This window comes from Zalophus californianus, chromosome X (genome assembly GCF_009762305.2).
Source record: "Zalophus californianus isolate mZalCal1 chromosome X, mZalCal1.pri.v2, whole genome shotgun sequence".
In the NCBI taxonomy this organism is placed as follows: domain Eukaryota; kingdom Metazoa; phylum Chordata; class Mammalia; order Carnivora; family Otariidae; genus Zalophus; species Zalophus californianus.
In genome coordinates, this window is record NC_045612.1 from 15,774,723 (window position 1) to 16,063,080 (window position 288,358).

Below are 288,358 nucleotides of genomic sequence, written 5' to 3' on the forward strand. Positions count from 1 at the left end.
TAGGTAGATTATACCTCACCTCAAGAAAGCTGAAAAAAAGAGCAAACAAACAGTAAGGCTGGATGCTGTTAAGGGATAGAGCTGAGGAAGACATTTCTCACCCCAGGGATGGTGGAGTGCGATGGTCTCCCCCGTGCTCAGAACAGTCTGACTTTGCCCCCCCAGCATTCTGCCAGGACTAGCGCTCATGCTTCAGGAAGATACCAAGATAAACAGAACTCAGCGTTTGTCCTCCAAGAACTTAATGAGAGAGAGAACGGGAGGACAGAAATAACCAAGAAATCCAAATTTCTCTGGCTCCTACACATACTTGTTCACACAGGATCTTTAGCTTCTTGGGACGTCCTTTATTTATCTCAAGCCCTTCTGGCAGACCCTGAGAATGGGGGTCTTACCTGTCGTTGGAGACTAAGGTTGTGCTAGAGTCAGTGGCCATTGGTTAATCCAAGTCTTTCATAGGGTCTGTGCTCTTGAACACATATATTCCCGCCCACACAATCGCCGCTCCACTGGGGGCCCCACACTCTGCCTTGCAGTCTCCACATTACTCTGCTGGGCCTTGTAGTTTTCCCCAGTGCCCCACCACGGCAGTCCCTCCCCAGGGACCACCACTTGTATGCTGGGCGATGCTGGTGTGACAGGGTGTGGTAAGCCTGCCAAGGAAAAATAAGGTCTCCTTAAATCTTCAAAGTTCCCATCGCAAGAAAAAAAAAATTATTTTCGTAACTGTGTGTGGTAACAAATGCGAACTAGACTTTTTTTCTTTTTTAAAATATTTTCCCTCTTACTTACTTACTTTATTTATTTATTTTTGTTGAAGTCTAAGTGACACACAATGTTACATTAGTTTCAGGTATACCTCGTAGTGATTGGACAAGTCTATACATTATGCTGTGCTCAGTGCACGCGTAGCTCCCATCTGTCCCCATGAAACATTGTTACAATACCATTGACTGTATTCCTTGTGCTGTAACTTTTATCCCCATGACTTGCTCATTCCATTAGACTTACTGTGGTGGTCCTTTTACAATATGTACAAATATTGAATCATTATGTTGTATACCTGAAGCTACCATAATGCTTTATGTTGATGATACCTCAATATAAAGCCTCTTATCTTTCAGTATCCAAGTTACAATGGCATGGAGGATACCCCTATATACACCCACTGTTTCTAGGAAGAATTTTTACAGTTCTCCTCCTTAAACAGACCCAAGAATCTCTCGGGTTGCTTCCCCATAGGCCCGAATCAGTCTTTTATTTGTTCAATCCAATCTGCTGGGTTATTGGCCACTTAATCTTGCCTCTTGAAAGAACTTCACAACTGGTAACATCAATGTGGTCCTGCTTGCAGGCCTCAGTTGACTGATTCAGTTATCCCCAGTTACAGATGAGGAAGCTGTTGAACCCAGGTAGCTGGTTCTAGAGTCAGTGCTCAGAACCACTACCCACCTTGAACAGAGATGGTTCCCACCAAGCCGTTAGCGCTGACTGGTTCCAGCTTAGAATGCTGACTCCATCCATCCTCATTAAGATGGTTTTTCAAGGTGTCATCTCCATTCTGTCAGACTCAGAGCAGAAGTGTCCTAAAGAAAGACTGCCTGGGCCCCTAAGTGTTCTAACTGTTTAGTGGCTTAGATATAGTTCTTTCCTTTGGGGATGACTGCGTGTCCTGAACCAGACCCAGTCTAGTGACCTGGACTCTGATTATCAGTGTGGATCGCCCATCCACATTCTCTTTCAATGGAAAGGCTCCTCTCAGAGCCCCCACCTTGGTCCCTCTCTGCAATTTGGCCTCATTTGGGACTATCCCAGGCCATTAGACATTGTTTATGGCTTTGGACTTCAGCGGGCTGTATTATGAAGAGGGGGTCAGGATCTCATTCCCTTTGCCACCATGAGAATCCTTCCTGGATGTAAATAGGTGCCTGGATAGGACACAGACATGCATCTAGGGAGGCTGGGCTGGGGCAGATTCAGATAATAGCCATCATGTTGTACCCCAACTTACTGCTTCCTACTTCAAACTTGGGTTTTGTGCCTGGTCAACTCTGTCATGCTTTGTGATTTCCTCCCCTCAGGAGGATTTTTTAATTTTTAATTTTATTTTTTAAAAGATTTTATTTATTTATTTGAGAGAGAGAGAGAGAACAAAAGGAAGAGAGAGAGAGCACAAGTGGGGTGAGGGGCAGAGGGAGAAGCAGACTCCCCACTGAGCAGGGAGCCCGACACAGGGCTCATTCCTGGGACTCTGGGATCATAACCTGAACCGAAGGCAGATGCTTAAGCGACTGAGCCACCCAGGTACCCCAGGAGGATTTTTTAAAAATTTTTAAATTCTTTTTTATTTTTAAAGATTTATTTATTTATTTGAGAGAGAGACAGCATGAGCTGGGGGGAGCAGAGGGAGAGAGAGTGAATCTCAAGCAGGTTCCCCACTGAGCACAGAGCCAGACACGGGGCTCCATCTCACGACCCTGAGACCATGACCTGAGCCAAAATCAAGAATCAGACACTTAAGTGACTGAGCCACCCAGGCGCCCCCCCCCCCCAGGAGGATTTATCTTCTCACCACTGTTTCCCCGACTGCCGAGTATGTCTGAGCCCCAGCAAGGGTCACAACCGCGGCTCAAACTAGAACCCATGTCACAAGTGAGGTAGAAAATAAATTCTATCATGGTTCAGAGGGAAGAGAGATCACATAAAGTTGGGGGAGACTCTGAAGGATTTCAGTGGGTAGAGATAGGGGACAGGAAAGAAGTCATACATAAAAATAAACAGCGAAGACACAGGGGTGGAAGTGTTTGGGGGCATGTTCCGGGACTAAACAGTCCAGTTTGGCTGAAGTGCGGCTGTGAATAGAGAAACAAAGCAGAATACCCTGGCAAGGCAGGTTGAGGTTAACCCGCAGAAAACATCTCAAGGCTGTGGGCTGAGACTGCACTTAGTTCAATAGGCAATAAGAAGTTATTTCAGGCCCCCTCTCCACAATCTCAGACCGGAAACCCAGGGGCATTCTCATAGATTTTGGTCAGCACTTTAGGGATACAGCAGCTACACTACGCTTGTGGCTAGGCTGTGCAGTTGGGCAAATTCAAGTGGGTGTTTGGATTATCTTGGCTTCTTTAAAAACATACAAGGCATACCTTGTCCCTCACGAGGAGCACTGACCCACGCTGAAGGGGTATACCCTGCAGACTGGTCGTGTCCCTGGAATCATTTTTGAGCATCACCTTGACCTGCCCGTACCTCATCTTATCTTTGACCACATTGTGTCCTTACTTGGTCTTAAAATCGAGTCTTGTTTTGCTTTTGCAGTCCCCCTTGCTCTGGGTCCACTCAGGACACGCAATGCTTGTGGGAGTAACAGTGAGGAGCTGGAAATGAAGAGAAGCTTCAAAGAGGGTTCCTAAGGCCACACCAATTTATAAAAAAGCCTGTTTGCTGGAGCTGATGGTAGAAGAGAGAACCTATATAAAGGTGGTGAAAGTGTTCTGGCTAAAATAAAAATAGTCCCTGGGTTCAAATATAAAGAGCAGAATATGCATTTCCTTTGTCTTCTTATTTGACCACAACCAGCATTATGTTGGGTGGCTTGATCTGAGGTGGAACCACAGCCACCAAGCACTTGAGCACTGCGCCGGCTGTATGCTGGGTGCTATAAAATATGCCTACTGTATGCCTACTGTATACTGGGTGCTACAGTACAGTATATGCCTACTGTATGCTGGGTGCTATAAAATATGTTATCTCATTTAATCCAGAGCCAGCTTTGAGAAGTAGATGATCTGCTTTTGCATTTTAGTGGTAAAAAAACTAAGGCTCATAAGGTAAAGAAATTTGCTTAAGGTCACACACATTGGTAAGTGGAAGAGCCAGAATTCAAATCCGGAGCCTGCTGGTATAAAGGTCTATTTTCTTTGTATTCATCTACAAGGCCAGACAGAAAAGGAAGAAGCATAACTATGAGCTGGAAACAAGACAAGATCAGATGCAAGAAATGCAGGCTGGTCACAGTTGGGTCCGGACAGGCACCTGGTACACAATACAGGGACACATGCGACTGTTTAAAAGGTCTCTAGGATCCTACTTTTTGAGTAGTGACCTGAAAGGTCTTCAGCTGAGATTCCTTTGGCACCTTCTTGGGACCCTACCCCCCACCCCCAGTCCCTTGTGAGCAGCTTTGACGAGCTGGATCTGGCCTGGTTTCTCTGAGTTGGGCTCACATTTGGGGGAACAAGTGGATAATAAAGCTAAGCAGCTAGAGCTTCTTAACTGATTCTAGGAGGAAGGAGAGTTGTGTATGTCAGAGAACATGGAATACATAAAAGGGGGAGGATGAAGATTGGTGATTCAGAGCTAGTTTAGGGAATCTTCCAGAACCTCATAGTAACATTTCAAACCTATGAGTCACCCTCCTCCTCCCCCCACCAAGAAACAAGAGGGAGCAAAATGAAGGATACTTTGTAAATTACCAAGAGAAGGATTTGGACAGGCTTACCTCAAGAAGCAAGAAAAGTCTCAAATACACAACCTAGCCTTACCCTTAAAGGAGCTAGAAAAAGAATAGCAAATAAAGCCTAAAGCCAGCAGAAGAAGGAAATAATAAATATTAGAGCTGAAATAAGTGAAACAGAAACAAACAAACAACAACAACAACAACAACAACAAAAAACAGTAGAATGGATTAATGAAACTAAGAGCAGGTTCTTCAAAAGAATTTAACAAAATTGATAAACCCATGGCCAGACTTATCAAAAAGAAAAGAGAAAGGACCCAAATAGATAAAATCACGAATGAAAGAGGAGAGATCACAACCAACACCACAGAAGTACAATTATAAGAGAATACTATGAAAAATTATATGCCAACAAACTGGGCAACTTGGAAGAAATGGACCTACAAACTACCAAACTGAATTCCTAGAAACCTACAAACAACCAAAACTGAAACAGGAAGAAATAGAAAATTTGAATAGCTCCATAACCAGCAAAGAAATTGAATCAGTAATCCAAAATCTCCCAAAAAACAAAAGTCCTGGGCCAGATGGATTCCCTAGGGAATTCTACCGGACACTTAAAGAAAAGTTAGTACCTATTCTTCTCAAACTGTTCCAAAAGATAGAATTGGAAGGAAAATTTCCAAACCCATTCTACCAAGCCAGCATTACCTTGATTCCAAAACCAAAGACCCCACTAAAAAGGAGAATTATAGGCCAATAACCCTGATGAACATGGATTCTCAATAAAATACTAGCAAATCAAATTCAACAGTACACTGAAGGAATTATTCACCACGATCAAGTGGGATTTATTCTTGGGCTGCAGGGGTGCTTCAATATTTGCAAACCAATCAGCGTGATACACCACATTAATAAAAGAAAGCATGAGAACGATGTCATCGTGTCAATAGATGCAGAAAAAGCATTTGACAAAGTATAGCATCCTTTCTTGATAAAAACCCTCAACAAAGTAGAATAGATGGAACATACCTCAGCATCAAGAAGGCCGTATATTAAAGACCCACAGCTAATACCATCCTCAATGGGGGAAAGCCTGAGAGCTTTTCCTCTATGGTCAGGAACAAGACAGGGATGTCCTCTCTCACCATTACTATTTAACATAGTACTGGAAGTCTTAGCCTCAGCAATCAGACAGAAAAAGAAAGACAGAGAAAGAAAGAAAGAGAGGAAGAAAGAACGGACATGCATCCAAACTGGCTATTTGCAGACAACTTTCACTGTTTGCAGACAACATGATACTCTATGCAGAAAACCTGAAAGACTCCACCAAAAAGTTGCTAGAATACACGAGTTCAGCAAAGTTGCAGGATATAAATCAATGTGCAGAAATCTGTTGCATTTTATACACCAATAACGAAGCAGAAAAAGAAATCAAGGAATCGATCCTATTTGCACTTGCATCAAAACCATAAGATACCTAGGAGTAAACATAACGAAAGAGGTAAAAGATCTATACTCTGAAAACTATAGATCACTTACGAAAGAAATTGAAGAGGACGCAAAGAAATTGAAAAACATTCCATGCCCATGGATTGGAAGAACAAACGTTGTTAAAATGTCTATACTACCCAAAGCAATCTACATATTTAATGCCTATTTAATGCCCATATTTAAACCCTAATAAAATGCCACCAGCATTTTTCACAAAGCTAGAACAAACAATCCTAAAATTTGTATGGAACCACAAAAGACCCTGGATAGCCGAAGCAATCCTGAAAAAGAAAAGCAAAGCTGGAGGCCTCATGATTCCGGACTTCAAGCTCTATTAAAAGCTGTCATCATCAAGACAGTATGGTACTGTCACAAAAACAGACACAGATCAATGGAACAGAATAGAGAACCCAGAAATGGACCCACAACTCTATAGTCATCTAATCTTCAAAAAGGCAGGAAAGAATATCCAACGGAAAAAAGACCGTCTCCTCAACAAATGGTGTTGGGAAGACAGGACAGCAACATGCAGAAGAATTAACCTGGACCACTTTCTAACACCATACATAAAAATAGATTCAAAATGGATGAAAGACCTAAATGTGAGACAGGAAACCGTCGAAATCCTAGAGAATACAGGCAGAAACCTCTTTGATCTTGGCCATAGCAACTTCTTACTAGACAGGTCGTTGGAGGCAAGGGAAACAAAAGCAAAAATGAACTATTGGTACCTCATCAAGATAAAAAGCTCACAGCGAAGGAAACAGTCAACAAAGCCAAAAGGCAGCCTACGGAATGGGAGAAGATATTTGCAAATGACACGTCTGATAAAAGGTTAGTATCCAGAATCTATAAAAACTTATCAAACTAACTCAACACCCCAAAAACTAAATAATCTTGTCAAGAAATGGGCAGAAGACATGAACAGACATTGTTCCAAAGAAGACATACAAATGGCCAATAGACAAATGAAAAGATGCTCAACATCACTCATCATCAGGGAAATACAAATCAAAACCACAATGAGCTACCACCTCACACCAGTCAGAATGGCTAAAATTAACAACACAAGAAACAACAGATGTTGGCGGGGATGCAGAGAAAGGGGAACCCTCTTACACTGTTGGTGGGAATGCAGACTGGTGCAGCCACTCTGGAAAACAGTATGGAGGTTGCTCAGAAAGTTAAAAACGCAACTATCTTACAACCCAGCAATTGCTCTACTAGGTATTTACCTAAAGGATACAAAAATATTGATTCAAAGGGGTACATGCACCCTGATGTGCATAGCAGCATTATCAATAATAGCCAAACTAGGGAGAGAGCCCAAATGTCCATCAACAGATGAATGGATAAAGAAGAGGTGGTATACACACACACACACACACACACACACACACACACACACACACCCACACCAGAATATTACTCAGCCATCAAAAAAGAGAAGTCTTGCCATTTGCTGCGATGTGGCTGGAGCTAGAGTGTATTAGGCTAAGCGAAATAGGTCATTCAGAGAAAGACAAATACCATATGATCTCACTCATATGTGGAATTTAAGAAAGAAAATAGATGAACATATGGGAAGGGCAAAAAGAAAAAAAGGAGAGAGGGAAATAAACCATAAGAGACTCTTAATGACAGATAACAGACTGAGGGTTGATGGAGGGAGGCGGGTGGGGATGGGCTAGATGGGAGATGGGGATTAAGGAGGGCACTTGTTGTGATGAGCAGGGGGTGTTGTATGTAAGTGATGAACCACTGAATTCTACTCCAGAAACCAATATTGCACTGTATGTTCACTAACTAAAATTTAAATTTAAAAAAAGGGAGAGGGAGAGAAGGATTCGGGCCTATGTTTAGAAAAGGTAGGGAGAAGGTAGGGTTGGGGTTATCTAAATTAAATACAAAGGCAGGGCCACAACAGTAAGAACCCCCTCCGGGTCAGCATTCGGGGCTTGGCTTCTTAAATACCTCTTTGCCTCAAAGCCGGTACTGCTCTTATGAGTGGGCGGTTGGGACTAAATGCACAAGTGGGGGTCCTTTGGTCCCAGGAATATTCTAAGAAGGTGACAGGGTATGCTCTGCCCCTCTCACGGGTCATAGGAAACACTTGAGAGTCTGGTGCAAAAAACGGTCTTCTGTGGGCCGTGCTTACCCAAAGATCATCCCTCTCTCAGAAGAGAGACTCCCAGGCTCAAGGGCCATGCCCTTGGTGCCTTTACTACGGGGAGTTATTTGGGCGGAGTAGAAGTCCAGAGGACCCGAATAATAAAACATCACATACCATGAGAAAAAACCCCCACAAATGTCAATCCTAGGAAAACAAACATGTAGATAAGCTGAGCTAATAGTTGTGAGTGATAAAGAGAGTTCGAAGCTCTGGAGATGCACATAAATAATATCAAGTGGACCATGGACTCCTGACAAGCAAAACAAATTTCTTGGCATTGTGAATTGGTAATTATGCTTCAATTCACATTTTCTTCCCTTTGTTATGTTATTCCCTCGGATTTCACACTATCCGCTTTCTTTCCTGCAGAATGCTGTGGTAAATGGCTCTCTGTACCACCTCGGGTGTGTAAAAGCAAGGGGACCCAGCCCGTCTCCATCCCTGGGGGAGAGACCACGCGCCGCGCCCCCCCCCCCCCGCCCCCGCAGCAGCAGGGGGCAGTTAGGAAAGGCTTGGCTTCGGCTTGGGGGGGGCGGTCACCGTTCAACTGGCCTTTCCTACGCCAAAGCCCACCTCACCCAGGAGATGGCTTCCCGTCGCGCTTTGTTAGGCAAACCCAAGTAAGTGTTCGTTCTTCCTTCCTGGTTAATGGATTCAAGTTGGCCCGGCCTGCTTCTGGAAATGGCCTGAGCCCAGGGAGGCAGGTCCGTGTTCCGGGCCGCTTAGCAGCACGACTGCGTGGACTTGGATGCCAATCCGGGTCTCACGGCCCTTAGCTCACTCGGGGTCCATGGGGGACATGAGGCTGGGAAACAAACATCCCCCAGACGAACCTGAGATTGGTCAACAGAGGCTGCCCTTTGAATCTTGCAGAGCAAGATTCCCCTGCACCTCCAAGGTCCCTGTCTTCCAGAATACGCAACAAGCCTGCTTTAGTAATGTCTGTACAAGGGTAACGCAATGAACTGTTTTCCAGATCTCTCTCATACACACCACCTGTTTGAGCGCACATCAGTATGCAAAGTTACTTACATAATCTCGGAGATGATCTCTCGGCAGACTTTGAAAAGATTATACAATTCCGACAATGCAGAGTATGGAAGGGGGATACAAGGTGGTAAGCTCCCTTGTAAACCAAAGCAGCGGTGTTCAGGTCTTTACCGGGCTAGAGTGAAGGATTTAGGTTTCTGCTCAATCTGCCGTGGACAAGTGGACACTACCTCTCTTGGCTTCTAACACGAATAAGCTGGGACTAATTTTTGAATCTTTGGCGGTGACTCTCAGTGGAGTATAAAGATCAAGGACAGGTGGTCATGATTTTCAGGAGGATAAGAACAGAAGCCAGACAACAAGGGTTCAGGCTTCTCCTAAACCGATGGGTCCTCTTTCCCCAAGGATCATTGCACCCTCCACACGCATTCCCGCATTCTGTTTTCTTCTCTCTGCCCTGGTCGGTCCAAACTTCGGGGTCCTCAGACCCCTCCTCTCCGTGGGATAGACCGCGACTGCCTTTCCAGGAGCTGGGGAAGCAAAGACATCAGCAGCTTTTCCATTTTCCTAGAGCCGGACTTATTTTCCTTACAGGGAGTCCGATATTAGGGAGATGGATAAAGCCTCACCCTCCCCTTGCTAGGTGGCTAAGAGGAAGCCCGGACGGAGACTTGGTCGATCGGCCCAGACAAAGAGATCTGGCATCAGTCCAGAAAAATGTTGGAACAGCAGAGACAAATCTGCTGCCCTGTCCACACCGACTCCCCCTTCTTGGTGTTCCTCCGACAAGAGGGAGGCTTAGCGTGAAGACCCACACGGGGAGCTCTGATAGGTCCTCCCGACCGTGGTAGACACGGAGGAAAACACACTTCGGCTTTGGACCCGAGGGTGTGGAGATCCCCTTTCTGGGACACAGCAGCTGTGTTCTTGTCTTCACAGAGGCAGGTGCCTGGAATTACTCATAGCATTTCTATCATCCTTGAGCTTTAACTGTGTGGAAGGGATAAGTGTGGGTGGTGATTTGTGGTAGAAAAATTTGCATCAGTAGTGATCCTTGCCTTGTGTCGTGGGCTGGGAGAGAGCTCGGAGGCTGGTTTGCCAGAGGCTAGTCCTGTGTTGGGGCCTCTGGAAGTATTCTTTGGAATGGTAGGAACAGCAGTGGCCAAGTTATGGCCCTGTCCCCACTGGCACCTCCGTTCTGGGAAGTGTTCTCATGTGCCAGGAGACCCACTCGCTTACACCTGCCCATCCTTGCTCCTTCTACCGACACTGTTGGGTTTTTGCCTTATGGATGCAGGGGCCTAGAGCACTTAATGCCCTTTCCATTTTCCCGCTTTATCTTTTTCGGAGGGAACCTGTGTGCTGGTTCATCAGGGAAATGGATCGGTTCACAGATGATTCCTTCTAGGGCTTTATTTTTTTTTTAATATTTTTAAAGATTTTATTTATTTGAGAGAGTGAGCAAGCAAGAGAACATGAGCAGGGGGAGAGGCAGAGGGAGAGGGAGAAGCAGGCTCCCTGCTGAGCAGGGAGCCCCATGCAGGGCTCGATCCCAGGACCCCGGGATCATGACCTGAGCCGAAGGCAGCCGCTTCACTGACTGAGCCACCCAGGTGCCCCCCTTCTAGGGCTTTAAAAAGAGCCCACCCGAGGGAGGATAGAACCCAGGGATACTTGGGTATTTACCTCAGGACTGAATCAGCAGTGGTAGAATTGAAGTTTGGACACGTAGTGAAAGTGGGATTGATCCGTGGCTCACAGTCTTTGCAAAGTGCACCAGCAGAGGCTACAACGACTCTTTGCGAGGCTCAGCACGGCTCAGGGTAGCTGTGCCATCCCTCACCCAGCCTGTTTCCCTCCGCTCTCACCCAATCCCATTTTATCAGAGAGTCTCTAAAACTAAAACCGGCCAAAGTGAGAGAGCGCCAGCTCAGAAGGAACAAATTCTCTGGTTGCTGGGGAAAGCCCTAGGGCCAAGCCCCCACTCCCCTCTCCCACGCCCCTCCCCAATGCCCCCCAACCCTTTCTGACTGGTGGCTCCCACTATGGGGCTATTCCTACTCAGAAGGAGGTGTGGCCTCGGGGCCAGAGGCAAAGCCTCCCTTCCCTAACCCCATCCCACACCCACTCTTCCCTTCCTCTTTGCTAAGGCTTCGGGGAACAGGAAGGGGAGCATTCGTGCGGGACAGCATGGGATCCGGCTCAGGCACTAGCCTCTGGGGACCCTCCTGCCTTCAGGTTAGCTCCGTGGCCCCCTGTCTATGAGAGGTACCCCGCCTCTTCTTCCCAGGGAGCACAGCCCCTCAGGCCCCATTGACTCAATCTGATGGAAGAGTTAGCACCTCACGCCGCACGGCTGGACCTCTCCCTCTCCTTCTTTCCTCCCTGCTCTGTTCCTGCTATTCTCCTACCCTCTCTGCCTTCCTCCCTTTCTCTTCAGGTCTGTGAGGTTGACTCTCCTAGAACAACAGTCTGTGGCTCAGGATTGAGCTTGGGTGCCTTGCCTGGGGACCAGAGGACCACCTCCAGGAGAGCAACTCGCTTTCCCTGGAAGGGGCAGCCTGTGCGGTCTGCCTCAGTTCCTGTTGGCCGTGTGGCTGGTGGTCTGGTCACGTTACCGCAGGGCAGGACCTCCTGCAGGTGGGTGGGCCTTGGTGCTTTAAAGAGGGCTTTTTCTGTCTGGCTTCTTCGGGAACATTCTCTATTCCTAGACTTGCCCTGAGCTGGGAGGGTCCGAGGAGCACCCTGAGCAAGCCAGACTGGGAGCAGGTAGAGCAGGAGGCCATCAGGAGTAGGAGATACTTGGCAACGTGTAATGCAAACCCCTGTGTTTGCTTTACTTCAGGCCTGACGGAAAGGCCAGATGAGCAGGCAAAGAAGGACAACAATAAAGTTTAAGATTGCTTTGAAATGAAAAAAACGAGAGAGAAAAAAGAAAAAAACAGTAGGGGGAGGGGCCTCATCCAGAATCCAGTAGTCCCCAAAGGGGGACCCTATCTGTTGGTCTCCTACATGGGGTCTTCCTGGCCGGACAGAGAGCCCACCCCACCCCACCACGGTGGTACTCAGCACTAGGGCCCTTAGTCACTAGACCTCATTAGAAGAAGGCAGATAGCTGCTGAGCAGAATTGGTATGCTCCAATAGGTCTACCATTCTGGTGAACACCTAGAAGGCAGAAATGCCCTTCCAGCCTGGCAAGGGCCCCTTCAGGGGCAGATGCTTTACAGCTCTTTCTTGGGAATGTTGCCCCAAATTACAGGCCATGCTTGCTGCCCCTAATTGGACCAACACCTGCCGTAACAGGGATCCTTGAGGGATTAGAATCACAGGTGGCCATGAGGCTGTCCCAATACTTCAATCTACCCAATTTCAGCACAAAAGAAGCCCTTTAAACAAAGGTACTAATAAGGGCTTCTGGGGCCAAAATTGCAGGACCCCCCAGCAGACTCACGGGTACTGGAAACTTAGAAATGGAGGCTTTGGCAGCCGCTAAATCTCAGGGAAAACCATCTCAGAAGGACAGACCATCTTAGAATTGTCCATACAAATAGCCTGATGGGTGTACCACCAAACCAAAATGGTTAACAAGGTAACAAAATTTCACACCAGGTGCCCTGAACTCCCATGGACCTACCCCCGCCCCCTCCCGGCTCCACCTAGAGAGTCTTCTCACTTTTGCCTACTGCCAGGTGAGAATACCCACTGGTTAGAAGGCTCTGTGATGTTCAGGCAGAGGAAAAGAGAGAGTAAGTGCCTGGACACACACACACACCCAAGACAGGAGCCTACCTACAGGATTTTTGAATAATGCCAGGTACTCATTCTGGTGTGGGGCAGGGTTTAGGGGATGAGATCAAAAAATCAGGGTAGTTTGTCTCATGAGGGACTTATTGGGCATAGTGAGTACAGCTGGGGCTTCTGGCAGTTTCTGACATGACAGATGTAAATGGCTTTGTTAAAAGTCATTTTCTAGGAGTGCCTTACTGAGTTCAACTCTGTTTTCCCACAAGTCACCCCCAACATTTGGTTCACCTTGCCAGGACTCTTGGAAGTAGCCTTGTGTGTCCGTGGCACTGGTTTACCATGCCTGGCTAAGTACGTAAGTCCACTGGCTAGCAGGAGGGACCCTGGAATAAGATGCACAGCCAGTCACCCCAGGGTGCAGGAGTCACCCTGCAGGATAATTTCTTTTGAGTTATTTTCGGGAATCTGATGAGAATGGCGAAGGAAGGCTAAAGCACCCCAGTCCCTCAAGCTACTTCTTGACCCAAACATTTTGTGAGGGTAAAACAAAATAAGCGTGTGTGCAAAGTATCGACTACAGTGCTTGGCAGGTAGTAAGTAGAAGCTTAATAAAATCCCATTATACAATGTGGTCTACAAAGACTAGACTTATGCCACCACAATCAGCAGATTGGACTAGATTTACAATGATTCTTTGTTCTCACTATGCCCCAGAATCATTTGGGGAGCTTTTAAGAGATACCTGTGCCTAAGCCCCAGCCCCAGAGGCTCTGAATCAATCGGTCTGGTGTGGGTCCCTAGCATCTGTATTTTTTAAAAATCTCACAGTGATTCCTAAAGTGCAGCAAGAGTTGAGACCAACATTAGGGCCTGGAGATACTGCTAAGGCTGTAGCTGGGGGTCAAATTATCATAGTCTAGGAAGAAGGGAGTCCTGAAGGCCCTGGGGATGAGTCAGACCTTCAAAGGTGGGGGTGGGGGGATGAGAAGTGACACATGGATCAAACCACTGGGTGTTCCCTTTTCCTTTCTTTTGCTTGTGAGATATAGCATTGTGTCAGTAGCACGATAACCACAGTGTTTTTTTCTCATGCTGTTCCCAGTGGAAATGCCATCTCATAAGTTACTTCGGGAACCCACTGGTTAATTGAATGAATAATTCAATCTTCAGGAAATTAGAAGCAGCACAAACAGCCTTTTTTAAAATTTCTACTTTGAGCTCAAGATGTTGCTTGGCAAATGCATTTGAGAATATATCTATCTTGTTTATTTCTGGGTCCACAGCATCCATTCCGGTGACTTATACAGAGTAGGTTCTCAGTAATTATTTGTTGAACGAACGAACGAACGAATGAATGAATGAATGAAACGAACATGGCTCCCTCCCCACGCTGATCAATGGAACTGAGCTTACCTGCTAAGACATTCTACTTTAGAAATGCATACATGAGAGGCAGGTCTTTTGTCTTTCTATTAGAGAGTTAATGTTACTTTAAAACAAGTTATTGTAACAAAGAGTTCTCATGTGTGTTGCCACCCTCAGAAGACTTGAGTGAAGAAGAGGTAGAATTATGATTTTGAGCTATCAATAGTTCTGACACTTCCTTCTTGAATATGTGCCACTAGATCTGTGCAAGCTTGCATCTTGATTACTGAAAAAATATTTGGGTCATAGTGTATAGTAATACCAAGGAATCAACAAAGAAAGCTTGTAAAATTATTGAGTTAGCAAGGCTGCAGGATACGAGATCAACACGCAAGGTTCCATCACATCTTATGTAGTAGCAACACACATGTGGAATGGAAATTAAAAACATAATACCCATTTTTAATCACCCCAAAGAAAAGGTAATACTTAGGTATAAATCTAACAAAGTGTGTATAGGATCTCTATGCTGAAAATCATAACATGCTGATATAAGACATCAAAGATTTAAATAAATAGACATATCTTGTTCACAGATTGGAAGATTCCACATATTAAAAATGTAAATCCTCCCCCAGCTGGACTATAGGCTTCATGCATTTCCTTCTTTTTTTTAAGTGGGTTCCACACCCAGCGTGGAGCCCAATGTGGGGCTTGAACTCATGACCCTGAGATCAAGACCTGAACTGAGATTAAGAGTCAGACGCTTAACTGACTGAGCCATCCAGGCACCCTACTTAATGCATTTCTTATCAAAGTCCCAGCAAGATGTTTTGTAGATATAGACAAGATTCTTTTAAAAATATATATGGAAAGGCAAAGGGACTAGAATAGTTAAATTAGTTCTGAAAAAGGCTAAAGTGGAAGGACTCATTCTACTTAACATTAAGACTTATTATATAGCTACAGTAACCAAGACAGCGTGGTATTGGCAAAGAAATAGACGCTTAGATCACTGGAACAGAATAAGGATCCTAGAGTAGATGAACTCCAATATGACCAATTGATTTTTTTTTTTTTTTTTTTTTTTTTACAAAGACGCAAAAGCAATCCAATGGGGGAAAGGTAGCGTTTTCAACAAACGGTGCTAGGACAATTGGAAGTCTTTCCACAAAGCCAGAATAGACCTCAGTGTAAACCTCATGCCACGCTCAAAAATTAATTCAAAATTGATAATAGATTTAGATAAAAACATAAGATCCTTTAAACATTTTTAGAAGAAACCATAAGAGAAAACTCTTTGGGATCTAGGGCTAATAGGCAAAATGTTCTTAGACACAATGATAAGAGCATGATCCAGAAAAGGAAAAACTTAATAAGTTGGACTTCCTCACAATTAAACCTTTTCTCTGGAAAGGTCCTGTCAAGAAAGGGAAAAGACCAGAGAAAGACTGGGAGAAAATATTTACAGACTGGATTCGTTTCCCAAGGTTGCCATAACAAATCACTGCAAACTTGGTGGCTTAAGACAGCAGAAATATATCCTGTCACAGTTCTGGAGGCTAGAAGTCCAAGACAGAGGGGTCAGCAACTTTCTCTGAAGGCTGTGTGAAGGGTCCTTCCTTGCCTCTTGCTGGCTTCTGGTGCTCGCTGGCGCTCCTTGGTCCTCCTTGGCTGCAGACATATCGCTCCAACCCCAGTTTCCTTTGTCCCATGGTGTTCTCCTTATGTGTTTGTACCGAAAGTCCCCTCTCTTAGAAGGACACCAGTTATTGGATTAGGGCCCATCCTAATCCAGTAGGACCTCACTTTAACTTGATGATAGCTGCAAAGACCCTACTTCCAAATAAGGTCACATTTATAGGTATCGCGGTTTGAGACTTGAACATCTCTTTTGGGGAAATACAAATTAAACCCACAACATAAACCATATATTCAACAAAGTTCTTACAATCATTATATACAAAGAACTTCCAAAACTCAACAGTAAAAATGCAATGCATCCAGTTATAAAATGGGCAAAAGCCATCAATAGATATTTCACCAAAGAAGAGACATGTCGGGCAAATAAACACAGGAAAAAGTGTTGGACGCTATTAGCCACCTGGGAAATGCAGAACAAAACCGAAAGGAGTGCTCACTACACACCTATTAGAGCAGCTAAAATAAAAAATAGTCATAGTACTAAATGCTGGCGAGGATGTGGAGAAATTGGACCATTCATGCACTGCTGGTGGGAAGGTAAAATGGTACAGACACTCTAGAGAACAGTTTGTCAGTTTCTCATAAATTTAAACATGCCCTTAAACCATATGACCCAGCAATCACACTTCTGGGCATAAATAAATGGAAACTTCTATCCACACACAAAAAAAGTGTGCACTGTTATTCATAGCAGCTTTACTTGTAATAGCCAAATATTGGAAATGTTCAAACGTTCTTCAGTGGGTTGCACAAATTCTAGTATATCCATATAGTGGAATACAGCAATGAAAAGAAATGAACCATTATTGATACACACAACTTGGATGGACCTCAATGGTATTATGTTTAGTGGAAAAAAATCAACCTCAAAGGGTATAATACTGATTCCATTTACATAACATTTTGAAGCTACAAAACTTCAGAGATGGAGAACAGACTAGTGGTTGCCAAGGGACAGGGATGGGGGTTAGATGCAAATCCACAAAGGAAGCATCAGGAAGTTATTTTATAGTAATGGAAAAGTTCTGCATCTTTGTAGGAGGGGTTGCAGGAATCCATACTTGGGGTAATACGCACACATAAGTGAATGCAAGTTTAAAAATTGTGAAAACTGAGTCTCCTGGGTGGCTCGGTCGGTTAAGCATCTGACTCTTGATTTGGGCTCAGGTCATGATCTCGGGGTCGTGAGATCGAGCCCCACGTCCAACTCCATACTGAACATGGAGCCTGCTTAAGATTCTCTCTCTCCCTCCACCCCTCCCCGCCACTTGCATGCACATGCTCTCTCTGTCTAAATAAAAATAAAAATAAAAATTGTGAAAACTGAATAAAGTCTTTAATCTAGTTAACAGTATTACACCAATGTCAATTTTCTGATTTTGATATTATACTACAGCTAGGTAAGATATCACCGTTGGGGGAAGCTGGGTGCAGGGTAGGCAGATCTTTCTATTCTTTTTACAACTTCCTATGAGTATATAATTATTTCAAAGTACAAGTTGTTCTTTTTTTAAGGTCTGCATGCTAGGTGTGTGGATTCTATTAAAGTATCGTAATCATCTTTAGCAGGATGATCAGAGGTATTATAAGCTCTGTGCAGTAATAATAAAGATTTACTGAGCACTTAGTATGGGTGAGCCACTGTGCTAAGCTTTTTACACTCATCCCATTTGATCTATGCCAAAGTTGGAAGAAGTAGGTAGTATTACGTCACCTGCCTTTTATAGATCAGGAAACTGGAAATCAGAGAAGTTCAGTAACTTGCGCCAGATCACAGAGTTACAAATGGTAGAACTAAGTCTTGAATCTAGGGCTATCTAACTCCAAAGCTGGTGATCACAAAAGCAATGCCATAATGACTTTGTACTTGGGCAGCCGGGAGGCCAAAAGGAGGCCTCATGTGTCAAGTGCCTAGCTCCGTGTCTGGAACATAACCGACATCCAGTGACCAGCACGCTTTTCCTCTCCTCATCTTCATCACTATTATTTGCTGACTGTGGTCTTACCCTTAGCACTGAGGGGCATCTATCTGGTCCTTACACTCAGAGAGGTGTGAATCGTGCCAGAAGAAAAGTCAGATCCTCATTGGTAAAATAATAACAGTGCCTACCCACACCGGGTTATTGTGCATTTTGAGTAAAATTAAAGGTGATAATTTTTGTGAAAAGTGCTCTATAAACAGTGGAGCTCGCTGCATTGCATTTTGTTCTTTTACCTTCCCTCTAGCTTGGCAGCTAAAAAGCTTTTTGCCTCTCAGCCGTGCTGCAATTCACAAGCTCATCACCCTGCTCGCTCACTGTGTGTTTCTATGGCATCAATCACCATAGTTTCTAGATTCTCTGACAGAAATATTAGGTGAAAGGCAGTTTAACAGAAGGAATCGGTGAATTTGATTCAAAGAACTCCATTCTCTTCACCTCGAAGCAGTGTTTAGCTGAGCAGCAGTGGGTCACATATTCACTGCTTCCCCATTCACTGCTTCCAGATCCCTTTTGCAAAACTTAAAAATAAAGTTATTACTACACAATATTTTGTGACAAAAACCTGGACTCTCTTGCTTTGCTAAAAGGATGTATGATGGCATCCTTTCTATTTTTCTTACTGTTTGTGCGCCAATATTCATTTGAAGTGGTTTGTTATTATAAATTCTTGTTAACTTTCTTAATAAAGTTTTTTTTACTTACTAAAAAAATTTAAAAAATAAAGTGATGAATTTAGTTATTTGTGAGGCTTTCAATAATTGATAGTTTTCTCTCGAATCAACTTCACTCTCGGGATAGAATTTCACAGTGGTTCCTTTACATCAGGGGTTGGCAAACTATGATCCATGCGTCAAATCTGGCCTGCCATCTGTTTTGGTATGGTCCTCAAGCCAAGAGTGTTGTTTATTTAAAAAAAAAATTATTTAATGCTTGAAAAAAACACACAAAAGAACACTATTTCGTGACACATGAAAATTACATGAAATTCACATTTCAGTGTCCTTCCATAAAGTCACATTGGAACATAGACTCTCATTGTTCAGGCCGAACTGAGTAGTTGTAAAGCTGAAAATATTTACTATCTGATCCTTTACATCTAAAGCTTGCTGATCCCTGCTCTACATAAGAACATCAGTGACCCAATATGGAGGCCAAGAAAGGCTAACTAGGTCTACACTCAACCTACATTTATCCCCACCCCTTCCCCCCTACACACCATTCTCCACTCCCATATTTTGAAGCAAACCTATCTCCAACGCCACACCGCAAGTTCTTTGGATGGAAGGATGCATTTTGTCTTTCATCTTTGTATCCCGCAACGTGCTTAACACAGTGTTTCATCTTAGAGTAAAGAAGACCTTTCTAAATATGCCAGAAAACCCAGAACCACAAACGAAAAGATTGATGCATTTGACTACACAATAATAAGGAATTTCTGCATGGCAAAAACCACCTAAACAAAGCAAAAAGACAAGCAAACTGGAGGGCAAAGGGGTTAATATAAGATAAAGAGCAGATTTCCCTGGAGGAATACCTTTTACAAGTGAATAGGAAGAAGACCAACAAGCCTTATAGAAAAATAGGCAAAGGTGAATGAGCAGCTCACAGAAGAGCAAATACACATGACTATTGGCATACGAAAAGGTGTTCAGCTTTAGTAATAATAAGACAAATGCAAATTGAAAGTCCACCATGATGCCATTTTCACCTATAACATTGACAAAGCTTAATGGCACCTTTCACTGACAAAGGTCTGGGGAGACAAGCCCTCTCGCACATTGTTGGTGGAAGTATAAATTTTCTCTATATTAAAATACCCATGCCTTTTGACTGACAACCTCCATTTCTAGATATTCTCTATATCTAGAATATCTATAGATATTCTAAGGTATGTGTTAAATAATTTACATACAAGGCTAGTCACTGCAGCATTTTTTATAACAGCAAAATATTAATCAGTAGTTGACAGGTTAAATAAATGATGTTAAATTCATACAATTAGAATACTAGGCAGCCTTTAAAAAGAGTAAGGGAGTGCTTTACAGACCAGGGACAGGAAAAATGGTAGAATTCTCCACGTATAACCTTTTATAAATTTGGAATTTGTACTATGTGATGCATTACTTATACAAAACTAAATTTAATTTTTTTAATGTGTGTGTCTACTTTCAGGGTTGTTTTCCATTCCTTATGCCTACGTCATACATTTCTATCTACTCAGTAGTTAATAAAACCCATTAAAAATAAATGTCTATTTTGAAGGGTAAGGATTTTTTGTTAATTTAGGGAAGACTGTAGGCTCCTGGTCATAAATGTTAGCACATAAAAATTGAGTCTGAGGCTTTGCAATGAAAATCAAGGTTCGTGGAAATATAAACACATTTTCATTTAGTCATGGTACTGATGGTGATGAATATAGGCAAAACCTCTCACTTATACTGAATCGTTACTTTTGACCATAGAAGTGTAAATAGGACCATAAATAGAATTTCCAATTATTCTCCTGTGCCAAATACATCAGATAGGGTTTAATTATGACGTATTTACAACAAGTGCTATTTCTCCCTTATTTTCTGTGCCCTGTTCTGTACAGCCTGGTATTGATCACAGGAGCGTGAAGGACTCTGCCCCTCCCCAGGTCTGTTTGGTTTGTTATTTTTCCAGATAAATATCAGACAAATTGGGATCCTTAATGGCTACTGCATAAGCTAATGAAATGAGAAAAATTCTTTAATCTCTGAGTGTATTGTTTCTAGGGATGGAATTTGATTTCAAGCACGTCTATACACATATAAAATTAACTGTTGGGGCGCCTGGGTGGCTCAGTTGGTTGAGCGACTGACTCTTGATTTTGGCTTAAGTCATGATCTCAGGGTGGTGAGATCGAGCCCGGGGGCGGGGCAGGGGGCTCCGCGCTCAGCAGGGAGTCTGCTTGGGATTCTCTCCCTCTCCCTTTGCTCCTCTCCCCACTTGTGCTCTCTCTCTCAAATAAATAAAAATAAAAATAAAAATAAAAATAAAAATGAACTGTTATAATGGTAATTAATTTTACTTACACTAACTACTAGATCTGAACTTCTTCAAGGTCCAGTGTAAGTCTCCAGTATCCAAATAATATACTATGTGATTTCAAAACTCTAGGGGCGCCTGTGTGGCTCAGTCGGTGAAGTGCCTGCCTTCAGCTCAGGTCATGGTCCCAGGGTCCTGGGATCGAGCCCCGCTTGGGGCTCCCTGCTCAGTGGGAAGCCTGCTTCTCCCTCCCCCTCTGCCTGCAGCTCCCGCTGCTTGTGCGCGCGCTCTCACCTGCTATCTCTCTCTGTCAAATAAATAAATACAATCTTTAAAAAAAAAATAAAACTCCAGGACTAGCCAACGCTTTCCGATGACACTAACAATATCACACCCCATCCTAAGTGCTGTTTCGGGTTTGCTGGGCAGCTTTCCCCACTAGCTCGTGTGCTCTATGAGAGCAGGGATGTTGCAGTTTGTCATCCTTTCAGCTTCCTGCTTTGGGTTCCCATAGTTGTCATCATAGGATAGGCGTTCAGTCAGTTGTCAAATGAATGGGTAAGTGCCCCCTCCCTGTTGTTTTCTGCCACATTTTTAAAAGCAAGAGTAGAGACTTTATTGTGTAGGTTTTGGGGTAGAAGTCACAGGGAGGGTGAGCAGGACTTCCCAGGAGTGCTTTACTGTCCCTCTGAGCCACTGACCCACTACATCCTAAGTCATATGGTCTGCAACTATCGGCGCTCACAAAGAATCAAGTGTAGGAACCCAAAAGAATATATAAGCACTAAGTGTGGACCACTGCACTCTTGGCTCCCACACCAATTTGTGCCTTGTTCATTTTGTTTTGGTTTCTGCTGCTTGATTCATTTACCAACACGGATAAAACAGAACCAGACAACATCCAACAGAAAAGCTCAGAACTCCGACGAGGTTGTTTATGGAGTAAACTTCGGCTCATTAGTTTAGTGGAAATTAAATGCTTGCAATTCATCTGAGTATGCGTTCCTGACTAGACTTCCTGCTTTTATTCATTTTTATCTTTAAGGCTCTTGCCACACTATAAACCAGAAGTTGGCAAACTGTGACCCATGCATGGGCTGGTCACCTGTTTTTGTAAATAAAGTTTGATGGGAACACAGACACATCCATTTGTTGGTGTCTGTGACTGTTTTCACGGCAGGAGCTGAGCAGCTGTGACAGAGAGCGTGTGGCCCACCAGCCTAAAATACTTACTATCTGGTCCTTTACAGAAAAACTTCGCTGACTCCTACTATTTCTGGTGATCATATAGCTAAGGATCCAAAGGAGGGTACATTCACTCAACAAATAACTAATATTTAATTGAACTCTACTATGTGCCAGACACTAGGAATTAAAAGATAACGAAGACCCTGAATAATGTTTGTATTTCGGCACCAAAGGAAGTACACATTCTCCTTCCAGATGACAAGATAAACAACGCTGCATTTGAAATCTAAATGTTACCGTGAAAAGCCACCAAACACAGGATGGAGATCGGAGGCCGACTAATCTGCTCTGCTCCTCACAGAAGCAATTACAGACTTTCTAGAAACCTGAAAAGTGTCACTCATTCCAGCTGAGAAATACTGAACTCAACCAACCGATGTACCGGGAAGCATCTAGGACTGAAGGTAGGGAGGCTCGAACTTGGCAGCTACTAACAATAGCTAATACATGCAGCATGTGTTACATGCCAGGCACATATATTAACTCATCCAATGCTCATAAAAACTATGAGCTAGGGGCTTTTTTTATTGAAGTATAAATCACATACGATGTTATATTAGTTTCAGGCGTGCAACGTAGCGATTCGACAATTCTATACATTGTTCGGTGCTCCCCATGATAAGAGCAGTCCCCACCTGTCACCAAACAACATTATTACATTATTATAGACTATATTCCCTGTGCACCTGTACTTCACACATAGTGGAAACTGAGGTGCAGAGAAATGAAATAACTTGCTCGAATCACACGGCTAGTGAGTGGGAGTAGGGATTTGAACCCATGTCTTCTGGCTTTGAGGTCTGGGCTCTTCACCATCAATACCACCTTTAACTGCTTCTCTGACTTTGGACCACTCACCCCATCTCCCTGAGCCTCAGTTTCCTCCTCTGTAAAATGAAAATGCAGTCTTGATCTCTCAGGTGCTTATAGCTATAATATTCCAGGATTCTTGGTTTTAAGAGAAGTTCACATGTACCTAACATTGTGGCAATTGCAAAAGACAATATAAGACACACACAATCTATTCAACAAACAATTAATGAGCCTCTGCTATGTACCAAACTGTGTTTCAGTCACTGGGGATACAGCAAAGAACAAAACAGAAAGCCCTGTTCTTGTGGTGCTCACATTCTAGTGGAGTGCAGTAATGATCCTGACAAATGCTTGCAGAGCCCTGACATCGTGCTCTGTCATTTACATGGCTTGTCTCTTTTCATCTTTACAGCAGTCATGAGCCCTATTGTACAGATGACAAACCGAGACTTGGAGAGGTTAGGTACTTAGCAGAGGTCACAGCCAGTGAGTGGCAGAGCCCAGATCTGTCTTCTCGCTGAGTTCATGTGCTAGCTCGTGTGTTATGCCATTTTCCTTGTAAAGGCTTTATAACCAATTAACTGGTTAACATCCAGTTATAGTGAACTGGCTTAAAAAGAATTTCTTGGTATTTTGATCATTTTTCAAAAGTGAAGCAAGTAATCTGCAAAGTCACTTCAGAAACTCTGAGCTGACCACCAGGAACACAAGGATTCCTATCTGTAATGACCTCTGGCCTCTTGAGAGAAATCACAAAAGGGATTCGGAGATTGACAGTCTCCTGTATTAGGATTAAAATTCTGGGTTAAAGCAGGAAGGCAAACAGTGCCCTCACCTCTGTGGAGTGGGTTCAGGCCCCAGGATGACAGGGGATTTATGCTAAGGGAAAAGAGAGAGCAAGCAAGCAAGCAAGCGAACATACTTGTGGTGATTTGGGTCTTGAGTTTGAAGTCATCAAAAATGCATTGTGACCCCAAGTGGTCTCAATCAAAGGCTCTCCAGCCCTGATCCCAGAGGAACTACAGAGTGTGCTGCAAAGCGGGGGACCTGGGAGTCTTACAGTTTCTATGGCAAAACCATACAAGGACTCAGAGCCCAATTTTGTGAATGCCCTCAAGTTGGGTGAGACATTAGGGAACAGTGTTTGCAAAATCTGAATAAATTTGACCCTTAGTGGACTTTAGGAGGTCTTTAAGTCTTTCATTATTGTGGGTCTATAGCTAAAGTAAAGCCAAAGGCTATAAAAATATCCAGTGAATTTAAAACATTACATTGTCTCAACCATTGTACAAATGTCTTAACAATCAATTGTTGCACAAGGGATCGAATTGACTGGGTAGATGCTAGGATTTGGCTCTGTCGGTGGGATGTGTGTGTGTGTGGAGGGGTGGGTCATTCAGGTTTGAATCTAAGTGAGGACTCAGACATGTCTACATTCTTTGAGTTCATGGAGACCTGTAATCCACGGTTCCATTGCTTTTCCTCTTGATTTTTCAGCTGCCTCTCAACCTCCCTTCTTTGTTGCGCTCAGGTTCCGTGAACCATTATTATAATGACTTCTTTACAACTTTACAACCCCCCGGGTTGGTCTCTCTCTCTCTCTCTCTCTCTCTCTCTTTCTCTCACCCCTTCACTCCACCATAGTGTTCATCTGGCAAAACTCCAACTCTGATTGAACTCAGCCTCTGAGCCACTAAATGTTTCTGGACATAATCACAGAATTGGGATGCCAACCTTCACTTTAAAGACATGATCACAAAGATCAAATGTCAGTTAATACCACCAGGCAATCCTTGTACATTTCCCTGGTAAATTCATTTTCTCCCTCTCCAGAAGAATTATTTCATATCTTCTCCTCTCTCTCCTCAACCTTCCTACACACCTCATTCTCAGCTGGTGACCTCACTTGATATTTCATTGAGATAATGGAAGCCATCCTGAAACATTCTTCCCTTGTATTCTTTTAGGTCTTTGCTCCTCAGAGAGGCCTTCTGTGATTACCCTTGAAAAAAGAACCACTTCACTTCCCTGTGCACACAACTACCCACTAACCCTTTACCCCATTTTATGGCTTTTCATAATGCTTCTTTTTTTTTTTTAAGATTTTATTTATTTATTTATTTGAGAGAGAGAATGAGAGAGAGAGAGAGAGAGAGAGAGAGAGAGCATGAGAGCGGGGAGGGTCAGAGGGAGAAGCAGACTCCCCGCTGAGCAGGGAGCCCGATGTGGGACTCGATCCCGGGACTCCAGGATCATGACCCATGCCGAAGGCAGTCGCTTAACCAACTGAGCCACCCAGGCGCCTCTGGCTTTTCATAATGCTTCTGTCTCTGAAATTGTATTGCATATTATGTGTTTTAAATTCTTCATTACACGTCTTCCCCCTTAGAATGAAAACTCCATGCCACGAGAGTGGGGACTTTGCCTATTTCACAGTATCCTCAGATATAGCCCCAAACAGTGCCTGGTATGTGTTCATTGAATAAATGAGTCTTCTCATCACCAAACCCACGTTTCTAATCTGCAACTGCGCCTCTTTCCTCTTGATAGGATGAAAGACATCTCCCTCTTCCCAACAAAGACCAAACTCACCACTGTGATCTGTATCCCAACTCTGCCCATTCACTCGAGGCTTTGATTCCTTTCATTATCCCCCTCTTTTCTACATCTTCAATCACTCCATCTCTAGTAGAACATTCCCATTCAGCATTTGAACATACTCTATTATCTCTTTTCTTAGAAAGATCATATAACTCCACATCCCCTCCAAGGTGTCCCTGCTCCCCTTCAGGGCAAAAGTCTTCACATGTTGTGCTGTCTCCACTTCCTGACCTCCCATCCATTCCTCAACTCCCTCAGGATCTGGCTTCTTTTCCCATCACTCCATTGACACAGCCCTGAATAATTTTATCAACAATCTTTGTGTTCCCAACTTCAATGGACCCTTTAGAGTCCTCGAATTACTTGACCTGCCAACAGCATGTGAGACCATCGATGACTCACTCCTTGAAACTCTCTCCATTCATGATGTCAGTGAATGACATCATACTTTCTGCTTTCCTTCCTACCTTACTGGTCATTCTTTCTCAGTGTCCTTTGTAGGCTTCTTCTTGTCTACCTGACCTCTAAATGTCATGATTCCTTAAGAGTCCTCTTTCTCTCTGACCAGGTGGCACTATCTGGTCCCATGGCTTTAGGGACCATCTACGTGTCAATGAGAGCTCTTGGAAGGCATTGGAGCTCAACATCTCTCCTTTTTAAGTTCCCCTCTGAGAGGGTGTAACAACAGAACCAAAAGAGGAGAGAGACATCTTCTCTCACTGGGAAGCAAGGTAGTATAGCTTTGGTATGTTAGATGCAGTGGAAGATAGCCAAAACTACCACATATTTTCTATCTGGTACTTTTCAGGATATTGACATGAGTGAGGGAGGGGCAAAATTTGTGTCTGACTCTATCTTGCAAAAGCGCTTCTCATTACTTGCCCAGCACTACTAATAAATAGAAGGGAATGTCAGTCGCTTTGCAATCATTATTTACTTGAGGAAATTTTAAGGGACACAGTCAGTTGGCCAAAAAAAAATAGTTATGAGTCAGTACATTTAGTCCATTAGTTTTCAATACTTTCTAAACAACCTGGATATAATTAGATAACCATTTTAAGTACGCGTGGCCTTCTACTTTGATCCACTAGCAGTGGCTTGTGCTTTTAAAAGTGGGTTTTTTTGAGTAAAGGTTTCTATAATTTTATCAAAGAAATGACCAATTACCTGGGCCTAGTTGTCTTCCTTAAGACAGAGGAACAGGGCACCTGGGTGGCTCAGTGAGTTAGGTGCCCACCTTTTGATTTCAGCTCAGGTCATGATCTCAAGGTCATGAGATTGAGCCCATGTCGGGCTGTGTGTTGGGCATAGAGCCTGCTTGAGATTCTTTCTCTCCCTCTCCTTCTGCCCTTCTGCCCCTGCTCTCTCTCTCTAAAAAAAAAAAAAAAAAAAAAAAGACAGAGGAGCAATCATGTCCAACACAAGTCATTGCCAGTGCTGTTAGATGAAAAGCACACAATAGAGTAGCAACCTTTTGGCTGAAATCCAAGGTTATGGTGTCAGTTCCCTTGAAACTATGGGACCTTAAGAGATTATTAAAGTAACTCTGGCCGATGAAACAGGTATTTCCTGTTTGAGTCTACAGTATATTTTTTCTGAGCTTTTTATCTATTTTGTATTTTTATTTTTTTGTTTAAATTTTAGCTAGTTAACATACAGTGCAATATTGGTTTCCGGAGTAGAATTCAGTCGTTCATCACTTACATCCAATACCCAGTGTTGAGCTTTTTAGGTATACAGGGGGCGGGGGAAAGTTTGGGGACACATCATTGTTATCTTGGGGCATCCATCACTCCTGGATCATCTCTTGGAGATAATACCAGATAAATTCATGGGAATGTGATGGTCAATGGCTGTTCTCTAACTGATGTCAGTTACAGTACTAAACCTTTTTTTAATGGATTTATTTATTTTAGAGAGAGTGTGTGTGCACGAGCAGGGGAGGGACAAAGGGAAAGAATCTCAAGCAGACTCCCCACCGAGCACAGAGCCTGATGCAGGGCTCGATCTCATAACCCCGAGATCATGACCTGAGCTGAAACCAAGAGTCCCATGCATAACCGACTGCGCCACCCAGGCGTCCCAACAGTACTGAACTTCTAAGTAGAGATGACCAATGACCTTTATACTTACTTCAATCTGTGAGATCTCTGAGCCACTTTGTCCTCAGTCATCCTAATATTGGTCACCATGGGGTTAACACTTTAAGAATAGAATTGCGAATGTCGATATCAGAAAAGGCATAATGAAATGACAATGATCACAATAACAACAGCAACGACAAATACTTACTGTAAACATATTATGTCTCAGCCCTGTGTGGAATGCCTCATGTGCGTTATCCTATCTCATCTCCACATCTCCTATAAGGCAGGTGCTCCTTATTGACTCCATGTTACAGGAGGAGCCATTAAAGCTCTGAGAAATTAAATGACTCGAGGTCATAGGACTAATACGTGGCACAGCCTGAATCCAAATCCGGATCTGTCTCACCTGAACACATACTGTGTGGCGTTTACTACGCTAACCTGGAAGAAAGGAAAAGGAAGTGAAGGAGAATGACAATGGATAAAACGTAAGCTGTTATCCTGCAATGCCGGAAGATATCAGTGATGTGTCTCCAAAACTTCTCCCTCCCCCAACATAACTAAAAAGCCCAGGAAAAATAATAATAAATATATATATATAAATAAATAAATATATTTCAGATGAAAGTCAGGCGTCTGTGGAAATCAAGAGTCAGACGCCTAACTGACTGAGCCACCCAGGCACCCTGGCTTCATCACATCTTATTCTGTCTGGCAAAGGATCTGGCACAAAGTGAGGCTCTTGCTGAATGCTTATCAAATGAATGAACGAATGAATGGCTTTGAATGATGAGCTAATGAATGATGGAGACAAATCATGGCATATAAAACGTGAAAACAGCAGACAAGACCAACTCCCCTGCCCAACAAAAACTTGTTTTATTTGCACACGTCTTGTTTCCAAAACTTGACGTAGCTTGAAAATCACATATATTTAGATCAGGGCAAATATACAATTAGGACATGGCTGAAGAAGACAGCAAGTGAGTGATTTTGTTGTAACAACTGATCTCCTGGTTTAACGGTAAGAAATAAAAATCCATCTTCAAAATCCCATTTTCTGCTTTTTCACTCTTGGCAGAAGCACACTAGTCTCAGCTCAGATACACAGGATACAAACACACATTGCCTTTTCCATTAAATTTTTGTTATTCCTTTCTCAGAGCTAACTGGCAGCGTACATAGGTGAGAAAACAAATGGCAAGTAGAGATGAAGAAGAGAAGTGTCAAAAAGAAATAAAGACTCAAGGAAGAAGATGAAGTAACCTTTGCCCGCTGGGATATGCTGTTGAGTGAGTCACCTGGCTTTAAACCTAACTTCCAAGCCAACTTCACTTAAACCAACTTCTAAAGAGGATTCGAAGGGGCTTACTGTGTGTGTGTGTGTGTGTGTGTGTGTGAGAGAGAGAGAGAGAGAGAGACAGACAGACAGACAGACACAATCACAGACACAGACACAGACACACACATCCAGAGAACATATACCCAGATCAGTGAGAGGAAAGATAAGAAGGAAAAATCAGCCACTCCACCAGGAAAGGGGGACAGGGCAGGGACTGAAGGTGAGGAAGTTCCTGCCTCTGGAAGCTGAAGTCGGTCTGGCTTTTCTGGCAATCAAGACAATAATTCACGATGGGCTACAAATCTCTCCCTGTCTGAAGAAAACGTAGCACTGAGAATCATCAACTCTGGGCTATGTCTCCCAGGGAGGATGGCTCTGTTTGAAGCCTTCCCCCACCTTGGCCGGCGCCCTTTGTGAGCTCTGATGCACACTGGTAGGGTTGGCTGTGATCTTGGGGTGGGGGGGCTCTGAACATTGCTGGCTCCGTGTGTCCCGCCCACTGAACTGCCCAGCCATGGACTTTGACAAGCGGTAGATAAGAAACATCCCCCTGAAGAACCGTTTTGTTTTTTAAAGATTTTATTTATTTATTAGAGAGAGAGAATGAGAGATAGAGAGCATGAGAGGGAAGAGGGTCAGAGGGAGAAGCAGACTCCCCGCCGAGCAGGGAGCCCGATGTGGGACTCGATCCCGGGAGTCCAGGATCATGACCTGAGCCGAAGGCAGTCGCTTAACCAACTGAGCCACCCAGGCATCCAAGAACCGTATTTTTAAAGCAAAGATTAATATTTAAAATACGAACATTTTGATTATTTACCTTGGCTTCCTTTTTTGTTTTTAAAGCAAACTCTTGAAAATTACAGTGATGGTTTATTTCACTTCTCAATTTAGAAAACCTTTGCAGAATACAGGGAAGTAATAACTGAAATTTTCTATTTCTTAATTAACTTTCCCCATTGCCAACAGCTTAAACCTAATCCCCTCCTCCCCAGAAAGACAAGTTACAGCTAATGCTTAAACACTCATCTGCCCCTCCTAATTGCTGTGTAGGAGTACTTCTGTGATTCTGGAAGGAAACTTCAGTGAATAAATGAACGACTCTCTCATTTGCTATTTGGAAGTTATAAAAATTACAAGACATCATTCCATTATATTCTCTCATTTCCTTGTCATTGGAAAAGGTTCCAACCTTTCATCATATTAAAAAGCAATTATCAAAATGTTTTATTCCATAATAAGTTTGACTACTAGGAGAGAAAGTATTCCGAAATCAAAATAAGGGGGTTCTTTTTAGCATATAAACAGGTGAGTCAACCCTCTGAATTTGAAAAAAAAAAAAATTCTTGGGAACTTGGTGTCTTTTCCGTTGGTGTTTCTCTACTGCCTGTTCCCTGTGAGGCCACTGTGCTTGTCCTCTTGCTGACTCGGCTGGCCGATGGAGTTGAGTTGCAGTTCCTTCCCAAGTTGGCACGCAGTGCTATTCAGCACTGTAAGCTGCGCTTCGTTAGAAAGAATGCGGAGAGGACCCGCTCCCGCAGCCGGGCAACCAGTCGTGGGCTCCAGAGCCACCACGGGCAGGGCACCGTGCTTCTGAGCCAGGGAGAATTACAAAGGGATTTAAAGATATGCCACCTAACCCCTTCGTAATAATCCTTAACATTTGTACAGAACCTTACAATTTACAAAGGGCTTTCCCCTAGGTTATCACTTTTGATCCTCACAATAACCCAGAGAAGCCAGTACAGCAGGCCTGGCCAATCCTCATTTGGTAAGTGAGGAACCAAGGCTCAGAGGGTTTATGCGCCCTGCCTGAAGTCGTGAAGTGAGTAAAAAAGGAGCTGGGGCTGGAGCCCACGTCCTGTGATGAAGAGTACTCGGCTGCTTCTTTCATATCAACAAATGCGGGGCACGCATGATAGTGGCTGAGCAAAATCCAATTGTACACAGAATCATCAACCTGAGTGATCAGTCAGAAAGGAGCAAAGGATAAAGGGTGCAGTGGGCTGGCCTATCACCCATGGCCAAGGCGGCCAGACCATATGGCACTTTTGTATGAGTTAGAGAAAAAGTGCTTGCTTCCGATGGGTGTGGTCCCGGGGGTACACGGAACTTCCTGAGCCTTTGTGCGTTGCAGAAACAAAGGGGGGAAGGTGCCCCTTCCTTCCAGCACGTGTGGCCAGTACCAGGGTGCAAGGGTTGGTGGGCAGGGTCCAGATTTCAACCCTCGCCATCCTCCTTGGCTGGCTACCTTGGTACTGGGCATCTCTACCCAACTGGACACGGGGGTCCCAGCTCCAGGGACTAGAAGGCCTGAAGATAGATAGCGAACGTGAGCTGGAGTCTTCACTGCTCAAAGTACGGTCCTTGGTCTGATGGCATGGGGTTCAGCTGGGAGCTTGTTAGAGAGGCAGACTCTCAGGTACCCCTTCCAGACCAGAGCTGTGATACGATCCATGGCCCTCGGCTTGCAACTCAGTTTAGCATTCGTTTTGACTCTTCTGGTGGCACTGCTTGAGCCATCTCTGGCCCACTAAGTCCTGCGCGTCCCACAGTTCCTGTTCTCCAGGAGGTCACTGTCATAGGATAAGAGAGAGTGTCCAATCCAATGCAAGGGGCACCCCCAGTGAGGTGTACACAGAGCACTGGGGAGGGGACAGAGGGGCAGCAAACCACCCGAGCCTGTGATCTTTGAGGTGGGTGTGGAAACATGAGGAGCTGCTCACACAGAGAAGGGTGTCTCTCCAGGCAGAGGTGTCCAACTCCCCGCTGAACTGTAGACCTTTTGTGGGCACTTGGTTTCCAGATATCTCCTTCCCCTTCTCCAATCTCCAGGCTTAGTGTGCGTGTGTGTGTGTGGGTGGGTGTGGGTGTCAATCCGGAGCTGTTCCTCGGTTAGTGCTTGTTAACCTGTTACTCAGTGAGTGCCTGTTAAGGGGACAGGCCCCTGAATAAGTGAGTGACCGGCTTTGGGGGGGGGGGGGCGGGGAGGAACCATGCAAACACGGGACCTGCAGAGACCTTATAAATGCCCAGGAATGAGGTAATTAAGATCTGCATGGGGATGATGGCTGGAGAGATGAGGGAAAGATCTAAGAAATACTGTACTATGCTAGGATCTCTCTGGAAAGAAAAATGTAACCACGAGACAAAGACATTTTTTTTAAAATACACCTTTGTTAAATCTGAATGCTCCTTAACAATGAGCTGAGCGAACCGCAATCAGATCCATTCTCTCCAAATGGGTTGAGTGGAGGGCTCTGGGAAAGGCTGCTGTCAGGAATTAGACCTTCTTTATCCAGCTCGCCGTGGGGTTCCATTTTTGCTTTGGGGGAGAGAAGGGGCATTTTCTTTTTACACACCTCCATTGCACAGAACAAGGCAGGAGTCCCCTGAATGAAGTTCAGCCATTAGTCTTCCTTTTATAATCTGCATAATACTTCTGGGGAAGGGCAGAGGGAGGCCGGTCCCAGACCGATGAGCCCCAGGGACCCAAAGGGGCTCCTCCCGGCCCTGTTAGCACAACAAAGCACATCGCAGCCCACCAGCCCGCAGAGCCTCCTTGCACTGAATATTCAGTTATGTAGCATAATTGGCTGGGAGCCTGCATGTACTGTAGGTTGAACACAGATGGCGTTTTCTACAATATAAGAAATACATTTCAGAAGGGTAAGTTAGACCCGGCTCCTTAGTGTAAGAGATGATCAGACGTTGGGGGAAGGCTATGTAGTTCAGGGTGGTTGCAGTCAGCAGAGTCGGGGGGCGGGGAGGAAGGGGCAGGAGGGACTTCGCTTAAAAGATGTGGAGACCCTGAACCCAGCCCGTGGTACCTGGGGAAGAAGAGGGGAGTAGGCATTCCAGAGTCATTTCGGAACTGTGGAACACATTAGATGCGGGTGGCCAGATGTTGGAGGCAACAGAGACAGACTCCCAGCTTTCCAGTCTGGGCACTGGCACAGACTGGGGCAGATGGGGATGAAGGTAATGAGTTTGGATGTGAACACGTGGAGTTTGAGTTTATGAGTCATTTAGGGGCAGGTGTCCAATAAAAGTTGGAAATATGGGCCTGGAGTTCAGCAGAGAGCTTTGGGCTACAGGTACAGACATGAAAGTTACAAGCCTGTTCCTGATAAGGAAAGCCCTGGAAGTGAAGTCCTTCTCCCAGGGAGAACAAGACTAAGGAGAGGGCCCTGGGAGAAGCCGAGAGCCAGGACCGAGGAGTTAGTTGTCAAGGAAGCTGAGGGAGGACGATGTGTCAGACTGGAGAGGATAGGGGCTGGGGTGCGGGAGGGGGTCATCAGATCGGCCAATCAGTGGGTCCCCGGTGATCTTTGCCAGAGCAATTTCGGTGGTGCAGGGGACCACGGAGCCCGGTCGCAGGGGAAGGAAGAGCGGGGACTGTGAGGGGTTGGGTGTTGGCAGAAAGAAGAGGGGGCGGTGACATGAGGAGGAGCCAGGGCCTGGGGAAGGAAGCTTAATATGCCAGAGGTTTGGGCATTGTGAGCAGAGAGGGACAGACTTGCATCGTGGGGTGGTAGGTCGCTGAGGGGGTGATGGGAGGGTGGGTGTTAGAAAGGAAGAACTCCTTCTCTTTGAAACAGGAAGGAATTAACAAATAAACACACACAATAGAATGTGCTGTTTTGGAACACATTCTCATCATCAATAGCAATATTAGTGCCAGAAAATTAACAGAGGAAAGATGCAATCAGACTTGGCTGTGTAAAACAATAGCTAATTCGAATCACTCACGCCAACTGTTCACCAGTCATGCCTAATTAACATACGGCACCCTAATGGTTCTGTGTAACCGAGACGTACCGGTCAGGTTCACTTCGTTTTAAGTTGTGTTTTCTTTCACAACTAAACTCTCTTCCGAACTGCTCAGTCTTTATAACACTTATGTAATACTGTTTGTTCACCATCTTAAAAAAAAAAAGTTTAGAGGGAGCGTCGGCTTGGACAGGAAAAAGAAAACGTCTCAGATGTCAGTTTCCTTCTATGGCACTTAACTTGGCCATTAGGGGATGAGAGAGGAAATCGGCTCGGGTCATGATCCTGGAGTCCTGGGATCGAGTCCCACATCGGGCTCCCTGCTCAGCAGGGAGTCTGCTTCTCCCTCTGACCCTCTTCCCTCTCGTGCTCTCTATCTCTCATTCTCTCTCTCTCAAATAAATAAATAAAATCTTTTAAAAAAATATTGTATGTACAGGAAAAAAGGAGGCAACTTTACAGCCTTGTGATACTCAAGAGACCTGCTCGCTAATGGAGATGCTTGTCCCATTTTGAGAGAAGATTGTGTTTTTGAAAGAAGCTTTTTTCTTAGGCCTCTGGTAGTTACATATAATTACTATATCCTAGGGAACACAAATGTGATGAAAACTCAGCAGATAAGTTCTTTGGAGGTCATCTTGTGGGATGTGGTTTGATGTGCACTACAGCAAAACTTATTTCTGAGATTTTTGTTCGTTTGTTTCCCTCACACAATGACTCATCTAAGACATTGGTCTAAGACATTAAAGTCTGTATTATGTAGAAAGGTGTCAGAACATGCTTTCGATTCCAGTGTAAACAGCATAAAGATAATGGCTGCCATTCACTGAGGACCTACTGTGTGACAGGCATGTTACATGCGTTGTCTTAGTAGGCAAAATCGTTTTGTTGAGTCTCGTAATTTTTTCAATAACACTGAGACATAGGCAAGACGATTAGTCCATTCACAACACATTTCATTAGAGTTGTCTCTATTCCCTGTCTCCAGTTTTTTTCTCAGAGCCACTCTGGTTAGGTTCTTGCCTCCACTACTCCATAAAACCTGCTCTGGTTAAGTCACTGAGAGCTTTCCCATTCCCAGCCCATGGGTCAGTTCTCAGTCACAGCCTTTCTTGAGCCATCAGCAGTGTTGAAGATGGTGGATCGCTCCCTCCTCCTTGTTGCACTCCCTTCCCTTGACTTTCAGGACACCATGCTGTCTTGGTTTTCCTCCAACTTCTCAGATACTTCTTAGTCTCCTTTGCCGTTCGGGCCTCTCCCCTGACTTCTCCATGCTGGTGGGTCCTCAGGACTCAGTCCTTGGGGCTCTTCTCTTATTTCCACTCACTCCTCTGGGGGTCTCATGAAGTCTCAAAGTCATCTCTACACCAGTGACTCCCAAATTTATACCTCTAGCCCAGACTTCCCCCTTGAACTTGTGTATCCAACTTCCTACTCAACATCATCTTCACTAGGATTTCCAATAGACATCTCAATGTGCCCAAAACACTGCTCTTGATCTTTCCCCATGATGAAAAAGTAAGACAAAAGAAAAACCTGCTTCAAAATGTACTCTTTATCAGATGTAGGCAGTATCTCCGTTCTTCTCATCGTTCAGGCCAAAAACCTTGGGGTCATTCTTGATATCTTTTTTTTTTTTTCTCAGTCACCATACCCCAATCAGTCATGAAATCATGACGGATCCACCTACAAAATATATCCAGAATTCAACTATTTCTCACTGCTACCCCCGCTGCTACCTCCCCATTCCTTGATCTTGCCAAGAATACCCCCCACACACACCACGGGTAGACATGTGGCTAATTCCCTTTTCTCTTTGTTCAGATGTCACCTTCTCAATAAGACCTACCCTGATCACTCCATTTAATACTGCCAGCTGTATCCTCTCCCTGGCAACCCAATGCCCAAATATCCTTCTCAGCTTCTTCTTTAGCCCATGACACCACCTCCTACCAATATCACATAATTTACTTATTTATTATGTTAATTGTTTGTTGTCTATTTCCCCCATTAGAATGTCAGCTCCACGAGGGCAAGGGTTTTCACCTGTTTGGCTTGCTACCCTACCCCCAAGCACCTAGAATAGTACCTTGCATATAGCAGACCCATTTATGTTTGCTGGCTCCCGTTAAAAAGCTTAAGTATCTTGCCAAAGGTTGGTTACATGGTGATAGGTCTCGCATCTAAACTCTGGAGTCTCTGATGCTAAAGCGCCTGCCCTTAACTATATCTCATTGCAGCCTGGAGCAGTGGTTCTCAGCAGGTGTGCCCCGAACCCTTCCTGAGTGCCACAGTAGTTTTGTGACACTGAGCATACAACCTGTTATGATGAAGACTGTCCTAAAGAACACTGAGTTGAGTAGGTCATGTAACATAGAACAGACTGGAATTCAGTTTGTGTAAGGAGGAGGAGGCATAGGGCAACATCAAATACATGGAACAAATCTTGCAGAAAAGTATCACCCGGGTCTCCAGAAAGCTTTCACGTTCACTTGTCTCCTGGGTATATAAGTTAGGGTGGTCAGGGCAGGGAACTGTTCCGCTTCAAACCATGACCCAAGGTTGACATGTGTTGAGAAGCACATAGATAAACATTATGCCTCCTCAGGCCCCGTGAGGCATTGTTATACCGCAGAAGGGACTGCGTTGTTACTATTACTGACCTGCTTAGTACACTTTTGAAACCCCTTGAAGCATGCTCCCACAAATTCTAGTATTCAGTAGTATACCATAAATTAAAAAAAAAAAAAAGTTGAGAACTCTTGCAATCGGCTAAGTTTCACTGGCTTTGTGTAGGCAGGTCAGGGCAGTACACTCTTTTGCAGCTTTTATTTTTCAATTAAAAAAACATATGAAAGGGCGCCTGGGTGGCTCAGTTGGTTAAGCGACTGCCTTCGGCTCAGGTCATGATCCTGGAGTCCCGGGATCGAGTCCCGCATCGGGCTCCCTGCTCGGCGGGGAGTCTGCTTCTCCCTCTAACCCTCTCTCCTCTCATGTGCGCTCTCTCTCTCTCATTCTCTCTCTCAAATAAAAAAAAAAAAACTAAAAAAACATATGAAAGAAGCAGAAACCACAAGATGGAGTCGAATTCATTTAAGAAGCAAACAACAACAAAACATGGGAGAAATCTCCTGAGTGGGTACTCGTGGTCAGGAGAAAGGAGTCCTGGGCCCAGTAGGCCTGGGTCTAGTCTAAGCTTTGCAACTGAGGCCATGACTTTGGCCTGGTCATTTCTCTTCTCAGGGACTCCGTCTCTTCATCCCTAAAATGAGCGGTGAGGGGAGGGGCAGCCCTTCATGACGGGCATGCTCTCCTCCAGCTTATCCTCCTGGGTGAGCCCGTTACTCTGGGTTGGAGGTAAAGGTGTGGCTGGAAACAAAGTCTTCAAGAGCCTAGGAAGTGTTTCCATTTGTTCTTTATCTCTGCATCTAGGCAGTGCCTTAGCTGCAGAGGGTTGAGTTCATCAAACCCAGCTCCCGACACATTTATCATTGGTACCTGGTTTAATTTATTTATTATTGCCTGTCACCCCCATGCTCCGTTCACATGCTCCCTTCTCCCTCATTGGCAACCTTTCTCTTCTGTTTAAGTACTCCATTTTTGTTTGTATGTGTTCTTACAAAGTGTATATTCTCATTTTCAGTAAATGTCTCTTTAACTTTCTGTAAACGATATGGTTATATATATTATTCTGTCTCTTGCTTTTTTTTTTTTTTTTTTTACCCAGCATGGTGTTTTAAAAGCCTATGCATGTTGCTCTATGTACATCGAATCCCCTGGTTCTAATTGCTGAAAACTACTCCAGAGTGTGCCTCCAACCGCATTTTGCCTCTCCACTCTCTTGGTGATGAATGCCAGATTGCTTCCAACTTCCTGTCACCATAAATAATGCTGCAATAAGACGCTTTCCAATTTAGAACAGAATTGTAAGTGCAGGCATGACTAGGAAAGGGACCCCTTCTGAGCTGTGACTAGAATGGCGAAGTGCTCCTGGTAGGGTCTCCTTTGCTCCAACACACTCGAGAGCCTCCGGTGATAGAATGACATCCAAATGTTCAGCTAAGGCAGTGAGCAGAACTGGGGCTCTTGCGGTGCCGAATAGCTATGGGATTAGGTTTTCTTCACTGAATCGACTGGGGGTTTGAATCCATCCATCTAGTTGGTCAGAGATTGTGCCGTCATGCAGACCCTCTACCTCTACCCTTACTCCCAGGAGATGTCCTCCCATGATCCCCCCAAATGACACAGACCATGGTCCTTCACAGCAAGCGGAGCTTTGAGGAGGCCTCCCCATGCTTCTGTTTCGCTCCTCAGCACTTCCTCCTGTTCTCCATCTTATCACTTCTCCCCACACTCTCAGCAGGTTCTATCACCTCCTACTTCGTGGAGAAAATAGTAGCTATCAGATGAGAGTGCCCTTGAGTTCCTTGTACCGACTCTGTCCGTCTGCCTGGGGGTCCCAGCCCCCTCCTTCCTTGCTCTAGTGGCTAATTACACCCTGTCCCCCTCAATGTTTGGGTCTCTACACTTCTTCTAGCTACTTCCCATCACCACGTCAAGGTGTTCAAGTCTTTCTGATTTTAAGACTACGTGTTAAAAATCTCTCTCAGGGCGGCTGTCCGGCTCAGTTAGGAGAGCTTCCAACTCTTGATCTCGGGGTTGTGAGTTCGAGCCCCACATTGGGTGTTGAGATGACTTAAAATTAAAATCTTTAAAAGATTATGTAAAAAAAAAAAAATCTCTCTCAACCTCAGTCCCTTCCAGTGACCAACTCCTGCAACTTAGCAACTACATTTATTGAAAGAGCTACATTTGCCCCCATATGCATACAACCTCCTGGATCTCACCAAAGCTCTCTTGTCACTAAATCCAGAACCCACATTTCTCTCCTTATCATATGTCCATTTGCACCAGCACTTGTCACCACTGAGTACTTTATCATGAACTTCTCTTTCCTTGGCTTGCGTGACATCTAATACTCCTGATTTTCTTCCTACCTCTCTAGTCATTCCTTCGAGGTATCCTTTGCAGGCTGATCTGCTTCTGTCTGCTCCTTGATGTTCCTCATTTCTGGGGCCCTTTGCTCCCCTTAGTCCTCCACATACTATCCCTTCATAATCTCATTCATTCCTACAGTGGCTTGGATTGCCATCCATATTCCCAAATCTTGATCTCCATTCCCTAATTGCTCTCCTCTGCCCCAGACCTACAGGTCACCTCCCTTCCAGATGTCTGCAGCTCAAAACCAGATGTCCAAGACTGAATTTATCATCTTTCTCACCAACCCCCCCCCTTCGATCACCTCCACTATTATTATCTTAGTGAGTGAAGGGCATCATCAGCCATTTGATTTCCCAAGCCAGGGAAACTCATAGCACTGTATATATTCCGATCATTACAAAAATTTTAAATTACAAAAGCTACAGATGCTTGTTATAAAAATGAAAACAATACATGAGTATTTAAACTAAAAACTGAAAGCCCCCACCAGTCACTCTCCCCAGAGGTAAGCCACTGTTGACAAGGAAGGTAGCATTTCACGCACACAATTTTGTTTGTACACACACTTTATTATACTATATGTACTGTTTGGCAACTTGCTTTCTAGAATAAAAATATATTGTGGATATCTTTACCGTTTTAATCATATTGATATAACTTATTCTTTTTATCAGCTGCATATCATCCCATATGACATATAGGCCATGTTTATTTATGTATTAGGATATCGCCGGACTTTAGTTTATTCCCAGTTTTCACTATTCCAAGGTTTCAGTAAATAACTTTGCCCACGGACAAAAATAGGTAAAGGGGATTAAGACGTACAAACTTCCAGTTGTAGAATAAATAAGTCACGGAGACGAAAAGTACAGCAGAGGGAATATTACAATAATATTGTAATAACATTGCTTAATGACAGATGGGGAGTACACTTACCATGGTGAGCACTGAATAATATAATATGTAGAATTATTAAATCACTATGTTGCACACCTGAAACTCATATAACATTGTATGTTAATTATATTCAATTAAAAAATAAAAAGGTGAACATTAGAAAAAGAAATAAAACTGAAAAAAAAAAAAACTTTGTCCACATATCTTTGTATTCCTGTGCTGGGTAGGATGTTGGAAATGGGATTTCTGGGGTGAGTATACGTACATACACATTTGGACAGATACTGCAAATGTGCCTTCAAAAAAAGTGTGCGGCTTTTTTCCTTCCACTTTTCAACTGAGACATAGCATACACACAGTAATGCATAAAGTGCACTATTTCAAGTGTGCAGCTGGATGAACTCTTATAGGAATATATTATCTGTGTAACCGCCATGTAGACCAAGATCTACACCATTTCTAGCACCCCAGAAGTTCCCTCTTGCACCTTCCCAGCACGTCCCCCTGCCCCAGAGATCACCACGATTGTGACTTCTAGAATCATCGGTTATTTTTGCCTTTGTAAATAAAATCATGCACTGTATACCCTTTTGTGACTGGCTTCTGTGACTCAACATATTGTTTATATTTATCTATGTGGTTACCCATATCCAGAGTTCATTCTTTTGTTACTGTTACATAGTATTCCATTGTACAAGCAGCCCACCGTCTTCCGTTCACCTGTTGGTGAGCAATGTCAGTTGTTTGCACTTTCCTGGCTGTTATGAATAAAGTGGCTGTGAACCTTTGTGTGCTAGTCTTTTTGCGGACATATGTTTGCATTTTTCTAGGAGTGGGACGGCCGGGTCACAGAGTATGTTTAACTCTTTATTAGAAGCTACAAAACAGTTTTCCAAAGAGGCCATACCTGTTTGTCCTCTCATCAGCTGTGTAAATTGGAACCCTCAGTTGTAGCGGATGAGAGTATCACACACTGGATTGTGATTGCGTGCTTCACTTTCCGTCTCCCCAGACGATTAGAGGAACTGTATCTGTTGTCTGGTTCCTCAATCAGAGTGGATGCTCAATAAGTATTTGTGGAATTAGATTCATAATTAAGGGGCTACTGTGTATGATCCCTAAAGGTCCATATCGCGCAATTTGAGGAGTTAACATATGTTACTGTGGACAGATTGTTACGGGTGTGGATGTTTTATTACCCCAAGGATGGTCCCAGTTTGTTATGGGTTGAACTGTGGCTTAGTCATTGTTCTATTTTCCATGGCATAGAACTGGGCACAGAGGAAGTGCCTATAACGCCCAGCATGCTGCACTTGGTTAGATAATGGGTAGAAAGAACTTCAGACCTCCCTCAAACCTTTACTTGCTCTCATTTCTAGACTCAGGTCAAAAGGAGGCAGAGAGGGATCCTCTTCCACCACTCATTAGCTACATAGCTACTGGCCCCAATACTAGGACATAATTCTCCCAACCTCAGGTCCACAACCTGATTTCTGTTTTTATCCACAGGTACAAGGCTATGTATTGCAGCATTTACTTGAAAGAGAAGTTTGGAAACTGTCATTAGGGAATCTGCTTAAAAAGTTATGGTATAGCCATACCATGGAGTACAATGCAACCTTTAGAAAAAAAGGAAGCTCTTTGTGCCCTGTTGTATTGTTAAATGTGATGCAACAAAAACAATAACAAAAAAGTCAAGGTGCAGAAGAGTATGTCTATTACACTACCATCTGAGGACTTTCTGGATGGAAGCCAGCTAGAGTCTGCTGTCAGTCTTCACAACCTCATATCTTCGGTCCATGAAAGACCCAGATGATGCTGGCTGGGGCAGTCTGACCCACCACAGAGTATCCCCCTCCATCTCTACCCCTGAAAGGACCAGTGTCTGAAGATTGGATGGAGCCTGTTACACTAGGTCTTCGTTCTTCCCCTGTAACTGCCTCTAAAGTGCGCCATTCCTCTGGGAATTTGTGGGCTGAGGATTTTTTTTTTTTTAATCTTTCTTGCATGAACTAGGCCTTCATCAAAATTCACCACAACTCAGATTCACTTCCATTTCTAGTCCCCTTGCTGCCCACAACCAAGCATGATGGATGAGCTGACTAACATTTTGAAGGGAAAATCTATCATCTATCATCTAATCTATCTACCTATCTATCCATCCACCCTTACATCTATCCAACCATCCATCCATCTAACCATCTATCCAGCATGTCCCTATATGAGGGCCTTCACCCTGTTAATGTAACATATCCTTCAGTCTTGCCTCCCCCCACATCTAAGTGCTATGGGATGTAAGCAAAAATTCTCAACCTTGTTTCTGTGATGAATACTAGGTTAACATAAGAAAAATCTTGGAAACTTGGGAATTTGCCAGTTCCAACTTTTTGGTTAATTTACATAATCATTTGCATGGGACTGCATATGTTAAGGAAACATCTGTAGTTTTCTTATATATTTAGATGAGATGAATTTTTTTCAATATTTGAAGTTACCACTTACTCATGTCTTCTGGTTCTTTTTTTTATACTCACACCAGAGTCTTCCAATGCAGGCCCTGAGTGCCACATGCCTCCCCCTTTTCTACGAACCTCACTTTGTTACTATCCTGCCAATAGTATGGTGAGCTGGAGAATGTAAGCTGTACTCCTTCTCACTTCCTTCCCAGACAACCCAGCCCTCCCTAATCAGAGCTGAAGGGTCCTAGAAGTTGGGTTCAAAATATATTTTCAGATATGTGGGGGGACTTTTAGAAAGCAGTACGGTGAAGCAGCTTCACAGAAGAATACAATGAGTTGTTTTTTTAAAAAAATTTTATTTATTTATTTATTTGAAGGGGGGGCAGAGGGAGAGGGAGAAGCAGACTCCCCACTGAGCAGAGTCCAACGCGGAACTCTGGGATCCCAGGACCCTGCAATCACGACCTGAGCCGAAGGCAGACGCCTAACCAACTGAGCCTTCCAGGCACTCCAAGAATATAATGAGTTGTAAAGTCTTCTGGAGAGATGGGGCAACACCATAGACCACCAAGCTCGTTTTCATATATCGATTTTCCTCAGAGCAAGGTCAACCTGTGTACCCAAGATCTCTTAAAATCACCGTTTATAACAGCACTCTTCTCCATCATCCTGGGATGCTTATTTTGAACTCTTCAGCTTTCTCAACATGTCCTGATATACCCTAGCCTTTAAAAAACAAGTGAATACATGAATGAGATGTGTGTGGGGGGAACTCCTCTTCCAAGCATGGTTGCACTCTCATCGAAGAAGTATGTTACTGAATGAGCAATTCATTCAACCAAAATACATTCAGTCCTGTATTGTGTGTAGTGGGCAAATGGGGGATTTTCCGCCACCTACTTGTCCATTCTTAACAGCACCCTCATTTCTTTTTGCAGAATGACTTCTCCCCCACTGTGGGTGTTCTTGGTGGGATGATAAATCCAAGCTCCTGTCCTACCACTACCAAAACCAGAAGGCTCCCTGAAGGTTTCTTCTGCCATATCCCTCATCCCACTGCTTAGTGCAGCACAAAATGTAAGCTCAGCTGATCAGAAGCAGTCTTGTGAGACTCTGAATCTTAAGCTGACAACATGAGGATAGAAGAAATTAGTCTTTATTTTTCCCAGGATTGATGCCCTTACAAGATGTTTCCTGGCTAGGAAGCGACGCCTATGGTTCCTGATCTGCAGACCTCTTTTTTTTTCAAGCCCTATTCTTTAACCTTCCCATAAATTATTTGAGTTCCCCAAGCCCATTCCACCAATTCCCTTTCCCTTGGGTAACCAGAACTGACAATGTTGTCAATTTAAAGACAATAAATAAGAGCCTCAACTGAAACAGTGTGTCAGGCACTGGCTGTAGAGCAATTGACAAGACAGACAAGGGTTCTGCCCTCATGGGGCTCACATATGGTGGGTAACATAGGTTTACTTAGCATTAAGATAAGAAACCCTAGATAAGGAAGTCAGCCATTGCTTTCCTATACTCTGCATTATAGACCATTCATTCATCCATGTGTATGATGAATATGTACGGAGGGCCTATGAGGTGCCAGACATTATAAGAATGAATTGAATCCATCTCATTCTCTAATCAACAGAAGTATAACTAGGTCCTTTCTCCATTGCTCCAGACTCATCATGTCCCCTAAATGCTTGAGGGTCAGAACCAGAAAGACATCTATTAACGATAGGCCTGAGCTGTCAAGAGACGAGCCTTACCTCCTCTTACCCTGTGTTTCTGGGTTCAGGGGGAGGCAGACCATCACAGAGGGTCACCGTCACCTTTGGGACTTCTGACAAAACAAGTAAAGATTCAGGTACTAGGCAGGAGCTTCTTCAAACTTGGTCCAGATAAAGTGTAGTACTGTTCAGTGTTTTCAAGCTTGCCCGCAGGGTGCCTAAGACACAGCAGAGAATCAGAAGGCAGAGCCCATGCCTTGCAGCTCCAAAGGGGCTTTGTGAATTTTCTGACGTGTACTTCATACAGAACATTTGCCTGTGCTATTGAGAAATGAAATCCTGCCTTACTGAAGCTGTCCCCCTCCAAACCTAGAATACCCCACCTTCAGCTTGACTAAAAACTGCATCATTTACTGCCTGTGAAGCACTACTCTTCCACCATATCCTCGCTGCTTCAATCATTGACTCTTCTAGTGTGTGTATCTGGTCTCCTCAAGTGGACAGTAAGCTGTTGGAGGTAGTGACCTACGGATGACACATTTGAATCTTTCTCTCCGTGTCATGGCTCAATGAATACTTGGGGGTGGATTGTTGACTGAAAGCAGGACAAAGATTCTAGGGTCTCTTCCATAATCATGTGGGCCTGCCTTCACACAAGTGTCAGCCATTTTGGGGACACAGGAAGAGCAAACCAAAGGATGCCTGAAAGATGTTTAATCTTTCCTATAATTTCAAATTGTTGTCTAATTTGTGGAAAACCCCTGTTTTACTAATTAGTAGGAGGAGTCATGACAGGAATCATGAACTTTTCTATAAAATGTTTCTGTTCTTGACAGCATGTCAGGTCATTAGAGACGGCTGTACATTCATCGCTCCAGCAGGAGCAGGACAGTCATGGGCATTTGCACAGCCAAAATGACCCCCCAAGTCAAAGCATCTGCAGAATGTATATATTTGTAGATTTGCTAATTATACCCAAGTCCTGTCCCTAAATTTGTTTTTTGAATGAAGGTGACAATATTGTTAGTTCTAAGACATTTTCCAACATTCAAGACACAGTTTGTTCATTCTGTTAGTCCTCTCACACATACACACACACACACACACACACACACGCACGCACACACGCATGCATGCACACACACTCACACACGCACCTTCCCCTACAAAAAAAAAAGTACACGGACAGACCTATGGAGTACGATGGTTGTGGGATTACCTCAAGAGCAAAATTTCGTAGGCAAGGGGATGGACTCTGAGGCAGTTGTCTGGGGGCCTAAGGGCCTGCCTACGTTTTTTATATTACCTCAAATGGTAGAGGGGGCCAAGGGGGTTCTATGAGCTTCATACCAGTGACTGGCACCAGTGCTCCGGTCCATTTAGTAGTCAGCATTAACTCTTGCTTACAGGATCCAAGGTGGTAACTTTAATGGGGCAAATACGGTCGGTGGGCTACAAGGCGATCAAGGTAAGAGGGTTAGTGGGTTATAAAGAGAAAGGGGTTACGATGTACTGTGTTTCACTGTGCTTGAAAATGCGTAGCCTTCGTGTAAGTCTCACTTGAACTCTATAACGAATGTACTATTACTGTTATTTCCCTGGGTCTCAACTGTAAGAAGTGACAAAGCTGGGATTTGAAGCCAGCTCTTTCTCACTGGAAAGGCCCAATCCCCCATTTATTGCCTAAAGAGCAATATATTCTCTCAGTAAAATATTCGAAAGATATCAAGAGGCATAGGGCAAAACGTCAGTCTCCCTTCTTCCCAGATACCCAGTTCCCCTTCCTGAAGGCCACCACTGATACCGGTTGCTTGTGTATCCTTCCAAAGTGTTTATCTCTTTATTCTTTGCTACCCAAGGCCATATGTGAGCAACCTGCCTGGCTGGGAAGGCTCAGTAGCAATATTTGGGAGAGGATTAAGAAGGCCGCACAGCATCAAGCTTAGCCACAGAGCAAAAAGCAGGCAGAATTCATGCTCCGCGCTCACTCTGTTGCCTCTGGGTGGCTCTTTTTCACCTCTGCCCCAGCACTCCCCCGCTCACCCTGACTTGTCCTTTCCTCCATAGAGAGAACCACCAGCCTCAAGCAGCAACTGCTCGTTACATTCCTCAGAACCCTGCTCACTGTCCCCTCAGGGGCCGTCTTGGCTGAGAAATCCATCCCCACTAAGGAGATCACTGGTGTCTCTGGATTGATGAGCCACCCTCTTCACAAAACATGTTTACATGTCAACAAGGGGATTCAATCAAAGAGTGACTTGAATAATGGGGATTTCAGATGCTTTGTCATGACAGGCCAACAGGATATTTTTTCCCAAAAGGTATGACCTTGTGACTCTTCCTACTTCCCCTGTGGGTGTCAAGCCAACAGGGGATCCAAAAACTTTGGCCACCTGAAATTATTTCATTCCCAGTGCAGTTAAGGACCCTGGATCTTGATTCTTTTCTTTCAGGATAAGACACTTAGAGTTTCTGAAACAAAATCTCCAGTGCTGTAGACATGTGTTCCCGAATATACCATAACTGTAGGCTCAAATCTTACCTAGAAAAAGAAAGAAACAGCTATAACAATGAATAGGAGAATTATTCTGACTTTAATATCCACTAAATGCTCTTTCATTCTGCTCCTTCCAAAATAATATTTAGAATAAAAGTCGGAGCAGATGGCTTCACAAACTCAACATTTTCCCTAATCTGGGGCTGGGGGGAGGTGGGTATCTCTGCTGGGAATTAGTCAAGAAATCTTTGTGAGTGGAATTCATTTTGACTTCCACAGGTAATATTCTTCCCACATAATTAGGCACAACTTCACAACTCAAGGGAGAGAAACAGTAGGGATCTTCATCAAAGTCACCTGCATTAAAGAAAAAAAAGAACATTTTCAGCCGTGGCATCGGGGACTTCGCAGATAGTAGAAGCATCAGACATTTTTTTTTTACCACACGAAGGAGCGAGTAGAGGAATTAGAGGGGAAGTAAATGTGGTGGGGCTTTCCTTGGATAGTTTATACAGATCCAGGGTAAATCCATTCATCCCAACAGCACTGTTTGGGCCATTACAAGTGCATATGTTCTTCCCGCATTGTGAATAACGGGCTGTATTATTCATAGTAACCTTAACCTAGGGGAGGATATTCCTGGACAAACCTTGAAGGCCTTCAGGAAGGGACAACACAAACTGGTAACACACACATACCTACAGCCCCTGTGAATTTGATATTCTTGCTTGGAAGCCTTTGCTGTTTCTCAAGCCCGAGAGTGCCCAGTGGTACAGAAGGCATGGCTTCACTCTGTGCTAATGGAAATTAAGCTGCTAGCTCTGATTCTCTGAGGGCCACATCCAGACTGTAGATTTGGAACCTGTGGCCCAAGAAGCTAGGCTACCTGCCCTACTAGCTGAGTCACGGTCACAACCCCAGGCGCCTCGGCTCTCTGGATCTATTGCTTGGTACAACACCACTAAAATCCTGGGCATGGTATTAAAAACAACCCTAAAATCCTAGGCACGGTGGCTACCGCCCCCCCACCCCGAAGAAAGACATGTACATTCGAGCCATATATTTGCTAATGAAACTATATCCCCCAGGGACAGCAGGAGAGCCAATACCAATTAACACTTTTGCAAAAATGATATTTCCCTATCAGCCTCAACTATTATCTACTAAGCGGCTTCCACAACTCCTGCCCTCTATTGTATGCTATGGCTCCCCGGTGCCTCCATATGAGCACCAGAATGTTATCTGCAAGTTAGCTGGCCAGAGCGATGGACACTTGTGGGCACGGAAAGTGTCTTTCCAAATGCATCAACTTTCCCATACAGAGAAGGAGACTGAGACTGTACACTAGTTAACCAGCCTAAACTGGGAAACAATGTTGCCCCGCACAGTCCAGAAGCTGGCAGGCACTTTGGAGATTATCCACCCATCCTAGCCTCCTCATGTTGAAGGTGGAGAGAATGTAGCTCTGAGTAGGGGAGAGATGTGCCCAAGGTCACAGAGTTAGTGACAGAGCTGGAACTTGAACCAAAGCCTTCTGACTCCAAGTTTGGTGCCTTTATTTTTTTTTTTTAAGATTTTATTATTATTTTTAACCTTTTTAGTTATCTCTACAGCCAACGTGGGGCTTGAACTCATGACCCCGCGATCAAGAGTCGCATGCTCTACCAACCGAGCCAGCCAGGTGCCCCTTGGTGCCTCTATTTATTTTTTTTTTTTTACCCACCATGCTGATTCCAGATTGGCTGCAGACCTTGGAAATAGAACTGCTGTGTGAAGCCAACATAATGAAAAATACAAGTGGAAGTCCCACCACCAGCACTGAGAAGGTGTGAGAATGACTACAGCCAGGCCGCCAAAGCTGTTCTGTATGTGTGAACTAGAATTGACTTTGGTCCTTAAGAAAGGCAACCAAAGGTCACTGCACCATTGTCCAGCTGGAAGTACACAACACAGAGGCATCACAACATCAGCTTGAATTCCCAAGTTCTTGTTCCCTTTGCTTTTCCCTTCACTTCGGGCCTTCAGATCAATCCTTTCCTGGGGCGCCTGGGTGGCTCAGTCGGTTAAGTGTCTGCCTTTGGCTCAGGTCATGATCCCAGAGTCCTGGGATTGAGGCCCGCATCGGGCTCCCTGCTCCATGTGAAGCCTGCTTCTCCCTCTCCCACTCCCCCTGCTTGTGTTCCCTCTCTCGCTGTCTCTCTGTCAAATAAATAAATAAAATCTTTTAAAAAAAGATCAATCTTTTCCTTACATTTTCCCTTCCAATACCCACCTCCACCTCAACAACTATCTCTGTACCTAGAAATTTGGCATTCTACGGAAGAAGTTGAGCAACTAAGAGTGTCGTGCAGCTCAGTGGGTGTTCTTGGTGGCATGCGATGTGCGCTAGCCTGCAAGTCAGGCCACCTGAGTCCTGGCCCCAGTTCTGCTGCTGATGGTGAGTGAGTGTCCATAAGACCCCTTTCCTTTCCCTGCTTAAGGTTCCTCATCTGGGAAATGAGGGGATCACACTAGACATGGTCTAAGGTTCCTTCTGGCTTTCACAGTCTCTGACTGTTGTTTTGAATTACACATGAATTTATTTTGACCTCTAGTCTCTTCCCTCCCATCTTAGTTGAACAACCCACCAGGTTTGCACTTACTAAGTTCACTATGTGCTTCTATATGCACTTTCTCAGCCCGGAATGAGCCCAAGTATATACATGCACATGGGTTTTCAGTTTTGAGGAGGTGGTATCTCCCAAGACCACGTATGTGGCCTCACATTAATTCAAAATTTCTGGAATGTAAGGGTAGACAGCATAGATTTTCTCTCACCATTTGGGAAGCTGATTTCTGAATGAGTGCACAGTGCAGAGCCTAAAGATTTGAAGGTAGAACTCGTGGCATTCGACTTGAGGGATGGTGTCAACAATTTGTCCTGGAAGGTTTTCTTCAGTCTCTCTTGTTTATACCCAACATGTAGCCCATACCTGCTGTCCCCATCTGAAATGACACCAGAAAAGTTAAAACCATAAAACGCATCAAATTCTACACTTAACATAGGCGAATTGCATGATGTGTAAATTGTCCCTCAATAATCTTGTTAAAAATACAAAGCTCAATGCACAGAGCATCTGTTCTAGGTACCTCAAGGAGTCAGCTTCTCTATGAAGTTGTGAAAAGTAAAATTTATACTGTAATGTGTGATACAGGCAGAGCTAATTCATTTACCAAGGATGTCTGCTTTCCTTAGAGCTTGGCACAGAGACCAGTGAGTTACTGACATGCCCAGCATAAAGGAGGAAGTTCTCTGTGCTACTTATAAAATCTTCAAGTTCAAGCACTTGCCTTCCCTAAAAGAAACAGACTGGGCTTTGCATTGAGGCTGAAAGAAGCTGAATTGGATGGAAGAGACTTTGATACATAGAAAATCAATTTGCAGAGCTACCATACGATCCAGCAATTGCACTACTGGGTATTTACCCCAAAGATACAGATGTAGGGATCCGAAGGGGTACGTGCACCCCGATGTTTATAGCAGCAATGTCCACAATAGCCAAACTGTGGAAAGAGCCAAGATGTCCATCGACAGATGAATGGATAAAGAAGATGTGGTATATATATACAATGGAATATTATGCAGCCATCAAAGGGAATGAAATCTTGCCATTTGCAACGACATGGATGGAACCGGAAGGTATTATGCTGAGCGAAATAAGTCAATCAGAGAAAGACATGTATCATATGACCTCACTGATATGAGGAATTCTTAATCTCAGGAAACAAACTGAGGGTTGTTGGAGTGGTGGGGGCTGGGAGGGATGGGGTGGTTGGGTAATGGACGCTGGGGAGGGTATGTGTTATGGTGAGCGCTGTGAATTGTGCAAGACTGTTGAATCACAGATCTGTACCTCTGAAACAAATAGTACATTATATGTTAAAAAAAAAGAAAAAGAAGATAGCAGGAGGGGAAGAATGAAGGGGGGAAATCGGAGGGGGAGACGAACCATGAGAGACGATGGACTCTGAGAAACAAACTGAGGGTTCTAAGGGGAGAGGGTGGGAGGGTGGGTTAGCCTGGTGATGGGTGTTGAAGAGGGCACATTCTGCATGGAGCACTGGGTGTTATAGGCAAATAATGAATCGTGGAACACTACATCAAAAACTAATGATGTAATGCATGGTGATTAACATAACATAATAAAAAAAAAAGAAAAAAGAAAATCAACTTGCCTGGACTGAAGATATTCTCAGAGACAACATCGGGGTCCATCTCATCTCCCACTGTATAGGATGGGCCATCACTCCATCCAGCTAGGCTTCTTCCCACCTCCACTATCTCTCCTTGCTTCCCACATCCACCCAACCCACTGTTGGCTACAGGCCGGAAAGCCCCTGTGACCCAGGGCCTGAAACACAGTAGGGCACTCAATCAACATTCTTTTGAATTGAGTTGAGATTGAGGTGACAGCAAGGACAAGCAATCCAAGAATCTGGGCCAAAAGAGAAGTTTCCCTAAGTTAAAACATGGCCCAAGTCACATTCTTCACTTGACTCCGTTCGTCTCAGCACAAAAGTATCAATCATTTTCATGACATAGAAACAGCCTCCATTTTGATGCCAATACTCTATGAACTCAAGTCAGGAGACAAGTTAATCGGATCAGTTGTGCGAAACCTGTAAAATTCAAAACCTTACCCAAACTGGCATCTTAAGACCGGAAGAGTTATCCAGTCGTAACCACCCACAACAGAGGTGTATCTGCCACTGCTCCCGCACACTCTCCTTCATCAAGCAGTAAAACACGAAAATGAGGAATCCTAAGTCAAAAGAAGAAGGTCGGTCTGTTTCGGCTGCTCTCGCCGGCGGTCACCGACACCCAGGCCCAGGTCTACTCTTATCACCATAGACACCCCTCCTAAATAACCTCAGGGCCATTACGGCTTTCTGAGCTCATCTTTCTGGCTTCCCTGTCAGAGGCAGCGATGGTAAGAAGGTCTGTATCAAGACCTCATATCAACCACAGTTTTCCCCCGGGGCTGCTGTCTATCCTAGAGCTTGAGAGAGCAGCCCTTCAACAGTAGTCAGCCTCCGAGATGGCTCTCAATGATCCCTATATCCCGGCATTTGTATCCTTGTGTCATCTCTTCCCACACTGTATCAATAGACTATGGCAGAAGTGATGTCATGTCATTTCCAAGAATGGCTTATAAAAGACATTGTGGCTTCTCTCTATCTCTGATTACTCCCTCCAAAGGAATCCAAGTGTTATACAGCTTGAGGACACCTTGTAGCCCTGTGGAGAGGCCCACACGGGGAGGAAGTAAGGCTTCCAGTCCCTAGCCATGTGAGTGAAGCTTCCTGGAAGCAGATTCTCTGGAGCTAGTCAAGTCTCCACATGACTAAAGCCTTGGCTGACAGCTTGACTGCAACTTCATCAGAGTCCCTGAGCCAGGGGTACCTGGGTGGCTCAGTCGGTTAAGCGGCTAACTCTTGATCTCAGCTCAGATCAAGCCCTGTATTGGGCTTTAGCATGGAGCCCACTTAAAAAAAAAGAAAAAAGAGTCCCTGAGCCAGAACCACCAAGCTAAGCTGCTCCTGAATTCCCAACCCTCAGTAACTAGGTACGATAATAAGTGCTATTTCTTTAGGCTGCTAAACTTTGGGAGTAATTTGTTGCATAGCAATAAATAACTAACAGACATGCTCTTTGGCACAATTACACTGTGTGGAAATCATAAATTTGGTGCCCTCATTTTCCACTGCCAGCCCTGATTTTGTCCTGAAAGTGGGATAGAGCGGGACTGAGGGCATCTACCAGCAGCGCTGGCCATTTCTCATCCCCCATCCTCTAAAATACCTCCTTGGGAGAAAAAAATAGGACTTGAGGTTTTCCTTATGGCAAATGCTCTGGAGGGCAAATTGGATCTCCTAAAGCTTGGGGGTGGGATTGGCAGAAATAACCATTATCAAAACCTTTCCGGGTGCCTCAAACTGAAACTCATCTTTCCCACTTCGAGCTCCCATAGCGCTCTGTTTCTTATACGACTTGCTATATGTGGCCACAGTCTCCATGTATCGCCCATCCCTGCACCCAGCTGTAAAGTCTGTTCACCCTCATATCACTTCTCCCTTTGCCTCCAGTACTTTGTGTGGTAGCCCAACAGATGTTTGTTGACTTGAACTCCAAGGCACTTGATACACAAACTCTCACAGTTTTCTGCAACCTTCATATTATCTTCTTGGGCCTCAAAGTCTTTTTTTTTTTTTTTTTTTTTGGCCCAAGAGCAGTTTGCAACCCTTTGTTCTCTATACAAGATTCAGCTTGCCTCCTCACTGGCCAGTTGTGCTGAAGTAAATGATTAGTAATGGGTCAGAGTAGTCTTAACTCATTGCAAGTTGAGCACGAGTCAATAGTAAATGCCCCCAAAGCTCACTTCAGCTAGGGCATTAGTGGAAGTCAAGAATGTTGGTTGAGGTGGGTAAGAGTCTCCTGCCATCCTGCCCCGGTTTGGCCCTTTCTCCTACCAGCACCATATTCAGTTTGGGAGGCTTCGTTTTGAAACGATGATGACAAATGGAAGTATTCAAGAATAGAGAAGATTTGGAGTGGGAACATAGGGTGGGGAGAGATGGTAGCTATAGTTACAGATCTGAAAGTGCTGTCATGAAGAAGACAAATTAGGCTTGTTCTGTGTGGTGGCCAGGTTAGAACCAGGAGCAATTGGAGGAAGCCACAGAACCACCACGTGGTAACACATCGCAGCTAGGGTTTCCTAAGCAATGATTATATCATAGGCATTGTGCTATTAGCGTCATTTTTATAGCTGAGAGACCTCAGAGTCCAAGAAGTCTAGTAAGTCTGACTGAGTCACAGGGCTAATATTGAGGTGGCAGTGTCAAGACCAAATGCAGACAGTCTGGCTGCAGAGCCCAAGGTCTTAACCGCTGCACTATACATTCTACCCTCAGAAAAGGGTGACCCGGATAAGATGCAAAGCCGATTAGAAGCTACAGTGGTAATTATATTACAACATATCGGTGTAGCAAATCAACATGCTGTACCCCTTAAATTTACACAATGTTAAATGTCAAATATATTTCCATCAGACAAAGAGAGAAATTGAATGCTCTGCTTTATGGAACGGTGAGCTCTCTGTCTCTGGAAAGTTTCAGGTAGGGGCGTGTGACTTTCTGTCACTCGATGGGAAGTAGGATCGGGAAGATCTCGGATCCCCAGCCCCAGCCCTGAGACTCTCTGATTCCAGGTGGGAGGCAGCAATCTGGAGGCTAAACAGAATGACTTGTGTCATTCACTCCCCTGAGGGCTTTATCTCCGTGTCACCAAACAACTGTGGTGACGAATCGAGCAGCGCTCACTCTTTCCGAGCAGCAGAAGCAAGGGGCAACGGGGGACAACAGGCATCTATTACCGTTCTGATTTCCTGCATGGAGTTTAGTTTGTTCTCAGACTTAAAGGTTATTATGTGAATTCCAATGAGCTGCCTGCCCGCTCTCCCTCTCTGCCTGTCAGCCTTCCCTTTTCTTTCCAATAACAGATTGATCTGCTTACTCACTAGAACACAGGCATGAGGGAAGATGTCAGGTTTTTGTCACCTGCATTTTTACTTGTGCATCCCTCCTTCAGAAATGGCTCATCACGCACAGCATTTTTTCACACCAGACCACCGGGCAACCCCCTTCAGCCAGAATTGCAAACTTGCCATCTGTCTTTTAAATGGCTAATTTGTTCACTTGTTTCATTGCGTTCTTGCTCTGAGTGCGCGCACGCGCACAAGTGTGTGTGTGTGTGTGTGTGTGTGTGTGTGTGTGTGTGTGTGTAATTTGAGTTGGAAACTCAGGGCTCTGCAAACCCCCTCTCTGTAAGATGGCACATTCTATCCTGTAAGGCAGGACTAGGGACTAGAAAGATTTGGTGCTTGGTTGACATAAAGCGTATCTGACAGACAGAGACAGCTTGGCTCTGTCGACGCTGGATCTATGGGACTTTGGGCTTAGCCCTCAGGAGATCCCCAGCTGGATTCTGCTTCTAAGCCACAGAGGCTTCCTGCTTAGAAACTACTTTCCTTTTCCACCGTAGGAATGGAGCACTTGCTGCGTGGAAGACACCCCTCCTCCATTTGTAAGCTCTAAACTGCTTTGCTTTCTTGTTCTTCTGTCAGCTTCTCCATCATTCCCTCTTTCCATAGTGTGAGTGTGTTTCTCCTCAGAATTAGTGAGTGGACTTACTGCTGAGGAAGAAATCTGCCCGGGTATCTGGTTCCTAATCCACTCCTGCACACATTCTATACCCAGGCATTTTGTGTCTTTTTACATTCCAATCAGAACGTGCTTGGAAGAATCTGGTGGGACAGAAATTTCAGCTGATACACTTCATTGCTCAAAAATGAGATGGTTTCTTGAATCGAAAGACATGAAAGCAAAAATGGTGCCTTATTCTAGAATGCTCCCTGATCGCCCTGCAGCACCCTGCAAATGCCTGGCAGAGAATAACTACATACCAATTCATATTTCCCAAGATTCCACAGGGGTTAATAACCACATGACAAAGTGCTCTGAGGTTTTTTTAAATGCTAGGTTAGAACAAATTTTTAAAGGTTTTTTTTTTTTTTTCCCCAGAAGAATTTCTCAGAGCTTTTACCATGATGATATATATGGTGCCATTTTAAGAATGGGGGAATATAGTTTGCTGCATTTCCCGAACTTCTTTGACCATAGAACTCTTCTCTTGCTGGAGCATCTCATGGACCACCAGTGGACTGGAGTCTGGTAAAGGGGTTTATTGAGTGGATAAATAGTTTGGAGCACTAAGGGAAACCCTAATTCAATGCACTGTCCAAGTTCCTCAGAGCTGCCCCAGTAGCTCAACTGAACTGGGCCAAATTTGAAGACAAGAAGAACATGGGGCAGAGTCCAAGACTCCCAGGAAATCATTCTGCATGCCTCTTCCTCTGAGGATTTGTAATAGGCAAAGTCAGGTTAAAATGAACATCAACAATTAGTCAGAGGTATATTACCAGATCTCTCGCTTTTACTTCTCGTGACATCTTTGGCCTACCATGAAATCACCTACCGTGTCACTATCATTTCCTCCTTTCACCAGAAAATGGGAATGAAATTAAAGAGCTATAGAGACATTAGCTTACAATCATCTAATTCAACCGTTCTGGTGACTTTTCCAAAGTCAGTTTGGAGCAAAACCAGATTAGAACCTTGGCCTCTTGCCTTGGCCCACTGCTCTTTGCTCTTCATCTTCATTCCTTTATGACTCTCTAACTTCCTAGTCTGGCTCCTTCCCACAATATTTGGATCTCTGATGTAGCCAGAGTCTAGGGGGTCAAAAGTTTAATGCATCTACTGTCCAGTAATTATTGTTTCCAATGGGATTGTGCACTTCAGAATGTCAACGTGAGTGCGAATTCATACACTTATGAGCACGATGTGGTAATGCAGTGAATACTGTAGAAAGTGTCACCAGTCAGTGTTTAATATAAACATTGCCAACTAGCTGGAGTTGAGTTAGCTCTCTGGGCTTTTCTCTATATCCCCAACTTAGAGTGAGCTCATTTAATGAAGTCCTAACATCCGGGGAATGTTTCCAATGGCTGCCTGTTAATTCATTGATAGCAAAGACCTCTTGGAGTATCTTTTCCTTCTCTCAATCCTCAAAAGGTGAGATTATTTTCCAAAGCAGCCAAGCTTTGGTGGAGGTCTGGCTAGCCCCAGAAAGTACAAAGAAGCAGAAGTTACCTTGCAACGTGTTGAAAATGGCAAAAAGATATAAGAACAAGATCCTCACAGGTCCCCAGGCAAAAAAAAGCAAACCCCCAGGTGAGGCCAAGTAAGAATGTCAGGCTCATTGTGCCTTTGAGGTCATGCAGGATGGTCCTCCGCCGAGGCTTCTGGCTTTGGGAGTTAATGGAATTCAGTTGAACGAGAACGGTGCAGAACATGGAGAGATTCATTAGAAATATGAGGCAAAAATAAGCCACAACTGAGGTGTAAAAGATAGAACCATCTTTAATCCAACAACTGTAAGAGACAAAGACGAGAAGGCCATTGTGAGGTAGAGAAACACAAACGTGTATTTTTCAGTGAGACTCTGAAGATCACCTCATCAGTTTTAGTTCACCTGAGAGCATCTGCCCCTAGAGAAAGGAACTGCCTTGACCAGAGTTCACTCATGCTCACTGGGGGCAGGGTGGGGCTTGAACCCCAATCTCCTGAGCCCCAGTCCAGTGTTCTTTCCAGCGCCAGAAATCCTGGAGGGATATGCAGATACTTCTCAGTCCACTTCCCTAGGAGGCTGTTCTGTTCCTCAACAGCAGAAAAACAAATGATGTATTTTCCTCCAATGTGGCTCTCCCCCCACCCCGCCCCACCACCTTACACCTGAGCTTTTGTTTGCAGGATGAATTCTGCTTTGCATGATAAATATCACAGTAAAAGGACATGAGCAATGACTGGCTTTCCTGAATGCTATATCAAACAATGAAGAGATCATCAATGTTAATGATATATATTTTAAACCTCCCTCCACAGCCTCAGGTTTGGACGACAAAAGGCAACACTGGCCACTGGACTCTTAATGGCTCTACTGTTTCTATCGAAGAAGAACTATGTGATGATTCATATGAACAGATACTTCATCTAATAACATTTCCGAGTACTAGAGGCATTATCTCTGAGTTTTGAACATGGACAAGCTTACTAATTTAACTGTGTGTCAACTTAGCTGAGACCTCTTTTCCAGAACCAGGAAAATCCCTTGCCATCATATTGTTCATGTTGGTGTGGATACTTTCATGTGTGTGAGTTTGTGTGTGTTTGTGTGCACGTTGGGAGGGAGTGAGGGAAAAAAGCATTGAATTTCCCTAATAAAGTCTAATACCTAGGGTTCCCTGAATATCATCTTCAGCCTTAAAGGAGGCTATAGAAGACATTTTAAAAGGGGCAGTGTTATATGTTTGGATGCAGAATCATCTCTAAGACATTGTTAAGTACCAAACAGCATATATCTACCATTTGGATAACAGAGTGTACAAGAGAATATCTATACAGATCTGATTGTTGGTAATAAGAGTTGCATCAAGGAAGAGAGACAGCATGGCTGGGGGTTGGGAGTGGGGCTTACTTTTCATCCTCTACCCTTTTGTGCGTTTGAATTTTATACCACGTGCATGTATTACTTCTTCAAAATACAATTATTAAAAAAAAAAAAGCTCTTAGAGCACTCTGCTTCTTACTAACCAATTCACATATGAAAGGGTTCTTTTCAGGAGGAGTGGAGTGAGTTGGTTTTGCTCTGGTTTTGCTTTTGCTTTTGATCTTTGAAGAAGAATCACCAATAGATAGACACTGGGGGCCCTTTAAGCCACAGAACAGGCGAGGAGCAAGGACAGAGGAGGAGATGAGAAGGAAGGGAAGAGAAAAGGGAGAGAAAGAAAGGATAACAAGAAATTATATAATTAGAAGGCACCTGCCGGAAAGGACAATATAATTTTGACCCTCTAGAAACTGTCATCTGAACACAAAAGATGGCGGAGTCTGGGGGCGAGACCGCCTACATTTGATTCCAGTCCAGTGGGAGAGGAAATCTGTAGTAAAAAAAAAAAAAAAAAACCCAGCTTGAGAGGCAACAATAAAGAGAATGGATCTGGGTAAGTAAAAAACAATCAGAAGCATGAAAGGAAAGCACGCCGTCTAAAAGACTACATTGTAACTAGCTACGCGCCTATAAAAGAAGGTTCTGGAGAGGTAAATGGTGACTCTTTTGTGGCTGTGGATGAGAAAACTGCAGAGATGGATTTATACATCAAGAAGAAAACAAAAGATGGTGAGCACGGCATAACGTATAAACTTGTCCAGTCACTAAGTTTTACACCTGAAGCTAATGTAACACTGTGTGTCAACTGTACTCAAATAAAAATAAAACAAAAATTTTTTAAAAAGAACAAAAAGAGAAGAGAGAAAGAAGAGAAGAAAACAACAGGACAACAAAGCTGAGCCAATTTACAAAGGAAGGCAATGGAGTCTTTCAGGGGAGACCGTTGTTGATGGTGGAAAATGTCCTCCAACCATCTCCGTATTTCCTTACAGGGCTCACTACAACGCCTTCTGGGTTCCATGAGCTTTCTAATCACAATTGCTGCCTGTTAGGTAGAACATGTGGAACAGGCCACATGCTGAGCACTTTATATACGTGATGTCATTTTAATTTGCACACTACATTGACAGCAAACATTATTGTCCCCATTTTCCAGTGGAGGAAATGGAAGGAAGATGTAAAGTAAGTTGCCCAAGGTCACACAGAGCCCAGACACCTAATTATTTGAGTGCGCCTGTGACTGTGTTTAGGCCAAAAAAGGCTGAGGCTGAGTACCCCCTGAGCCAGCGTCAAGACCAGACCGCAGGTCAGGAACAACGTCCCACCCCCCAGACCCTGATGGTCAAGAACATCACCACCTGAGAAGCAGAGATGCTGGTACTTACAATGGAGTTGCTGAGCTCAGAGTTCCATACAGATCTTTTTTCACACTGAGTGTGATTGCCACCATGATCCCTGGGATTCCTAGAGGGGGAAGCAAGCCAAAGGCATCCCATTAGGAAGTGGGAGAAGTCCTGATCATTGACTGTGGGCCCTGATACACCAAGACACTGTTTAAATGAGCCACAGATGTGCGGGCATCAAAATACCATTGTTTGCAAAATGTTTGTGAATTTTTCCAAGTTAAACATTTCTAGGAGTGCTCCAATCTGCTAAACTAAACAGCATGCCAAAGGCTCCAATACAACACCCACTGGTTATTAAAAATAGCTCAAGTGCCAAAAAATCAACTTGGCAATAGAAATATCTAGTTCATCGGAATACAAGTTCGCATCAAGCATTTCTTCCCAGATGATGGGCTGCCAATTTTTTTCTCCTTTTCAATAGAGCCCCTTAGTTCCCAGGATCTTTTTGTCTAGGTCACCTTGGAGGAAGGGCACAGGCAATCAGCTGCAGCCTTCAGTGCTTTCTGACAGGGGGGCTGTTTCCACACTCGTTACTAGTTTGACATTTTGACTAGATAAACCAGTTAACGACCAGTCAATTCAGCCAGACTATAATAAAGCAATCAGTTCAGTCAAAGTGGTCAAACGTGATGTGAGTGTAGACACAGGATTTAAAAATCCAATTCCATGTACATTTGTAAAACTTAAATGATTTCTTTATTTCTAACAATGTATTTCTCCTAAACTAAGAGCATTACACCTGCACACATTTTAGGGGTTTCGTAAGATGCTTTGCAAGGCTGTTCTAAATCCCAGAGTGCCAAGCATCTTGAAAAATCCTCCACTGTCCTGTTCTGTGAGAAACAGGACAGTCCCGTTTGATCTGTATATCACACACTTAGCACAGTGCCTAGCATGATGTAGATATTTATAAAAATACCTGTTGGAAAAAAAAACAACCAGGACAGACCCATAAATACATAGGAACAAACTAACGGTTGCCAGGGGGGAGAGGATGGGAGAAGGGCAACATGGGTGAAGGAGAGTGGGAGGTGCAGGCTTCCAGTTATGGAATGAGTAAGTCACGGCGTTGAAAGGCACAGCATGGGGAACGTCGCGAATGGTACTGTAACGTGCTGTGTGGGGACAGAGGGCAGCCATCCTTGCGGGGAGCACAGCATAAGGTATAGACTTGTCCAGTCATTATGTGGTACACCTGAAACTAATGTAACATCAAGTGTGAACTAGACTTCGATTAATAAAGTTATTTTTTAATCTGTTGGAGGCCAGAAAGGAGAGATGGAAGGGGGCCTCCCATCTACAGTGGAAGTTGTGAGGCGGTCCCCAAGCTGTGTTTACCCTTTGGTAATCAACAAATTAAAAAATTATCGATTAATAAACAGAAAAATCCCTACTGATTATTAAAAAAAATGTGGACCAATCTACTGCCTTGGACAGGGATTTAAATACAGGAGTAAAACCTCTTCAACAGGTTGCTTTGGCATTAGGAAGACAGAACTTCAAACATAAATGGATATTAATGTTTGTTTTCCTTGCCATTGATTGCGTTTGTCTAATATTTAAATGCTCCAAAAGTCCCCTTAGCAGGACAGCTCTGTGGTGGCTCCCTGGTGACCTTGCAGGCAGAGGCTGGACCAGCAGCTGACCTGAGCTTGGGCAGAATGCCCCGTGAGCCCGCACGAGCTGGAGGAGCCCGCAGGCGTGTGAGGAGGGGCTCTGAGGCCGTCCCCTACTCGCCTCTCCATCTCCTCCAGGAGCCTGTCGTGAGGCAGTTTCTCGTGCCTCCCAGGTTCGGGGGAGGTGTGGGGCTTTGCACCCTGCCCCTTCAGCACAGAGCTGCAGAATATAAAACTGCATAGCTCCACTTAGAACCCGTTCTTCAGCGACAGGGAATCCCGCAACTCGTGTGGCAGGCATCCGTTCCCTTTTATGTGTGTGTGTGTGTGTGTGTGTGTGTGTGTGTGTGTGTGTGTGTGTCTTTCTTTTATAGTGTGTGGGACTAGGACTTGGGAGCTGGAGCCTTTAGCTACTCTTCCCTTTGCTGTCTGTGTAGGCCATCAGCCGAATCTGCAAGCAGCTTGTTGCATCTGGACAGGTCAAGCCAGTCAGGCCTTGGCCTTGGCTCGGGTGTGTCCTTGACATTCCCTAAGTTTATCCCACCTCCAAGTACCAAGTCTTAGCCTTCGCTGCCGCTCCTTGCACCCCAGCAAGTGCGTGTGGAACCAGAAGATCCAAGAGAGAAGAGCCCTGGGGAACACTGTTACTTAAGGAGCGAGTAAAGGAGGGGGGGTCTGAGAAGGAAGCTGAGGATGAGAGATGATGGGGGGAAGGAAAGCCAGGACCAAGTGTGATTTCCAGCCCCTTTACAGTTAGCCATATGTGGGTTATCTGCTTTGGAGATTATTCATGAAGCCTCTTCCACAACGTTTTTCAATCTCCTGGTTGATTTAAGGTGAGGGCTACCAGGCACAGGCGTGTACTGACTGCTTTGGGCTCCATGTTTCTGATGGATTGCAAAGTGCACTAAAACAATCTTAGCTTATGCTCTGCTTAGTATTTGCCTGTCTCTGCTCCCCACGTTAGCATGGATAATAGCACTGACTGTGTATCCAGTGAAAGCATGTGCTATGTTAATGAAGTCATTAAAAGGATGAGGAGCTAATTGGGAAGCTATTGTCTTTACAAAGGCAGCAGATAAAAAGCTAGCCTCGCATGGATCCTCTGCGTCCCACTTCATACACGCCTCCTGTGTCTCCCACACATTCTTGGAACTCAAAATGTGTTTTGAATAGGCAAAGGGAGGGGGGAGGAGCTGAGCTGACCGTGTCAGAAATACAGGACAACAACCCAATGAAATAACATTTAAATTAGGAGATTTTTGTGCTGGGTTCCATTCCTGGTTTCTTCCATCAGGGAGCAGTGACAATGACCGCCATGAGGTGTGGTGGGAATCAGGGCGTGTCTGACCCAGCACCCCTCCACACACTGCAAGTCCTTTCCCTGTCCCTTCAACAGTATGACTACATTGTAAAGGTTGCATGTCCAAACTATGGAGCCAAATCTCTGGTTCAAATCCCAGCTCTGCCACATACTAGCTGTGTACACTTCAGCAAATTACCTAATCTCTCTGTGCCTCAGTGTCCTTACCATTAAATGGGAATAATGATGAAATCTTTCTCATAGAGATATTGTGAGTGCTGAATAAGTATGCAGCGTCCTTACTGTTGATAATAACAGAATCTGGTCCTGAATAATGTGTCTCATGAAGCCGGAATTTGAAATACACACAAGCTTAAAACAGAGACATCAAGGACAAGCAGATATCCTTACCCCAACCAACTAGACAAAATTTAAGGATATAATTAGGGACATATATGTTGAAGACTCTGACGAGAGACAAATACATGTGGACCCCCTCCAGGCCCATCCAAGTCAAGGAGACGAGCAGGAAGTAATGAAGGGCCGCCGCCGCTGTGACACACAGGCCTGCTTTCTGAAATGACGAGGACCAGGAATTGACCAGAAACGTCAGGTTTAACATCAGTAGTGCTGTGCACAGGTTGGTCAGGATTTTGGAAGGATGATCTTTTCGAAGTTTGCTAAAAGAAAAGGCACAGTGTTTAGTTAGGTAGGGTCTCTGGTTTTCATCAAGCATTGCCACACCTTATCTGCCTAATAAGTGAAAGAATGAAAGAAGTGCACCTGGGTGGCTCAGTCCGTTAAGGTTAAGCAACCAACTGTGGATTTCGGCTGAGGTCATGATCTCGGGGTCGTGAGATCGAGCCCCGCATCGGGCTCTGCACGCAGCAGGGAGTCTGCTTGAGATTCTCTCTCCCGCTGCCCCTCCCCCAACTCACACACACTTTCTCTCTCTCTCTCTCTCTCTAAAATAAATAAATAAATAAATCTTTTTTAAAAATCAAAGAAAAGAAGTGTCTATTAAAATTAACTTGCTCAGGGACGCCTGGGTGGCTCAGTCGGTTAAGCGTCTGCCCTCAGCTCAGGTCATGATCCCAGGGTCCTGGGATCGAGTCCCACATCAGGCTCCCTGCTCCACAGAGAATCTGCTTCTCCCTCTGCCTGCCACTCCCCCTGCTTGTGCTCTCTCTCTGACAAATAAATAAATAAAATCTTTAAAAAAAAACAGCTTTAAAAAAATTAACTTGCTCATTTTACCTTACGTGTACTGAGCTCCCCACCCTTTTTCTAGGTAGAGTCAATGTATCCTAAATACAGTGACCTTCACTAACAGGAATAATAGTAGCCTCTCTGAGCTAAGCAGCACCCTTTTTTCTTTTTCCTTTTTTTTTTTTGTATTTTGGGGGGAAGGAAGGAAGGAGTTTTCTGGATACAAACATTCTATCATCACTCCTTCAGCAGACTCAGGGCTAGATCTACTTGTTGTTTCTGTGTTGTTGATTTTAGCCCTTCTGACAGGTGTGAGGTGATATCTCATTGCAGTTTTGATTTGCAGTTCCCTGATGATGAGTGATGTCGAGCATCTTTTCACATATCTTTTGGGCACCTGGATGTCTTCTTCGGAGAAATGTCTGTTCATGTCTTCTGCCCATTTTTAATTGGATTATTGGTTTTGGGGGCGTGTTGAGTTATATCACGTTTTTGTATTTATTTTTAAACTATTTAATTGTACACTTTTTTAAAGTTTATTAATTTTTTTTAAGTAAATCTCTATCCCCAACATGGGGCTCAAACTCATGACCCTGAGATCAACAGTTACGTGTTCCAATGACTGAGCTGGCCAGGCGCCCCAGTTTTTTATGTACTTTGGATACTAACCTTTTATCAGATACATCATTTGCAAATACCTTCTCTAGGGGGGAATATTTTCAAATCTCAGAAGATTCCTTCATTCTTTCTCCTGTTCAACAAACTTCCCCGACCATCCAACACACACAATAGAAGTAAACAATATTCTAACTTTTGTCCCCATAGACTTAGTTAGGCCTGTACTTAGAACTTCATATAAATGGAACCATGCAGTATGCTCTCCTATTTTTCTGGCTTCCTTTTTGTTCAACTCGATGCCTGTGAGATTTAGATATTATGTTCTGTGTTGTACAGAAGTAGTCCATTCTTTTCTACTGCTGTGAAGCATTCCATTTTATGAGTATACCACAATTTATTCATCCAGTCAACTGTTAATGTACGTTGGGGTTGTTTCCAATTTGGAGCCACTATGAATGAAGCTGCTGTGAATATTCTTTTTTTTTTAAGATTTTGTTTATTTATTTGAGAGAGAGAGAGAGAGAGAGCACGAGTGGGGGTGAGGGGCAGAGGGAGAGGGAGGAGCAGACTCTCTGCTGAGCAAGGAGCCTGATGTGGGGCTTGATCCCAGGACCCCCAGATCATGACCTGAGCTGAAGGCAGACGTTTAACCAACTGAGCAACCCAGGTGCCCCTGCTATGAATATTCTTGTATATATCTTTCAGTGGACACATGCACTCATTTCTCTCTAATAGTGACATTTCTGGGTCAACAGCTAGATATGTATTTATTCTAGTAGTATTGTCCAAGAATTTTCTAAAGTATCTGTGCCATTTTACATTCCCACCAGCAATGTATGAGAGTTCCAGTTGATCCACACCCTTGTTAGCATTTGCTCTTGTTAATACTTTTAATTTTAGCCATTCTGGTAGGTGCATAGAAGTATAACTGTAGTTTTCATTAGCATTTCTCTGATGAGTAATGATGTTGAGAACATTGTCATATGGTTATTAGCCATTTGCGTAATGATTAGGGTTAGGCATGGATTTCCTCTTTTGTGAGGTCCCTTTCAAGTTTTTTGCCTCCTTTTAATTGTATTGTCTATCTTTTTCATTTGTAAGAGTATAGTCTGCATAAAAGTCCTTTGTCAGATATACACATTGCAATTATCTTCCTCCAATTTATGGTTTGCCTTTTCACTAGCTTGATTGTGTCTTTTGGTGGAAGAAGTTCTTAATTTCAGTGAAGTCCAATTTATCAACTTTTTCTTTTATGGTTAGTGTTTTATATCCCATTAGAGAAATCTTACCCTACCCCAAACCTCTTGCTTTTTAAAAATCCAATTATAATCTCTCTCTCTCTTTCTCTCTCTCTCTTTTTTTAGAAGAGACTTGCCTGTTTTTTTAATCCGTCCACTTCATAACCTAATGGATTTGACCTCTTCCTATTGTGATGAATAGGAACATTTTATGAAATTAATGTGGTTACAATGACAACAGCATCCATCAAACCAAATTAAACCTATTCAGAGCAAGACTTTATCAACTTACTGAAAAGCTATGTATGTCACTATTGCAACTCCCAGGAAAATGGAGGAGATTCCACATCCAACGTATGTTATCAGCACTAATATCCGTTCATTCACTGCATCCATTGCAGACCTGGATAAATCCTAGGAAATGCAATATGTTGTATTTTATACGTTTGCCAGAGCAAGTTTATGGTAAAATGCTTCCAGGGCTCACCAACAGGAGGTTCTCAAGATATATAGCGTCTCTACTACAGCTCTTATAAAACCAGAGTATGTGGATGAATATACAATAAGACTGTATATTGTTTGTTGAATATGCTTAGTGCAACTTACTGTGTACAGGTCATGGAGAGCCATCAACAGCACTGGAAGAACATTTAGTCCTTGGCTTTATTGTCATTAACATGTTCCACACTTAAAATGTAACCAAACTAATAGATGTGAATTTGGGATGCAAAGTGAATCATTATTTGAACTAAGCGTCCCAAAACACTACACAGAACATAAAAAAAAAAAAGAAATGTTCCTTTCCCTTAGGCCTTAAATAACTTTCATAAAGTTGAGAGACAAAATGGACCTTAGAGATCACATAATCCGGAAATTTTCTAACCTGAAGACCATAAAAGACCTGAAATGGCATGCAAAATCATTTGACCATATGTGTGCATTGTTCTGGGGAGAAGGTCCAGGCTTTCCTCAAGTTATAGAGATTCATGAATCATAAAAGGCTAAGAAGCACTTGTCTTACCCTGGTTATTCTCAACTAGAAGCAATACTGCCCCTCCCCCCGGGACATTGGCAATGTCTGGAGACATTTTTGGTGGTCATGCCTGGGGAAAGGGCTACTGGCATCTAGTGGTTAGAGAGGTCAGGGATGCTGATAAACATCCTACCATGCACGGAACAGTCCCCCACAACAAAGAATTATCTGGTTCAGAATATTAACAGTGCCAAGTTTACCATGAATCAGAGAAACAACTCGTGCACAACACATTCAGATGACAGTATATAGTATATATAATAAAGTAACTCAAGAGAACTAAGAAAGTACTCAGAGAGGAGTAAAGAAGAAGGAACACATTTGAGAGCCATTTTCTTTCTTTTCTTTTTTAAGTAAACTCTGTGCCTAACGTGGGACTCGAACTCCTAACCCCGAGATCAAGAGTCAGGTGTTCTTCTGACTGAGCCAACCAGGTGCCCCTTTGAGACTATTTTGAAGGAAAACTCAGCAAGTCCTCATGTTAGGGAGGGCCATAGGGAACTAAAGAGATGGAAGAGTTAACTAATGATGACTGAAGCTCTAAGCCTGAATATGAGACTTGAGGAGTCTTGTTTGGTTAAGTAGCGCAAGAATTTTAAAAAATATATCTTTCCTACACTGCAGTCTGACAATTAAAAAATTTAATGACCATACCCTTTGACCCAGCAATTCTTCTTCCATCAATTTATCCTATAGAAATAGTTACACCAGTGTTAGAAGAGAAGTGAATAAAAATGTGTATTACAGCATTGTTCATAATGGAGAAAAACAGTAAACAGTAAAACTAAAATGCCTGCATATAGGCATTGTAGAGAATTCTATAAAGGTATTTTGAAAATTGAAGTAGATAGATATGTATTTGCCTGAAAGGTGCCCCATTGTATTGTTAGTGCCAAGCAAGTGGTAAACAGCGTGAATAATTTGATCCCATTTTTATAAAACAAAAACATATTTTGGGGCGCCTGGGTGGCTCAGTCGTTAAGCATCTGCCTTCGGCTCAGGTCAGGATCCCAGGGTCCTGGGATCGAGCCCCGCGTCGGGTTCCCTGCTCGGCAGGGAAGCCTGCTTCTCCCTCTCCCACTCCCCCTGCTTGTGTTCCCTCTCTCGCTGTGTCTCTCTCTGTCAAATAAATAAAATCTTTAAAAAAAAAAACATATACACATAGGAAAATATAGGAATATATACACATAGGATAATGTGTATGTAGGATAATAGGAAAATATACACATAGGAAAAAAATGTGAAAGGATTTACAACAAGGTGTTAAAGGCAGTGATCTCTTGGGAGGGGGATTATAGGGACCTTTTCTGTAATGTTTGAATTTTGAGGAGCAGGCATTACTTTTATAAGGAGAAAAAGAAATATTTATTTCAATCTGCTCTACTTTGGATGAACAAAGAGGGGGCTTTTTTTCCACTCACATGCCACTTTTCCATCACAGTTCACCCAGGTATTTCTGGTCTGTAATCTAATAGAAGTTGTCCAAACTCTATCAAGGAGTGATTAAGAGACAATTCACCATTAAGACTCCAAAATGGGTGAGGTGGTCACACTGACAGATTGTGTGATTTACGTTCGTTTCCTTTACTTTACAGCCTGATGAATTCCATCCACCTTGCCCATCTGCAGGAGACAGAAGGGAATTTCAAAGCAATTTTGTTTTTCTCAGAAATGTTTAACTTTTCATTATATGCACCTTCCGAGCATGTGTTCTAATTAGTATTCTTTGTTAAGAGAGCAAGATAGAGGTATAGTTGAACATTGAAATCAAATGAAGTCTAATAGGCAAAATTGACTTTTGGGGGACTTTGTGCATGGCATACCTTCTTGGGCTCTCACTTCCTGTTCCCGCACAGGAACTCCTACAGATTAGGATAGACTCTAATCATGAACAGAGTCCTGCCACCATGCTGGAGGGACAGAGTTAGGACTGTTTTCTTAAGTAGCACAAATAGGAAACAGGTAGATCTAGAACTTTCTGAAGGACATGAGCTATGGAATCTAGGCTGACATTTGGGCCTGCTTGGTGGCCCTGGAGTAAACATCTGAAACGACCAGCACGAGCCAGATCACAGTCTGTCTGTCACTCCTTAGGGCCAATTAAAGCCTCTGGTTTACTTGACACTTGCCTCGTTTCTCACTCCTGAGTTTATTCAGGGTTCTAAAACCAACCTCCATACCTCTGCGTAACCTGTAGACCTCAGATACTAGACCAGATGTAGAATAGAACCACCAGGGTACCACTAGACCAGAGAGGTTATCAAAATGTCAAAATTTGTCCATCCAGGATAACTCCATAGATTCCAGAGGCTCTGGATCCATGGACAGAGGGTGGGGGCAAAGGTGTCAGTGACAAGGCTCATCATTTTGCAGGAACCTTAGCCTGGGATACTTGGAGAGGACCAGGAAAGGCCGTGCTATCTCTGTTGTAGGGAAGGAGTGGTAGTCCCACGGGAGGAGAATTTCCTTTTTCTCCCGCAATTTCAAGGATACTGAAAAAGGAAAATTTCCCAGGCAGAGGGGCACGTAGCCACTCCTGGCATTCCAGGGAAAATAGATTCTGGGTGGGAATACTTTGAGATTTGGCCATATCCCTGGAGATTCCAATGGAGAAGGCAAACTGAAGAGGAACCCATTCAGCGATCCCCATCCCAAACCCCTTCTCTTTACTGTCCCCAAAGACTCAGACCTAGCCAAGCAGGAAGGGCCCTTCGAGATCAACCAGGAAGTCTTATCCCTTCGATGAAAAGATAAAAAGATTGGGGCCCCCCCAAGAGAGTAAATGGGCTCCCCAGGGTCACACAGTCAGCCTAGACGAGAAAAAAAAGGAGGAAGATAGTAGATGTTGCAAATTTCCATGGGAAAACACAGATGAACAGCCAGGTGTTCCTTTCTCAACTTGCTTCAGACAGCTTAAGGCTACTCTGCACTGGGTCTTCCAAATTCCCTTATGCCCGAGTTGTATGATTTTTCTGATCCCCCAAATAAGCATCTTATCAAAGAGAAAGGCTTTTTTTTTTTTAACCTCCCATGCCGTAACTAGATACAAAACTCATATTCATATCTTGGTCAGTCAGAGTTCTCTGTAGGATCTGGTAAGACAGTATAGCTCCCTCTCATCCAACTGCCAACTAGGAAAATGGTCAGGGGCAAAGGCTCACTGAGAGCTGAAGACAAACCTTGCTAAGAAAAATACTTACTGTTACTCCCAAAGTCCCAAAAGGCACAGTGAACCCAATCAGAATTCTGGAAAAAAGAAAAATCAGAGGTAAGCACCTTTCCTTGTGATAGTTACCACACGATGGCAACTACACACAAGTGTCTTCTTCTCGATGTTTTTACAAACAGTAGACACACACACACATGCACATACACTTGGACCATCTGCAAGTTGGTTTTAAGACTAACCCCAAGTGACTTGGGGCTTATAAGTGAGAAAACAGCATACTACTGCATGGTGGTCTAGTATGTGTCCTTTAAAATATTTGGTAGGGACATCTGGGTGGCTTAGTTGGTTAAGCGTCTGACTCTTGGTTTCGGCTCAGGTCATGATCTCAGGGTCCTGGGATTGAGCCCCGCATCAGGCTCCACACTCAGTTGAGAGTCTACTTCTCTCCCTCTCCCTCTGCCCCTCCCCGTGCTTGTGTGTGCTCTCTTTCTCAAATAAATAAAATCTTTAAAATAAATAAATAAACAACCAAATAAATAAAATATTTGGTAACATAGGAGTAATCAGAGCTTCTTCCAGATGTGCGTCTGCCTTTGTTCCATGGACTTTCCTCACAGCATGGCCCCCAAATGCCAGTCTTCGCTCCTGCCTCAAATGAAGAAAACAGTCTGCCTCTTTCCCCCTAAGCCAGAGAAGCTGTTGACCTCTCAGCACTTGCTGAAGGGAGAAAAAGAGCAGCAGAAGCAACTGAACACGCTGATGAAGTACAAAATGAAATAGACTCATGAACAACCCAGTGTGGAGATCTTGAAAGTAGAACAGAAATATAACAAACTCCACCAACCATGTTTTTCAGAAGAGGTCGGAACTGATAGCCCAGATCTCCAATTTAGGGGTAACAACACTTGTCAACCATCCACAAGTGTTTGCACTGCTCAGGGAGGAGGATGGAGAGAGGCTGAGCTGAAGTGACAGAATTTGAAGATATTAAATCAGGTAGGTTACAGGATAGATTTTTATTTTGATGAAAACCTTTACTTCGAAAATAAAGTTCTCTATTTTTATTTTGATGAAAACCTTTACTTCGAAAATAAAGTTCTCTCCAAAGAATTTCATCTGACCGAGAATGGTGATTCGTCTTCCAAGTCCACTGAAATCAAATGGAAATCCAGAAAGGATTTGACGAAACATTTAAGTCCAATGCAGAATTGAGCCAGCAGGAGGAGACAGCATGAGGAACCAAGGCTTCTTCCCCTGGTTCCTTGACCATTCTATGCAGGTGCAGATGAACCAGCAGAGGTCATCAAAGATGATATTTGGCCAAATCCGTGACCACACTACTTGGCTCCCGATATGGATGATGAAGGAAGGGAAGGAGAAGAAGATGATGATGAAGAAGGAGGACTGGAAGATATTGGTGAAGGAGAGGAGGATGAAGGTGAAGGAGATGAAGGAGAGGATGAAGGGAGGTAGATGAGGAGGAAGAAGGAGAAGCCGAGTCACGGAACGCCGATGGATTCCAACCTTCCTTTTTAAATTTTCTCCAGTCCTTGGCAGCAAGTTGCAGTCTTTTTTTTCCCTTCCTCCTGTGCTCATTCGCCGTTTTTTCAAGTCTCTTTTCTCTCTGTCTATACCATGGTTCTCAACTTATTTTGGGGGGAAATGCCTCAAGCAGAACACAGCGGAGAAAGAATCTCTACCCTTTCTGTTCCAAATTCATTTTTATCCCTTCTTGTATCAACACAAACTTTCTGGAATCAACACCACCGTACTCTGTGGGAAATTCTGCTCCCCTAGGTCTGCTGGAAGCTGGAGGGTGTGGGGCCCCTGTGCAGTAGTGCCTAGAGTTCCCCCTTTCCTCCTTTTTCTGGATATTGGGCTCTATGTGATTACAGCGTCTCTATGTGAGTATGGACAGTTAGCATGGACCAACATGCATCAATCTACTTTCTCTTGGTTAAAAAAAGAAAAATTTTTTCTAAAAATGGGGTTCTAGGGGCACCTGGGTGGCTCAGTCAGTTAAGTGTCTGCCTTTGGCTCGGGTCATGATCCCAGGGTCCTGGGATCGAGCCCCGAGTCAGGCTCCCTGCTCAGCGGGAAGCCTGCTTCTCCCTCTCCCTCTGCTCCTCCCCCTGCTCATGCTCTCACCCTCTCTCTCCCCCGCACTCTCTCTCTCTCAAATAAAAAAATAAAACCTTTAAAAAATAAAAATAAAATGAAATTTTAAAATGAGGTTATAGAAGATCAGCAAAGGGTGGGTTTGAAATGTTTGGGTGGGTTAAGTGGGCATTCTGACAACATGGCTTCTCCTCTGGCGTGTTTAATTGTGATGTTTAATGGAATTCCTTGCAGTTTAAGATGACACTTTTAAAATAAAATTCTCTACTAATGATGACTTGAGCCCTGCCACTCGATGGGAGAATTAGCAGTCCCTGTAGGATCTTATTTGGAATTGACATTCTCTATTGTAACTTTGTTCCTGTTTATTCTTTAAAAAAAACTTTTTGTGTGTGTCACTGGAAAGGAAAAATGATGCTCAGGGTTTTCTTTTTTGAGATTTTATTTATTTATTCGAGAGAGAGAGCAGGAACAGGGGGAGGGGCAAAGGGAGAGGGCCAAGCTGACTGAGGGAGGAGCCTGACATGGGGCTCGATCTCAGGACCCCAAGATCATGACCTGAGCCAAAGTCAGATGCCTAAACGACTGAGCCACCCAGGTGCCCCAAGATGATGCTCAGTTTTAAATGTTAAAAGTGTACAAGTTGCTTTGTTACAATAAAACTGAATGTGTACACACACACACACACACACACACACACACACACACACACACACACAAATATTTGGTAACATAGGAATTTGCTAGACCCTCCTGGTGCAAGGTCCAGGAGGAGGTTGAATGGTCAGGGCAGGTCTGATGTGGGGTAGGTGGTCCTTGCAGAACTTTGGAATTTGGGGCTCACAGCTGAGATCAAGCTTTATGGATACAAAGTTGAGCTGCTTGCTCATTAGGCCCAGGGAGCATTCCTGGGGCCTCACCAGCTCCTACAATCTCCAGGGAACTGGAGGCAATGAGAAGTTGGTTGTTGGGGGATGCTTGGAGAGCCGGGGCCCGTGCTGGAATTGAGAGAGCTCACCCATCTAACATGTTTCATGTGGTATCTGTTTTTTCTTCTCTCCCTCTCCCACCCTTCTTTCCTCCCTCCTAGAATTAAGACCTGTGAAAAATATGCTGCACCATCTGGTCATTTAGATTGGGAATGAAGGAAGCTAGTAAGACTTCACACTGGACATACATTAACATCAAAGAATGGAATAGTAGTTCATTCTTATACTACAGCTAAATTTGATCATTTAGTAATATATACCATATGTTATGCCATATGACTATGGTTTTAATTCGTTGGTGATAATTAATACATATTTTAATGCTCTTCGTGGCAATTGAAAAGGATCAAAATGTTCAATTATTTTAAATTGTTTGCCTCACTCAAAAACAAATGGAATTAAATATCACTTAGTGTAATGGGACAACCAAAAGATCCACCTGCCCTAGTCAGTCCTCTGCCAATCTGTCACAGTGCTGGAAGCCCACCGTTACTGATCCCTTTAAGCGATGGCATTATTTCTAGAAGGCTTCAACTACAACACACTTCTACTGCCCAAAATGGGACGATCTTCTTTAAGTCTTAGAACCACATCTGTTAACTAGCCCATTTTTTAAAAGATTTTATTTATTTATTTGACAGAGAGAGGGAGGGAGGGAGAGAGAAAGAACAAGCAGAGGGAGAGGGAGAAGCAGGCTCTTTGCTGAGTAGGAGCCCGATGCGGGGCTCGATCCCAGGACCCTGGGATCGTGACCTGAGCCAAAGGCAGATGCTTAACCGACTGAGCCACCCAGGCGCCCCACTAGTCCATTATTTTTAACAGGAAGTCCAAGGAGGGGTTCAGAGGCCTTCCTATTCTGAGATGAAAATGGGTATAGTACCTGGTCTCCTTCAACATGTTGCAGATTGATAACCACTGGCTCAGCCAAGTTTTCAATGGACGTATCTGAAAGGCTGGCACTCACCACGAAGGTGCCTAGTGCTTTCGTGGCGCTTCCGGTCTGTGGGTGAAACATAAGGAAGAGGAGTTCAGCTCCTAAATTTCCAATGTCTTGCATGTCAATAATCAGTTCAGAATTACTAATGCATGGCCGGAGGCACAGAAATATGGAAAATAAAATCACAGCTGAAAGGAAATTTTCATTTGTATTTATTCATTTATTTTTAAGATTTTATTTCTTTTTTAAGTGAACTCTACACCCAACTTGAGGCTCGAACTCACGACCCCGAGATCAAAAATTGCACGCTCTTCTGACTGAGCCGGCCAAGCACTCCTGAGAAAAAGTTTTTAGAGGTCATTTAGCTCATCTCCTGTCTTCGCATAAGGTCTCGATTCTACCAAGCTACAACAATTCACTAACCCGAGCCCCACATCCAAATATGTATTCAGCAAGCACCGGCTTTGTTGCTACCTTGTTGTTACCTGCTACTCAGTACCACACCAGCAACAAAGTGAAACCATTCCTTACTTTGATAACTCTGAACCCTGACGTTTCACAGCTTATCTTAGCTCCAACCCCTAACCACCCTTACTTACTTTTAGGGGGCCCCTCCTCCTCATAAGAAACATAAATTCATCGTGGGTTAGTTATAAGCCACCGGCTGGTTCATCTCCCCTGACGTTGGAAGCAGGTGGATAAACATTCAGGTTGAAATAAGTTTCTGAGGACTGTCATCTCCTCCCTAGGGGACCATGAACTCTGAGGTCAGAGCAGAGGCGTCACGTGGCCTCACGTCCCCTGCATGGCCAAACATACAGCAAGTATTTCGTCTTGCACCCAGAGTGAGCCAGTTACATTGTTAGGTGCTTTCCACATACACCGTCTTTAGTCCTCAATGAAACAATATAGGCATTTTCTGGAAAAACAGAAGGTTGGGGAGGCTCAAAGACTTGGACAAAGATCACACATCTAGTGCCTGAATGGGCAGAGATGCTTCAGAAATGGTGGTTCCAAGGAGATCAAGTAGAATGTAGCTGTTAGGATGTGGCGCTTGCTAATTCACAGGGCCAAAGTGCCACAGGCCAAGGCCCCAGGGGGCGAGGCAGCTGGGACACTGCCTCTTCCCGGGCACTTGTGAAGAGACAAGAGATGAGGCAGGTGCAGGACAGGAGGGATGGGAAGCAAGTCCTCTGAGGACTTGCCAAGGAGGCCTAGATGAGGTGAGCCTAGATGACGCCCCCTGCAGAGTCTGCTGGGCCACTTTCAGAAGATGCCCAGTGCTCCTATTTCTGAGCCCTGAATCCACTGAGAACTGGCTAACTGTGAACACAGCCTGGGGCTCCGCTAGGAAGCTACTCACTTCTGGTTCCTGACCAGCTCTGTTCATTCAAAGCCAGCCTGGTCGCTCCACGCTCCCTTCCCAGAGGAATTCCCCTGTGGTAGCCTGATGCAGAGGTGGATCTACAGCACAATCTGGTGGCAAGGGCCCCGGCTGACCATCCAAAGACCAAGTGCTAGCCCAAGCCCTCTTGTTCCTTGAAAGTCTCTTCCCCTCTCTGGTACACCGATAACAGGAAGAAAAGCGGACCAGGTGATATCTAACAACCCTCTCAACTTAGTCTAAGAGATACAGTTTTCTGGAGTGGAAATGCCAAAAGAGGGGAAACACACAGCAACCCAGGACTTAATTAACCTGTCCTCCGGCTTAATTTCCCTTTCGTACAAAATGGCGGCCATGCAGGAAAAGGCGTTAAATCATTTCTCACTCTTCCACTCCTTGGCTCAAGGCTCAAGTTTTGCCTGTTTCACCTCTGAACATTTTAGGGAAGTTTCCTCGGCCGGAAGCACTCCTCCATCCTTTTATCGCCTAGCTTCTACTCAACCTCGGGTTCCAGCCGACATCTCCCTGGGCCTTTCCTGACCTCCCTGATCTTTCCTCTATGCTCCCAGAGCCCCTGTGCCAGAGTGTACTTGCCCAGTGCTCTGTCCTTCTCCTGGAGGCCAGCCACTCGTGGAGGAGGGAGTATGTGTTTTCCAAGAGTGGCGTCTTATCAACAACTTTTTTCTCAAGATTTTATTTATTTAAAGATTTATTTATTTATTTATTTGACAGAGAGAGACAGCAAGAGCAGGAACACAAGCAGGGGGAGGGGGAGAGGGAGAAGCAGGCTTCCCTCCGAGCAGGGAGCCCGATGCGGGGCTCGATCCCAGGACCCCGGGATCATGACCTGAGCCGAAGGCAGACACTTAACCATCTGAGCCACCCAGGCGCCCCTCAAGATTTTATTTGTAAGTCATCTCTACACCCAACGTGGGGCTGGAACTCATAACCCCGAGATCCAGGGTCACTTGCAACACTGACCGAACCAGCCAGCCTTCCCTTATCAACCATTTTTAAAGTAAAATGTTGCGGTGGCAGTGAAGATTTTGATCAAAAGATATCAGAGGAAGCAGTGTGAAGGCGAGTCTGTGAGACTTGGGACTTAGGGGAGAAGGTAGTTAGAGGGTGGCATCTCTTATAAGTACCTCCTTATAAGGAGGTGGCACAATCAGTGCACAGGACTAACAATCAGTGGCACAGGACCCAGGCTCAGGTCATCCCCTTCAGAGCTAGAATCTGTCAGTTTCTGTTCTGCCCCTCAGACCGAAAGTTCCAGGAGGGCCCACACCATGTCTCTGCTGCTTGCTGTTGAATCACCAGCACCCAGCACCACACAAGACACAGAGCAGGATTTCGATACGGATTTGTTGGCTGAATAATAACTGTGTGACTGACTGAATACATTGTCCCTTCCCCTCTTTGAGTCTCAATATCATCATCGGTAAAATGAGATGGGCCACTATGAGTTACAAGGGCCCTTCCAGTTCTGAATGTGATGTCAGGCTACTTCTAATCCATTATCTGGCACTATGACGTCCGTAGGCTAATTTTGGCAAAGATCTTTAATCCCCTCCAGTGGAAGATGTTAGTGAATAAAAATTACTTATTAGGTGTGAAATCTACGCAAAATAAGTTTATCTTTTAGTCTATGCAACAGGCACAGCCCTCTCAAGAAAGCAGAGAAATTAAGACAAAAATAATGGTATGTCAGATGATAACAGAAATTTCAAGTTAACCAAAAGGGTCAGAGTGCTATGAACCACATTCTTCGTTTTTATTAAAATTTTTGTTCATTAACTGTCTTGTCCCAGGTCTTGCCAACTTTTTTTCTTCCATTTAAAAACAAGGCTTAATAAATACATATCCACTGAAAACATGTTGGGTACCTAGCCCTGTGCCAGATGCCATGAAAATAAAACATGTTTGACCCACGACATCCACCACAATCCACTTAGGGAAACCAGACTAGTGACTAGATGGGTATGGAAGACAAGAAGGCAAGCATGGGGTGGGGAGGAAAGCAGGGGCTCATGAACTCCACGCAGGCTTTCTGGGTGGGATTTGAGCTGAACCCACAGGAATAAATAGAATGTACAAAGACAGAAAGGGGAGCCACTAGAGAATTCCAGGAGAACAGAACATCCTACAGGTATAACTGGAGACAATGTGTTATATTTGAGTTGGTATGTGGTATATTTTAGTTGGCCCAGTGCAATCTCCCTGCAATAATTCTGTGAATATTTAACCATTATAAATTCATTCCTTTGGATAGCCTCTCTAGAAAATGAAAATACACAGGGGTGTTAACGTATGGATCTCTGAAATACTTGAACTTTGGAGTCAGACAGCCTGGATTTGATTACTAGTTATGCCACTTCTTAGCTGTGTGACCTTGAGCAAAATCACTTAGCCTCTTTGTCTTAGTCCGTTCGAGCTGTTAGAACAAAATATCAGATTGAGTGGCTTCTAAATAACAGAAACTTCTTTGTCACAGCTCTGGAGGTTGGAATTCCAAGATCAGGGTACCTACATGGTCAGGTTCTGGTGAAGGCTTGCTTTCCGATTCAGAGCTGACAGCTTCTTGCTGCATCCTCACATGGAGGAAGGGTCAAGCAAGCTCTCTGGGGCCTCTTGCACAAGGGCACTCATCCCATTATGACGGCTCCACCCTCATGACCTCATCCCCTCCCAAAGGCTTCATCTCCTAATAGCATCATCTTGGGGGTTAGGATGTCAGTGCATGAATTCTGGGGGACACAAACATTCAGACCATAGGACTCTTTGAGTCAAGGTTTCTCATTAGCAAATGAGGTAATAAAGTGTGAACCTGAACAATTAATAGTGATCATCAACCATTTCATGCTGTAGCTCTGACAGCTGTCTTTCCAACAGCTAGATGAGATGGAGTGGGCCAAATGAATGAACCTTTTATTAGGCAGAGCCCCCAAAGAGGCAAATAATAATAGCAACGCAAATAGCTACCTGGTGTTTATGACGTGCTAGGCAGTGTTCTAAGCACTTTATATATATTAACTCCTTTAATCCTTAACAGCCCAGTGAGGCACTACTACCATCCTAGTCTACGTCGGAGCAAACTAAGGCCCGTGGAGGTTGGGGGACCTGCCCAAGGTCCCGCAGGTAGACTATGGCCTAGCCGGCTTTAAATTCAGCCAGACCGGCCCCAGATCCATGCCCATAACCACCACATCATACTGCCTCTGGGTTTTAATAATGGGTAAGGACTGGAGCCCTCAGAGAAGGTTCTGTGGAAGCGGTGGGAAGGAGCAACAAATACTCGAGGGCAAGTGTCCTACTGGACACCGCTCAGCTTCAAATGAATTGGCCCAAAAGAATGGGCGTGGAGGCTTTGAGGAGCCAGGGGAGATTTGGGAGGAAAGCATGAACAAGTTGAAACCACACTCATCAGGAGGACTCGCTGTCCTCTTTTGGTTTTAAAACATCTTGAGGCCTCTGTTTGGTCACCATATGATCCTTAAGGTCCCTTGCAAAGCGGAGAAGCTGTGAAAATTAAAAACTGGGGAACATCATTAAAGAAGACGTTGATTCATGTTGAGGACCAGGGGTTGTGCCAGGAGACTTGCAGAATAAATCAGAGAGCATATTCTAAAATAAACAGAACATCATGAAAATAGCAAGAGCTCATAATTACAATGAGTCACCATATGTCAGCTCATGACAGTTTCCAGAGGCAAGAACTTACCTTAAAGAGTGAAGTTTGGCCAAAAAAATTAAACAAGATGGTCTGTAAGTTGCTAGGAGGAATTCTCTCCCTCAGTGATTTAGGCAAGTATACGGAAGCCAAAATCCTTCCCAGAGGGACCTCATCCAGGTAAATCTGCCAAGACAAGGTGGGAAATGGAAACTGGAATCATCACCCATGAGCCCAAATCCCCCTTTCTCACCCCAGCACCAGCTGCAACCTCCAGACCATCCTGCTGTAAGGCTGGAGGGTGAGAACTGCACATATACATACACACACATGTACACACACACACACACACACACACACATGTACACACATGTACACACACACACATGTACACACACACACACACAGCCACACATACACTCGGATCACGGGGCCAGATGTGACCAGGGTGCACACACACGTACACACATACACACACACACACACACACACACACACACAGCCACACATACACTCGGATCACAGGGCCAGATGTGACCAGGGTGCACACACACGTACACACGTACACACATACACACACACACACACACACACACACACACACACACCTTTTTCTTCCCAAACTTATCTCTGGCCTACATGCACCTAGGTATGCATAGAGGTGGAAAGGGGAATGATGAATCAGGCGATTTGCCCTGATTCTTGGAAATAAAGACCAGTCTTTGAAAGTAGACCCCTCTTCACCCATATAGTTCTGAGAGGAAAAAAAAAATGGAACAAAAAACCAATACAGTAGCATTAGACATTGCTCCATATTTTATTGGGCAATGCTTTTGTTGAAAAGTAAGGCAGGGAAGTGAGGCAATAAGGCCTTGGGAATTCTGCTAGAGGCTCACTAGTAGGAAAATTTGCTGATTTGATTGGTAATAGTACTTTATAAGTATTAGAACATTTTTGAGAATGACAGGGGACTTTACCAGTAAACTGGGACCACAGTTGTAAACCTGGACTCTTCCAGGCAAAACAGGGTATATGGGCACGCTTACATGCCCTTCTATCAGCTCTGAAATGTATGTTGTATGATGATATCAGGAAATGGCAGCTCAGAGAGGTTAAGTGACTTGTCTAGGGTCACACAGCTGGGTTGTAGTTGAACAAAGATATGTGCAATTTGGGCCTCCATTTTCTCCATTATCCATGTGGCCAATCAAGGAACTACTATCTAGCTAGCTGTAGAGGTAGGGGACATGAGAGTTTATAATATTTTCAAAAATTATTTGTGAACCCCAAAGTCACGACTCTTCTGCCAGCATAAATAAACTCTGCTAAGTACCATGCAGAAGTTCTGATTTTTTTTAAGATTTTATTTATTTGTCAGAGAGAGAGAGAGAGAGTATGCACAAGCAGGGGGAGGGGCAGAGGCAGAGGGAGAAGCAGGCTCTCAGCTGAGCAGGGAGCCCGATGTGGGGCTCCATCCCAGGACCCTGGGATCATGACCTGAGCCGAAGGCAGATGCTTAACCAACTGAGCCACCTGGGTGGCCCAGAGAAGTTCTGATTTAGCTTTAACATGTAAGCAGTTTGGTACCAAGAATGTGATTGGGGTTGGTGGACTTGCTTCTCCCCCAGAGTCTATAATAGAAAACTCCATATGGGGGCACCTGGGTGGCTCAGTTGTTAAGCGTCTGCCTTCAGCTCAGGTCATGACCTCAGGGTCCTGGGATCGAGCCCCGCATCCGGCTCCCTGCTCCGCGGGAAGCCTGCTTCTCCCTCTCCCACTCCCCCTGCTTGTGTTCCCTCTCTCGCTGTGTCTCTCTGTCAAATAAATAAATAAAATCTTAAAAAAAAAAAAAGAAAACCCCATATGTAACCAAAATACAATGGGCAGTCACCATCTGCCTCCAACATTGCTGAGGAGCTCAGAAGGGACTTGACCCTCCTGCATGTGACAACTATACAAACCAACCGCAACTCGAAGGCACTGGAAAAGGAACAAAAGCAGGCCGATTCTGGACCAGAGTCAACACGTGGAAAAAGGTTAACATTACAAGGTGAGTTACTTGTTTTTACAGCCCTTAACCTGATGGCAAGGTGAAACTAATGTGAAGAACACTCAAAATTCTGACAGAAAACCTGCAGTCTTAGTGGCATGAAGAACCGTAAAACAAAGGTCAGGGTGACCATAGCCTGTCACGGGAAAGTCTGCGGGGGTGGGGGGGGGAGGAACAGGGAATTGTGGGAAGGAGAAAGCTAGAGAGGAGGAGCCAAAATTCTTTTTTTTTTTTAAAGATTTATTTATTTGAGAGAGAAAGTGTGTGGGAGAGGGACGGAGGGAGGGCTGGGGGAGGGGCAGAGGGAGGGGTCGGGGAGGGGCAGACAAGCAGACCCCACGCACACACCCGGCAGGGACCCCTGCTGGGCTGGATCCCAGGACCCAAGAATATTGACTTGAGCTGAAGTCAGACAATTAACCTACTGAACCACCCAGGCACCCCATCAGTAGGAGACAAAATTCTGAGTATAAACTCTGCCTGGCCTCTGAACCATCAATGTACAAGACAGACTCCAACTAAGGATAAAGGAACTTACCTGAGATTTAAGCTGCCATCTAAGAGAGTCACTTGCCTGGCATAACAAAAGTCAATAGTCTTCCGAAGAATATAGTGGAATCCAGAATTTCCACAACATAACATCAACAACATCCAGGACATAATCCAAACTTATCCCATGCGTGAAGGAAGAATGAGTGTGACCCATTTTGAAGTGAAATGACAATCAGTGGAGATCAACCTGCAGATGACCCAGATATTGGAGTCAGCAGACAAAGATTTTTAAGCAGCTAGTGTAATTATGCTCAGGTATTTAAAAGAAAATATGCTTGCAATTAAAGCAAAAAGAGGAAATAACAGCAGAGAAGCAGGCAGAAAAAGGACAAAATGGAAATTCTAGAACCAAAAATACAATATCAAAAATTTTTAAATTGCACTGAGTGGGTCCAAGAGTAACATGAAGATGACAGATGTCAGTCAGCTTGAAGAGAAATCGGTAGAAATTACACTATCAGAAAAATAAATAGTAAAATGATTAAAAACATTAACATAACCCCAGGGACCTATGGGGCAACATCCAAAAATCTTGACAAAAAGACATGTGATATTACTCCACTTAAAACTTCAAAACATGGTGATACTATTCTGCTTAACACTACAAAACAAAGGGACACCTGGGTGGTTCAGTCAGTTAAGTGTCCAACGCTTGATCTCGGCTCAGGTCTCGATTTCACTGTGATGAATTCAAGCCCCATATTTGGCTCCATGCTGGGTGTAAGTAAATAAATTTATTCCTAAATATTTTATGTTTTCTGATGCTGTTGCAAATGGAATTTTTTAAATTTAATTTTCCAATTATTTGCTGCAAGTATATAAAAATAAACTTGATAGTCTATATCTATCTCTATTTATCACCTAGGAGTAAGTACACTTGTGATGAGCACAGGGTGATGTATGGAAGTGTTGAATCACTATATTGTACACCTGAAACTAATATAATACCATATGTTAACTGAATGAAAATAAAAACTTAAAATAATAAATAAATTAATAAATAAACAAAGTACAAAACACTGCTAAGGGAAATTACAGTCTACCTGAGTAAATGTTCCTGGATGAGAAGACTTAATATTACTAAGAAATCAGTTCTCCCAAAATTAATCAATAGCTTCAACTCAATCCCAATCACTTTCAACACATTTCTTTTTTGTACAAATTGATAAGCATGTTTGAAAATTCCTATGGACACGGGAAAGGCCTAGAATAACCAAAGCTATATTGAGAAAGAACAAAGTTGAAGGACTCACACTACCTGACTTCAAGACTGGAGGAATCAAGACAGTGTGATCATGGTGTACGCATCTATAAGAAAATTAATGGAACAGAATAGAAAGTTCAGAAATAGACCTACATCTGCATGATTGATTTTTTTGTCCAAGATGCCAAAGCAAGCCAAGGGGGAAAGAAAAGTCTCAATAAATGGTGCTGGAGTAAGTGAGTATCTAGATGGAACAAAATGAACTCCAAAGCATATGCTACACCATACCTCCTCACACCATACACAAAATTTAATTCAATTAGGTTTATAGTCCTACCCATTAAAGCTAAAACCATAGATCTTTGAAAGGAAAGCATCGAATATCTTCATCACCTGCTGGTAGGCAAAGATTTCTTAGACAAGTCACAGGTTGTTTATAAAAGAAAGAACTGATAAATTATACCTCATCAAAGGTAAAATTTATGCTCATCAGTAGACACCACTAAGGGGGCACCTGGGTGGCTCAGTCAGTTAAGCATCCAACTCTTGATTTCATTTCAGGTCATGATCACAGGGTCGTGAGGTTGAGCCCCACATTGGGCTGCGCACGCAGCACAGAGTCTGCTTGAGATTCTCTCCCTCTCCCTTCGCCTGCCCCCCAACTCACTCTCTCTCTCTCTCTCTCTCTCTCTCAAGAAAGAAAAAGACACCACTGAGGAAATGAATAGGCAAGCCACAGAGAAAATATTTTCAAAGCATATATCTGATAAATGCCTTGTATCCAGGATATATAAAAAATACTTACAACTTACTAAGAAGACAAACAACCCAATTTAAAAGTGGGCGAAAGATTTTAACAGATGCATCACCAAAGAAGATTCCCAAATGGTCAATACAAAAATGAGGGGTGCCTGGGTGGCTCAGTCGTTAAGCATCTGCCTTCGGCTCAGGTCATGATCCCTGGGTCCTGGGATCAAGCCCCGCATCGGGCTCCCTGCTCGGCGGGAAGCCTGCTTCTCCCTCTCCCACTCCCCCTGCTTGTGTTCCCTCTCTGGCTGTGTCTCTCTCTGTCAAATAAATAAATAAAATCTTTAAAAAATGAAAAATCAAACTAATGTAGCATTGTGTGTCAACTATACTTTTATTTTTTTTAAGATTTTATTTATTTATTTGTCAGAGAGAGCACAAGCAGGGGGAGCAGCAGAGGGAGAGGGAGAAGCAGGCTCCCCGCTGAGTAAGGAGCCCGATGTGGGACTCGATCCCAGGACCCTGGGATCAAGACCTGAGCTGAAGGCAGACGCTTAACCCACTGAGCCACCTAGGCGCCCTATACGTCGATTTAAAAAAAAAACGAAAAATCACTCCATGATCCACTTTGGAAAACAGCATGTTAGGTTCTTACAAATTTAAACTTACATCTTATGAGCCAGCAATCCCTTTCCTAGGTATTTACTCAAGATATATGAAAACATATGTCCACACAGAGACTTTTACATGAATGTTCAATGCAGTATTTATCGTTCATAATAGCCAATGACCAGAAACAATCCCAATGTCCATCAACAGGAGACTAGACACACGATCTTTGGTATATCCATACAATGGAATATTATTCAGTAATAAAAAAGGATGAACTATAGAAACAAAAGAATGCTACATGCAAGCAGTCTTATATAAGACAGTACATATTTTATGATTCCATTTATATAAAGTTCTAGAACAGGCAAAACTATGGTGGCAAAATATCAGAACAGTGGTTGCCAGGGGAGGTCGTAGTTGTGGGGATTGACTAGGAAGGGGCAGGAGGGGAATTTTAGGGGTGACAGTAATAGTCTATGTCTTGATGGGGGTTTGAGTTACACAGATGTACACATCTGTTAGAATTCAGAAAATATATACTTAGAATTTGTGCATTTCCCCATATGGAAATTTTATAATTTTTTTAAACAGTAAATTAAAAAAAAAAAAATGGTGCCCCTCCCAAATTGTCTTCTGCAGGGGTTGGCGGCCTGTGGCCTGCCAAAGGCTGGGGTATTGTGGTGTGATGGAAAGGGCCCAGACTTTAAAGCCAGACAGACATAAGTTTGAACGCTGGCTCTGCCATTAGGCTGTGTGTCCTTGAGCAAGTTATTCAACTGCTCTGTTTCCTTATCTGTACAGACAGTAGCTCAGTGCCCCAACATCTGGAAATGGTAGCTAATAATAAGGTAACACGTGAGATGATTTCGGGCCACGGGGCCAAAGGTGGTATCATTGCTCACCTCACAGACACCATTCCAACCGAGGTGTTAGGCTACTGAGGGTTCTATATGAATCGTTCACTGGGATATTTGTATTTTCATAAGGTCCTCTGAAGACTAAAACCTTTAAAAAGTATCCCCCCTCTCTCCCAAGGAGTAAGTGAATGAAGACTTGCCTGATCTGTTCTCAGTTCCCCGAGCTGGACTCACCTCAAGGTCTGCACCTTCTTCATAGGAGCGAATGCCGAAGGTCACGCCTTCAAATGTGTGGTCCACCCGCAGGACGGCCAACGCCAGCCTGTCTGCCATCAGATTTGCTGTCCTCCCAGAAAACTCCATCTTGTGACCAGCACGCTCGATTGTCCTCAGAATTCTGCAAGGAGAGAAGAGTATTCCTACCACTTGAATATAAGGCCCGTTCTCCTCCTGAGATTTCCTCAATGTAAGACTTTTCGTTCAGTTTTAATCACTGTCTTTATATTGTTTAAGGGATTAGTAAATCAGAGTGCTGGCTTTGGAGTCAGACAGGCTCAGGTTTAAGTCTTAGTTCCTCTAACGTCTAACAATAACGTGGTCGAGCTCCTGTTTACTCACCTGCAAGCCAGAGGTAATCCTAGCATTCCTCTCTCGCAAGGTGGTTCTCAAGATTAAATGACATTATTGTATGTAAAGCCAGATGCTGCATGGCCTCATAAGCCAAGAAATTTGGATTTTATTCTACGTGTACCAGAAAACCACCGAGGGGTTTTAAAAGCAAGAGAATGACATGATCTGATTTGTGCATGCAAAGATCCTTCTGGCTGCCATGTAGAAGAAAGACCATAGAGAAGAAAGTGCAGAGGCGGGGATCCCAGTTAGGAAGTTACTGTAGAAGGTCAGCGGAGAGGTATGAGGCTGGGGCTAGGGTGGTGGTGATGGTGGGGATGGACACAAGTAGATGGGTTCGAGGAATATTTCAGGGATTAAAAACCTCACAGCCGGTGCCTCCTACAAGACTTGATTACTGGTTGGCTGTGAGGTAGAGGGAGGTAACTAGTATTATTCCTAAAGCTTTTTGCTTGAACACTGGGCGGATGCATTTTATAGATATTGGGGGAGCACCCGGGACGGGGAAAATAGAGTGGAGGTTTGGTTTGGGGCAACTATTTACTTGAAATGCTGCTATGATTAATGTTGAATTAGAATTTTGCAATGTATTCTTTCACAATTGGGATTCGTGTGGGACGACCGCATTGCACCGTACTAACTCAGCTTTCCAATGCATAGCCACCCGACCTTGACAATTTGGGACTGTATGCAAAGGAATGAATAACAAATATTATAAAGTTTTATGAAATAACTTATTTTACCAAAGCATTAGGACTTACTCATTTCTCACTTCATGCAGATCAGAGGCTGAATTGTTTTGTTTTCCCAAAACAGCATTGATTATTTGTAATATAATCTGGGTTAGATTCATACTTATCTCATCACATTGTGAAATATCAGATACTTTAGAAACAATAATCTTTGTTTCTTCTTCATCCAGAGTGGGGGATGCATTTATTAAATTTAAAACGTGCTCTGCAACATCATCCACATTCTCTGGGGAAAGAAAATTGAAATGGAAAACCTGCATTATTTAGTCTGGGGCCATGCTGGTCTGCTTCCTTCCCTTTAAAAAGTAGAGGCAGTCAAATGCAAATATCTACCCAGGCAGCAAAATTTACAATAAAAAAAAAAGGCTGGACCTCAATTTCTACAATAGGCGGAGTCCCAGAAAATAGCACATAAGTCAAGTTTTTATTCATTAAATCCTTTTTAAAATACACCAGGGAAACCTTTTTGTCACCTAAGATTATCTTGCAATTAGATTCTAATTAAGTTAAGACTTTTGAGTATTGGATTGAGTTAAGTAGATCCCACCTGTACTAAAATATCAGCAAACATTCAGTCTGTGTTTTCATAATCAAGGGTGGTGATGATATTTTCTGTCAAGAACCAGCAATCACAGAAAAAAAGCAAATATGGACCACATATAATAAAGAGCAATTTCATTTAGATTTTTTTTTTTAGAGAGAGAGTAAGAACAATAGATATTAACTCGCCCACTTTTTTCTTCACTTTTTATTATGGAAATTTTCAAACACGCACAAAAGTAGAAAGAATAGTATAATGAATCCCCATGTACCTCATGAATCACCTAGCTTCAACAAGTGTCAATGAAGAGCTAATCTTATTTTATCTACACTCTCACCCACTTTCCCCCAACCCCAGATTATTTTAAAGCAAATCCCAGACATACCATTTTATCTATAAATACTTCAGTATGCATCTCTAAAACAAAAGACCTCTGTTTGTCATAACCATAATGCCAGTATTTGTTAAACAAATACAACACAAATTAGATTTTAGTTCAATATGACCCATATAAAGCTAAGTTCCTTGTGGTGCTCTCCTAGCTTAAAGCACTCACATTTAAGTCCAGTAACCGAAATATAATGGACAATAATCGAGAAATACAATCCATTGAGAAAAAGTCCAGAGAGAGATTATATTCGTAACTTAACCTGGGTTACATTACAAATAACCAAGTCTGTTTGGGAAAACAAAATAAATTCCCATAAACATCATCCTCTCTCTCTCTCTCTCTCTCTCTTTCTCCCTCTCTCTCTCTGCAAACAACTCTCTGCCCTTGTCAATGTAAATTAAGCAATCTTAACTGAGATTCTCTCAATTCCCCCCCCACTTCACCATTACTTCAATCTGCCCAACCATGGCCTACCTAGGAACTGAGGTAGAAGAAAGGGGGAGGTTGAACAAGGTTGTAATTATTTCTAAATTAGTATTTTGTCCTTGTGACATCTATCTTCTGGTCAGTTAAAGAAACTGAGAAAACAATAAGACAGGGGATGGAAGAAAAATATAGTGCTCTCATTCACCAATCTTTCTATCGTTCTTATTAAATTTTCAGGCTTTGCTGTAAATGGGATAGCCAGAGAGGCCTACCTGGAGTCATTCTTTGGGCCTCGGTGGTGTGACTTTGCTTCCTGCAGAGTCCCTGCTGTCGCAGGAGGAAAGTAAACAATAGGCCAATGGGAGACTATATTGTGGAAAGTAATTGTAGACTTTTCATCTAGAGTTATATGGTTTTTAAGTCAAACTCAGGACAAATTACACGCATTGTGTAAAAATTCTACGTCCTCGAGCCAAAGCAGTAAAAGGAATCCTCCCTTCTTCGTTGTAAAATAAATAGATCTCCCATTGCTTGAAAGAGTTTCAATTAATCTGCCAGTAATTGCAGCCATCAAAACAATAATCATATCTGTTATTGACTGAGCAATTTCTATGAGCCAGTATTGGTGTTGTCTACAGCTGCATAACAAACTACCCCCAAACGTAACGACTTCGAACAAGAATTCATTATTATCCCTCATGGTTCTGTGTGTTGACCAGTTTCCGCTGAGCGGTTCTGATTTAGGGTCTCTCACGCAGTTGCGCTCAGATGGCAGCTGGGACTGGAGTCATCTGAAGACCCGACTGGGCTGGAAGTCCGAGATGGCTCACTCACATGGCTGGCAGTTGATGCCCACGGACCAGTCAGTTGGGGCTCTTGTCCTCTGGGGGTCAGTTGAGGCTGTTCCCGACACATGGCCTTTCCCAGTGGCTTAGGCTCAGTGGTATGCTGGACGCAGCCTGTGGTATAACTGGAGCCAGCTGGTATCGACTTGTCAGAATGAATTCTTAAATTTTCAGGAATTTTATGAGCTGGTTATTAAACACAGCCATTATCAAAAATTAAATTACATCAACTTTTAATTAAATAAGCTATATTAAAAACAATGGTGATACCCAAGACTCATCACTTCCTAATGAGTTTGCTACATTTTAGTAATCTATGCTTTGGTGATTATTTATATCTACAGTATCTGTGTATCTCTTACCAACTCCATGTTCAGTAATTGCATGTTGTAGTTTGTATTCAGCCATCAGGGGAGGATTACACCAAGGAAATCAGCAAGTGCAACAAAATTACCTTTTTTGGCAGAGCTGGTGGTTAAACATTTTCCAGGCTTCTTATAGCATGCTGTCTGGGTTCTGAGATCATACAAGAGAATGGAAGCAGAAATTTCTAGTCCCCTTAAAAGTTAGTCCCACGATTGGCACAGCGTCACCACTGCCAAATTCTACTGGGCTAGGTAGTCACAAGGCAGCCCTGATTCAACTTCTAATAGACAAGGAGGGAATGAATCGGTGGTGGGCATTTTGGAGACAAGGTACCACAAGGCATTATACATATATTCTTCAATTTAACTGTCACGATAGCCCTGTGTGACGGGTACTAACATTATTCCCTTTATACAGATTAAGAATTTGCGACACGGGGGTTCTAACCCAGATTTTAATCCAGGCCTGTTTGATTCCGAAGCTAGTGTTCTTTGATATCACTTTCTACTACAGCATCTGTGCTTTGTCCCTTTTCCCTACAGTTTGGGGGTTGGAAGAGCTGTGCTTTGCAGTCCTTCTCCCTGACATCCTGGGAATTATATTGTTCTCTCTCCACCATGCACGATCCTGCCCAGGCAGCGAGATGGACACACCCAGGAGACAGCTTTGTGAAAAGTTCCAGCCAACTTCATTAGAGTGTGATGCATCTTCAGTATTTTGGAGGTTACAAAGACAGGGCAAAGCAAAGAACCCACAGACCTTTGAAATAAGGGTACCTTTTTGAACTCTGCGATATTAAGGAGTTACGTGAAATGAGCATTTAACTGGGGAACTGACAAGTTTTTCTCCAACCAAGATATCTAATGCTTGTCAGCAAGATTGAAGGCTAAAGAAAAATTGTTTCAAAGTGAATGCATTTTCTTTCCCTTACATTGTACTCATTTTTCATTAAGCTCCTAACTTACAGGAGAAGCATTCCTCCGAAGCTAATAAATTTGATAATTTATTTTCAGTTATATACATTAAAGCCACCATGCAACTGTTCTCATCCTCTGCAGATTTTTTTTTCTCATAAAGTGACTTCTGACAGTTAATTTTCTAAAAATCCTAACTCGGTGCAATGCTTTTCTTATTGTTATGGTTGTTTAACTTTTTCTCCTAAGGAGAAAATTCTATTATCGTGTCTAAGAAAAATGTGTCGCTCAGAGGAGGGAGGTCAGCATGAAACACAGACCTCTCTAACTCACTGCCTGCTTGCTTCAAGCTGCAACCCTCCATAGTGACTCATGATTTTGGACCTAGAAACCATCAGAGCCATGCTTACTTTTCTAATTCTTCTAGATATTCCTTGGCAAGGATCTCAAATTTCCATCTTCTGCAAGGAAGACAAGTCTGAGGAGTTCACTGCCTCAAGGCAATTCCCTGGCTGTCCTGTGCCTCAGTTTCCAACTAGTTATCATGGGGGGGGGGAGCTTCTCATGGTAGAGCTACGCCTAACAAGGTATGTATAGACTGAGAGTTGATGAGGGAAACTTAGGCATGCTTTCAAAACACCGATAAAGAAGGGCAGGACTTCAAGAATAGCGCTGTAAGGAGGGGTTGGGGAAAAGTTCACCAAGAGCAACCTCTTTTACACTTGTCAAAATTAGCAAAGACAACCACTCAAAGTCTCTGGAGGTTGATCTTCCAACCAACTGAGATGCATTTAATCAACAAAATCTATGGACACTTGGTCAGTACAGTGGGAGGCCATGGCATTTGGGCTAGGAAATGCACCCATCTCCCAGAGCTCTGCCTTGTGGAAAAATTGCTCTGTTGGGCTAGGCAGCTGCGTGGTAGTTACCACCTCCCCCAGGTCCCTGGGGTAGAAGAACTATTCTGAGTGGACTTGAGAGCCAGGGGACCTTGGAAGTTCCCATATTTCTGGCTCGCGTCTGTGGAAGATCCCTACTGGGCAGTGGCCGCAGCTGAGTGCCAGCAGCAAGTCCCCCTTCCCCTCAAATTCAAACACAGCCCCTGCTCCATAGGGAAAACCCTGGTGAAGCACCTTGTGAAGGACACATTCATCACCCCACCGTCTCCCAAGCTCTTGCCCCATGGGACAGATATTTTTTTCACAGAGAAGGGTGGGAGAAAGCCTCAAAGACTGGCAATACTCTGCCCCTGCCAAGGGGATGGACTATAATGGGATCAGACTATGGAGCAATTTATGCCCCAGGGTTTTGTCAAAAAACAACAGAGCCATCAGCTAGCAATTAGGAGGCTAACAGCTGGGTGTGATCCTGAGAGAGAGGCACGCCATCCAGAAGCTCAGCAGGGAGATCGGAGAAAGAAACCGAGAGAACCTAGCTAGAACCACAGTCATCCTTGGTAGTCAGGGAGAATGGGTACAAGACCAAGGCTGCCTCTTCTAACGAGAAGAATCAGAAGATGTACACTGCAGGGACAATAGAGTTTACCAAACTAGTCTAGCTAATGGTATCTTTTACAGAAATAGAAAAAGCATCTAAAATTCATATGGAACCACACACACACACACACACACACACACACACACACACACACACAAACCAAATAGCCAAATCAATCTTGAGAAAGCAGAACAAAGACATCATACATCTTGATATCAAAATATAATACAAAGCTACAGTAATCAAAACAGCATGGTACTGGTATAAAGACAGACTTATAAACCAATGAAACAGGGACGCCTGGGTGGCTCAGTCTGTTAAGTGGCTGCCTTCGGCTCAGGTCATGATCCCAGGGTCCTGGGACTGAGTCCCACATAGGGCTCCTTGCTTAGCAAGGAGCCTGCTTCTTCCTCTGCCTGCCTCTCTCTCTGCTTGTGCTCTCTCTCTCTCTCTGTCTCAAAAAAAATAAAATCTTAAAAAAAAAAAAACAATGGAACAGAATAGAGAGCCCAGGAACAAATCCACACATATACCATCAACTGATCTTCAATAAGAGTGCAAAGAACACACAATGGGAAAAGGATAATCTCGTCCATAAACAGTGTTGGGAAAACTGAAAATTCACATGCAAAAGAATGAAATTGGCCCTCCTGTTACACCTTACACAAAAATCAACTCAAAATTATTCAATACTTAAATGCAAGACCTGAAAATCAAAAATTCTTAGAAGAGAACATAACAGAAAATCTTCATGACATTGATCTTGGCAATGATTTCATGGATATGACACCAAAAGCACAGGGGACAGAAACAAAAATAAACAAGTGGGACTCCATCAAGTAAAAAGTTTCTCACAACAAGCGAGATAATCAATCAATCAACAGAGTGAAAAGACAACTTACTAAACGGGAGAAAATATTTGCAAACCATATATTTGATAAGGAGTTAATCTCCAAAATATACAAAGAATTTCTATAACTCATGGGGCACCTGGCTGGCTCAGTCAGTATAGCATGCAACTCTTGATCTCTGGGTCATGAGTTCAAGCCCCACATAGGGCATGGAGCCTACTTAAAAAAAATTTTTTTTAAGAATTTCTCTTACTCAAAAAAAAAAAAAAAAGTCTTACTCAATAGTGAACAAACAGGTAACCTGATTTAAAAATGGACCAAGGACTCAAATAGACATTTCTCAGAAGACATAAAAAAGACCAACAGATATATGAAAAGGTACTCAATACCAATAATCATCAGGGAAATGGAAATCAAAACCACAGTGAGATATCACTTCACAACTGTCAGGATGGCTATTATCAGAAATCAAGAGGTAACAAAGTGTTGTCAAGGGTGTGGAGAAAATGATACCCTGGTACACTGTGGGTGGGAATGTAAATTGGTGCAGCCATTGTGGAAGACAGTATGGAGGTTCCTCACAAATTAAAAAGAGAAGTACTGTATGATCCAGCAATCTCACACGTGTATGTATATCCAAAGAAACTAAAATCACTATCTCAAAGAGATACCTGCACGCACATGTTCATTACATTATTCACAATAGTCAAGATACGGAAATAACGTAAGTGTCCAACTAGAGATAAAGAAAATGTCACACACATACATACACACTGGAATATTATTCACCTTCAAAAAGAAGGAAATCCTGCCATTTGCAATAACATGGGTAAACCTGGAGAACATTATGCTAAGTGAAATAAGCCAGACACAGAAAGACAAATACTGCATGATCTCACTTATATGGGGAATCTAACATAGTGGAACTCACAAAAGCACAGAGAAGAATGGTGCTTGCCGGGGGCTGGGGGAGGGGAAATGGGGAGTTGCTAATCAACAGGCATAAAGTTTCAGTTAAGCAAGATGAGTAAGTTCTGGAGGTCAGCCATACAACATTGTACTTTAAAAATTTTTCAAGAGGATGGATCTCATGTTAAATGTTCTTACTACAATAAAATAAAATTAAAAGAAGAAAGTAGATTAGAGGTTTCCAAGGGCTGAGGGGAGGTGGGGGGGATGAGAGTGCCTGCTAATGTGTATGGGGCTTCTCTTTGGAGAGATCAAAATGTTCTGGAATTAGTGGTGACTTTTGCACAATCTAGTGAACATACTAAAAACCATGGAATTATACCCAGTAAATGGGTAAAATGTTATGATATGTGAATAACTTCATAAGAAACTTTTTAAACCACAACGAGATATCAATTTCTGCTTATCACAAAAGTCTGATAGCATGCTGTGTTGATGAAGGTACCCTGAGACAGGTGCTTTCCTACCTTGCAAGTGGGAGTATGAACTAGTGCAAGCAAGCATTAGAGAGAGCATTTTGACACCATCAAAAGTATGACCGACCCGGCAATTCTACTTTTAGGAATTTATGCTTCAAGTATACCCCACTTATACAAAATGACATATGTACAGAATCTATTACAGCAGTTTTGTAAAAATAAAATGTTATTAACAACTTAAATGCCCACCCACAGGAAATAGGTTAAAGAAATAAATTGTGGCATGTCCATGCAGTATAATATAATGCAGTGATAAAAAGCATGAAGAAGCTCTTCATATACTAAAAGGATAATTTCTGCAATATATTGTTAAAAGAAAAAAGCAAGGTGCAGAGCAGCATGGATAGCACGCTCCACTTTGTGTACTAAGAGGGAGGGAGAATATACATGTATATGCGTTCGTATATGTATATGTATATGTATGGTGTGTGTGTCTGTAAATTTCCACATAGATACATGAAATACCTCTGTGGATATTTACTGAATGGCTGGGGTGAGCAGTGGGAAGATGTTTCACTGTATTTCCTTTTTGTTTTTGCAACATTGAACTATGTGAAGAATTACCTATTAAAACTGTTTTGGTTTTTTTTAAGATTTTATTTATTTATTTATTTACTTACTTGAGAGAGAGAGAGAGAGAGAGAGAGAGAGAGAGAGAGCAGGAGAGTGGCCGAGGGAGAGGGAGAGAACCTCCAGCAGACTCTGAGCTGAACGCAGAGCCCGACACAGGGCTCGATCCCACAACCCTGAGATCATGACCTGAGGCGAAACCAAGAGTCAGACTTTTTAACTAACTAACCCCGGCACCCCCCCCCCTATTAAAACTGTTTTAAAATGAAAAATAATGGGACACCTGGGTGGTCCAGTGGGTTAAGCCTCTGCCTTCAGCTTAGGTCATAATCCCAGGGTCTTGGGATCGAGCCCCAAGTCAGGCTCCCTGCTCAGTGGGGAGCCTGCTTCTCCCTCTCCCTCTGCCATTCCCCCTGCTCGTTCTCTCTCTCTCTCTCTCTCTCAAATATATCAATAAAATCTTAAAAAAATAAAATGAAATGAAAAATAATAATTAGCCAAAAATTATAAAATAAAAAACACTAGAAAGCAAAAAAACACTGACGGTCCCAACTTAGCATGCCCCACTCCCACCTCTACCAACATTAACTCCTTAGTTTCTGAAATTGGATCACTGTAAGGTAGATTTTCCTACGTGAAGCTTGCCTGTACCCTCTCATCTCAGGTCAAGCAGACAAACTAACCGAGGTTCCATTATGTCATTAATGAGTACAGAACAGTCTTACCATCACTGATAGTAATGTTAGCAAGATCCATAATCTTATCAGGAAATCCTTGAAGCACTTTGCATTGTTTCAACTTTGGTTTTCCCCACTGAGATTTGCCAGGGTGGATACTGATTGAGCTGAAAAAGAGAGGAGGGAGGGACAAAAAGCTTTCTTATTGGAGGATGAGTCCAGAAAAAGTCTTAGAGCAAACAAAGAAGGAACACGGTATAGCTCTGGCATGCCTCCCCTCGGCCCACTCCCAGCCTCTGGGCTGAGATAGCAAAAGGCGGGAGCCCCGTGGAAGAACACTTTGCTCTTGGGGAACAAGGGAATGTAGGGTCCCCATGCAGGAGGTGTAAAAAGGCAAGAGAGTCTGAGATGAAGCGTGGCGATCCTCAGCGGAGCAAGAGTCGAGGCGGAGATGTTGCCCCTCTGGACATGGCTGCTTACCCTCACTTTCCCTTCTTACCCCTGGTAAGAATGCGGTCCCTAGTTCCGCACATCATTTGGTGATGAAGGCAATGAGCATAGCACCCTCTGTAGCTCATCAGCCTTCATCATCCACCCTCCCCTATGCCTCATCCAATTCAATCCAGTTCATTTCAAATGAGCTCGCACATTGATCGAGCACCCAGGACTGCTGACAGATGGTGCAGGCAAGTAGGCGGGGTCCGGTCCCTGGAGGAGCCTGTTGTAACTTGGTGGTTCGAGTCTGTACATGTAACTACATCTGTGAGGCAAGACATGAGATGAAAAACTGTACCAACAAAACTGAATCTATCAAACCACCAAGCAAGAACTTATTTGCAACTTTTGAGCTGAGCCGGATGCTTAAAGGACAGAGATGTAGAAAGCCCCCCCACCCCGAAGCAGAGCAAATAGCACAGGTGGAGAACAAGACATAGGGAGGCACCCACTGGAGCCCACAACAGCAAATGGCTCTTTTTGGCCGGCACACATGGTAAAAAGGGAGCCTGTGGGTCTTGAGCACCGTGTTTAGGAGTTTAGACTTAATACCTGAGGCAATGTGGAACCAGAGTCGGGGAAGGCGAGGAGACTGCTTTAATAGTAGACAAGGGATGATAGTAAGGGTCTGCACCGGGGTTGTGGCGGTGAGGATGGAAAGGAAGGGGTACATACGAGCTTTGATTGTGGTCACAAAACCAGCATGATTTGCTGACTGATTAGATGTACGAAGAGAGTAGGACCCAGTCCAAGATGTTGCCTTCCAACAGAGAGCTTTTAAGCCTCTGTCAAAACCTGCTGCCCTTCTGGTCTGCCTACTTAAGTTAATGGCATAAACCATTAACAGCAGAGTCAGAGAAGAGGGACTGATGATTTAAAGAAGGAAAATGATAAGGCAACAATAGAAGGGTGATTTAGTAAATTATTATGGCCCATCAACGAGGTAGCTTCTGAGGCAATTTTTCAAAATGGTCATTAAGAAGAAGAACATAAAACATGGAAAATGTTTGATCAACTATTGAGTGAAAAGGTAAATCACATTATTGAGATGAGGACGGTGATTACCACGACATAAAACTACATAAAACTTAAAGGCACACAGGGAACAGGGAGATGAAAAACACTCCAACCTAAAAGCAGCGGTGGTGGGATTATGGGTGACTTTTTCTCCTTTGTCTTCTTGAACATTTTTCTAGAATGCTCTTATGTTGCCTGTGCATGGCTTATGTAGATCCAAAGGGTGAAAGAAAGGTAGAGGGGGTGGGGGTGGGAGGGCTGCTCAGTCAAATGACGGAAACATGGCCCCAATTAAGAGGATCTTTGAGTCTCTGAACTGACAATTAGAACTTGGCCAATACGTACCAGATCCTAGTAGCATTTCCATGCCTGTTTTTTATGCACCTAGTTTGGGCTGTCTCAGTAGGGTTGGTTAAGAGCCCCTTATAGGTCCCTTTGTATTTAGAGACTGTTCCCTGGGCTTTGCACCTTCCTGGCTCTATGGAGAAAACGTATGCATTTGAAGGGGTAAAAGGCACTTACAAGTGTCATGAACATCCATTATGACCCATCATTATTACCCTACACGTAAACACCAGCAAATAAAAACTTTTTCTCCCAGGCCATTTTAAATCAGGCTTCACTGAAAATACATGAAATGCTGTCTTTTTTTTTTTTTTTAAGTAAGCCTCCCGGGAAAAACTCACATTTAATCCTTTTCATTAAAAGCACAAGTTGACAGAACAGTTTTTTTTTTTTTGGTCTTGGTTTTAAAAAAAATGTTACATTTGCAATGAAAAAAGTTCAAGCCATACACAAAAAAATCAGAAGTCCTCCCCTGCCAAGTGCCCTCCTTCTGAGGTACCCCCACTGTCAGTGACAGGAAACCAAAGGCTGACTTCTCCTTCTGGATGGTTCCTCCCTTCCTAACGGACTCTGGGGTGGATTTGATTTTAGTAAACTCAATGTATCTGCCATTACCAGGATGAAACACGGGAGCTCTGCTCTGCTGGTGGTGCCAAGGGCAAAGTTTTGCCGCCAAGTGTGGTCACATTAAGGGAGAAGTGACCTGGGCTGAGTGTGTGTGATAAGTTCCCGGTTTCTACTGACCACCCACTGGGTTTGTGACCCTGATTCCGGATATCTTTCCTTCACATGTGGGCAGAGTAGCCGGGAGAAGCAGAGGGCCGGGAGAATCCCAGCTTCCTCTGAGGATAGCCATCAGCGCCATTTGCACGGTGGGCTCTGCCTGTGGCTTCTACACTTCTCTGCCTCCCATTTCACTGTCGCTTGCAATCACAGCCTGCCCTCTGCTACCTGATCAGTTCGTTGCCAAGGACTGTGTGTTCTACTGCCTCCGTGTGTTATCTGGCTTAGCCTGATGTTTTCACCGCAGTCCACTGGCAGCCATGGCAAGGACGTGGAGTGGTGGTCCAAGAGCCTTTCTCTTTACCATTAAAGGAAAGAGATGCCCTTGAGAGAAATTCTGGACTGTTCTCAGATCACTTTCCCAGATGAATAGCCTGGCTATATCAATCAATAAATTAGCAAGCATCTATCGGGCAGTTATTGCGTGGAATAAGGAAGCTCCCCAGGCCTCTGGGTATTTATGCAAGAGAGACAATCCTCCCACTCTGCTGACGGACTCGCCCCTGCTGATACCCAGAGCTGGCCCATGGTCTCTGGTAACCCCTCTGTGTTTTTCATAAGCTCTTACTGGTAGGAAGGTTGTCAGGGCAAGGGAGCGCTGAGGATGTGGAAAGGAACATGAAGACGACTCCTCTCCCCCCAGAACTCAGGACGTCTGACTGTGCATGCATTATGAGCTCTCTAATAAGGGGAATGAATGTGTATGGAATACCCCTCCCCCCAATTACCTAGTTTTTTTCACCGCAACGTGTTCAGATTTTACTAATAACGTCAGTTGACCTTTGGTGAAGTTTCCATGGGTGAGGTTGCCACGTATTTTACTTTTGATCCTGCTAACCAATTCGGTGGCTGCTAAGGAAGAGCTGGCCTTTAGGATGGTCTGACAAACATAGCTAAAAAGCAGAGCAAAAAAGAATGCCGTTGCAGTTATGTCAACAGAGCGCAACCTACCCGTGGTGCTGAAATTCTACACAGATGACTTAATTGGGAGTCCATAGATAACAAACATTTTACATCTATCAACGGGCAAATCCTAAGACATGATGGGAGACAGCATATTGGAATCTTCTAATAAATGCTCTCATGTGCAAAACAAACAACTCAAAACCCATTTTCAAAAGAACAGTCAGCAACAGTTGCATTATATTAAAATCAACTAGGGGCGCCTGGGTGGCTCAGTCGGTTAAGCAGTTAAGCATCCAACTCTTGGTTTTGGCTCTGGTCACGATCTCAGGGTTGCAGGATCAATCCCTGACTCTCTCCGTACTCAGTGAGGAGTCTGCTCAATCCCTCTGCCCCTCCCCCTCAAATAAATAAATAAATCTTTAAAAAATAAAATAAAATAAAATAAAATGAACTAGCCATGCATTCTCTAGGAGTTGTACTAATTAATAGAGAAGACGGAGTACTCAGGATTTATTACTTCGGAGAAAACCTTTTATCCTCTGGTCTCCAATTTATCCATCATGACTGCAAGAAGGCAAATGGCACATGCTTAATTAGTTTCTAAAGATGTGTTCAGCAGAAGGCCTATTTCTATAATAGAATAATAATGGAGATAATGGTAGTGAGAGTAGCTAACATTTGTAGCCTCCTGAGTAGAGCTATTATGGTCCCCATTCCACAGATGAGGGAGCTGAGACTTAGCCAAGGTCACAAATACCTAGTACATCCCTAGAGTATTCTGTCCACTAAAAGACACATTGCCAAAGAACAGGGCTGTGCTTGACCTCAACCACTGGAGCAAGGTCCTCAGACGTTCCGCTTTTCTCTGCTATTCCATTACAGAGCATCTTTAAGCTTAGCGGCAACCTGGGTGGTTCATTTGGTTAAGCGGCTGACTGGCTCAGCTCATGATCCTGGGATCGAGCCCCGTGGCCAGCTCCCCGTGAGCGGGGAGTCTGCTTCTCCCTCTCCCTCTGCCCCTCTTCCCCTGCTCATGCTCTCTTTCTCTCTCAAATAAATAAAATCATTTAAAAAAAAAAAAGAGTCACAAGCTTACCTAGACTTTTTCCCCATTTCTATTTGCCAATACATCTTTTTGAAGCACACATTTCCCACGTTTCCTAAAGCTGTTGACTGGTATCCCAGTTAGATGTGCCTGTGTTAACTCAAACTTTCTCTTTGTCCAATCTAAGCCATGCCTCCCCCTCCACGGATCCACAGTCGGTGGAGTCCCTGCTTGCCCTGCCCTTCCACATGGAGCCCATCTCTTCCCAGCTCTCATTTTGCCAATCTAAAGAGGACTCCTCTTTTTTTAAACCTCTCCCTTTGCTGCAACAGACTCTTTACTCTTAGCACCCTGAACATGTCAGTGACCTCCCCATGAGCCTCTCTGAGTTGCATCAACAGTGTTCCAGAAGCGGCTGGACCATGCGTCTGAACAGGACCAAGGCAGCTTTCCATGTTGTTTTTCCACTTCCCTGCTCAGTATTTCCTGGACTTTTTTGACGACAACAAACACTTTATTCCCCCATCCCCAAATTATGACCACTTTGGACCCCATTTTCTCTTCACTACAAAGAGGCAGGAGGCAGGCTGCTAGGCTGCACCATGACCAACCGAAACAACTTATTTCATGAAGGCAAGAGCCCAATTACAGCATCGGTAAAATAACCACCGGGTACTTTGATCTCCTTCTGACAACTCTGACCGACAGGCTGCAAATACAGAATTAAATGGAAGGAAAATCAGAACTAAATGTACCAGCTATGAATAAACTCAGCTCCTACCTGGACGGTACATGGGAAATTGTAGCCATTCCTTGCCCTTCTCTCTGTTCCAAAATAATGCAAAACAAAAGTACATCATCACTGAAATCTTTAAACAAACATCACATTTGAGCACAGGGCTTATTGTCAACAACAGCAATCATAATTATGCTTTACATTTATGTAACTTGTTGCCATTTGCAAATCACCCTCAAAAAAGTCAACGCATCTAGTCCTCACTTCACCCCTGTAGTGTGGGCAATGCAGGGCTTATCACCCCATTTCCTAGACAAAGATGCTAAGTCTCAGAGAAGTTAAATGATCTGCCCAGTGTCACACAGCTGACGAGTCACAGAAGTGGGAGCAGAATCTGAGCCTTCTGGATCTGGACCCTAACGGGGTGATGACAATAGTAAACACTATCGAGCATTTACTAATCATCCCATTCCATCTTTCCAACAGCCCTATGAGGAAGGGTAATATTGGCATCCCTATTCTACAGATGAGGAAACTGAGGCACAGAGAGTTTCATTAGGTTGCCCAAGGTCTCCCAGTCAGGAAGTGGAAGAACAGGGATTCTAATGCAGGCAGCCTGATTCTGGGGACCACATTGTCACCAAAAGGCTTTTTACACCTATTATTTGAGAGGAATTTTACTTGTGTCATGTTATCTATAATGTATTAAATTAAGAAATTCAGACTCAGCTCTTTACAGAAAGCATTTTAAATGATGGCAGATAATTTGGAAGGCACTGTAGGCTTGATTGTACTTTGTATAATCAAAATAGTTCTCTCATGTTTAAATACCTTACAAGGTCTGTGCTTACTGATCCTTTCAGAGTCTAACATGGTAATGCTTGGAGGCACTGGAATAAGGACGGCGTATTGGGGCGAGGATGATGGGAGATCATTTTGTCACACCCTGATTTCAAATCTATACAGATAAAGGGTGGATTTATTATGTGACTGCCAGTCTTGCAAAAATTGTGTCATTCCTGGAAGAACCAGGCTTCTTACTAAGATGTCTACAACCAAGAAATTCCATTTGCCATTTACAACCCCCAAGTCATTCCACACTCCCATAGCCCACAAAATGTGCTTCCAAAAAACTGCCCCACAGGGACTTGAGAAAAGCAGAGGATGGTTTTCTTACGGGGTTCTTGTGCAGATGCCAAAAAAAAAAAAAAATGTAATTTGACCCTCAATGACCACAGTTGAGCTTTGCCTGGTGTACACTTGGGTAGAAACACTATTTTACTTACATCTACTCAGGTATTAGAGGAGTCACAAGCAGATTCATTTTGAAAAATTACTTACTACAGGGCGCCTGGGTGGCTCAGTTGGTTAAGCGACTGCCTTCGGCTCAGGTCATGATCCTGGAGTCCCGGGATCGAGTCCCGCATCGGGCTCCCTGCTTGGCGGGGAGTCTGCTTCTCCCTCTGACCCTCTCCCCTCTCACACTCTCTACCTCTCATTCTCTCTCTCAAATAAATAAGGCCAAAAGCTCAGGAGAAAGACAACTGTGAGGCAGAACAGTAGAACCCCCCAGCTTGGAATTCAAATACTAGGGCTCTAAGGAGACACTTCAAAAGCCTGATCATTATCTATGTACCAAAATGGTGGTAAGTCTTTGACTGAGCAACCCCACTTCCAGGCATCTATCCCATAATACTATAGCAAGGGTGCATAGAAACATATGTACAAGAGTGAAAATAACTGAAATGTCCATCACTAGGTAATTGGATAAATACACCTTGGCACACCCATGCAAAAGAATCCTATGCAGTCATGAAAATGAACAAGCTGAATTGTACATATTGGCCTGAAAAGATGTACATGGTGTATTTTAGAGGAATGAACCAGAGTTCTTGGAGAGGGTGGGGAAAGGCGGGTCTTCTCTTTGTCTTTGGCTCCTTGAGACTACTCAATGCCTGCCCGCAGCAATGCAAATCACCTCTCCAAATTTGTGCCCCAGGCAAGTCTTAGACTGGTTAACATTCCTCACTTTAAACATTTCAAGTTCCCTTTGGAATTTCTAACTCCTGAAAGTGCATTATCGGAAAATAAAGGGTCTTCTAAATCTTCACCATTGGCCATCCCTAGCCTTTCATCTCTTTAAGGCGTGATTTTTTTTTTCCCCCCAAAGTCACAGAATCATTTAAAACTAAGAGGGGCATTAAGGGTAACTGGATCCAATTCCACCATTTCCCCGATTTATTTCCTTCTGTTTTGTTCTCCCATTGGCTTTACACCCTACAGTGATGATAGAACTTTTGTTATTCCAAAGAGAACCTACGCTCAGAAGGGAAGATGCAACTCAAAATGCAGTCCCTAAATCTCAGACAGAAGAAAGAAAGAAAGAAAGAAAGAAAGAAAGAAAGAAAGAAAGAAAGAAAGAAAGAAAGAAAGAAAGAAAGAAATCCCCTCTGGATAGGAACATACTCAGAATCCCTCAAACTGCCTTTGACCCACAATAGATGACACTCACATACCTGGTTTTGATTTGAATAGCCAGATTAGCAAGAACAAATTCACTGATCTAAAATATAGAATTCAACTGTAAAAATAAAACTTATCAGGTTTAGTATTCTCACTCCTCTATCTTAACCCAGGAAAGGTACCTGAGACAATGCTGTATTTATTATTTTGGTTGGTTCAACATTTCCATCTGCTCCATTCAGTTTTTCTATTTTGGGGCTGAACTGTGTCCCCTCCGAAATCCATACACTGAAGCCCAAACCCTTTAATGTGACTGTATTTGGAAGTAGGGCCTTTAAAGGAGGCAGTTGAGGCTAAATATGGTCATAAGGGTGGAGCCCTAATCTGATAGGACTGGTGTTCCTATAAGAAGAGAAAGAGACCCCAGATATCTCTCTCTCTCTCTCTCTCTCTCTCTCTCTCTCTCTCTCTGGGGTGTGTGCATGTGCATGCGCACTATGTGAGGACAAAGAGAGAAGACAGTCCATCTGCAAGCCAAGGAGAGAGGCCTCAGGAGAAACCAATCCTGCCAACACCTTGATCTTGGACTTCCAGCCTCCAGAATGGTGAGAAAAGAAATGTCTGTTGTTTAAGACCCCCAGTGCATCCTATTTTGTTATGGCAGACCTAGTGGACAAATACACCCACCCACTTTCAAGCACTTACAATCATGTTATACATATTTGCAAAGAAATGCTGATGGAAAAAGAGAGGAAACAGACATGATCGTTTACTGTTGGTGGGGTGCAAATTGGTCTCACCTGTCTGGGAGGCCACTAAACTCTAGTTACTAAAATGTGAAATGTTCATGTCCTTTGATCCAACAATTCCAGTTCTGGGTATTTATCCTATAGAAAAACTCAAGTGTCCCCAAAATTTATTGCAAGGACGTTATTGTCTGCATTGTTTCCAAATAGAGAAAAAATAAGTAAAAGCAACCTTAAATGTCCACCAATGGATGTCTGGATTAAAAAAAAAAAAAAGGTACATTACAACCATTGAGTGAAATCCTTGGTATCTGTTCAAGTATATAAGGTAGGTCAATATTTGCGGCATGAATATGCTCAAAGATATACAGTTAAGTGAGAAAAAGCACGTTGCAGAACAGCATAATTGTATGATGCCAGTTATTTTTGTCAGAGAACATACTTGCATCAGTGTTATCACAGGTATAGGAAAAAAATCTGAACGAATATACCTCAGACTGTTAAGAGGAATCAATACAAGGAGCAGTATTAGAGAAGACATTTACTTTCTGGGTCTCAGATTTCAGTGTCTGAATTTTTTACAGAGAGTATTACTCTTATTATCAGAAAAATGTAAGGATAAATACAACATTCCTTGTGTAGGAGAGAAAAAAATTAAAATGCAGAAAACAAACATATGTAAATACAATAGCATAGACTTTGTTATCACTGCTCTCCTACTTTTCTCCAAATAAAAAAAAAATTTGGCAAAGGCCCAGAATTTGTGTCAGTGGAGGGAAATGTACAGTTCTAAGCAAATTAAAATAATAACATCCCATAAAAGCTTTCAGCACTGGCACTATGAGAGACCACATACATCCTTACGGTGTTACTTACAGAGTGGATAAATTTGCAGCAAAAAGTCAAAACCAATTAGCTGTGAAATATGTTATGGGTAGAAAAAAAGTAAAGCCTGGTTTTAATCTACTCAGTCCATCATATATGTATCTTCACATATTTTATATGTACTATAAATATTTAAAAGATTATTTTACCCAATTTTCTGCAAATTCATTTATTTTGGTATTAAGGATCCTTGGCTCTTCATCAAACACAGAGAAGCTCATTTCAATATTGTAGAAGGAAACTGTAATTAAAAATGAGATTAATTTCATTCACTTAGTTCAAGAAATTTAACTTCCATAAATTTGGTGAAAATTGCTTGTCATTTTAAAGAGACCAATGAAGTCTCATTCTTAAATTTTGCTTAATTTAACTCCAAGGTCAAGAACCAGCACTTTGGGCTCCATATCCAAAAGCAAAACAGATTACCATCACATTTTTGCTTTAATTATTTGGGCAGTTTCCTGATGGCTACACAGTTGATGGACATTCTGCAAATCCCCCAAATCCTCAATTTTCATTAGCCAACACATTTCCAGTCCATTTCATGGTCAAGCTGAACATTATCTCACAAGATCATTTGCCCTGAGAAACTATTTATTTCTTCCTGTGCCTTTCTTTCTGCTTCAGGTTTTTCTCTCTTTTCCTCTTTCTCTTGTGTGTCCTATCAGATTTCAATTTTGGAATGTTAAAAGTGGAAGGGACCTCCAATATTCGAATGACATGGAAGGCAAATACTCCCCAGCCATGGATAAGCTTTCCAAGCTGGCTGGAGGTGGAGACTGGAGAAGCTGAGGCCTGTCTAAGAGGCATTCAAAAAGGCAGACTAGAGTATCTCCTGGTGTTCGCTGGTATGCAGTCATCATGTCAGAGGCTAGAGTATCTCCTGGTGTTTGCTGGTATGCAGTCATCATGTCAGACCTAAGGCCATATAATTCTCTACTGGGAGAGGGTGAAGCTCCTGATCCATGTTCACACTGGCAGAGACAGAGCATCAGGAACAAAAGGGAGGGAAAGGTATTTAGAAATGTCACGCTGAATGAAAAGATACATTTGCATTATATTTCAATAAAGTAAAACTAAGCAGAATTCTGTGTTTGGACAAGGTATCCCCTGGACCCGTTGTCTGAGAGAGGAAACTTCTATACCCTTCTTTATCCTTTTCTGCCCTCAGAGAAATGGCCGCCGTAGAGAACACGTGACCCATTGTGCATGCATTTCATTAGTGATACACTGCACCTATTGTGGAACATACCTATGGACTTAGTGGCAGTAAGGGAAGTTGCTGTTTCCATAGACAGAAAAGAAGGTGTGGAGTCCAGCCGGGTTGTCTCAGAAGAGGAAGAGAGTAGTGAAGACAAAGCTGCTGTAGAAGGATGTGTTACTCCAGTGGATGTGAGTGGAAATGAGGCTGTGGTAGCAGTAAGTGTAGTGGTGGTTATATTTGGAAAGGAGTCCAGCGTGGGCTTAGGAAGAACTAAAGTAGGGGATGCTGATGCAGCTGGGATTCTGTTCCATGCAGCTGTTCCTGCGGGGCTAGGCGGAAGCTCAGAACTAATAGATAGGATGTGGTCAGTTGCAGGAGGTGACCTACTCATTCTGCCAAAGGGTAGAGGTTGAGACACGGTCCTGGAGTTGGCAGTCACAGTGGTTCCGGAAGATGCCTCGGGGGATTTAGAAATGTATGCACTGTCAGCTGTGATTTTTATAGATACGGGGAGAGAAATTGGGAAGCCAGTAGTGATACTGCCCACTGTAGGTGTAGGAGTGGTTTGGGTGAGTGCAGTGCTTACAGCAGCAAAGGGTAGTGTTGCAAAGTTAGTGAATGAGTGCGCTGGTGTGGTGTCAGAAATCAGAAATGTGGACTTTGACACCTCTCCTGGAGAAGAAGTTACAGTGTGAGGAATACTGGATACAGTTGCCAGTGGAGAACCCGAAGGGAGAGTAGATAAAATCCAAGCCAGCATGGATGAACTAGTAGCCTCTGAAAGTATAGATCCTGAAGTGGCACCAGAAGGATTCCATGCGAGTGTAGTCCCAGCAGTTACAGATGTAGCTCTCTTCTCAAATGTGTGCTTAATGTCAGCCAAAGTGATAGTGGTAGGTCTTGAAGATATTGGTGATGAAGGGCTGTCAGATATCCCCAACGTAGGAAGAATTCCTGACGTGGAAATTGATGACTTTGCCATAACATCTCCAGATACCAGACCAGTCAGAGAAGCTGTGAATGTCGACAAAGACCCAGGCACAAGGTATGGAGTCTCTGTTTCCACCTTGCAGGGTGTAGGTGTATGAGTAGTGGTGGAAATTGGAAATTGAGAACCTTTAGCTGTGGGTGTGTTCCAGCAAGTCATAAGCAGAGACTGGGTGTTACCAGATGTGATTCTTCTTCCCAGAACTGGAAATTCAACCATTTGGGATGTAAGAGGGAAAAAAGTCTCTGGAGTGGAGAACTTGGCTTCAGTACTATGAGGTGAAAAAAGAAACGATGTCAAAGAGTGTGGCATTGCGATGGATGGAGTCCGTGGGGGGTACGAAACAGGGGTAACCACAGATGTGGCACCTTTTGTTAGTTCAGCTGCTGAAGTATTTTCTGACAAGGAAGTCATCTTTTCTATATTTGAAGAAAGGTAAGTGGTGGCTTTTACCCTTTCTGTGGGTCCAGGAGTGCTCTTAAAGCTCGTCAAAGATGGGGAAACCTGAATATTCAATGAAGTATGGAGATTATCTGACGGAGTAGATGAAAGCACACTTTCAAGGGCAGCAGTTCTGGAATAAGTGTTTGTGAGAGTGGTTACTGTACTGCTGCTTCCAGGAGAAAAGGATCCATTAGTAGTCCCAGATAATATGCCCAGAGTTGTAGTCTCATCTCTTTGTGACGACTGCCGAGTTGTTGACCGAAATGGTGAAAATGTGGTCTTTGGAATGGAAGAAATAGCCTCGGTGTTCCTAGAACCGAGTGGAGCGGAGGCAGCGGTGCCTACGGATGGAGTCGCTATCCCCGCCATAACAGTGGTTGGAATGGTTTTCACAGAGGGGAAAGTTGGCTGTGTCAGAGAGGAAAAGGATGTAGGTGTGATCCTGGAGGACACCTCTGTCATTCCTGAAGGAAAGGAAGCAGAGGAAAACAGTGCGCTCTTTGAAGTAGGCCCAAGTGCGACATCCAGTGTAGATGTCTGTAGGGTCATAGTAGTCCTAGGGGTAGACAATAATGAAGAGAATGATCCAACTCTTGTGGAAGTGTCAAAAGAAACAGCTGGAGGTGAGAGAGCAGAGCCATTAACTGACGTTGAGGGCATCTCAGACATAGGCCCAGAAGTAACTATGGAAAGACTTTTCAAACAGTCTGGGTGTGCTGTTTTAGAAGATTTTGTTATTGGTATTGTGGGAGTGTCAGAAACTCTTTTGGAGCTGAAGGCAGTGACACTGACCGGCAGTGAGGACATCTGGTAGATAGGAGTCGATGTCGCCACAGAGGTTTTCCCAAGAAGTGCCGTAGGTGCATTTGGAGCAGACAGGGCTGTGGTGATCCCATCAGCAGAGACGACTGTAAAATTGGCACTAGGTAGCCCAGTTGTGGAAAGAGACAGGGACTCAGGGGAGGTCTGTGTACTTTCAGAAATGGGAGAGGCAACTGAAGTCACCTTAGTTTGAGTCTTAGGGGAAAGCAAGTATGAAAGAGTTGTGTTGACATTTACAGGATTGGATATTCTTGTTGTCCCGGAAGTTATGGTGTCTACAGATGAAGTATCCTGGCGGTATGAGAAAGGGTGAGTCACAGAGGTGGTACTTACTATCATATTCTCAGTCCTGGGAGTATATACTGAAAGGGCACTGACGCTTTCTTTTTCAGGAGACAAAAATGTGGTAATTGTCAGGGCTTGTGAAGGGAGGGCTGTTTTCCCAAGACTGGTAGACATTTCTGGAATGTGAGCATCTACTGTGTGACTTGAGATAGAGGTAGGTGTAGTCTGTATAGTCCCAGAAGTGGGAGATGAAGCTGAAATCCTGTCAGGTGGAGTTGCAAGTGGAAACTCTGAAGGTGAATGTGTTTGGTGACTGGAAATTGTGGTCTCAGCAAATCCTGTATCTGTCATTTCCAAGGATGAAGTACTCTGGGAGTCTGAGATAAAAGGATTCTTTGATGGAGACATTTCTGTCACCTCCACAGTTCTAGGGGCGTTTCCCAGGGATATGGTCATCCACTCTTTGTCAGAAGATACGGTAGAAGTGTCAGTCACTAATAGGGTGGGGACCAATGTGTTTCCAAGACCTGCTGAAGACTGAGAAATGTGACCATCTACTGTAAGCTTATTGGCAGAGGTGTGTGAGAGCATGGTCTCATCAACAACAGAAGTTTCTGTGGAGCTAGGAGCCAAGCTAACAACATCCTCACTGCTGCTGAGAGTGTACGGAAGGCTGAGAGCATGGGTAGAAGTCTCCTCCCCTTGAGATATGGGCTGGGTTGCTACTGGTGTCAACATAGTTGAAATCACATGGGTGGAGGACGCAACAGGAATGTTGCCGGGGAGAGATTTAGAGCAGACAAGAGTGGGTGTAAATGGGGTTACTGTGTCAGCTGAGGTGAAGAGAAAGGTGGTCTCAGCCTTAGTTGCCACGGGAGTGGGAGGCCTCCATGAGGGGACTGGAGTCTCTGTCAGAGAGGGAACTGCCGTGGGTGTCATCCTGACAGAGAACACTGTGGATTCTGAAGTGGTGGGAATCGAGTGTCTGTGGGTAGGCACGGTATCGCTGGTTGTGGAAGCAGTCTGACCCAATGGTGACGTCGATGCTGTGGTCACCATAGCTGATGGCACAGGGGCTGCTGAGGAATGGGTAGCAGTAGGCTGTGGAGACAAGATGCCAGCAGACAAGGACATAGCTGTCATGTCTGTAGGGAGAGGGGCAAAACTGGTCCCCAATACCCTTGTGGTGGAAGCACCCCGGGGTTCAGGGAATATCTGTGTGCTCCCAGAAGTGGGAGATGGAGTTGGATTTCCCTCAGGTGGAGCCTCTGAAGTCCAATGTGCTGTGTGGGTGTGGGCGGAATTAAAGATTTCTGTGGTTCCGTCGTATGAGCTCTTAGGTGTGGTTTTCATCGATTTTGTAGAAAGCCAACTTCCTCTCACCTCAGTGGTTGCAGTCTTATTATCCAATGGGGTGGTCAACTTTTCTACGTCAGGAAAAGGGGAAATGGTGACAGAGGCTGTTACCATTTGTGCAGATTCTTCTGTTGCTTCCAGCATTGTTGCAAATGGGGAAAGCTCAGTTGTCACTGCTAGAGTTGATTTTCCCTCAAGGTAACGGGAAGCTGTTTCTGTCCTTGTCACAGGACCGTTAGCGCTCTCCTCGGTAGAGACATTTTGTCCAGTGTCAGCAAGGGTAGATATGATATCTACCGGTGGAACCAATGTCTCCCTTGGTGTTGAAAGAAGCTCACCTCCAGCTGCTGTGGGCAGAGGAGTAGTTTTTAGTCCCAAGGTGGTAAGTTTAAACTCAGGCAATTTGGTTACAGATGTGGTTCCGGAAACTGTGGCGAAATTAGCAAGCCACGAAGTCGTGAGTGTGGATAGAGCTGTTGCATATCCGTCTGTAGAGGCACCAGCAGTCACGCTAGCATCAGTGATAGTGGTAGCCTGGCTTCCGGAGGGGGCCTCTGGTGGGATAGTAGCAGTGCTAGTAGTGGATGAATGTCCTGCATTAGAAGCGCTCCCGTGGAACGCTGATGTCCACAAGGTCTGGTCTGGCCTGGGAGTCCACGTGGTTTCATTGGTAGCGAACAGATGGGCACCATCATCAGTTATCGATGTGTGACCAGACTCAGATGCCTTGAATGTGGAAGCTGATCTAGTGGCATTCAAAGGAAGCATGTTTCCGCCACCTGTGGGTGTATTCTGGGTATATACTGGCCCGGGTGTTATGGGGGGAAGCAGAGTGTCAGTTGCCATGGGTGCAAGTGTGACCCCAAGAGTCAAGGCTGTGTGTGTAGTCTCAGCATCAATAACCGGCTGTACACTCTGAGCTCTGGTGAACGGGGAGGATGTCTTGAAAGAAAGGGCCACAGAAGAGGCCCTTTTTGGTATGAAGGTAGATATTGTATCCACCATTCTGGGTGAAGAGATGTCTTGGAAATTTGTAAATGTCAATTCCATTTCAGCTGTTAGCGCAGGCATCATCTCAGTAGGCCCAGTTGGGAGCGTTTTTGAATAAACTGGAGATGCTATTTCCATGCCAGTTGTTGCCAATGTGGATGCTGTCTGATTTCTAGGAAATACAGAATCCACTGGAGCAACTGTGGAGTTGAGCACAGACTCAGGTGGGAATGTTGATGCAGTCCCAACATGAGTAGTTGTAGCTGAAGTCTCTTCCACCATGGACCAAGGTACTGTTCCAGCAGCTGTAGAGAAAAGAAACTCCTGGCTAGCTGTGGCAATTGCAAGTGCATCAATACCTGTGGATTTGTGTTTGGGCCAAGATGTTGTAGATATGGGTATCGACTCAGCAGATGAGAATAAAGATGTTGTCTTCATAATGGTTGACTGAGATCCAGTCACTGAAGTCTTGGATATAATTGATTGAGTTCTTGGTAAGTCCGGACATGTATAGAAAATCAGTAGCTGTAGTTGGATGAAAGGTCTCAGTAGCAATGGCTTCAGCCATTTTTGTTGTCCTTGTGCTCGCTGAAGATGCGGATTTAGTTATTTTCATGGAGTTGGTAGTAGTGCCTATAGGGGTACTCTTGGTAGGCAGAGTGATGGCCGCTGAAGTAGACAAAACGTCTGCCATGAATCTGATTGTCTCAGCTACGGGTGTCTTTAAAAATTTTGGTGCAGTCATTGTTTCCAGAGGTGGAGATGTTGTATTGGAATATGATATGGTTGTATAATCAGTTGCAAATACAGGCATGCTTTTAAACGTCATTGTAGAATATATCGTCTCTTGTGGTTTTAGTCCAGTAACTTGGGATGGAGTTGTCAAATCTATTTGTTGTGAAAGAGTTGTGCTCATTTCTTGAATTGTTATATTTTCAGAAACAACTGAAAAATTAGAAAGCATGTGTTACTTTGGATTTGGCTTTAGAAATCAGAGACAATTCTGTTAGAGCTCTATAATTTTTTCTCATGTTTTTAAGAGGTGATAAGTATCAGATATAATCAAGCCACTTGATTACTTGGTTTTTCTTAAGATGATTTTCTACTTTCTAAAATCTCTATATGGTTCTCAAAATGCCCTCATTATGTAACAAGTGGAAGGACATCCATTTCAGGGGTGCCTGGGTGGCTCAGTTAGTTGTGTCCAACTCTTGATTTCGGCTCAGCTCATGATCTCAGGGTCATAAGACTGAACCCTGCATTGGGCTCTGTGCTGGGCATGAAGCTTGCTGAAGATTCTCTCTCTCCCTCTCCTCTGCCCCTTCCCAACCCCACTCGCATGCTCACGCATGCTCTCTCTCTCTCTCTCTCAAAAAAAAAAAAAAAATGAATTCCGTATACAGGATGGATAGGAACAGGAAGACACTAAAGCCAGGAAACTTTTTAGGAGGCTGGTAGAGTCCTCCTCCTCACCTCACTCCCACCAACTCTGGGTCAACCCAACTCTCCATCACCTCCATACCTGCACTTGAGCAGTCAAGCTCTGCCGGACACGGTCACACAAGGGGATGAACTAGTATTTCTATAAATTCATCATCACCAACCCCAAATAAGCCTTTCACACTGCCCAGCCAGCCCACTACTTTTCTTTAGTCAATTTTGCTACTACTCTCTGCAGTAACTATTTAAAACCTTCCTCACTGGGGCGCCCGGGTGGCTCAGCCGTTAAGCGTCTGCCTTCGGCTCAGGTCATGATCCCGGGGTCCTGGGATCAAGCCCCGCATGGGGCTCCCTGCTCGGCGGGGAGCCTGCTTCTGCCTCTCCTTCTGCCCCTCCCCCTGCTTGTGCACTCTCTCTCTCTCTGTCCCTCTCTCGTCAAATAAATAAAATCTTAAAAATAAATAAATACATAAAATAAAACCTTCCTCATTATCAAACTCTGCCCCCACATGTTTATTAAGTAACTGTGTCCCTTACTTCACAGGAAAACATAATTGAAGTGATCAGAAACTCAGCTGTGCTACCATCGCAGTTAGCCCTCATCAGCAGTTAGCCCTCCTTTCCCCAAGGAGCCTTTCCTTCCTGATTTAAAACATCTTCTAGGGCGCCTGGGTGGCTCAGTTGGTTAAGCGACTGCCTTCGGCTCAGGTCATGATCCTGGAGTCCCGGGATCGAGTCCCACATCGGGCTCCCTGCTCGGCGGGGAGTCTGCTTCTCCCTCTGCCCCTCTTCCCTCTCGTGCTCTCTGTCTCTCATTCTCTCTCTCGCAAATAAGTAAATAAAATCTTTAAAAAAAAAATAAAAATAAAACATCTTCTAGTCTCTTACAATAAAAAAATAAATAAAAGCCCCACATCTCGGCACGTACTGCCCTATCTCCCTCCTCCCCATCACATCACTTTAAAGAAAGTTTATCTATACTGACTGTCTCCACCCTTCTCGGCCCCATTCTTTAGCCCACCCTAGTCTGGGTTTTGTCATCATTCCACTGCACAGCACCCACTAAGGCCACCAATGGCCTCCATGAAGACACATGCTATGGATACTTTTTCAGTCTTCATCTTATTTGACCTCTCAACAGCCTTTGACAATGTTGACTACTCCATCCTTCTTAAAATACTCTTTAAATATGTCATGTCCTGGGCGCCTGGGTGGCTCAGTCGTTAAGCGTCTGCCTTCAGCTCAGGTCATGATCCCGGAGTCCTGGGATCGAGTCCTGCATCAGGCTCCCTGCTCCTTGGGAGGCTGCTTCTCCCTCTGCCTCTCTCTCTCTCTCTCTCTCTCTCTCTTTCTCTCTCCCTCTCTCTCTCCCTCTGTCTCTCATGAATAAATAAATAAAATCTTTAAAAATAAATAAATAAATAAATAAATAAATAAATAAATAAATATGTCATGTCCTCCAGCCACTCCTTTTCTATCTCCTTTGCAGACCCATCCTATTTAATCCAGTCATTAAATATTAGAGTTCCTCAAGGCTTGGTCCCAGCACCTCTTTTCTTCTTACGCTGTGGTTCCTCCATACACCTTCATATTTGAGTTTACACCTGTACACAGATGAAAGTCAGTTTATATCTCTAGACCAGATCTCTATTCTGAGCTCCACCATTGCTCACTTGACATCTCTTGGATATTTCATTAACCCCTCAAACTCAATATGCCCCAATTTGAACTCACTGTCTTCTCTCCAAACTGGGTCCTCTTTCAGTACTCTCTCAGTGAAAGACATCATCATACATTCAATCATGCAAGCCAAAACCCTTTCCCTCGGTCTCCTTCCTTTTCTCTCTCACCTGCCATAGCCAACCCATAATTTTGCCCTATGACTCTTACCTCCTAAATAGCTCTTGATTGCATCTGTTTCTATCCATCTCAATCACTTACAACCCTCACCAAAGCACCAACAGTCTCTTCACCCGGACTCTGCAGTAGCCACCCAACTGAACTCTCCGCCTCTGCTCTTGGCCCCCCTCCAATCTGTTCCATAGTTCAATCAGGATGATCTTTTTGAAATGCAAATTTGATCATGTCTCTCTCTCTCTCTCTCTCTCTTTCTCTCTCTCTCTCTCTCTCTCTCTCACACACACACACACACACACACACACACACACACAAATACACACACACTTAGCTCCCTTTAGTGGCCTTCCATTATTCCTAGGATTAAAAAAATGTCCCTCTTAATAGAGCTTACAAAGCTATGCACAGTTTGGTCCCCACCCACCTGTCTGGCCTCGCTCCGTGTGAGGTTTCTCCCTTGTTTCTTGGGCTTCAGCCCACCAGCCTCATTTAAATCCTCCAATACTTGGCATTCTCTTTTCCACCGCAAGACTGCTACCTACCCTGTTACCTGTACTTGGAATGTTCTTCCCATCCCTCTTCTCCTCATCCTTCAGAGCTCAGCTCATGCATCGCTTCCTCAAGGAAGCCCGCTACCTTCTTTAGCCTCCATGACTAGGTCACACCAATCTATTCTAGGCTCTTAGGACACCCCATACCTCTTCTTCAGAGTAGTTGTCACCACTGCAGGTTTATATCGGTGTGTGCTTATTACTGTCTATCTTCCTCACTACACCATATGCGCAGGGCCTGGCACAGGGTAGATGTCCAGTAAATATTTGCAGGTTGACTGAATAAGTGGATGGTGAGGGCTTGGAATGAAATAAGAGTAGTGTGGGGGATTCCTAAAGGAAGAATTGACAGGTTATGGTAACAAAGAAGCTTATGAGTTAAAGAAGACAGAGAAATCTCAGGGGACTCAAATTTTGCTTTTGGGTGACTTGGAGAATAGGAAATAGGAAAATTGGGAAGGCGGCCTCTCTCAGAAGAAAAATATGCACTTCTGACTTGGATAAGTGGAACTCGGGGTGATGGAACATCCAAGCGAAAATGGTGCATAGTAAAATTCAAGACTGAGTCATAATTTTTCTCCGGTTCAGATCACCCAGAATGAAATCATGCATATTTACCATTGGGAAATTAGCATTTTGAATTTATCCACCTGGGAAGCATATTACTTATGATGTAGAAATAATTATGGTGGTAGACAATCTACTAACTTGTTTCACTGTCTTGAGCATTAAAATTACTTTTAATTTGCATAGATAGAAATTCTGAGATGTGTGTAGGATGTTCTTTAGGATTTTGTGGTCATTAGCAAGTAGGATGAATGACACTCAGAAGCCTGCAACTGACTGTACAGACAGAGTTGACAAAAGTCACGCATGCATAAAGTCACAACACACGTGTGCAAGGGGAAAAGTCAGAGTTAATAGAAGAAGTACTCTCCCACTTAATTTTACAACATCATTTCAATGATCAGAGATCCACATTCTGTTAGGCCTTACCAAGAAACTGCTATGTTTCTGTAGCACATTTATTTCAACCTTTCTGCCTTCGAATGTGTCCATAAAGTACAAGTAGAGGGAGAATTGTCAGGATTTGGGTTTCCATTTTTGTAAAAGGCTTTACCACAGCCAACTGGCTTAGCAAACCTGTTAAAGGGTCACTTATACCACACTTGAGGAGCATGGCATCCCAGAGCCTGAATCACTCTCCAAGAATACACTAATTCCCATTCTTTTACAAATGATTCATGATGGAGCTGCACTCACTTTTTAGGAAAACAATAAAATACTGAATACCACAAAAGTCCAAGTTATCCTCTTTGATACAATATTCAAAGAGCACTGTTACAGGAGTCCTAATGAGTGACGAGAAAGTCAGAACACAGAGGATGGGAGTTAGGTACGATATTTGTATCTAAAGATGGCTGAGCTGTAGATGTTAACTGTTATGAACACTTCCAATAAGCATCTCAAAAAGAAGCACAAAACTTAGGAAAGGAGGGGGGCCTAGCTGGCTCAGTCGGTGGAGTGTGGGACTCTTCATCTTGGGGTTGTGAGTGTGAGCCCCACATTGGGTGTAGAAATTGCTTAAGAATAAAATCTTAGGGGGCACCTGGTTTAGGGGGCACAGTTGGTTTAGCATCCGACTCTTGGTTTCAGTTCAGGTCATGATCTCAGGGTCGTGAGATTCAGTCTCTCATTGGGCTCCGCACGCAGCAAGGAGTCTGCTTGAGATTCTCTCCCTCGCCCTCTCCCTCCCCCTCAGCCCCTCAGTCTCTCTCTGTAAAATAAATAAATAAATAAAATCTTTTTAAAGAATAAAAGAAAATCTTTAAAAAAAACTTAGAAAAGGAAAAACAAATGAGTTGAACAAAATTGCCAAGCAGGTAGCATTTTAAGTACCAGGTATCTCTTAGAAAATAATGCAACTTACATTGCCTCCCTTAAACCCGAATCCTGGATTTCTCTATTTCAGCAGATCTCCCATCGAACCAGATGAGAGTTTTTTTCCAGAGGGATTACTGTACCAAGTTTTTCCTCTAACGTCTTTATTAACAAAGATTCGTCTTCCTTAATTAAAATCACAGAAACATAGAACTAAGTCTTGGAGATTGTATTCAATCCCTTCATTTAGAGACTAGGCCCAGAGAGGTACAGTGTTGACAGGATGAGATTTCCACAGATGAAACATGTAGAGAAGTAAGACAGCGTGTGCCAGTGTTTTAATCATCTAGTACCCATAAGTGCATGCCCTCAATTTACACAGAACCACCACAAACCTAGGAGAAAGAAGAGACTCTACCTAAAAAAAAAAAAAACAAAAACACAAGGAAAGACAAACATAGATAATAAAAGCCAAGTTCTGCAAGTGCTGAAAAGCTCAAGAATAAGCAATCACCCAAAATAATGAGACAAACCCTAGAGGAGAGTATCACGGTGCTAAACCAAAATGTGAAGTTGCCCTTGCAAGCCTAGGCATAGAAACCCAACGGGGATCCCAAATTACAGCCATGCCCTGAAACAATATCTGCCTTGAAGAATCATTCATATCCCAAATAAAGTTGATCAAATCAAGTATCAGTAACTTTTTAACCAAGATTTATAGGAATTAAAGATTCTTTCAAACCCCAAGTCTGGCAATTAATTACGATGGGTTAGGAAACAGGTTCAATTGGTACAGAAAAAGCATTTGACAAAATCCCATGTACATTCATGGTTGAATCCCTTGGCAAGTTAGGAACAGAGGGTATTTATGTCAATTTGATAAAGAACATCACCAAGAAACCTACACTTAAAATCAACCAGGGGTGCCTGGGTGGCTCAGTCAGTTAAGCATCCAACTCTTGATTTCAGCTCAGGTCGCAAACTCTGGGTCTTGAGATCTAGCCCTGCCTCAGCCTCTGCACTCAGCGGGGAGTCTGCTTGAGATTCTCTCTCTCCCTCTCCCTCTGCCCCCCCCCACTCCTGCACATGCTCTCTCTCTCTCTCAAATAAATAAATAAATCTTTAAAAAAAAAAACATAAAATATGGCACCTGGGTGGCTCAGTCGGTTAAGCGTCTGCCTTCGGCTCAGGTCACGATCCCAGGGTCCTGGGATCGAGCCCCGCATCGGGCTCCCTGCTCCGCAGAAAGCCTGCTTCTCCCTCTCCCACTCCCCCTGCTTGTGTTCCCTCTCTCGCCGTATCTCTCTCTGTCAAATAAATGAATAAAATATTTAAAAAAATAAAAAAACATAAAATCAACCATAATGGTGAAAGACTGAATGTCTTTCCTCCAAGACTGGAAGCAAGGCAAGAATGTGCACTCTCACCACTTTTAGTCAACATAGTACTGGAAGCCAGAGGCATTCCAGTAAGGAAAGAAAAAGAGATAAAAGACCTTGCAGTGGTGCTGGGCTGGCTCAGTCAGTAGAGCATGCAACTCTTGATCTCAGGATTGTGAGTTTGGGCCCCATATTGGGGGTAGAGTTTACTTAATAAAAAAAACTTTTTTAAGCATTGCAGATTACATGATTGTCCATGTAGAAAATTCCAAGTAATCTAAAAAAAAAAACAAAAAAACAAAAAAACCCAACTTCCTGAAACTTAGAAGTGAGTTCAGTGGGAAGCCTGGGTGGCTCAGTCAGTTAAGCTCTGCCTTTGGCTCGGGTCATGATCCCAGGGTCCTGGGATCGAGTCCCACATTGGGCTCCTTGCTCAGCAGGGAACCTGCTTCTCCCTCTGCCTGCCGCTCCTCCTGCTTGTGCTCACTCTGACAAATAAATAAATAAAACCTTTTAAAATAAAAAAAAAAAAGAAGTGAATTCAGCAAGGTTGGAGGGTACAAAATTAGCACTAAGCAAAGAGTTCTTCGACTTGACACCAAAAGAAAAACTGATAAATTGGACTTCACCAAAACTCAAAGGTTTTGCTCCATGAAAGCCAATGTGAGAAGAATTTTTAAAAGCAATCTACAGGCTAGGAGAAAATATTTGCAAAACATATATCCAACTAAGGACTAGAATATATATAAACCTCTCAAGACTCAACAGTAAAGGAGTGCCTGGGTGGCTCAGTCGTTAAGTGTCTGTCTTTGGCTCAGGTCATGGTCCCAGGGTCCTGGGATCGAGTCCTGCATCGGGCTCCCAGCTCCATGGGGAAGCCTGCTTCTCTTGTGTTCCCTCTCTCGCTCTCTCTCTGTCAAATAAATAAATAAAATCTTCTTAAAAAATAGGCAAAAGACATGAATGGTTTACTGAGGAGGATGTACAAACGGCAAATAATCATAGAAAAGGATGTTCAATGTCATTAGGCATCAGGGAAATGCAAATGAAAACCATAATGACATCAAAAACTAATGATGTATTGTATGGTGACTAACATAACATAATAAAATAAAACAAAGATACAAATGTAGGGATCCGAAGGGGTACGTGCACCCCGATGTTTATAGCAGCAATGTCCACAATAGCCAAACTGTGGAAAGAGCCCAGATGTCCATCGACAGATGAATGGATAAAGAAGATGTGGTATATATACACAATGGAATATTATGCAGCCATCAAAAGGAATGAGAGCTTGCTATTTGCAACGATGTGGATGGAACCGGAGGGTGTTGTGCTGAGTGAAATAAGTCAATCAAAGAAAGACATGTATCATATGACCTCACTGATATGAGGAATTCTTAATCTCAGGAAACAAACTGAGGGTTGCTGGAGTGGTGGGGGTGGGAGGGATGGGGTGGCTGGGTGATGGACATTGGGGAGGGTATGTGCTATGGTGAGCGCTGTGAATTGTGCAAGACTGTTGAATCACAGACCTGTACCTCTGAAACAAATAATGCAATATATGTTAAGAAAAAAAAAAAGAAGAAGAAGATAGCAGGAGGGGAAGAATGAAGGGGAGTAAGTCGGAGGGGGAGACGAACCATGAGAGATGATGGACTCTGAAAAACAAACTGAGGGTTCTAGAGGGGAGGAGGGTGGGGGCTGGGTTAGCCTGGTGATGGGTATTAAAGAGGGCACGTTCTGCGTGGAGCACTGGGTGTTATGCACAAACAATGAATCATGGAACACTGCATCAAAAACTAATGATATAATGTATGGTGATTAACATAACAATGAAAAATTTAAGGAAAAAATTTAAAAAATAAAATAATTTTTAAAAAAGAAAGAAAACCATAATGAAACTGCACTACAGGGGCACCTGGGTGGCTCAGTCATTAAGCGTCTGCCTTCGGCTCAGGTCATGATCCCAGGGTCCTGGGATCGAGCCCCGCATCGGGCTCCCTGCTCGGCGGGAAGCCCGCTTCTCCCTCTCCCACTCCCCCCTGCTTGTGTTCCCTCTCTCACTATGTCTCTCTGTCAAATAAATGAAATCTTCAAAAAAACAGAAAACTGCACTACACACTTACCGGAATGGCTAAAATAAAAAATAGTGGCAACACCAAATGCTGGCAAGGATGGAGAGAAACTGGATCACTCATGCATTGCTGGTGGAAATACAAGAAGGTACAGCCACTCTGGAAAACAGCCTGACAGTTTCATATGAAACTAAATGGGCAACTACCATACAGCTCAGCAATGGCACTCCTGGGCATTTATCCCAAAGAAATGAAAATTTACGTTTACACAAAAACCTGTACACAGAGATTCATGACAGGGTGTGTTTCTTTGGGGGGAGGAAGTGGCTATAGCCGAAACTTAGAATCAGTCCAAATGTCCTTTATCAGGTGAATGTCTAAACAAACTGTGGTACATCCATACCACGGAACCTTACTCAGAAATGGAAACGGACAAACTATGGATACATACAACCTAGACACATCTCAAGGGAATGATACTGAGTTGGAAAAAAAAAAAAGTCAATGCCAAAAGGTTACATACCATCTGATTCCATTTAGTAACCTTTTTGAAATGACACACTCCTAGAAATGGCAGACGGGTTAGTGGTTGTCAAGGGTTAGCGATGTGGGGAGCAGTGCGACGTGGTGAGAAAGGAGAGGACGGAGGTGGGTGTGTTTATGAAGGGCGACGCGGGGGGGTCCCTGAGGTATTGAAAGCGTTCACTACCTTGACTTTGGTGGTAGATGCACAAATCGACACAAGCGATAGAATTATATAGAACTTAATACACACACACACACACACACACACACACACACACACACAAAGGAGTCCAAGTAGAACTAGGGAAATCTGAAGAAGATTGGTGAATTGTATCAACATCAATATTCTGGTCATTATACTACAGCTTTGTGAAATGTTAGTCTTGGGGGAAGCTGGGCAAATTGTACAAGGGCTCTCCAGCCACATGTGAATCTACAATTCTCTCAATTAAAAAAAGGCAAATGCAAAAGCCCACATCATGCAGGTAACTGAGTGATAACCGAATGTCCATCCCTACTGGAGGGACCACAGAAACCATGGAGGCCAGCCTCCATCTTTGAAGGGCTTGCAAACATGTTTTGCCACATCCATTCTGTTCCCATTTGTGAACAAGTGATCATTTGCACAAATGATTTGCATGAGCTTTGCTATCTCTGTATTTTAAAGTGGGGATAATCCATGCTAATTCACAGGGGCCTGTGGGCTTAATTGCCATTTGCTCCTTCACTCTAGACAAAATTGTATTATTGTAATCATTGGGAGCTGGAGAACAGAGGTATAGAGTTGCTGAATATTTATGAGGCATTTTGTTGCTGATGTACCTGCCAAGAGAATATTAAGTAGAACATTTGCTAAGGTACCAAATTCTGCCTGTGATTTGGGTATATCACCTCATATTAAATCTTTGTGTTTTTCTAGCCTACCTATTGCATCTGTTTTTTTTCTTTCAATCACGACCTTTGGAAATATAATTCAGGGTGTGTTTATTAGATTTGTGAGAGATAATAGTGGCCAGAAACCGCCATAGACAGATCTGCCTGTGGGGTAGAAAAAATATGAAATGACTATCTTCAAGATGATGAGAAATATATATATATATTTTTTCAAAATGGTGTCTGTATTCAGTTTCCAAGCAAGGACATGAAAAATGAATTCTGAGATAGGGAGAGAGACTGACTAGAGCTTCCATCTCTGAATCTATAGGAGAATGTCACCCTGTGCAGGGGAATACAAATAAGGAGGTTCAAGCAAACTACAAACAGTTCCTGCTTATCTTTCGTGATAAAAAACGAGGGTAGCACAGAGAATTGACATACAAGGGCCAAACCAAATTGCCTTTTAGCTAGTAGAGCCCATCTCTGCATATTCAAAGAATGCTTAGTTCATAAAGTAATTCAAAGCAGCTGGAGCATGAGATCAATTAATACATCTTCGCAAACCAATAGCTCCGCAGATACAGGGACCCTGGGTTTTGATACAGTGCGGATCTGCCAGGATGGACTCAGTTCATATTATTTCGTTCTTTCCAAAGGGGATTTCTCAAATGCATATCTAGGAATCATTTCATCTGCGTATCTTTAGGAAGATTCTTCGTCTTCATACATCCACAAGTCCGAACAAATCCTTTGTTGGATCATGTGTCTGAGCTAAGATTAGGCAATTATGCTCAACATACCTAGAGAGGAATTTTAGCTTGTGATCCATCCCTAATGGTCACTTCAAGAAATCCCTTTCACCATCCATTCCTTTTCAAAATACTGTAGACTTTTGTCACAGCTAAAACCTGGAAACAACTTAAATGTCCTTCAAAGGGAGCTCACTGAATAAATTATAGGAGATCCCTACTCTGTCATACTAATCAGCATCCCCCCCCAAATAATCAGGCAGCTCTATATTCTATATTTTCTGATATGGGAATGCCTCCAAAATATATTATTAAATGGATATATGACGACTATGCACATAATGATGATCCCAACTTTGAAAAAGAAAAACAAAGACATACTCATGTAAACCCAAGTTTTCTACTGTTCCTGAAATGATACATAAGAAATTATTAACAATCGTCACTTTTAGGGAGAGGAGCTAAGGGTAAGAGATTGACGAGAAAGGAGACTTTTACTTTTAATTTCTATCTTCATGCATTGTTTGAATTTTTACCAGCATATCTATTACTTTTACTTTCAAAAATAAATCCATTTTAATGAATAAAGTAATAACTAGTAAAAAATGGTAAATCAATTTAAATTGTAAAAGCTTATATTCTTTTCCCTTGAAATGCTACTTACTAATGTGTCCTATTAAATTGCAAACCCACATATACCAAGATGTATGTGCAAGGAAATTTGTTACAGTGTTATTTATAACTGTAAAAAATTGGAAGCAACTTAAATGCCCATCAGTGGCGAGTTAAAAAAATCATAGCGCATCTATACAATGGGTATATGCAGCCCTAACCATGCAGGAGGTTGATCTAAATGTACTGATGTGTCCATGATAATTTAAGTTAAAATACATCAAACTGTAAAACATTATGTATGTATGCATATATTATTTTTGGTTTTTTAAGACTATACACACACATGAACGCATCATAAAGCCATTAAAAAAACCTAAAAGAATGGACACCTCCGTGGAAAAGATGTAGGATAGGTTTTACTTCATATTTCATGTACTTTGTATTGTTTGAGTTTATTTTATAATAAACTCCATATAATAAACAACCATAATGAATTGCACTTGTGATTTTTTTTTAAGATTTTGTTTTTTGGGGGCACCTGGGTGGCTCAGTCGGTTAAGTATCTGACTTCAGTTCAGGTCATGATCGCGGGCGGGGTCCTGGGATTGAGACCCCTCATTGGGTTCCCCACACAGTGGGGGGGGGGTCTTCTTGTCTTGTTCCCTCTGCCCCTTCACCCACTCATGAGCGCTCGCTCTCTCTTCCTCCCTCTCCCTCTCTCTCTCAAGTAAATATTTTTTTAAAAATTTTATTTTTTTTCTTTTTCGTAGGCTCCATGCCCAACGTGAGGATTGAACTCACAACCCTGAGATAAAGAGCCCCATGCTCTACCGACTGAGCCAGCCAGATGCCCCCTGCATTTGTAATTTGTAAAAATAAAGAAAAGATGCTTAAAAACAACTCCAAAACTAAATTACAAATGACTGACAACTTTGCTGTTGTTATTATTTATCACTGTGCTGTTTAAATATTCCTGAGACATCTCCAACTATAGTGAATACTTGTTCATTAAATCCAGATAGGGTTCATGGTTTTCAGCAAATGTTCCCCAAAAGCCTTATTCTCATGAATATATAAATATATACATATATAATTTATGGGTAAATAGATTCATTGAGATTTGTAACCTAGCAATGTGCTCATTAAAATTTATTTCTTAAAGGTCATAATCCTTCTATGGACCATAAATACCAATTTATTAGGCAAAAGCTGAAGCTAGACATGTTGTAATCACTCCTATTTATTCATGTAATTGCCCCCTTTCCCCCAGATGCCACACAGCCAGGACGGACATAGAAGAAATTCTATGGTGTTACAGCTCCTTCAGTGGTGAGCAGGCAGTGACTGTAGCTGGGGGGTGGCCTAATTTCCCCAGGTGGGTTATTAGCACCAGCAAATCCCTTCAAAGGAAGCTTCCAAAACAGTGGTCATAATCTTTTCGGGGCCATAGACTCCCTAGAGGTAGTCCTGCAGGGTGTGGGGGTGAAAAGAACATGAGCTTTGCAACTGGACAAATCTTTGCTCAAATCCCAGCTCCACTGCTTATTTAATAGGTGACATTAAGCAATTTTACTTAACCTCTTTGAGCTTCTCTTCCCTCATCTATGAAATGCCTGGCATGCGGCAAGAACTTTGTAAAAAGCAGCAATTATCATATTATTTTTTAATAGGATGGAAACTACAGACTCTGTCCTCAGAGGAAAGAATCCATCTTGTATTTTTAGTATGTTGCATGCGATTTCAAGGGCTCTGCCCACCCATCAAGGCCATTCTGGACATCCGGTTAGAAACCCCTGGTCTAAGGTTTAGAAAGAACATCTGAAGACACCTGAATAGTAAAAATAATGTTTTCCACTCCTTTTTTTGGTTGTCATTTTAGGTTGTGCTTTCTTTTCCTTTTTGTTGTGCTGGATTATTTGTGTATTATGCCTACTGGAACTCAGGCAGACCAAGAGGATAGACTGTACATTAAAGAGGGTACAAAAGAGCAGAGTAAATGAGGGTTGTCTCACACTTGAACAACATCAGTTAGATTTAGCGATTTGCCAGCAAAGTGGTAGGAAAGGCCACGGCAATTCACTGGCCGGATTAGGTTTTCAAAGACCACTGCTAAGCATATGGATTTAATAGAGCCATACTTCCGGTTCTTTAGATCAAAGATAAAGTTACTTTAAACTACTTTGGCTGAGCTGTTCAGGCTTAACCTACTAGTCCCTAGCTCCGTTTTGTAATCAGAGCCAGCTAGCACTATTCTCTTTTATTTTCAAGGCTTCAGAAAAGAGGAAAACCAAATGCCTCCAGGTAGTCGCTCAAAGGAATAGCTTTCCTGTTCCTTTGCATTAGTCTGATCTCAAAGAAACACAGAAACCCCCTGGAATGTGCCTCTGCCATTAATTCAAACCGCACTCGGACTGCTGGTGAAAATACATCTCTGTAGTCTGTGAGAACCTATTAGGCGTGGATCTAGCCCCCATTCCCTCAATACTCCCCCCAAAAATCCCTAAGAATTGTAAATAAAACCTAAGAATGAGTAAACATTTCAGGAAATGGGGAAAAAAATCCCATCTTAATGCTGTTATCACTGACTTTACCCACGCTCAGGACGCTGAGGGTGGAAAAGTTTGGATCTGAGGGAACAGGGTTGTACAGAGAAAACCAATCCTATATTTTCTCATCAAAATGGGAAAGGAGGAGAAAAATACACGTGTCATTCCAAAGAGCCAGTTTTCTTACAAGAACTCCATCCCAAACAGTTCCTAACATCATCATTGCTCATGAAAGAAAAATGAATTGGTTTATAAATCCCATTACTTGCTAAAAGGAACCAGGACTCTTTGGTAAAATGGCTGATTCTTGCGCTGAGCAGAGAAAGTACAAGATGAGCCTATAACACCTTGTGCTAAAAGTAAGGAAGTACTCAAAAAATGATGGGAACATGTCAAAAGGACACAAGAGCCAGATGGAAGGCCTCCCACTGGCCCAAACTGGGCCAACTTGAACATCAAAATAAATGATAGCAACAGATTGTAACCCATTGAATAAGGTAAGAATCCATGAGTTCATGCTGGTATAAACACATAAACAACTGAAGGAATATCTAAGTAAATGTGGAAGAAGAAAACACTCTTCACTGCACTAGAACACTAACTAAAAAATGTTGAAAAATGATGGAGTTTTAAAAATCAACATTTTGTGACTATTGTATAAGCCATTGAGTCAAGTATCATCGATAGATGTAAAACTACTGGGTGAAAGTTTGATAACAGGGATGCCTGGGTGGCTCAGTTGGTTGGGCATCTGCCTTCCTCTCAGATCACGATCCCAGATTCCTGGGACCGAGCCCCGCATCAGGCTCCTTGCTCAGCGGGGAGCTTGCTTCTCCCTCTGCTTGATGCTCCCCCTGCTTGGGCTCTCTCTCTCTCTGACAAATAAATAAATAAAATCTTTTTTTAAAAAGTTTGATAACAACAGGATATTTACATAGCCTCCAAATATCTCCCCAGAAGTTAGTTATTTTAAAAAAGATTTATTAATTTATTTGAGAGAGAGAGAGAGAGAGAAAGAGAGAGAGTGGGGGGGGGAGGGGCAGAGGGAGAGAATCCTCAAGCAGACTCTCCACTGAGAGTGGAGCCCAATCCCACAACCCATGAGCTCATGACCTGAGCCAAAACCAAGAGTCAGATGCTTAACCGACTGAGCCACCCAGGTGTCCCTCCCCAGAAATTAGTTATTAATTACAGAGGGAAAAATAGTAACAGTGGAGAAATCTAGAAAAAATAGCTATAAAAGAAATCAGTAGGACAATTGGTTAAATTTGAATATTGATGATGAATTAGATACTCGTACTATATCAATGTACAGCAGTAAGAGAATGTCCTTATTTTAATGAAATACACCCTGAGATATTTAGGGGTAATGAGGCATATGTCCACAACTTACTCTTAAATGATTAAGAAACTGTGTGTGTGTGTGTGTGTGTGTGTGTGTGTGTGTGTGTGTGTGTGTGTGTAGGGAGGAGGAAAGAGGAAGAAAAAGGAAGAATAATAAAACCCGGGGAAAATGTAATAGTCAGTGAATCTGGGTAAAAAACATGTAGAAGTTCCTTGCCCTGTTGTAATTTTCTGCAAGTTTTAAGTGATATCAAAACAAAAGACAAAAAAAAAAAGAAAATAGTCTTTGCTGTACGTTAAAAAGCAGATGACAAAACTGGCAACCTTGGGCCCTTCTAAGGAGGGCAGAGCCTTGGCCCAGAGTGGGTTATCCAGAGCAGCGAGCAGAAGACCACATCTGCACAACCCTTGCCAAGGAGGACAGTTCAGAAGTTACTCACAGCAGCGCAGTCTCATGTCAACAGCTGGGATGACCTTGTTGATGAGCCAAGCGTCTTCTTCCCAGCTAACAACATTTCCACCCACACACTTCAGAAACTCCTCATTTTCCAGGATGTGGTCCCAGAGTTGAAAGTAGTACAAGCTGCCGGTAAAGCCAGGCAGTGCGCTTCCTACCTGGCTGTCCCAGTTCATAAAAAAATGTCCTAGAATCAGAGTCCCATTAGGTGTCAGGTTTTGCGGTTGATCCATCATTACCAGTATCCTTTCTGTATTCAGGAAGAGCTCGAATCTGCCCTTCACACCATCCCATATCAAGCAGATTGTATGCCACTGAAAGGGAGTCAGGTGGTAATGGATCTAAAAGGTCTTGCCCAAGTTGTATAGTATCAGCTGCTGATGGTCTCCTCCAAGTCCAAGGTCTATGTCTTCTCTGCCCAGGAAGGTGTTATTAGTAATATAGGAGAAGGCCATCCAATCACTTAATTTGTCATCCGCGAACACCAGGTCAATGCATGCCGTGAATCGACTGAGTTCAGGAACCGTGTTGGTCAGGCTCACATGCGTGTCAACTCTTCCATAAAAATCCAGTCTTTTTCCTTTTAGTGAAAGTGCCTCTGCCCAAATTTGGGGAAGGGGAAAGAGAAAGCAAAGGAAATTTCGGTAACAAAAATTCAATGTTATCATCTTCTTTAGCCACATAGTCAATCCCAGATTACACAATGCTATTATGAGTCTATCCTGGTGCAAAAAAAAAAAAAAAAAAAAAAAAAGCCCCAAATAGTGGATATACAAAATCATCTCTATTTGACATTGGCAAGTGACATTTTCTGGCAGAAGAGTTTCTTCCTAATTATATTTTGCCTGGGCTAATATGAAAAGTCAGATTAGTGTTCCCAGAGCACACACCAGCTGGACAGTTTGGGGAGGCAGTTAGAAGAATGTAGCTAGTTGGCAGGGAGGAGGCCAAGGAAAAGGCAGCTTGGACTTAAAAACCTGCTGCACATAATCTTCACTCGTGTAATCAAAACATAGCTATTTCCATCTACCTAACTGCCTTATTATATTCATGGTGCAACAGCAATTTACTTCTCCAATGCCTTTTCCTGAGCCAAATTACCTGATTTATTCGGTCTCTGGAGACTGCTTCTCACTGAAGGCACCAATGGGGGCCTGGAGGGTGACCTGTTGGACAATACTGAAGCTGCAAGGCTGTTTGTACCCAGGAACGGGAGAAATGGTACTGCCCTGAGTGCACCCTGATTCCTTCCTTCCATCTCTTCACCAAGGGGGCTGCAAATCTTTAAGAGGTTCCAGGTGGTGGGCGCCTGCATGGTTGAGAGTCTGACTCTTGATTTTGGCTCAGGTCATGCTCTCAGGGTCCTGGGATTGAGCCCCACGTCAGGCTCCCCACTCAGCAGGGCATCTGCTGGTCTCCCTCTCCCTTTGCCCCTCCCCTTGCTCTCTCTCTCTTTCTCTGAAATAAACAAACAAATCTTTTTTTTTTTTTTTTAAAGGTTTCAGGTGGCCATGGACCCAGTTACCACTGGCTCTGGAGTGAAAGGGCCTGAGTTGGAATCTCAGTTCTGACATGCATCAGCTGTGTAACTTTGAGCATATACCTTAACGTCCCGATGCCTTAACGTGTGCTTCAGTAAAATGGGGATTCAGGGCCACAGTATGCACACACAACTCAGGGAGCCACCATTTGCATTATAATCCATGCCCCATAATAGCCCTATCTACTGACCATACAAAACTGTTTGAAAATTAAGTGAGATGATGCATGCAAAGCGCTCTCCAATGTTACTGAAGAACATGTCCCTCCCACCACACCTGGGTGGCTGAGTTGGTTAAGCATCTGCCTCAGGCTCAGGTGGTGATCCCAGAGTCCCAGGATCTAGACCCGCATGGGGCTCCCTGCTCAGTGGGGAGTCGGCTTCCCCCTCTGCCCCTCACCCTGCTCATGCTCGCTCTCTCTCTCTCAGATAAATAAATGAAGTCTTTCTTTAATAAAGATTTTATTTATTTATTTATTTATTTATTTATTTGACAGAGAGACACAGCGAGAGAGGGAACACAAGCAGGGGGAGCAGCAGAGGGAAAGGGAGAAGCAGGCTTCCCGCAGAGCAGGGAACCCGATGTGGGGCTCGATCCCAGGACTCCAAGGATCATGACCTGAGCCGAAGACAGACGCTTAACCACTAAGCCACCCAGCCGCCCCTAAATAAATGAAGTCTTAAAAAAATAAAAAGAACATGTCCATCGGTACAGTCATTTGGTGGGCAACTTGGCAATATCTATGAAAATTTTAATTGAGTATGCCTTTGTTTCATAGGAAGCTATTTGTGAATCATGATACTATCACCAGGACAAACCTCACACGCCAGGCCCCCAGGCGATTATCTGAGACCTGCCCAGCATCAACCTAATTCCAGTCCCAGCACAGCCCAAGACAAACCAAATCTAGAGCTTTATGGCAGAACGGAATTCCAGCCTCTCTCTAACTTAGGGGTGTGACATTGGGATTAGCGCTTTAAAACTGACCCCCAGACAGCAACTACAGAGGCTGATGGGAAGTGACCACATCCCTGCTTCTCAGAGATGACCCCAGATGCGAGCTTCTAGATATTCTCTAGCCCTACAATTTGTCTCCCTCCATTCCTGCACTGAATATCTTTCAAAGGCAAACAAGTACATGCCTGCCCACACACATACGCATGCGTATGCATGCAAACCACCCCCCCACCCCCCTGCGCCGTGTGCTGGAGCCCCTACCATCCACCTGCCAGGGAGCTATTTCTGAACTGTCCATGGTGGATGAGCAAATGTTTATTTCTGTCCCTGGCTTATGTGATTATATTATCTTATCATCTTTCATGTGGCTAATAAATCAAAAGGAACCCCACAAGGTGATAATCATGAAGAAACCCAATATCGATTATGGTTGGCCAACTGCATTTCTTCTCAGCCCTCCAATATGACGTCAAATACAACATTTAAGAACGAGTTTTATGGTGAGCAAAATCTCCAGGGCTTATTTGTCCCTTAAAAGAGAATGTACCATAATCCCGGATTGTCTACAGGACTTCTCCTCTCTGCAATACACTAATATAAAGCCAGTTGCCAAAGGACACAAACAAGCAACTTACTAAATCAGAAATACAAAAAGATGGTCTCTTCCTATTTTTAAAACACAAGTTACAATGAGATACCATTTTTATGTTTTGAAATGATAACATTTTAGACTGAGAATACCCAGCATTGACGAGCTTATGAGGAAACAAGTCATTTTAATACACCGTTTGTGGGAGTGCCAATTAGTACAGACTTTTTTTTTTTAAGTTTATTTATTTACTTCTTGTTTTTTATTTTTTAACGTTTTTTAAATTTTTTAAAAAGATTTTTATTTATTTATTTGACAGAGAGAGACACAGTGAGAGAGAGGGAACACAAGCAGGGGGAGTGGGGGAGGGAGAAGCAGGCTTCCCGTGGAGTGGGGAGCCCGATGCGGGGCTCGGTCCCAGGACCCTGGGATCATGACCTGAGCCGAAGGCAGACGCCTAACGACTGAGCCACCCAGGCGCCCCAAGTGTAGATATAGTATTATCCTACTTTTTAAAATAAGAGAAAAATATGTGCATTAGCATAGCATAGAAAAAATCTGGAAGAACACACATCAAGCAGTTAAGAATGAGTATCCTTAGGGACGCCTGGGTGGCTCAGTCAGTTAAGTGTCTGCCTTAGGCGCAGGTCATGATCGAGTCCTGGGATCGAGTCCTGTGTTAGACTCCTTGCTCGGCCGGGAGCCTGCTTCTCCCTCGGCCTGCCCCTCCCCCTGCTTGTGCTCTCTCTCTCTGACAAATAAATAAATAAAATCTTGAAAAAAAAAAAGAATGAGTAACTTTAGGTGTGAGATTTAGGGGGACTTTTGCTTTCTATGTTATTTATTTCAGTAATATTTGTACTTTTTATACAATCGTGTTAAATTTAAAATCAGAAAAATAAAGATGGATGGATGAATGGATGGATGGATAGATGGATGGATGGATGGATGGATGGATGGATGGATGGATGGATAGATGGATGGATGGATAGATGGATAGAACCACTTGGGCCATACTTGAGATTCTGTGGGCAGAGCTAAGTTCTACTTAGATATGAGCAGAAGTGTAGTGTAGTAGAATCCAAAAACCCCACAGTGAGCCCCAATTCTGCCCCTTCCTAGCTGCATCAACATGGACAATTAATGCACGAGAAAGCTTTTAGGACAGCGGCACTTAGTGAGCACTATATAAGTGTGCACTAAACCCAGGTCACTTCTCTGGATCTCCTTCCTCCATGGTTAAGATAGGAATGCCAGTTAGCCTCCTGGCGGGGCCATGATGAAAAATGATCAGTACTATAACAGCCATTTATGTTATGTATGTGAAACATTTATAAACTATGAAGCCCCGGGTAAATGTCAGCCGCCATGTTTGCCACCGTCATGATTAGAAGTCTCTGTCTTCTCCCACAACCTCTTCTGTACCCTTACACAGCCAAGCACATCTGCACGAAACCCTGCCTTAGCTCCCCCCATCCTGCCCCCACCCCTGGGCCCCCAGCAAGGGTTCATAGGGAGCCAGGCTGCAACGAGGCAGGGCAAAGGCTCTGCCCTTCTGTTTGGCCAGGCAAGCAGCGTTCTCTGCTGGGCCTCTCCGGGACCTGCTTCAAAGGCCACTTGTGTCTTTGCATATGATTTAACTCTCCATTGCAGATGTCTGCTTGGACTCTGCCATCTGTTCCCTGGCAATTTTCAAGTCCAAATTGCATGATTGCTCCCCTGAAGCGTGTTCTCTCTTGATTTGGCTCCTCTGTGTCTCCTTGCCTCTACTCTGTTTCCTTTTATTTTAAATTACATTTATTGTTGTTCACACTTTAAAAAAAAGGTGTTTCTTCCATTATAAAAGTGATACTGTACATGCTTTTTTTAAAAGAAAAAAATGGAAAGTATTAGAAAAGTAAAAAGATGAGAACAAAGTCAGCCAGAGTCCTACCACCCAGAGACCACATCTTGGTAAATTTCCTTTGGCCTTTCTTTTCTTCCGGGCACAGGCTTCATTTGTTTCTACATGGCTGAGATCATATTGTATGGAAAGTTTTGTACCCTGCTTTTCTCACTTAACGTGATAACGTAAGTGTTTTCCATGCTAAGAAAACCTTATCACAAGCCTCATTCAAATGGCTATGTTACAGGGGCACCTGGGTGGCTCAGTCGTTAAGCGTCTGCCTTGGGCTCAGGTCATGATCCCAGGGTCCTGGGATCGAGCCCCGCATCGAGCCCCGCATCGGGCCCCGCATCGGGCCCCGCATCGGGCTCCCTGCTCCGCAGGAAGTCTACCTCTCCCTCTCCCACTCCCCCTGCTTCTGTTCCCCCTCTCGCCGTGCCTATCTCTGTCAAATAAATAAGTAAAATCTTTAAAAAAAAAAAAAATGGCTGTTACAGCCCTTGGAATGCCAGGCACCATTTTATTTGTACTGACAAAGTTCACATAACACAAAATCCACCATTTTGCTCGTTTTAAGGTGTACAATTCAGTGGCCTTTTGTACATTCATGATGGTGTATGACCATCACATTATCTAGTTCTAGAACATTTTCATCATCCCAAAAGGAAACCCCATATCCATTAAGCAGTCATGGCCCTTTCCCTGCTCCCTCCCACTGGCAACCACTAATCTCCTTTCTGTCTGTATGGATTTGACTATCCTAGACATTTCATATAAATAGAAACATACAAGTGACCGTTTTTTTCTAGTTTCTTTCACTTTGCATAATGTTTCCAAATTCATCCATGTTTCAGCACGCATCAGTACATCATTAATTTTTTTTTAAGGTTTTATTTATTTATTTGACAGAGAAAGACACAGTGAGAGAGGGAACACAAGCAGGGGGAGTGGGAGAGGGAGGAGCAGGCCCCCGCTGAGCAGGGAGCCTGATGTGGGGCTCCATCCCAGGACCCTGAGATCATGACCTGAGCCAAAAGCAGACACTTAACGACTGAGCCACCCAGGCGCCCCATCATTATTTTTTAAGATCTTCTTTTTAAGTCATCTCTATACACAACGTAAGCCTCAACCCTGAGATCAAGAGTCGCACGCTCTACCAACTGAGCCAGCCAGACACCCCAGTACATCATTATTTTTAATGGCTGAACGGTATTCCATTGTAAGGATATACTACATTCTGTTTACTGATTCATCTGTTAATGGACATTTGGGGTTTTTTCTACCTTTTAGCTATTATGAACAGTGCTGCTGTGGACACTCATGCCATTTGTTTAGTTTGAACATGCTTTCACTTCTTTGGGCTATATATCTAGGATGGGTCATTTAGTAATTTTATGTTTAACTTACTGAGTAATAACCACTGTTTTCCACAGCAGCCATTCAACAGTCCCACCAGCAGTTCATAAGGGTTCTAATTTCTCTACCTCTTCACCAACACTTGTTGTTTTCCATTTTTTAATTAGTATTATAACCACTGTAGAGGGTGCAGAGTGGTATCTCATCATGGTTTTGATTTGCATTTCCCTAATGACTAATGACATTGAACATCTGTTCATGTGCATGTTGGCCATCTGCATATCTTCTTTGGAAAAATGTCTATTTTTTAAATTGTGCTGTTCGTGTTTTTGTTGTTGAGTTGTAAGCACTCTTTATATGTTCTACATCTAGGACCTTTTGAGATATGTGAACTGAACATACTTTCTCCCATTTTCTAGGCTGTCTTTTCACTGTCTTGATGGACACGTGTCCTGTGATGCACACATCCTTGATTTTGATGAAATCCAATTGACCTATATTTTTCTTTTGCTGCTCATTCTTCTGGTGTCAGTTCTGAGACTCTATTGCCAAATCCAAGCCCAAAGGTCATCCAAGTCCAAATCAGAGTACACGTCTGTGCTTTCTTCTGATTTCTATAGTTGTAGTTCTGATGTTTAGGAATTCCATCCATTTTGACTTAATTTTTGTATATGGTATGAAGAGGGAGTCCAAGTTCATTCTTTTTATGTGTTTACGTGTATATGCATATTTACATGTGTACATGGATATGTATTTACACGTCCAGTTGGGCCAGCACCATTTATTGAAGAGACTATTTTTCCCCATTGAATGTTCTTGGCACCCTTGTGGAAAATTAATTGACCATATGTATATGCATGGGGTTCTTCCTGGACTCTCAATTCTGTTCCATTAATCTATATCTATCCTTATGCCAATAACACAGTTTTGATTACCACAGCTTTGTAGTAAGTACTGAAATCTAGATGTGTGATTTCTCCAAATTTGTTCTTTTTCAAGATTGTTTTGCCTACTCAGGGTCCGTTGCAATTCCATATGAATTGCACAATCAGCTTTTCCATGTCTGTAAAAAAAAAAAAAAAGCCATTGGAATTTGATATGGCTCGCACTGAATCTGTAAATCTCTTTGGGGGAATATTGACATTTTAATATTACATATTGTTCTCTTTTATTAAATCTGTGAACATGGGATATTTTCCATTTACTTAGGTCTTTTATAATTTCTCTCAGCAATGTTTGTAATTTGAGTGTAGAAGTCTTTCAACTACTTGGTTAAATTTATTCCTAGGTACTTTACTCCTTTAGATGCTATGGTAAATAAAATTGTTTTCTTAACTTTATTTCAGATTGTTCATTGCCAGTGCATGGAAATACCACTAATTTTTGTGTTGATCTTGTATCTTGCAGCTTTGCCGAATGTATTTACTAACTTAAATATCTTTTTTGTGGATTCTTTAGGATGTTCTATATGTAAGATCATATCACCTACAAATAGAGATAGTATTACTTTTTCTTTCCAGTTTGGATGACTTATATATCTTTTTCTTGCCCAAGTGCTCTGGCTAGAACTTCCAGTGTGATGTTGAATACAAGTGGTGAACATGGGCTTTCTGGTCTTGTGCCTGATCTTAAGGGAAAGCTTTCAGTTTTTCACCAATAAATACGATGTTTACTGTGGGTTTTTCATAGATGCTCTTATCAGATTGAGGAAGTTCCCTTCATTTCTAGTGTGTCAAGTGTTTTTATCGTGAAAGGGTGTTGGATTTTGTCATACTCTTTTCCTGCATCAATTGAGATGATCATGTGGTTTTCCCCCCTTCAGTCTGTAAATGCTATGTAGTACATTAATTGATCGATTTTTATATGTTGAACCACGTTTGCATTCATTCGTGGGATAAATTCCACTCGGTCAGGGTATATAATCCTCTAAATATATTGCCGGATTTGGTCTGCTATACTATGTTAAGAATTTTTGCATCTAGGGTGCCTGGATGGCTCAGTGGTTAAGCCTCTGCCTTCGGCTCAGGTCATGATCTTGGAGTCCCGGGATCGAGCCCCGCATCAGGCTCCCTGCTCAGTGGGGAGCCCTGCTTCTCCTTCTCCTGCTTCCCCCTGCTTGTACTCTCTCTCTCTGTGTCAAATAAATAAATAAAATCTTCTTTAAAAAAGAATTTTTGCATCTAACTGGGTGTTATATGCAACTGATGAATTACTGAACTCTACATCGGAAACTAATAATGTACTATATGTTGGCTAATTGAATTTAAATTAAAAAATAGTTGAAAAAAGAATTTTTGCATCTCGGGGAGCCTGGCTGGCTCAGTTGGTAGAGCATGCAACTCTAGATCTCAGGGTCGTGAGTTCAAGCCCCACACTGAGCATATAGCTTACTTGAAAAAAAAAGGGATTGGGGGGGCACCTGTCTGGTTCAGTCGGTGGAGCATGTGACTCTAGATCTCAGGGCTATGGGTTCAACTCCCACGTTGAATGTAGAGATTACTTAAAAATTTTAAAAAACCTTTTAAAAAAAGAATTGTGCATCTATATTCATAAGGGATATTGGTCTGCACATTTCTTTTCTTGTGATGTCTATGCCTGCCAGCTCCCATTTTTTAACTCTCTAGCAGAGTGATATAGCAAAACATTGTGCTTTGGGTCTATCTCTGGCAGAGCCTGGGGAAAAGGAAAATAAAACTCTTGCCACAGTGGTTACTCAATATGTAATTTTATTTTGCCTTTTGCGAAGCTCCCAAGCTGCTTTGCCTGGTGATGCCATGTTTACACAATTTTTAAGCAGAATGGAATTCATGGAGCATTAAACAGTATTGGTTTTTCCCAGAATGCTTCAACTTTTGTATTCTCTGCTATTTCAGGACAGTGGCTTAACCAGAGTCTTGGCCCCCTACTGCCAGTTTCCCGTGCCCAGCATAACGGTTGGCACATAGTGGGGCTTTTATAGCTATTTTCTGAATAAATGGTTTGCCCACTATTAGGGCACCAAGTTGGACTCTAATGGATGGCAGATAGAGGACTGTTCCTCGTGCGAAGATATCAGGCAATTGGGTGAAGCATTTGGCATAAAATGAGAAGTTCTTGTGCCCTGCCCAAGAACATCGAGGAAAAGTTCTGCGGAAATTTCCTTCTTCCTATCAGACCCCAAAAGTAGTAAATACATTCATTTTAAAAGTCAGTACGTAAGTCAACAAAACCTAAAGACAACTGACAGAATGGGAAAAGATACTTGCAAATGTCTTATCAGATAAAGGGCTAGTATCCAAAATCTATAAAGAACTTATCAAACTCAACACCCAAAGAACAAATAATCCAATCAAGAAATGGGCAGAAGACATGAACAGACATTTCTGCAAAGAAGACATCCAAATGGCCAACAGACACATGAAAAAGTGTTCAACATCACCCAGCATCAGGGAAATACGAATCAAGTACCTTAATGAGATACCACCTCACACCAGTCAGGATGGCTAAAATTAACAAGTCAGGAAATGAAAAATGTAGGCGAAGATGCAGAGAAAGGGGAACCCTCCTACACTGTTGGTGGGAATGCAAGCTGGTGCAGCCACTCTGGAAAACAGTATGGAGGTTCCTCAAAAAGTTGAAAATAGAGCTACCCTATGACCCAACAATTGCACTACTGGGTATTTACCTCAAAGATACAAATGTAGTGATCCGAAGGGGTACATGCACCCCAATGTTTATAGCAGCAATGTCCACAATAGCCAAACTATGGAAAGAGCCAAGATGTCCATCAACAGATCAATGGATAAAGAAGATGTGGTATATATATATATAATGGAATATTATGCAGCCATCAAAAAAATCTTGCCATTTGCAACAACATGGATGGAACTAGAGGGTATTATGCTAAGCGAAGTAAGTCAATCAGACAAAGATAAGTATCATATGATCTCACTGATATGAGGAATTTGAGAAACAGGACAGAGGATCATAAGGGAAGGGAGGAAAAAATGAAACAAGATGAAACCAGAGAGGGAGACAAGCCATAAGAGACTCTTAATCTCAGGAAACAAACTGAGTGTTGCTGGAGTGGTGGGGGGTGGGAGGGATGGGGTGGTTGGGTAATGGACATTGGGGAGGGTATGTGCTATGGTGAGCGCTGTGAATTGTGTAAGACTGATGAATAACTGACCTGTACCTCTGAAACAAATAATACATTATATGTTAAAAAAAAAAAAAAAGAAGATCGTAGAAAGGGAAAAATGAAGGGGGGGAAATAGGAGGGGGAGACGAATCATGAAAGACTATGGACTCTGAGAAACAAACTAAGGATTTTAGACGGGAGGGGGTGGGGGGATTGGTTAGCCTGGTGATGGGTATTAAGGAGGGCATGTATTGCATGGAGCACTGGGTGTTATACACAAACAATGAATCATGGAACACTACATCAAAAACTAATGATGTAGGGGCGCCTGGGTGGCTCAATCGTTAAGCGTCTGCCTTTGGCTCAGGTCATGATATCAGGGTCCTAGGATCGAACCCTGCATCGGGCTCCCCACTCAGCGGGAAGCCTGCTTCTCCCTCTCCCACTACCCCTGCTTGTGTTCCCTCTCTCGCTTTGTCTCTCTCTGTCAAATAAATAAATAAAATATTTAAAAAAAAAAGTAATGATGTAATGTATGGTGACTAACATAACATAATAAAATAAAATTAATAAAAACAGAATTACAAATTGTGAAAAGCCCTCTGAAGGAAATTAATAGGCTGATGACTTAGCTAACGGGAGGGACAGGGATGAGGCGAATGGGAATATCTATATTAGATAAGATAGTTAAGGAAGACCTCTTTGAGGGAAGAGTCCTTTTCACTTATTTCTAGGAGACTAAAAACAACTAGGGTTACAAAGATGTGAAATAAGAGTGACCCAGACATGGGTAATAGCATATGTAAAGGCCTTGAAGTAGGGCTGTGCTTGGTATGTTCAAGGAATAGGTAGGAAGCCAGTGTGTCTGGAGTGGCATGAGAGTGGAAGTGTGGTAGGAAATGAGGCCCAAGAAGCAGTGGGAGACCAGATCGTGCAGTGCTTTTTAGGTCTTATTAAAGAGTTTGGACTGCATTCTAATTATCATGGAAACATATTGGTAGCTTTTGAGTAGAAGAGTGACATGATCTGACTTGACACAGGAAAGGATTGCTCTTGCTGCCATGTTGAGAATGACCTACAGCAGAGGAAGAGTGGAGGCAGGGAGACCAGTGAGGAGGCCACTTCAGTTTCATTCCTTATCTCCTGCTCCATTCTGCAACTATTCAGTTCCCGACCTATCCGTCATCCCTTCTTTCTGGCTCTGCTCTCAACCCTTAGACCTTATGACAGAGTTGGTTTCTTCTTCTTGACCCTTGGTATTCTTTTTTTTTTTTTTAAAGGTTTTATTTATTTATTTATTTGAGAGAGAGAGAATGAGAGATAGCACGAGAGGGAAGAGGGTCAGAGGGAGAAGCAGACTCCCTGCCGAGCAGGGAGCCCGATGCGGGACTCGATCCCGGGACTCCAGGATCATGACCTGAGCCGAAGGCAGTCGCCCAACCAACCGAGCCACCCAGGCGCCCAACCCTTGGTATTCTTCCAAGAACACGGTTTTGCTCCACACTCTGGCTCCAACCAGTTAGAGCATCTGAGTCACCCTCTGCCTGATCTAGTGTTGACCCTGGCCCTCTGTCCCACAATGACCCTCACAGTTGGGAAGCTGGTGACTTATCTGGAGCCTGAAGGAGACTGAACCTTAGTTACACCATTGTTTGAAGGACAGAACCTTCCCCGACCCACCCACCACCCCCCCGGGGGAAGAAAATGATGAGTTTCTCACCAATTGAAGAATAATTAGAACTAACTGTTTGATAACCTAGAAAAATCATTGTCTTGACCCATGGGTTTGAGACTTAGTCTGCAAAACCTTGTGAATGCTTTAAAGTGACCTCTTCAGGGTTCAGATCTGCACATCTATCATAATTTCCATTGACCAATGACATTCCTCTCAAACTCGTTCTAATTTTCCAGTACAACACACTCTTCTACTTTTTCTTTCATGACTAAAGACTTCTAGATCCCTCTGTTCCTAGATCCATCTATTTCATGCCCCATGACCCCTCAAAACAAAAAAACCCACTTAGAGTCTGTGTCACATATACCACCACCATACAGGTGTTCAAAGTTATGTCATTTCAAACTGCAACGATTTATTAAATAAAACAAACCTATTAAATCAGCAAATATGTCCTGAATGCCTAACCTGCATGTTAAGCCTGTGCTAGACGTTTGGGATAAAGAAATGGAGAAAACAGTTCCTTGCCTTTGAGGAAACAGATGGGGGAAAGATAAACCAACATCTTAGCAGGTAGTCAAGGCCAGGTGAAGAGTTGCCACTGTGCCCCATAGGTCCCATTTCAAGCTTTATTATGAGAAACATGGTTTCCCATCAGGCCCTGCACACAGCAAGAAGGCAGTCAGTGTTTGTTGTTGATGGTGATGATGATTTGGTATTTTTCCAGAAGATTAGCTCTCAATCTGAGAACTATTCAAATTAAACCCCAGGTCTATTTCATCAGGGATTGTCACTCACTGGCATGTATGACCTATTAGCTAAAGACGGATGTGCTAAATGAACAATGTTATCAACTGAATTTACTTAATATGGACGAGATTGCAGTTTTTCAGGGCAACCTTTTCCTTAAGTCTCCAAATTATCAGCTACTTCAGTTGAACTGTCTTAATCATCTATTCACTGCAGAAGAGACACAAAGACAGAATCTATCTCCATTCCTGTCACAGAGCCTAGGTAAGATCTGGGCCACCCCTGTTTGTCCCTGTGAATCAGTGACCAGCTTTTGGCATACCTTGGTTTCCCCATCTCTATTCTATGATTGTTGCCAAATACATATAAAGGACAGAAAGATGATCTCATAATAAAATAAAGTAAAATACAAGAAAAGAAAAGAATAGTGACCACACAAAACAATTTAAAAAATTGTTGCATTTAAAATATATGTCTTAGAGGCGTGTGGATGGCACAGTAGGTTGAGCATCTGACTCGGTTTTGGCTCAGGTCCTGATCTCAGGGTTGTGGGATCAAGCCCTGCCGCCAGCTCCCTGCTCAGAGCAGAGTCTGCCTGAGACTCTCCTTCTCCCTCTGCCCCTCCCCATCTCACTCTCAAAATAAATAAATCTTTTTTAAAAAATAAGATATATATCTTTAAAAAAAGAAAGATGATGTCATCTTGTTCCAGGGAGCATTATTTTTTAAAGGTTTATTTTTTTTAAAGATTTTATGTATTTATTTGACGGAGAGAGACACAGAGAGAGAGGGAACACAAGCAGGGGGAGTGGGAGAGGGAGAAGCAGGCTTCCCGCCGAGCAGGGAGCCCGATGCGGGGCTCGATCCCAGGACCCTGGGATCATGACCCGAGCCGGAGGCAGACGCTTAACGACTGAGCCACCCAGGCACCCTATTTATTTATTTTGGAGAGAGAGAGTAGAGAAAGAGAGTGCGCACACACTTGAAAACGGGGAGGAGCAGAGGGAGAGGGACAAGCAGACTCCCCACTGAGTGCAGAGCCCGATGTGGGGCTCGATCTCATGACCCTGAGATCATGACCTGAGCTGAAATCAAGAGTCTAAAGCTTGAGGTGCCTGGGTGGCTCAGTCCATTAAGTGTCTGCCTTCAGCTCAGGTCATGATCCCAGGATCCTGGGGCTAAGTCAGGCTCCTTGCTTAGCAGGGAATCTGCTCATCCCTCTCCCTCTGCCCCTTCCCCCACTCATGCTTGAACTCTCTCTCTCAAGTAAATAAATAAAATCATAACTAACTAAATAGATAAATAAATAAAACATTTGCATGAGAGAAAACAGCCCAAAAGGAATCTCAGTTTCTGTTGGGTGTGCATTAGCTACCAAATGGCATTTCAGAGTTGCCTTAAGAAATGTCAAGGACAGGGGCGCCTGGGTGGCTCAGTCGGTTAAGCATCTGCCTTCAGCTCAGGTCATGATCCCAGGGTCCTGGGATCGAGTCCCACGTCGGGATCCCTGCTCCGCGGGGAGCCTGCTTCTCCCTCTCCCTCTGCCTGCTGCTCCCCCTGTTTGTGCTCTCTCTCTCTGTCTCTGACAAATAAATAAATAAAATCTTTAAAAAAAAAATGTCAAGAACAGAGCCTGGCTGGCTCAGTCAGTAGAGGATGCAACTCTTGATCTCAGGGTTGTGAGTTCAAGCCCCACGTTGGGTGTGGAGCCTACTTAATTAGAAAGAAAGAAAGAAAGAAAGGAAGAAAGAAAGAAAGAAAGAAAGAAAGAAAGAAAGAAAGAAAGAAAGAAAGAAAGAAAGGTCAAAGACAGTAGTCCAAACAACTATCCCCTTGAGGCCAGTTTTCTATCAGTCTTACACAATCCTAAGTGAATGGATGGATTCGTTTACTGAAGTTTCAACCTGTCCTACAGCCATATTGATCACAAGGAAGCTGTTGAGAGGCAGTCCCACAACTTTTCAAATGGTTTATTTCTGTAACCTACTGTGTATGAGACATTGAAAGAAATCATAAGAATCCATTTTCTTACCTGAGAGAAAGATAAAACTCAACATGAGAATCAATCCATAAAGCCTCTGACATGTGATGTGTTCTTCCATTGTGTAAACCTGTGTTCAAAAAGTCAGAAATATACCCAGCTGAGATTCAGAACAAACAGTTTCTAAGTATACATGACCACACTTCTTCCCATCCAACGCCAGGCTTTTTCCTATTGCTTAAAGCCATGCCCACCAGCTGCAATATTGATGCTTGCCTCAGTTATGCAGCCTTGCTGAAACCTCATGGATTGATTTATGTGCCCATCCTTCCAACAAACTTCACCGAGTGCCTACATGTGCCCTACCCTGTGTCACACACACACACACACACACACACACACACACACACACACACACACACACACACACACACACACGGGGAGTACAGTGCTGGGAAGACAAGTTAGCCCAGAGGGGAAGACAAACATTGAATGCATAATTACAAAATGGAATGCATTCAAACTTAATGCACACAACTTCAACCCAACAACCTGCAAATATAATGATCCTAAACATTTTGAAGACAGCACCATGCAAGAAGAGTTTATTGACAAAAGTAACTCATCAAATCATTTCTATTTTTAAAGCAGATCTGCTTAGAGAAACCTGATCATCTCCTTACATTTACCCAGATTTCTCCCTTAAAATGTGTAATTAGGGGGGCGCCTGGGTAGCTCAGTGGTTAAGTATCTGCCTTTGGCTCAGGTCATGATCTCGGGGTCCGGGGATTGAGCCCCGGGTTGGGCTCCCTGCTCAGCGGGGAGCCTGCTTCCCCCTCTCCCTATGCCCCTCCTCCCTGCTTGTGCTCTCTCTCTCTCTCAAACAAATGAATAAAATTTTTAAAAATAAATAAATAGGGGTGCCTGGGTTGGCTGTCAATGAAGTATCTGCCTTCGGCTCAGGTCATGATCTCAGGGTCCTGGGATCGAGTCCCGTGTCGGGCTCCCTGCTCAGCGGGGAGCCTGCTTCTCCCTCTGCCCTTCACCCCCCTCGTTCTCTCTCTCTCTCAAATAAATAAATAAAGTCTTTAAAAATACATAAATAAATAGATAAATAAAACAAAATAAAATAAAAAGTGTAATTAGGGGCTCCTGGGTGGCTCAGTCACTTAAGCATCCGACTCTTGGTTTCGGCTCAGGTTATGATCTCAGGGTTGTGAGATCGAGCCCCGCATCTCGAGGGAGTCTGTTTGAGATTCTTTCCCTCTGCCCCTCCCTCCACTCACTCTCTCTAAAAATATAAATAAGTAATTTTTTAAAGTGTAATTAAAGCTGCTTATTTGGGAAATACACTGGAGATCCCTTTTTCTCCAGCCAAAACGGTGTTAAAACTATGAATCTTACAGAACCGTATTACAGAAGCTTGGACGTAGGGTGCTGATGGGCCTTTTCTGATTTTAAATAAAATGCACTTCTGAATGATTTACTACTGATTTAAACATTTCTTTTCCTATAGGAAAATGCAACATATTGTATTTCTTACCACTTCTAAGTGGGATTTGGAGTGAATAGACTCGCTTTACATTGAATGTAACAGGAGCCAATTAGGAAACCAAATGAATCTTGGGCTCGCTCCGAGCGCCAGCCATTAATACCGCTCTTCATATTTACCAAGCAGTCTACTGCCATTCTCATTAGAATAATAATGGAATTTGTATGACTTGGACGGATTTTCTAAACTACAAGCTTAGAAGTAGGTGATGTCTAAATCTTTTATGAGTTGTAAGATGAAATTCAGCTTAAATTTACAGTGCTGTAGGAGGGCCAGACTGAGAATCCATAACCAGCTGTGAGATCATATTTCTGTTCTTTCATTTCCCTGGGCCTCAGTTTCCTTATCTGTAAAAATGGAGATAATAATCTGCCTATTTCCCAGAGCTGCTATGGAAGAGGATCAAATGAGGTGATATTTTAAAGGCAATTTTCAAAGTCTAAAGTGCTATAGAAATGGATATGATTGCTATCTATAAAATGGAATTTTCAGTAGCAAACAATCCAATTTATATCTTTCTTGCATTTCCTCTAAACTTCTATAACAATTCCAACGTATGTTTCAGAAACTTACCCGGCACCCAATAAATAACTCACGGGACACACTACAGAATACTATGCAGCCATTAAAAGGAATCAGGTAAGTCTGTATGTCCATCAGGTATGAGAAGGTGGGGGATGGGCACCGAGGACTCTCCTTTGTATACCGACAATTCTGTACTGCCTGGTTCTTTTTGTGATTATCATCCGTTACCTACGCAATTTTTAAAATTGAAGGAAAGGAGACAGGAAGGGAGGGAGGGGAGAGAGGAAGTGGACAAGACAGGACGGAAGAACGCATACTAAATAGGTTTCCTCTACAGCCAATACCGTTCTGTACCGTTTGAGTATTTTGTACTGCGTATGCATTACTTTTATAATTTTTACAAAATGGAAGAAAGAAGAGAAGGAGGAAAAGAAGAGAAGGAGAGAAAGAAAGGGTAGAGAGTAAGGACTTTTGTTTTATGCCTCATACAATCATATGCAACTTGGTTCTTTTGTGAGGAATATGTGTTTCTTTCGTCGTTTAAAAAAATGTAAAGGCAAGAAGAAAGAAGGGAGAGAAGGAAGGAAAGAGGGACGTAGGGCAGAAAGAAGGGAGCATAGAAGAAAGGAAGAAAGACACTTACCTGAGAGCTGGATTCCTGTAACTTCCCACCCCGTGTCCCTATGGGGTCCAGAGGAATTTGCTCTACGAACGACCGGATCTGGTCTCCAAATGCCTATGCTTGATGTGAAATGGAACGAGCAAAACGCAGGAAGGCTCCTCATCCACTGGCTATGCCTCAGTCACTGGTTTTTTTGTTTTTTGGTTTTTTTTCCCTGGATCAACCCAGCCTCTCTGCTCTTAGCTTTATGGGGCTTATTGACCAGGGCAGATTCTCTTTCTGTGGCTTATGGTACGTCATGGGGCTGCTCTCCCGAGCAGGAAATCAGCCTGAGCAAAGTTCTCCGGTTATTACATACCTGCAATAACCCATTAATTTGAGGGCTCTTTGCCGGTGTTCACTAAGGATTATCTGCAGTTGCTAGTTGATTATCACTTTAATTAAATTGGGTATATTAAACCAGTACTTGCACACTTAACTAAGGCTCATTTCACTTTATTGAGGACACGGGGATGGGGCAGAGTGTTCAGAACTATGAGCAAAAATCAGGGGCCAAGGAAGTGTCAGCATGATCATGTCTCATGCCATCAAGTGAGATGGAGCCACCTCTGTATCCCCACTGCAGATCCATTCTTCAAGTTGCTTTGAAAATCGATTTACAGAACTGGTTTTGTGTCATTTGCAAGAGGGGGATGTAGTTTTTGCCCCAGAAGGTGTCATTATAACCCTTTGGAATGATGGAAATAGCATCAAATCCCATTGAGCATCCAGGGATGATCCCCGCCAGCCTCTGTGTTTCCAAGGTCAGGACTCTATGTTCAGAGGGTACAGTGAGTTGCTCAAGGTCACAGAGATTATGAGAACAGGAGTTAGGACTGAGGACTCCTGGTTCCCAGGCCCACGCATTTTCCCCTCCATCTCACATCTTAAATGGACAAATTCAGTCTAATAACGAACTGAGTCAACCTGTTATCTGTAGGCCAGTGGCTCTCCACAGGGGGAAAGGGGAAGGAGGGAGTGTGGCAGAATTATCCATTATTCATCTCCAAGCCCAGAAACTGTGACTGGTGTGGTGGTTGAGAGCCCAGCCTTTCCAGAAAGGTAGACTAAAGTTTGATTCTCGGTTGTGTGATACAGGGCCGGTTCCTTAACCTCTCGGGAGCCCCCAGGGTCCTCATTTGTAAACTGTGGCTAATGGCACTCACCTCATATCCCTCTGAAGATTACGGGAGACAGTGGGTGTAAAGGGCTGAGCCCAGGGCCTGGCCGGGGTCCCTGGGACACTGCTCCTGCCTAGAACACCACTGTTTTCTCCTCCCACTGTGTGCAAGGCTGAGCTTTTGTGACCTGCTCCCTACGTGGCCCACACAGCTTACAAGGGGGTGTGGGGCAATGGCCAAGGATCATCTTCACGTTTCCTTGGCATTGGCTTCTATTTCACACCAGGTCCGCTCACCGGTCTTCTTCCCCCACCGCCATAACACTATGAGCTCTGGAAGGACAGAGTTCCATGTCATTCAGTGGCTCACACACACTGCCCAGCACAGAGAGTGCTCACTGAATACATGACTAAAGCATGCACTTGCTGAGGACAGGGAAGCACATCTCTTTTCTCCTCGTGCCCTGCCCCAGAAGTTGGCACAGTGCCTGGCACATAGTAGATGCTTCATGCATATTTGTTGAATTGAAAAAGAATTTAGAGGAGACTATATTCATATGTACTTGGATATGTTAAGAAAATTCTGTGGGAGGAGACCCCGATGAGAAGAGCTGATTCTAGAAAAGGAGACTGAGAGGGGTTTGGTTGGGAGGGAAACTTAATTTTCTCTGCATATGTTTTTGTTCAGCTAGAAGTTTCATCATTTGCAGATGTTACTTTTAAAAAAAATTTCATCATTTGCATATGTTACTTAAAAAAAAAAATCCAATGTAGTGTGGGGCACCCGGCTGGCTCAGTCAGGGGTCATGGGTTCAAGCCCCACATTGGGAGTAGAGTTCATTAAAAAAAAAAATCCGAAGTAGTGCAAATGAAATAACTGACTGAAAAATGAAACATGCAGAAAAATGAAGAGGCTGGAAGTCTTTGGTCAGGGAAAAAAATGCCACCTGAGGAGGGAGGGTTTCAATGGGTATCTTCCATTTTCTGGAAGGTTAGAAGGAGAAAGTTGACCATCTGTTCTTTGTATCTACAGAGTAATAGGAAATGGGCTGAAATTGTAGTGGGAGATATGAGTTAAACATAAGTAAGTCGTTACTGCCGATAGGAGTTGATAAACACCAGAAAAGGTTGTCACGGGATGTGATGAGCCATCCCGGAAACTCGAAGGTCTAGAGAGCTCATGGGGCTCTGCTGATTTGCTTGTCCTCCCACAGAGAGAGATAGCTGAGCTTATTGAGACTCTGTCCCTGTTTCTGACACTAGAAGAGACCTTTAATCTGGTGAAGGTCCATGCTATCATCATTCCCTCTTCCCTTCCTGGTGTGAGCATCCCACCAGGCCAACCGAGAGTCGGGCGATTTCCGTGCAACATGGCCCCCAACCGCAAATCAGCCATTGAGTTTGGGTCTCAACCATAGAAATAATGAAAGGGTCCAATGCTAGGGGGAAAAATCATCTGTGCTGGGGACTTGCTAAGTGATTTTCAAGGGAAATTTTGATTAGGTCTGCCTGCCGCCTTAAACACTCCCATCCAACCGACTTCCTGCTAGTTGTCATTTCCATCATAACTTCATACATTTGCTACCTCTGTGGGCAGCCTTTAACAACACATTTTTAGACATCACCTAAATGTGCACGCTTTTAAACACGACATAAAAGGGAGGGACTGTACCACAAGAGAGGCAGCACGGCAGCATAGTTAGTAAAAAAGACTCTGAAGCCAGACTGCTTGGGTTCTCTCTTATCTCACTGCCTCAGCTTCTTCATCTGCAAAATGGGGATAATGATGATGATGATGATGATAGTATCCATGTCTAGTGTTTTTTTTTAAAGATTTATTTATTTATTTATTTGAAAGAGAGAGAATGAGAGAGAGAGAAAGAGAGAGAGAGCACATGAGAGGGGGGAGGGTCAGAGGGAGAAGCAGACTCCCTGCTGAGCAGGGAGCCCGATGCGGGACTCGATCCCGGGACTCCAGGATCATGACCTGAGCCGAAGGCAGTCACTTAACCAACTGAGCCACCCAGGCACCCAGGCACGTCTAGTGTTTTCTACGGTATAAATGAGACAATACATGTAAAGCACTTAGAATACTGCATGGTACATAATAAATTTATTTTTCAACCTCAACAAGTATTCATTTAGTCAAGAACATTTGATGAGTCTAAGATGCTGGGGATTCGGCAGTAAACAAAACAGATAACTCTCCTCATAAAATTTATGTTCAGATGTTCTAGAAACAGGCTGAGGTCAGTGTGCCAGGCAAAGAACAAAGTAAGGGGACCACAGTGAGAGGAGAGACATACTGGAGAGCCAAATCATGCACACATAGGCTCTGGTGGGCCATTTTCAGAATTTTGGCTTTACTCTGGAGAAAGGGAGAGCCACCCTTGCAGAGTTTTTCAAAACTTATGACTTGGAAATGACATCAAACTTGCAGAAGAAAGCTGTAAGAAAATTGCAATTGTTAACATTTTGCCACATTTGCCTGATCATCTCTCTTTACATTTATTTTCTGAAACACTTAAGCGGTGGAGCATGGGATACTTGATCTCGAGGTTGTGAGTTTGAGCCCCACATTGGGGGTGGAGATGACTTGAAAATAAAAATCTTTTTTTAAAAAAAGAAACACTTAAGAGTAAATTGGAGCTGTGGTGCCCCTTTACCCCAAACACCTCGGTTGGCATTTTCCTAAGAACAAAAAGTGCTTCTTACATAACCATAGTATAATTATCAAAATTGGGCAATTTACCTTGATGTAATCTCATCTCCTCTATGGTCCATATTAACATTTATCTACTGTCTCACTAATATCGTCTATTGCAGTCTTCCCCTCTGATCCAGGAGCAATCAAGGATGACCAGCTGCTTTTAGCTGTCATTATGTTTTAGTCTCCTTTAATCTGGAAATATTCTTCGACTTACCTTGACTTTCATGATGTCAACATTTTTGAAGTGTACAGGCCAGCCATTTTACAAAACATCCCTTAATTTGGGTTTGTCTAATCTTTCCTCCTAGTTCCGGTTATGTATTTCTGGCAGGAAGAGCACAGAAGTGATGTTGTGTCCTCAGGGCATCACGTTAGGACACACATGATGTCACTCTGTCCCATGATTGAAGATGCTAACTTTGATCAGTTGGTTAAGGTGACATTCACCAGATTCCTCCACTGAAAAGTTATAATTTTTCCACTTGTAATTCAGAAGTGATCTACGGGAAAATACTTAGGGTCTGCGTCAATATCCTGTTCCTCCTTGTCTTAGTCTTTTGGGGCTCCTGTAACAAAACACCGAAGACAGGGTAACTTATAAACAACAGACATTTATTTCTCACAGTTCTAGAGACTGGGTGTGCAAGATCAAGACACTGGCCAATTCAATGTCTGGTGAGGGCCCACCTTATGGCTCGTAGATGGCCATTTCTTGCTGTGCCCATACATGGCAGAAGGAATGAGGGAGCTCCTGGGGGGTCTAATCCTATTCAGAAGAGCTTCACCCTAATGACCTCCCAAAGGCCTCCAAATATTGTCACAGTGGGGATTGGGATTTTGACATAGAGACTTTGGCTCCTTTGAATTCTGCCAACCATAGTGGAACTAAAATTAAAAAAAAAAAAAAAAAAAAAAAAGCATGGCATTGCAGAGAAAGCCCTTCCACAGCCTGGGCCTTATGGACTTCTTCCTCTCCATCCCTTACTGCTCCCCTTTCTCAAATCTGATGCTTTGCTTATAGTGAACCATTTAGAATTCCCCAAATGTCCCATTCTCTTTCATTCTTCTGTGCTTTTGCAAATGTTGTTCCCTTGGTCTAGAATATTCTTTTCACAGCCTGTCCTCCCCCACGCCTTGGCTGCCTGAAGATTTTCTACTCATCCTTCAAGACTTGACACAGTTATTTTCTTTTCTGCTGTGAAGTCTTCCCTGAGCCATTCCTTCCCCCTGCATCCCATCCCAGGTAGAAATTATCATTCAAGCCATTGTGGGACAAGAGTTCCTCTCCTTTGGTGCCACGTTTCTGGACTCCTAGGAGAGATAAAATCACGTTTTCAGGTTCTTTTTGTCCTAATGTATCAAGGATAATGATTGGCCCTGTTGATATAAGTGAAGCCCCAAGGCTGGCATCCTTAAGGCTTAACAGTGGTAGGATTCCCAGGAGAGCAGAGGCCTGCTCAGACTGCCCTGGGGACATGGGTAGGCCAGAACTCAAAGGAACCTGGGGCACAGGGAAGAGGGAGACAGGCTTAGTTAACTAGGAGACTCAAATCAATTGAGTTTTGAGGCTTCTATAAGGACAAACCCTTTCCCTTAGTGGCCTCCAAATCTTCCATAAAATTTTTTAATGTAACCTCTACACCCAACATGGGGCTTGAACACATGACCCCAGGCTCATGAGCTTCATGACTCAGCCAGCCAGGTGCCCCTGTGCCCTCCAGATCTTCTTTTTTCTTCTTTTTCTTGTTATCTGACAGTGAGCTGTGAACATCCAAGTCGGTCACACCCTTTATGTCAGCTGGAAAACTGTGTAAGATACCTTAAGATCACCCTCCTGTAAAGGTCTAGCTTCCTGAAACGTTTCCTTCAGTGTTTTTGGAGATGAGTCTCATTAGCAGCTCTTAGGTCCCATCAAAGTTCTCCAGTGTTCAGCACCCTCCAGTCAAAGGCCACTAGGAACACATCTGTATTTGAACAAGTTGAGTTTATCACTTGTTGCAACAAGGGAGAGTACACGTTGTGGAGGAACCGTGAGGCATCTCAGCAAGACAGAGGAAAGATTTCTGACAGGATTTGGGCTTTGGTTGGGTAATTTGGGGATGGTATAAGGAGGTAGGGTTTTGCTTTAGATTAGGTGCTGTCAGAAAGTGGGGACAATTCCATGACTGAGTATCTCAGTAAAGTCTAATCTACAGAGAGAACCCACTACAGTGAGGATAAAGCTATAGTTGTCCCCTCTGACCCACAGGGGATCCCTTCCAAGACCTCTAATGGATGCCTGAAACCATGGATAGTACTGAACCCTACATAGACTATGTTTGTTTCTATAGATATATTTATCTATGATAATGTTTAATTTATATATTGGGCATGGGAAGAGATGAACAACATAACTAATAATAAAATAGAACAATGATGACAGTATACTGTAATAAAAGGTCTGTGAATGTGGTCTCTCTCTCTCTCTCAAAATATCTTATTGTCCTGTACTCACCCTCCTTCTTGTGACGACGTGAGATGATTAAATGCGTAGTGATGAGGGGCGCCTGGGTGGCTCAATGGTTAAGCGTCTGCCTTCAGCTCAGGTCATGATCCCAGGGTCCTGGGATCGAGCCCCGCATCGGGCTCCCTGCTCCGCGGAAAGCCTGCTTCTCCCTCTCCCCCTCCCCCTGCTTGTGTTCCCTCTCTCGCTGTGGCTCTCTCTGTCAAATAAATAAATAAAATCTTAAAATAAAAAATACGTAGCGATGAGACGCCATGAGGTGAATGACGTAGGCGCTGTGACGCAGCGTCAGGCCACTGGGGACCTTCTCATGATTCATCAGGAGGATCAGCTGCTTCTTCTCGACTGTGGTTGACCATGGGTAACAAACTGTAGAAAGCAGAACTGAGGATCAAGAGGGGCTCCTTTACCTTAATTCCTAGAGAGGCAGCAGTCACTCACATTAGCCAGGAGGGGGAGATATTTGGCATTTTATGGGCTACAGGCTGATCCTGTTTTTGTCTACACTTAGACAAAATTGTGAAGCAGCCTTGTTTGATCTTACTCTATCGTGGTCTTAGAGTAACCTTGGCTGACACTGGTGTTCTCTAAGATTGTTTATGTCTAACGGGAGAATAACGTAGTCTAGCTGTGAGTACCGAGCCAGCTTGTACCAACACTCAGGCCTCGCTGTGAGCATCAGACCACGGCCTGGATGACAGGGGCTGCTTTTCTTTCTCTCTTGGCCAAAGACAGATGAAGTCCAGCTACAGGACATTACTCCATGATACCCAGATTTCCCTACTGCTGATCAGGGTGGCTATCTAGATCTAGAAAACTCAGTCTGTAGTTGGGCTGGGGTTAGTCTCTCCTGCTTGCTGCGGGATGAACTGTTGCATTCTCTGAGATGAAAATGACCGCACAGTAAGAAGTCGATATAAAAAGACTGGGGTGTTTGCATCAGCCAATGTAACATAAGCAATTATCCAAAGGAAATATCAGTAATAGGTCTTGAAGTCAGGGGCCTAGATTATGAAACCCAGCTAATGAAAACATGTCCCAGAATCCAATCAAGTCTGTGTTAGACTAGAAGGTGGCTTTTTTCCTTTAGCTTTGCCACAAACTCTTCTGTTTGCCCTGTATTGTTTACATAAATGTAACAAGTGATATTTGCTATAGTACGAACTCTCCCTTGGCTGGCTAAGAGGAAATCAAAGGCTAGGTGATCATCTGTGACAACACCAGCTAATGAATTCAGAAGAGTCTGTTGGGCTTCCAGAGCAGAAGTGTGTCGTTTATGATTTCTGTTAATGGCAGAGACAAGTTTGGGCCCACCTATCTAGTTGTACTACCCCCCCTTATGGAACTGCAGCTCAGAGTGTAGGCATAAAGAGGGAATCAGCTATCCCTCTTACAAGTTCTCCTGAATAACCTGTGTTTGCCTCATGTGTGAGGCTTCTGGGTGTCCTTCCCAAGGTATAGGAATGATATCCGTACAAAAGTGGCACTCTAGTGGAGCACAGGTTGTATTAGAAATATAACTACTGGGGCGCCTGGGTGGCTCAGTCGGTTAAGCACGTGCCTTCAGCTCAGGTCGTGATCCCAGGGTCCTGGGATTGAGTCCCGCATCGGGCTCCCTGCTTAGCCAGGAGCCCGCTTCTCCCTCTCCCTCTGCTGCTCCCCCTGCTTGTGCTCTCTCTTTGTCAAATAAATATATAAAATGTAAAAAAATATATATAACTATTATTTACTACAATGGGAGTAAGCCAATTTGTGTCTCTCGAGATGGACAAAACCCTTTAGTGGAGTTAAACAGTTCTTGCAAAGTAGGTTGAAAAGAACAGACCTTTCCAGGGATGCTTGGGTGGCTCAGTCATTAAGCGTCTGCCTTCGTCTGCCTTCGGCTCAGGTCATGATCCCGGGGTCCTGGGATCAAGCCCCGCATCGGGCTCCCTGCTTGGCGGGAAGCCTGCTTCTCCCTCTCCCCCTCCCCCTGCTTGTGTACCTTCTCTCGCTGTATCTTGCCCTGTCAAATAAATACATAAAATCTTAAAACAAAACAAAACAAAACAAAAAAAGAACAGACCTTTCCATCCGGAAGATCCCCAATATCAGTGCCTACTCCTGATTGACTAGGATTTGCTGATAAGATCCTAAGGACTTCACAGAAGCATTTTGTTGATGTGAGGTTAAGGTCCAATTTTTATAAGACCAAAGGTCAGGGTTAACACTGTGAGGGAAACAAGTGCCAGAAGGAACCTGTAAAAGGGAGCCTACCTCCTGAGGTGTTTAAAGGAATAGCTGTTACATTTTTGTCCGCAGGGATAGGCAGCGGGTAACAGATCCAGCAGTCAGTTAAATTCAGGGCAGTGGTTACAGAAAAAAAACACATAAGAGAGTTTGGGTTTTTTCTTAAGAGACATAAGGAGGCAAAAATAATCAGATGGAGACAAGGGATGTCACATGAGCGTTCTAGAGGGCATCGAAGTGGCATAGTAAGCAAGGTTAGTGGGAGAGTAAAAGAACAAAAAGAGTGTTGGAGAATCAGAAAATTCATCTTGTTCTGTCATCTTGGGCAGAAGCTATCCACCTCTGAAGTCAGCAGCTTCTGGAGGATTCCCAGGCATCCAAAGCTGAAGGTCTTTGGAGTAGAATGGATGCTTGGTAATCAGGATGAAGTGACATACGTCTTTTGAGTTGGAAACCATGAACCCAAGGATCAATACCTTGGATCTCCACTGCTATGACAGCTGCTAACAGGACCCGATAAGGTCCTTTCTGTGAAGTCTCAAGAGCAGTTTTTCTCCAGTCTTTTCCAGAAGACAAAATATCCAGCTTGTAGAGCATGCAGAGGCTGTTTGGGTAGATATTTGGAAATGTGGCTTGCACCTGTCGGTGATAAAGCCAGAGGTATTGTATGAATGTCTCGCATGAACTAATCATATCTGCCTGTAATAGGGTAGACTCCAGGGCTGGGGAGGGGGTGAAATTCCCAAACATATAGGGCTTATTATTTCATTAATCCTTATTAATTCATGAGGTAATTTGTGGGTCCCAGAGGGTGTTGACCTTACAGACATTAAAGCTAAAGGTAATACCTTAAGCCGTGAAAGTGTTAAGGTTTCTGAGAGCTTTGCTAGTTTTACATTGGAGTTCCATTAATTCTCTTTACTTTTTATGAGGACTCTGGACGATAAGGACAGTTGAGTTTCCGGGTAAAAGCGAGACATTCACAGAGCTCCTTACTAACAGTGCTGGGAAGTGAGTTTCCCTGTCACCGGAGAGAAAAGTTGGAATGCCCCAGATTGGGAAAAAATGAAATCAGCACTTTATTTTGCCAGATTTAGGGCTTGTTATGTATTGAATTGTGCGCCCCCAAAATTCATATGTTGAAGTCCTAGCCCCCAGGACCTCAGAATGTGATCTTATTTGGAGACAGGGCCTTTGCAGATATAATTAGCTAAGTTGAAATGAGGTCATCAGGGTGGGCCCTAATCCGCTATGACTACTGTCCTTACAGAAAGGAGAGACTTAGACACAGAAACAGGGAAATTGATGTGAGAAAACATAGGGAAAGGCAGCCAGCTGCAAGTCAAGGAGAGAGGCCTGGAATGGACCCTTCCCTCACAGCCTCAGGAGAAACAACGTGAGTTCAAGCCCAACAATGGGCATAGAGCTGACTTCTATCAATCAGCCAATCAATAAAAAAGAAGAAACCAACCCTGCCTTCATCTTGATTTCGGACTTCTTGCCTTCAGAACAGTGAGACAACCAATGTCTGTTATGTAAGCTACCCAGTGTGTGGTACTTTAGTACACAGCCCTAGCACACGAATACAGGGCTATACCGTGTGACAGGAAAAGCTTTAACCCACCATGAAAACAAATAATAACCAGACTTATTTCCAGCCTATTGAGGAGACATTTGTATAAAGTCTATTTGGAGGTGTTCAAAGGGCCCTCCAGGATTTGGTTCCTGTCCATGTCCCACTTTACAATTTAACCAGGATTGGGTTGTTAGCTGGTAGGGCATGTTTTGGAAACATTTTGACAATACCTCTAAAATTACCCCACCGATAGTAATGTAATATCATGGCCAATTTATCTCCACTGTTGTGGATAATATCATGAAGAATTCTTGCTAAAATCAATTTGAAAGGATTTGGCACTACCAAGTAGCCACACTGACAAGTGCCAAATATTCTCTTTATGCAATGAGCTTTCAAGTATTTCCCAGGTATCTTTTTTCCAAATTAAAGGCTTCTTTCTGGCAGTTAACAACAGTTAATGACAATCTGTCTCTGACGGTTAACAACAATCTCAGAAGAATCTATTAATTCCTCCAAAGTCTTCTCCTTTCTGAGTGATCACAGGAGCAATTATCTGGGCCAAATCTACTTGTCTAGCATAGTGGCCAGCTAAGATTTTCTTAGAAGATTCTGGGTCCTTGCACTTTGAATTGCACTTCCTTTTTATTATAGCTATTTCCTTACATTAACAGCATCTAAAAGTTCTTGACTTGGTCCATTTTTACAGGTGTTTCTGTCAAGGTCAGCAAACCTCTTTGTTTCAAAGCATTTTGAAGTCAGATTAACCTAAAACCATGTGCTATCAATATAAATATTCCTTCATCTCTTGGCATTTGGTCAATCTAGGCAAAGACCACCAATTAAGTCATCAGAACTTATCTAATTTCTGTGGTAAGTTTATATTTTAAGAGTAAATTTAAGTCTGTGATAGCACACCCTGTTTGTCAATTTTGGGTTTTTGCTTTTCATGTATGAACAATTAACAAGCACAGTGAAATCGGGAGTCTCTCGAAGGTCTGTGCACTGTATGGGTAGTTGCTTGTTGTTGTTTTGTTTTTGTTTTTGTTTTTAACACAGACAAGCAGTTTCGGGATTTCCTTTTTCAGGCAAAGGAAGGAGGCTGGGTTAATAGTGTTGCAGCAATGGGACAGTGGTGTCCGAAGGAGAAAACAACACCTTATGGGAGGTAGGTAACAAGCTGAAAAGTAGTGAGCATTGTTTTTGATTTTTTGTTTTTGAGAGAGAGAGACAGAGCATGCACAAGCAGGGGTGGAGGGGTAGAGGGAGAAGGGAAGAGAGAATCTTAAGCAGGCCCCACACCCAGCGCAGAGCCTGATGCAGGGCTTGATCTCAAGATCCTGAGATCATGACCTGAGCAGAAATCAAGAGTCAGTCCCCGGGCGCCTGGGTGGCTCAGTTGGTTAAGCGACTGCCTTCGGCTCAGGTCATGATCCTGGAGTCCCGGGATCGAGTCCCACATTGGGCTCCCTGCTCAGCGGGGAGTCTGCTTCTCCCTCTGACCCTCTTCCCTCTCGTGCTATCTCTCATTCTCTCTCAAATAAATAAAATCTTTAAAAAAAAAAAAAGAGTCAGTCCCTTAACCACCTGAGCCACCCAGGCGCCCCCAAGTGACCATCGTTTTTTTAATTTAATACAAGAGGGCTTTTTTATTTTTTTTAAAGATTTTATCTATTTGACAGAGAGAGACACAGCGAGAGAGGGAACACAAGCAGGGAGAGTGGGAGAGGGAGAAGCAGGCTTCCCGCAGAGCGGGGAGCCCAACGCGGGGCTCGACCCCAGGACCCCGGGATCATGACCTGAGCCGAAGGCAGACACTTAGCGACCAAGCCACCCAGGCGCCCCTACAAGAGGGCTTTTTTAGTACAAAAGCATGAAGAGCCATTAGGTTTAACTAGAACTGACCTAGCTGAGGTTTCACATTTAGCTACTGCTGGTATAGCTCTGAAGCGAGGGGGATGTGGCTTGGCTACTGGGGCTGATGAAAGACTGAAATAAGCAATAGGCCTCTGATGAGTGTCAGGAGCTTGTAAGGCAGCAGCCCCGATGCCTGTTTACACTCTTTATGAACAGAGGAACAGGTAGGATTGTGAATCCAGAATTCTGAACAAGTTTGTGGGAAGGTTATTGTATCAGTCTTTGCGCTTATACATAACTATGTTCCCTCTACCTTGAAAAGTATTCGGCCATTGAAATATATCCATCTACAACCTAGTCCTGGTCCGCCTATGTCATAGTGCAGGCCGGGTCCTAGTGGGGTGATTAGCACACAATAGAGCAGTCTGGGTGGGGCCTGGGTATAAATACAGGCTGACTCCCCGGGATAGCTCAGACACTGGAGAGAGCCTAGATGAAGACGTCTGGAACCCACCTTTGTGGAGGGAAGGCTCGGATCCAGAGAACGACCAGCATCTACCCACCTACCAGGTGAGCAGTCCCATCAGAAGAACAAGGTAATGAGGGGTGCGGCAGGTGGGGTACATGGAGCAAGTAGGACTCATTTGGTATAGCAATCTTTTTCTTTTTTTCCAGTATAGCAATCTAAACAAATTTTAAAGAAAGAAAGAGATAGAGGGCCGAGGGATAAAGGTACTAAGCAGCTAAGCTAGTTAAAGATCCAGTTCTGACACCGAGGGTCAGCTCAAACTCACAGCAAAAGGGAGCATTTCAATCAGAGGGGAGAGGGCTTCGAAGGAGAGGTGAACCTGGACTTGGAAGGGTAAGTAGCACTCATATGGGTGAAGATGAAGTAACAGGCATTTCAGGCCAGGGGCGAGCCCTGATACCTGTGCGCCTAGAGCAGAGACGGTGGGAGGAGCCTTGGGAAGGGGCGGGGGTGGTGGAGGGGACCAAGCAAGCCACATGGGGTCCTGAAAGCCTGCTAAGGAGCAGGACTGGGCTCCTTGGCAAAGGCACAGCAGTTTCCAACGGCTCTGAGGTGTGAAAAACTGAGATACACCTTAGAAAATATGTGGGACTTATAAGGTAAATGAGTTGTCTCCACGTAAATCCCTAGGTATGGGAACAGGCAGAGACAAATATCTTCAACAAGGGTTACCTGGTTACTGTCATGTAAGGAGTCTATGACATCACAGAAAAGCAGCAGGGATACTGGGTGGAGATACCAGGGCGGGAAAGACTTCAGGGATCTCTTAGTTGATAGTGGCTCTCTTTATTTGCACTTTTGCCCACAAGGGAAGCTGTTCGGAGGGAGAGATACATTTCCTGACATTATTATTCATATGTGAGCACAAGGTGCTCTCTAGAGGGGCTGAGGGACCCAGAGGAGGAAGGAGCCATGATGCCTCCATTGTGAAGTGTTGATGATCTAACAAACTAAGGACTCCCATTGGTGGAAGCTGGCCAATGGCTGCCTCCTACATAATCACATACTCTGTAACAGCAACCAGTGGGCTTGATTGCCACTAAAGCACCCATATCATAGGGTAGGACTGTTAAAAGGAATAGAGATGGCCCTAGAAGCTAGTGCTTCCCGCCCCAACTTTAACATTTCCACCTCACACACTGAATCCTGCTCTAGGGGAAGGAATACAGTGCAGCATTAATCATCCTTGACATCACTATTCATACGTCAGCACCAGATTTTGTCAGAAGAGCTGTGGGACCCATGGAGGACGGTGGGAGAGGGAAGGGGAGGAACCATGATGCCTCCATTGTGAGGCGTTGATGACCTAACAAACTAAGGACTCCCACTGGTGGAAGCTGGCTCAATGGCTGCCCCCTACTTAATCACATCCTCAGTATCAGCAGCCAATGTGCTTGACTCCCACCTCAGCACCCATATCATAGGGTAAGACTGTTAAGGGGAATAGGGATGACCCTAGAAGGCAGTGTTCCTCTGCCACTACATTTCCACCTCATGCACTGAATCCTGCTCTAGGGGTAGGAATAGAGGGTAGCATTGGTCCTCCCGACTTCACTATTCACATGGGCGGGGGGGGGGGGGCAGTCGTGATGCCTCCATTAATGGCCTTGCAAAGTAAGGTCTCCGATTGGTGGAAGCTGGCCCAATAGCTGCATCCTGCTTAACCAAGACCTCTATGTCAGCAGCCAATGGGCTCGATTTTAATTGCAGCACTCCTTATGGTAGGTCATTAGGAGCAATAGGGGTGGCCTTGGAAGGTAGTAGTCCCCCATGACGCATCCACTTCTACGTGCCAGATCTCGTCCTAGGAAAAGGACTTGAGAGGGTAGCAGAAGTCGTCCCTGACGTCCCTGACATCACTATTCACATGTCAATACAAGGTGCTCTCTGGTTGGCTAAAGGACCCATGTAGGGGCAGATGATGCCTCTATTGTGAGGTGTTGTCAGTCTCTCAAACTAAGGTCTCCCATTGGTGGAAGCTGGCCCAATGGCTGCCTCCTACTTAATCGCATCCTCAGTATCAGCAGCCAATGCACTTGATTCCCACCTCAGTACCCATATCACAGCGAAGGGTCATTAGGGTAAATAGGGATGGCCCTAGAAGTGAATGTCCCCCCCCCCCATAACAATTCCATCTTCACACTAAACCCAACTCTAGGAGAATGAATAGAAGGTAGCTTAAGTCATTGGTGACATCACTACTCATATGTCAGCACAAGGTGCTCTCTGAGTGGCTGAGGGGGGGAGAGGGGAGGAGTCATGATGCCTCCATTGTGAGGCACCCATGGCCCCTCTGAGGTCTCCCATTGGTGGAAGCTGGCCAATGACTGCCTCCTACTTAATCACATCCTCAGTATCAGCAGCCAATATGCTCATTTACCACCCGCGCATTCCAAATCATAGGGTCAAGCCATTAAGAGGAATAGGGGTGGCCTTGGAAGGTAGTAGGCCCCATGATACATTCACTTCTACCCGCTAGACCTCATCTTAGGAGAAAGACCTGAGAAGGTAGCATTAGTCATCCCTGATATCATTATTTGTATGTCAGCAACTAGGTACTCTCTGAGTGGCTGAGGGACCCATGGTGGGGAGGAGCCTCCATTGTGAAATGTTGATCGTCCTACAAACTAAGGCTTCCCATTGGTGGATGCTGCCCAATGGCGGCTGCCTCCTGAATCAGCTACCCTGTATCAGCAACCAATGTACTCTTTATCGCCCCAGCACCTCAAATCATAAGGCTCGGCCATTTAGACACATAGGGGTGACCTTAGAAGGTAGTGGTCCCCCCGTGACACCTCCACCCCCACACAGTACAATTCGCCCTGGGGAAGGAATTCACAGTGTTCCAGAAGTCATCCTGACATTACTATTCATATGTCTGACCAAGGTTCTCTCTAATTGGCTGAAGGCGGCGAGGAGTCATGACGCCTCCATTGTGAGGTGTTGACTGGCCTCTGAAGCTACGCCTTCCCATTGGTGGAAGCTAGGCCAATAGCTACCCTCCTACTTAATAATGGTCTCTCTCTGCCAACCACAGTGGGGGTCTGTGTTAGATCTAAAGGTGAAAAGGTCTCTCCCCCATTACCTCTCTCTTGAGTATACAAAAAGCATAAGTGGGTTTTAATGAAGGGATTATTATGTCTTGAGACATTAAGTGATAAATGTCGCTGAGAGTTTGTGGAATAGGAAAGACAGTATTACACAAAATGGGAAAGTAATTTTTAAACCTTTTCTGCGTAATTATATGTAAATGTATATAACATATGATCTATATAATTTATATACTATATAAACATATAATGTAAAAAACATTGCCAGTCAGGAAAGGTATGAGCCTTTTCCTGACCCCATTTGAATCTGTTGAAAGGGATTTTAATTTCCTTTTGGGATATATATATGAACTGGGTCGTGGTTGCTATGGAGATCTCAAAGCTCATCCTAACTTCTCCGTGGTTATGTCTGAAATTATGTCTTTGGGGAGATTCAAATTATGAGAATGAGGACTGTGGGTGTCTGCCTCTTAAGATGCCACTTGTTATCAGCTCCCCTCATCTACTAAACTAGAAAGACTCATAGATTCCCAATCTTAATAGATGATTACATTTCATAGTAGATCTTTTATCCTGTCAACCATCCTGAATAACACACCAAATTAATTTGGGGGCATAAATGGATGTGCTTTTTAGGAGAGTTTGGCTCTATTTTCAGCCGTGAATTATGCATTAGTAAGAATTATTTGGACAGCATTCATCATCATTTCCGAAGTTAATGAAATTCCATTACACTTCAGTACATTTTCATTTCACCCAGTGGTAAATTAATTCTCTCTCCCTCTTTCTGTCTCTGTCTCTCACTCCTCTTTTGCATCATTTACAGTAGTTACCGAGTGGGAACATGGCGAGGCTTCCTAAGTAGAATAAGTTAAATAAGGGCCAGGAAAGACAGATGTTTCTGATTCCCTCCATAATGACGATGTGCTCTATAACTCAATGCCAAGTTGAGCAAGGCTGCCTGTTTTCACAGCTGTCACTACTGTTCCACTGCTCGAGAATTCAGGGCAGGGTCTGGGTTCGGGGACGTAGCTAGGCTACAACTTAGAAGTCTGACGAGCAGTTTATCTCCTTAACACCCAGCTCCCACTTCTGCATGCCACCCTGTCACATCGCTGAACACATTGCTTGACCTGGGGGAGCTCTTTGGGCAAACGGGAGGACCAACAGCATTGCCAGGTCCAATTTTGCTCCCACGGAAGAGAAGCCAGCCCGGAGCTCTCCTAGGTGCTGGATAGCTCCCTTTAATTGTTACTGGTCTCATCCTTCCTGGTCCCACCCCGCTTCCAGCCTAGTCAGTGGCTCAGGCCAAATCCAGCTCCCACAGGTCCCCTGCCCAGTGGGCAACAAATCTCTCTCTTCAGTCGGGCTCTCTAGCAACCGATCAAAGTGCACCCTGGAAGCTACTTTGGACCCTCCCCCCCCCCACTCACAGGAGGCTCTGCATGTTTCTAGACTCTTCTTCCGGCTAATAGTACAGTGTTTAAAAGGGAGTTCTGGCTCTGAACTCAGAGAGACCAGGGTTAGGGTGCCCTGGACTTCCATGGGAACACCGCCAAGCTCTGTACCAACGGGAGTCCTAGTTTCCACAGCACGAAATGGAGATAATATCTCTCTCACAGGCTCATTATGAGCAAGATATGAGATAATGTATGGGAAAGTATGGAGCATGGGGCCTGGAACTTGGTAAATGGCAGTTATTATGATTATGACTAGCTCATTCTAATGATGCTCACTGACTGCTTTCTGATTTCCTGCACCTTTTCCCTTCAGTTTGCTGTTGAGCACAGCCTCCTGCCCATCGCCCATGAGGCTTCGAGGAGTAACAGGAGGCACTAAATCGTGCAGGTCCAGCCCCACTCATACTAACAACCCCCATCTTCCCAGTATAGGCCAGTCTAGGCCAGTCCAGGCTACCCTGAGCGTGCCATTTGCTTCCTCCCCCATCCCCCCCCAACTCTTGTAAATCCACCTGGCCAGCTTAGTTTACATCAACTATTTGGAGGTTGCGTTCTGCCTACAGAAAGTGAGGGAGGGGCGCCTGGGTGGCTCAGATGGTTAAGCGTCTGCCTTCGGCTCAGGTCATGATCCCAGGGCCCTGGGATCGAGCCCCACATCCGGCTCCCTGCTCTCCCTCTGCCTGCCGCTCCCCCTGCTTGTGCTCTCCCTCTGACAAATAAATAAATAAAATCTTTTTAAAAATAATAAAAAATTTAAAAATTTAAAAAAGAAAAAGAATGGAAACTTTGAATCATTTATAGAGGAAAAGGGCTCCAAATTCCTAAATATCAAAACCATACAAAAACAAGTCCTTTTCCATGGGTGAAAAAATCCTCAATCAATTCTGTCAGAACAATTAGAAATGATCACGGTCAGATGGATTGTTTTCTGGTCGAAGGTATTTGGCCAAACTAACCGGAATGAAATCAGGCAACTGGCAATCCCACTGACTGCACAATCGTTGGTCGTTTTCTAGTCCAGGAAAACGACCTCCACATGAGCAATTCAGGCACGTAATAACAACACAGACTCTCGCTTCTCTCCAGTAGTTACCACTTTAGATTACTCTTCGGCTTGATTTAGTTGCCCTGTGTAACACAATGTATATTTATTCAGATTATTTGGCGTTCTCTATTTCAATTAACTCCAGACAGGTCCCCTCCAGAGGTAAAAGGCAGAGAGCATAAGTGTATTTACCTACATTAACCAAATTGGCAGGTAGTCAGGCAAACAGAACCATGGCAACATCTGTCTAGAAAGCTGCCCCGAGCTCCCGAGCCAGGAGGGTGATTTGAGTCCAGGGGAGATAAGAGCGTAACCTTGACTGCAATTTATAGTTGTCAGGGAAATGGCAGAACTGGGGAGGCGCCTTATTCTTGCTGAAAGCAGAAGCCGTTAATGCGGGGAAGTAATTAGTATTGATTGAGATAGGTACAGTAAATCCTGGGGCCACGTGCAGCCCCTTATCAGGAAATGGTTTCCAAGGGTCACCAATCCTAGGAAGCTCAGGTTGCTGGGACTCATTTGGGACACAGTAAATCTGTATATAAACCTGAGGGCTAAAAGGCTGCAGGAGGCAATCATTAGAGGGGGCACTGAACTGGACCTGGCGCCCAGAAGCTCTGCAGAAGGAGAGTTACACCAGCGGATCACAAGGTCTCTCCCTCTGTCCCTTTTTCCCTTCCTCCCACCACCGCCCCCATTCCACAAACTTTTCCCTACGAAAAGCAATCTACAGAAGTGATCAATTTCTTAAAGTTGAAAGGAGATGTGTATTCTCTCAATGGTGGAAATTAGGTTTCCAGAGGGGCGCCTGGCTAGCTTAGTTGGTAGAGCATGCGACTCTTGATCTAGGGGTGGTGAATTCAAGCCCCACGTTGGGTATAGAGCTTACTTTAAAAAAAAAAAAAAAAAAAAAAGGTTTCCAGGGGCACCCGGCTGGCTCAGTCAGTGGGGAAGGAAACTCTTGATCTCGGGGTTGTGGGTTCGAACCCCTTGTTGGGTGTAGAGATTACTTAGAAATAAAATCTTAAAAAAAATAGGTTTCCAGAAATACATAATCCTAATAGAAAGAATATGAAACTCCCCGTCTTTGGAGCAGGCTTCAGGCTGAGACCAGGAACTTAGTTAAAATTGTTTCTCCAGAGTTCTTCATTTTACTCTGGAATGATTTAGTCCCTACCTAATACATGGCCACTACTGTTTTTAGCTAATGCCCCGGTCAGGACCTGCTTGTAACAATACTTTATTTTAGCCGCCGCCAAGAAAAGGTCCATTCTAGACAAGAGACCAAATTAGTACACATTTTCATCTTGCTCTCCTTGAAGATCTCTCCTCTAACAGCAATATTCGAGGGGTCCAAATAATCTGCATCCCCGCCAGCATTTTGATAGTATCAGTTTTGTTTTTGCTTTGTCTCTATTTTAACCATCCTGATCCGGTATGCAGTGGTGTCTCACCGTGGCTTTAATTTGCATTTCCCTCATGACTAATGAGGTTGAGCATCTTTTCATATGCGTGTTTGCCAGCATTATGCCTGGCACATAATAATTGCTCCATGCCAAGATTTCAGGTGGCTTCTACCCTCTTCTTCCCAAATGCATGATTTCAGCAGAGGCCACCGAGAGACAAGATCTTACCTCCCTGCTGGGGATTTTAAGTAGCTGTCACGAGCTGTAGGAGGAAGGCATGGGGGCGCTAGGGAGACAAAGGGGTGTCCTTGGAAACTTCTCACACCACACCATGTAAGTGAACACAGACTTCTGGTAGTGAGAATTGTCCTAATTCTAAAAATGCTTTTCTTTTTTTTTTTTAAGATTTTATTTATTTACTTGCCAGAGAGAGACACAGCAAGAGAGGGAACACAAGCAGGGAGAGTGGGAGAGGGAGAAGGAGGCTTCCCGCCTAGCAGGGAGCCCGATGCAGGGCTCGATCCCAGGATCCTGGGATCATGACCTGAGCCGAAGGTAGACTCTTAACGACTGAGCCACCCAGGCACCCCTAAAAACGCTTTTCAATACTAAAAATTCTTTTCAATTCTAGCTTCTCGGGATTAAACACACACACACACACACACACACACACACACACACACAGAGGCAGTTTTCTCTTTTTAATTAAACAGTTGTTTCCGTGAATTGTACCCTACAGGTAGACAGCTGGATTGGAAGGTGGCTGTAACCAGCTGCTGAAGAGCTGCCCATGCCCTGGCTGGCTGCATTATTACAGTTATGATTCATATAAAATGAGATGAGAACATTATCTTTACAGCCTCCCCTTCACACTCTGAAATCAAGTCTCTCTAGTTCCTCATTTCTTTTGCTGCTTAACAAGAAAAAAAGCAACTTAATTCTTGAAGCCTGGAACCTGATTGCATTTTGACTCATTCAATATTTATTGAGTAGCTAAAACATGTAAAACTAGGCCAGACAATGGGGGGGAATTTAATGAAATATGAGACATAATCTCAACCCCGGGAGGGCAATTTGTGGTCGTATACCTTGGGCTTATTTCAGGGAACAGCTGAAAATTCTGCTTGTAGTCCAGACTTGGCGCGTGGGGCCTAGGCATGAGAGGCAAGGCTTCCTTAAAAAAAAAAAAAAAAAAAGTCTTTTTCTTTTTTGATGAACGAACACAAAGTTTCCTTTAGTCCCCCACTCACTTCCTCTTTTTAACAGCATTCTCAGCTTGTGTTCAACTGTTTCCTGTTCACATTTTCCAAATGCCCTTTATTATTCTCAGCCTTAGAAAAACTACAGAGAGACAGCATAAAACGTTATCTAAGCCTTAGTATGTATCCTGAGCCCAAGGAACCAACAAAAGTCAAAAGTGTGGGGAGAGGTGGGGCGAGAGATGTACAACAGAACAAATTATCAAATTACAGAGATGTGTATATGTGTATATGTAATAGAGAGATGGATGATAGATAGATGTTCTTGTTTAAGGAAGCTCTTCACCTAATTGATAATTTAGTGGGAGGAGGACAGGATTATATCTGACAACAAACACTGGAAGGAAGTCAGTCCCTTTCAGCGAATAATTCTGTGCGTGCTTGTTTATTACCGAAGAGAATTTTATGTGAGCCAGGAAGGTTTGAATCACTTAACTACGCAGTCAATTCTTAATTATCCACGTTAAGAGAGAGAAGCAATTGCTCCGATAAACTGAAACAACAGATAATCAAAAATTCTTCCCCTTAATTAGTCACCTGTCCTCCTACAGTCTGTCTCCCCCTCCGCCCGCGCCCAGCAAACATTTGTTGTAAATTAGGGAAAATGTTTTCCCGAGGTAATCTCTCCCCCTACAGGCAACTAGCCTACCAAACCGGTGGATCAGTTCCCCAAGGGGAGGCTGTATCACCAGAGTACCCTGGCACTCGTCTCGGGTGGGGTCCGGGGCGGGTGGGCTGGCGAGGACAGCCTCCTCTCCGCGAGTTGGAAATGTGCGTGTCCGCTAGCCAGAGTGCACACGCGCATCTCCTGCTTCCCGTCCTCGCGCATCCGGGAGGCCGAGCTGGCAAGGAGGAGGAGGTACAGGGTAGTGATCAAGGACTGAGCACGTCAAGGGGAGCTGCTGGGGCTCTGGGTACGCTGCTCTCAGCCTCAGCTTAAAATGAGGATCATAACAATTATTACCTCATTGGGCTGTTGTCAGATGTAAATGGCAGACAATGCAACGCCCCTGACTCACAATGGATGATGCCCTTGGTGACGTCAGCCATTTTAGTCTTCTTATTAAAGATTGTTGATTGTGCAAAGAACTTTAAATCCCCTCAACTGGGCACCGTGAGTTTGCTGCAAGTGATTCATTACAATCGCACTAAAAACTTTTGACTGCTTAAAATACATTCTAGCAGCGGCAGGTTAGCCTGCAAGAACCATTGCTTTCGTTCTCGCTTCTGAGAACTCTTTCCGGGAGGCAGAGGGGAAAGCTAAGATTACACTTGGGGCCCTGGGCACGCCCCCAAGGGTGGGAAATGTCTCTCCGGAAATTGAGATTCCTGGGCTGGGGGCCTCAGGGAGTCCCGGGGAGCACTTCCTTCAGCACCGAGCACCCCGTTGAGCTTAAAGCTCGGGTAAGCGAAGGCTCCTGGCGGGGGTAGGGGTTTCCGGCCTGACCACCCTCTCTTCCCCACCGGAACTACTCAGGCTTTCTTTAAATATGTAAATATCATTGATTACATCTCCAAACCTTGCTCCAGGCCTGGGAGCTATTCTCTTGGGAAGGTGATTTTGCAAATAATTTAATCTCATCCATTTTGGGTGGATTTTATCAGACCACCTTCCGGAATTCTGGGACCAGTCTACTGTCACCGCTGCCTACGTTAACTACCTGTGTGACCTCGGTCCAAAACACTCGTTCTCTGTACTATGAAATGGGTTGCCCTAGAAATTCTCTGAGGATGGTTCTTTCCTGCTCAGACCTAGGGTTCTAGGATTACAGGTGGGAGGGGGATATGGGAAACAGTATAGGCACATTTGAAGGAGGCCAGAGATGGGTCACTTGTACTTAATAATACCACCCAGAGAAGCTCTTCTCCTAACCTCACTTTATTTATTTGTTTTTAAAGCTAATCTTTTTTGAGAGAGAGACTGAGAAGGAGCAGAGGGAGAGGGAGAGAGAATCTTTTTTTTTTTTTAAAGATTTTATTTATTTATTTGAGAGAGAGAGAGAGAATGAGAGATAGAAAGCACGAGAGGGAAGAGGGTCAGAGGGAGAGGCTGACTCCCTGCCGAGCAGGAAGCCCGATGTGGGACTGGATCCCGGGACTCCAGGATCATGACCTGAGCCGAAGGCAGTCGCTTAACCAACTGAGCCACCCAGGCGCCCGGGAGAGAGAATCTTAAACAGGATCCATGCCCCGCACGCAGCTGCTAGCGGGGCTCCATCACAGGACCCCAAGATCATAACCTGAGCCGAAATCAAGAGTTGGTGGTGACTGAGCCACCCAGGCGCCCGTCTCCTAACCTCATTTTAGATAGAGGGAGAGATGGGCTTGCAGAAACAACATAAGGTTTAACTGTGAAATCCCATAAATCATCTGGTCAATTGAATGATTTCTGCTAGTTTTTCCCTAGGCCACCACAGAAGGACCAGACCTTGCCCGGAGGCCATGCTCCTTTTCCTCACTAGGTGGCAGCAACACTTAGCTTTGCCAAAGAGAAAAAGGGTCTATTGTCACTAGTATGAGGATCTCTATCATCTCATGTTTGATTTGGGAGCATCGCCATACTGTTTGTTTCTATTTCTATTTTTATTTTCCTGAACAACTAGTAGTTGTAAATGATACAGGTTTCGGGGGGGGGGGGAAGCCATAAAAGAACCAAAGCCAGAACGGAGTAGGAAGCTTCACCTTGCAGAGGATGAAACGGCTCTGGCCAACATCATACGGGTGGATAAAGTGGCAGAGTGGGAAGAGCTCCAGTCTCTTAACTCTGCATCCCAGTCTCTTCCACTTTCCTTCTTTGGGGAGGTAAATATGCCCAAAGGTTTCATTTAGCAACTGTGCGCATTGAGGCAGATTAGTTAACCTATCTGGGCCTGGAGTTCCTCATCTGTAATAAGGCCATAATGACAGTATCCACTTCCTAGGATTTTACAAGAATTAGAGACCAGGGGACCAGGGGCACCTGTCTGGCTCAGTTAGTGAAGCATGCGACTTTCGATCTCGGGGTTATGAGTTTTGAAGCCACACACTGGGGGTAGAGATGACTTCAGGAAATAAAAAAAAAAAAAAAAGAGTTAGAGACCATGTGAGTAAGGGACAGAGAGGCACGTGACAGAGTCTGATACAACATACTACGTACACGTGCATTTTTTAACAAAAGCAGTAAAGCCATCCTCAGGAAATCAGGAATGAGGAGAGGATATTCAAGGCCTCTTTCAAAGCTAAAAGTCTCCCAGCAGTCTCTGATTCGGTATGAAGGTGAAATGTGTCTAACTCCAGGTCTCTTCCTTAGGAAAACAAGTGAGAGACAGAGGCTCCTTCCATTATTATCCCTTAACATCATCACTCGCCCACAACAATAAGACCTGCGGTAGAGAGCCCAGCTTGCTCAGAAAATGAATCTCTGAGTACCATGTCCTGTCTAGTTCATTGAACTCTTTCTGAAACATGGAAAAAGCCATCAAGAACAAGAACATCAATTCAGGTGAGTTTCATCTTCCTCTGTAGAGCCCCATCATAGGGGAACATCGGCTAACTCTAATCAGGGACCCACTTCACAGAAATTATTCTTAGGATAGAAACCACCAGGTCTCTCCAGAAAGCCTAGGGCCCTGCTAAGTGATGTGGCCTGGTGTAGAATCCTATAGAGTCACCTCAGCTAACTTAAATCCAAGTGATAATAATGGGCTGACACTGACAAAATGCCTACCCATCTGTACGATGTTTAGTCTACCCTTTACAAAGCACTTGGGGATTCTGGTCTCATTTGATCCTTGAAACAACACTGGAGTCAACGTGGCAGATAAGTCACCATATCTTAAATGAGAGTGGGAGAGGCAAGACAAGAGGAAGCACGAAGGTCTTGGAGTCCAACAGACCTGAGTTCATATCACAGCTCAGGCAGTTCCTAGCTGTGTGACTCTGGGCAAGTTAAATCATCTTTCTAAATTCGTATTTCCTCATCCATAAAATGGGGATGATAATAGTGTTCACTCCAAGGATGGTTGTGAGGATTAAATGAGATGCTGCATGGAGGCAAAGGGCCTTGACACTCAAAAATGTAACTTACTGTTATTAAATCAGTGACAATTTGTAAGTGACAGAAGTCAGAACAGGCACCCCCCAAGCCCAGTGGGCTGAATGTTTGAATTCAAGCCCACAGATACATAGAGCCACAGTTAGATTTTTCTTTCTGAAATGGCAGGCTTTTCTTCAAAACCCAAATCGCCATTTTGTTTGTGATGGAAATTCACAAGTGAATCTCCAGCATTTGATTTGGTGAAGCCCTTGGGATAGTCACACTCCATGTAAGGCTTTTGTTAGATTTTAGTACAGAAACTGTTCATCCTGTTCTGTATTAGCACCGTCACTTCTGCTCCAAGACCCTGAGCAGGGGGAGGAAGTCAGAAAAAGGCCAGGAAAGCATGATTACTGCCAAGGGTACAGGGGTGGGGTGGGGGGGGGTGGGAAAGGAAGTTTCAGGCAAGAATCCCCAAGTTCCTTTTCTATGCCTAGACAGAACAGTTAAACCACTTTTTTTTTTTTTTTTTGCAATAATATAGCCACCCGTGACTGGTGACACACAAACACAGTAAACTGGTAGTATTTCTCTGGAGAGCAATCTGGTTTGAGAGCTCTTTCTCTGTCTCATTCCATTTTTGAGAACATATTCCAAGGAAACAACCCCAAAAGGGGTACAGGGGTGGGAGGGCGGTAAGCTATGTAAGATTGTTCCAAGTCCCACTATTTATAATGGTGAAAAACTGAAAACAACCCAAATGTTCAATAATGGTAAAGTGTCTAAAAAAAGTGGAGTCTACCGACCAGATGGAACATTCTTCAGACATCAAAATCGTAAGTATGCGGGCTGTGTTAAGTGAAAAAAGGAGATCACAATGTGGTAGAGACACAAACATTACAACCATGTAAACCTAAAATATATGTGGACGTGAATATAAAGGAAGGAAAATGTGTAGTGCCTAGAACAGGTTCATTCAGTTTTGTGCAGCTACTATGCTCCCCGCTTTACAGACATTATCTCATTTAATATTCATGGCAACTAATCATCTTGTCAATTTCCACACACACAAAAAGGCCCCCTGCTGGGATTGGATTGTGTATAACACAGTTTTGAAAATGGGACTTTAAAACATATGACTCTGCCATTTGCTAGCCATGTGACCTTGGACAAGTCGCTCCCTCTAAATTGTTTCCTTTGTAAAATAGAGGAAGCTGACTAAGGTTTAAATCTCAAGCTCTCAAAATCGAGTGCCTTTGAGCTATCAAATAAGCCATCATTTAAGTTTTTCTCTCTCTGGTGCTTCTGAGGAATCCCAGCTCAGAATGCTCACCCCAAAGTGTTCCTTAACTTGTTGTTTTGAAAAGTATGGCCACCGGAGAAAAATATAACTGACTTTCCTATTTTAAAACAATACACAATTCCAAATATCGTATTACTGTCATTCATATTTCCACGACTTTTGGAGACCAGACTGAAAGCGCTTCCTTTCTCCCACACCCAGAGAATTGGCAGAGATTGGGGGGGAGGGGGAAATGTACTCAGAAAAAATTTGGAACAATGCAGCGACAGTGTAAGTGAAAAATGTTGAAATTCTGTGCTGTGACATCCCCAAGGCCAAAGGGAAATTTGAACCTGCTTTGGTTTCAGTTAGTATTAAAATAATCTTGTCATGAAAGAGACACCATGTGTCTGTCCTGCAAGTGCAAGCTGTCCTTCTGGGATGGGCGGAGGGGTGTGTTTAGTCATGTGACCTGGCTTAACCCCCAACAGACCTGAGGTTCTTCAAGGCCCGTGTGCTTCCCTCTTTGCCTTTCTCTTAAGAGAACTGTTCTTGCAAGATCTAATAAGACCATGTCCATTGGGAAGAAATGAGGGGAGTGCCAGCATCCTAGTGGCTGCAAACTACATGTTTGGGCTCTATCTGCTCTTTCCTTGTGCCTTCCCCACGAGGAGATGTACCTGAGGGTGGGGGATGGGGTCTGTGACTGCAAGCCACCTCAAGGGAATAGACCGGACCTTGTTCCCTTCTGAAAAAGGCCTCCCCTCCCCTACAGCTGAGGAAAGCAGAGAAGGAGGGAGGGTGAGGAGCAGTGAAGCAAAGGGTAGTGACTCTTCTGGTTTATTACAAGATTTCAAGTGTGTGAATGATTCCCATGTTTGTTTCCCCCCAAACAAGCCTCTTTGTTAGTTGCACACAGTTATTCTTTTTGTGAAAACCTGACCACCTCTTGTCTCTGACTGCAAAACCCTCTTCCAGCATTTGAGCTCCAAAATGCTTGTTCTCTTGGTCTCCTGTCTTTATTATCCTACTGCTTTGTGAAACATCTCCAGCCCTCCAGCCACAAGTGAAAACTCGGTATCGGAAGGTGTGGGGGCGAATAGGCAGGATTAGAGAGTGTGGAATTAATCTATTCCAATCTGAGTTGTGTGCTGTTTTGTCATTACTGATGGTATTGGGCATTTTAGGGGGTAATTCTATTGGTCTTGTAACCTAATTGTCAACAATAAGTGAGACAATGTGAAAAAAGCATGTAACTCAGGCCTGGCACGTGATACGTGCCTCCAAAATGTTAGCTATTGTTACTACTGCTATTTTATATTGAGCTCGTACTGAGAACTGCACCTGATCCTTTCTATCAACAAAACAGGTTTTCTAAAAGATTTTTTTTATTTATTTGAGAGAGCACAAGTGGGGGGCGACGGTCAGAGAGAGAGGGAGAAACAGACTCCTCGTTGAGCAGGGAGCCCAATGCGGGCTCGATCCCAGGACCCCAGGATCATGACCGGAGCCGAAGGCAGACACTTACCCAACTGAGCCACCCAGGCGCCCTGTCAACAAAACATTTTAAGCAACTGTTATTATTCTCATTTTACAGATGCAGAAACTTAGACTCAGGGTCGAATAGTCTTTAAGTGGCAGGACTGGGAACCAGGCCACCACACCGTAATGGGTAAAGGGCATGTTTGGGTACTTCACAAGTTAGCCAATCTGTTACTCTCCTAGCCAGTCGGTTACTAAATTTTGAAAGCTTATATAATGACAGCATTTCTCCCAGAACCAATTTTCTTCAAATGTCATTTCCTCCTTCTATAAACAGACTGAACACATCCCTGACTCACATTTGAACAAATTCATTTCACATTTCGAATATTCTTTTCCCTGCAGTCAGCCCTATGGCAATTCCACAGGCCCAGGGCCAAATTCCAGCTCCTAGTGGAGGATGTGTGAATACCATAGGCTAGGAAAATAGCATGAGACCAACTGACAGTGGTCCCCAAAGTGCTATCTTACCAGCAGGCTGTGGATTAAGATATAAATGAAACATATGGAGATGGGAAAAAGCATATGTCAGGCCTGCTGTGGCCCATGTTCCTGTCAAGCTCACGCACTGGGTCATTTTTAATCATGAAAACACCACCAAGCAGGCTTCCCAAATATTTCTACAAAACTAAAATTGAAATCAGTGCTGTATTTCTCACACCTTCCTTCTGAAGTCAGGCTCAGCTACAGTATCCCGGGATACACACATCCAGAAGGAACCAGGATTTGGCACATACCCTCCTCCTCCCAGAGAAAGAACTAGTTAGTTCCTCCTGGGTATGTTTCAGTTGAATTAATCACCCCCAGGCATGATAATAAATACCATCAATAACAGCACAAACCCTCTACAGAACACCGTGCAGAGTTCTGAGGATACCACATGTAAGAATTTACCATCCAATAAGTAGCAACCATTTATACAGCCTTGGTTGTAAGAGCGACTTCTTCCGGGAAGCCTCTCAGGCTTCGCGGGTGCTTGGCCATCTCCCCCATTCCCATGCCCACTCCCAGACTCAAAGAGTGATTCGATGTTGCTACCCCTTTTGCCCTTGGCATAGGCTGCCAGGCACTGTTTTTAGGGGCTCTCTCTTGCTCTGACTCCTCCTACCTCTGGAAAGCTCGAGAACTCTGGAATCAGATTATCCTGAATCTGAATCGTACCTCTGCGAGGTGGGGGGAGAGTGAAGAGGCGCCCAAGAATCAAGGTGTTTGCCTGGTTCTGCTGCTGCAGAGAAGAGTTCCCGGGAGGAAGTAATGAGAATTGAGTCCAGCACAGCAGACAGGGCCCAACTCACTGGACCCCTCACAAAAATCCTGGTGGCTCAACATCCTTTTAAGCACGCCTTTGCCAGCGTAGCTGTATCTCAGTCTCTTTCCCTCCCGTGTCCCTTTTCTGTTTCATTGGGAGGATATGGGGCAAATTCCAGCTGGATTACATAATGGTTCCCAGCACCAGATCAGCAATTCTCATCTTTTTTTTCTTCCAAAAGATTATCTGGACAGCCTTTCACGTGTGCGCAGGGAAGGGAGCATTAGCTAGGGTTCCAGCTATGGGGGCTGGAGTCGAAGTGAAGGACTAAACTCCGTGGCCTTGCCGGTCGTCCCCAGTTCTTACCTTCTGTGGCTGTCTCGACAGTAATATCTAGAAACTACAGAAAAGCAAAATCAAGGGTGTGTGTCTTTCATGAGAGCAGAGAACGATGGTCTGTTTACCCATTGGCCTCAGAGATAACCTGCGCTTTCTCTTCTCCGCCTCATCCACCCCGAGAGTCTTCTCTGAAAACACTCCTCGGGCCTTGAGGGGCTGGCTGTTGGGCAACTCTGACCCTGAGTTTTGCTCTGTGTTGCTGAGTCCTTCACCCCAGCCGCACACATGGATGAGAACCCATTGGTGAAACTTGCCTGGGCTCTTGGCTGGCCAAGTGTGCATTCTGCTAGACCCACGTGGCCTGAGGAGTGTGCACACAAGTTTCCCTTGTACTCTCAGGCCCGTTTTTTTTTTTTTTTTTTCTTTCTGAAAGTACATATTCTCTAAATAGATCTGCAAGTTGGCCCTCAAGAAACAATGGGCTTGGCGCCTGGGTGGCTCAGTTGGTTAAGCGACTGCCTTCGGCTTGGGTCATGATCCCGGAGTCCCGGGATCGAGTCCCGCATCGGGCTCCCTGCTCAGCGGGGAGTCTGCTTCTCCCTCTGACCCTCTTCCCTCTCGTGCTCTCTATCTCTCATTCTCTCTCTCTGAAATAAATAAATAAAATCTTAAAAAAAAAGGGGCTTTACAGTGTAGGCTTTCCACTACCACTGTATCAGCCCATTGACAAACAATTGAGTTTTGCAAAGGGAAATTTTTTTAAAGATTATTTTTATTTTTAAGTAATTTCCACACCCAATGTTGGGCTCGAGCCCATATCCCCAAGATCAAGAGTTGCATGCTCGAGACTGGGAGAGCCAGCCCCTACCCTCCCCGCCCCGCCGCCCTGACTCCTGCAAAGGGACATTCTTAAGAAGAGCCAGAATAGGGGCGCCTGGGTGGCTCAGTCGTTAAGCGTCTGCCTTCGGCTCAGGCCCTGGTCCCAGGGTCCTGGGATCGAGCCCCGCGTCGGGCTCCCTGCTCAGCGGGAAGCCTGCTTCTCCCTCTCCCACTCCCCCTGCTGTGTTCTCTCTCTCACTGTCTCTCTCTCTCTCTGTCAAATAAATAAATAAAATCTTAAAAAAAAAAACAAAAGAAGAGCCAGAATAAGGATGGAATTTTTTTTTAGAGAGGGAGAGAGAGGAGGGGGAGAGGGAGAGAGAGAATCTTAAACAGGTTCCACACCCAGTGAGGAGCCCAACACGGGGCTTGATCTCACGACCCTGAGATCATGACCCGAGCCGAAATCAAGAGTCGGACACTTAACCGACTGGCAAAAACTGACGATGGTTTTATTAATTCTTTTTTAAGTAAACTCTACCCCCAAAGTGAGGCTTGAACTCACAACTCTGAGATTGAGAGTCACATGCTCTACAGACTGGGCCAGCCAGGTGCCCTGAGTCTCAAAGTCTTAAAGGCCTAAGGAGTTTTTATTTTTTTTAATTTATTTTTTATTTTTTTAAGATTTTATTTATTTACTTGACAGAGAGAGAGAGACAGCGAGAGAGGGAACACAAGCAGGGGGAGTGGCAGAGGGAGAAGCAGGCTTCCCACCGAGCCGGGAGCCCGATGCGGGGCTCGATCCCAGGACCCCAGGACCATGACCTGAGCCGAAGGCAGACACTTAACGACTGAGCCACGCAGGCGCCCTGACCTAAGGAGTTTTTAGAACAGTATGCAGTCCCAGATAAAACTTCATGATTAATGAAGTGTAATATATAAATATGGATGAGATTCCTTCTATCCACATTTCAAACTTCTAGATCAAACCCAAAGCAACAAACCATTCCCTCTGCTTCAGAGGCATGAGCTCACTGCATGATAAACTAGGGGCTGAGTGTAGTGGGTAAACGGACAGGATCTACCCTAAATCTGACCAGAGTTCCCTGGGAAATGTCTGTTTCTCTGTCAGTCTCTCTCTCCAAGAGAGGAGTTTCTTTTGCATTTCACTTGCTGTGTGTGACCTGGATGTTTCTCCCCTCCGTCATCCAACCAGCTCCTTTTAAAATGTAGGTGCATATGTGCGTGCACTGTGCTGTGGGGTGGAGGGGAAGAGAAGGAAAACCGAGGGTGCTGTGTGTTGTATCAGAGACTGGCATAGGGAGCCGTGGTACAAAATGCCCTCCGGCATCCCGGCCACGCCTCCCTGTGTGTGGTGCCCCTCCCTCCACTGTGATGCTCTCCCCTGTGTGACACTTCCAGGCGTTGCCATGACAATACCTTGGCTTTCAATGCACTCTAGGGCAAAGCATCTGCCTGCCCTCAGTCTAAAAAAAAAAAAAGGTTAAGTATCAGGAACTAGGAGACACTAGGTCTGTATTAGAATTTTTCAGATTTATCATCATCAAAGTGAAATAACATTAAGTACTCAGGTGTACTTGACATCACACTGGACGTTATTTGGTGTATTCCCTTAGAGGTATATGTTATACAACTAATAACACTTAAAGAATCAGAAACTCTGGGAATGAGGCTCAGCAATCTGCGTTTTAACAAACTATCCCAACTCCTCTTTTTTCTCATTTTTCTCCCATCTGGATTTCACCGATTTTAGCTCTATTAGAAATTCCGAAGTGCCTGTAAAGGACATTCCTTGATATTTTATGCTTTTTGGCATCCTCTGAAGCTTCCTTTATATTACAGGCCCATATTTAGAATGAGAAGGCCCAGCCCATGTTTGCTCTACTTTATTTGAAGTTAAGGGGGAAAAAATGAGGACATTTTCTTGCCCTTTAATAATTTTAAGTCTAGACCTTTTCAACCCCCTGGTGGCCATTCAAAATATTTTCCTTTCTTCCTCCAGTACTGTAGAGGCTTTTAGTACTCGCTCTCATTCATTCAACCAACATTCATTGCAGGATAGACTACAATAGATGGGGCACCTTTCCCTTTACACGTGCATTTTTTTTAACACGTGCATTTTGAATCCAGTCCTGAGTACTCAGCATTCATTTATTGACTCTGCTGAGCCTTTCTAGAGGAACGCTGTTTAAGATTCCTATTGATTTCCACTGCAAGACCTATATTAAACACCCATATACAATGGTTTCTTATTCAAGAGCTTGAGTCAAAATTTTTTAATGATTTATTTATTTTAGAGAGAGAGAGCCTGTGGCAGGGAGGGGCAGAGGGAGAGGGAGAGAGAAACTTAAGCAGGCTCTGCGTGCTGGGCACGGAGGCTGACACCTGACAGGGGCGGGGCTTGATCACAGGATCCCGAGATCACAACCTGACCTGAAACCAAGAGTCAGAGGCCTAACCAACTCTGCTGCCCAGGCGCCCTGCGTCAATTCTATTAAAGGCTTAAGAGACAGCTACAGACACTTGGGTTGGAAGATGTAGTTGTAGGAAGACTGCCAACTATGGAAAGTGCAGCTTTGAAAAGGCTCAGGTGCCTGAGTGGGGGGACTGGATCAATGACCAAGCAGAAGACATGGGTTAGGAGTTAAGAGTGGATTGGAGATCATCACCTAGTAAACTGGGAGACACAGCAGAAGGCTTACTAGACGTACGTGGGCTTGAGTCCTGGCTCTGAGCCTTGCTGGCTGCACTAACCATGGATAGGCGGGTTAGTCAACGTCCCCGTGCCGTTCTTCATCTGTAAAATGAGGATGAGAACAGAAGCTATCTCAAAATTACAGTGAGGATTATGTGAAGGGATCCATGCAAAGCCTTCAGCACTGCGCCTGCCGTTGGGTAGGCATGGGATAAATGACAGCTCTTACTATCTACCCTAAGTGTCCAAGACTCACCTCCTGCTCCAAGCAGAGGGCCACCACTGCCACCACACGCTTTCCCCTCTGAGGTTTGTCTGAATTTCCCTCCAAACTGGCGGTGGTGGCCTCTTCTTCCTGTCCCCGGAAGCTCACTGCCCCCACCCTGGTGAGCTCAGGCCATGATGATCAATCAGCCCTCCAGACCACCCCAGGAAGGGCCGGGGACTCCCTAAGAAGGAGAAAGGAGAGGGTACGGAGAGCAAGGCCACCCTGGTTCTCCAGGCAAAGAGAAAGGGGGATGGGGGGGATGGCTGTGAAGGGTCATGGCATGGGTCGGGGGAGGGTGCTGCTGAGGTGGGAATTCCAGAGCTGGGAAAGCTTTGAGAAATGACCAGAGCCTGAGGTAAGCCTGTAACTTAGGAGGGAAGAAAAGTGCAGATTTGAGGAAAGAAAGGAAAATGTGAGTAGATTTGGCAAGAGATGAGTCCAGAATGAAACCTTACTCTCCCCCCGACCATCCCCTCGGTGTCACGGCCAAGCTGTAACAGATGGGAGGTAAGAGTCAGAAATGAGATGCCAAGGAACTCAAAACCGGATCCCTGCTTCCACTGTGTGCCTTATGGATGAATCTGACAGGTAGTTCAGGGATGGAGAGGAGAGCCATCTCATGGCTGTGGAGCTTTAAAATCACAGTACCGTGCTGTGGTGGTGGCAGTTTCTATGCAAATTTGTTAGACTCGGTCAGTCCACCGAGTGTTTGTAACACACGTGAATTCCACTTTTAAAAACGTCACCATTTGAGAGAAAAAAAAAATGTGATAAATCCTAGACCTATTGTGCCTGTGGTTTCTGAATGTTCTTCCTGCTGGTGTCAGGTTTAAGGGGAAAAAATAACCAAGTGGGGAAAAAAGTGAGCAGGATTCCAGTTCTTTTTTGCTCACTGGGGAACATACGCCTTCCAAACACAGGAGGAGAGGAGCCGCCTGGGTTCCTTTCCAGCTGAGTCTGGGTTGGCTCCAGAACAGACTCACTCTACCCAAGCTGACGACAGCCTTTAGTTCCAATATTTTTCTGAGAAATATACAGTGTCATGGGGGCTCCTTAGGGAGCTGCCCTAGTCCCAAGGAAATCTCTAAGGCGGGGCCCTGATGTCTAATAATCAGCATAGAATCAATGGAGGGCGGGGCTCCTTCCCTCTCAGGTACCTACCAGTTTGAGTGACTCCGCCTATGGAATGAACAAATGAATGCTAAACTTCACGTTATCTGTAGATTAAAAGAGCTTTTCAAAGGCATATCGATGCCGTGTATGGACCTTGTTCGGGTTTTTATTCAAACATAGAAAAGGAGACAGTTAGGAAAGTTGACCACTGATGAGATAGCCGACCATTTTATTTGCCTTGCGACGTGTTTTCCAAAACTTTTAACGTTGTCATCATTTTTACAATAAGAGATTTCACATTAAAATCCAGATTTCCAAATGGGAAGATCTGGCCACAGATAGGCCCGTCTCCTCACTCAGCTCCCATGGGCTGGGATGAAGAAGTGATTGTTCTCTTTTGGTCTTCAGGTCCAGAAATAAGTGCCAATTCTTTTTTTTTTTTTTTAAAGATTTTATTTATTTATTTGAGAGAGAGAGAATGAGAGATAGAGAGCACGAGAGGGAAGAGGGTCAGAGGGAGGAGCAGACTCCCCGCTGAGCAGGGAGCCCGATGTGGGACTCGATCCCGGGACTCCAGGATCATGACCTGAGCCGAAGGCAGTCGCTTAACCAACTGAGCCACCCAGGCACCCATAAGTGCCAATTCTTTATGAAGTCTTCTCTGAACACCCCAACCAGAAGTGATTTTTCATCCCTCTGAGCTCTTGGAACACATTTTAATTACTCACCCAGCTCCCAGCAAACACTGCCCATACTTGTTTTTTTGTAAACCTCTTACTACCCCTCCTCCCCACTCCCCTTACACCTGGGTGGGATTAAGGCCTTTAAAGGCTCTAAAGGCTGAAAAGATCATGGAGGGCGCTTCCCTGTATGTACTTTCAAAATCAATTTTATTTTACTCAAAGTGGTGGTGTTTACAGGTCAGCTGAAGCCACACTTTCTAGATTAAAAAAAATTCTCCAACTTCTGGTTTTGAAAAATTTCAAACCCACAGAAGAGTTGAAAGAATAGTAAAACAAACATCTAGATAATTCACCGATTTTTAACATTTTGTGATACTTGCTGTTTTTTCCCTCTGAACTGCTTGACAGTTTCAGACCTTAAAATACTTTGCCCCTAAACTCTTCAGCATTGATTTCTTTTTTTTTTTAAAGATTTTATTTATTTATTTGAGAGAGAGAGAGAATGAGAGATAGAAAGCACGAGAGGGAAGAGGGTCAGAGGGAGAAGCAGACTCCCTGCTGAGCAGGAAGCCCGATGCGGGACTCGATCCCGGGACTCCAGGATCATGACCTGAGCCGAAGGCAGTCGCTTAACCAGCTGAGCCACCCAGGCGCCCCAGCATTGATTTCTTAAGAAAAAGGACATTTTTCCACAGTATCATTCTCACGCCCAAGAAATTTGACCTTAATACAATATTATATAATACATGGTTCATATTCAAATTTTCCTCGTAGCCCCAATAATCAATGCTCTTTAAAGCTATTTTTTAAATCTAGTTTCTTTTTTTTAAGGTTTTATTTATTTGAGAGAGAGAGAGAGCACAAGCAGGGGGAGTAGCAGGCAGAGGGAGAAGCGGGAGCTGACTCAGGGCTCCATCCCAGGACCCAAGGATCGTGACCTGAGCTGAAGGTAAATGCTTAACTGACTGACTGAGCCACCCAGGCGCCCTTTAATCTAGTTTCTAATCAAGGACCATGCTTCGCGCTTGGTCTCTTTAGTCTCCTCTGATCCAGAACACTCTCTGATGTTTTTAATCTTTCATGACATTAACATTTTGAAGCATCCAGGCCAGTTGTTTCATAGAATATGCCACCGTCTGGATTTGTCTGAATTTTCCTCATTATTAGATGGGTTCAACATCTCACAATGGGTTCAACATTTTGAACATTTTTGCAAGAAACCACAAAGATGGAGCGCCTGGGTGGCTCAGTCAGTTAAGCATCTGCCTTTGGCTCAGGTCATGATCTCGGGGTCCCGGGATCCAGCCCAGAGTTGGGCTCCCTGCTCAGTGGGGAGCCTGCCTCTCCCTCTCCCTCTGCTGCTCCCCCTGCTTGTACGCTCTCCCTCTCTCTCAGGTAAGTAAATAAAATCTAAAAAAAAAGAAAGAAACCATAAAGGTGATGTTGCAGTTTTCATAGATGGTCCGTTTGTGAAGTTCCAGATAAATTCATCAAAGCTGAATTTATGTGTATCTGCTTTGCTGGCGCCTTAATCACATGTGTTTCATATTCACAGTCATGGCTACCATCATGTGCATCATGCAAAACATTGGTCTCTGCATACACATAGGAGCAGGGCTTTGGGTACTTTATAATGCCAAACTTCCTTCTCCCCCCACTCCCACCTCACTTCCACTCTACACCCCCCCCCCGACTCCCACGGAATCCCCTCACTCCCCCACATCCACCCCCAGTATTTTTTTTCTCCATCCCCAGTATTAATCTACAACCTCACCAACACTTACTGTCCACTCATTAAATTTGCTAAATCTGTAGGTGTAACATGATGTCTTGTGGGTTTCATTTGTATTCTCTCAACTGCTAAAGAGTTTGAGCATTTTTTATGTTTATTGGTCATTTGTGATTTCTCTCCCGTGGGAGACCTGTTTATGCCTTTTGCTCACCTCTTGGAGGTTGTCTTTTCCTTATGTATTTTTAGATCTTTATGCATTCTGGATGCTAATCATTTATGAACTATATATATATATGAATCTCCAACTTTCATGAAACAGTATCGCTTAAGGCTAAGCACATGGAGACTACTGGTCAGACATTTTGGGTTCAAATTCCAGTTCTGATAGTAACAGTGTGACGGTGAATAATTTAACTTCTCTCTGCTTTAATTTCCTTATCTATGAGATGGGAGTGATAATTGTGCCTACTTTGTCAGGTAGTAGGGGGATTAAAAGAATGAATATAGGTAATGCAGTTAGAACAGTGCCTGGCACATAGCAAGAGTCAATAAATGTTTGCTGTTATTAGCTTCTTCCATTTTACAGCTCCCATGTAATTTTTTTAAAAGATTTTATTTATTTATTTGAGAAAGAATGAGAGATAGAGAGCACGAGAGGGAAGAGGGTCAGAGGGAGAAGCAGACTCCCCGCTGAGCAGGGAGCCCAATGTGGGACTCGATCCCGGGACTCCAGGATCATGACCTGAGCCGAAGGCAGTCGCTTAACCAACTGAGCCACCCAGGCGCCCTACAGCTCCCATGTAATTTTGAGATACAGAGGGCTCATCAAAGTGCGTGTCCCACAAGTGGCCTCCTGCCCCATACCTACAGCCCCATCATAAACTGCTTCCCTACAACCATGTGCCACACCACACTAATAACAGGGGTGACTCAACCTTTTACAGGCGAGCACCCAGGAAGTGATGTCTGCCCCTCAAACGTGCACCAGGCAAATTAAGTTTTTCCTTGTGAATGGGAAAAACATTCTGCAATCTTGAAGGGCCTCCTCCAAAACCTAGAGAGATTAATGTCAGTAAGCCCTCTCCTTCACTGTAAAGACCCACAAACACCCTAGAGATAATTCATGCAACTTTGAGACCTAACCTGTCATGATTTGTTTTGCAACACTATATTTTTATTTATTTATTTGACAGAGAGACACAGTAAGAGAGGGAACACAAGCAGGCGAGAGTGGGAGAGGGAGGAGCGGGCTTCCCGCCAAGCAGCGAGCCCCACGCGGGGCTCGATCCCAGGACCCTGGGATCATAACCTGAGCCGAAGGCAGACGCTCAACGACTGAGCCACCCAGGCGCCCCTATTTTGCAACACTTTAAAGAAAGGCTCTACTCTTGATTGAGCCCCTAGCACCTCACAGGAACCTCTCCCCGGCCCTCCGCAACCTGTCTTCGGGCCTCTTCCCCCTAACTTGGGTCATTCTGTAGTGTTTCAAAGACTAGCAAACTCCGGATACAAGCGCACCCAGGAGGCACTCAGTATAATGCTCCCTAAAGGAACGAAGGAACAAATGAGGAAAGGAAGGAATGTTAACTGCGTTCCTATGCAGACGGGATGAAAGGAAAAAAGGAATGTTGGAGGGCCAAGCCGGCTGATGATTGGCTGGCTCCCCGCACAGGGTTGCGAGGAGAGCATGGAACGTACGAGAGGGTTTCTTTAGACCAGGAGGTCCCTGCCCAGCAGGTCAGGACGTGGTGCGCAGGGAGCAGCGCGGCAGAGTTTGCGGGTCCCAGGCGGGCGCGGCGGCTCTGCGGGCCGCGCCCCGCCCCCCGCCCCCCGGCGCCGCGGCCGAAGCCGGCCAGACGGCCGCGCCGGAGCCTGCGCACTGGGCCTCCAGCGCCACCAGCGGTTGCAGACGCGGCTGCTCGGAAGATGGCGGAGCGTCCCGGCGCCGGCGGCAGCACATCCCTGAGGGGGATGCGCGAACGGATGGGTGAGCGGCCTGGCGGCTCCCGGGGGAACTCGGGCCCGCGCGGGAGGCGGGCTTCTCGCAGCCCCGGGGACCGTTGGAGCGGCGCGGAGGGCGCCAGAAAACTTTTACTCCGGGGTGGCCTCGCGCCGTCCGGTCCTCTCCTCACCCGCCCCGGAGTTCCCCTGGACGGGAGGGAGAACCGTTGTGGGGCGGGGGTGGGGGCGGGGGGGAACGGCCGGCCGGCAGCACCGACGGCCGAAGTCCCGCGGCCGACGGCCCAACGGTCGCCGCCACCGGCGGAACCCCGCGGGCGGGGCGCGAGGGAACTAACGGGCGCTGGAGGGTGGTGGTGGTGGAAGGGCCTGGGACCCCGGACCCCGCGGACGGTCCCGAGCTCCGCCTGCCGTTGGGGGGGCGGTGGACGCCCGCGCAGCCGCCGAACTGACGCGCCACAGCCCGGGATGTGCGGGCGCCCGCCCAGACCCCGCGCGCGCGGGGGCAGCCCTTCGAGGCTCCGAGAGCCGGGAGTTTTCCCTCTGCGCGGGGCGCTCGCGCTCGCATCCTCTCCCACGGTCGCAGTCCTTGCCTCTCCCAAGGGCTTAATCTGCCGCACCCTCCCGGTCAGTGTCCGGTGAGGACGGAGCCCTGGGGGGCTGTTGCTTTGAAAGTTGGAAGAAACTTGCCTCTCCGCTGCTCCTGATTTGCCTGCTGTAGCACATGACTTCGCCAAGATGTCACCTTCCGTGGGACATCTTGCAGACCCTAGGCTGCAATGAACGGGAAGCAGCACTTCAGTGTGCTTTCTTCTAAACTGGTCCCAACGCCAAAATGTTTTTCCCCCTAAAATCGTTAATTTTATAAGATTTGGCAACGCATGGCTTAGCCCAGGAGACTGCTCTGCTAGCTGAAGGAAATGGTATTTCTCGCTTTTGAGAGATTACTTGCTGTTCTCAGGCTAGTTTCCTAGTACTATGAACTTGAGAATAAGACGATCTTAAGTGATCTTATTGAAATCCTTAGGGATTTTTTCATTTGCAGTTGAAAAATTGGCTGCGAATGGGGAGGCTTTGTGTTATTTCAGATTACTTCGAATCAACTCCCCAACGTATCAGAAGCAAATACACTTTCATCTTTACCTAGAGAGTCAAGAGTTTGCAGTAAATTCGGATTGTTTTATTGTTTTGTCGACACCTAAGGCTCTCCGCCATTGGTTTATTTCAGTGATTTAAAGTAACCAACATTGTGGATAACCCCCCTCCCAAGCATTTTTGGGTATTCAATGTTGTGAAGTATTTTAAAATCTTGTATGAGACAGTTGATTGGATTCACAGTATTTCAAGCCAAAAACTTAGTCATGCAAAAAGGGCTTAACCCAGAACCCTAATTGACTCCTTGTTGCCCATTTCCTATTAGGAATTGAAAACATCACATGTTATATGTTAGACTTTTCACAGAGTACCAGCTTTAACTAGATTTGCCCTCATGGTCTCAGCGTTTTCCTGAAGGGGACAAGGAGTCATTGAAATGTTTTGCCACTTTGTGGCAAATGAAATGCCACTGTGACAGTTGCTTTTTATTCTCTTATCCAAATAACCATGAGTAGCCCTGAATCTGTTAATCTGGTAAATTTTATTTCCTGCTGGGAGCCTGGCTCCAAGAGTTAAAACATTGTCCCTGAACAAATAACTTCTCAGGTGCAAGAATTATGTACCTTAATTGAATTATGTTTTCTGTGCATAGCACTGTGCTAAGATTGTAGCATACTGAAGAAACAGACTTTTTAGAAATTTTTATTTACTTGAAAGGGGGAGGGTGGGAGCATGAGGGGGGAGGGGGGGTGGGTGCGAAGCAGAGGGAGAGGGAGAAGTGACTCCCCGCCAAGCAGGGAGCAGGGAGCCCGATGTGGGGCTCGTTCCCAGGACCCTGAGATCATGACCTGAGCGGAAGGCAGACACTTAACTGACTGAGCCACCCAGGTGTCCCAAAATACACTTCTTTTAACAAAACATGTGTTTTATATTTTTATACATGATTGTTTTAAGATAACTTATGTGAATGTTTCAACCTGATGAGCATAAGAAACTTTGCCACTGACTTGTCACCTTTTTTGTTTTTCTAAATTCTCAAGTAATTTCTAAGTTTAGGGTAAGTTACTCAGAATACTTTAAACAAATACAGAAAAAGCTACTAAGATTGAGTCAGATCATTATAGAATTTTAGAGCTGGAGAAACCTTAAGGTTCTCAAGTCCAGCACCCAGAGTCCCAGCTATAAAATCCTGGGCAGCTTCTACAACTTGAATGTGTATTCTAATAGCTTCACAGTTTTCCAAGTAGCCATTCCACTGTAGACAGCTCTGAATGGTAGGAAACTGTCTGTAATTTACTTTAAGACATGCTGTCTTTGAGGAGTTTTTTGTTTTGTCTTAAATTTATTTTTTAGTGATCTCTGTACCCACTATGGGGCTCAAACACAGGACCCAGAGATTAAGAGCCTCGTGCTCTTCTGACTGAGCCAGCCAGGTGCCCCAAGACATGCCATCTTTGGATTGGTTCTAGGGATCTTTAGGAAATCTCTCTCAGCCCTATGACTTTGTTGCTGTTCTAGGCAAAACTACATGAATCTGCCTTATTTTTGTGGGCCCCTAATTGCAGATATCTTTCATTTCCTTTTTTTAAAAAAATATTTTCCCACCCTCTTCCTTGCCTAATGACTGTCCTAATGCCATGAGGAGAGATCCTTGGTATGGGTGGAATGGATCTGCCAGGGACTACGCCACTCTCAACTGCTCAGCTTTGAATGAGAGTGGATTAGGACAGAGCCAGCAGCTGTGGGAAGGGGGGTCAGGTATTGAGCTGCTGGAACAGTCTACTGCTAGACCCCCCCCCAGTGCACTGTATCCAGCAGGAGCCCATGATAGGAGTTTGTGGCAATTGCAGCTGCTTATTCTGTTTTCCAAATCACAGTGAGTAGCACTAAATCTGTTAATCTGTAACAATTAGTTTCATAGTATAGTGGTTCTCTGCCACAATGGTAGCCATTCTATTTAAAACAACAACAACAACAACCTTTCAGTCATTTTTTGCAATCTACGGCCCTTTGCTACCTAATAAAAATACTAGTTTATGTGATCTAATATTTCTAATGACTACAGAAGAAAGGATCTTGGGGAAGAAAGGTCATGGTGAAATGGGGCTACAGATGTTATGTTGAATTCTGAGTGATGATATCAAGAGCAACAGCTGTGGCAGACAACATAGAATTGCTGAATAAATATTGGGATGAGTATTTATCATTGGCATCTCATGGGATTAAGCATTTTGAAGTGATTGTGCAGCTTTAGGAAGATTATTACCATACTTGAACTAGTTGTCACGGAAAAGTGTTCTTCCTTTGTTGTGTTTAGCTTGCCCTGGTGACACAGATCCAGGGCATATTGGGGGAGGGGGTGGCAGAGAGAAGCAGAAATTTCCACTATATTGAAGTTGGTAATGAGCTAAAATGCTTTATGTCCAAAAGAAGCCTCAAAATTTCAATGACATCTTTTAAAAAAAATCTATTTAATGTAAAGCATTCTTTAACTTTGGCATCTTTAGTGGTGCCTATTTTTGGTTCATTTGATTCTGAGGCCTTTATTGGGCTAGATATCCAGGATGATTGAGTTTTTAATTAATTTTCCCATCCTAGGAGGGGAAACAGAAGTAACCTTAGAAGTAGCAGAGGTGGGAATAGAGAACTAAGTCGTATAAAGGTTAATGTGGTTTTTGTACAGTCTGGTCCTTGATAAGAAAGTTGTTTCTTAATCTACAATTGAATCAAGGTCTGGCTTTACCAGTTACTACCTGTGTGATCTGGGAAAGTAATGTTTAGCTTCAGTTTTCCTTATCTATAAAAAATATAGGATTGTTAGAATTTAATGAAGTCATACAAATGAAAAGAATTTCGTAAATGGTGAGGTGATATACATTATTTGTTATAGCAATTTTTAGGAAAGTACCATAAATATAGATTAAGGTTCATATTTCCGTTTTAGTAATAAACTATGCATTTTCTTAACTTACTGGCAAAAGGTAACTTTTCTTTAAGATTTTATTTATTTGAGAGAGAGAGAGAGAACATGACTGGGCGGGTACAGAGGGAGAGGGAGAAGCAGACTCCCCGCTGAGCAGGGAGCGGGATGGAGGATGGATGCAGGGCTCCATCCCAGGGCCCTGAGATCATGACCTGAGCCACCCAGGCGCCCTGCAAAAGGTAACTTTTAACTTTAATTTGGGACTCAGAATTAGTATAGGAACTACAGAAATAACTGTAGTATACTTAAACTGTACCTTACTGTAGCTTTAAAATGAATGGTAAGTGAATTCCTTCATTCAACGGAGTTGAATAAAATACTCTGTTAAGTTCAGACATAAAGCCTTTCTCCCATTGCCTGGACATTTTAAATAACTTCTAGAGCCTGTCCTTCTGGTGGATATATTTCTTGCCAGTGGGAATTTGGATATGAAGTTCTATGAAGTCCTAAAAATCAGACTTGATATTATTACCACGTTAACCTTTAAATTATTTAGTTCATTATTCCTACCACAGCTAATTCTGAGGTTACTGCTCTTTAATAAGATCTTTAAATATGGTAAAATTCTACCTTTCGAGAGAAATTGTCCTTATGGTCAGGTAATTTGTGCCAAAATATGAACTTTCTTTGGGACTTCTAAGCAGGAAAACGGAATGTGCAAAACCAACTGTTTTTTTCTGTGCTCACATAGAGATGTCACAAGTGGGAGAGAGTGTAGGAGGGATTAATTAATTTATAGACTATATTTAAGAATTGTTCCTAATATACTAGGATGCAAATTCAGAGGATAATCTGTGGTCCACAAAATTGCTGGTAGTCGAAGGAAGCTGAGAAGAGTCTAATCTTCAAATTTAGCTAAATCATGGATTATCTGAGCTGTTAGGTCTCTGGGGTAAAAAAAAAAAAAAAAAATTCCTTTTTCCCTTTTGGAAATAGTGGTCCCTATGGCAGCAATTATGACATCACTTTCAAGGTAAAATGACTGTAAAATGACTCCCAGATATCTTTCCTCAGTGGCAAGGAACATCTCAGAGTCCTTTCATTCTTTAATGACAATGACAGCTATTCTGTTCCTTTAATTATTTTAACTGCCCATCTTCAACTGTTATATTTTTTCCTGATATATAGAAAACAGAATTGTGTGCAGTATCACAGGGGCATATTTCCTGTGCTTTCACAAAGGTAGAGGAGAGTTTTCAGTGTTAACCTCCAGATCCTTCCTGAAGATTCCCAGCATTGTGGGGCATTTTAGATACAGCCATAAATGGAATTAAAGGGCTCAGGAATCCCCTATAATAATTGGTGTGTGTGTGTCATCCTGGCATTTGTTTTTCTTACTCTCCCTCAAATTGTGCTCCCCTAATCTTGTATTTCACCTTTATTGAAGTTTATTTACCACTTTTGGGCCTGTTTTACAAGGCATGTGTAAATTTATCTTTGTTTGCCTGACATTTTTCTACCTAGAATAATACTGTTTCAATGGAAATTCCTTGAGTGCTTCTCCATTTTCCCTGCATTAGAATAGAGCTTTTAGCAACTGGAAATGCCTGGACCTCCACCCCAGAGACTGGGGGTGGGGAAAGGCAGGCTTTGCTAATATCTTTAAAGCAACTTAGGTGAAGAAAACCCCACATCTAGGTAATTTATAAATGTACTTTATAATATTGGGCCCAATCTCTTGAGGATCTCACTGTTGACACTTCTGCTTCCAAATTCAGATCCGTAAACACCGAGTCTTTTCTAAATTCTCAGTTCATGGTAAAACAGTTTTTCCAACTCTGTCCCGGTTCAGTTTTTCTAGTACTTGGTGTAATGTCTTGTCTGAGGCCTTTTTGAAAGCTGTTAATCATTAGCTCCTACTCATCCACAAGCTTGTGCTGCCACTCCCACTAACAACTCTTAAGTCCACAGATAGGCTGGCACATCCACAATAAACAGCTTTAATTTTTTCTTCAACTGTTGTTGAACATCACAGGAACTCAATATGGCTTTGTTGTTGACCTGGATTAATCTGTCATGATTTTGTCTTCTAGATGAGAGATGCTATCCTGTATCATCAAGGATGATTGCTGGAGTTTTGCCTCCCCTTGTATTAGCTGTTTGTATTCATAGCATCCAATCCCTTCCCATTATCTCCCTGTATTCTAGTTGCTGCTGCGCAAGCCATTGCTGATGAAAGACGGAGTCAGAGTGGTTTCTGCTCTCTTCCATCTCAGTCGGCAAATATAAGATCAGCTTTTAAACCAGGTGTAATTTCTAGAATGTTTTTTGATAGATGTCAGAGTGTCATGTCATTAAAATTGGATCTGTTAATGCTTTACTATATTTTCCTTTTTTGTTTTTAGTAATAGATGGGTCCGTGCTTAAAAGTGTTGTGAAGCAGAGGTTGGCAAAGGAGCGTAGAGAGGAGAAGACAAGACAGCAAGAAGGTATATTTTAGACTTTTTAAAAAAATCGGAATGAATAAGTTTTCTGTCAAGGTTACATATTTTCAAAATGATTTTATCTACTTTTCTTAGTCCGTTTATATCACAGATTACATTTTTTCTAGGATGTATTATATTGGATTCAATAATTGTACTAAGATAAAGAAGGCCTATGAAAAATACTTGATTAGTTTAATTTTTGAAGTAGTAGTTTCTGTTAGCTCTAATTTTCTGAAAACTAAGGTATGAACATTTCAACATTTGTAGAAACAAGCAGAATGGGGTTTCAATAAAAATGCCTCTAAAAAGGAAAATGAAGTTGCTAATAATCCTAACATAGGCTTCTCAAGTGTAAATTAGGATCTAAAAGAATAATCTTTTTACACCTCAGGAGAATGCTTTTCTCAACTACTACCCATTTTTCGCTGGCCTTTGAAATCCCTTGACAAAACTTGTGCTCAGCTTTATTCAGATGGATATCATTTGTCTTTGTTTTGGTGAGGGGTTATTTCTTCCTGGAGCTCTTCAGGAGACTATTTTAGAACTGCATAGATGCTCTGCAGGCTTTAGTGAGGGGAAATTTGACATAGGAAAATATCATGCTGTTCCAAGTGTGGTGTCTTAACTCCGTGAGTGTAAAACTGGCGTGCTTAAATACGGTCTGCATAGATGAGGCCTTTGAAAGAAGTTTCCTAGTAGAAGGAGAAAAAGAACATTCTGGCCATGTGTTTTCTTTTTAATTCTTATTTTAATGTATTTAGCGTGTTAATCTGGTGGGGTTTAACTTCAGCTCAAATCAGCGGAAATATCACATGAAAGAAAATCTTTGTTTTTAATTTGGAATTTTCGTTTGGACAGGATATGAGGGTCATCTAAGCCATCTCTGTTCTCTGGAGTTAAATGAACACGCAGTGCAAATGATTCTTTAGTGGCCATTCTCATTCACTTATATAATGTAATCGTCTGTTCTTAGCATAGGTCATGTTCTTTTTAAGAAAGAGAAGCAGATGCATTAACTTTGAGGATTGTGGAAAACTTAAATATTTTCTTGGCTCTTACACCTCAGATGTATTTGGAATTTTTCAGCTAATAAGGAAACACAACTGCTTGAAAAAGAAAGAAAGTCCAGGATCCAGTATGAAAAACAGATGGAAGAGAAGCAGCGGAAACTGAGAGAACAAAAAGAAAAGGATGAGCAGCGGAGAATATCCGCCGAAGAAAAAAGGAAACAAAAATTACAGGAAGAAAGGGTACAGTACATGTTTCCTAGCCTGTTAATCAGATGCTACGCGGTGTAGCCTGGCACTGGAATACTTTTTTCTTAGCCTTTTACTGCCTTTCCTGCGCCCCTCTTCGCGCCAAAAGACCCAGCCCCAGTTCTCTCTTCTTTCCTTCAGCAGTAGAGCCTCTTGTCCCTGTCCTCTCAGATCCCTGAGTTTCGACCTGCCAGCTGAGCTAAAGAGGAGCCTCACGGGCCCCGGAAGAGAGCCCTTCCCCCCTCCGGGGTGTGGCCCCCTGGTGTCGCAGCCCAGGGTTTGCTCTGAGCTCTATACCAGCGCCCTCATGTTCACGGACCCATCGATAGGCCCCCATCTTACTTCTCACAGGGGCTTCTCTGACTTGAGTGCAGGCCAGTCAGATGATGGTGCTTGCTCTCCCATCCGGCTTCCTTCCCCTGCCTTTCTGCCTGGCACGCTCTTCCTCCCTGCTGTGCTGGGGCCCTGCCTCTCTCTTTACCTTCCTGGACTCTTCTTGGTGTCTGGCACTCTGTTGGTATGAGTCACTGCCTTCATGATGCCCTCTCTTTCCCCTTCTGTTCCTCTTCAGTCTGTTTGTCTTTTAGTGTCCGTGCTTGGGCGTTGAAAGGCTGCCTGTCTTGTTCTGACGCTCTCTGACACCAGAGTTTTCTCCTGTAGGTCATTCCACTACTTCACTCTGTGGATCCTTGACTCCTTGTGAATCTGCCATGCTCTCTGGGACACCATTCTCTTTCTTCCTGACATTCTCTCTTTGGCTTTATTCCAGTGATTCTCAGGTGTCCCTAAGTCTTAGTCTGTCTTCTGGTACTCCGGGGCCGACTGTGACCTTTTTTAGCCTGAGGCGCCTTACTCTTCCTTCCTCTTTGTTTTAGCTTTTCTCTCTCTCTCTCTCTCTCTCTCTCTCTCTCCCCCCCCCCCCGCCCCCTCTCTCCCTCCACCCCCCCCCCCCCCGCCCATCTTTGGGCTTTCTGCCTATTCTCTCAGTATGTGTGTTTTTATCTCTCCCTCTTTTCTTCTGTTGCTCTTTTTTTTTTTTTTAAAGATTCACCTATTTGAGAGAGTGTGCGCAAGAGAGCAAGCAGCACGAGTTGGGGGAGGGGCAGAGGGAGAGACTCCCCAAGCAGATTCCCTGCCAAGTGTGGAGCCCAATACAGGGCTGGATCTCAGGATCCATGAGGTCATGACCTAAGCTGAAACCAAGAGTCAGACACTTAAAACTGGCTGAGCCACCCAGGCGCCCCTGTTGCTCTAATTTTAAATTTTCTTTTTCTGTCTTTTCTTTTTGTTGTCATTTGTCCCCATGAGGCTTCTTCTCTGTGGGGCTCACTCTTTCTCCTTGTGCACACAGTTGCTCTCACACACCTCACCCCCAGCCCCTGCCTCATCTGTGGATCTTCCTTATTCTAGGAAGATCCCATGCCCATGCCATTTCTTCCCCACCCATGGTCCACTATCACTTCTCTCTCTTTCTCTACCTTTTTCTATGGTTGTTTATGCTGTTTTTTCATATTCCAGTATTTGATGAACTCTCGTTCAGAATTTTTTTTTTAAATAGATTTTCTTTTTTTTATTTTAAAGATTTTTATTTATTTATTTGAGAGAGAGAGAGAGCACAAGAGGGAAGAGGGTCAGAGGGAGAAGCAGACTCCCTGCCGAGCAGGGAGCCCAATGCGGGACTCGATCCCAGGACTCCAGGATCATGACCGGAGCCGAAGGCAGTCGCTTTACCAACTGAGCCACCCAGGTGCCCCTCGTTCAGAATTTCTATCACTTGCCATCTTCCTCTGTGAAAGAGCTCCTTAACTTACTTCTGTGGTGAAGAGAATGAAGGCCAGAAATAGATTTGAACTAAGAGACTGAAAGAACGTAAAACAGAACACTGCACAGTGTCCCTGGAGGAGAGAGACTCCCAGGGACCGAGAGAAAAAAAGACAATCTTAGAGAGGGGAACCTGAGAGAGATCCCAGAGAAAATGTGATAAAACAGCACTGCAGAGGCTGAGGGAGCCAGAGGTGTGGTGGGAGAAAAGCAGCAGAGGGACAGGGAGAAAAGGGGCAAAAGAGAATCAGCCTCACAAAACCAGTGTGGTGGGGCGGGGTGGTCCCCGGCAGAGCAGGACGGCAGAGCAGGAAGGGTCCGTGGGACACTGTGAGCAGCCTGCGCATAGAGAATGATTCCTTAGAGCAGGGGTGGTACCGAGGAGGGGGGGGGTGTGGACAGGAGACCTGGAGGAGCCACAGGTGCTAGAGGAACCTGAGAGCACAGAGGGCCAGTGCATTTGGAAGCAGGGGGATAGGGTTCTTACGAATCAGAAATGTTTCAGTAACGCAAGACGAATCATTGTTTTCAGTCTTTATGACACTTTCTGGGTTTTCAGTAATTTGAGCAACTTATTTTCTGTTAAAAAATATAATTGTAAAATATTGCCATTAGATACATTTTATTTTAAGAATTGCAGTTGCTTTTCTCCTCAGAGGACCTGGATGACTCTCCATTTTCCTAGTATGTTTATCTTTTCCCTCAGAGAAATGGTGGGGGCATTGTGAGGATGATGGTCGTTGTCAGGGAAGAATAGAAAGCCTCCTGGCCCTGCAGTTGATTTGCTTACCTGAGTATAGTCTGCAGTCTGTTACAGCACAAGGACTTGAAATATCAGAAAGGAAAACCAGGCATGCCTCTTTCTGGTGATGGGGCTGTTTTGCCACAGTGTGGTGTTTACAGTTGAATAGCTATCATCCTGACCCCTTGCAATTAAAGTTGAGGTCAAGGGGCACCTGGCTGGCTCAGTCAGAAGAGCCAGCCGGACACTCTTGATCTTCTGAGTTGGAGTCCCACGTTGGGTGCAGAGATGACTTAAATAAAGAAAACTTAAAAAAAATAAAGTTGCGGTCAAGGCAGGCACACCGATTATCTTTCTTTTAAACTTTATTATCACTAGAATTTAAGGTGTTACAAACATGGGTATTATAGATGATTCTGGCATAGATTTCACTTATGTGTATGTTAGTTGATTTTTTTCCCTGCCTGATGCTACAGAGAATTTAAGGTGTATTTTATTTTATTTTTTAAAGATTTTATTTATTTAGGGAGAGAGCAGGGGGAGGGGCAGAGAGAGAGACAGAATCCCAAACAGACTCCATGTAGAGCGCAGAGCCCAGTGTGGGGCTCCATCCCATGATCCTGAGATCATGACCTGAGGCAAGATCAAGAGTTGGACGCTTAACTGACTGCACCACCCAGGCGCCCCTTAAGGTGTATTTTAAAAAACATACCACAGGGGCACCTGGGTGGCTCCGTTGGTTAAGCATCTGCTTGGCTCTGGTCGTGATCCCAGGGCCCTGGGATTGAGGCTTGCATCGGGCTCCCTGCTTCTCCTTCTCCCTCTGCCTGCCACTCCCCTTGCTTGTGCGCATTCTCTCTCTCTGTCAGATAAATTAATGAATTAATGCATTAATTAATTTCCTAATGATATAAGCAGAGGGAAGCACAGTCTGTTCCTCAATTCATATCCACAGGATTAAAGCCTGTTATTTAAGAGAAGCATTGACATTGATTGATACCAGAAATATGGTCTTCCGATTATTTATTTATTTTTTTGGTCTTCATTTTTAACTATTACCTGATTGCCCCCCCCCAAATTTTGCTTGATACAAAAATTTGGTAATGGGTTGGTTTTCTAATCCACAGATCTAAATTATACTAACCAATATAATGAATATGTAAAAATTTGTTGGCATTTATTTTAAATAGGAGAGATTTAAAGCTGTTCTCTATCGGACGTTGGAACGGAGCAACCGCGTTGATCATCGTCAAAAAAGATGGTCATGGGAAGGCTCTACATCCACGAACCCAGAAACCAAAACTGGTAATTAATACCACTGTTTAACCTCAAGTTCATTCATGTTCCTATTTAGATATTGGCTATTGCTGCAAGGTTGCATTTACAACAAGGTTTTGAGCTTTGTATCTTAAGTGAAAATGCTGCCATGTGTGTGGTGTGCACAGTAAATTTATGTTTAAATTTGTGTCATGTAAAACTGCAAAAGAAATTTTATTATCATTTTATCCAGTATATCCAAAATCTTACCATTTAAATTTGTAATCTCTGTAAAAATGATTAAGCTTTATACAGCTTTATCCAATGCATATTTTAAAAATAGGTCTGCCCCATTTACTATTGAGGGTACTCTAAATTTTCCTATAAATGGACAGAATTCTACAGTTTCATAAAACTCAAATTTATATTATTTGTAAGGAATGACAGTGAACGTTGTGCACCTAATTAATGCTCATACTCCATAGAACTACATCATGAACGTACTTTGTTTCAGCTAATGATGCTTTCTTTAAGTATGAGTACAGTAAATATTATATCTTTTCTCAGCTAATACACGTTCCGTATCGACTGAAAAACTTGAACAAGAGACTTCTGGTTTACACAAACAAATGTCTGTGTCATCTGCAGGTCTTCAGAATTCTGTTGCTAAGAGTAAGTAGTTATTTCATGTATTCTGCTGAATTTTAAACCAATGAAATAAATTCTTTTTACATCTTTTCACAGTACCACTTATCCTTTAGATTGTGGAACATTTAGATTTATTTCAGAAGAGCACCACCTTGTTTTGTAGTAGATAGAGATGGTCATTACTATTTTGTATTTTCATCGGTATTAATCCTTGTTTCATAATTTGCATATGAATCATCAGAGGGGTTTGTTGAGTTCAGGTAGCCCAAACTGAAACAAAAGACATTGCCATTACCTGGCACAATAACTTCTTATAAAAGTGATTCATAGTCTACCTAACCAGTAAATGAAATCCTTTTTCCTAGAGAGTAGCTAGCCTGGTCATTCAGTTTCCATTAAGTTTCACGAATATCACCTCATTTAAGGAAAATGTTAGCATATATACAGCAGTAGACAGGTTGATCTGCTTCACATATGTCATACTTGTTTATTCATGACAACCTTGTAAAGGTGACAGGCAAGTGTAATTACCTTCCTGGCTTTAGAGTTAAGACCTCAAGAAATTCAGTGCTCTTTACTCTGTCATGCTTGTTTATGGATTATATTTTGGTCATTTGATAGATGGATCATGATGTTGAAATTGCACATTTCAATAATAAGCCTGTGTTTTCCTCCAAAGCAAATAAAGTGGTTCCCATGTTTAATGAGCAAAGCATTGCTGACCTCCACTTTACAACTCTTAGTAGTGCTAATGTGGTGTTCCTTTTTTTTTTTTTCTTTTAAGATTTTATTTATTTGACAGAGAGAGACACAGTGAGAGAAGGAACACAAGCAGGGGGAGTGGGAGAGGGTGAAGCAGGCCCCCCACCGAGCAGGGAGCCCGATGTGGGGCTCGATCCCAGGACCCTGGGATCATGACCTGAGCTGAAGGCAGGTGCTTAACGACTGAGCCACCCAGGCGCCCCGCTAATGTGGTGTTCTTTAAAAGAAAAAGAGACTATCTACTATGACTACCTCATGCCTTTTGCTTCTGGTGTTTGCCCTTTTAATTAGTGTTCCTTTTTAAAAAAAATCCTTCACCTGACTGTCAGTGACCATTTCTGGCTTGTTGTGCGTGGTGCATCCCACTGATAATTGAAATGAATTAGGCAACCATACCCATCAATGAATTAAAAAAAAAAATCCTTTCCAGAGGCAAAAACAGAAGTGATCTTGGCAGGAAGAAGACACAGCAAACATATTCCACATTATTCCCACTTTAGTGCCTTGTGCATTGAAAACAAAAAGACATAATTACGGTTTGAATTTAAAAATCTTTTTTTAAAGATTTTATTTGAGAGCAAGCGAGAGGGTGATAGGGCACAAGTGGGGGGAGGGGCAAAGGGAGAGGGAGAAGCAGACTCCCCACTGAGCAGGGAGCCCCCCCATCTGGGGTTATCACATTTTTCTTTTAATGGTCTAACAAAAGTTGATCCACTTACCACCCTAACCCTCGATAGGCTTTCCCAGAGCACTTATGTGTAGCCTGGATTCATTTGTAGGTTAATGTGGGAAGTTTTTCTCTAGCACCTTCCTTGTCATATAATGAAATTAATTTATTGTTCACCAGTTCAATCCTTTAGAAAAATTAGATAGCATTCATTGTAATGTTGTATTTATATACTTTCATTTTATATATGTATATACATTCATTTTGATATATATTATTTGTTTCACAAGCATTCACTCTGTTTCACTATCTAATTGCTTTGAGGAGTTAGCAAATATTTCTTCCACAGATGTGTATGACGTTTTTAATATAATGAGCAAATGCTAGTATGCTTTTATTAATAGGCCTCATGCTGTATTAATGAGACTTGTAAAGAGGAGGAACAGGTGATTACTTTTAGGATAATAATTAGTTAAATTACACTGAAAGAGCAATTCCAAGTAACTTTTTAAATGATTTTTTTACTAGTTTTTAATACGAGAAGGTATGTGTGGAAGATACTTTGTGAAATAACCTACAGGTACAGTATATTGCACACACTGAAATAGTGAATGTTGTAATTAATGATGTCAGGGAAAATAAAATCCGTATTGGTGGTGGCTTACCTTTGTAAAATCTCTGCCAATTGAAATGAAACCTGTTTGATCCAGAGAGATGAACATTTCACACTCAAATGAAGTTCATAGTCTAATAACCTGTAATATTTTAAGTAGCCCTGTTTTAAAGCTTGGCTTATTCAAATTGTCTATTTTTCTTTTGCTCATTGCTGACTCATAATAACAGTTCACACTATCTTGTCATTACGTGCAGTATGAAAATAAAGGATGTGTGATTTAATCACATGAATGAATTGATTATACCTCTGGTTCATGCTGTTCAATTACATTGTCAATTCAGGAATTTTCAAATGGTGCTATGTTGTCAATATGTACAGGTCCCCAATTTAATTTACAGGTTCCCAAAAGAGAAGTTATTCTTTAAGTAGACACTCCTCAGTATCCTGGGCCAGAGTATTTCAAGTGAAGTGGCAAAGTGTCTACACAAACCGTGTTTTTCATTAGTTTGCTAAAATTGTGCCATCTGTGCCAAAAGTTAATGATCATTTTTGTTTAAAATAATAACCATTATAACTAAAGTATACGTTACTTTAGTAATAGATGTCATGGATTGTGTCCAAAATTAAAGGTTGTATATTCCCAATTTGGGAATGTTGATCTTGTCAGGTAGTATTAGACATTGTCCTCTTAATTTTTAACTGTTTTTTTTCCTAATTAATTTTATTTTCCAGATAAAGAGTAAACTAGTTTTAAGTTTGGGGATGTAGAATCTACATAAGATTTGAAATTTAAATTTTTACAATCAAGAGTAGAGAAGATAAAAAATGTTTGAAAAGAGGAGTGACTCACTCCTGAAATAATATATTTAAATAATTTGTTAAAAAAATAATATTCCTTTGCCTTTGATCTCCAGAAAAAATAGAAAAGAAGAGAAGCTCATCCTTGAATAGAAGATCTAACAAACTGCAGACACCTGCAGACAGTGTACAAGTAGAAGAAAAACCAACTGGTTAGTTATTTCTAAGTACCAGTCTTAAATAGTGGTTTAAAAGAGATCTATTGGGGTGCCTGTGTAGCTCAGTCAGTTGAGCTCCGACTCCTGATTTCAGCTCAGGTCATGATCTCAGGGCTGGGAGATAGAGTCCCGAGTTGGGCTCCATGCTGAGCTTGGAGCTTGCTTAAGATTTTCTCTCCCTGCACCTCCCTACCCCCGTGTTTTCTGTCTTTCTCTCTCTCAGAAAAAAAGGATCTATGTCAACATTGGTTGCTTGAGAAGTCGTTCCTAAAATTCGAAGCCAGAATATCCCTTCTTTAACTAAAAAATGTCCTTTGATGCCATACTTACTTGGCTGAAGCCAAGAGTCTGTCCTTAAATGAAATATGTAATTCTGCTGTCATCTGAGCAAGAAGTCTGTAATGAAGCTGAGGGACTAGATCCCAGAGTATTGGTATAGATAAAGATTTGTGCTGGAGGACTTGATTCTCTTCAAACATTTCATCAGTTAGTGTTTAGAAGGTCTTAAGTTATTGACCATAATTTGAACTTCAAAGCTTTGCTGTGTTGCTTCATAGCATTACCCACATCTAACCTTTGTGCATGTTTTCACTGCTGATTATTATACACAAAATTTCATACTTATTACTGAAGTACTTTTTCTTTTTTTAAAGATTTTATTTATTTGAGAGAGTGCACATGAGCAGGGGTGGAGGGGCAGAGGGAGAGGGAGAAGCAGACGCCCTGCTGATCAGGTAGCCCGACACGGGGCTCGATTCCAGGATTCTGAGATCATGACCTGAGCCGAAGGCAGATGCTTAACCGACTGAGCCACCCAGGCGCCCCTTGAAGTACTTCTTTATTTAAAGAAGTTTCTTTCTAACACCTTCCCCCCACAACTTTTCTCTGTCAAACAGGACTGTTGCTTTTTGTTTTATACCAAACCATTCACTTACAGAATACTTTCCAGTTTGTTGAGTCAGGTCAGATCCTATTATAACAAATGCCATTGTCACAGGGATCGTTAGGAACCTAAAAACTTTTGGAGCAAGGTATTTACAAGATGCACTTTTAACAAAAGAATTCAGTCAGTCCCTTGGAGCTTTTGGTAATGAACTTGACCACTTTGACTGTCAGTGGCATATCTGTAGAAATCCATGCCAAAGTTGTTTCGTCACATACAACTTCTTTCTCCATATGTGAATTCCTCCGTAGAGACTATACATTGGATAGGACTTCGTTAGATATGTTACCTAGATTTCTTCACTGGGGTTATTGTGTATGCCAGGGCCTTTGACCCTTACTTCAGGTGCTCTCTTCCCTAGCAAGGCAGTCTGATCCAGTGGCGGTGTTCAGTCCCATTTTATATATATATATATATGTTGCTTTCGTAGCTTCTACTTTTAGGCTGGGAAAATTTTCATTTGCAGCAGTTCACATTGCTCTTTCTTGCTTTGCATTTATTTGTGAGACCTCAACTTGAATCTTTTTTGTTTGTTCTCATTTAGCTCGACACTCGTATACCAGTCTTCGGGAGAATGATTTAATCACTCGCCTACTTGTCCCTACAAAAGCATCAATAGCCAGGAGCAAAAGTGCTGCTTCCTTGTCAGTCCCTGGGAAAGATACTCCAGGTAACAGGCACAAAGCAGAAAGCCTGAAAGTGTTAGTATTTGCACTGAAAAAGCAGGTTATGTCATTTGATTTGTTGCAGTAAGGCATAAAAATAATTTGAAGCAGTAGTTTCCAGATGACTGATTATACCCAACATTTTATGTTGCATATTTATTTTATCCTAGCGTGGTAGATTAGTTATCTGGGTGATAGTTAATTGCTAGGATGAGATAAGGTAGTTGTGGTGTGGTGGTTGTTAAATTTTTAAATGATTTTTTGAAAGACTTTTTTTAAGATTTTATTTATTTATTTGAGAGAGAGCACAAGCAGGGGGAGTGGCAGAGGGAGAGGGAGAAGCAGGCTCCCCGTGGAGCAGGGAGCCCCACGCGGGACTTGATCCCAGGACCCTGAGATCATCACCTGAGCTGAAACCAAGAGTTGGATGCTCAACCGACTGAGCCATCCACGTGCCTCAGCCCTAAATGTTTATTTTATTTTTTTTTAAAGATTTTATTTATTTATTTGAGAGAGAGAGAGAGAATGAGAGATAGAAAGCACGAGAGGGAAGAGGGTCAGAGGGAGAGGCTGACTCCCCGCTGAGCAGGAAGCCCGATGTGGGACTCGATCCCGGGACTCCAGGATCATGACCTGAGCCGAAGGCAGTCGCTTAACCAACTGAGCCACCCAGGCACCCTCAGCCCTAAATGTTTAAAGATCTATGGGTTTCTTGACCTGTGCTTCAGTGTGCCATCCAGTAAAAGGTACGGGATGTTAAGAGTATCAAAAATTTTTATAATATCAAGGGAGAAAGTTTCCTACTCCACCCTTTTTTTCCCTAAAATGCGGAAGAATGACATTGAGCTGCTCTTCAGCTTTTTATTAATAGCTAGTAAAATAAAACCCATCTTCAGGCTTATGTGGATTTTCTCACTTAGAGATCACATAGAGTGTTAGACATGCCTGTGGGTAGTAAGAAGTCCTCAGTAGTGGAGAGCCCAAATGCCCCATTCCCATCATTCTTTGTCTTTTATCTTCCACTTTTTTCTTTCCAGAATTTATCCCACCACCTTTTTTCTTTTATTTTTTCTTCTGTTAATATTCATATGATTAGTAAAATAAATTACAGTGCTATATCATAGACTTTCTGGTAGTGCAGCTTTACTTGTTTTGGTTCAGATTCCTGACTTTGTTTTTGCCCTGTTATATGTATGTCAGATTATTTTCTGCCAGTCTTTCCCCGGTCTCCTGTAAGATATTTCTTTTTTTTTTTTAAAGATTTTATTTATTTGAGAGAGAGAATGAGAGAGAGAGAGCATGAGAGGGGGTTGGGTCAGAGGGAGAAGCAGACTCCCTGCTGAGCAGGGAGCCCAATGCGGGACTCGATCCCAGGACTCCAGGATCATGACCTGAGCCGAAGGCAGTCGCTTAACCAACTGAGCCACCCAGGCGCCCACCTGTAAGATATTTCTTGTATTAACTTTCATTCTTGTTTAATAATCTGTTACTTCCATCTAAAATGTAATATTTTATCTTAAATTTCTATACCTATACTTAATATGTTTTTTGTAGCACAGATTGTCAGTGTTAAATAATGTGACTGTTTAGGTACATACAGATATGTAAATAAAATACATTTTCCACCAAAAGTGGGGGGACTAAAAAATAACGTTTAAGTCAGTCAGATTGTTTATTCATGAGTAGTCAGTCTTTGGTAATTTGTTCTATTTTGATTATTTGATGAGATCATGTAAAAGTTTACCACCCAGATTTAAAGAGGAGGTGACAAATTTACCAAGTCTTAAAAAAGCTACCACCAAATACTTTAAAAAATACTTACTTTTCTTTATTATACAAGCAATAAATATTTAGTGTAGAAAAAATTTTAAATGTAATTTATTATTATCCCAGTAACTCACTGGTAACTGAATATTTTGTTTATATGTTTTCTTCACAAAATGGGATTGTAACCTGTTTTTGTTTTTTTGATCTGCTTTTGTCTAAATACATACCATTTTTCTGGGGGCGCCTGGGTGGCTCAGTTGGTTAAGCGTCTGCCTTCGGCTCAGGTCATGATCTCTGGGTCCTGGGATCCAGCCCTGCATTGGGTTCCCCACTCAGCAGGGAGTCTCCTTGTCCCTCTCCTTCTGCCCCTCCCCCGTGTGTGCAGGCACTCTCTCAAATAAAATCTTTTAAAACCATTTTCTATGTCTAGAAATTGTGTATTATTACTGTGAATGACTGCCTTAGTATTTTCTAAATTTCCTGTTGAATATTTGGATTATAGTTTTGTTTCAATATTATCAATAATGCTATAAGTAACCTTATTACATATGTTTTCATGTCTGATTTTTTCCTAAGAATAGATCTGGAAGTAAAATTGTGGGAACAAAGAATATGTCCTTTTAATGGCTTTTGATGCCTTATTGCCCCAATCCCTCCTACCAGGAGCATATACAGATCCACACCCCACCAGCAGTGTGGGGCTGCCTGGTTCCCAACATTGGTACTATCACTTTCTTTCCTCCTCTGCTGGTACTAAGTATTACCTTTTTTATCCATTTATTAGGCAAAAAATATTTAGATTGTTAAAGATGGAAGAGACCTTGAAAATCTAGCCCATTCTGATTAATGTCTTATTATAGTTTTTAGTATGGGTGAGAAAGTGCTCTTTTTTTTTTTTTTTTTTTAACATTAAAATAGCCATATATTGGGCGCCTGGGTGGCTCAGTCGGTTAAGCGACTGCCTTCGGCTCAGGTCATGATCCTGGAGTCCCAGGATCGAGTCCCGCATCGGGCTCCCTGCTCGGCAGGGAGTCTGCTTCTCCCTCTGACCCTACCCCCTCTCATGAGCTCTCTCTCTCATTCTTTCTCTCAAATAAATAAATAAAATCTTTAAAAAAAAAATAAAAAAATAAAATAGCCATATATGGAGTTTCTTACATAATCACTTGAAATGGTAAGATCTCTGGCCCTGGTGAAGTTGTTCTAGATTACTTTTTAAAAGTATTGAATATCTTGTGTTATGAAAATCATTCAAAACCATAGTATGATTAAAAGAGAACTGGCTTATTGCAAACATCAACTTTGGAGAAGCATCCTCTTTTCATCTGTAGTGGATTGTTGCTTTCACAACACCTCTTAATGGTGGCGCTTCTGAAGTAACCGACTTCGAGATGCTTCTGTCCCATGTCTGGGTTCCTTTTCACTAAACGCCTCTTTGCTGTGGGTAATTCCTGCAACTTACTAATGAACATAGTCTCTCTTTTTTCTCTTCCTGTTCTTATACTGTTACGTGGTGCATTTCTGTCTTGTCCGGTTTCTGCGTGTATGCAATTTCATTCTGTCCTCATTCACCCACAGGCACCCACAGTACTTTAATCCAGTATATAAACATGCCCTTGCGTAGCCATAGCAGTGACGAATTGAAGAATACCACAGTGCTTCGCAAGGCAGCAGTGGCAGGGCCTCCCCAGGAGAAGGTGGAAGTGGCCCCCCATGTGAGTGTGGAAGCGGCCCCCGCGGCGAGCGTGGAAGTGGCCCCCGAGGCGAGAGTGGAAGCGACCCCCGAGGTGAATGTGGAAGCCACCCCCAAGGTGAGCACAGAAGGGTCCTCTGAGGGGAGCATGGAAGCATCACGTGAAGCAGGTATGGAAGCACTCCCTGAGAGCATGGAAATATCTGAAGTGAGCGTGGACGTGTCGTCCCCCGAGGCGAGCGCGGACCTGTCGTCTCCCGAGGCGAGCGTGGACCCGTCCCCCGAGGTGAGCGCGGACCCATCCCCTGAGGTGAGCCTGGACTCGTCTCCTGAGGTGAGCATGGATGCATCCCCCGATGTGAGCATGCGAGTGTCATCTGAGGCCAGTGTGGAAGCCAGCGTGGAAGTGGCTCCCAAGGCTAGTGTGGGCCTGTCACCTGAGACCACGGTGGAAGCATCGCCTGAGGCCAGTGTGAAAGCACTCCCCAAAGAGGGTGTGGAAGCGTCCCCCGAGGCATTCCCCGAGGTGGGCACGGAAACATCTTCCCAGGTGAAAGTGAACGACTCTCCACAGGTTTGTCAAGTGCCCTTTATTAACAAATTTTCTATTGAAATCTGTATATTTAGTTGTGTAGGTCATGATAGGTCAGGTTTCACAACATAAGCAACTTGTTAATATTTATAGCATTCTGTCATAAAATTAGTAAAATAGGATAACTTAACTTCATTTAAAATTCTGTGATATTTGTTGTATAGTTTCCCCTCAAAGCTGGAATATTAGGTCATTTTTAGTAGCAGGGAGTAACTGTTATTTGAACTGTTTCTAAACTGTGAAGAAAAGTCTTTTTGAGAAATATTGCAAACCTCTTAATCAGGATTTAGAAATAGAATTAGGTTTTGAAGTGAAAGATGTTTTACGATAATTATTTCTGTGACCTTGAATTTTGTAATCTGAATAGTTAGTCGAGAAGAATATATCTGCACCTAATTCTCATGCTTGAAAAGAAAATGAGTTTAAGGAGCTCTAATTGTATTATATTCAGGGTATTTTTGTCTAAAAAAAAAGCCAGCTGCAGTAAAGTAAATGCTCATTTCTTAATCTGATGATCTTGCTCTGCTCAGAAATCAGAGCTGGACAAACAGGCCTCAAAGCCCGCTACCAAGAAGCGCCCGGTGTCGCACATACCGTGTTATAAATGGCCGTCTTCTGTGAGTGGGCGGCGCCCGCCTTCCCCTGTCACTGTTAAGTAAGTGGCTTTTTTGCACCTGTTCCTCATAGGTATTTTACCAGGATAAATTTTACATCAGTGTTTCACAAATGAAATAATGTAGTATACATCACAATGTAAATATAAAGAGGAAAAAACCTTTAAAAATGGATTTACCCCATCCTAAAATAGTATCTCATAATATCAAGACATGATATTTTATGAAATGGCACATTATAAACTTAATTAGCACATACCTATTACAAAACCATATCAGGTTTCCCCCATTAACGGTTACTTTTTCCCAGCAGGCAAATGCAAAAGAATCGTCCCCCATCACCGTCACCTGTCGTGTCAAAACAGTCACAGTCTCCTCTTTCCTATAAAATAATCCCTGTTCAGCGTAGCCTTTTGGCACAAAATGCATTAGGTACTCTTGGAAAGAAAAGAGAAGGAGTGCCTAAAGCTGCTAACAGCTCCGAGGCTGTGAGCCAAAAGCAGATGGTCTGTGAAGGTAAGCTCCTTTACTAAGTTTATTTTGGCAACAGGGAAAATCTTAAGGTAGTTTGGGAATGGTCGACTTTGTTTTATTCCCCAATTCTGAGGACGTTAGGGAGCGAGCCTTCTCTTGATAAAGAGAATTTAACCAGTCATTGGCACACTGTTTACTTTTCCTTGCCAGAGCTTCTTACCCCCACCCCCTTGTTGTTTTGGGAAATCCATTTTTGGAACTGATGTAAAAGTACTGGTTGGGGGGCACCTGGGTGGCACAGTCAGTTAAGCATCTGACTCTTGGTTTGGGCTCTGGTCGTGATCTCAGGGTCGTGAGATTGAGCCCCGTGTCAGGCTCTGTGCTCGGCATGGAGTTTGCTTGGGATTCTCTCTTTTCCCCTGCCCCCTCCCCTCAAATAAATAACCTTAAAAAACAAAAAACTACTGGTTGGATGAGCTCATTGCTCTAGGTTATCCCTGGGGTCCCTTCCAGCTCTGATAGTGGATGGTTCCGTGAATGGCCCTAAGGTGCTGTCCATACTTGGAGAGAGCACATCTGGTCATTTGTGGCTGAGCAGGTGTCCATTGAGAGCTGACGGTCATTTCCATACAAAGGCCATAACGTTTTATCTTTTATTTTTCTTTTAAAGATTTTATTTATTTATATGAGAGAGAATGAGAACTAGAGAAAGAGCACACACACAGAGAGAGAAGGGGAGAGAGAAGCAGGCTCCCCGCCGAGCAGGGAGCCCGATGCGGGGCTTGATCCTAGGACCCCGGGATCATGACCTGAGCCAAAGGTAGATGCCCAACCAACTGAGTCACCCAGGTGCCCCAAGGCCATAACATTTTAAATACACTAATAAATTTTTCTTTTTGAAGGATTTTCACAGTGATTTTTTTAATCACAGGAATAATCTTTTTATTATAAATTATTCATTCCTGATGTCTTAAGATCCTTGTCATATGTGGTTTATCTAAAATAGTCATCATTTGGACTGAAATAATTACAGTCTGCCTCCATGTGGTCACCTTATTTTACTGAATGTCTTAGTTTCTTTGGTTATGTAGTTAGCCACTATATGATCAATCAGATACAATATACTGTTACCAGTGTTCATCTAAATAGTAATTATTTAGTAAAAATTATGCACAAATTTCAAAATGCATGCTGGATATTTTGTTTAGTCAGGTATTTGTATACTTTCATATAGACTTTGTATACTTTATATACTTCATATAGACTTTCTCTACTTCATAAGTTTGTCTTCCTCTATATTCAGTGTATCTTAATCTTTTTCCCCATAAGGTCAGTTTAGTCAGATATCTCTCAAAACGGCTAAGCCAGAGTGGGAGTACATTATTTCATTTTGGAGCAAGTAGTTGTTAAAAAGAGACAAACTACTAATTCTGTTATTGGGAGTGGGGTTGGGGTTTTGAACCAAACCTGTTACTTCTAGATTGCTAGTTATTTATAAATTATAGACCGTGTGCATATTGTTTGGGTTTTTAATGTTTTGGTTTGTCTTGCATCTCTTTATTGGACTTAAGGGTGTTAAGTTCCCTAAGCTAACTGTTTTATGTGTTAATTTCTACTAGAGTCTAGTAATAAAAGTACACCAGGGACTATGAATGCCAAGGAAGCAACAAAAATTTTGGCAGAAAAACGACGGCTTGCTCGTGAACGAAGAGATAAAGAAGAAAGAATACAAAAGGAAAGGGGGCAAAGGTCAGCACAAACCCACTCTTCCTATTACACTCAGTCTTGCCTGGGGCCCAGATTTTGAAAGTCAAAATGTACCTTCAGGTTAGATGTACTATAGATAATCAAAGAGTAACTGACTTTTTCTTCAGTGTGAATCAGAAATGACTTGTTGCCTTCGAAACAAATGTGGGGACCATCTCCAGCAGAGAGGACGCTGGTCTGTAGAGAGAGGGTGTAGTCGTCTGTGGTAGCCATGCATTGTGCGAAAAGATGCATAAGGAGGCCAGCACTTGGGTCAGGGTCCCATATCTCAGCAGGCACACCCGAGTGATCGTGCCAGGCTCTTTCTGTTGGCATTCACTGGGGTCAGCCCCTTTCTTTGTTTCAGAAGTCTTTTGTAACTTCAGAATTTGTAAACCTGGAAAGTGTACTTCCGCATGGTTTGCTAGGGGTGCTTTCCAGTGACTTTTGTGACACCTCAGTCTCATCAGTCCTTGCCAGAAGGCTTGCCTGTGGGCAGCAAACCTCATGTACACTTGGGTTCATTCTAACTCCATCTCAAGGTTTCTTGACCCTCAGTCTTGAAGCTCACTTGATTTAGAGCTCTGGAATATAAACTTCTGTTCACTTCCTGCACCGAATAACTACAGGCCTGAGTTTGTTTTGAAGTATTAAGTGTTTGAAATGCAGTCACATGCTTTCAGTACACTTTATATGGGTTTGGAAGAAAGAAGGGGATGTTGTAAATAGCAAAAATAACATGTTAACTTGAAGAACATCATTCATTGCTTCGTGTAAACAGCTCATTTAACATTTTAAAAGCCCTGCATACTGGTCACTGTGGATGGGCTTCCCTCTGGGCACCACCGGACCCTCCTTTAAATTATCATGTGTGAGATTGGGTGTGAACATGTGTATAATGAGGCCTTTTGGGGGCCCCGTGTGTTTAACAGTTAAGGAGTGCCATTTTTTCCTCTCTTTTGAAAATGCAGAGTAGCCCACTAATTGATAAAAATCCTTTTCTACTACCAAGAGCTAGTTTCCCGCGTTTAAAAAGGGTAACATCGGGGTGCCTAGGTGGCTCAGTCGGTTGAGCGTCTTGACTCTTGGTTTCAGCTTGGGTCATGATCTCAGGGTCATGGGATCAGGCCCTGCATCAAGCCCCAAGTTGAGCCCTGCTTCAGGCTCAGCGGGGAGTCTGCTTCTTTCCCTCTCCCTCTGCCTCCCACTTGCACAGGTGCATGTGCACTCTAAAATAAATCTTTTGAGATTTTATTTGAGAGGGAGAGTTAGCACGAGAGGAGAGAGGGTCAGAGGGAGAAGCAGACTCTCCGCTGAGCAGGGAGCCCAATGTGGGGCTCGACCCCGGGACTCCCAGATCATGACCTGGGCCAAAGGCAGACGCTTAACCAACTGAGCCACCCAGGCGCCCCTAAATAAATGAAATCTTAAAAAAATAAAAAGGTGAAATTGTGTAAATTCTGTGCAGTAACATAGAAAATGTCAAGTGAGTCTGGTGTAAGTATAAGTTGTGTTCCTGTATATAAGCAGTTTCACTATAAAAATGCACGTACAGGGGCACCTGGGTGGCTCAGTTGGTTAAGCATCTGACTCTTGGTTTCAGCTCAGGTCAGATCTCAGCCTCGCATTGGGCTTCGTGCTGAGCATGGAGCCTGCTTGAGATTCTCTCTCTCTCCTCCTCCCTCTGTCCCTCCCTCCACTCATGTGCGCACGTGTGCGGTGCACTCTTTCTCTCTCTCTAAAATAAGTGAATCTCGCTTTCTCGCTCTCAAATAAATAAAAATCTTAAAAAAAAAAAATGCATGTACGGGGCACCTGGCTGCCTCAGTTGGTGGAGCACGCGATTCTTGATCTTGGGGTCGGGAATTCGAGCCCCATGTTGGACGGAGAGATGACTTAAAAAAATGCACGTACTGCTGCAAGCTGTATATGGTAGAGACTGAGACAAATACTAAGAGCTGTTTAAATGTGCTGTGTCATTAGCAAAGTGAAGGACGTAGCAGAGAAAGCTGTGGAAGGCCAACAAGAAGAATATTTGAAACTGGAAGAAGGGCAACAACAGAAGGAAATAAAGAAAGGATGTCCAGATCCAGAAGACCAGCAAGTGCTACTACAGGTTTGCTGGCTCTCTACTTTATCAGGGGTTGAGAACCAGATTCTAAAATTCATTTGAAACCCAAGGCAAAAATCTGTTTCTCCAAGAAAGATGGTGAACAGATGCAGCCTTCTCTGGCTGCAGTTTTCCATTATAGTCTAGCTGCTACCCAGTGCTGCTGCAGGTCATGGCCAGCCACCCTTGGCAAAATCCTAGAATATTTTCCAAGTGAAACAGAAGCAGAAAGCTGAGAATTAAAATTAGTAGTTTTTTATTTTGTCTATATAAACAACATTGCAGCTTGGTTTCAGGAAGTCACATTGCTCACACAGATTAAATGTCCTGTGTGAGTTTTCCCAACCCTGCGCTCTTTGGTGATGCTCACAGCTGCAGCCCACATACCCCCTGGACAGGGACGATAAAAATTACAAATGCCTCTAAAAGTTTAAGTCCTCCAGTTCCTCAGTAAGACTGTCTCACCCATGCACATTCAGATCATCTGGTAAATAAATCCACAAACTGAGCTCAGACTCCACTCAGCTTGAATCACTAACACAGCCTACTTAATATTCCAGTTTTAGTGTATCACTTAATAAAATCAGTTGTATGTCGCATAAATGGTTGTGTGCATTTGCATTCCTCAGGAAGCTACCTTTAAGGATCCTCTCAGTGCTTTTGAAAGGTGTAAGACTTTTGGCCCCTGTTGCTGTGTTAATGGATAGCTACATAATCACTGACTTTGGAACTGTAGTGGCCTGATAACCCCTGTGCTGGAATGGTGACCCTGAGGTCCTGGAGGGGACTGACATGGCTTCTAAATCCTCAAGACGATGGTTAGCCTGGTTTTGTGCATTTTTAGCTAATGCTTTGAAAACTGAGAATTTACAAATGTCGTGTATATAGGTACTGTCAATCAGAAGGTTACATTCTTTTATGTTGGATAACCTTTATTTAACTTTTTCAGCTGTTGTTCTCAGTTATCACTCATATATTGAGAGTAAGTGGTATTTTTATGCAAATTTTCTAGAAAGGGGCCGCCAAAATAAAAGCTCAGGAGGAGGCTGACAAACGCAAGAAGGAACAGGAGAGAATTATGTTACAGAATTTGCAGGAGAGATTAGAGAGAAAAAAGGTACTCTTTCTGTTTTGGGAGTTTGGTTCGTTTCGAATATAATGTTGGGCACATGATTTTAAAACGTGTTCTTCAAAGTCACAAGTAAGTGGTGTGCTAGCCTCTGGTAGTTTTCCCACTTGCAAGGATCTCACCCTTCCTACGTAGAAGGGTCTCTCCTCTTATTGACCTCACCTGTCCATCACGGACCACTGGCGACCAGTACAGTGACACCTCAATATCACAAACCCCTGGGAACAAAGCTCCTTTGAACAGAATCACTCCGGTCATGGGAGTGGTTGGTAGAAGTTAGTTTCTTCTGGACTGGGCTGGAAACTGCAGCAGCTGAGTGGGAGGGAGCAGCAGGTGCAGGCTTCTCTCAAAGGCCGAGGTGCAGGCCGTTTGTAAGGTGGGACCTCACTTTGTGCAACTCATTTCGCTCGTCTGGGGTCAGAGGAGGCCCTAGTCCAGGCTGCAGGGCCTCTCTGTTGGGAGATAGGTCACCCTGAGGAGGCCAGGTGTGCGCCAAGGAGAAAATTCTTTCCCTCCTGTGTGTGTGTGCTCTTTGCAGCCACAGACTTCTGACAATGTCACATCACTGGGGTGCATTCTTTTCATTAATATCTGCTTCAGTCATGGTCTGTTCAGACTAAAACGTTAAAAAGTCTTAACTGGTTTGCAATAGTATGTTCTTTTAAGTCATGAATTTCTAAGTCTACAAAATTAGGAGTGAAAGGTAATTGGATTTCGGGGTTAAGATGGCTAGGGTAGCTGCTACCCCTCCAGAGGTTTTCTGGATGCCTGACCCTGGGATTGGGAGGGCCGCGGCAGCCGCCCCGAGGTCTCAAGGTGGTGAAATCGGTGGCTTGGGAGCAGTTCTGATGCATCTGCTTGTGGAAAATGGAAGTAATCAACTTCTTCGGGACCGCTGGTTTTGTTTTTTTTTTTCATCTGTATTCATGTTTGAATTTTTATTTTCCTTTAAATAGAGAATTGAGGAAATTATGAAGCGGACGAGAAAGACAGATTCAAATGCCTCAAAGGTAGTCTGTGTGTCCCCACCAGCAGTGCGTAAGAAATCCTGTCGCTTCACCTTCTTGCCGACTTTGCCATTTTTGCCAGTCTGGTGGTAACTCAAGCATCTCGCTTGCATGTCCCTGATTATGAAAGAGGTGGAGCACATTCTATCCTTAATTAGCTGTCCTGTTTTTTTCTTGTGGGAGACGCTTGTTCGGGTCTGTGCCCAAAGCCTTTGGGTTGATACTTTCTCTCACTCCCTCGTGGTTCTTCAGCTGTTCCGGACGCTACCACTTCCTTGCTTGTGTGTGCTGCATCTGTCTTCTGCCAGCTCGCGGCCTGTCTTAACGCGCGGTCTGCTGTCGCACAGTTCTTCATTTGCACCGAGTTGATCAGTAGTTTTTGATGATTAATGAACTCAAGTGCCTTTTCATCTGCTTTTTGGCCATTTGGAGATCTGCTTTGGTGAAGTGCCTTGTCAAGCCCTTCGTCCATGTTTCTGTTTGGTGGCTGGCCTCCTTCTTACTGATGGGTAGTTTTTACCTCCTCTGCTTACGGGCCCTGTACGTGCGTAATGGTGTTGCTGTAGTTTGCCTCATACTCTCGTTATAATGCCTTGTGATGAACAGAAGTTCATTTTCATGAAATCAAATTGAGCAGTTTTTTTCCTTTATGGTAAGTGCTTTTTGGGGTCGATCTCACAAGTATTTGCTTACCCCAGCATCCTGTCTTTTGAGGCATCGCATGCCTCTAAGGCCTTTTCCCTCCAAATTCTGTGCCCTTTACCCTTTGTGCTACCAGACTGGTATTTTAGCTCTTTTCAGTTCCCCAGTGTGGTCATTCATATCATGACAATTTAGAATTACAAATGTCATTTCTGGAAAATGCAGCGAGTCACCATCTGAAAGATCATTTAGCCTGCTGGCCTGACGAGTTTCCCCTCAAGAGGCAGCCAAGAATTTTTTTTTTTCAGCCGTTCCATCAGTTGGCCCTATGTTGGCTTAGTTCGGACTCTGAGCAGGCCGAGGGCCCATGCCAACCGTGGCTCCCACTCGGGGAAGTCTTTCATTCTTGAGTGTCTTTCCCTAACTGAAAGACGCAGCCAGGGCCACCTGTTCTGTCCCCTGTAGTCTTGGGGCCCAAGGGGTTAGATTTTTTTACCTTTTAATTGAAATGATGAAAAATAGCCATGAATCCAGCATGAAACCTGTTCTCTTTGAAATAGCCGAGTCCGGCTGATGGACTGTTAGATGTAGTCATGACCTCCTTTCCTGCCCTAGGCTGCAGAACCGGTTGTTGATAACACGGACGAGGAGGACGAGGCGGACGAAAGTGACAACGGTTCCTTTGATGACCTGCATCCATCAGGTTGGCTTGCCTTTGGAGCTCTGTTAGTCACCATGTGGGAGTTGGACTGTCCGGGTTCATCTAGGGGCTCCTCTGCTTCTGAGCTGTGTGGCTTTGGGCAACTTACTGAACCTCTCTGTACTCAGTTTTCCTACCTGAAAAAGGGGAAGCGAATGTGGTCCTCCTAGGGTAGCACGAGATTGCAGTGGGCTGATCCATGTCATGCTAAGAACAGTACCTGACGCATAGACAACTCTCGGGAAAGCCCGCCGTGGTGGCGACCGTTACTCTTGTACAGCTTGTGCTGTTAGGCTGTAGGTAGTAGCTCTTACCCGGATGTGAGGCCTACGAGCACGTCCTGGCTCCCGGCCTTGTACGGCACTCATGACCGACCACAGGCGGACTGCCGCTTTCCACCTCCCTGAGAGAACCGTCACACCTGTCCGAAAGGCCTGGCCGAGTCCCCCCTGGGTAGGAACCGCTCTATGGCAGCAGTACGAGGCACTCTTTACCCCACAAACGGAAACGAACATGCAAGCCAGGCCCTCTACTGGGGCAGCAAGGGTACAGAGGGGAGGGGACCTCTCCTCGAGGGAGCCCGTGGCGAAACGGAGGAGCACACAGTGACATCACAGTGGCCGCCGGCTGGTTGGCCCAGACGCGGCGAGAACAGAGCAGGTGGAGCAGGGCCAGGTGCAGGCAGGATGCAGCAACTAGAATCAAGGCTAAAAGAAGAGGCGGGAGGAGGGGGAAGCAGCCCGCTGCCCGCTGCCGTCTGGCTACCGCTCTTGCCTGGCAGAGGAAGGAGGGCAGGTTCCTCAGAGGTGGCCCCTTTGTGCTTTGAGGCCGGAGCAGGCCTGTGCGCTGGGCGGCACCCTGCACCCCAACCATCCCGCTGCATGGCCCTCCCTGCCTGTAGGCGGCCGCTGTGCCCTGGCCCACCACCATCACAGCCTTCGCCTCTGTTGCCTTCGTTGTCAAAACTCCCGTTTTAATCTTCTTCCTTTTGTTTTCCAAGCCTTTATAAATGGCATGGATTCATCCACAAAACTCAAAACACATTTTAAAAACATGAAGAAGAACACTCCCAAGCTGGTGTTTTTAGACGCCACTTCTGGCCAAGTCCATAGAGAGACAAAAACATTTTTTAATGGCGACATGAAAAACTTCAGACAAAAAAGTGCGAAAGACCCTTTGGCTCAGGCAAAGGGTACCAGGTGAGTCACTCAGCAAGTTTATCAGAATAAACTTGGTGGGAGTCATATACGAGATTATTGACTGAGCTCTTAGTTTGTACCAAGCACTGTGTCAAGTACTTCCAGAAATAAACTGATCCCCACAGCAGCCTTACTAGGTAAGGGCTATCATCTTCACTTTTACAGATGAGGAAACTGAGGCACGGAGAGATGACGGGCCTTATTTGCCCAGCATGCCATGGTGATAGGGCAGAGCCCACATTCAAACCAGATACATCCGGCTCTGAGCTGTGCTTTTGTGCCCACTGGTTAGCATTTGCTCATAAAACCTGGGGTGGGGGGCATTGAGTGACTGCTGCATACCCGGTGTTTGATGTTGCCTATTCTGATGCTCATTGCAACTCTGACTTTAGTATGGATGTCATTTTACATACGGGGAAACTGAGGGTCAGAAGTTAGGTCGGAAGAGTGGGAATAGGTTCTTAGGAAGGCTCCCTGGGGGTTGCTTAAAAAGACATGAACCTCCAAGGCCCACGGGAACATGAGGGGCCGAGAGGCGCAGTGATGGGCTGGAGCGGGGAGAGCCGTGTCCGTTCTCCCTCCACGGTTCTGCCTGAGTCCCGGATCTGCGTGAAATGGGGACGGGGCTTCTGGAGCCCTGCGTGCTCAGCTGCTCCTGGCCTTGCTTAGTGTTTGCTGAACCCTGGGACTTGGCAGGACACAATTTGGAAACCAGTGTGTTCTGTGGTCTCCAGGCTCCCTTCCTGCCTTCCCATGCTAGGATTCTGAAGGAGAAGTTCCTTACCCTTCATTTAAGGATAAAGCTTCTTTCAGGACACAACCTTGGTTTTGGGATAGTCAGGATTCTAACCCAGGCATCTCTTTCCAGCTCGTCCATCTAAAGAATGACCAGCCGAGCAGCAAAAACCAGAAAGGCAAGTGAAACCTGTAACACCGTGGGACCCTCCAAGAGTTTATATCCAGAGGCACAGGAGTGGATCTGTGACAAAATTATTGACATCAGAAATGAGGCAGAGTCCCTTATGTCCAGTATCCCTCCTGATAGCCGAAAATACCATCTGAAAGGTTCCATGACATTCCACCAGAGTCCCCCGTTGCCTTTACACAACAAGAAAAGCAAATCTGTTCCTGCTCCATCGGGTAAGGCCTCCTCCTGTTTTTACCTTGCTTGAAAGGCAGTTGGCCATGAACCCTCCTGCTTATGGCGCTTCCAGGGCCTTCTTGGCACCCTGTAACTTTGAGGCAAGTAGGGAGACGGTGGTGAGTCTGAAGGCTAGGTTGGTATCAAAGGGTCTTCCATTAAGTTGGTTTTGAGAGAGTAAATGACTTGATTCTAGTTTTGATGCCCTGCGTTTCCTACCAGATACACAGAGTAGGTTCTCGTCAGCCCCCCTGATCCACCAACTGCTTTCTAGCATGCAGATAATCGTTTAGGGCACAGGGTTAGTCAGCCCTTTGGACTTAAGTCTCTCAGCCTGACTTTCCAAAACCAAAAGGCCTTTGCTTTTCTTTCTTTTAAGAAGCTTTCTTTGAAATTGAGAGGCAGCTTGGGCCTGTTTGGGGGCTGGGGTCCTGGGGGCACCAGTGTGTCAGCAACATTGGGTCGAGGAGGGGGGCCGTTGCCAAAGGTCCCGGACCCACCGCGAAGAGAGGCTGGGGCCCAGTGGCAGTAAGACCAGCATCTTCTCTACTGTTCTTTTTCTTTTTCCCTCCAGTCAGATATGTTAAACTTCGCGCAGCCCAGAAGAGAATTCATCTACTTTGGATCTCAACTTCCAGACCCCCTAATTTTTCTGCCTCTGACTTGAACCTGACTACCAAAATGACCATCAAAAACAGGGAAAACATCAGACAGACACCTTAATGTATATCTCAGAAGCATGTTATCATCTTGACTCTTGCCAACAGCAAGGGCTCTGAGTAAAGAGTCATTTTTGTTTTCCTGTGAAAACCTCCACTGTCTCGTTCTTGTTTTCCAGCCGGGGTGTGTGAGTGCACCCAGAAGTGGTCACTTTTGAGTTTCTAAGCTGAGGAGGAATTTTTTTCTCTTAAAATACTGCTTATCCTATTTAACAGTTACATTACTTAAGCAATTCAGAACGGACGTTCGATCTCGTAGAGGCCGTTTGGGGTGTGCGAGGGACTCAGGATTGCTCACAAGAGCTCTCCTGGCTTGTTTCTCATAAACAGGAGGTTGCAAAATACAGTACGTCACATGTTACCATTATGTATTGTTTGTTTTTAACTCTGCCATCACCCGAGTGCACAGGCCCTGGCACCCCCAAATGCTCCAGGTCCTAGGAAGTGTGCTCTTGGGACAGTGTTAGCACCTGCTGTGCTCATCAGTGTTACTTTTTTGAAGTGCACCTTGGGGGTTTATTTCCAAAAATGTGCGGTGTTTTTATTGTACCTAAAGCGGTGTTTGGCTGCTGTCTGGTGGGGCACATGTCATTCCCCTAGTTGTTGGCAGCGTGTCGTCTTTGGGTTCTTGTGCCCACCAGGCCTGTGCTTTGGTGCCCACTCAGCCTTGGGATGCGGGCCCAGAGCTGCTTGCCTTTCCCTAGCCACTGGCTGCGAGTGAGCACAGAAGCAGTGCCATTCTTTGGTCCCCGTGATAGATAGGCGTGCACACACACGCGCACACACGTGTACGCACGTATGCATGTGCATACACATCTGCGCACACACGTTTGCATGCATGCGCACACACACAGGATAGGTTTCCTGAAATCCGTCAAATTCTGCTTATACACACCATCGACTAAAACTTGAATGCACAAACACCTATTCCTAATGGGTTTTCTGGTGAATCACAACGAGTTTCAAGCAGGCCTATGTTCCTTTCTAGCCACCAGCCTTGGATTAGTAAAAGGAAGGAATTCTTTCTGATCCCTTAGTTCTTGGCCATTCAGAGGACTGTACCATTGTGGATTAGAGCTTGGTGCCTTAGATTTGAAAACTGTTTTTATACACTAGCTCTTCCGTATAGAAGGCAGAGACAATCATCCTGACAAATGAGTTTCTGGTATTCTTCTGCACAAATGTCACATGTTGGAACACTGTTACACCCGCATTTGTATGTGTGCTCTGTGAAATAAACTTTGCAGATAAAGCAAGTTTTCTTTTTCATTCTAATCACAAAACACGTACTGCTTACTGCTGGTGGTGTAAAGGTGACCGTAATAGGTAACCAGGCTTTGAATGGAGGCAAGTGGCAAGTTCAGTGGGAGGCGAGCAGATCCTCCGCTGGCCCCCCCCACCCCCCAGCTCCCGGTGATGTGCGGAGGTGCGAGCCTTGGCATTCTGTGCCCGTTTCGGTGCTTGTTAGCCTTGCCAGCCGTGGCTCTTCTCCCTGAGGCCGGTGATTGTAAAGTATTTTTCTGTTGGGCGCCTGGGTGGCGCCGTCAGTGAAGCGTCTGCCTTCGGCTCAGGTCATGATCCCGGGCTCCTGGGATCCAGCCCCGCGTCCCCCCGTCCCTCCCCCCAGCTCGCGTGTTCTAAGTAAATAAAAAAAAAAAAATCTTTGACAAAGCTTTTTTAAAAAGTATCTGTTTAACTCTGGTGAAATTCACATTCACCACCTGTATCTGGTTCCAGAACATTTTCATCACCCTCAAAACACCCGTCCCCTTTAAGCAGTCACTCCCCACACTCTCCCCAGCCCCTTTAGGCGCCTCACTCTTGGCGCCTGGCATGGAGGAGAACTGCGCGTGCGCTCAGGCGGTGACGTGGCTGTTAACGTGCACATCTCTTCCTGACCTCCCCTTTCCCGCGCGTGGCTAAACCCCATGTTCTGACCTACTGCAGATGTTTAGTGTCCCACCCGGAGACATGGGAGACATGCTCTGTTCTGCTCGGTTTTGTTTTCGTCGGACGAGGTCCCCGTTTATCCCGTCTTTGGGGTCTGGTGCCGAGGAGAACAGTGGCACCCAGCCCCACCTGGCCTTCCACGTTGTTGGTCCAGCTGCTGCGGCTGCCCACCCGGGACGCCCCGGGGCGCGCACACCACCCGCAACACGCCCACAGCTCCCAGGTGGTGCACGCTGGCCGAGCCCCCCTCCTCTCCCTGGGCCGGTGCCCTTGAACCTGGTGGGGGTACAGGACACCTTGGTTGCCTCACGTGTTCCTTCCTCTCTGGGCAGTCTCTCGGGGTCCCTGCCCCTGAGGGACAGGTCCCTAGCTTCTGCCAGTGGGTTCCGCGTGTGAGCCCGTTTCATGCCCCTGCGTCATCTCGGGCAGGTACGAAGCCTTGGGACGGCCCCGCCCCCGGGCCGCCGCCGCCGTGTGCTATGCCACGCAGGGACTGCAAGTCCTGAGTCTTCGCTGAGGGGGCAGGGAGTTTGCTCTGGGACTTGACTTGCGTTTTCTTTCTTTCTTTTTTTAAGTATTTATTTGAGAGTGAGAGAGCACAAGCCGGAGGGAGAGGCAGAGGGAGAAGCAGGCTCCCCGCGGAGCAGGGGGCTCGACGCGGGGCTCTGTCCCAGGACCCCAGGATCATGACCTGAGCAAAAGGCAGACAGCTTCACCGACTGAGCCACCCAGGCGCCCCTTGGCTTGCGTTTTCATGCGACTGTGCTATCATCTCGGAGTCCCCTTTTAGTCCCGAGGAATCCCTCCCTGTGGCGAGAGCCAGATCAGGAGGTGAGGCAGAAAGTGCCGCAGGAGTTTGTGCCAAGAAGCCAAAGCCTGGAGGCAGGCTGGACGCCACATTCCATCAGGGGCCCATTCCCGGTGGTGGCCCTGTTGGGTCCCCCGCCCCGGCCCCCGGGGCCATGCAGGCCTGGTTTGTCAAAGCAGGCCCTGGAAGAGGCCGCCTTGCTGTTGCAGTGTTCCTGGATGGGTGTGTCCAGGGGTTCCCCAAGTCTCGCAATAATTGTAGTTAATTTACATGTGCCATGTGCCAGGGATTATATTATTAGTCATCTTTTAAGGCCCCGTGAGGGTGGGTATTCATTTTTACCTAGGAGGACACAGATTGGTGCAGATTGGCACTCTATTCAACCTCGTACAACTAGGAAGAAGCAGGGCTGATGCTCAAATTCAAGTCTGACCGTAAAGCCAACACCCCATCTTGCTTCGCAAGTGGGAAGGGTCCTGTGGCTTGCATGGCAGGTAACAGACTGCCTTTGGTGCTGGAGGTACAAGTAAATTTGCCAACATTTATCGAGTGCTTTTCCTGGGTGACAGTCACCCTGCTAAGCGCTCCTACTATGTGATCTGCATGTGATTCTGGGAGGTTGGAATTCTGTCTCCTCTTACAGGCGAGGGAGGCAGCTCCGAGGGGTCAGGTAAGCTTGCCTGTGGTCTCGGGGGGCATAGTGAGGGGCCGAGCAGCTGGGATTTGACCCCAGGCCATCCGCTCCAGGACCCACCCTGTGCACCACAGGTAGGGACGTTCTTGATATTCTGACCCCCGTAATCACCAGGGAGAGCAGGGTTCTCTGAGGCAAAGTTGCTAACTAGAAATCGCCCCGCTTTCCTCCCGTGTCTTAGTCACTCTGCAGACTGAGTACTGGGCAGGGACCTGATGGTTTCCTCATTGTGATGCGGCCCACACTGCCTCTGCCACGGGGGCTCACCATTCCTATGGCAATGCCTGGTCTCAATGGCCCCCGGCAGACCTCTCGGGCCGGAATTCTGCATTCCCATCTGGAAAACGGGGCGAGAGTGCCATCAGCGGGGGCTGTGAGGGTTCGCTATCGAGCCAGACCTGTTTCCCCCCAGCCTGCCAGGAGGCCAGGGGCGTGTGCTGGGCCGGGGAAGGCAAGGCCGAGATGGCCGGGCCGCGGGCCGGGCTCGTGCAGCGCCCATAGCTGTGGTCGTGGTGCAGTGCTTTCGCAGCAGAGCCCCGGCCTGTAGTGGGCTGGAGTCTTGCAGGCCTCGTGGGATCGGAAGGCTGAAGGGTGACACAGGATGGAGGATGAGCGTAGAATCTAGGGCAGATGGGGGCAGTAGGGACTGGGGTGGGGGGCAAGCACCAGCTCAGTGAGGAGGAGGCCTGAAGGAAGTCCCCGCTCCATCCCAGGCTTGTCCCCTCTGGGATCTGTCCCTTGCCATCTCTGTAAGTCAGCCAGCTCCCTTGGGAAGCAAAGGGGTGCCGCCCCAACTCCCCACACCACCCCTGCTCCCTTGGGGCCTGAGGACCAGACATTTTTTGTGGTTTTAACTGCTCGTTTCTCTAGGGAGACAGACACAAGGGGATGTCACCTGTTCACAAAAATGCCCATGGTTTCTTGCTGACAGGTTTTGATTGCCTGCTAACACGGTCAGGTCCACGTTAGCACCAAAGGGTCCCCTGCCCTGTGGCCCCGATGCTCCTCAGACCGTCGCCCTCTCCCCGGGCTGGCCACCAGGGGGAGCGAGTTTCTCCCGGCGGCACCCCCCCCCCCCCCCCCACCCCGGGGCGGGCGCCGCAGCGGTTGACAGCTGCGGATCCGCACTCCGGAGGGCACAGCGAAGGGGCAGCCGACCAAATGGGGCCTGTGATCCTCTTACACCCTCCAGCGGCCATTCCCTTCCCACCCACCCCCCACCCCCCACCCCCGGCCCCCAGCCAAAGAAAACCGATGCCCTTTTTAAGGGATGTGAGCATCTGCCAAATGCTTATTTTGGGTCAGAGTGGGTTTTTGTTGTTTTTAACTGGATCCAAGTGCTCTTACAGGTTTTATATCTTAGAATTCCTCTGTTCTGTGCAACTGCACTGAGTCCGTGCTTGGAGGGAGGAAAACCATCACTGGGGTTCTGGGATGAGTCGTGTCCCCTGAGGGCAACCCCGGCGGCAGAAGTGAAAGGCCAGGCGAGTTATTTATATGCTGCTTTATTTCTGTAAGGATACACTGAAACGTTAGAGGATAATAGCGAATGACAAAACGTAGAAATGAGGCATCGGCTTTGCTAACCACTCCTACGAGAATGTTCATATGCACTGGCATTACGTGTTGACTCGTGATACTGTCTCATTATACTATGTCCTATAACAATGTCGATGAGAGTACAGGAAGGAGGGGAGCCTGCAGCTCAGGGAAGCGCTACGTGCGGCTCCAGTTCCGCCCGTGAGGGTGGTCGCCGCTCCCCCAGAGGTCCAGCTAAGCTCTGAGGGACAGTCCTAAGAGTCACAAGAGGAGGGACTGGGCGGGCCTGTTCACCGACAGGGACCAAGAGCAGGCAGCTACCATGTTACAAGGGATTCAACTTGTCACTGTTCGGAAACATCCTATTGTGTCAGTGGCCGTCCTGGCGCCTGCTCAGCTACCCCTCTCGAGTGTTTGTAGGATGAATTTCAAAACTGCAGGAACGTTTGAGGGGGCGAAAATATCGACATGCAAGTCTCCAAACCCATAAACTATGTTACTATTCATTAAAACAAAATCATTAAAAAAAACAACAAAACAAAACAGAGAAAGGGCAGCTGGGTTAGTTTTGTTAAGCTTCCAGAAGGATTTGCTGTGACAATGTTCCTGTGAAACAGGCTCCTTCTCTCGGGTCGGCCTGCACTTTGCAAATCGCCTGCACGTTCCACGCTTGAAAGTAGGAACGTTCAGAAAACACGCCACACGGGGGAAATGGAGGTTAGTACTGGGGCGGGGTGGGGGGGGTCAGTTTAGAGGGACTTACAGCTAAAGTTCAAATGTTAACTTTCTGGAAATTCGTGTTAGTCGTTTGAAAGCACAAAAGAACCGAAGGGAGATCCTGATGCGGAAGTTCAACCATGCATTTCGGTAAGCTCGCTTTCTGCTCACGGAAGTCGTGGGCAACCGCTGCAACTCTCGCGGGTCCCGGGGACGCGGTGGGTCCCCGGGGAGGGGGGGGGGGACGTGGCGGGTCCCGGCTGAGTCGCGAGACGCAGCTCAGCGGGGGTCCCGCACCGTGGCGTCTCGCTCGCATCCCTAAGCAGCTACGTGGCCGGCGCTGGCCGGCGCTAGGACAAGCATGCAGAAGAGCGGCTCTAGCTACGTGCGGGTGTCCTCACGGCACCGGGGGTGGGGGAACCGAAGCGGGCGGCTACACCCTAGTGCGGTCACTAGCGCGGTGACAGGCGCCCTCCGGGGAGGGACACCGTGAAATGGGGGCAGCGGCAGGAGGAGCGCTCCGGAGGGGAGAGGCCGCTCTGGCCCCAGGGGTGGGGAGGACGCGGAGAACAAGACTCAATTCCATTGTACAGGACAGGAGCCCCTGTCACTTTACAGCTTTTTGGCACAGTCGGGGCAGTACACTTGCTCCTCGTGGAAAACAAAGCGCTTGTTGGCCAGATTCACGGAGCATTTTTTGCAGTGGAAGCAGTAGTCGTGCCAGGATTGTCCTTCATAGGCCACCACACTGGAGCCTTTACCAAACCCTGCGGAGACGAGAGCACACAGAAGAGCCGGCTGAGTGGGCCCCGGGCGGGAGGCAGGCCGCCGCCTGGCCCGTTCACGGAGCCGACAAGCACGCGGGGGGTGGCGGGGGGGCCCACATCGGCCCGGTGCCGCCCCCCCAAACCTCCACGCACCAGCCCCCCCCACACACCGCCACCCTGCTCCGGCTCTCCAGGACCCCAGAAGATGCCAGAGCTCGGCCACGAGCCCGCACGCCCCTGCCACGGCTATCGCCCCTGTGACGCGCACCGACCTCCCAGCATAACCAGTTTCTTTGATTTAGGTCAGGGCCATGGCATCAAAGTGGCCACCAGGAGGCAAACTTGGGCTGTTCGTGGGGTGTGCACTTACCGGGCCTCGAGGAGCTGCTAAGCTTCGATTTTTTCTATAAAGAACCACCACCCACGAGGGACAAGTCCTCTCTCCACCCGGATGCCTGCCCCGGAGGTTGGCGCTGGGAAACAGGGTGAGAGGCAAGCGTTTCCCGTGGCACACTGGGGGCTTCCTAGCTTTAGAGACTGGGTGGCTCACTCTTGACACAGTCCTTTTCCCTGAGGATGGCAAAAGTCTTCTCAAATGTACATTTCAAGGCTCCCCGGGGAGATGGGAAAATTGGAGGCAGGGAAAGGGCCCAGGGCACGTGGATCGCGGCCGCGAGATGAGGAATGAAGTGATTAGCTCTGCTTCTGATCGCAGCTACCGCTGAGCTAGCCTGCCGCTCGCCAGCCTCCCCTCGCCCCTCCTCCCCCAAAATCCCACCCCCAACCCCCACCATCCTCTCCCTGCCCCGCCGGACCCCCCCCCCCCCAACCGCTCCCCTCCCCGCGCGTGCGCGCGCGTGCGGTGCCTGCCTGCCCGTGGCCGTGGCCGTGGGTCTCAGGCTCGTGAACTCCGGCAGCGTCGTTAGTTAGTCAGCAGTAGTCAGGAGGTGTTCTGTATGGCAAAGGCTAAGCTGGCCTGAGGGAGAATCCGAACTATCGGGGGGCCCCCGGGGGGCCTTCGGGACCACAATGGCAGGGGGAGAGGACATTCTCTGGGGCCTTTGTGGATGAAACCGACGACGTAGGAGAATGAGAGATGGTTACCATGCGCAAGACCTAGCCTGGCAGACTTAGCAAGGACTCTTTAGCCTACCAGTGATGGGGTTCTTGCATCCAGCACACTTCTTGGCCACAAAGTTCTTGTAGCAATCCACGCAGTAGTACTGGTCCTCCACAGCGGTGAAGCGCTGCCCAGCCAGCTTCTTAGAGCAGGTAACACACACAAAGCACTCGGCATGCCAGGGCTGATCCTGGTAAGTGATTCCTCCAGATGTGATGGCCTAGACCAGGGAGCGTAGCACCGGATTCAGATTCAACAACCATTTTGTTGAATGCGTACTATGTGCCAGGCACTGTGCTGGGCGCTTTGGTATACATTATCTCATTTCATCGCCACAACGGCCATGGGAGACAGGGGCGATTGGGAGCCCCGAGTTACAGATGAAGACACCGAGGCTCAGAGAAGGCGAGCTCCTGCGTGAGGTCCCGCAGGGCAACTAGGAGGCGGAGGCAGGCCTCTAGAGCCAGGGCCACCCGCGCCTCCGGAGTGAGCGCGCCCCCCTGGACGGCCGGATGCGGCCCGGGTGCGGCTTTCTCCTGCCACGGTCTCCTCATCTGCAACCCGAGAATAGGAATTCCTACGTCGCAGGGCTGTCGTGAGGATGGAACGGGACAGTGTGTGTGCAAGTGCTCTGCAAACTGTCCAACGCTTCTAGAAACAACAGTCAGCGCAGAACTCCCTTGACAACGTACCTTGTTGCACTTCACGCAATGCTTGGCAAATTTGGTCTCGTGGCAAGTCACGCAGTAGAAGTCCTCCCCTTTAGGGAAGAAGCTTCCAGTCCCGATGACTTGCTTGCAGTTGCTGCAAGTGAAGCAGTCTTTGTGCCAGACGGTCTTCTTGTACTCCACGTTTTGATCTCCTGCGGTGTGGGGGGGGGGGAAAGCAGGACCAATAGCCCCACTGACGGTGCCCTGCAGGGGGGGCTGCATCCACTCCCCCCCGCCCGGGCCCTCCAGAGGGGAGGGAATGCAGGCCCTGCAGTTGTTGGCCTCACGCTTCCAAAGACCCTCCCCGCGGGGGGCCTCTCTCCACCGTCCTACTGGGGTGCTGCCGACCCAGCTTCCGTCGGGGGGGGGGACCCTGGCGGTGGTGTTCCAGGATTCGATGCCTGAAGCCCCGCCCCGCCCCCCACGGCCTTGGCGGACCTGACCTGGCCCAGAATTCCACCCTGAGGAGGTCGCATGCTTTGCTCACTCACTCTACCCAAATGAGAAAGCGCTACATACTTTTCACTTCTTTCTCTTGCCACAGACCGCTCTCTCCAGTGTTCTTTAGCTGCCGAGTGTGTGCGTGTGTGCGAGCATATATGTGTACGCAGATATACGTGTATATATATGCGTGCATATATACGCTAAAACCTAAGCGCGGCTCGCAGCAGCATCACCCCACCACCGCGCGCCCCCGGCACCCTCTCCGCCCTTGGGGCCTCCTCCCTGGCTGCCCGGGGGTGGGGCGGGGGGGGGAGAGGGGACACTACCTGCCACGATCGGCTTGAAGCACCCCTTGCACTTGGGGGAGTCCTCCCGAGTGGTGCACTTGTTGCACAGGATCTTGTTGTCCTTGGCCACAAAGGTCTCATTGGCCAAGGGGTGAAGGCACTTGGCACAGCGGAAGCAGGTCTCATGCCAGTAGCGGTTCTTGTAGTGCACCTCCTGGAGACCAAGCAGAAGGGGACGGGCCGCTGGGGGAGACGCTGCGGGGGGGAGGGGGGGGCGCGGGCCCTCCCATGTCCCGTCAAGTCCGAGATCAAGCCCGAGATCCCAGGGGCGGACTGCTGCGAGCACACGGTCCCTCACACCTGGGACGCCGTGTGGGGAATGTTCTCGTGAGTCACGTGAGCGACGCCGAGAAGGGCCCCCCCCTCCCCGAGCGAGGGCCCCTGGAGACCCTCAGACTGGGGAGGGGGGCGGGGAGAGCCGGGGACTAGCGGGGGAAGCCAGGGCCTCCACCCCCTCACTGCCACACCCCTGCCGGCCGCGTTACCTTGGAGTCCGCACCGATGGGCTTCCGGCACTCCACACAGGTGTTGGCGCAGAACTTGTCGAAGCACTTCAGGCAGCAGTGGTGGCCATCCTTCTGCACGTACTTCTTGCCCTGCAGGGAGTCCCTGCAGTAGTGGCAGTCGAACTTCTCGGTCATGGTGCCCACCTTGTAGCTGGAGGGACCTGCGGGGGCAAAGCGGGCAGCGCAAATGAGCCCCCGTGGGGCGGGGGGGGGGCACGCGCTCACTGCTGCCGAGGCTCGGGGGGGGGGGGGGACACAGCTGCGCGGTGCCACCAGGGCCTGGAGGCCGGGTCCCAGCTGCCGCCCGAGCCTGGCTGGCCACGGGCGCCGCGACCGCACGTCCTTCACTGGGAGCCTGGGAAGAAACAGCTCCCTTCCTGCCCGGGGCCAGAGTCCGTGGCCAGTGGGTCCCCGGGGACATGGGAGAAAGTCCTGCTGGGGGGCAGGGGACAAGCGGGTCGGGGCTTCTGCAAAGGTGTGGTGGCTTCGAGCAGTGAGGCGAGAGAGAGGGGCTTTCAGGGCAAGGGACGCAGGGCTTGGGCGCGGCGCCAGCGGCAGCTCCCGGAGCCAAGCTGCTCAGCAGCCCGGGGAGGAGGCAGCGGGCGGCGGCGCCTGCAGCCGCTGCTCAGCTCCCGGCGGCCCTGCCAGCCTCGGGCTCTTCCTCCCAGACCCCGCTCCCTCCTCTCTGCAGGCGTCAGTTCCCCGTGGGCCACGTGAGCAATCCTTATGGATCGGTTCAAGATGCCCGCATCTAATCCTGCAAATCTGGCAGAACACTTTTCAATCCCAAATGGATCCTAAAGAGTTCCGCCCAACATAGGTCCCGGACCCGAGGCCCGAGCCATCGCCCCAGAGAGGCCGTCTCACAACGGCATTCTCCATCCATACCGTGAACGCTTGTCACCGTGATGTGCCCTTCTGTGACACACCAAATCAAGGCGCCCCCCCCCCCCCCCGCTTTGTTTGAGCAAGTGAGGCTCGAGAGTCAACAAAGTGTTACTGACTTGGGACATCTGCGGTTTTAAAAATTGCAACATGAAAGTACGCTGCGGCTGAGAAAGAAAGGCTTTTAAAAAGCGTTAAGCGTGATCATTCCAAGAACCCCTTCCACTGTCTTCATATGGAACAACTTCCCTTGTCCCCCGGCCCCCCACACCCTCCCTGCCCCAGACCCCAGACCACACGTCTGCAATCACAAGCACGGCTAAGGCACCCTGTTCCTCCTGCCACCAAAAAGGTACCAACTGTGAGTTTGTATTAGCTCCCAACTTCTTGAAACATACGCTAACCTTCCCCGCTCCCCCCGAAAAAGAACCATACGTGGGTAAGTAGATAGCAATTACTTAATTTGCACAGGAAACACGAGAATGGAGAGAATTTTCTCCAACCACCCACACAGTTATTGTGCTAGCAAATATCCCAGCAAAATCCAGAGACAAACGAACAGCTGCCCAGTACTCACCGCGGCTCTTCTACTAGACTCCCACTTTGGGTCCCATTCCCGGTTTTTTTTATACAAACACATGTCCGAGTTGTTTGGATCCCGTTGCCACAGACAACCAAATAGCAGAGAGTGAGCTAAGGAAACCACACCCTGCGTCTCCGAGCCCGCCTCGGCCAGGGCTGGTGAACTCTCACTCAGAACTGGGTGCATTTCGGAAGCTGGCCTCCAAACAAAGTGGATCGCACCATGGATGGGCAGAATGTTCTGGGCCAGCTGCAGCCCCTGCTCAGGCCGGCCCTTGCACAGACCGCCTCATTCCCCAGGGAGTGAACGACTGAAAGCGAGTGGGTGGCATTCTTGGGCAAAGACAGTTGCCTGACACAGTTGTGCCACAGTTCAGAGGGTCATCGAGACCAGAGAATGGTCCTCAGTGGCACTTTCTCCCCAAAAACAAAACCGGGATGTTCCTTTATGTAATCGGGTTAGAGAGGAAAAGTAGAGACACAGTTGAGACCAAGGTCTACCTCCTTGAACGGCACACTGTTTACCGAAGGCAGCTTTTAAAGAGCCACTGGCCTCTGTGCAGACAGAAAAAAGTGCCCCTCACAGGGAGAGCAGCTGAAAATCACTCTCCTTCATTCATTCTTGCTGCTCTTTCACATGGCACAGAAAATCCTCGTCTTACGAGCTTTTCCATATGGAAATTGTGCCCTCAACAAAGATCTGCTTTCTTGCTAAGTGCTGAGTAGAGAAACCAACCAAATCTCCAGTAACAGTAAATGCCAGGAAATTAGATTATCAGTGGCTCCTAAAGGCCATTTGGCAGGAAATCAGCATCTGTAAGATTAGACAGCACTGGCTTCCTGCGTGGCCAGTAGTCATGGCTGCCTTAGCCCTTCAGAGACCATCTTCCCGGACCACACTGGCACATGCCTCCTCCTCCCTCACCAAAGTCTCTATTTAGAATCAAACTTGGAGCCTCACTCCTTTTCCTATCACTCTTTTGACGTCTTCCGAAGAGGAAATGGCCTCCAAATGTTTCTACGCGAAAGCACCATGCAGAGCTCCGCCTGACGGGGGTCCCCCCCGTCTCGTGCTCTGTCGGGGAGTCCTGGCTTTATGGCCCGAATGCAGGTTCACCATCGAACAGACAACCACCAGCAAGAAAGCACAGGGCGGTCCGCTCAGGTATTCGGGGCTTCGGGGAGAAGGAAAACCACTATGGGTTCACGGCACCAGAGAGATCTCACCTGCCAAGCCCTTCTCACTTTAAAACCGTCCGTCCCTGGACCAATGCCAAGTTCTTCCCTGGTTACTTTCATGGTTCTAGAACATGACTCGCTCAGAGTTTCTATGCGTGAGCTGGTGAAATAATCCACGGCTCACCAGATGAACACGTCAGCCCCAGAGTGTGTTGCAAATGGAGTCCTGTCAATGCCGGTGCTCACCACGCTCCAGTCCCTTTAGGACGGGGTCCTGCACCGAGCCAAAGGAAGATTTAACAAGTCACCCCAAATTAATGGTGCCGCTGTGGAGAGTCCCACGTCTTCGAGTTTTCGAGTCCTGGCTTTTAGGCATTATTACTTTTTCTTTCTGTAGCATGAAAACCCAGGGTCATCTTCTATCCCCCTGCGCTGCCCACTTAAACCCAGAGTCTGCACCCACATGGCCAGATTTCAAAGGGCATATCCTCTTAGAGCTGGTTTCCACAGTTGACTCAAGCCTTTTTCATGTGTGTGTGTGCGCACGCGCGTGCGCGCGTGTGTGGAAACACTTATTTGTCAAGACAAAACAGGCACTTCTAGGAACGTTGGCTTTTATTGCCTAATAAGTAAACAGGCTGGAAACACTTAAAGTATGTTAACAATGCCGATGTCAAATTCATGAACTTTAGGGGTTTTTTTTGTTTTTTTGGTTTTTTTGCAACGATTCCAATGAAGTCGAGCTCCGGATAACCTGAGTTGGCTTACCTCATGTTTTTCTAAACTTAGGACTCCTGGGTCCCAAACGGTTTCGAGGCTTCACGGCAGCATGCTCAGGAGGAAGCTGCCGTGGAACATTCCTGCTGACGAGACCGCTCCCGTGTCAAAACTCCACGTGAAGCAAGACATCCTGTTGCTGCTCAGCTTCGGAGCAGCTAACGACCCTGAGAAAGCAGCCCACCGGTGACAATGCTGGGACACACAGAGGTTCCTCAAAGACAAAGCCAGCGCTCTGGTGTGGGGGCTCCACGAAAACGAGCCACAGGGAAACTCGGACTTCACCAGAAACGCTTGGTGCCTCCCTTTGTTAGAAATCACAGAACGGAGAGAAATGAAGCTACCCTTTTTACCTCTTCTTCGGGGCTCTCCTTAATCTTACTGAATTAGCATACACTTAAGGCATTTATCTCTTAGGGGATACTTTTTTTTTTTTCTTATCCCCTTACCCTGTTCTAAGGACCTGAAACCCGAAGCCTTCTAACCTCCCCAAACTTCCAGATCTGCTTCCCCGGACCTGCCGCCGTTATCTGGGAAAGGGCGCCTCATCAGTCATCACGCGGGGCACTGGATACAAAGCGACTTCCCTCCCTTGCAGCCCTCTGCCCGCCCCTGCCCTCCGGCAGCTCTGGGACTGATCTTAGCCTCCGGAGGCGGGAATGAGGTTTCTCTAGCACAGAAGAAGTTTGCAAATACCCCAGGAGCCCCAGGGGCCCTGCCTGCCTCGTGCCCACTAGTCACACACTGGGGCTGTGGATGGGCAGATGGGCGGGGGGGGGGGGGGGGGTAAGTCGCCGCCACTAAGCTCCTAAAACCTCTTTCGTTCAAAGCATTTTATAACAAATATTTGTTTTTAAAAACCGGGGCACAGCTCCTGCCACCCTAAGGGACCGATGTCCGACCCTCAGTTCTTTAGAGATGTAGGGGGTTCAAACGTGGCTGGAAATGTGACTGGCTGATCGCATTTTAGAGATGGATTCCAAGATGGTAGACTGACTTTCTTGCCGTGCCTGCTTCAAAAGACACATCATTCCTCACTCAGTAAGTAAGCTTCCTCTTTCAGAAAATTCCTGAACTACATCCAACATGCTAAGAGGTGCCTACATAAACCTCAGTATCTCAAAAAGAAGTTTTGGCTTTGATGTCATCACGTACACATCGGAGAAACGTCTCATTAGAGAAGACTCAATTTGTACTCAATAACTTTGCTTTTGTTTTTATATGGATTTTCTCACGTAGTTCTTGCTAATGTCCATTTGCCCCCTTATGCCCGAGAGGCTCAAAATTGGAAGATTTAAGGAAACAGTGAATACTAGGGCAAAGGAACATTCTTCGACGTGCTTTCCCTGAGTGGCATAACGTACCGTGTAAACGATGAACTGCATCCCAGAGCGGGGGAAAAATCGGGTTCTTTCTGGTCTGTTAATTGCGAAGTCCAACATACCAGTCCGTTAGTCACCCCATGTATAAATATTGGCTTCCAAAGAAAGGGTATATTGCTTTACTGAGAACATTCAACAAGTGGAGCGAAGCCTTAGCCGATGAATAGGACGCTTGTGCGGCAGACATGCCAAGGCACCTGGAGGTGTCGTCAGACATCTGGGGATAAATACCTAACTTGCTGCAACGAGACGGAGTTCGTGAGTCATGGCTGAAAAGCAGTCTTTCAGAGAATTTCATAGAAAATCAGAAAGTGTTTTTTTCCCTTAAAAACAGAACACGTACGAAATGATTCAACGCTATTTGCAACTTCGCTTGTACATTTAGAGAAAAACCCATAAATCTCTTTTGGGTCACGGAGATGCAGGTTTAGATTCTATCTGGCAACAGGAGGGTGGGAGAGAGGTTATTCAACAAACAGTTATGTGCCACTGAACTTCCACCAGGCCAAGTTCTAATCCCGGTCCTATTTCGTCCAGACGCGAAGCTTTTCTTGAGGTTGCGCGTATTAGGAGAGCACCTTCCATCTTTCTCACAGGCGAACAAGGCAGCCACAGAACATAGGTTCTTAGTTTTCCTAGTTGTGGTACAGTCGTTGGCGGCCGTTGGGTGGTCATTAGAAGTACACAGCGCTCAAGTTTCACGCTTGACCAAATCTTTTGACTGCCATTTTTCAGTTGTTTTAAGAACCTAACCCGGTTTGATTACTCGCTCACCCCACCATGTCATTTTCTATCCCTGCCCCCCCCCCCAAAAAAAAAGACTGCTGGGTGTGTGTGAGCCACGGGGCAGTGGCAGGCGAAGGGAACTAATGGCTATATAACAGGCCAAATGGTCTTACTTCCCTCCCCATCCACACCCCCAGCCTGGCCCTCCACTTGCAAGGCCAAGGGTAAAGGGTAAAGGAACCGAATCTACATAATTTTGCAGACTAAAAGTGTTCAATAACAAAAGTATAAATTCTTGTCCTTGAAATGTCCTCTCGGTCTAGGGATGGCCACTAAAAATGGATCCTGATCCAATGATCTGAACCTCTAATTAGTCCATTTCAGGGCAACGTGCATTTTTCTTCTTGTGGGGACTTCTCTCTCATCTGCTTTCACAGACCTATAAGCTTAATGCAATACAAAATGATAGCCCCTGGCTTTAAAAATCATCTAAAAGGTGTCAATAATCTAATTTAGTCACGGTTATGGTCTCCAGATTTATATAAGCAAGAACCATGTCTGGATTTGGTGCAAAGTAAAACCAGAGGTTGGGTATGTTGTAAACAGGTCACCTTTTAAATGTATTTCCCTAATCTGTCAATTAGTAAACAAAACGGGGAGTTACTCTACCAGTTAACACACGTTCAAGGTCCATTGGAACAACTGGTACAGCTGACTAGTTTGCCTGCACCCAGAGAATGTGTATGTTGACTATCGCAATCTCAGGCATGTGGTACCAGGTTTGTAAAATGGTTCCTGGGGGTGGGGTAGGGTGGGGGGGCGGACAGACAGCTCTCCAACATTTGGGGACAAGAAAGACATTGCATATTAATTCATTAAAGCACAGAATGCATTGCAGCACATTTGTTTTAAAACACCCGAGGAGAAATTTCCCAAAGTATTCTCATTATTTAGATTTTGATGGGAGGGGCACCTGCGTGGCTCAGTCGGTAAGTGGTTAAGTGCCTGCCTTCGGCTCAGCTCGGGATCCCGGGGCTGTGGAAGAGTCCCCACATCAGGCTCCCCGCTCAGAGGAGAGCCTGCTTCTCCCTCTTCCTCTGTGCTCTCTCTCTCTCGAGTCAATAAATAAAATCTTTAGAAAAGAAAAGAAAAGAAATTTTGATGGGCAATTATAAGTTTTCGAGAATCACTTTTCTTTAGAAGACTGCCACCAAAAATTACTTTGTCCCGTAATCTGAAAGCCGGGAGACAGGACAAAGTGCCTGTTTCTGAGAGAGGGGACCGCTACTCAGGCAGAAGGCGAAAAGAGCCAGAGCGACATTCCTGGCTCTGGAGGAGAGACAGGCAAGCAGGGTGACTTCAGCGCACCAGGCTTTCTGGGGAGGATGGCCTCCTTCAGTCCTTTCACCCTGTTCCACGGCTGTCTGTCCACGGCCAGAGGGCTGCCTTCACGCCAGGTTACAAAACAAGACGACGACTCTCATGGTCATGACGGTCTGGAGATTCTGAAATGTTGGCCCCTTTTCTGCTAAGAACAATCCCTAAACCTGCCACATCAAAAAGGATCAGAGCTGCCTCTCTGCGGCAGGACTCACCACATTGCTCAGGAAGGGGAAGATGTGGGGAGTCATTACGGGCTTTCTCCCTCCGGCTCCACATTCAGCTGCCCTTGCCTACACACCTTAGATTCGATTTAAAGCAGTCAAGATCAACATTCGTTATCTTACAAATAACAAGGAATTGCTACCCCCCAGCCCCGCAAAGTCTTTCCTCACACAATCTCTTGCAATTTCAGAGGACGTCCTGAAAAATGTAAACTACAGTCGTTAAGTTTAGATTAAAAAAATAAAACACACACACACACACGCTGACTTTTGTCTCTGAAACGGCACTTCTATAGAAAGCCAGGCCAGAGCAGAGATGAGCTAGGACTGACTTACTCTCTAGACAAGCCTGCAATCATTTCATCAAAAAGTATCTTTTAGTCGAGTGACAGATTCACTGCCCCAACAAAACTGTGCTCGACAGAAGATAAAGAATAGGAAGCTTTACCTGAGTGTCTGTGGGAAGCCATGGCTCAGAGACCAAGTTCGGGAGCAGCACCTAGACCCGTCTTCCCTCGACCCCAGCCGATAAGGCTGTGGCTCATTTGTGAACATACATTTAAGGGGAAGCGGCTAACACAAAAATAACCGAGAGCAGATGGCCCACCCCTCCCCAGAGATCACAACCTTAATCCCGCTAGAAAATTCTTAACCATTTTAGGTGATCCAAGGGAGAAGAATAGGACCCAGTAAAAATACCAAACACTACATATAAATACCTGTGGAGCGACTCAGCCTCCAAATTAGCTCCACAGCCAGAGAGGCCACAGAGAAAGTCATCCCTGTACCGGAATAAAATTTGGACTCGGCTCTGGCATAGCTTAACGCTGAGCCACCCTTATTAATCCACTTTGTATGCCTAAACAGCTTGCACCGGGCCCTAGGAAGAACTCATTTTGGGGCTGCTAATGATAGAAACAACTATAAGAGACAGACACACGTTAACCAGTGTAATTAGAAGGCATTAGACGCCAGGAATACAGAGATCAGCAGCATTACCCATGTCCTCCTTGGTATGTACCAGACACCAGCAAGACAGTGAAAGAGTGATTCTAGCCACACAGACGAGAGACAGACGCGTGTGCACCCGCCACGTACACAAGGAAAATACTTTGTCCCACAAATGAAATCTCCTGCTTTTCAGTGTCAGGGACGACAAAAGTAAAAATATGGGGGAAAATGAAGAGGGTAACCTCACATGTTGTAACTGCTGGAGGATGGCCTGGAAGTCCCTCCAGAACCCCGTGCCGGTTCCTTCTCTGCCCTTATCCCCGCCCCCCTTGCGCCCTCCACTCTGGCCTCACCCTGGCCTCCCTGCAGGCCTCGGCGCCCTCCAGACACGCCCCACCTCGGGCCCCAACACCCGTTCCCCCAGCATGGAGCCTCTTGCAGGTGCTCCTCTGCTTCCTTCCAGGCTTTGCTCCAAGTCACTTCCAGGGACGTCTCACTGGACTGTCCTATTTAAAACTGCAACCGTGCTCCCCGTCCCCACTTTCTATCCGCTTCCCCAATGTATTCCCCATACTAACTGTCTGCTGAAAAACAAATTAAAAGAAGCAAAAAGTGTTCAGCAAGCCTCATATAAAGTCAAAACACAGTCCCACCTGGAACCCAGAAAGCGTCTTTGGCCACTGAACGTCAAGGAAGGCATCCGACCTTCACTCACGGACAGGCCCTGGGCTCGGTACCTCACAGACGCTGCTCTGTCTAGCGCATGTCAGCGGATTCAGTGCAGTTCTGTGCCTCCCCTAGCAGGCTGGGGGCCGGGCTGGGCTCTACTTGTCTTCCTCTTCCCAGCCCACAGCAGCCGAGCCAGAAATGCTTCATGGATACGTGAATGAATGAGTTTTACGATTCTTACGCTCTTCAGGTGTTTAATGGAAAGGTTATCCTTGGGGCGCCTGGGTGGCGCAGTCGGTTAAGCGACCGACTCTCGGTTTCGGCGCAGGTTGTCATCTCAGGGTCGTGAGATCGGGCCCCGCGGTGGGCTCTGCACTCCGCAGGGAGTCTGCTGTCTCTCTCTCTCTCTCTCTCTCTCTCTCTCTCTCCCTCAGCTCCTCCCCTCGCTCATGGTGTCTTTCTCTCAAATAAATAAGTCTTTTAAAAAAAGGAGAGAAGAGTGCACATGAGCAGGGGGAGGGGCAGGGGAAGAGGGAGAAAGAGAGTCTCAAGCAGCCTCCCCGCTGAGCCCAGAGCCCGACATGGGGCTCGATCTGAAAGACCCTGAGATCAGCACCTGAGCCAAAACCAAGAGTCAGACGCTTAACCGACTGAGCCACCCAGGCGGCCCCTGAAAAAGTTATTCTAAAAGACAGCTGAAGCTGTAAGTCCTAGTTAGCTGGAAAATGCCAGAATGACAAAAGCTGGGAGGTGGCAGGCAAATTTATCACGTGTTGGGTCCAGGAATCAGCCTGGGAGAAGGGGGGTGGCCCCGTGCCCCCCAACACGCCACAGCCCCTTTCTCAGCAGCCTGATGACACACTGCAGGGAGACTGGCCGCTTGGGACAACGTGGTGCCCTGATATAAAGGGCCATGTGTCGCCTGGTGGACACGTGCGTGTCGTAGCAGATGATTAACCTCTACGAGCGGGAAGCTCGATGTTAGCGAGGTGCGTCCTGAGGCAGAGCTTTCCCGGGGAAGCCGGTTCTGGCCTCAAGCCCCGCATCAGGGCAAGTGCAGTAGCTCTGTGGGCGCTCCGCCAAGTCCCAACCGAGCACGGACTGACAGCCTCACCGAGCTAGCAAACAAACAGAAATCTCTTTTGTTCGAAACACAAGAGAACACACACAAACCAGAGAGTTTCTTTCTGACCCGTAAGTAGTTAGCGGCCGAGGACAAGCTGGGGTGCGCGGGAGCCCCCCGGCCCCCGCCGGCTGAAGCCCACCTTCCTTCCCAACCCTCGGGAAGCACGAGCGCTGCCTGCGCCGACAGGTGTCCCCGCCGCCGGGGGCCTCGAGTCGGAACCACAGCTTCCACGAAACCAGAACAGGAAAGGCCCTTCCTTGGTGAGGTGACGAACAGCTTCTCCTAAGGACGGCTGCTAACTCTGCCCGGCCTGGGGCCAGGGCTTCGCAAAGCTTGGCAGTCACTTAGCAGGCTCCAGCATAGTCGCTGCTTTCCTTAGCCTCCAAGGCGACTGCGTTACACGTTAACAGTGTGATGTTTAATAATCTCCTTATTAATCACTGGGGTGTTTACAAAGCACCTTCATCTACTGTTGCTGGGGCTGGGGGCTCTTTACTGTCCGAAGGCCACGTTCCGGGCCTTCTATCCTCTCACGCTCCGGCGGGCTCAGGACGGTTGTTCAGTGAGCGTTAGGCCTCAAAACCCCTGAGCCGCCTCTTGCATGCGATCCTCTGAGAACCACTCACTTCAGAGGTTATCTGTCTGTACGCTTTTGTCTTCCAACTACTCTGCAGTTTAAGCTGTGGCCTACACTGGGGCTCCACCTGCAGATAACACCACCCCCTCCCCTCATGTACTTTACAAGGCAAACACCCAACGGATGTCCTACTATGAGGCGCAAGACCTCTTTCTGGTCACAAAGTGCACGAGGCAGTCCTTTCTCCCAAGTGCACCGGTCACTGTCAGCGCGAGGCAGGGCACGGCGGCCAGCCCCCCTCTCCCAGACACGAGGGAGGCCCCGAGACTTAGCACAGGCCGAGCTCTGCGTGGGGGCTCAGAAAAGACGTGGTAGATGTGAGGACCTGGGGCCCGGTCCCTGAAGGACGGGGAAGAGAAGGCACGGTGTGGGGCCTGCGCCCGAGGCATCGGGAGGGCTGCGGCCGGGCGGGGCAGGGGGCAGGGCCGGGCGAGGGCGGCCCGAAGAAGGGGTCGGGGCGGGGGGGTAAGGAGCCTCGGAGCACGGGAGCCTGGAGGCAGGGAGATAGCCTGGAAGGGTACCGCTGGCCCGATGATGGGGCGCGAGGGAGGGCCGGGTGGACGGCTGCAGCCGAGGCGATGGGCCCGGGAAGACGAAGAAGCGCTACGAGGGGTGCGGCGGGCAGGGGCCCTCGGAGGGGAGGGTGCGCGGCGGTCAGGGCAACCCGGGGCGTGGGGGCTGGGAGGCAGAGCTGGCATGAGGAACAGCGGCACTGTGCCTGGGACGTTCCGAGGAGGTTCTTCTGAGAGGTCCATGGCTCGCCCCCTTTAAGGGGATGATCCGAGTTGCTGCGTCGAGAGAGACATGGGCCTGCCCGTGAGGTGCTGGGGGAGTCAAGTGTGTGGGCATTTCCCCCGGGGCAACCCGACCCCGCACTCTCCCTCAGGGACACCACACCCCTGGCACCTACAGTTCGGTGATCCGGGTGGTCCAACACCGCGGGAGCTTCCTCATCCAGCAGCCTGGCTGGTGGGCGCCCTCCTCCCTTTCCCTATAGTTTCCTTTGACCACAGAAATTTCCAAATGGTTGAAAACTTATTCAGCCGATGACCGCCAGAGGCCAGAGCCTGATAACCACGTGGGATGGAGTCTGCGCCGACACCGGTGGTTCCGTCCTAGCCATTTCTCACATCCGCCTTTGTCCCCCGTTGCCCACCACTAATGAAAACACCGTAACGGGTTTCTTCCTCCAGAGAACTCTGTCGGGCCACTAGGCCCTCCGCCAACGATTTTACTGAGCGACTCCAACCGCTGGCTTCAGGCATCTAGTCATGCACTATGATATGATGGGACTCCATGTCGGGCTCTCCGGAGTATCTCCGTCCTGTGTGCTCTTGCCAGGGAAGGCCCAGTACAGCTTCAGCCATCTCACGTTCCTGTCAGTCTTTAGGGTGGGAAGAGGACTTTTTCTTACTGACAAGTCAGATTTTGCGAAGTCACTGCGCTTAAATGTCACAATTCGGGGCAAACGTGTCAAGGAGTAAAAGGAGGGAGTCCCCCTCCCGCCAAGAACCACATGGGGGGGGGGCGACTTCATCATACAAGATCCAAATGAAAGCAAACCCCCAGAACTGTGCCTCCCCAAAGGCTCCCTGAGTTGCAGGGCAAAGGAAGAGGGGAGCCCGGGGAAAGGGGAAGGCCTGCCACCAACGGGGCAAGCCACAGGCAGTGGAAGATGACCTTGTACAGAGCCAAGCACCTCGAAAATGTTCATCACGCCAGAGAAGACCTGTCCCCCTCACAATTAACCAAGCAGGGCTAACACGGTTTCCTGGTAATCCTCACTTGGAGATGAACTGCAACACGTGCCACGGCCTGCGCCATCTGATTTTTGAAAATGTCATTCTAGGATTAGGAAGTTTTCAATGTCTCCTGCCCCCAGAATGTGCCCCTCCTAGACCCTCGCCAAGATGTAGGAATGATCCCAACCACATCTTATAGATATTTTTATGGGCCTCTGACCAGAAATCGCCATCGAGACAATGCTGAACAAATGATTTTCAAAGTAAGCCACTACGATGACCTCAGATTTAAAAAAAAAAAAAAATGAAGTGACACTTAAAAGAGTAAATAAACAGGAAGATGACAGAAGCAAACAAACAGAAACCAGAAAAGTTTTAGAAGGAAATATGTAACGTGAATGCAGAATCTCAGATCAGATGGAAATAAAATGTTTCATGAAACTGAGAAGCTAGCAGGGATAAATCTTTGTCATATTTTAGGTGTTAAAATTCTCTTCCAGTCTATTTCTACCACCCACTTGTGATATATCTGTTTTATTTCCATGTTGCCATGTGCCATGACTCAAAACACCCTTTCAATCATGCTAAGTCCTGGCATTCACCGAGGCCACCTGTTAGGGACATTTCAAGCCTCTGATAGATGCTCCAGGGCTAAACATTCCGTGACCCTAGTCTCTAATTTACCCAGCTGATTAATATCCACAACAGGAAAGGACAGGACCTCGAATAAGCTCCCATCTCTTCATTCTTAATGCTGCTAACTGGGATCGACTCCCTTGACCAGAGGTGTCCTCATAGGACCTCATGAGCCCTGCTTCCTGATGGGAGACCTCACCTAGTAACATATATCCTGCCTTCATTTACCAAAAGACTGTAATTATTATGCTACCTTATCAGTCATTGGTGTGGCCCTGGAATTCAGGGCAAAGGTCAGAAACCCTTTTGAGTGGCTCTGCGGGGTTTGATCATGGGGTACAGAGTGGCAATGGGAGCACAGGAGGAAGGAGATGAAGCAGGGATCTGGGGGTCACTCAGGAAGGAAGTCCACATTTTGTTAGGCAACCGCATTGACTGAGAGAGGGCAATCTAGGTTTTTGGAGGATTCGAAGGCCATCAGGGCGAAAGCCTCACTTGGTCCCCCCCTGCCGGGTTTCCCGAGGGCCATGATCTGGCGGCCTGAGCAGTGTCGCAACCCAGATTCGAAGCACACACCCACAGGCAGACCCAGGAGGGTGGTGGACCCCAGTGATTCACGTCTGAGGGAGCAAACATGAACTGCTTTCTGTGGTAAGAGCTACTCTGTGCGCAAGGACAGGCCTTAGACCGTGAAAATGCCACAGCAAGACCAGGGCAAAGGCCAGTGTCATCTTGTGGGTGGCCCGCCATGACCTTACTGCCCCAAAGGGTAGCTTGTTTTCTCTGTCAGTCTGCGCACGGTGAGGACAGAGTCCGGCAGGCGGGGTCTGTGCGCGATGCCACCTTCACAAAGACTTGGAAATGACCTGGCTCAGCCACGCCCTTTGACAGGCAGGAAAACTAAAGCCCAGAGATGGGGCATGACCTGCCTCACGGACTTAGCAGCAGCTCCAGATCTAGAACCTGAGCGTCCAGGCCCCCGATGCCCTGGTCCCCTGCACCACATCAGGCTGCTCAGTCACGCCAGTGTCAAAACTTGGGAATGCAGTTTACGGTCCCTTGACTTCAGAGAGTCATCGGCAGAGGCTAGGTGTCTGGGTCACAGACCTCCAGGCTCAGGGACGGCTGTATGATTTGCAGGCGGAACAGTCTGCAGATTCTCTCGTGCTACGGCAGGAGTCTCATCAGGGAGCAGACACTTCAGCTGAGGCGACCGCGACGGAGCAGCTGATGGAGAGCCAAGAGAGGGAAGTTCCAGGCTGAGGGAGGAGCAAAGGGGCCCACCTACAACAGCTGACACAGAAGGAGCACGAGTGAGTGGTTCCAAAGCTCTTGAAGTCAAGCAATGCGCTCGCCATGCCAGGCAGCGGGTACGTGAATAGAATGACGGGAACACAAAGTCCGGCAAATAGAACACGACAAGGAGTCTGCAGCGAGAGTGGCAGAAGCCACCAGAGGTCACGCACTTGGAAAGACTACCACACATTTACCTCAAATCCCAACCTCTCTTGTTCATTTTCCAGCAGCGTGATCATTGAAGAAGACAAATACGCGAATGTGGACCAAGTGTAGAGGAGCCTAGCCAGTCTCAGGTGTGGAGAAGGAAACCAGGGGCCCAGGGCAAGGATTCCACCTCCTTCGATGGCTTGCAGATCAAATGGTGTAGACTGGGCCATAAGGACTTTTGAGGGCTTCCGTGAAAGAAAGTCAAGTCTTAATTCTTATATGAGATTGTCTGAACAACTAACATCGTTCTAAGACAAACATGGGATTTGCCTGGAGTTTCACAGGGCTCTACCTATCTTCTCAAGTTTCAGGGGAACAGTGTAGTAGTGGCTAAGGGCACAGACTCCGGAGCCAAAATGTCCAGAATCGAATCCTGTCTCCACCGCTTACTGGCTGTGTGCCAGCAAATTCTACTTAACTTCTCTGTGACTCAGTCTGCCCCTCTGTACAATGGCGATGACAGGAGCACCTATGTTAATAGGGTTGTTGCAAGCACGATATATTGCTATTTATTCAATTATACTCTGCAAGTGAGGATTCCCGAGCAGCAGATGCCTGCAAAAGAAAAATTTCTTTTCGAGCTTACCGCTTCACAGAGGACATGTGAAAAAGAAGTGAGAGCCCAAACTGTAAGGGTTACGGGCGTGAGACATCCCCACGAGGACAATTCTAAATGTCCTAGGGACTCAGTGCTATCAGCCTCTGGCAGGCACGACACCCCAGACGAGAGAGCGGTATATCCTGCATGGACATGGAGGGTCTAGGAAGAGATGACAGACACCTAGGGAGAACAAGCCTGCTCTCTTGATCCTCTAGTGAAAATAAAAGACCCCCTACATCTAGGTCACCTGCTCGGACTTGGGGTGGGGAGGGATTTTCCCTGCATCCCTCCAACCAAGTAAGGGCCCAGTGACCCCAATGGACGACTAGACTTTCCAACACAACCAATAAAAGCTTGCTTTGACGGGACTACTTAATGAGGCAGGCCACCCACGGATCGCATCTCTGATCTTAAGTTGGCCCATGGAGATCAACAACGAGAAGAGGCTACCTATACCATCAGAAACAGTAAGCTCTGGCCATAACATAGCTTAGTTCTGTATGTATAATGTGAATTAATTTTGAATGAATGCCAAGGGCATGGGTCTCAAAGACCTGTCTTAGGGGCGCCTGGGGGGCTCAGTCAGTTTAAGTGTTTGACTCTTGGTTTTGGCTCAGGTCATGGCCTCAGGGTCGTGGGATCGAGCCCCCCATCGGGCTCCACACTCAGTGGGGAGTCCACTTCAGAGTCTCTCCCTTTCCCTCTCCCTCTGCCCCTCTCCCCACTCGTGCTCCCTCGCTCTAAAATAAGTAAATAAAATCTTTAAAAAAAAACCCCACCTATCTTACTAGGTCACTCAGAGGAAGGGCTCAGCAGCCAACCTGAGGTAAGCTGGTGTGTGGGGAGACTTGGCTTGGAGTGAGCACAGTAAGGCCTGAGGTCTCAGGGGCTGGCGGAACTGAAAGACACATCGCCTACCCCGCTCCTGACCAAAGACACGTTGTGGTCAACCTCCCATGCCCACCCCAAGAGGAATTCGGGTTTAAGCACCCGGAGTTGGGAACACTGACACAACACTGTTACCTGCCCGACCCCACGGACGGGCCAGCTGCCATGATGGGAACTGTCCTGCTGGGGGACAGTCGGCAGTGCCACAGCACCTGTGAAGGGTGTGGGAAGGGTGTGCGACGAGAGGGAAGAGGAACTATGTTTGTCAGGCCCACCGGTCTCCCGTCCTTTTAGGAAGGGCTCCTTAAATGCTGTGACTCAGCTCAACCCAGGAGGGTACAAGAAAGGGAATAGGGGCGGCTCCTGGGAGCAGGGAGGCAGGACAGAGACAGGGGGCCCCTCTGGGACCAGTTATCAGGGGAGAGAGGGCAGACTTGCCCACACGATTCCCTGAGGCTCCTTTCAAAGCTGCCGTGGCCTTCTGTCCCAGGGGCAGGGACCGGGGAAGGCCTCTAGCCACCACACCTCGATCCCACGTACCGCAAGTCCTTTACATGGATCAGGGCTTCCTTCATCTGGGTCACCAATATTCCCCAATGAAATGAGATCACGGGCGAGTGTCGGGGAAAGTAGCTAAAGGATAATAAGAAGGTCCCTGGTGTCATCAGTGACACTACGTGAAATACTTTACAATGGAAATATTTCTTAGGTGGGAACGTAAGGAAGTTGTTCACTGCTTCATATGTTCACAGTGATTCTTCAAGTTTCCATGTTCGTGACTCCACCAGGTTGCTTTTCCGTTTATATATGAAGGTCCGATTTACATACCACAAAATTTACCCTTGCAAAGTGTACAGTACACGGCGGTGGTTTTTAGCATCTTCGTAAAGTTGCGCAAACATCACCCTCACCTGATTCCAGAACATTTTCATCATCAAGAAAGACACCCTGTGGCCATCAGCAGTCACTCCCTGCCCACCCCCCTTTCCTCCAGGCTCCCAGCAACCACTCATCTACTTCCTGTGTGTGGAGCTGCCGATTCTGGACACTTCATAGAAACGCGATCATACGATGTGTGTGATCTTTTGTGCCTGTCTTCCTTCCTTCCTTCCCCCCCCCTTTTTTTTCCCCCTGCCTTCCTTTCATTAAGCCTGCTCTTTTCAAGTTTCAGCCATGTCGCAGCAGGTATGGCCCTTCGCTGTGTCTTACCGCCGAATAATATTCCATTGTGTGGATATACCACACCCTGTTTATTCACTCGTCCGCTGACGGACAGGAGCTGTTTCTACTTTTTCACTATTATGAGTAATGCTGCTGCTGAACATTCTGTTTTGTGTACGGATTTACTTTATTTTTTAAATATTAAAGTGTTTTTTTTAAAAGGGACAAAAGAGTACATAGTGAAAAATCATCTTCTCCTGCCCATCCCCAGATGCCCATGTCCCTCTCTCAGTCACCAGCAATACCAGTGTCTTCTTATGTTTCCAGAGATACTGGGCCTCGGAAAAGAGGGAGCTGTATATGTTTTGTCTTTTTCCCCTTTTAAAGACATAGTAGTGATGTACTTACTATACATACTTTTTTACACCTTGCCTTTTGGACTTAATATATTTTCAAGAATTTTGCATATGAGTGCATAAAGCGTTCATAAGGTACATAGTATTCAGCTGGGTAGATATTCCACAATTGTCTTAATCAGTCCCTTACTGACAGACACTTAAGTTGTTCCCGGTCTGTTAGTACAAACCAGGAACCAAGTAATAAAAGTAGTAAGTTCATCAAAAACTAATGATGTAATATATGGTGATTAACATAACAATAAAAAATTTTAAAAAAAAGTAGTAAGTTCATTTAATCAGATTGCTTTCCTCTCGCACCCAGCAGGGGTCGGATGCACGAAAGAGTTGTGACTTTACAAGGGATGCAAGGGAGCAAGAGAAAAAAAGGAAAAGATGAAAGTCTCTCAAGTGGATCGGGTGGCACCCACCACAGCTTACTGAAATGGTCGATTATTTTTGTCCACGCAGAGAGGATGCCATCTGGAAATCCCATGCCAACTATGCTAAGGTTACCCTGAGTTAATAAGCTACCCAGACAGGAAGTGGCTTTTGATTCCAAGTTTAGTGCTCTTTGCACCAGACCACAATGCCTCGCCAGTGAATTACAAAACAAGAAAGGGAGTAGAACACTTATCCGGACAACGTACACGTACGCTCACACAGAGCCGCACCGCGCCGCAGCGCTGGCCGTGGTGGGCGGGGGGGAGGGGGGGCGGGCCCTGTCCCAACGCTGATGAGGCACTTGGTGTTCATCAAGTCTTTGGGCTGAAAAGCTATAAAAGTACATATGGTATCTGATTTTCCAATGTTCGCGTTCTCCTCTTTATCTATTTTTAAAAACAGAAGGTGGCTGCTTCAGCTGGGGGTTACAATGGAGCGGCCTGAGCCGGGCACAAGGCCTGGCGGGTGATTAGACCGGGAACGCGTCCCTGGTGCATACCACCACCAGAGTGCCCGGCTCTGACTCACAGGCCTGACCTTCAAACTGCATGCTGGGAAAACAAAACACCATCCTCGTTCGTTACAGAAACCGGGTAGGGATTTTTTGGACTCTCTCTGTAGCAGGGTTTTAAATGAACCCTGTGAGTGTTCCTTCTTGAAAGCAGGAGAGCAGCTTGAGGTCTGTGGCCTCAAAAGTCAGTCAGTCCTGAAATGGGCTCTTCTTTCTCCAAGGTCACATCACTAACCCCAGGCCAGGTGACTTGTGTTCTCTTCGTCCCTGACTTACCAGCTGAGACCAACGAGAGAAAGAAATGTCCCCAGCACCGCACTCCAACCTCACAGCAGACACTTGACAAGTTAACTCTTTGGAGATCAGGAAACAGGGCAGAAGTTTATAAATCAGTGTAATAAATGCAAATCGATTCAGAAGTGTGCCTCCCAGCTATTTGTGTTAGACGTTCAAACAGGGATCCTCAGTCTCAGGGTTATGGCAACTCAGTGCAGCAAACCGGGAGTATTATAAAAATCACAAAACCGAATTAATTTTAATTCACTTCAAACTGTCTACTTGTTTAATGTCACAAATAAATGCTGAAGCCCGTATACATGATCATATTGGATAAGGAAGTGGGCAGAGAAGAGCCTAATTCAGGAGCTCAGCCACTGCAAAGCCAATTACAAGTTAACTTTGTAAAAACAGAGACAAGGGTATAAAAGTGAAATTAACTTTCAGCTTTCATTTAATGAAAAGACCAGGGAGTGTTTTGCGGACTTAGACTGTTTTCTAACTCAAGGAACGAACAACAGATGTGGAATCAGAAATCCCAGAGAGAATCCTTGGCTCTGTCGGTTCATTTTCCCTCCTCATCAATACGATGGGGACATTAATACATGTCCTGCCATCCCTATCGGGTTGTTTTAGGAACCAAATTACATCATCTGCGCCCTGGTACTGTCCGAACTGAAAAGGAACGCTGAAAGGATAGATTTGTCGAAGAAAAGAAAAATACATACATATATCAGGCTTTATACCCAGGCAGGTAGTGTCTCCTCATTTTTCAAGTGGATCTAAGTTTTCACCTGATTCACACCCCACGAGTTTCACGAAAAACATACACCTATTTATTACGCACCATAAAATCTAGGAGCAGATCATCAGGAAGAGACTGACAACCTCCGTGACACAGATTCTCCCGCTCGTTAGCCCACGCTTCCCAGGATAGAGAATTTAGAAAGTAGTCATATGGGCATTTCACTTTTACTTAGAGTCTAGCTCTTTAATCCTCTTGTATTTCGTTCTGATTTCATTCTCTGCAAAGACACACGGAGCTGGGAACAAATGTGTAATAGGCAAGCTCCACATAATCTTGGCTCTTTGCTTTGATCTACGAATCAAAGGCATACCCTCCCCCTCTGCACACTTGTAGGGGCGCAACTTCAGTTGCTTTCAGTCTCTGACATGGTTTACCCTTCCGTCTCCACAAAGAGAATCATTCGGAAAACACTCAACAACAGAAAAAATTACCCCAAGGTTAGTCTGAAGACTTCTATCCTGGAAAAAGTAAAGAAAACAAGGAGCACTTTTTATTTCTGTTGTGGAAAGGGCTGGAGATTTAGTAACAACTTGAAGAAGTGAGTTAATCCCTTTGTAACACAGCCAAGACAGGGTTTATTTTCCTACTGTTATGATGGTAACTTAGAACACACAGGACAACAATATCAAATATCAATTCCCTCCAGAGTTGTAACTTTCTAAATGTAGTAAGTAGTAATTTGTCAAGATCATCATTCAACATACAAATAATTTCTACGGAGTCATTTGAACCTCCATGCCACGTACTGTATCACATCCTCAAATGTCATATATAAAAACCAGGTACTGTTTTCATGAAAGAAGGCTACAGGTGTTACAGAGGGATAAACTGACACATTAAAAAGATTAAGCATCTTGCCTTAAGTGAGGGGGTGAGATCAAACCAAGAATAGAAGCGCAAGTCCTGTCACCTGTCCTAATCATAAATCCAGACAACTGTCTGCCTTCCTGCTAGCAAGAAGTGCACAGTCTAATCAATTTCGATGTGTTTTAAACATATGTTTTGCAGGGAGAAATTGCACCTTCTAAACGGATCTGTGGGAATATTTAATTAAGATGGTACTATACACGTGGACGACAGAACATAAAGTATTCGTACCTGGGACGACCCTTTCCAAACATTAACCCTGATTCGTGATAGTATCTAAATGTTAATGAAATAATTCAAGCGCTTGAGCTGTAACAAAAACCAGATGCAGTTGTAACCTGCTCTGTCATAGCACAGACAGTTCATCAGCTGCAGTATCGGTGCTTAACGCCACCAGCACCAAACAGGCCAGTCACAATCTGAGATCAATGAGCCAGTCAGGGGCGCCCGGGCGGCTCAGTCGGTGAAGCGTCCGCCTTCGGCTCAGGTCATGATCCCGGGGTCCTGGGATCGAGTCCTGTGAGCAGGGAGCCCGCTTCTCCCTGTCCCTCTGCCACCTGCCATCACCACCGCCGCCCCCCCCCCCCCCCCGCCGCCGGCTTGTGCTCACTCTCTCTCTTTCTCTCTCTCTGTCAAATAAATAAAATCTTACAAAACAAACAGACCAAAAAACCAAAGAGCAAGTCAGTGGTAGAGAGGAATAAAAATCTCTGTGACCTAACGGTCTCTTCCGAGACCAAAGTACATATTGTTCTATGGTGCCAAGGAGTTTTTATGAGCTTGAAATGGTAGTGTGTCTGTCTGAGGAGGTTGGTAAAGTTTGTACAACTCCCTACGCATAATTTGGTCCTAGTCAAGTTCTATTGACACATTTAAAATGTACCTAATCACCCAGTTCTCCGCCCACATCCCCCACCTACTCCTCACCCCAAAGATCGTCTATCCTAACTTTTCGTTCATCTACACTAACTTTTTGTGGGAGGTCAGAGATGGGGACCACAGCAGCCGGAACCGGGGTGGAAGCTACAGGATGAGCTGGGGAGTGGGAAAAGCTGCTTGGAAACGCTTTTAAGGGATCTGCCAGCTAACTCAAGAGCACAAGTGAAGACTTCCAGAAGGAAACACACCCAGTCAACCCCCTGGGCCAAGTGAGAGCGTCTGGACACGATTCTGGGGACTGAGAATAAAGGGAACAACAACACAGGTTTGCAAGAATGTAGAGTGCTTTCCGTACAAATAGGGGCAAAAGCCACACACTCAAATCTTTCATCTCCATCTCGGTCTCACTGCTCCAATTGTAACAAGAGTGTTTTTTAATAATTTGCACTTAACACCTTGACACCAGGGTTTGGGATCGGATCCAGCATAGACCAACTCAGTCCTCAGTTAACTGCTCCCCTCTGCTTTCCAAATAAAATAGATTTTGTTGGAGTGACCAACACTCGCTGTTTATAACATTTTTATTTTTTTTTTCCTGCCTCTTTGTAAGAGGTGGAAGTTATTTGGCTCCTGTCTCAACAATGAAAACAAAATTTACAAGGATACCCCCCTTCTTTATTAGGGGTCAGTAACATCTGAGTCACGAGAAAGTTCAGACTTAAAAATACACCAGTATTCTTTTCCAGCACCATGCCAGAATTCCAGAAAATCCGTTACTTTTAAAAATAAGGTCTCTAAATTTTTTCCCAGTAAAACTGAGCATTTATTTTACATCTTTCATAGGACTCTAGGCCGACATATGCCCATTTGTGTAGTGTTCAAAAAGCCAGACTCCAAGTGTGTAAAATACATAAAGCTACTTAACTGGTGAAATCTACTGCATTTACTTTGAAATGCATCCAAAAAGAGTATTATTTATTATTTATGGATAGACAGAGGAATGGGTAGATACTGTGATCAAGCAAATACAGTAAAATGTTAATGGCAGCCTCAAATGATGGGATACAGGTGTGCACCACAAAATCACTTCAACCTTGAAAATCTTCATCGTAAGATGTTAGGGGGGAATAAAATATAGATAAGCAAACATTTCAAAACACAACCATAGCCACATACAAGCAGGTGCTGGCTTCCAAAAGGCATTTGAGACGGTAAGCACAGAACATGGTACAATCCAGAACGAAAGGACAGTGAGTACCACCGCCTCCATCTGAAAGGAATCTGCCAAAGCCATTGTAAAGCTTTTCGGGCATAATCCAAGAAGCCCTGAAAAATCTCATCGTAAACTGCAATACTGCACACAAACATCTTCAGACTTAGATTGAGCAGTCTGAGCTATGGGCCAAGAGAGACACCTTTTAGAAGGTTCCCCAATCCATTCACATGGCCCCAACTGAGGGATGACACAGGAGCCAGCCTCCAGCCTCTTAACTACCTTTCCCCCTTTTATGGCCATTTCAAGTTGAAAGCATATACTCATTGGTTTCCAGATTCCTAAAGGTACTAGACAAAAAAATCTAAATATAACAGATGGCTAAGCACTCATGGTAACTGGAAACCAAACTGTAACTTCAGCTTTCTCAGGCCAATGCCTTAACACCATGGCTTTAGTGGAATGGTTTTGCTGAAGACCTTTTTGTCTTTATTCCTGTCACAGAAATATTACCCTGGCTTTGATAGTTGACAGATAGGTGTTATCCAAAATTTTATTTTAAGTTGACATGAATAACCTTTACTTATTTCCAAGTCAACGGGTAAGTGTTCTCCAGTATGTCAAAATTTACTACAAAACATCACTGAGTAGGTCTGTTGCTTTATGTCAGTTTTTTTTTTTTTTTAAATAGTTCAATACACTTTGAAAAGTCTAATTCCAATGTTGGTGAAACCTCTGCAACATTTCTATGAATTCTAGGATTCCATGGAATATAACGTGAAAACCACTGGAACGGAGGGACCCATGGGGTGCTTGGCTGGCTCAATCGCTAGAGCGTGTGACTCTTAATCTTGGGGTTGTGAGTTTGAGCCCCATGATGGGAGTAGAGATTACTTAAAAATAAAATCTTGGGGGGAAAAAAAAAGGAACGGAAGGACCCTGCACTTGTACTGTTATTAGCGTTTACGAGACCCATGGCTCCCCAAGTAATATACACAGCCACTGAGCCTTCCCTAGACTTTGTAAGAAGTAGCGCACTGCTCGATTCCTGGCTCTGAACCTCCTTCCCCATCTCTTGTCGGACCTAACTCTAACCTTCTGCCCCACTACCCTCAACCCCAATTCTCCAGTTTTCCTCATATAAATGAGACCCTCAACTCCAGGTCCTCGGCTGGCATTCCAAGTCTCAACAATACAAGTAACGTGACCGTGTAACGTGGGGGGAAGGGGGCACAGTGATACGTATAGGTTGGTATGCTTGCTGTCGTTAGACAACAAAAACACCCACCCGCATCTGAAAAGGGAGCTTATTTCACATTCAGCTTACCGTCTCTTCTTAGCCACTGCCACCACAAGCGCCAGAACCTTAAAAATCTGAAAGCAGCTCTAAGAAGGTCAAAATTAAAACCACATAATGACATGCACGCTGAAGTGTTTAGGGGTGAAGTACATGGATGCTGGCAGTTTATGCTGAAATGCACCCACAAATGAAGACAGACTAACGCATGGATGGATGTGAAACAGCAAACACAGTGAAATGCATAATCGTAGAATCTGGGCGGTGGGCATATGAACATTTCCTGTATAGCTTCAACTTTTCTGCCTATTTGAAAAACTGCATAATAAAGGGTTGGAAACCAATGACGCCATGTTACAATGAGGTAGGAGGGACTGACCTATTCGAGAACATGCTCCAATGATGTCCGGTATTAGAGGAACAGGGAGTCAAACAATGATCCTGAGGCAGTCCCTGAGCAATAACATGGTAATGCTCTGTAGGATTTCTAATTCATAAAATGCCCTTCATTCAATTAACAGTTTCTCCAGTGACTGCTTGCAAAGCCTCTAGCACTGAATCCACAGCTGATATGGAGGACATCAGAGAAAACACAGTATTTCCACTCCCAAAGAGCTTCCAGTTTCCTGGGGGAAAGCAGAGGACAGCAGTGCCCCCTCACCCGCAGGGGATCTGTTCCAAGACCCCCATGGATGCCTGAAGCCGCGGACAGTACCGATCCCGACACAGATTATGTTTTTTCCTCTACATATACACCGATGATAAAGTTTCATTCGTAAATTAGGTACAGTAAGAGATGAATGATAATAACTAACAATAAAATAGACCGATTAGGACGATATACCGTCACAAAGGTTATGCGAACGCGGTCCCTCTCTCCGTATCTTATTGTGGCGCACTCTTCTTCCGCGTGGGGCTCATGTGAGGGGAGATGCCTCCGTGATGAGAGGAAGCGAAGTGAAGGATGGAGGCACCTTGACGTAGCATCAGGCTACTTCTGATCTTCTTGACGCTACGTCGGGAGGAGGATCACCTGCTTCCAGACCATGGCTGACTGCAGGTGAGGCAAACCCCCAGAAAGCGGAACCGCAGCTAAGGGGGAACCACCCTACAAGATGGCAGCCCCAACCAAATCCTTGACTCTCTTTGGGCCTTCGATTGTCCCCATACCCTCAGGAGCTGGGCAAGGTCCTGTGTAAAGTCTGTAAGGCCCGAGGGTATGGAGGACACAGCTAGGAACATGAAGGAAGGGCTAAAAGAACGCAGCATGCCGTATTGTCTCTGGGTTCAAACCTGTCACGTGAGCCCAATACCAAGAGTGGAACTCACCTTCTCCGTTCGTGAGCATTTGAACCACTTTATGGGAGCGGAAGACACTACGGACGACGAATCCCCTACCACACGTACACTGACAACTGGGTACACAAACCCATCACCAGAATCCACAGAGAAAGCTCCACTGCTTCTGGAAGTATGTCTTATGTAAATTACTAATTCACAGCCCTGAAGAATGTATGTATGAAAATGGTCATACCGTGTACACACATCACATGGTTGAAGAGATGGCCACAGACTCACAAAGAGCACAGATTTTCACCAAACTCCCCAGGGAGCACTGCCTGACTTCTTAGGCGAAGAAGTGTTACAGAAACTGACTGTTCACCCGCCACCTGGATACCCCTCTGGGAGAGACGCGATGCGAAGTGTGAAGCTTATCTGGCTGACAGGACAGGAGAGTGAAGAGGGAGGCGGCTATTCTAAACACATTTTTTTGGATATTTCATCCTTTTTAGTTAAATTGACCTGATGCCTAGGGCTGTTTAAACAAAATGGAAATATTCACAATTATAGAAATAATAAAATAAATTATGACTAGTATTAGCACAGTTCTCCATGCCGGGCTTTCCGCACATAAGGCTGATAGGATGAGAATGATGGTGACAATGATAATAAGGAGGATAAAAGTGCTACTCTTTCTCAAAAGCATCGTCAAGGGCTTCGGCCTTCAGGGTTTGAGGTCTGCAAAAGCTTTGACCTCAGCTGGGCTTGTTGTACTGACCACGACAAAAATGTACATGATTTGGGGGTGACCTTAATCTGAGAAGTTTCAAGCCCAGGACTTAAGTGACTATCCAGCATTCATCTCCCAAGTATGGATCCCTTTACAGGTGAGCATCTGTTGCTGGCTCCTCAAGTCTTTGTCCTATTAATAGACGAGCTGATGACGGAGAAAGTCGTAAGACAACCTCCACATCCAAGGAGTTTTATGACATTAAAAAATCTTAATAAAAACATTAGGTATTCACAAGTTCCTATTTGACTTGAACCGAATGTGATGACCGATCTGAACCCTAACATCTCACTGAGGAATAAGGATGCAACACACTCATGTCACCTCCCGCCTCGGCCTTCGCGCAATGCTTGTTAGTCACCAATGGGCTCCTTTGCTTTGGTTTTAAAGAAAATTCACATATATGACTTTGCTCCTAGAGAAGATGAAAGGACCTGCAAACAGGTGCATTCTCCGTGAAAAGACTAACACAGTATACCCAAGCCTTAAATAAAGTAAAGCAAAGCACTCTGACGTGATTATGGACAAATCGTTAAACTTCTTAAAACCGGGGTATCCTTCTAAGTCTCAAAGCATCATATGGGAGAGGATCCAAAGTTTTAACAGGGCAGACCAAAGTCTGAACCAACTTCAGTCAAAGATGGCTTGACACCAGCTACCCTGGAGGTCACATCAAGTGGATACAGGTGGAACACTAGACCTGAATTTCAGTGTCCAAATCTGGCTTCTTCCACGGGAATCCTCGTCCAACCCAACCTTTATTACGGACTTCGGCGGCTCAGTTTAATACGCTTAAACTCTGAAATATAGGGCGCCTGGGTGGCTCAGATGGTTAAGCGTCTGCCTTCGGCTCGGGTCATGATCCCAGGGTCCTGGGATCGAGTCCCGCATCGGGCTCCTTGCTCAGCAGGGAGTCTGCTTCTCCCTCTCCCCCTGCCTCTCCCCCTGCTTGTTCTCTGTCTCTCTCGCAAATGAATAAATAAAAATCTTAAAAAAAACCACTCTGAAATACGGTTGATATGTATGTGAATTTATAATCCTGTAATGGATAAAGAAGGTACTTTTTTTTAAAAGATTTTATTTATTTGAGAGAGAGAATGAGAGAGAGAGAGAGCATGAGAGGGGGAAGGGGCCGAGGGAGAAGCAGACACACTGCCGAGCAGGGAGCCCGATGTGGGACTCGATCCCGGGACTCCAGGATCATGACCTGAGCCGAAGGCAGTCGCTTAACCCACTGAGCCACCCAGGCGCCCAAAGAAGATACATTTTAAAAATTAAAAAAATGTAACATGCAATCAGTCAATGTTCCTTCCCATCGATGGACTATTCTTACAAGTGGTTCTCTTATAAAAAGTTCTTACAGACCGTTCCTTCACATTAACTACATAATACTTTATTTCACTGAAAAGAAAATGATTTCAGTAATATTGTGTGCACGTGCGTGTTTCTCTAGAAGACTTCTCAGCTTCCTTCACAAGTGCTATACGAACTCTGATCGAAGACGGCTGAAGAATCCAAGACTCTGGAGATTCCACTTTTCAAGAGTCCTGTGAGGACCCTTCCTCTAAGTGAGGCAGTTTCTCTCCTCCAGTGAAAATGAATTCCTTCTGTATCAGAGGCTGGGAAAGCTAGGCCATGTCCAAGAGGTCAAAATTAAGTCCATTAAATCCCAGCGCCGGACTTAGTCACCATAGAGACAGGGGAGGTAAATAAACCAGTAACCTTAACAAATGGGCTGCACCTTTGCCAGACAGATCTCTGACTTACCATTATTTTTACTTAAGTATCTCTCAGTCCAAACATAACTGACGAGGAAGACTACAAAACCAAACAGAACTGGGCCCAAAAGCAATAGGAATGCTCATGCAGGCAAAGGGCAGGCAGAGTCAAGAGCTACCCCCCCCCAAGTAATGTGCTCTCTGTTCCCCTTGAACGACGATTGCAACATGAAGCTCCAGAGGCAATGACATATGGGGAAAATATGTGGTGCTCAAGCCAGAGGAAACCATGTCAGAAAAGAAAAACAGACACGAAGTAACTGACCTAATTAAAGGAGAAAAGAACACTTACGGCAGGGAAACAAGTCTATCTGACACAGGGAACCCAGCTGGAGGGGGGTGGGCGCTGTACAGAGGCTCGGGACACCAGAGCCGAGTTCTGTCACTTAGCTCAGTGCCACCAGAAGATGAACTAGGCATTGCCCTTGCGTCTCCAGTAAGGAAAAAAAAAAAGCTCAGGGACAAAGATTTACACTCGACCACGTGGGACACCAAGATGCCTCTCTACCAACCACAGAAAACAGAAGAAAAATGGGAGAAGAGAAGGAAAAGGGAAGAAAACCAGAAGCGGAGGATGATGGGACAAAGCAGCAAGTAGGAACCCTGTCATCAGAACCCCAGGTCTAGGCTCTCGGCAGGCGTCCTCACCATGTTTCATAGTCTCACAGGTATTCACTCAACACCAACGGCTTGTGACACGAGTGAAGGAGGTGAAAGCCGAGGAAGCTCAACCTCGAAGCGAGCCGTAGACTTCTGGTACAATGTACAAACCACAGGAGAGTAATACGGAAAAAAAACCTCAAATGAAGTGTTACCCCTCGCTCTTGTCCGCATGCACACGGCTCTTCACAAGGCCATCATCACAGCACATCAAGTTTACATCGTGCACTTTCTAGCAAGGCTGTGTTACACAATATCTTCTGTGTCCGTCTGCACGCCTCAAGATGATCATTTTGAGCAGATTCACGGAATTCCACTGCACAGATGTATCCTAATGGCTTAACCAAGAGTCCTTCTAGAGTACATAAACCATTTCTCTAATGTTGGACACGTAAATTCTTCCAAACTTTTTGTCCATGCAAATACCCCTGTGATGAATACCTGTAACATACAGCTTTCATTCTCTTCTCTTAGAACAATTTGTTTCTTAGAACACATTGCCCAAAATAGGATTACTGGACCAAGGGGTACCAATCTTTGGGACTGTGGCCATAAACTGCCAAATAATGTTCCAAAAGGCTTATTACCAACTTACAGTGCTACCAGCAGTGAGTGTTTCTCAGTTTCGAGGCAACCAACCATATGAGCTCTAGGTTTTCCTTTTGTTTTTATTGACTTAATAGGTGAAAAATACACCTTTGTGACATTTGAATATGCTTTTTCCTTTGCATACGAATGAGGTTGAACATTTTTCCATGCATTTGTTCACTCTGTGATACAACGTGCGTGTCTTTTACCCTTCTACCTACTGGAGAATTCATTCAACCAACAGTTATGGAGCAACTACCATCAGCCAGGCAAGTGCCAGGCCTTACAACCTCTATGAGCTCTGCGCATGATATGGAAATTAACTATCTTATCAAATGCACCACAAACTTTTCCTGGTGTATTTTCCTTTCATTATTTTCCCCAGCTTTCCTGAGGTTTAATGAACAAGAATTGTACATATTTCTGAAGGTAAACAACAAGATGATTTGACATAGGTATACACTGTGAGCTGATTACCACAATCAAGTTAGTTCACACATCTGCCACCTCAGAGCTCCTCTTTCTTGTGTGGGTGGTTAAGAACACTGAAGATCCACTCTCTCAGAAAATTTTTATATATTTGAGTCTGTTGATACTCTTCCTTTCTGACTACCTTCTATCATTTTATAGCTTACAAGGTTATCATTTATCCAGGGACTTGATAACTGTCCTGTTTTCTGTCATCTTATTTATAAGTTTTCTAAGCGTCTCACAAATATATTCTCCTACAGTTACAAAATTCACAGCTCTAATTCCTACTTTGTGGTTCTCCAGCTTTAACATGTGTAGCTATTTTACTGTAAGTACTTAATTTAAAGCACATTTTAAAATAAAATTTATCTTTTACACGGCTATGTCGTATTAAAAATAATGGACTTTTGGGGCACCTAGGTGGCTCAGTCGGTTGAGCATCCAGCTCTTAACTTCAGCTCGGGTCATGATCTCAGAGTTGTGAGATCGAGCCCCGCACTGGGCTCCACACTCAGTGGGGAGTCTGCTTGCGATTCTCTCTCTCCCTCTCCTTCTGCCCCTCCCTACCTCTCCCCCCCACACCTCAAGTAAATAAATCTTTAAAAGATTTTTTTATTTATTTGAGAAAGAGCGAGAAGAGTTGAGAGTGAGCAAGGTGAGGAGCAGAGGGAGAAGCAGGAACAGGGAGCCTGACACAGGCAGGGCTTGATCCCGGGACTCTGGGATCACGACCTGAGCCGAAGGCAGCCACTTAAGCGACTGAGCCACGCAGGTGCCCCAATAGATAAATCTTAAAAAAAAAAAACAAAACAAAACTGACTTTCTAAACTTACCGTACTGGTGGAGTGAACTAGAAGTGAACTCAGGTTTACCTATGAAGATTCAACCACAAATAGCCTGTCCAAGATCTCCTTTCTCTTTCTAGGGCCAAAGAAAAAGATGTGTAGAAACATCACTGCACGACTGCTTTTTCTTAGGATTTTAGGTTTGAGTCCCTTTGCTATTCAAAGGGACGTGGGTCCTCGGACTAGCAGTGGTACAATCCAGTGCTTATTGGAACTGGGCAATCTCAGGCCCTTCCCCAGACCTCCCGTGTTAGAATCCACGTGTGAAAGTTTGAGAAAAGCTGGGGGAAAGAGCACAGGAATCCCCCAAACTCTGTTAATGCTCCTCCTTCTTAATCAGACACCATCAGAAGGTAGCTCTCTCCTCAAATGTTTACCCTCAACCCTTTTTTGGGAAGTCATCTCCACACCCCATGTGGGGCTTGGACTCACAACCCCAAGGTTAAGAGTCACACGCTCTACTGACCAAACCAGCCAGGCGCCCTAATCCTCAGCCCTCTTAATGCATGCCCTTAAGTTAAAATGAGTATCACCCAACATCATGTACCTGAAAATTAAAAGCTAATACTTTGAAAGGATGGCTCTCCGTCTGGAGCCTCAACTTCATCTAGACCGGAGGTTGAAAGCTTACATGCCTCTAAGAGCCAAGCAGGTCTGAAAAATGAGTAAAACACACAGATAACGGCCACCGACCCCTGTCCTTGGGATCGAGGAGGTAAGAGGGTGGCAGGAGCTACGGCAAATTTCAGAGCTCGCCTTCCATCTGAAGACACAGCAGCTACTCGGCTCTGCCGCCGAGTGTTGCCCAACAGGAATGCAGGCTCGATGTTACCAGATCTTCCGATATTTCAAAAGAAGCTCAAAGTCTGGGTTTTTAAAACATGTGAAATCTCTCAATTTTTAAATGCTGGCAATTCACTTAAAATTTTAAAAGAACACCTCTGTGTGCCAGATTCAGCCCACCAGTTTGAGACCTTGGCTCTAGACTGATGATTTCCAAATTCTTTAAGCTTGTGTAACCCATCTGTGCTGGTTTTCATGCTTACTTGCTGGTGCACCAAGAAGAGAGGTCACATCAATATGAATGGTACAAACCAAACCACTTTGACTACTAGATTTTAAATTTTTGTTTTGTGAATATTACACACTGCCAAATCAATAACGAAAGTGACCATATGTCAGTGATACAAATATTTCCTAGATGTGAAATACATGTTTAATTCATTCACTACATAGTCCCTACTACAGAAACAAATACATAGAATACCCAGCTCATGGGTGTGTTAACAATTATGTTGGGTTCGGGGCGCCTGGCTGGCTCAGGCAAAGGAGTATGCGACTCTTGATCTCGCGGTTGTGAGTTCGAGCGCCACGCTGGGTGCAGAGATGACTTCAACGAACCAACGAGTGAATGAATCAATGAATCAACGAATGAATAAGTAAATAAAAAGTTTAAAAAAAAAAGAATTACGTTGGGTTTAAGTTTTCATTCCAAGTAATTCCATAATTAAAAGGTGGCCAAATGAAATAATTTCAAATTCTTGAACGATTAGGTTGACCTGTGACAAATGCTGTATTAAACATAAGTTGGGACTCATTATTTAAAAAACAAAATATCCTCACGTGAAAACTGCAAAACTCCAATTTTCTTAAACCATTCAAGTGTTCCGAGCAAACTTAAACAATGTAGTGTGAATATGCAATTTACATTTGCTTTCATTTTGGGGGCATTTGGGTTCCAGGCACAGCTGCGTCCCCAGCACTATGCTCGCATGCTTCATTATTTGCACATGCCTCGCCGGAGGTGGCATAAATCACAGGCTCAGAGAGCAGACTGGCGACAGGGACTTTGATCTGCCCCCCTGAACCCATCCGGGCCTACTCAATATTGGGCAATTTAATTAAAAAGGAAAATCAACTTTTGGCTTCCCCCTCTGCAAACAGGAAAAGCATCAAGGGATGGCCTACACTTGAAGAGCGTGAGACCAAAATGCGGTATTCTTTGTCTTTGGCCCACTTGCAGGGGATCTTGCAGGGGCAGCGCACACCTTGGCTCCTTGCACCCGGGACAGCTGACTGGGTCGGCCCGACCCTCTCACGTGGGCCTACGCTCCTGGCCTCGTACTCAGTAGGGCTGGGGGAATGAACCAATCAGGACGAGGAGTGAAGGAAGGTGACAAGATAGAGCTGCATCGTGACCACTGCACTGCTTCCCGTCAGGCCCTATAGATTCCCGCCACAGGGAAACAGCATTCAACAGATTCCATCGAGTCACCAGAGAAAACTCACTGCTCTAAAAGGAAACCCACAGATGCTAAGTTTTGGTTAAATTAAAGATGTCACGAGGGTGGTTTAGTATCACAAAACCGCTTCAAGTATGTACTCAAAAGCCTCCAATGAAAAGGTTTCCTTCTGAGAACACGCACAGGTTCTGTGGAAGCTTTCTCTGATGAAGTGTATCGGAGTTGTAGAGGGCCAACGAAGTTGATGGGCTGTGCCCTTCTGTGGCCCTCCTTAAACAATCTAGTCTCTGTTGCTGCGGGAAAAGAGAGGCATGGGCTGTTGGTGGGGGGGGGGGGGAGGGCACAGAGCTGCACCGTCTGCTCCTCAGACAGAGAGCACCGTGCTCCCAGCTGCCCTCGGGCTCCTCAGAGGATGGTGAGAGTCACGGTTCTGCTCTGGTGTTCTCTACTGGAGGAAGGCCTAAGATTTTATTTGAAGACCGGTTTCTATCATTATAAAAACGAAAGTCTGAAAACTACCCTTTTAGGTAAAGGCTACAGACGACAGCCACAGCAGGGCCGAGACCCTCGGAGGGCAGAGTCGAGAATGCTCGTGGCTGAGAAGCTGCTGACGCTTTTGTCTTTGGGCCAGTTGGAAGCCCCGGGCCCTGGGAAGATCTGCCAGCTTCCATGTAATTGAGGAAACTGACAAAATTCAGATTAAACGGTCCTAAAAATCTGTCCTACGTTTTTTATCCTTTAAGGTATGAATATCTATATATTTCAAAACATGTGAAGAATTCTACAGCAAGTCGGCGTCAGGGAAACAACAACGGCCAGCTCGTGAGCCTCTACCCTCACTGAAATCAACGCCCTACATCGAATGTGAGACTGAGCCCGGGGGGCGGGGAGGCAAAAGCAAAAATGCAGCAAGCCTTGGATGGATGGAAAGTGCAAATCCTGAGTAGTCTGGCGCTGGCACATGTCACCTCCTCTCCCGCAAACGTGTGGGGGAGGCTGGGGCCCAGAAAGCAGAAAGCCCAGGGCCCCTGGCGCTGGGCCTGGATGAACCATCTTTGAGATTTGCAAAGGTGAATGCCCCGCCTCTCCGGGAGAGCACAGTAACCCTGAATCATCCCAGAGTTCGACGTCAGCCCTGCGGGCTGAACGAAGACGAAGGAGGACATATGCTAAAGTGAAAGGGTTGCCCAAGGCTCCGAACTTCGGTTCCGATCTGCAAGCAGCGTGCTGGCCCCCGCTGACGTAACGCCACGGAAGCCCTCTCGGGCGTTCCTACCCTGCATCTTGCAGGACCAGCACACACCTTGGCTCCTTGCGCCCCGGACAGCTGACTGGGTTGGCCCGACCCTCTCACGTGGTCGCCTGGGCAGCAATCTCCTCCCTCGATGCCACTACTGCTCCGCGGAGCTTTCCTGCTCCCTACTGTCCACGCTGGGGCATGAGCACCTCTTGATTCTCAGGCAGACCTTCTAACAGTTCTCTTGTGCTTGGCACATTCACTTTTCGCGCCCCCAAATTAAAAGCTAATGAGATTTTTCTCCCCCCTCGAAAAGACCTTCCCCAGAGAGCTAATATTTAGGATAAGCAGGGATATTGGTTGGATCAATTAAAATGAATCCTCTTCAGTCTACTATACAAATAAAGTTTTTTTTTTTTTTTTTTTTTTTTTTACAGTGTCGACCCCAACATCACCCATTGAAAGGCTGAAGATCGGTGTTCGAATTTGTGACAATCAGTGAAACTTACCTCACGCTGGACGTGTGGACACTGGGATGTAGTGAGCAAGGGCTGGACACAGTGGACAACCACTTCCAATGCGCCTAAGTCAGGAAAAAATGAGAAGCAAGATGCAAAGGTAACTTTTCAGAAGAAAAGAAACTCTGAAAACAAAAACAAAAACAAAACACCCCAAAGTCTACTTCTTTTGAAATGCCTCACAGTTAACACCTTCTACTTTGTATTTACAACCCTCAAAGTTAAACCGCCAAGACGTTCCGCATATTTCCCCACTGTCTGTTTATCATCTAACATTCGCACCGGCGGTGGATCTGGCCCCCTCATTATCAGGCTGTATTAGCTCAAACACTCAGCATTGTTAGCACAGTGAGCTCATGGCCTATTTCAGTTTTAAATTAACATTTGGCAATCACCCGGGTAATCAAAACAAATGACTCAGTCGTTTAGAATAGACTTATTAGTTGAGCCTTTTTTTCCCCCCTCTTTTAACATCTTTAGAATATTTTGCCACAGGAGGGCTCGGATCCAGGCAGAATGTAGAACACAAGTCACCAGAGGAATATTTAGAGGTGTTGCCATGGAGACGAGGTGCTGCATGACCACTGAAGTTATCTCCAATCAACAATGGCATTAGGATGCGGGCAGGCGAGCAGGCTCATCCCGGCCAGGGGCGGAGGGCTCACATCACTAGGAAACAGGTGTGCCCTGTGCTTTTCCCATCACCCAAGCAAAGACAGTCCCCTGACACGCCACCCTCCACAGAGGCACCTCGCTGCCTTACCCCGCCCCCCCCCCCCCCATAAGGGCCGGCTGGGGCTAAAGCGAAAGGAGGTGCGTGAAATCCTGAAACACAGACCAAGAGCACCTTTACATCAACTGTGAAATGGACATGAGCAAATGAGAACTGAGGAAAAGATGGCTCCCTGAGAGTAGGGCCCCCCATCTGTTCTGTTCCCTGCTCTATCTCCATGCCTGGAACAGTGTCTGATGGACACGCAGGAGACTCTCAGAAAGTATCTGTGGAGCGGTGTCTGGGTGGTGCAGTTGGCTAAGCCTCCGATTCTTGGTTTTGGCTTTTGGGTTGTGAGATCGATGTGGGGCGGGGGGGGGGGGGGGAGCCTGACTGACGCTCCTCCCCTTGCACTCTTTCTCTAATAAAAATTTTTTTTTTTTAAAAAGAAGTATCTATGGAACAACGCAGGGCAGACATAAACCACGGATTATAACCAGGCTCATGAATGCCCACCTCCCGCCCCCAACCAACCATTTCTGGGTTGCTCACCCAACAAGCAGGGGCTAGAGAGTTTTAAAAGCGTTGTGTGCTGGAAAAGCAGTAGCTGGTCCAGTTAGTTCAACAGGCCGACGGGTTCGTCTGTGTAGAGATCTTAATGACAACTGTCACACTGAAGATAACCCTTCCCAACTCAGGACGGACAAGGGTGCTGACTAGAGGGACAGGTTCTTGGGTCCCAGATCAGAAGCCCAGAGGAAGGCAATCTGCTGCCAAGAGGCCAAGAGCTAGCTTTCAAAAGCAAATGTCTGAAAGGGACGGACTTCAAAGAAACACCTTCTAGTCCCCTTCCCACTTCTATTTACCTAGAGCTGGCATTTTCACATTCTGTCATATGAATATGTGTTACTTGTTTCAGGTTGTGTGTCGTCCATCCTACGGACCCTGAAGTGTCTTTGTCTTGGGGGCAGGGCCAGAAACCCCACCTCTCTTTCCTGACCCTACTTATTAGCAGGGCACAGAAACATATACAGAAAAGGCTTCGCCCCGTCTCCTTTCCCACTACCCACAACCCATTCGCACGGAACTCACTGTTTCTAGAAGGTGCCACACCCTTTCATGCTGGGGTGCGAATGCAGCATGGCACAGCTGTTCACACCTGGGCTCAAACACCGGCCCTGCCTCACAGCCACTGTACAACCTCTGAGCCTCATAATGGGAAGCTATCTCACAGAGCAGCTGTTTGGCAGGAGGGCAGCGCCTCACACAGACAGGGCGCTGAACAGGAGACAGGCCATGATCAGCCCCAGGATCGCAGGCGCACCCTAAAAATGGTATCAAACTCGGGGCGCCTGGGTGGCTCAGTCGTTCAGCGTCTGCCTTCGGCTGAGGTCGTGATCCCAGGGTCCCGAGATCGAGCCCCACATCAGGCTCCCTGCTCCGCAGAAAGCCTGCTTCTCCCTCTCCCGCTCCCCCTGCCTTGTGTTCCCTCTCTCACTGTGTCTCTCTCTGTCAAATAAATAAACAAAATCTTTAAAAAAAAAATAAAAATGGTATCAAATTCGGATAACAATTTCAGGCACTGCCACAAACACCTGGCACCAAATACGCCCCCGTTCAGATTCAACCCAATGTAAACTTCGAACCCAAATCCATCCCACACCAGCCTTAATACACTATTTCATTCTACTCCCCCTTCTGGAATGGATTTTTCCTGGACATGGGATTTGATACACACTGGGCTCTACCCGGGGGAATCGGTTCTGAGCTTAAAGAAGCGGAAGAGCTTCTTCCCTAACACCCCAACCCTGCCAGGACCTTTTCCTGCCTTCTCGGTCTGCTCCCCAACCTCTACAAGTTCAGGCTCCGAGAGGCGGGTGGGGGAGGGGCAAAAGACCCGGCTTCTAGCAACCACACTAAGACCCGGGTTCTCCTTTCCGTAGGGAATCCTTGCATGTCATGTCCCCACACACCCTCCAGAGGGCAGAAGAGAAAGGCCCAAAGGCTGAGCAGGCAGAGTTCTCACACTGGGGTCCCCCATGGGCCCCCCCCGCCCCCCCCAGAGTTAGCAGAGCCATAGTTCGTGCTTTCCCTATCAAGCACTAGACCGCCAAGGGCAATAACAACGTGCACTGAGATTTCACCAGCATCTGTATCTCCGCCTCACTTTACCGCCGGGGCTAGTGTGGCCCACTGAACATGGAGTCGGGGAGGGGAAGATGAAGACGCTCGTGGCAGGTGGGAGTTGGGTACCCCTCCTGATCCGCGGTGTGTGACCGTGCCTCTGAACAGACATCATACAGATTGTGTTGACGACTGTGCACAAGTCAAAGAATAAAAACCCAACGGCAGCCAAACACACTGGGTATAATGTGATGACAGCAAAGTCAAACCCAAACACTTTAGGGTTAGTCATGCTTTAAAATAAATCACGTTCCTCTCATCCCACCCTGACAAAATTAATAAGTGAAATTACGCAAACCATTTGTATGATTCCAGAAGAAGCCAGCAGCTATGTTCTAGTGACACTGAACATACGTAATCATTCTCCTTCAGGTTTGAACAATAGTTTATCGGGGTCACAGACAGTGGTGACCCCACCACTACTGACAGCCAAGCTTAAACGATCCCCAGATCACCAGTCAACTGGGTGAATTACGTGGAAAAAGAAAATCCAGAGCCAGCAGCTGTTTGAATGAACCTGAAAGACCAGTTGAATCAATCAAAACGGATGAGCCCCACAGATTCATTGTCTCCTCTAAATTCTCTGAAATGTGATTGTCATGGTAACCATTCCTTAATCATGCTCTTCAGACTATTCTCTCTTACCTAAGAAACCAAAGAGCGGTGAACCCCAAACGTCTTCATCAGGTACACTTAGCATGGCAACGGGCAGCTCAGACGTCTCATTTTTCCTACTTTTATTCAGGTGCTCACACTACTACGGTAGTCAGAAACACTGGCATTTGCGCTGTGCAAAACACATGTTAAATGTTACCATAAATGCAATAAATACAAATGAGCTGGCCACGGGCTCGTTTCCTTTAGCAGAACTGATAAACTGGCTGTCATTCAGCAAAATAATTTCTTGGTAAAAATAAACACAGAAGAAAGATGCCTCATTTGTAGTAATTTCAACATAATTAAGATCTGTAACGTCATCAGATCTTTAACAACATATTAACTTAATAAACAAAAGCCGAAAGGATATTACGTTACAGAAATGCAATAAAATCTAATTTTGTTTTTATATTAGGATTTAGTATAGAGTATATCACAAAACATACTCTGGAATATCATTTATTTATTCCACACAAGTTTCTAATCTTCATTTTATATGTTATAATCATAATATTCTTCACAATTTTTTCTTTGTTTTACTTATCAATTTATTTTGAAGATCATTCCATATTGGTATACACAGAGCTGCCTCATTTTTAAATAGCTGTCTGGTAGTCCATTGTAGGGGAGTACTATTGTAAGTTTATTTTTTTAAATTTTTTTTTAACTATGTCTAGCTTTTTTTTTTTTTTTTTTTTTTTTTTACAGAGAGAAGGAGAGTGAGAATCCTAAGCAGGTTCCCCGCCGCGGGGCTCAATCTCATGACCCCGAGAGATCATGACCTGAGCCGTAATCAAAGAGTCAGATGCTTAACCAACTGAGACACCCAGGCACCCCACTTTATTTTTATTTCCATTAACTTATTTTTTTCTATTAATTTATTTTTATTTTTTGAGTCTAGCGGACACACAATGTTACACTAGTTTCAGGTGTACAACACAGTGATTCAACAAGTCTACACGTTAGGCTGGGCTCACCATTATTCTACACAATTTGGAAAGAGAAAGGTTTGATCCTTATTCAGTTTCAGAAAAGATACGTTATATTTTTAAAAGATATCCACTAGATACACTACACGTTTAAAGTTGTGATCACTCTAGATCTTTTCCCTAGATTTTTACAGTTCCTTCAGAAAACTAAAAAGTGTACAGCTTTACCAAATTTAGAGTGATGAGCCATTTTTAAACCTTGCATTGAAATACACATAACACTTTAAAATATTGAATTTGTTTTTATAGGTTGCCAAACTAGGTAAGGAAAGGTGCCTTTCCTTCCCGATATAGCATGACCTATAAATCAACAAAAGGTGGAAAGGTGAGCAGTGCCCTCACCATGACCCAAATAAACACTAAGAAGCCCTTTCCATGGGGCCATTAAGCGTCTGCCTTCGGCTCAGGTCATGATCCCGGGGTCGTGGGATCGAGCCCTGCATAGGGCTCCAGCCCTGCATCAGGTTCCCTGCTCAGCGGGGAGTCTGCTTCTCCCTCTCCCTCTGCTGCTCCCCCTGCTTGCGCTCTCTCTCTCTCTCTCTCTCTCTCTCTCAAATAAATAACATCTTAAAAAAAAGAATACTTAAGAATAAAAAAGCCATCAATAACAGAAAAGGGGACACTAAAATTATCAGGCATCAGGAACAAATGTGAACAATGCAAAACAAAACAAATCAAATGGCGAAATCCAGCAAGAAAAATGAAGTGGCAAATATTTGCTAAAGTCAAAAGGTAAAACCTTAAAATTCTTGTCCTTTGCCCTAATGTCCAATGGTATTTTTGTTTTGTTTTAAAAATATGAAGATTGATGTCCTTTCAATGACTATTACAACAGCTCCCAAATAAAACAAATGATAAAATAAAAATTCACTTAATTGACTGATAGGCTCGAATTAGTCATTGCCAAGTTTACGACTTTCCCACAACTCCAAGCATTCTTTCGTTAAGAGACAGGATTGTTTCCCCTGCCATGATGACTGTGGGTAGCTTTCTGGGTGACTACAGTTCTGTATTTTTACATAACTCACTGGGGAATACCAGCTCCCTAACTCAAAGGATGAGCACAGATCCATAGAATGTGACAATTCTGATAGAAGCATCTAGAGTGCTGGCTCTCTCAGAAGTTTGAGAGGAAGTACTGGGTCAAAGACATTTTAATACTGCCCTCACTCCCACAAACCATCACCCAGTCACGTCTGTTTGTCCTGCCAAAGAGCCTCCAGACCTTCTCTTCCTTACAATCTCAAGTCCGTGATCCTAATTTGGCCCATCACCACTTCACACCTGGACCACTTCATCAGACATGCCCTCTTCTTCATACAGCTGCCAGAATAATTTTTCAAATGTACCACCTTGAATGCATCGCTCCCTTCCCAAACCTTCCTCCATCATAATCTAAAGACCAAATTTCTAGCAAGAAATTCAAGGCCTTCCCATCAGACCCACTTTTCACCTTGCCCCATTCTCTACTCTGGCTTTGGCGGACTCCCGGCCAAAAGGTTTGTCACCACTGGGGAAGAACAGGTGCTTTGGCTCATGCCCCCCTCCCCTTAAACCAGAGATTCTCAAATTCTGGCTGCACCTGCAGAGCCAGAACCACTCGCGACGGCTGGGTGCCCCCCCCCCAACCAAATTCCCTCAGATGAATCTAATGTGTAACCAAATTTGAGAACCACTACCCCAAATTCCTCTAACCTGTAGCTGTGAAAGTTTAGTGGGCATCAGGGTCTCCAGGGGGAGTGGGAGTTGTCCAAACACAAAGTGTTGGGCCCCATCCCCAGTGTTTCTGATTCAGTAGGTCTGGGGCGGGCCCATGAATCTGCATTTCTAACAAGCTCCCAGGTGATGCTGATGGTCCAAGAACCCCACCTGGAGGAATAGTGGTCAGTAGTTAAAATTAGTAATAGTACACATATGTACTGTATACATACTACAGTTAACTATCGTGGGTACACTTCATTTGGCAAAAAAGAATGTACCATCTTCTGGAATCTCTTCCATGATTGGCAAACTTGGGCTGGGAGTCAAGACTCCCAGCTCTCCCCTCCTCCCCATCAGTTCCATACTCTCCACCACACCCTTCCCGTGTCTCTAACAACTTCTCCAATTAGAATGGAAATTTCTTGCTTGAAGAGATCACTTTTGTTTTTAGTAACTCTCCACAGCATCTAGCAAGCTTAGCCAAGTGCCTTGCACATAGAGTAAGCGCTCAGTAAACATTTGCTGATTTCATTTTATGACGTTCTCTGGCTCCTACTTTATAAGCTGGGTCTGGCACTCCGTGACCTGTTCCCTCACACGTGGGCAAATGGGCAGCCCTGCTCCAATCAATTAGCCACAGAGTAAATCCTCCACATCAGCGTGCACTCTGCTGGAATCTGCTACAGGGACAAGAATAAACACACAAAGAAAAATGGCAGGGGCTTTAAAAGTGGAAGGAGTGAGAACTTTATAAGGGGACGCAATTCCACTTTTGAGCTGCGTGTCAGAAAACACTTACAAAGTACCCCTAGGATCCGTCGTCCACCTCACAGTCCAGTGCAGCAGTAAAAAACCCCACCGTTAGGGAAGGGCGTTGCTCTCGTAGTTTGAATGCTTAGGCCAACAGTCCCCCAACTCTTTTGTGCTGAGGTCCTCCTTGTTCCTTAACAGAAAATCCACAAGGAACGGAATTACAGGTGAAGAGCAGACAGAGGGGAAGGAAGAGATGAGGCGCCAAAGGGCTGGGAGAGGCACTCAGGCAAGCAGCAAGGGGCAAGAGGATGTTGTCACAGGCGTGCCCGGCATGCCCCGGCCACTGCACCTGCCCGGCCCTTCCAGCTATTTCCCCTGCAGTTTGAGTGGGAGGAGCAAGACTACTGGAGGCCTCGAGACTCACCAAGCCTGTCTATACCTACGAGGCAAATACATTACGATGTGGTTGGATGGTCACTTTTGCCACATCTACGACAGCCAGGGATTTCTGTACCATCAAGTCAGCTGCAGGCCACGGTATCCATGGTGAGGGTGACCACAAAGAGTGCGCTGGCTGTGCCTCGATTTGGTCACCACTGGTAGAGAGTAACCCGTGATCTTGGCAGCTGACCTGGACTCCCCCAGCGTCCACATGGATTGTGTGACTCAGGGGAGAGCTTATTTCTGTGCCTAACAGAGGTAGGGGCACAGGAATCGTCGGTCAGTGAAACCACGTGGTGGCATCAAGAAAAAATACAAAGAAGTTTATCTAATAACAAGTGTGACGGTAAGTATACACAACAGATCCATACATAAAAAATTACTTCTGATACGTAAAATAAGTTTTAAATAGGTGAGCTCTAGGGCGCCTGGGTGGCTCAGTCGGTTAAGCGACTGCCTTCGGCTCAGGTCATGATCCTGGAGCCCCGGGATCGAGTCCCGCATCGGGCTCCCTGCTCGGCGGGGAGTCTGCTTCTCCCTCCGACCCTCCCCCCTCTCATGTGCTCTCTCTCTCTCTCTCTCTCATTCTCGCTCTCTCAAATAAATATCTTTAAAAAAATAAAAATAAAAACAAAAAAATAAATAGGTGAGCTCTATAACCAACTGTCCCCTTTCTTCGTATTTTTTCAGGCAACTCTGGAGTTTTTCACTCTGGGCCTAATCACAGACCCAATGGGACACATTCTTTGATCAACCACATCCCCAAGGTATCCGTTCCTTGGGTGATCACCTTCATTTATGTTCTAATCCTGGATGTCTTATCAGTTGTTTCTCTTCTAGTCTCCCTCAGTCTCAATGCCCCTCTCAGAACCCATCCCCTGACCTCTGCTTACTACCACCTGCCACAGAATGTTCTGTGGTTTTGGTTTAGTTTTTAAGTAAACTCTATCCCCAGCATGGGGCTCGAATTCATGACTCCGAGAGCAAGAGTTGCATGCTCCACCGAGCTGGCCAGGTGGCCCTAGAATGTTCTGTTTTTACAGCCAACTCAAGAAAGCAACACACACTTGCAGTTGCTCATAATAATCACCCGGTTTCAGTATATAGAAACCAATTACAGTAAGACCTTAAAAACCCTAATCTTCTCACCCGGGCTTCCTGGCAAGCTGGCCACAGTGAATAACTGCATGGAGGTTCTGGTGTTGGGTCTTATGCTACCACAAGCCATGCGATAGCCTTTGGCCCAAAGCAATCCAACTCTGGCCAGGATATTGGCTCAGAGTCGGCGTGAGCTCACCAATCGTCACTGTTGCTCATGACACCATAAGTACAGGGTCAAAAAAGGGATCATGGGATTGTAGGGCAGGGAATTATGTTAAGTCCAGGGCTCTTCTCCAACACAAAGATGGCATCATGTCCCAATGGTGGCAGACAAAGCAAGGCCCAACCCAATGCTCACGCAGACCTGTCCAGTAACTACTATGCAACCAGCCAGTGGTCAGCAAAACTGAGCCGCTCCCTTGGAAGCTCACCCTTCCACTTTGCGGGGGGAGGGGGCCCAGGATACCAGTTACATCACTCCAGGAGAAGCACTTCTCTTATGTTACTAGCACTGAAAAACACACACTGCACTTCTATCTGCAAGTTAACAGTAAAAAAAGTGCCTGATATAGTCTTTGTATTTCTGAATCTTAAAGGGTTTTTAAGTAGCTTTTGGGGGCAGTTTTAGGTTTGCAGGGAAATTGAGCAGAAAGTACAGTTTCCATCTCCCTCAACACCTCCCTCCCGATTTCCTTGGTTAATATTTTATATTACCGTAGCACGTTTGTCATAACCAATGAGCCAATATTCACACTTTATCATTCCTTAAAGTCCATAGTTTACATTGGTGTTGTGCATTCTACGGATTTTGACAAACGTTGAAGGTTTTCTCCCCTTTAGAGTACATGCTGAGGAGCGATGAATCACCTACCTTACCTCGAGACAATTGTAATTGCTTTAGCTTTGTAAAGGGAAGTTTCATAGGATTATAATGTAAATCATTTGCTTCTTTTTAATGATTCATGGTTTCAAAGTTTGTCCCTCCCATAGTCCACAAACACATTCACCTCTGATTATCTGAACACCAACCATTCACCACTCTCAAACCTCCAGCACGGCCCCAAACTTGAAAGGAGTCTGGAGAAATGATTGGACCACAAAACAAAAAGTAAGAAAAACAGCCTCCGAAATGATAGCTGACATGTTGGAATTAGTCAGTCTGTTGGCAACTCAGTCTGGAGAGGTTTATAAAAACAGCTCTGTCATGAGAAAGCAGAGCAGTGTGAGAGCAGGAGCATCAGGAGACGGAAAAGACAAGGAAGAAGAAAATGGGGAGCAGAAGACCGGGCAGGGCAGATGCAGTGGCATGCAGGAGCGACAGATGGACACTAGCTGGACAGCCAGATGCAGAGAACAGTGATGTGGACTGTTTTCGAGGGGGTAAGGGAGGAAGGGACAAACTGCATCTCAGTACTCTGGCCCCGAAATTGCCTAATTATTCTTCCATCTCAATATGTCAATGGGAAGGCAACGTTTAACATATCAAAAGCTTGCTTTGCACCTAAGCGCGGAAAGATGGTACGCCTTCCACCCACAAAAACATGCCCTCTGAAACCTTGTGGAAGACTCAAGGGATAGGGTTTGTTTATTCCTGTATACTGGTTATGTATATATGCTAGCTAGAGGTGTAAATGGAGAGAGATGCAAAATATTTACTCTCATTTTTTTCATTTTTACTTTGTAAGTGTGAAGCAAAATTCAAATTATTTTATTTGTCCTGTTCTTGGAGATTGTGACAGCTCATGGTAACTACTTTCGAAGAACATAGACCACTTTTCTGTTTTTATCAGAATCGTTTCTCTCTGGGCTGGAATCTGATCTTACAAAGTCGCTCTCACACCAAAGCAGATCAGTGCTTGCCTGAGGATGGGGGCAGAGAGAAGAACGTAAGGCCAAAGGAGCACAAGGAAAGTTTTGGGGGAGTGATAAAAATATCCTACCTCCTGATGGTGGCACTGGTTTAATGGGTGCATACATCTGCCCAAACTCATCAAACTGTATGCCTTAAGTGGATGCACTTTATCGTCCATAAATGATAATCAATGAAGTTGATTTTAAATTATCTCGATCATTCCACAATGTACATGTGCACCACATCATCATGTGGTACCCTTTAGACATATGCAATTTGTTGATTATTCTTTAATAAAGTAGGGGAAAATTTGACATTAAAAAAGGGGCTCTAGCTGGAAAAAAGGGGGGGCTCTAACAAAGGCAGACAGCTTTATCCGTAGATGCAAGTATAAACGTTCACCTCCTATTAGATATTTGGCTGCTTGGTTTCTTTCCTTCGTGTGGTGAGGGGTGCTTATTACTACATTGCAAAATTCCTTCCCAGGTCCAGGATTTGAAAATTTGAACTGACCCTGGCATCTGGAGATGCAGAATCGCTGACAAGGAACTTAGTGTCCCCTTAGCTTCCAGAAGCTACCTGGCTGAGGAACTGATCATTTTAGGTATTTGAAACTACAGTTATTTACAGGCTGTTTCTTAGAAGCTGTTGAAAAACATAAAATCATGTTAATTCAAATCTCTAAATCCACTAGCATGGCTTAGTGATGCAGAAATGTTTGGACTTGGGGCGCCTGGGTGGCTCAGTTGGTGAAGTGCCTGCCTTCAGCTCAGGTCATGATCCCAGGGTCCTGGGATCGAGCCCCGCATCAGGCTCCCTGCTCGGCGGGAAGCCTGCTTCTCCCTCTGCCTCTGCCTGCCACTCCCCCTGCTTGTGCTCACTCTCTGTCAAATAAATAAATAAAATCTTTAAAAAAAAAAAAGAAATGTTTGGACTTTATGGCTGCTATGTGTATGCCTGTGTCTACTTTTTGGTCTCTAGAACCTGGGAGGGGAGGAGACACTTGTTACTTCCCTTCACCTGGCCACGTATAGTGCAGGTGATGGATTATGCCTGGGTTTCACAAACAAGAATGATGTATAAAACCAATCCTCAGTGTCTTCCTAATGAATCACACATTTCCAAAGCGACACGAGTCAAGCCGTCTTATCCACACCCGAAAACTGAAAGTGAACAACAAGTCTTAATCAAACACAGAACTTTAGTTTTGTCCTCTCATCAAATATCACCTTGACGATAAAACCTGTGTACTCCCAGCTATCATGTTCTTAGTATTGAAAAGTAAATTTAAACCCTTGTGGCTGTTACAAATTCTTGTGATTATGGTGCATATGGAACGGTTTCTGGCTTGGAATATACGTAAGACGCAGGGAGTTTTTATGTGGGTAAATAAAATATGAATTCTACTAGCACTGAAGTGCTGACAACAAAGACTTATTTTGAGTGTTCTTTTTCTAGGTTTCACCGCATTTAAAAACCAGTGCACGTATATCTTCCATGCATTTTAGATCCACGGCAGTTCAAAAATGAAGCACAAGCAAATCTCGCTGGTTTAAACACAGAGGAAAAGCCCTTTTCGGAAGAGAAATACGGTGTACTCCAGGACGCCAGGAAGAGCTGGTTGCTCTCCGACAATGCACATACTCATTAGCAGGCAATAATGAGGAACAGGAGTAAAAACAACTTAAGAACACACCCCTAGGCAAGGGTACAATTTTCTCATTTGTTCAAATGGTAAGCCCTTGGCAATGAATATCCAATCCATACTCATTATCTCACGTAACTGTAGCTTTGCTGGGGCCCTGGCTGTAGACGAGGGAGGATGTCGTGTTCGCGGGTTTCTGTGTCTATGCAGCCCGCGTAATCTCCATACGTAGTGTGTGCTTAATTCTAGTCTCCTGGTGACGTTTCCCTACCGAGGGACGTCAGCTCCCCTTACCCCACACCTGCTCTGGAGAGCCGCTTCCCCGCCGTGCCAGGCAGAAAATACCTGCCCGGCCTGGGGGTGGGGTAACCCTAACACTGGCAAGTGGGGTCGGATGAATGGGGCGATGTGGCTACACGCTGAGCCCAGGAAAGGCAAACGGGGAGAGTCTGCCGGACGGAAAGGGGAGTGGCCCCAAGAGTGAGAGACACACAGACCAAGGAGACACAGAGAGAGCGAGCTACAGGAAGAAAGAAAGAAGGGTAGGGGAGGAAAGAGAGGGAAGCTTACTGACGGATTTCAGAGTGCCACATTACAACCACCACTCTGGGGGCCTGTGTTAGGCAGCATTTGCTACGATTTTGTTAACTTCCTACCTAAGTCTGGAAGCAGATGCCATCTTTAAAATTTCCTTCCCACAATTTGAACAGACATCCCACTTTATAAAGGAAAAAAAAAAAAATTCCTGCAACAATAGCCCTGTGGTCTTCCAGACTACCACATGGGAAGACTCTCATAAAGTCATTTTTCACTTCTGTGACTACAGGTACTTGGTACTTGGCTCCATAGGCCAGGGGAAATTAAACTGAGGGCTAGATGCATTAAAGAGGTTCCCCACTACTAACACTCAATTTCAATTTCAATAAAGCAAACAAGAGGACAAATTCCTGTAATGCTCCCAGCTGATTTTTTTTTTTTTTTTTTTTTTTGGTAAAGATTTTTTTAAGTCCTCTCTACGCACAGTATGGGGCTCGAACTCACAACCCCAAAATCAAGAGTCCCAGCCTCTACCAACTGAGCTGGCCGGGTGCCCCTACTCCCAACTGTTTTGATCATTTTCTGAAATTGGGAAATACTTGGCCTTTTTGGTATCCTTTAATATAGTTAATATACTTTCACCATAAAAGTCTGTTCTTTTGAGGGACAGGCCAACAAAAAGTTCGTGACTGCAAAGAGTTTTTATTTAGGAAATAAAAACTTACCCATGTACAGAAGACCTAACACTTCAAACGGGAACTCCAACACTAACACACTGTATGACCTGGAAGCAGATGCTCGACCTCTGTGAGCCTCAGTTTACTTATCCATAAAAGGAGGGGAAGTGGGTCCTGACAGCCCTTTCTAGCGTGGGAATTCTATCACTCAAGTTGGAGGAGGAGAAATTTTAAGGAGCGTATATGATCGTTCTCCAACTCCACAGCACTGTTCCCATTTCACTCCTTAGGACTATGACTTCTCTCTACAGATACAATAGCAACTCAAAAAACCTTTTGGTAAAATTCTTAAAAAGTGACTTGGGCTACATTTGCAAGTTGGACTCTCTGCAGTGTACTCGTTCAAATCCACCTTTAAAAAGAAATACAAAAAAAAAAAAAACAGTCACTAATCTATGGGTGGTGGGTTATAACTGATTTTTCTATTCTTAAGCTTTTCTGTATTTTCTGAACTTCCCTACAATGAAAAAGTACCACTACTGTCATGAAAAAGTTGGAGTTTTTAAAGGATTTGTGCATTCTTGCAAGTTTTATCAGCTTTCTCAAGTCTACTCTAAAATCATGAGGGGGAGGGTACAAAATCCGTATCATGATGCACGCCCATACCCAGTGCTTCATCACCCCAGTGGCTGATTGCTGCAGTCCGAATCATGACATTATTATTATAATCAGAATCTATGGCTCCCAGACCTATGTGGAAATCAAAGTATGCATTTTATCTAAATAACATTTCATTTTTTTCCCCCCAGCACCCTGGCCCTTGAGAATCATGGTTGAAATTCCTTTCCAATTTAAAGTAAATGAAATGAAACATGAAGTCCTCCTTCTACCCACAAAAAACACAAACAAAAACAAAAAAAACTGCTTGCCAGACAAAACATGATTGTTATTGGGCTGTTTTGTTTTTTTTTTTAATTTCTCCTCTTGTTACGTTCGAAAACACATCAAAAGTTAAAATAAATATTTAGCTGTCAAAACAAAACACACCCCTCATATGGAAAACCCAAGTATGAGTTTGATGACGTTTATTATAAAAACAACTTCCATAGCAAAAACAAATGTTTAAATTGTTTAAAAAGATGACAGAACCAAATGCTGTCATTACTAAGTTCTACAAGAGAGTCCTAAGAGGTAGAAGGTGAGCCGCAGAAAGAATATAAACACCATTAGCTAATTTCCAGTGTCATGGTTATCAAAACAGTATTTGAAAAATTCAAGTAAGATAGCAAAGAGAGCAAATGAAGTTCTCCAAAATGACAATTACAGGCTTAGTTCGGGTAGATCCCTAGAACAAATTCCCTGTTGACCTCAATTCTCATCAGTGGAGGAAAAGACAGTGATTCACCTCCCCATTCTCTACCTCAATATAATCCATCATCTATGACACGTTACCTCTGAAGTCTTTTTTTAATCCAGGACCAGTTACTCACCTTTCTGCAGCACGCTCAACTCACCCCCCTACACCGACCCCAAGATTTAGAAAGCAGCAAGGCACCGGGGCTTAGTCATGGGACTTACGTTCAAGAAAGCAGCAAGGCACCGGGGCTTAGTCATGGGACTTACGTTCAAATCCCAACTCTCCCACTTAGTTGTGCAATCTTAAGACAAGTTACTTTCCTAACCTCATCTGTGAAATGCGCATCGTTCCTTTGCAGAGTTGCTGGGAGGATCAAATTACACAGTGGGTGTAAATTCAATGAATGTATTTTCTAGAACTATAGCAGGCCTTCAAGTAATGTCAGTTCCCTTTCTCCCCCTACTCCTGGCCACTTAGTTCCAAGTATGATCAAATTTAAAGTTCATGGTTTTAATTACTCTCAAGCAAGCTCAATGGTATATAGGACATGTAGTAATTTTAATGTTGTTAAGTAAGATTTTGAATGGAGCACGCCACAAGGGAGATGGTACGACGACGTTGTGCTCAAAAATCATGAACTTCTTGAGGAGTAAGATGATCTTATTTTTGATGTCTGCTTCCAACCCTGACCAGCCGAAAGACCTGAAGCAAGTCACTTTGCCTCTCTGAGCCTGGTTCCTCATGTATAAGATGAAAAGAATATAGAATGTACACAAGGGCCTGCCTGGCACAGTGCAAGTCCCGTAGATGGTACCTCTTACTGGTCTTTCAATCATTCAGGTCGATGTACTGGGACTAGTCACTTTTAAGACTAGTAGGGTGAGCTCTGCAAACACTGAATGTCTCGTCGAGACGCTGTTACTGCTTTCTACTCTGCCTGAAGTTACGTTTTACTGCATCTCATAGAAGGAATTCCATCAACCTCAGCACAACTTCCATTTCAGGTCAGGTAATTCTTTGTTGTGGGGGCTGCCCCAGGTGATGTAGACTGTCGAAGCCAAATCCTTGGCATCCACCCGCTAGACACCAGCAGCATGCCGCATCCCAATTCATGACAGCCAAAAATGTCTCCAGACATTGTTCAATGTCCCGTGGGGGGGGGTGGGTGCAAAACTGCCCCAGTTAAAAACTATTGGTCTAGGACTATCCACAGACAGGGCAATGCACAAAGATCTCAGGAGGTACCCCGGCAGGAGGGCGAAGGTTTACTAGAGCTACTCTTCAGTATCATTCACTCTTCTGGGCATCATCATCCATTATCCATAACCCAAAGCTGACCACAGAATAATTTTGTTTGGCCCCATCTGCTGTCAGAAGATGATTTTAAGTCACGGGAAGGAATGCTGGCCTGGCCGCTATCTCCTCACAGCTCCATGAAGTGATATAAAGTGTGGACCTTAAATCAGGAAGTCTCCTATGTCCTATGTACTTCACCTAAAACGTTATCTTTTGCTAAAAAAGGCCATAGGCCTTAAGACCCTTAAGATGACTTATAAACCAGACGCCTGGGTGGCTCAGTCGATTAAGCATCTGCCTTCGGCTCAGGTCATGATCCCGGGGTCCTGGGATCGAGCCCCACATCAGGTTCTCTGCTTAGCGGGGAGTCTGCTACTTCCTCTCCCTCTTCCCTGCTTGTGCTCTTTCTCTCATTCTCTCTCTCTAATAAATAAATCTTTTTTTAAAAGATGACTTATAAACCATATTATTACCCAAAATGAAAAAGTATGTCTTAGTTGGGAAGGTGAGGTACTATTTATACCATGAATATTTCCCTGGCCAGAAATGACTCCACTGTGCACATGGTTGAAGCATGTTTAATGTATGTAAAGTGCTATGTTAATGCCCCAAAGACCCTGGACACCCCTTGATTATTCAAAACAAATTCATGGTCTGTTTTTCGTTTTAATAACTGCCCCAAAAGGCGGGAGCCATTTCTTATCCACCATGTATCCCTGCACCTAGAGCAGAGCCTCCAACACAGGTGGCAACTCAGTAAACGTTTGTTGAATAAATGGTCATACAGTCTGCTTAATTAAGTATTCCGCTGACAAAAAAAAAAAAAAAAAGAACCTTTCTTTGCTCTTGTCCAGCAGGAGCTGAAAGAAAGGAACTTTTTAAGAGAAAATAATTACAGCCTACTCCCTTTTACCCTAAATCCAAACAACTGGAAAGTTCAATTAACCAAAAAAATTTTGTAGGCAAAAGTTGGGGGAAAGCAGCCAAATAGATAAGGCCTAAAGTTCAAGCAAGCACAAACATTTGTTCAACTCCCAATGTTGCTGGCACCAGAGGGGGGATAAGGGAGGGGTGTGGGGCAGAAGGGAACCAGGAGGTGGGGAGCAGAAAAACAGGGATCGGCCTCTGAAGGCTGGCTTCCATTCTTTCAACAAACTGTTATTTTTTTTTTAATGTCAAAACTTTAGGGGTGAGGGTCAAATTTATGCAAAGGCTTGATTTGCCAATTATTCTTCCAATGGCTATAAGCAAAATCTTTGAGACTATTTAGAAAGATATTTGATCATACTTTCATTAATTTCTGAGATTTCTTCATCTTTTTTCCCCCCTCCAGTCCTGCAGGGCAAACAACGTGTTCTCAAAAAGCTGGCTAAAGACATCGATTTACTCCTCTTGTCTGGAGAAACTGAAGTCCCCAACACCCATCAACAGGCTTCCCTCTTTTTACCACTCTCAGCATTCTATTCCTAAGAGAGAAAACAATCAGACTTATATTGTATTTTTAAATGCATAAGTTTTAGATTGTTGCCTGTATACAGAATGTGTATCGCAGTAACGTTAGAAATGGTGCATTTAATAGTGCTTATTTAAATGCATTTCATCAATCTGAGATCAGAATCTCTATTTCCAGTTCAGTATTTCCAGTAAACAAAGTAATTATTTAAGTGGTCCATTCGTTTGGTAGATAACTAAATTAGCTCCAATGCACTGGTATCATACAAGAGGAACCTTACACAAATTTTTTTGAAAGTTTCACTCAAAAATCTAGACTTGGTTAAAAAAAAAAAGCTTTCCTTCTCCAAAAATTCAATATGGGAATGGAAGCGTAGAATTTTAAAAACCATATATGGTTACAGATCCTATATGGCAGTCTTCGACTACGTACTTATTGCAAGGCAGTTTTCACAAATCATGGCCCATCTGACCAATTTCCTGTTGCATAAAGATTATATTTGCTCTTAAAAATGTTAAATAACCATTTTTAAAGACTGAAGGCAAAGACTAGATTGGAACCTTATGCAACCAAAATGGGAAAGCACGTATAGTCTCACCACATTAAAGGCGTATGCCTTTTTAGTATGTACTCTTCTTAAGCAAATACAAGCATGAGTTTCCAAAGGCGAAGCTACCATCCCAGAAGCCCTTGCTTCTTCAGTGTAAAGAATGGGGAGGGTTCTGTTCCTGGAGAAGATGAGTTGGGGAGGGAAAGGCTCTGCAAAATTCCAAGGGATTCGTAATTTAAACTTCTGCTATTCTGCAAATGTTCACATCAAATTTACATTAAAACTGTCTTAATCAAGATAACGAAAAAAAATTATTCCTACTGCTCTATAAGCTTGCCATAGATTTGATAACCCAGGGAAGAATTACAGGCAATTACGAAATGATGGCTCCAATTAGGAAAACTGGATCTTTTCCAAATTCAAATCAAAGGGGGCTCAGAAAATCCCGATGGAATAATTTAAGCGAATAGAGGGGACTTCCAGCAAAGACATACGTTTATTCTATTTCTACCTCTTCTAAAAGCCAAGCAAAATGCTAACACGACGTATATCTCTTGCCCTCCAGGAAATTAAAAAACCAAACCTGGAGTCCCCTTTATAAACCCTGTTCCCTCTTCTTTTCCCAAGGGGTCTCCCTGGCACAGGGTTTTTATTGTAAAGGGCAATCCAAACAAACCTGAGAAACTCGCACAGTCCCCAGTGCAGAAAATAATATAGCACTGAACACGAACCACACACAGTCTTCCCTTGCTCCTTTGCAAACCTCTACCTAGTCCTGGACGGCTGAGAAGAGGTCACTAGGAATGGAAGGGAAAGAGAAGGAATGGAAGAGAACGAGAAACTTCGAAAGCACAAACCTCTCTCCCAGAACCTAGAACAAACAGCACCTTGTAGGGATTTCACGCTTTTCGAGGCGGAAAGGTCACACCCTGCAGTTCTGAAAATCCACCTTCTAAGGCTCAACCCACGTGACAGAACCTTCCTCTGGCTTCTCTAGGTTCCACGCTGGAGCTGAAATCCCCCACTCTCCCCACCCCCATTCGCCCTCCCCTCAGTAGGAAGACCCGCTGCGGACCCTCCCCGCCCCCCTCACTTTCTCTGCACCCCACCCCCAACTCCTCCAACCGCCCCCAGCATCCCCGTCGAGAAAACCCCGCGAGCCCGCTCGCCTCCACGCCCGCTCGTCCCCACCCCCGCCCTCTTCGTTGTGCGACGCCGGGCAGGTCCCCCCTCGCTCCCTCCCCATCCCCGCCACCCCAGGAGCACGCCCGGGGGGGGGCGGGGAGCCCCCGCCTCGCGCCCCCAAGCCATCCCGGCTGAGAACACCTAGGGGTGCCCCCACCTAACCCCGCCCCCACCGCCCTCCAGCCTCCGGAGGAAAACCAGGGGCCCCTTTCCCCCGCCCCGCCCCCCCATTCCGCGGAGAAAGCACCCGGAGCCCCCCTGGCACGCCCGCTCCCCCGCCCCCACGCCACTCCCTCCCCAGTCGCTCCCCATCCCCACGCCCGCCACCACGGTGGCGCAAGCCCGGGGTGGCCGAGGCACGCACCCGAGGGGACCCCGCGGCCCCCACCCCGGCCGGGCGGCCGAGGGAGGCCCGAGGCCGCAGGTACCCGCCGCGGCAGGCCGGGCGGCCGGGGCGGCGGCGGGGCAGGGGGGCGGCGGCGGGGCAGGAGGGCGGCCGCTCCCCCGGGCCGTGGGACCGGCGGGCGGGCGGCGCACCCGCACGCACACGCGGAGAGAAAGCGGGCTTACTGCCTGGCGATGCTCGCCCGCGCAGCTGTCTCGGCGGCGGCCGCTGCCTGCACCGAAACCGAGGCGCGGCGGCGGCGGCTTCGGCGGCGGCTGCGGATTGAGCCCCCTGGGCCGGGCGCTGGATGTAGGGCGCGGGAGGGGCGCGAGGGGAGGGGCGCGCGGGGGAGGCGGGGAGGGGGCGGGCGCGCGCGCGCGCGGGGGCGGGGCGCGGCGCGCGCCTGCCCGGGCTCTGCCCGCGGGGGCTGCGGGGCGCGGCGCGCGCGGGAGCGGGCCGGGCAGGGGGCGGGGGCGCCACGCACCCCGCGCGGCCACGTGCCCCCGCTTCGGGAGCGGCCGGGCTGCTGGCGCGGCGCGAGCGCGCGGGGAAGGTGGCTGCGGGAAGGCGGGGGCGAGCGCTCCCCCCGCCTCCCCCGAGGGGCGGCACTGGTCTGGAGACCGAGGGGAGGGCGGGCCGGGGGCGCCCGGGCCCCCGCCCCCCTCCCTCGCGCGGCAGCCCTCGAGGCCGGCGGGGAGTCACGAGTCACTGCAGGCAGCCGCGGCCAGGGCAGGGGAGGTGGGAGCAACAAAGAGAGTCGAGCGAAGGTGGCCTCACCAGGGGCCTCCGCTAACCTGCGCACTCCCTGCAAAGCGGCCGGGGTCCGGGATGCGCCCGGTTTCGGCGCCAGACTGCGGAACCCCGTGGGCCGGAACGCCGCCGGTGACCCTTCCGCTTAGTAACAAGCTGGTGGGAGCGAAAGGAGCTCCATCCATCCAGAGGGCTTTACCGCACTCAGAAAAGCACTGATGGCAAAGCGGCACGTGGCTACTCATTCACTCGACATTTGGTTTACTGAGCCCTCACCACGTGCCAAGCACTGTGCCAGGTGCTGGGGATACAGCGCAGAGTCATGCGAAGCACCATCCACCCTGCCCTGGGGGCTTGCAATCTAGTGGGGGAGACCGATGGTAAAGAAGGGAGAAAATAATCGGATTTGGGCTAAGGCCTGTGCAGAAGAAGAGGTTGCAAATTGTATGATTAGGAAAGGAGGAGGTGACATTTAAGCGGAGCCCTGAAAGTTACGACAGAAGCAACCATAGGAAAAGCCTTCCGGAAAGAGGGAGCAGATGTATGAAGGCCAGAAGGAGGCAAATATTGATGCCTTAGAATTAAGAGGTGGTGACTGACTGGCACCAGCAGAGCCCGGGAGAGAAGCACAGTATAAAGCTGGACAGGACAGGTTGGCAGGGACCGGATCTCCTACTGCGTCCTAGGCGATGGGCAGACCGTTTTATTCCAAAAACAATGGGAGGCCATTGAATGAATGGCTTTATCCCGGGGCATGACATGATCTCATTTATATTTCTTTTTCTTTTGGAATAATTGTAAATTCACATACATTTGTAAACACTTTTACAGAGAGATGCTATGTACAGCTTACCCCATTGCAGAACAATGGAACAAGATCACAACCACAATATTGACTAATGTCAATGTTGTACTAATGTACAATCTACTGCTCTTACTCAGGTTTCCCTGGTTTTACTTGGACTCATGGGTGTGTGCGTTTAATTCTATACAATTTTATCCCTCGTGTAAACTCATGTATCCACCACCACAATCAAAATGCAAAAGAGTTCCATCATCACAAGGCTTCATCCTGTTCCTCTCTTATAGCCATACTCACTGCCCTAGGCCCCGAAGTCCTTCGCTGCTGGCAACCATTAATCTGCCCTTCATTTCTATAATTTTGTTATTTCTAGAATGTTATGTAAATGAATCATACAGTATGTAACCTTTGGGGATTGGCTTTTTTCCCCCCTCAGCTTAATTCTCTTGAGCTTCATCCAAATTGTTGCATGTATCCATCGTTCTTTTTTACTGCTGACTAATATTTCCAGTCTGATTGATATTTTTAAAAGATCACCTTGGTTTTGGACTTGACGGATCTGAAGAGGAAATTCCTCCCGGATCTGAAGAGGAAATTGGAATTCAAGTGGAGACAGCATAGTGTGGACAATGGTTTTGAGACCTTTCATTGTAAAGGGGAACAGAAGTCGAGTGGAACAGGAGGGACAAATAGGGAGCAGAGAAAGTTCCCTTTTCTCTTTTGAATTTTGAGAGATGAGAGCATGTTTGGGAATAGACAGGAGGGAGGCATGGCTGATGAGAGAAGGGCTCCCTAGAGTCCCTGCCCAGGCAAGATGAAATGAGAGCTGGATTCCGTGCAGAGGCTGGGCCTTCCACCTGCTCAAAGGCCTTCTCCACCGCAAGACCATGGAGGTATATGTTGATCGGGGGGCCGGGTGGGGGCAGCTGGCTGTACGTATAGATCAAGCAAATCCAGTCTGATGACTTCTCTTCTCTCCCGTGGTGCACACCCTGGGTGCTGGCCTCCTAAGAGAGACCGTAAGCCCTTGCAAAGTTCTCTTCTCTGTCCCTGGCACCAGTCACCTGGGCCTTCCCTTTTCCCATTCCAAGCCCTCAGAAACACTGAAGTTTGGTCTTTCTGGATGGCAGAAGAGGCTCCGGCTTCACACTTGCTAGGAAAAGAAGAAGTTGATGTGCCCCACTCTGATCCCCAGAAGGCTCTGAATAGGCAGGAAACTCCCCAAATGGAATACCAGCCCAGTGTCCAGCCCAAAAGTAGCCAAGAGACACCCAAAGATGGAGGGCTCTGAATGGAGGGCCCTCTCCCGGGAACCTCCTGGCCATCCTTTGACACTCAATCAGTGTTATTTGTGGTTCATTTCTCACTAGACCCCGTTCTCCACCCCTTTCCTTTCTCCATCTTTTCTTCTTTGCTTCCCCTTCCTTCCTGCCCCCCCACCTTCTTTCCCGCCTCCCTCACTTCCCTCCCCCCCTTCCTCACTTTCACAGATATTCATGATGTGCTCCTTGTAGGTACAAGGCATGGATCTCCCACATTGCCCCCCGCTGGGTCTACAGTGCAAGGCCAGTGCTGTCTGCTTCTTAACGCTTCATCTCCTTGGATTTGAACTCAACTTCTGTGGGTCATGGAAACACATTGTTCCACTTAAAGTATGTAGGGGACTGTGTTGCAGAATAAGCAAAATGAATAAAAGGAAAAAGGCTACCCAAATTGTGAACTTGCATCCTACATTCTGGTAATGTTTTCAGCATTAAGAAGCAAAAATAAATTACACAGACTAAACTCAGATGGTATGATCTCAGATCTGATCTTTTCAATTTCTGTTTTAGTAAAGAAATAGGCGGGAGAAGGGTCTTAGATTTCAGCAGAACTTAAAACACCTTTGGAAGGAAATATGAAGCATTTATCAGCACATGAAATAGTTAAGTCCTTTGCCTTCTCTTCAAAAAGTACCATCACGACTAATGATTCTAAGTTCTTGAGGGTATTACTGTACCAATGTATTATTATACCAGTTTATATGCATCCTTTTATTTGCTCCTCATTTTCTTTACTCTTCACATTAGATACTCATCCCCACTGTACAGATGAGAAGACTGACACGCAAAAGAGATTTAGCAACTTTGGAGCCAGGGCTTAAAAAAAACCAAGCAGCATGGCTCCAGAGCCCACAATCCAAAGCAGTATACTATACTTTGAAGACCATAAAAGAGGAGAGTTCATCACTTTTACTATGGTCATCCAAAGTGGCCGATTCTTTCCTGTCAGTGATTCTTTTTTCCGAAGTGATGCCAAGTCCTTCATCTCAATGACTTTTCCCTATCAATTAAACCCATGGGGGGCGCCTGGGCGGCTCAGTTGGTTAAGCGACTGCCTTCGGCTCAGGTCATGATCCTGGAGTCCCAGGATGGAGTCCTGCATCGGGCTCCCTGCTCGGCAGGGAGTCTGCTTCTCCCTCTGACCCAACCCCCTCTCATGCGCTCTCTCTCTCTCTCTCATTCTCTCTCTCAAATAAATAAATAAAATCTTTAAAAAAAAAAACAACCCATGGGATTCAAGTGTCTTCTTCCACAAGGGCCTCAAGCCTACAGATGATTGCTCCATTTCATGATCATCAAACCCTGCGGAACCTGGCACATCTCCCAGTGAGCACATCCGCCTCTCTGATCAGCCTTACCTCCTATTTCTTCCTTCTCAGACTCAGTGGGCCAGCAGCCTGGGGTCTAGGAGGATCTTGAAATACATCCTGTGCACTCCCCTCTGGAAAATTTTGTTCCTGCAGTCCCTTTGGTGACAACATGGTTTCAACAACTTCCTGGACCATTGCCCCCCTGCCTGCCCGAACCTACCCAGGGAACCCAAAGTAAAAGCTTCCATGAGGTTTTTTTTAATATAGATTTTATTTATTTATTTGAGAGAGTGCATGAGCAGGGGGAGGGGGAGAGGGAGAGGGGGAAGCAGACTCCCACTAAGCAGGGAGCCCAATGTGGGACTTGATCCCAGGACCCCGAGATCATGACCTGAGCTGAAGGCAGACGCTCAACTGATTGAGCCACCCAGGCGCCCCTTCCACTACCTTTGACTCCTTCACATCCATTGAGTTGCCAAATCCTGTAAAATCTGCTTGTGGGGCACCTGGCTGGCTCAGTCAGTAGAGCATGTGACTCTTGATCTCGGGTCATGAGTTTGAGCCCCACGTTGGGCGTGGAACCTACTTAAAAAAATAAATAAATTCTGCTTGGCAAATTAGTCAAACCTCACCTCTTCTTCCGAGTCAACCCTGACACACTGGCTGAATTTGTTGCTCCCATGGCAAATGGTTTATACCATTAGCACAGCAGGGAATCATTTACAATCCTGCTGATTTCAGGGGTCTTTTTCCCCCAACAGATCGTAGGCTTCTTCAGGGCAGGCAATGTGTCTTTCCTGTTTATACTTCCAGTTTCTTGGAACCCAGTAGGCATTAAATTAATATTAATCTTAAAAATTATTTCATTATGATAAAATATAGACATATACAAAATAGAGAAAATAGTATAATGAACTTACATGTACCCGACAAGCTTTAACAATTATCAACACATGACCAATTTTGGCTTCATTTATATTCCCTACCTATTCCCTCCAATGCACACACACACTGGACTATTTTAATCTTAATTTTTATCATTTTTTAAAAGGATTTTTTTTTTTTATTTATTTGTCAGAGAGAGAGAGAGAAAGCAAACGAGCACAAGCAGGGGGAATGGCAGGCAGAGGGAGAAGCAGGCTTCCTGCTGAGCAAGGAGCCTGATGCAGGACTCGATCCAGGACCCTGGGATCATGACCTGAGCCGAAGGCAGACACTTAACCGACTGAGCCACCCAGGTGTCCCCACACTGAACTGTTTTAAAGCATATGCAACACATCATATTCCATCCCGAAATAATTTAGTGTACATTGCTAAAAGATAGAGGCTTTTTGAAATTTTTATTTTTTTAAAGATTTTACTTATGTATTTGACAGAAAGAGACACAGCAAGAGAGGGAACACAAGCAGGGGGAGCGGGAGAGGGAGAAGCAGGCTTCCCGCCGAGCAGGGAGCCTGATGCAGGGCTCGATTCCAGGACCCTGGGATCATGACCTGAGCCAAAGGCAGACGCAGGCGCCCCTCTTTTTTTTTTTTTTTAAGATTTTATTTTTAAGTGTTCTCCACACCCAAAGTGAGCCTTGAACTTACAACCCCAAGATCAAGAGTCGCACGCTCCACCAACTGAGCCAGCCAGGCATCCCCAACTTTCTTCTTTTGTTTTAACAGAAGTGCTACATCATTATCACACCTCAAAGCAATTAACTAAAATTCCTTAATATCAACAAACACCCAGTCGAGATTCAGAATTCCCCAAATGTCTCCCAAATGTTTTTTTACAGTTTATTTATTCCAACCAGGACATTTTTAAAGCCTCATTTATTATATCTGGTTGATGTCTCTAGTTAATGGTTCTTGGATGAATGGATGAATGAATGAATGAATGAATGCTCCCTACCTTCTCTCACTAACACATCTTCACTAGTCCAAATTCTACCCATTTTAGAAAGACCCATCTATCTGATGCCAGAGTATGCTCCAGCTCCCCTCTGAGACCCCAGCTAAAAACAGTCTCTCCCTTGCCTCATAACATTTTTCAAAATATCTGTTGCTCTTATTACATTTAATCTTATATTAAAGATTTTGTGGAGACAGCTTATCTCTTCTGTAACATTTTCAGCTCTACGAAGTAATATACCTTAATCACTATTGTGTATCTAGTGGCACCAAGCACAGAGCCTTGCTCATATTAAACAACCAAATAAATTATTTCTCTACTGGATGGAGCTTAATTAAGACCAACATTCATAGACTCCTTTGTCTCCCTCAGGTACAGTGAAAGGACCCACATGCTCTGGAATCTTGCAGACATGGGTTCAAGTTCGAGGTTGGCCACCTGATTGTTGTGTGGCCCAGGGCAAGTTATAAACTCAGGTGTCTTCAAAGTTTTTGGCTGGTGACTATAGCAAGAAGGGAAAAAAAAAAAAACCCTAAAAAAATCCCAAAACCAAAAACCGTTTTTGCTCTCACACTCCCTAAGGTATCTAAGTTTTTCATCCATGTTTAGTTACAAAGGAAGTTATTTTTAGTATATAGCAAATATCAACATTCTAAAATAAAATGGTTACATCACTCTTTTGAGTCTGTCCAACTGAATCTGAATACAATGGCCATTTCATACCCACCATCAGCTATTTTAAAAATACATGATTAAGATCTTTAGCAGTTGGAAACTCTACATCTTTCCCCTTTCCCCCTTTCCACCTCTCCCACAGAAGGTTGTCCTAATGTAATATATTTTATGCTTCTAAGTCTATTTTTGATCACTCTGTACTTCTCTGCAGCAAAAATATGAACATAAATTAAAATCTCCACCACGACCACGCCCCCCCACCAGCCTCTGGCAACCACCAATCAATTAGTTCTCTGTATCTATGGACTTGGGGGTGTTTTTTGTTTGCTTAGATTCTGCCTTTCTCTGTCTTATTTCACTTAGCGTAAGGCCCTCAAGGTCCATCTAGATTGTCACAAATGGCAAGATTTCATCCTTTTTTTTTTTGTGGCCAAGTAATGTTTCACTTTATTCCATATATTCCATTTGATACCACAGTTTCTTTATCCACTCCTCCCGCTGACGGACGCTTAGGTGGTTTCCACATCTTGACTATTGTAAATAATGTTGCAGTGAACATGAGGGTGCAGATAACTTTTCAAGTTAGTGTTCTCAATTAAATATGCAGAAGTGGAATTACTGAATCATATGGTAGTTCTATTTTTAATTTTTTTGAGGAAACTCCATACTGTTTTCTATAATGGCTGCACCAATTTACATTCCCACCAATAAAGCCAGGGCAGTTAAAATTAATTTTTAAAATGTCTTATCACCATAAAGCTCTGTGTGTTTTTAAAAAAGAAAGTTTTCCGGATAGAGTTAGCCTTAGTACACAACTGATCAAAAGAACACATATTTTATGAAGTTTGAAACATAATTTAAATAGACAATGTAAAGAATGTTTTGGTGAAAATGTATCTCTAAGGATGGATGAGGTGTTTTTTCAATTAGTTCGTGCATTTGTGCGATAATAAATATTACTTATTGCTAGAATGAGACAGAATTCAGTATTGATTTTATTTTGATCCTTTTTCACTTTTTAAAAATGTAAATGCTTGAGAAGCTTTGTTCACAAAAATAGGTAGAATGAAATGAAATTTTTCTTTCTCCCAGCACGGTCCCACAGTTATTTGTATTTCTTCTGAGTTATGTACCAAAAATCCCATCATGATCTATCGTCAAAAATTAATTTTAATGATTTATTAGCTGACAATTCCATTAGCGCCTTCAGCAGTTTGGTTGAAAGCAAAGAATTGGAAACCACCTGTGTTGCACAAGGGCTTGTTAGGCGGTGATTAGGGTCATTCATTTTTCCACACCAACACCCTGATTTTGGCTGTTCCCTTTGTTTGGTCCCCGGAGGTTTCTGCCCCCCACCCCCACCCCTGGGCTACGCACCAAAGTCAAATTAGTGACGGGGGTGGGGGGGTGGGAGGTGGCGGGGGTCAGGATTGCTTTGCTTTTGTAAAATGGGAGAAAGGCTCTTGAGCCAGAGGAGGTGAGAAAGAGAATCCACCTGGCAGACTCCCTGTTCTCAGGAGATCAGTTTTAGTCCAGAAATTGATTCCTTTACAACGGAATGTGCCCAGGGACTCCTGGCAATTCTTCCCGTATGCCCATTGCTATTCGCGACCTAGTTTGACTTAATTTACCTCATCCCAGTTTCCACAGCTGCAATTTGGGACTGGCATTATCTGACTCACAGGATTAATATGAGGATGGAATTGAATTACACACCACACGTAAAGCGCTGAGCACAATGTCAGCTGTAGAGTAGATAACTCAGCAAATATTAGCTTCCTTCCCCACCTTTCCACCTTGACTTGCCCATTTTTACACAAGTAGCATTGACAGTCATTTTTTTTTACAGCCTAAAAAGCATGTTTAAAAAATGTTATGTGGCCAGGATGACACATAAAATCAATAAAAGTGGGCTGAAAATCCAATTCGGGACATTTCCCTGTGCATTATGTTTAACTTTCAGACATTTTTAAAAAGAAAAATACAAAGAATAATAATAGAACATACACTCATGCTTCCATTACTCAGAATTAACAGCTGATAACAGTATATTTACTTTAAGTTTCTCTTTTGAGAAACAAAGGAATTAAATATTATAGATAAATATTTAATATTGGCCACTGACGTCAGTCCTACCCCCCTTCTCTCGCCTGCGTCAACCCACTATTATGAGTTGGTTTTGTTTTATGATTTTATGTTTAATGTACATTAGTGGTACCATTAGTATCTATCATTCTGCAACTTATTTTTGTTTATCTATTTGTTTTTGGTTTTTTAAAAGATTTTATTTATTCATTTGAGACACAGAGATACAGAGAGAGAGACAGCACGAGCAGGGGGAGAGGGAGAAGCAGGCTCCCCGCTGAGCCTGGAGCCCGACGCGGGGCTCCGTCCCAGGACCCTGGGATCATGACCTGAGCCGAAGGCAGACGCTTAACCATCTGAGCCACCCAGGCGCCCCTTGTTTATCTATTTGACTCAGTATCGTGGCTTTATATATTCCTCTCCTTCTTCCCTGCCATCATCATTTTTAGAAATTATACGTACTATTTATATCATTTAGTCCAATGTAATGTGTATCTCTATCCATCTCCCAGTTTCTCCCACTCCAACCCCAACTCTGGTGTTTTTGTTGTTTGTGACTTTAGTTCCAGTTTTTTGTTCTGTTTTTGTACAGCATGTCGATTTGATACATTTACATATTGCAACATGATTGCCATTGTAGCCTCAGCTAACACCTGTTTGTTTTTAAATTGAGTTATAATTCACCTACCATAAAATTTACCCTTAAGTGTATAATTCATTGGCTTTCAGCATATTTACCGACTTGTGCAACCATCACCACCATCGAATTCCAGGACATTTATTGTCCAAAACGGAACCCCGCTAGCAGTCGGTCTCTCCATCATTTCCCGTCCCCCCCCCCCCCACCCCTCCAGCTCCAGCAACCACTTATCTACTTCCTTTCCCCATGTATTTGCCTATTCTGGATGTTTCATATAAATGAGACTACACAATATGTGGCCTTTTGTGTCTGGTTTCTTTCACTTAGCTTAATCTTTTCAAGGTTCATCCTTTATATTGCTGAATAATAGGCCATCCTATGGATATTTTGTTCATCCATTCCGTTTTGTTTATCCATTCATCAGTTGAAGGGCATTTGAGTTGTTTCCTCCTTTGGGCTATTATGCATAATGCTGCTATGAATATTTGTGTACAAGTTGTTGTATGGACATATGTTTCAGCTCTCTTGGATAAGTGAAAATTAATAAGGGAAACCTCCTTTAGAAAGGAGTCATTTGTCATTGTCAGTTGCAGAACCAACAGGAAGAGAGAGACCTTGCATAAGGGTACTACTTTATTATCCCAGAGGGACAAAGGAAGGCTTCCTTCTCACCCTGGCAACAGCCCAGCCAATGAGAGACAGTCACAGCTCAGCCAATGAGAAGCCACTATACTTGGAACTCCCAGTTTACTCCAATGGACTTCTTGTTTACAACAGCCCTCCCCACTGCCCCCTTTCCTCTGTTGGAGTCTTCCTCTCCTTTGTTCTCTGGATTGGCCTATGGTTTTATCTTAACTTGCTTGTGCGGGATTGCAACTCTGTGCTATTCCTGAAGAAACCCATGTTTGCTGGTAAAATAACTGAGAGTTTTATTTATTTTTATTTATTTATTTTAGATTTTATTTATTTGAGAGGGAGAGTGAGTGAGAGAAAGCACAAGCAGGGTGCAGAAGGAGAAGCAGACTCCCCGCTGAGCGGGGAGCCTGATGTGGGGCTTGATCCCTGGACTCCGGGATCATGACCTGAGCTGAAGGCAGACGCTTAACTGACTGAGCCACCCAGGCGTCCCTGGCAGTTTTATTTTTAAGGTTAATAAATACATACCAAGGAGTGGAGTTGCTGGGTCAGATGGTAACTATATCTTTAAGCTTTGGAGGAACTGCCAAACTGTTTTCCAAAGTGGCTGCACTATTTTACACTCCGGAGG

At 44.9% G+C, this 288,358-nt stretch overlaps 3 protein-coding genes and 1 pseudogene across 18 annotated transcripts; 2 read left to right on the forward strand and 2 right to left on the reverse strand.

The window, feature by feature from the left end:
• Positions 1 to 46,532: 46,532 nt before the first annotated feature.
• On the reverse strand, positions 46,533 to 173,003 carry ADGRG4 (adhesion G protein-coupled receptor G4). The gene is given in 28 exon segments (XM_035725739.1): positions 46,533 to 46,717; positions 49,178 to 49,345; positions 51,061 to 51,162; positions 56,114 to 56,180; positions 56,182 to 56,395; positions 58,856 to 58,934; positions 62,207 to 62,475; positions 65,153 to 65,274; positions 67,413 to 67,516; positions 69,094 to 69,139; positions 73,050 to 73,169; positions 78,212 to 78,346; positions 84,417 to 84,579; positions 85,574 to 85,790; positions 94,139 to 94,257; positions 95,948 to 96,084; positions 97,464 to 97,623; positions 99,463 to 99,550; positions 101,914 to 101,998; positions 103,661 to 103,752; positions 104,764 to 110,083; positions 110,085 to 110,545; positions 125,882 to 126,496; positions 140,804 to 140,882; positions 150,062 to 150,168; positions 152,529 to 152,691; positions 164,932 to 165,076; positions 172,807 to 173,003. Coding segments are annotated over 28 exon segments (9,759 nt in total).
• Positions 69,681 to 70,907, forward strand: LOC113931187 (annotated as a pseudogene).
• Positions 173,004 to 181,754: 8,751 nt separating the features above from the next.
• MAP7D3 (MAP7 domain containing 3) lies at positions 181,755 to 214,474 on the forward strand. 10 transcript variants are annotated; one of them, XM_027608643.2, is made up of 19 exons: positions 181,758 to 181,979; positions 188,178 to 188,276; positions 188,375 to 188,458; positions 189,542 to 189,705; positions 193,465 to 193,579; positions 194,099 to 194,203; positions 197,139 to 197,234; positions 198,728 to 198,853; positions 202,194 to 202,882; positions 203,431 to 203,555; positions 203,825 to 204,030; positions 205,608 to 205,737; positions 207,718 to 207,850; positions 208,857 to 208,961; positions 209,930 to 209,983; positions 211,238 to 211,325; positions 212,323 to 212,521; positions 213,390 to 213,435; positions 214,237 to 214,371. In XM_027608643.2, the coding sequence occupies exons 1-18, from the start codon at positions 181,919 to 181,921 to the stop codon at positions 213,400 to 213,402; spliced, it is 2,592 nt and encodes an 863-aa protein (XP_027464444.1). In that variant the 5' UTR covers positions 181,758 to 181,918; the 3' UTR covers positions 213,403 to 213,435; positions 214,237 to 214,371. The 10 variants fall into 10 exon arrangements, with proteins under 10 accessions (XP_027464446.1, XP_027464445.1, XP_027464454.1 ...); XM_027608645.2 differs by lacking the exon at positions 208,857 to 208,961 and having other exon boundaries at positions 181,755 to 181,979; XM_027608644.2 differs by lacking the exon at positions 209,930 to 209,983 and having other exon boundaries at positions 181,757 to 181,979.
• Positions 214,475 to 219,322: 4,848 nt separating this feature from the next.
• FHL1 (four and a half LIM domains 1) lies at positions 219,323 to 277,911 on the reverse strand. Of its 7 annotated transcripts, none has more exons than XM_027608086.2 (7): positions 277,797 to 277,911; positions 258,128 to 258,201; positions 223,963 to 224,144; positions 223,457 to 223,631; positions 222,669 to 222,838; positions 222,010 to 222,196; positions 219,323 to 220,856 (listed from the first exon to the last, which is right to left on the reverse strand). In XM_027608086.2, exons 3-7 carry the CDS (start codon positions 224,116 to 224,118, stop codon positions 220,702 to 220,704), a joined length of 843 nt encoding a protein of 280 aa, XP_027463887.1. In that variant the 5' UTR covers positions 224,119 to 224,144; positions 258,128 to 258,201; positions 277,797 to 277,911; the 3' UTR covers positions 219,323 to 220,701. The 7 variants fall into 7 exon arrangements, with proteins under 7 accessions (XP_027463887.1, XP_027463884.1, XP_027463886.1 ...); XM_027608090.1 differs by lacking the exons at positions 258,128 to 258,201; positions 277,797 to 277,911 and adding exons at positions 221,227 to 221,426; positions 231,567 to 231,714 and having other exon boundaries at positions 220,715 to 220,856; XM_027608083.2 differs by lacking the exons at positions 258,128 to 258,201; positions 277,797 to 277,911 and adding an exon at positions 231,838 to 231,913.
• Between the last annotated feature and the right edge of the window lie 10,447 nt (positions 277,912 to 288,358).

Coding starts and splice junctions, on each gene's coding strand:
- MAP7D3 (XM_027608643.2), top strand. CDS start 181,919: ATGGCGGAGCGTCCCGGCGCCGGCGGCAGCACATCCCTGAGGGGGATG. Junction 194,204..197,138: donor TCAGAATTCTGTTGCTAAGA/GTAAGTAGTTAT, acceptor TTTGATCTCCAG/AAAAAATAGAAAAGAAGAGA. Junction 198,854..202,193: donor CCCTGGGAAAGATACTCCAG/GTAACAGGCACA, acceptor ATTCACCCACAG/GCACCCACAGTACTTTAATC.
- FHL1 (XM_027608090.1), bottom strand. CDS start 231,588: ATGGCTTCCCACAGACACTCAG. Junction 223,632..223,962: donor CCATCGGTGCGGACTCCAAG/GTAACGCGGCCG, acceptor CTTGGTCTCCAG/GAGGTGCACTACAAGAACCG. Junction 222,839..223,456: donor CTTCAAGCCGATCGTGGCAG/GTAGTGTCCCCT, acceptor CCCACACCGCAG/GAGATCAAAACGTGGAGTAC.